The following is a 288,358-nucleotide window of genomic DNA, read 5'->3' on the forward strand; positions in this document are numbered from 1 at the left end:
GGCCTCAGTCTTGTGGCTCTGTTGGAATCATCTTTAATGGGATTGATGATGACTATATATATATACATATACACACACACACACACATATATATATATATATATATATATATATATATATATATATATATATATATATATATATATATATATATATATATATATATATATATATATACTCACCTAAAGGATATTAGGAACACCTGTTCAACTTCTCCTTAATGCAATTGTCTAATCAACCAATCACATGACAGTTGCTTCAATGCACTCAGGAGTGTTGTCCTTGTCAAGACAGTCTCCTGAACTCCAAACCGAATGTCAGAATGGGAAAGAAAGGGGACTTAAGCATTTTTGAGTGTGGCATGGTTGTTGGTGCCAGACGGGCCAATCTGAGTATTTCACAATCTGTGCAGTTACTGGGACTTTCACACACAACCATTTCTAGGGTTAACAAAGAAGGGTGTGAAAAGGGAAAACCTTCCAGTATGTGGCAGTCCTGTGGGCGAAAATGCCTTGTTGATGCTAGAGGTCAGAGGAGAATGGGTCGACTGATTCAGGCTGATAGAAGAGCAACTTTGACTGAAATAACCACTCGTCACAACCGAGGAATGAGCAAAGCCTTTGTGAAGCCACAACACGCACAACCTTGAGGCGGATGGGTTACAACAGCAGAAGACCCCACCGGGTACCACTCATCTCCACTACAAATAGGAAAAAGAGGCTACAATGTTTACGAGCTCACCAAAATTGGACAGTTGACGACTGGAAAAACGTTGCCTGTTCTGGTGAGTCTCGATTTCTGTTGAGACATTCAAATGGTAGAGTCAGAATTTGGTGTAAACAGAATGCGAACATGGATCCATCATTTCTTGTTACCACTGTGCAGGCTGGTGGTGTAATGTGTGGGGGGTGTTTTCTTGGCGCACTTTAGGCCCCTTAGTGCCAACTGGGCATGGTTTAAATGCCACGGGATACCTGAGCATTGTTTCTGACCATGTCCATCCCTTCATGACCACCATACCCATCCTCTGATGGCTACTTCCAGCAGAATAATGCTCCATGTCATAAAGCTCCAATCATTTCAAATTGGTTTCTTGAACATGACAATGAGTTCACTGTACTACAACGGCCCCCCACAGTCACCAGATACCAACCTGATAGAGCATCTTTAGGATGTGGTGGAACGGGAGCTTCGTGCCCTGGATGTGCATCCCACAAATCTCCATCAACTGCAAGATGCTGTTCTATCAATAGGGGCAACATTTCTAAAGAATGTTTTAAGCACCTTGTTGAATCAACGCCACGTAGAATTAAGGCAATTCTGAAGGCGAAAGGGGGTCAAACGCCTTATTAGTATGGTGTTCCTAATAATCCTTTAGGTGAGTGTTTATATGTTTATAAGAAAATATTGATATGGAAATCTTCGTCTTCGTCTTCCTCCGCTTATCCGGGTCCGGGTCGCGGGGGCAGCATCCCAATTAGGGAGCTCCAGGCCATCCTCTCCCCGGCCTTGTCCACCAGCTCCTCCGGCAGGACCCCAAGGCGTTCCCGGACCAGATTGGAGATGTAACCTCTCCAACGTGTCCTGGGTCGACCCGGGGGCCTTCTGCCGGCAGGACATGCCCGAAACACCTCCCCGGGGAGGCGTCCAGGAGGCATCCTGACCAGATGCCCAAACCACCTCAACTGGCTCCTTTCGATCCGGAGGAGCAGCGGTTCTACTCCGAGTCCCTCCCGAATGTCCGAGCTCCTCACCCTATCTCTAAGGCTGAGCCCGGCCACCCTACGGAGGAAACTCATTTCGGCCGCTTGTATCCGCGATCTCGTTCTTTCGGTCATTACCCAAAGCTCATGACCATAGGTGAGGATTGGGACGTAGATCGACCGGTAAATCGAGAGCCTGGCTTTCTGGCTCAGCTCCCTCTTCCCCACGACAGATCGGCTCAGCGTCCGCATCACTGCAGACGCCGAACCAATCCGCCTGTCGATCTCCCGATCCCTCCTACCCTCACTCGTGAACAAGACCCAGAGATACTTAAACTCCTCCACTTGAGGTAGGACCTCTCCCCCGACCCGGAGGTGGCAAGCCACCCTTTTCTGGTCGAGAACCATGGTCTCAGATTTGGAGGTGCTGATCCTCATCCCAGCCGCTTCACATTCGGCCGCGAACCTACCCAGCAAGAGCTGAAGGTCAGAGCTGGATGAAGCTAGGAGGACCACATCATCCGCAAAAAGCAGAGACGAGATTCTCCTGCCACCAAACTCGACACACTCCACACCACGGCTGCGTCTAGAAATTCTGTCCATAAAAGTGATGAACAGAACCGGTGACAAAGGGCAGCCCTGACGGAGTCCAACCCTCACTGGGAACAGGTCCGACTTACTACCGGCTATGCGGACCAAACTCACGCTCCTCTGGTAAAGGGACTGAATGGCCCTTAACAGAAAGCCACCCACCCCATACTCCTGGAGCGTCCCCCACAGGGTGCCCCTGGGGACACGGTCATAAGCCTTCTCCAAATCCACAAAGCACATGTGGATTGGTTGGGCAAACTCCCATGCCCCCTCCATCACCCTTGCAAGGGTATAGAGCTGGTCCACAGTTCCACGGCCAGGACGAAAACCACATTGCTCCTCCTCTATCTGAGATTCAACTATCGATCGGACCCTCCTCTCCAGTACCTTGGCGTAGACCTTTCCAGGGAGGCTGAGGAGTGTGATCCCCCTATAGTTGGAACACACCCTCAGGTCACCCTTCTTAAAGATGGGGACCACCACCCCGGTCTGCCACTCCCTAGGAACTGCCCCCGATGACCACGCAATGTTGTAGAGACGTGTCAACCATGACAGCCCTACAACATCCATAGCCTTGAGATACCCAGGACGGACCTCATCCGCCCCCGGGGCTCCGCCGCTGTGTAGTTGTTTGACTACCTCAGCAACTTCTGCCCCCGAGATCGGACAGTCCATCCCCAGGCCTCCCAGCTCTGGTTCCTCCTCGGAATGCGCATTGGTGGGATTGAGGAGCTCCTCAAAGTATTCCTTCCACCGTCCGACTATAGCCTCAGTTGACGTCAGCAGCTCCCCATGCCCACTGTAAACAGTGTGAGCGAGTTGCTGCCTTCCTCTCCTGAGGCGCCGGACAGTTTGCCAGAACCTCTTTGGAGCCGATCGATAGTCTTTCTCCATGGCATCACCAAACTCCTCCCACGCCCGAGATTTTGCCTCGGCAACTGCCACTGCTGCACCCCGCTTGGCTATCCGGTACCTGTCTGCTGCCTCCGGAGACCCACAGACCAGCCACGCCCTGTAGGCCTCCTTCTTCAGCCTGACGGCTCCCCGAACCTCTGGTGTCCACCAGCGGGTACGGGGGTTGCCACCACGACTGGCACCGGCCACCTTACGACCACAGCTAGCAACAGCCGCCTCGACAATCGCAGAGTGGAACAAGGCCCACTCGGACTCAATGTCCCCCACTGCTCTCGGGACGTGGTCAAAGCTCTGCCGGAGGTGGGAGTTGAAGACCGTCTTGACAGGTTCTTCTGCCAGGCGTTCCCAGCAGACCCTCACTATGCGTTTGGGTCTGCCAGGTCTACGCGGCATGTTCCCTTGCCATCTGATCCAACTCACCACCAGGTGGTGATCAGTTGACAGCTCCGCCCCTCTCTTCACTCGGGTGTCCAAAACATACGGCCGCAGGTCAGATGATACGACTACAAAATCTATCATCGACCTGTGACCTAGGCTGCCCTGGTACCAAGTGTACCGGTGGGCATCCTTATGTTCGAACATGGTGTTCGTTATGGCCAAACTGCGGCTTGCACAGAAGTCCAATAACAAAACACCGCTCGAGTTCAGATTAGGTGGGCCGTTCCTCCCAATCACACCCCTCCAGGTCAAGCTGTCATTGCCCACGTGAGCATTGAAGTCCCCCAGCAGGACAATGGAGTCCCCTGATGGAGCACTATCTAGCACTCGTCCCAGGGACTCCAAAAAGGGTGGGTACTCTGAACTGATATTTGGCCCATAAGCACAAACAACAGTCAGGACCCGTTCCCCGACCCGAAGGCGCAAGGAAGCTACCCTCTTGTCCCCCGGTGTAAACCCCAACACACAGGCCTGGTGGCCGGGCTCGAAGGATCTTTCATGGCGGTTAAAACGAAGAGTCGGAGTACCCGGCCCGGAGGGTTACCGGGGTCCCACCCTGGAGCCAGGCCTGGGGTTGGGGCCCGTGAGCGAGCGGCTGGTGGCCGGGCTTTCGCCCATGGGGCCCGGCCGGGCCCAGCCCGAACCGGATACATGGGCTCGTCCAACTGTGGACCCACCACCCGCAGGAGGAACATGAAGGGTCCGGTGCAATGCGAATCGGGTGGCAGACCAAGGCGGGAGCCTTGGCGGTCCAATCCCCGGACAAGAAAACTAGTCTTTGGGACATGGAACGTCACCTCGCTGGCGGGGAAGGAGCCGGAGCTTGTGGCAGAGGTTGAGCGGTACCGGCTAGATATAGTCGGACTCACCTCGACACATTGTATTGGCTCTGGAACCCGAGACCTGGAGAGGGGTTGGACACTCTACTTTGCTGGAGTTGCTCCGGGTGAGAGGCGGAGGGCTGGGGTTGGCTTTTTGTTAGCCCCGAGACTCTCTGATATGGAAATATATTGCAATATTTCTTTCTGGCGATTCAAATCCATGATTCTTCATTTTTGAAGAATTCACATGCAAACATTGTGTATCTTCTTTTCTTTTGGTGCAATTCAAATTCTGACCACTAGTTGGCAGCAGTGTGCAATGGGTTTTGTTTCCACCACTAAAAATGCAAATCCCTCTATTATGGTTCAGATAACTCATGTTAAACATATTACGTATCAGTTTGGACTGTTTATTGAATTTCCCTACAATAATTTCAGTCTAAAGAAATCGCTAAAATTGTCTGGCTGAATGTATCGCAATATATCGTATTGTCTCCTCTGTATCAGGATACGTATCGTATCGTCAGAAGTTCACCAATACACAGGCCAAAACTTTGGACACACTTCCTTTTCAATGTGTTGCCTTTATTTTCATGACCATGACCATTACATTGGGAGATTCTCACTGAAGGCATCAAAACTATGAATGGACACGTGGAGTTATGTACTTCAATTAATCAATCAATCATCAATCAATCAATCAATCAATCAATCAACTTTATTTATATAGCACTTAATCCTACAATACATGCAACTCAAAGTGCTTAGCAAATTAAAAAGGCCCCACATACCCTCCCATCCCCAGAATTTTAAAAGCAGTCTGACAATAAAAACCCCTTCACAACACTTCTCCACCGACACACACACACACACACACACACACACACACACACACACACACACACACACACACACACACACACACACATACCACCTTCCCCATGGAAGAAAAAAAAACACGATTGGCTGAGATCAGATGAGCCAGACCAGCTAAGATAAGGATAAGGAAACGCCATCAGGGGAGCAATCCACCCTGACAGCAGCAGATCCACAGCAGCAGCCGAGGCATCGACACCGGGCGCCCAGGGCAGGGAGGGCAGAGACCCCCACCACCACCTAGGCACAAATGGAAAGCACCCAGGCTGCCACAGCCGACCACCGCCGCCGGGGCAGAGGGCTCCCACAGAGGAAGCACTGGAAAAGGTTAAATTAAGGTTAAAATACAAAATCCAAAGAGCTAAAATGATAATTATAATATTAAAAATTATATAAATATTAAAATAATGTTGATCATAAATCAAGGTGAAAAAATGTTTAAAAAGCACGTATAAAGAAATAATACATTAAATAAATAAAATAAATAGATCAAACAAATAAATGAACTAAGTAATTAATTAATTTAAAAAGTGAGAGGATTCAGTTAAAAGCTAAGCTAAAAAGATGGGTCTTGAGCCTGTTTCTAAAAACATGAACGTTCTCAGCAGCCCTGAGGTCCCCTGGCAGCTCGTTCCAGAGGCGAGGACCGTAGTACTGGAAAGACGTCTTGCCGTGAATATGTGTCCTGACTTTAGGGATCACTAGAAGATGGTTGCCAGAGGAACGCAGAGACCGCGTGGGTTCATACGGTAAAAGCAGTTCTGAAAGATAAGAAGGCCCAAGACCATTAAGACACTTAAAAACCGTTAAAAAGTATTTTGAAATCGATCCTGAAACATACAGGGAGCCAATGCAGTGATTCTAAAACTGGAGTAATGTGCTCCCGCCTCCTGGTCTTCGTCAGGACATGCACTGCTGAGTTTTGTAATAGTTGTAAACCTGAAATCCTCTTTTTAGGAAGACCAGAAAGCAGGGCGTTGCAGTAGTCTATCCTACTGGTGATAAAATCATGCATCACCGTCTCCGTATTGGCCCGAGAGAATGGGGTGGACTCTGGCGATGTTCTATAGATGATAAAAACCTATTTTGGTGATTTTTTTAATATGATGGATAAAAGTCAGCTCAGAGTAAAAGATGACACCCAGGTTCTTCACTTGGGAAGATGGATTAAGAGACAGTGATTGTAATTTTGGTAACAGCTTCTCTCTCTGGGCTTCAGGGCCGATAACTAAAACTTCAGTTTTGTCCTGGTTGAGCTGGAGAAAGTTTTCTGCCTTCCAGGTTTTGATATCAAAAATGAAATTAAAAGGTGTGTCCACTGGCCGTGTGTCATCAGGAGACACAGAGATGTACAGCTGTGTATTATCAGCGCAACTGTGGAAATTCACCCCGTGTCTCCTTATGACACTGCCAAGAGGGAGCATATAAAGGTTTAAAAGCACTGGGCCTAAAATTGAACCCTGGGGCACACCACATGTAATCCCATGAAGCCTAGAGGAACAGGTATCCAAACTCACCATAAAAGTTCTGTCTGTGAGGTAGGATGTGAACCATTGGTGAACAGCACCAGAGAGGCAGATCTGTTTCAAACGAGTTAAAAGAATAGAGTGGTCTACTGTATCAAAGGCAGCACTTAGATCCAGTAGAGCCAACACAGCCACCTTCCGTTTGTCATAATTTACTCTAAAATCATTTAAAATCTCCAGAAGGGCTGTCTCGGTGCTGTGGTTCACCCTAAAACCAGACTGAATTTTTTCAAAAACATTATGGGTGTTGATAAAATCATTGAGTTGGATTAAAACAAGCTTTTCTAAAAATTTGCTTAAAAATGGTAAGTTGGATAACGGTCGATAATTGTTTAATTCATTAAACTCTAAATTGCTCTTCTTCAGCAGGGGTCTGACCACCGCCCGTTTAAAAGCAGCAGGAAAGACCCCCGTCTGAAGCGAGCAATTCATCATAGTTAAAACCTCATCTTTAAAAGAATCATAAAATTGTTTAAAAAACCTAGTGGCAATAGGGTCCAGGACACATGTGGTGGGTCTCGCTGAGGAGAAAACTTTATAAAGTGGAGTTATGTACTTAACCCAAAAAGGTGAAATAACTGAAAACATGTTTTATATTTTATTTTCTTCAAAATAGCTGCCCACCCTTTGCTCTGATTACTGCTTTGCACACTCTGTTGATGAGCTTCAAGAGGTAGTTACCTGAAATGGTTTTCCAACAGTCTTGAAGGACTACTTCTTGAAGCTCATAAAGAGAATGCCCAGAGTGTGCAAACCAGTAATAAGAGCAAAGGGAGAAGGGTGGTTAGGATGGGGATGAGGGGAAGGGTAAATAGGAAGAGGTTAGAGGTTAAATGCCGGGGCGTTTTAAATGTGCGGGTTTAAACCAACGCTTGGTAACCCCACGTCATTTTTCGACGCTTCGGGTGTGAGAATATGTTGGCCAGTCTAAAGTTGCAAGTGGAATATTCAGGCTACAGATAGGGGCTGGGTGGCTTTTAATTAATCCTGTAAAGGGTCATTTTAGCTCATACTGGCTTAAGAAAATGATTTCAATATATAAAAAATTGGAAAGTCTCCTTAAGAGGAACAACATTATGACATAAAACAGTGATGATCTTCTTTTTGGTTTACATGCAGATGGCATAAACAAACTGTGACCTCTGAAGTCTTGAGGGATTTTGTGATTTCGCGACTCCAGCGAGCAGGATGGCGGTGAAGCCGCTCCATGGCTGTGATGCTCTCCCGGTGTGGAAGCGCACGGGTAAACTGCTCCACTGCCATTCCGCGTCTCTGATGTCTCCAGTGTAGATTTGGGCTTAGAATTGAAATGTTGAATTTACTTAACCAAGTTATGTAAATCGGTTCCACTAAACCTACTTGCCTAAATGTAAAGACAAATATATATTTACTTTTAACATGACAACATATATGTAAATTGCTCTTTGTTTAGCAACTTGGCGTATGGGAACTGGTTGACATAATTTGGTTGAGTAAATTCAACGTTTCATTTCTTACAGTGTAAGCAAAGGCCGGTGGTGTTGAAGATGTCTAATGATATCATTTCCTACTGAGTTACAACCAATCAGCATGAGTTAACCACAAGTCACAGACTCTACAGAGTACATAACCCAGTTCGGGTACTTGGCTGTTTCCAGAATGGGTCTGGAAAATGGGTATTTCAGACCAGCCCGATCTGGTAGAATTACCTGGAAGTTCCTGGAAAGAAAAAGAAAATTCTCAGAGGTTTCTATAGTAAAATCAAGCCTAATAAAAGCAAAAAAAGATAGAAGAAAAAATAATCTGACAGAAATCATCATTATTGTACATAATGGAGCCAACTGCTAATCTGTATTAGAAGGAATTGGTAATTCAGGAGTGTTTGCATTAGCTGTAATGTTCTGTCATGACGTCAGAGAAGACCATATTCCTCTTCCTCCTGCTTTGTCCTCATCTTCACTGAAGTCACACCTCCTCCTCCTCCTCCTCGGTGGACTCCTGGTTCCCAGAAGGAGGGAGAGAGGAGCTCCTGCTGCCTCTCGCATTGTCAGAATGGAAGCCCTGCTGCACAGACCACCAGACAGAACAAACGAGGCTTCCCCTCAGCCCTGGCAGCTTCCTCCCATTAGTGCTCCAGCTGGACTTGTCTGTCTGAGGGAACTGATCTTATCAGAGGAACCCTCTGGAGGCTCGGAGACATATTAGAAGTTTAAATGCTTCCCAGCTAAATTTAGAAATCGGATACAGTCAGTGGATTTATGAGGTGAGGAAGAAAACTGTACAGAGCAAGCTGCAAAAGTGATGATGATTATTTGAGAGGCCCATTTTTTCTGGATTATCCAGTAAAAAAACCAAACTTGGACACATTCTTGAGATGCAACCAACCAACACACGGCATAAACTGGACACGAGCTCTGAAGCAGTACGAACATATTTCCTCTTTTATTTACATTCCTTTTCAAATGTCAACATTTTTCGCTATAATTTCTGGTCAGGTTGGCATTTTCTTTTATCTCATTAAAATAAATTGGCACAAGTAAAACATATGTAGACAAAAGTTTATTTACACCATACAACATTTTTCTTTTTAAATATTTTATACAGAGCTGCAGATGAGAGAGCTTGCTGGGATCCTTCAAGCAGATTCTGCAGTATTAAAGTTGTGAAATATATTATTTATATAAAAGTGAGTATTATCTTTATTGCATTTAAAGCAATGAAGAATGTAGCTTGACAAACATTCATTTTAATATGACAGAAAAATCCTCTTTGCCTCCCATGTTTTATATTATAAAGTAAAAAGTGTAGTAATGGCCAAACAGACTGTTATAAACTTTTAAAAACTGCATAAGTATATACATTGTGCTCCCGGGTCCAGTTTTCAGGAAATTAAAACGTGACCCGATGAAGCTGGGACGACATGGCGTGTCATTTGCTTTGTGAGGTTTCATCTAGAGAGTTTTCCTTGATTTGATTTTTTTATCCAGCCAAATTCATCAACGGATAATTTGAAACACATGATGGTAAATATTGTACACCAGGCTGCCCCACACTAAGTACACTAGTGAGAATTCAAAAAGTAACACTGATGTTTTTATCCCTTGTATTTGTCTCTTTTTTTTCTTTTTTCCCCTCTCTCACCAGTTCTTATATTGTATTGGCACATAATGTCCCTGCCACGCTCGTAAGATCCAGATATGTATGCCAAGGCTGTTAGAAAAGTCTGTTGCTTTATTCAGTGCAAAATACATCCTCGTCTCTGTCCCACATTTGCATTTTCCCCGTCCTCCGTCACCCTTCTAGACTTCTGTTTGGAAGTCTCCTTCCTGGACATCTAGGGGTAAGTTGACACACTTTTCCCACTCTGCGGGTGTCATCTCCAGTGAGTCCTTGGTGTCAGATTCTAGTACATTCATAGTGGCGTAGTTCTGATACTCGCAGGCTGGATTGTAGCTCTCCCATGGGTTCTGCTTTGGCATTGCCTTGTCCTGCGAAACACGGCCAACAATATGTTAGTAGCATCGCTTCATTGGTGGCTAAACCGCCACGTTTTAATCCAAAATTGGCTTTTCCAGTCACATCACTTCATTCAAAAGGGCATTGTATGAGCTCCTAGCATTTCTAATTGAAAATTATGGATTAATGCTGAGAGAAGCACCAAATAACAAAAGATAATGGCAGTGTATTAAATGGGAACATGCATACACTACTAACATGAGCAGATCTGCAGTGTACCCTTAAGCTTCACGTCTGAGTGTGTGCTCATTGGCAGTCCCAAAGACATTAGTGCAAATAAGGGGAGGAAGCTGCTCCCCATCAGGGAATATAAAATGGATACTAATGTTTGCTGCCAGCTCTGCAGTAGATTCATTGGGGAGAAAAAATATTGCATGATCTACAAAACAGAAGTTGCATGGTAACTAGGCAACTGTTCTCAAATTTATACAGATCTATTGAAATAGAGGGAGGGTGAAAAGAACTAAAAGGACAGAAGCTGTGTTACATGGGTCATTTTTAAAGTAACTTAAAAATGTTTAAATGTGACTATCTGACCCTGTTCTATGATATAAAGTAGGTATAGCCTCTCCCCTGGCCTCTGCAGCTAAACAAATACTTTACACGAGCCTAGAGCGCTGACCAGTAGAATTGTGTATCCACAAGAAAGAGCTGTCAATCAAGATGCGACCCAGTTCCCAGCATGCACTGCGGATAGATGCGCCTATCAGCTTAGCACACCAACCTAGCTTAAGCGCTAACTTGACCTACATTGACTAAACTTCAACTGTGGAAGAGGAGGAAGGGGAAATAAAAGGGGTTCATCTTTTGTGTATTGAAGTTAAGCTATTAGCATAGCATTCAACCTCACACAACACTGGGCCATTGTTTTAGCCTTTAGCAGCATTAGCATCTTGACTCACGATGGGGAAGGCTGTTGTTTTTAGCGTCCAGGAAACAGCAGAGCACTTCTCGGCTATTGGAAGCTAACCATTAGCATCGGGCTTGTGTTATTTGTGGAGGTACAACCTCAACGTTGCACAGCAAACTGAGTCAGGGGTAGAGTTGCGTTGCTCTTAGCCAATCAGAGGCGAGATATCATGAAATAAGACTCTAAATCCTGTCGTGTGATGCTACTTTCTCCTCCAGCTGACTTGTACTTTCTGAAACAGGCACATCGGAGCGTTTCTTTCCCCAAAGTACGACTTACAAGGATTTTATTTCTACTAGAGACCACTGCAAATGCTACTAAAACGATTGGACCTCCTTAATGAACCCAAAGAAGGCTGAGGAGATTATTCAGCAGTAAGAATTTGGTATTTCTGAGCAGGAACATGTCGACAACATTACTTGTTCATTAGCTACATCGGACTAATGATTTATCATTGTGTAGTGTTAGCAACAATGCCGAGAGATGGATTCCTGCCGGTTTTAGATGTTTCCCTGCTTGAAAACTGCAGATTTGAATAAAACGAGTGATTAGCAGCTCCTGCAGAACCCAAAGAAGGCTGAGGAGAGAATTCAGCTGTTAGGATTGGGTGTGTCTGAGCAGGAACGAATCACAAACATGATTTAGCTCTACAGGGCTATTTATGTGCATGTCTGCTGTATATATACGCTACAAGGGCGTGGCTTTCAGCTCCTTTCAGAAGGGAAGTGGCAGCAAGAGCGGGAGCTGCAGCCGTTCAGATTTCAATATCTCAACCTCCTCTCCTTGATTTCATGCTACGGACCACAGCTTTAACTCAACTAGCACGGTCTAAACTAACTGCAGGCGTTTGGCTGCATAATAGATTTCTAAAAGCTGCATTCAGAACCAAAAATGGGAAGAAAAAAAAACCATACAGCTCATCCGAAACTGATGAATTAAGTCTGATGTCCTCATTGTCTGCAGCTCCAGCCAGGTGTGGAGACAGATGGGGAGACTTTTAGTTTGCAGCAAGGTCATGTGGTGTTGCATAATTAGCCTGATTTCTAGATCCAGTAAAGTGTTAGCCCCCCCACACATACACCCACACAGTTACTGTGAGCCACATTAAGGTAATATTTGTGTAGTTGCTGACAGGATAAAGAATCTGCCATGCGTTAATGAAAAGAAAACAAAAGATGGGTTCGCTAAGTAGATACATGTGCATGTAAATAAAAGTGCATTTATGGCCTTGTATTGGAATGGATGCACTCCACTGTAGCAAAACTGTCAAATGTTGCTTACAGGTATTTATTATTTACTTTTATTTCTCCCTTAAGAATGACATCATGGAGAAAATGCTACAGAGCTTCTAGAAAGCAGCCCTGGTGCTGCTGGCAAGCTCAATTTATAGAGAAAGGCACATTTTTGCTACATACCCACTCATTTGCACAATCACACATAATGTGTCCTGCACCAAATATCTAAATAAATTATTTGGATGTTGGTCTTTTTTTTATTATTATTAACAGACAGCCACCCCTCTGGTTTCCTGTTACTCACCATGGTGCCCATATTTGGTATGTCTCGAAATCGGTCCAGGGTTTGAAATTTCTGATTCAGTTCCTGGAACAGCTCCATGTGTCTTTTCCTGGTGTGCATGACTTTCTGCAATGGCAAGGGGTTTTTGCTTTGGTATTGACAGCCAATAATGGAAATGCATCTTCCTCTCCATCCCCTCCAACTCTGATCAATTTGTTAGTGTCATGGTAGTTTACTTATAGGCCCGGTTTGAAACAAATTCACTTGCCTCTGCATATATACCAGTGACTTGGCCAAAATAAAGGAAACACCAAGATAATTAAATGTTGGGTTATGGGATACCTTCACATAATTCTTCTGTGATAAATGACCTCATTTGGAGATTTGTTGGTGTAAGGGAAATCCTTGTGATCAAACCTTGGCACAAATCTTCCATTTTAAGCTGTGGTGTGCATCTAAGCCCAAAGAAAATGCAACCAATGCCAAAATAGCTGCCAGCCGCTACACGTTTCCTGTATTTTGACGGAGTTGAAATTTATATATGCAGTAAAGCATGTTTTAACAATGCAAAATAAATGCTGTAACCTGCCAAAACGGGGGTTTGCATGTGTGTTTGCAAGCCAATAGAATCATTGCTGACCGGTGATAAAATCAGATGTGAAATGTGCAAATGATTTTAAAAGCATACAGTTTGGAAATCAACATAGCTAATGGATGAAGGAGATGGAGGAGGATAAAATGTTGATGAGAGCTACTGCCCTGTTTGTCAGCTGACAGCCTTGCTTTTACTTTAACTAGTAGGTCAATAAATCTAGACGAGTCAACGCTGTGTAGCTCCAATAAGCTCAAGAGGCACAACAAGTAGTACTAAATCAAAAGCAAGGGCACAACCGGGATTTGTTTTCGCATCGGAAATTACAGAAATTTTATACGTACCTCAAAGTCCAGATCAGAATATCTTGACTTTCTTCTCTGTGAACATAAATCACAAACGAGTAAACTTGAGTTGTTAACATATTAAACGGGTAGTGAAGAGTGAAATCATCCATTTGTACCTCCAAGGAGCTCATAGATATTGTAGAGCCTGTGTCGCTCCTAGAAAGCACCCCGGTTTCTTCCATTTCAGCCAGGAAGTTCTTAACAGCTGTGCGGGGTTCAAAGGGAAGGTTTTGCATCTGCTCTGGAGCGCTTGGATACTGCTGCTCCAGGTTCACATTCATATGGTCCATGCCCGCCGAGCCGATGTTGAAGTCGGGACTGATCTTGTAATGCTTTAGCCTTTCGTGTGGCAGAGTATCCATTGCTGAAGTCATCTTCGGTTCGTCTTTTATGAGGGTGGGCAGGTTCCCTGACCCTGACGCGGCACCTATGGTGGCGCGAGGCATGACTATGTAGTCCGTCTCCATCATCTGGCCCTGTGCCGGATGGCCCTCCATGTCATGAGCCCCCATGTCGTGGTCGCTCTGTCGCATGGCGTCATCGGTGCACAGGTAAACAGTGCGGCGCATGTCGGCGTTGCTGTCGGAAATGCACTGGTCCTTGAGGTCACCCATTCCCATTGGCATGTGTAGAGCTGAGGGCTGCTGGATTATCACTTTGGAGATGATGTTGCCAGGCAACGTAGAGTAGTTGAGGCCCTCCGGAGCCTTCTCGTCCTCCTCGTCATTGAGGGAAATGCGGGAAAGGGTGCCAGTGATTGTGGCGGCGCGGCAAGAGCCCATGTCTTTGTGGAGTGCTGGAGGGCAGAGCGATACAAGGATTAGTTAGAACACCCCAGTGCTGAATCGACTTCAGCATTTGTTTTAGATTCTCCAGCATGTGACCAAACAGAACAATTCAAATCAATATCAAGGAATTCTCTAAGGAACAGAAGCCACCAAGGGAACACCGGAACGACAAGATGAATGACTGTGAAAATGCTACGAGTGTGACATTCCACAAAAAACAAAGCAACACAATGGAAGACATGGGAGTCTCTGGGGAACGTTACTGTAAATAAGCAAGAACGGCTTCATTCTCTCCCTGAAATCCCCTCTGCCTTAAAGTGTGCTAATGCCAACTCGGTGATTGGTGATGACCTTGAGAATGAACACAAGAGAAACAAGACTTTTCTATTCAAAATACTTCTCTGGTTGGATAAAACATACTCTGTTTGCAAGTCTGTGGTATTTTCAAAAATCAAAGTCGAGCTTGATCAACAAATTTGACCGATTCAGCCCAGTGATGAAATCACACAATGCATTCCACTTTTTGTGCATCTTGGCTTTAGTTTTTCCTGAAAGGACCCAGATTTATATTTTGGGGGTTTCAGGTAGTTTCCATCCTCTTTAGCCTCACAATACTGTACAGAATGAAGTATTGTGGCCACAAGAAGGCCAGACAGCTCTTTTAGTCTCCAAACAATTTGTATTTCTGCGGGCTCTGAATAATAGTCGGCTTGACGATTCACAATTCCTTGAAGATCCATTTAGGAAGCCCTCTTCATTAGTCCACAGGAGATTGGAGACAGACAATGTCGGTGTGAAGGGGGGGCTGCTGCGAGTTACCAGTCCTATTTACACAGGAGATAATTTGCACAATCTTTTTTTTTGTTCAAAGCTGTCTTTTTTTTTTCTTTTTTTTTACTCTACTGTGATTTTCCCAACAATTACTGTGACTAAAAGTACAAAACAGACACGGCAGTTACCCTTCCACTGGCATTCCCGGGGAAAGAAAATTCTCTCCAAACTCAGCACAGACCTTTGTGATATTTATTCCAAGGCTTAAACTAAACCATTGACAATAGAATATTTAGTTTATTGCAGGTTACATTAATAGCGTACTGTTTCTGTACCTTTATCTGCATTATGTGTTTCTGCTGCCTTAAGGTGTAAATATCCTCACTGTAAGATTACTAAAGTATTCATTCATTCGGTAATGTGTTTATAGACCCATTGAAGCGTGATGTTATGTGACACCCCCGCCCCCAGTGCCTGACTGGAGGGCAAGAAACCGGCACCCCCAGTTGTGTTTATCTGTTGGTTGTCAAAAAACAGTGCTATTAGCTACTAGCATATTTAACACACGTAGAGCTGTAGGCTGCACAAGTCATTCACCCATTCACACACACATTCATACGCTGGTGGGGAGGAGCTACATTGTGGTCATAGCTGCCCCGGGGCACACTGACAGAGGCGAGGCCTGCCAAGCACTGGCGCCACCGGTCAGGCAAGGTGGGTTAAGTCTCTTGCCCAAGGACACAACAGCAGCATTCTCTGGTCAGAGTCGGGATCAAACCTGCAACCACCCGCTTACTGAACAACCCGCTCTACTTCCTGAGCTACTGCTGTTCCAAAAGTTAAATTTGACAGGTTTCCAGTTGCTAAAATACGCTGAAGGCAGTGGTCAACAACCGATTAGATTTCATTTTGTAAATGTACATGACAAATCTTCTTCATACTCCAGGGTTACTTGTGGAGTACCACAGGGTTCAGTGCTTGGACCAATTCTTTATACAATATATATGCTCCCAATTGGTAATTTAGACAGCATGGGATAAACTTCCACTGTTATGCTGAGGATACTCAGTTATATCTATCAATTAACCCCGATGAACCTAATCAGTTAGTTAGATTACAGACTTGTCTTGAAGACATAAAAAATATGGTGACTCTAAACTTTTTGCTTTTAAATCAAGACAAGATGGAAGTTCTCATCTTTGGACCAGAAGTCCAGAAAAGGAAATTGCTTAATCACCTGACCTAAATGGCATTACATTAATCTCCGAGAACAAAGTAAGGAACCTTGGTGTTATCTTTGACCAGGTCATGTCATTCAAATCCCAGGTTAAACAGGTTTGTAGGATTTTCTTTTTCCACCTTTGGAATATTGCTAAGATTAGAAGCATCCTTTCCAGGAGTCATGCTGAAAAACTAGTTCATGCATTTATTACATCAAGACTGGATTACTGTAATTCATTACTCTCAGGAAGTCCACAGAATGTAGTTAAAAGTCTTCAGCTTGTCCAAAATGCTGCAGCTAGAGTTCTGATGAGAATTAAAAAGAGAGATCATATCTCTCCTGTCTTAGCTTCCCTACATTGGCTACCTGTTAAATTCAGAATAGATTTTAAGATCCTCCTTCTCACATATAAAGCTCTTAATAATCAAGCTCCATCATACATCAGTGATCTGATTGTTCCATACGTTCCTAACCGAGCACTTCGCTCTCAGACTGCAGGTCTACTGGTGGTTTCCAGACTATCTAAAGTTAGGATGGGAGGCAGATCTTTTAGTTATCAGGCTCCTCTCCTGTGGAACCAGCTCCCAGCCTTAGTCAATGAGGCAGACACCTTGTCTACTTTTAAGACTAGGCTTAAAACATTTTTATTTGATAGGGCCTATGGTTAAAATCTGATGTTAGCCTAGATCTGGACAAGTGGGGGAGTAGAGGGAGGTGGAGTGTACAGTCCGTAAAGATGGCTCTCCCTTGCCCTGCCTCCAACATGCCTACATCTAAAAGGCTAGGTTATCCAGAGGTATCTCTGTAGTTATGCTGCTATAGGCTTAGACTGCTGGAGGATACACTGACCACTTTTCACACTCTACTGCTTTCTTCTACTGTCTGCTCTTTAACTGTACTATTTTCTGCAATTTTAGCTGTTAATTTTTTTTCTCTAAGTGTTTTTCTCCCCAGAAGAAGCTACAATGATGTTCTGCTGTGCTGTGGTGGCCTCATGGAGGGGGCCATCGTCTAGCACACTGCTGATAATCACTAAAACATTATCCCTCACCTTATAATAACTTTTTGCTTTCCTTGACGTTGGATGTGCTAATACTTGTTTATCTGTTTAACTATAGATTCACTAGGATACATACAATAAAGTTTATCTCTCACCAAATAGCAATCACAATGTAACCATAGACACATTGCTGTGCGTGCGTGCGTGTGTGTGTGTCTGCTCTGTCTTCTCGATCCCCAGTGAGTCGTGGAGGATGTCTGCTTATACTGAGCCAGGATCCTCTGGAGGTTTCTTCCTGTTAAAAGGGAGATGTCCTCTCCACTGTCGCTTTATGCTTGCTTAGTATGAGGATTGCTGTAAAGTCACTGACACTAATCAGTGACTTGATGCAATTTGCTGGGTTCCTTATAAAGGAAACTTTTTTCTGATTGGCTTAATGAACTGACCTGGATTGGAATGTTTATTATGTGAAGTGCCTTGAGACGACTCTTGTTGTGATTTGGCGCTATATAAAAAAAATTGAATTGAATAGAATTTTAGCGAATAAACCACCCAGATTGTGGCAGACATGAATGAAAAAATAAAATATCTGCCCAACATGTCAAGAAACAAACAAGTTATAGCCATCTAATTACATATGCTTTTATTATATAATTATGTGCGGTCGCAGGCACGAGGAGCCGGGGAGAACTGACCGACCGAGTGGATCCAGCAGCGGGGAGGAGATGTGCTGCTATGCAGTCCTGAGAAATAAACGTGTGTGAAAGCGACAACGCCGGTGTGGTGTGTAGTTCTGTGTGTGACCCGCGGTGACACTCTTATAGTAATTACTCAAATGTGTTGTGTAATTGGAGCAGGCAGCCCCTAATCTCATTGGTTTGTGTTTCTGTTTATGTAGCTTGTCAGAATAAAAGGAGCATCTGTTAATCTCCAAAGACGAGTGGCATCATGGCGATCCTTCAACATTAACCCACAAAACGTAGAAGAGATCCGGTTACTCCTTCGTTGGTTCAGCTGTGAGAGATCCACACAGCCGGTTCTGAGGATTGTCGTCCCTACAGCTCTCTAGCTATTTCAAACGGATCTGGAAGATGTCTGCTAAACACCGTTAGCTTTGAGATGGTTTTTTTTTCTTTGTTCGTTTGCACAAAGATGTGTTTGATGATCTAAAGTAGTAATGTCAACATCCCTAGGTTTTATTTTGTTAGCTTAAACTGCAGAGCTCTGGGTAATGGCTGGAGACGGGGCTCTCCAGCTTGTGTGGATGTGCGCAGTTACTCGAATGTAAACAGTAACTAATGATGGGTCTATATTTCACAATAAAACTTGTAAAAACGTCCTCGTGATATTTCGTCCACAGACTTAAGTCTATTTTAGTTGTTGTTAATAAAAATCCATTGTGAATCGTTACCTGTTATGCAACCCTGAGCTATTTTTATCATCTAACCCTTTTTTTCTCCCTTTCAAACAAACCATGAAAAATCTGGTTAATAAGCATCTATTCATCTGTCCTGTACCTGATCGGCAGGCGATGTCCACGTCTTTCTCAAAGTCCGTCTGCGGATAAGAAAAACAAAACAAAAACAACGTGAGTTTCACCTCAAATATTATTTCAGCGATAAACAACAAACACAAACGGGAAGTCAACCGCAAAATCAATATGAATTTATTTTTTCTTGTTTCCAAGTGCTTAAGGAAATTTATGTTGCTTTTCTTTGCTTCAGTACAACCTTCCAGCTCCCAAAATAATGTGTGAGGAAGAGGGAAAAATATGTGCTGAGACAGCTGCAAAGCTTTTGTGCTTACTGGAAATAATGGTATTGAACCAAACGGCCTCGACACATTCTGAAACTGTGAAAAGTATTAGAGCCCTAACAGCAGATCATTGTTATGATGTGCTGGATGAAAATGCCTGGGTCTCATTTCAGAAGCCGGGAATAATCTTCTGTTACCTCGTAAGGGGAAATCAGCGGGATGCATGGAAAACATGGGCAGTGAGTTTAATCAAACACACACAAAGGATTTGGGCGTGGGGGGGCTTTTAGAAACCACAGCCATTGATCAGAGGTCCGACTGTTTAGCGTGCGTGTAATTGCAGGTATTAAAAAAGAAGCGGGTGGAATAATAAGGGAACGAAGGAAACGATGCTTCATGGTTTCGATGAAAAATGGAAAATAAAATAATACGATCAGTAGAGAAACCCAGAGAGCACATAAGTTAAATCACGTTTGAGAGCAGAAGGGGTGAGCGTATTATAAATAACACACAGAGGGCACATTTGGGCCTGCTGAAATGACAGAGTCTCTCATGGGTGCAGATAAGAGGGGTGACTGTGCCTACCATTATCTGAGCATGCCCATTAGGGAAAGTTCCTGTTGCATCACCGCTGATTGGATCTTGGCAGTTTCTGAGCCGACATCTGAAAGCATCTTGAACCTAAAAACGAAAGGAGCCAGAAAAAAAAAGGATTTAAAAGAATTCTGTTGGGAATTTTGAAATGTTTCTGTGTGAAAGTAATACATAAATCACCCGTTCTAAACGACTTTTAGGATAGTTGAGGTCTTAAAGGACTGAAAAGGCAGAACTTTTAGTCTTATCATTAATTGAACATCTCTCCTCTGATTGGCTAACAGAAGTGCAACTCTTCTGCCGCCTCAGATTACTCTGCAGCACTGATGCATTGTCTCCACAAATAACACAAGCCTGAAGGAGTTCTGCCAGGCTAATGCTAATGCTAATGGTTAGCTTCTGCTAGACAAGACGTTCTCTGCTCTCAGCTGCTAAACAACCATCAGTCCTCCCCTTCAGGAGTCAAGATGGGTGAGTCCATCAATGCAAATATACAAAGTGATGTAGATCTGTGTGCCTTTTGCTGACACAAGTGTTTCCTTGTCTAAGGTTTTCAGCAGTTAATGCAGGAAATGTTCAGCCAGCATGTAAAACTCAGTGACCGCTTATACCTACAAAATAAGAAGTATCATATGTTTCTGAGTGAACTTCCTCTTTAGAACAGCTCCGTTTCCTAAGACTTCACAGCTATTATGAGAACTTTACATTATAAACCTTTACACCACTGTTAGGTTCACATTACATGAGTATCGGGACAAATATCTTGACCCCATGGATGCAATGGAACTGCTAATTTTGTTGCTGCAGGTGAACTTTATGCTTGGAAAAAAAACCACGTAAATCTCATTTTATTGCAAAATTGATGGCAGTGTAATAATATGTGAAATTTTGGAAACTGGAGCCATTTTAAGATGGCAACGATCCACTTTGGTCTCGGCTAGGGCCCATGTAACCATTCATTCAGAATGTAACCGTTATTTCTGCGAACAAAAACCAATAAAAAAAGCTACCTATAATGGATAAGATAATCATTATTTACAACTTTTACAGTTAAAAATGTCTGAAATGCCCCTAAAGGGCCTCTTTTACCTCTCTCCGTAGAATGCAGTGCACCATCACAATGACGAAGCCTTGCAAGGAGTCAAAGACGGCAAACAGGATCTGAAAGAGGATGGAGCGCTTGTCTGTCATGGCGAGAACTGCGGACATCCAGGTCAAAGCCAGCAGAGGTAGGACGACGCACGAGCTCCACAAGGACGCCCTGGAAGAAGAGAGGAAGGCTTGTGCGTAGGAAATAAACAAGATCAGGTCTGGAGAGCTGAGTTGAATCTCCATGACGACCTGTTTCCTCCAGAGTGATAGTGGGCTGTTCCTCTGCATACTAATGTTTATGTGAGGCGTTCGAAGGCCACTTCTATACAGTAGTTGTAAAAGAGAACCATTCCTGGCAGCGGACTACAGCAGTGGACACACTGTACATGATTTTTTTTTAAAACTCCCTGTAGCATCGTTTTATTGATTCACAGACACTGACAGGCACTTACATTGCATTGCTAGCTGTAGTTGCTGATAAAGCAGTCGTTGATACGACACCACATTTGGCACACTTGAGAGTTAATCCTGTATGCGGCTCACTCATCTGTCTGTGGGACATGGAGACACCGAGACAACATCATGACAAACAATGATAACAGCCGCCTGACTTCAGAGTACCTCCCTACAATGCTAACAACAGCAGGGGCCGACGAGAGCGTGGGCGTTCTAATGATTTTCATCTTGGACTAAATCTGCCAAAGAAACGCGAAACCACGTCGCTCCCGAGAGAGATCTGACCTCTTTATGTTCATGCATCTTTTTCTTTCCAGCAGTAAGGAAGCTGAGATCTAAATCTCCACACTGAAGTAAACAAGGCATGCATTGTTTATATTGAAATATTGATGAAAATGAAGAAGAAAAGTGGGTACTAACAAGGACGTGCTGTCATACCCTGCTCGATGCTTCAGCTTCTTGTCCAGAATTCCATCTCTGGACACAAGTTTATTAAAAACCAAGATGCCAATCACCATATTCACCTGTCAACAGAGAGAGAATGGCAATATTTAGTGGTGAAATTCAGTCGTTAGCGTTCATCTGCAACAGGCTTTGACCTTTAGCCTCTGCTGTTTGCTCCTCTCTGTGACATTTGAGCCTGCAGATGAGACATGACCTGCACACTTATTCAGCACAGCCTCCTCAGCAGGCACTCGCTGCCTCAGCTTGTGTTATCAGAGCTCTACTCTTCATCGCATTTGGATACGATCTATGTGAAATCCTTTGTGTCTGGTGTGTGTAACATGGTGAGTACTTCCAAGAAGTATAAATACATTTGGGAAAGATTTGATTCAATTGTTTCTGTGTTACACAATGGTGTCAAAGTATCAAAACAATCGTATTCGCAGAGCTGCGCTGTTCTCGCTACAGACGGTTGTAGCTGCCATTTTGCAGACATTAGCGGGCGTTCCTCTGAGGATCTTTGTGAGGGAGAACCACAGCACAGCAAGACTTCAAGTGCTTTTATTACCGAGGCTCAAACTGAAGCATTTAGTCCCTTCAAAACAAAAAAACCCCACCACGGAACAGAAACTTGACAGCAAGAAACAGAATTACAAATCCGCAGTCTTGTTGATTTAGCTATTTGGGTAATGACAGTCTTTGCGTAATTTTCTCATTACAACTACGTAAATACAAGAGGATTAGATTACCGCAGTATATTCGATGTTGGACAAATCTAAGACATGAATACTTAATAACTTCACAGCCACATGGAGGACTATTATGATAAATGAAAGGGAATTACTTGAGCACAGTGCCTGATGGGACGCTCATTACTCTGTCTTTGAAACTGTTCTGCTTTTTAGTCATTTATGCAATGCTGTGCCGCTAAAGCACACACACAAATGAGCTTTTACGTCAAATGTTATGTTTGTATTTCTTCATTCCTACCAAAATGATTCAAAATCTTGCAAATATATGTAGTACTAGTAGTAGCAATAGTAGTAGTAATTTACTTTCAAACATATTCACTTAACCCTCCCACTGTCCTAATGGGTGTGACCCCGTGAGGAAAGTTGACCACTGAGCAGGATTGATGGTTTTTCCCTTGGGTCCATGTGGCAGGGGTGAGGTTGGAGCTCACTCCTCACCCCTGCCATGTGGACCCAAGGCATAAACCATCAACCCTGCTCAGTGGTCAACTTTCCTCACGGGGTCAAACCCATTAGGACAGTGGGAGGGAAATGATCATTTAATTATAGTTGCAATGAATAGCTGTTTCTAATTTAGGAGTTCTGGGAAGTCTCTGGGATGGTTCGGTCTTCTTAGCTGTTGACTTTCTAAACAAAATTGTTCCATTCAGAACATTTCTAAGATGTCAGCAAATCGTGAATGCTTCGGTGGCGAGTGATGTCACTGATCAGTGTCAAAAGGCGTCCATGGACATTAATAGCATTAAAAGTTTTATTTTTTCAAACTACACAATAATTGAATCTGTTTGGGGAACCGGGAGAGTTTCAGTTTGATGTGAAAAGTTACATTCAATGACCAGAAGATGCCTGGTTTTTTACACCGCTTCGCTGGAGACAACAACGCAGCGTTGCGGTCAGGATCTCCACCGCAGGGTGGGTAGTTTAGAAACGTGATTTTTAAAGCTGCGTCAATGCTGCTCATTTTCTTTTCCTTCCATTCTGCTTTAACAGCAAGTCTAATTTTACAAATGCGGATTGTTCGGTGACATCTGCCAATGTAGTTTATGTCCGAATTATAACCAATGAGCATGAAGTCACCACAAACACAGGTCAGCGACCCTACTGGGCCATTTCCATGTACATTCCCCACTCACTTGGTCTCTGAAATGGCCAGAAAATGGTCCTTTTGGCCATCCCAGTGGAATGGAGACATGTGCATACCTTGAGAATGTGTTTTTTTTAAAATATGTATAGCAAATGTTCAATATATTTTAAACAAATTCAGCCAAAGGTGAGTGAAAGCCACAGACTTCTGTAACAGGGTCGTACCAAAACAACAGCTGCTGCAGGTCCAACAAAAGCATACAGGAGCCCACCCTCCAAAGAGAGCCAACAGCTGCAGAGAAAACAAGAAAAAAAAATTATCTCCCAACCGCCACATTAACATCCACGTTAATGGTGCACACCAGCACATCACCGTTAGCTTGCACAATTGTCAGCGGAGAGACACCATATGTTGTAACTCCCTACCCAACGTTCCACAGGGCAATAAAATGCTAAAGAGATTTTGAGCAGTGTTTATGCATTTGGTGTCCCGCAGGGAAACAGCTCACTGGAAATGTGTGTCTTGCTGTGCTATTTTCAAATCTGATTGAGTTCATGGGTCTTTGTTTATGGCTGTATTTAGGATAGGTAAGCCATTGCAGAAGCACTTGATCACTGCTCTTAAGCGTTACCGTGAACCCAAAGTGTGTGTGTGCTGCATAGTAAATAGAGATGACGAAGCAAGAAAAACAAAACCGAAAACTTACTATAAGGGTGTCCCGTAGCCTTTTGTTTTGGTGAATCCCATAGAAACGGCAACGACTAAAGCTGGTAATCCTTTAGAAAAGAGAGAACATGTGTTACTGGAGGAGCTCCAATCGGAGAATCGGGTGCATGTAAACCAGAATACGTTTCAACTCATTAAACAAACTGATTCTATTACAAACCACCGCATGAGGCGATATCTGATCTACTACTTTTTGCCATTTCAGTCAATAAGTTGTATAAGTTCCCATCAAAAGGTGGAGGAAAACAGACTGCACGGCTCTCTCGGAAAACGGCAGCAGTGCGTCAAATAGAGGAAGCCACATAGTGAGATTTCATCACTTTGCTGTGAGAGATTTCTACCCCCCTCCACCCCCTGTAATAAGAAGGGTTTTGCTGTGTGGCTCCTCATTATAGATCAGCACAATTGATTCAGTTTTTACTATTGTGTGCTCGGAATATTAAAGCGTTTCCTCTCCGAGCGGCACAGGCAGGTGCTATTGATGTAATCAGTTTCCTGGAGGCACGAGCCAAAGACCCTGTGGCCATCCTGTGCCTCTCTGCAGTGCCGAGGAGGTAGAGTGTGCTGAGTGTTTGCGAGCGCGCCATAAATCACAGCGCAGGCAACAGCCTGGCGTAGAGACTGCGTCTAAAAACGGGGCTGAATTAAGAGGCGGATGTGCGCTGCATGGATTGGGTTTGATAAGATGTCATCTGTTTTCATGCAGGTTGTCATTTCTTGAGATTCGAGGCAACAATGTAAGAAAACAGCTGTCATGTTTTATGTTTTAATGCATCCTGATTGTTTATCATCACTACTTCATCTATTGCTATTATTCTAAGTAAATCCATGTGATAGTAGAACAGTCTTCGTCCATCTTTGCAGCAAGCAGTGGCACTGCAATGACTAAGAGAGCCTTGTTTGTTGCTAGGTAACAAGAAAAATGAGAGTGGGCTCTTTCATAATCAAATTGATTTTTTTTTTAAAGAGCGATCTCTAGTAGCTTGAAAAGAAAAAGCAGCTTGGGCAAAGATTCAGACTGACATTTATCAGATGAAGGGAAATCTTTACATTTTGATGCAGATCATGTTAGCTTTTCGCTCATGTTCGATATTCGCCGTGATGATTTCCTAATTTTAGATGTTCGTGTATCAAATCACACTCTGCATTTCAACGTTTCCAAATCCATTTCCTTTGAGACACTTCAGAGCTAATTTTATGCATGACTGAACATCAGACTTGGCTAAAAATGCCAAAAACAGGTGTTCAGGATGAATATTCACCACATTTTAGATGTTCAAATGCGTTGTACTTGATGGCGTGTGAGTGTTTAAGATGAACTGTATCCTGCTGCAGTGTACTATAAATGCCAGGCTCCCATCTTCTCTCTCAGACATAAGGTCATTGCAACCTGCTATTGGAGAGCTGCACCAGTCTGTCCCACCCCCCAAGCCTACCACACACACACACACACACACACACACACACACACACACACACACACACACACACACACACACACGCTGCTCAAGGTCAGCCTATTTATCCAGCTTGACTGAAGCACAAAAGCATCCCAACAAAGAAGCTGGCAGAATGAAGATCCAGCCGCCCCACAGAGACAACGAGAACAGTGAAAGAAAAAGATGTACAATGTTCTAGATAGACACCTTACTAAGAGATGGAGAGAAAATAGCAGCTGAGAGGTACGATGGGAGGATAACGGACAGCTCTGGTCCAATGAACTGCCTGCTTACCCCAGCCCAGGCACAGAAAGCGCTTGCGGATGAGCCTGGTCCGAACCTTTCCGGTTACTGCCATGTAGGACTGCCAGGCCTCTGTGAGGACCCAGCAGAATGAGGCGAGGAAGAAGAAGTGGAGGAAGGCCGTTGTCATGATACACACGCCCTGTTGATGGAGAAAAAGGAGAAATCTTTACCGTCTGCATGTATAATCTCAACTTTTCGAAAGTGAATGCTCTTTAAAGCAACACTGAAGAGTTTTTAACACTTTAGGCCATTTCTTCCAAACTGGTTTCAGTAATTGTTTAGCTCTTTGATGCATGAATTATGAAATCTTCAACCATGATTTTTTTAAACATTTTTTTCATTCATCTTTAGGTGTGAATGAAACAAATTTCAACAAATATTTTTTGTAACATTTAATAATTTACAAATAATTTATTACATGTCCACCTCAGTGGGCAGCGTGCATTCTGAACATGAAAAATGTTGGCTTGACTTACTGAAGTCCAAATGGACGGGCTCAAATGCAATAAAGTATTTAACAGCTGTGCTTAATAGCAAAAAAAAAAAACTGTTTTGAGTACCTGTCCACTGTAGTGACCATTATGCATCAAAGGGTTAGTCATACATTTGAGCAACGTCACACTGGACAGCACTCTGTAACCAGAAACTGCACTTAATAGTTTTGAGATATAGGTAGGAACCCTTTACTTGCTTTGTGGCTTTTAGCTGTGTACTGTGCTGGTATACATTATAAAGGCTAGCAGCTAGCTTGATCAGTTGGCTGACCGTCAATAAAAATCTCAAGAAGAAGGAAAAAGAATTTAGCTTTTTTTTTGGTATCATAGTTGAGCCTGGGGGTAAAAGTAGGAGAATAATGTTTTTGAAGGTGAAGCGAAGAGCTGAAACCAGAGTGAATATTGGTACAGCCTACACTAGTTTACCATTTACACTAGTTTGAGGGAGCTGAAGGAGGCTACAAAAGCACGGACTGATGGTGACCTGGCTTTGTTGCTACAAACTTGTAACACAATTGTTTTTGTCCAAAAGTTTGACTCTTTTTAGTTCGTGGCTTATTTCATATCAGTCTCCCGTGTTAGCTCGTTGTTACCGCTAGCTGCAGCAGGCTTTGAACAGGGTTATTTACAGAGGGCTCAGGAGTGGGTTGTCCAGTAATAGGAAGGTTGTAGGTTCGATCCTGCCTCCCACTAGAGAAGGCTGCTGTTGTGTTCTTTGACAAGACACCTAACCCTTCTTGTCTGCTGGTGGTGGTCGGAGGGGCTGGTGGTGCCTGTGTGAGGCCTTGCCTCTGTCAGTGTGCCCCAGGGCAGCTGTGACTACAGTGAAGCTCAACAACACCAGTATGTGAATGTGTGACTTTGGGGGGTTGTAGAGCCTTAGAACAGGGCGATTAAATTCCGGACCTCGGGGACCGGTATACAGCATGTTTTGGTTTTAACCCTGCTTCAACACACCTGATTTCGGTTAGTAGGGGATTAGCAGGCTTCTGTTGCAATGGTGATTCAACCACTGAATCTGGTGTGGTGGACCAGAGAAACCACTAAAGCATGCTGTATAACAGCCCTTGAGGTCTTCCTATAGCCCTGTCCTAGAAGGTGCTATAAGGGCCATTTTATTTACTACAGTTGTAATTCTGCTTTCAACCAGCAGGAGGGACAAGCGATAACCATTTTCAGTGTTGCTTTAATACAGCTAATGTACAAATTAAAGCGCAACTGTAATGCTGCAGTCCTGCCTCAAAGAAACGCAGACTCCCTCAGAATCCCAGTGCACGAAACTTCCTGCTTGATCCACATCAATTCTATTGATATTTCTTAATTTCCTGGAACTATTCTTGCACAATCAACAGTATTCTCCTTCTCAAAAGCCCACAAGGAACCATCCTGTGCAACGAGTAAAGCAAAGCACCAGTTGGATCTGCAACACCAGAGGTGGTGATGGTATTTCAGATTAGATCACTGCCAGACTAGCTGACACAGAAAGCCATGGCGTTGCATTCCTCAGCACTAACCCTCATTAGTATGCTGGGGATCCCACCTGGAGGCGTGTGAGCCAAGGTCAAGTGTTTTACACAAACAGGAGGGGAAAAAAGCTACAACGCTTTAAAGAGAACAGAATGCAGGTGTCTGAGGCGACAGATTATATCCTGGCTTGACAACTTCTCCGCTTCATTAGCTTGTCCATCTTCGTTCCACTGAGAGGCCCCACCAAATGGGATTGTTTAGAGAAGGATTAGAAAAGAAAGAAGTATTCTTAGAAATCTTCCCACTGCACAATGACATTTGTGTCAGAATAGATTGTTTCTTCTCTTTTTCTACAGTTTACAGAGCAAGACTCTGGTAATCTGAGTAATACTGTACAAAAAAGACAGGATTGAAGTGTAGCATCACATCACTGACTGTCCACACTGCACAAATACTTTACATTTCCTCTGTGAAAGTCACACTAAGTCCATTTAATCCCCTGCAGCCATCACAGGGTTCACACCAGACAATAATCCTGCGTTAACTCATTTCTGGGACATGTACAATTCTATTTACATATATCCAGAAAAAAAAGTCATTTTTCAAGTTACACTGAAGTGCAGAGTTCCTCGTGTGAAAATGCCCACTCAGCTGGTTTCCTTCCTGGTAAAATTGAATCTATAAACTGACCTACTAGAAAAAACTAAAACAGTAAAAGATTTAGAGGTTGACAGCGTGGCTTTGCACTGTGACCATCAGTTTTAATTTGTTATCAGTGTTTTATAAAACACCAAAGCAAGTTTAAACATAAGGAATAAAAACAGATCCTAATGCTTGTAACTACCATTCAGTATTTACCCACACAAATAAAAGCTGAACAGAGTTGAAAGGTTTTTAAAAAGTGATAAAAGTGACACCAAGTCTAATTTCCCACATCACACTGCTCATGTGGAAATTACAGCTCGATGTGTATTTATATTTTAATGAACAGTAACCAAAAGCGTTCAGCACTGTAAACCCTAGAATCAAACATCTGTTTTCTTTGGTTATTACTGATTATTGATGGCATAACTATGTAGCTGTGTCGGTTTTATACATCAACCTTTAGGTGAAAAAGTAAAATCATGTGAGTTTTTGTACGTTTACAACCATAAGCTAATTTAGTTTGAACGCTGTCCAAGGTGCTGAAGAAACGGTCTGCCTAGCTTCTTGGAAACGAGTCATCTGAAGCTATGTTTTTCACACGAGCATTGAACATGGGGGAATAAAAAGATGGAAAGAGTGTAGAAAGGTGCACCCGGATGATGTCATGACAGCAGAGCCTGGGAACATATGGTCGTATATAAATGGGGGCGAAACTCTGAGTTCACATTGCCCTTTAGAAAGGCAAATGCTGGGAGATGCTGAGCGCTCTGTCATGGTATCCATGGAAACTGAAGAGCTGAGGATGGGCCTGCATTAAAACATCACAGATCTGATAGACGTGAGGTGGGAGTAGGTGGTGACGGGGCGTACCTTAGGCCAGGTCTTTATGGCAGTTTAAGATGAGGGGAGAAAATTCGAGGAATCTCTTCCTGTTCCCTGCCTAAAACTCTAAAGGTTCAACTCAGACCTTTTATCCTCTATGCTCTCTGAAATATTAAGAACTGAAAGCCAATTGCCATGAACTAAGAGCAGAGCTGTACTGGAGCAGAACCTTAGAAATACATTTAAAATTTTCTGTGAAGCTGAAATTATCTTTTATTTTCACAGATGAAAAATTAGGGTAGATTTAGATTATCCTCAGAGCTTCCGGCATTTTCAACTATTGGTTGCTTTGCAATATTTACAGTTCTAACAATCAAATGAATAATAATAATAATAATAATAATAATAATAATAATAATAATATAGCTACATTTACCCCGTAGCAGAAACATTTTTATATGTCAGCTTTATTAGCGTCTCGATAAAATGACCAGCAGAAAAAAGAACATGAGCCACAAATAAGCTGCAGAAAACAAATTTTAAAGGGTAAAATATGAACTTTTATCTCCCCATTTGCTCTAAATCATCATCAGATGAAGAGGCTGCTGGGCATTGTGGCTGAAGCACCCTCCCGCTGACTAATCAACAAGTACCTTGATGCTTTAAAGAATGGCTGTTTGGGTGGAGGATGCTGGAAACCAACCAGCAAAATGTGAGCACAGGTGGCAAAGTGTTGTTGATATCATAAAGAAAGAAAAATCACTGAACAACATGTGTTGCCTTTTCTGCTGAAGTGCAGAAAAATGGCAACTTCTACTTTTTAGTCTGATTCATCTTTGAGTTTTGCACAGTTATTCTTCCAAACGTAAACAGAAGATTCCTGCTGCTGTTAAACTTCCACCAGTTACAGGAGAATGGGCCGCTGGTGTCATTTCATCAGACACTAAAGTATTTATAGAGCTAACCTTCCTCTGCAATAAACCCAATCACGTTAACCTCATTATAAAAAGAGACTGTGAAAAATTATACATTGATATTGTCATTAAAATGTTAATATATGTAAATAAATAAACAAATGATCAAATAAAGCAACATTAAAGTGGTATAACTGGACACATTGTGAGTCATTCTCTTATGAAGAAAAGCTCTGGCGCTCTTAATTCAGGAAGTAGAACATAAACCTAGGGTATGTCCGAATCCACGGGAAGGATGCTTGTAAGAGCGCATTTTGAGGTCGATGACATCACAGCGCAGCAACGAATACTGTCCGAATTCCAAGAATACTCATTCTCGCGTCCTCGCTCCGCCCACATTTCGAGGACGGGTCTGTTGTATCCTCACAGAACAAGGCTTTCCCAGCATGCTTTGCGCGCCGGCTGTGGATTTTCGACAGTAAGAGCAAATGGGGAGAGCTACGAAGTTTTAAACGTAAGTTTGTTAAAAACTAGCCGTAGAAACCTAAAAAGCTTAAAGCGGTTCTGTTTATAGACATTTTTGGTTTGTATATTTGTTTTTTAAATTACATTTTAGGCAGAAATCAGCCAGAATGTGTTTGTATTGCATGTCCCTTGTGTGTGTGTGTGTGTGTGTGTGTGTGTGTGTGTGTGTGTGTGTGTGTGTGTGTGTGTGTGTGTGTGTGTGTGTGTGTGTGTGTGTAGCGAATTAAACTTGTCATTTGTGTTAAGGACAACGGAGCAAAGAAGCATTTTTATTAAGCTTAGAGGTGAAGAGTGAAGCTGTTTACACACAACCACAGAAGTTCTGCTGTGAAAAGTAGTTTTACATTCAGGGATTTACACAGCCGACACGTTTTAATGAAGTAAAAAGTTTGTGTGAAGAAAATAATTTTTATCTTCTCATGCAGATAAATGTAAAAATGTGTTTATTGCCTTTTTGTCACCTGTGGCCTGATTTTCTCTGTAGGACTGCAGGTGTCCAGGGTCAGGAGAGGCTTTACCTGGTGGTCCTCCTGGGAGAGAGGCCTTCTACTGTCATCATGTTAATGTTATTTAGCTGCTTGATATTTGAACACATTTATTAAAACAAATACTAATAACTTTCTGGTCATTGATTTTATCACCCGTTTTATTATTACAGATGTTTTTGAACATGTTACATGAACAGAAAATGAAAAGATGGTAAGGAGACACGATTATTTATAATACGTTACACTTATTTACAGATCAAAACCAGTATGGACCAGTTTTGTACGGTTAAAGCAGGATTAACCTGAGTGGATCATTTATTTAAACTGAGTGAGCAGGAAGTCTTTAACAGTGCAGCTGGATCTGCTGCAGGAGGATCCAGACGTGGATGGAGGGCTGGAGCAGACCTGTGGCTGGACGTTTCTGGTCAGAGGAACATCATACAGGACGGTCTGCAGAGAGAGCTTTGGGATGCTTCCTCTCACTGTCCACGCCATCATCCATCTACAGGGACTGCTGGGCTGGCTCAGATGACGGCTGTTGCATCTCTAAAATGTATTCAGAAATATGAGAGGAGATGGTTTATGGATCCACTGGTATAACAATTGTTACTCTTCAGCAAATAAAACCACAGTGTTGTTTTTAATAGAGGTTCCTACATAAATGACTTGCCTGTTAGCAGCAGTGGTGGTTTGCTGGTACCTCCTCCAGGACAGAGCACCGCTGACCTCCCCCACACACATCTTCCTCACGCTCATCCTCCAGACCCACAACTTCACCAGCACAGAGGCAGACGTGCAGCACAGTGCATGCTGACCTGTAATAGATTGAAAAAGAGTTTTTTTAATTGAAAAATGTAAAACAAAACATATAACTTGCAGTACACTGGTTCTGTTCAGTTTAAATAAATGCAGCAGGGAAAACTACAGAGAATTTACATTTTTAAGACAGATCTACCGTAATTTCCAGACTGTAGAGCGCACCTCAATATAAGCCGCACCGGGCTAAAAGCCGCAGATATTTACTGAAGCACACTGAAACCACTGAAGTATGAGCTTCATCACATACCTTTTCTGTAGCGATGTCTGTGTCGCTCTCCGTGTTGCTGTCATCACCCCGGGGTGAAGCTGGGAAAACAAGCAGCGCCGTTTTACTGTGAAAAAAATCCTCCTGGGCTCTTTCTGTAGCACTCCTTTAACCATCCCTTCATTAGACTTTCCAGCATCCATCCTTTCTGGTTGACTAAAGCCGCACCTCATTATAAGCCACATGGTTCAAAGCGTGGGAAAAAAGTAGCGGCTTATAGTCCAGAAAATAAGGTAATCATTATTAGGCTTAAGTTGAATAAACAAATGCACATTGAAACACTTCTATGCTATTTTATTAAAAAGCCTGTTTTTATAACGTTTTACCCCCATTTGATGCAAAATAAGAAGTTCTAAGGTCCAATTTACATTAGAAAACATCCTACTGAATTCAACATTTATAATGCATTTGGTTTATTTTAATTACCTACATGATAATACTCTGTAGAAATGTGTTGTGTACGTTTAACCAGATCATTCTGTAGCTTAAAACATACATGAAACCATCTAAAGTTAACATGTAAGTCCTGAAAGCTTCTAGAATAAACAAATTTACTTTACCTGACAACAGTTGTGAACAAACGCTGCTGATGGACGTGAAGCTGCTGTAGCTCCTAAAGATTCCTGCTTGATTTTCGCTAGCTTTAGCATTTTTCCTTTGCGTGTAGCTGCCGCCACGGCTGTGACAGGACCTACGGGCCACCGTAGAGGTGAAGGCTAGACTGTCCGAATTCAGAGCCGCTGGGTTCCGGTCTTAGCGGTCTAGCAAGGACCCGGCCTTGCTAGACCGGTGAGGACCCGTACTCATAAGCATCATGCCTGTGGGTTCTGACACACCACTAGTTAATACTTGTCCGTTTGCAAAGGTGCAGAGACTAGAACACGTTCATCCGTGGTCGCAAGGGCTCTCCAACAGGCTTGCAATGACCGACGCAGTACAGCCCAATTCTGTTTATGTTTATTTGTTTGGCAGATGAGTTTATCCAAAGCAACGTACAATTGTTAACCTATAGGGCATGTTGTGGTCTGTGGAGGAAACCCATGTATGCATGGGGAGAACATCCATCTCCACACAGAAAGGCCACAGCCGAGTTTCGAACCTGCAAGGCAACAGTGCTAACAACTGCACCACTGTGCTGCACCAATTATCTAAATATCCATCGAAAGTGACGGAGACCGCAAGCTTGTGGTTGGTCAGGATGCCACTTCCTTTAACTTTGTCAACAGCGCCGCCATTCCCCCTAAAGAAAGAAATAAAATGAAACGATAGCCGAATATCTAGCAACAGACATGAAGCAGATCGAAGAAGATCTGTAACAAAAAGTTTGACGATATAATCGGTAACACAACCATGACTGAACCATGTTAGGAAGTTAGGTGAAATGTGTGTTAGGAGGTGGTAACTTCATGAGGAAGTGGAGGATACATTTGTCTGTGTTTAAAAATCAATGAAATATATAAAAATGTAGACATGGATGTCCTGTTTTTGACCTAAAGGTCATGATCTGCTGCGTCCGCTCGAGCAGAGACATAAAGTCTCTGACAGCCTAATCTACATGAGATAGTGGCCAAGGTCTTTCATGCACTCTGCTCATCTGAACTGCTTCACCTTTGTTACCAAGACAAAGATGAAGAACTATTTTGATGAATACATAATCAACAACTTTGGTATTGCCAATAATAACGTGAGCCCAATGTTCAATCAATCTGTGAAATGACAATGTTATTAATTGATATTATAATCCTGTGATCAGTAGTATTTTACAAGTAATTATAATCCTGGACATTTGCACTAGATACTGATGACACAGAGTAATGCTAAAGCCACACACAACACATTTCCTTTTGTCTGACCCAATCAGAATCTTCATTTCTGGCGCTAGGCGTGGTTTTCTGTGGTGTTTGTATAAATCCTCTTTTGCATGTCAAATTCTGATTCGCCAGTAAACCAAAATATGACAATTATAAAAACTATCCCACGCCACCTTGTCTTTATTTCAAAGCGTTCTAAAGAAGTCTCGGACAGGCCATCCGGACTTCCTCCTCAGCCAAAAGAACCTCGACAAGCTGGATAAAATCTGTTGCACGCTACACCTGACCGCAACGGTTCCTTCAGAATAAAAGCTGAACCTCACGACCCCTTCAGCGTCTCAGAGATGCCAGTGATAACCTGTAGTGACCTGGAAGCATTCCAAGACTAGTTTAGTCGGCATCGCTGCTTTTCTACCGGCTTTGGTACCAAGGAGGGTCCTTGAGGACCTCGGCATTCTGGATCTAATGGAGGCTTCCCCTGGGTACGTAGACCAACAGATGGCATTTCATGTGTTATAAATCTCCTACTAAAGTTTAGAGTGAAACATTCCCTCCCACTCAGAACTAACCGCTTCTCTGGATCCGCTGGTTCTGAATAACTTTACACACACACACACACACACACACACACACACACACACACACACACACACACACACACACACACACACACACACACACACACACACACACACACACACACACACCATTGTTCATTTCACATCTCACTCCACCTTAGTCCATCAGTACACAGAGTGTTAAAGTTAGTCTTGTTTAAATTGTGTAGAAATAAATTTCTTAATAATTTTAAACCTGACTCTCTCTCTTTCATTGGAGTTAATATGAAGTGTCGCTTAATCCCCGCAATGAAAAGTTCTAATCTTCTGGTTAAAATAGTCAAAGATCCATCAGATTGATATTTCATATTTCTATGGAATCTCACATTTTATGGTTCATAAGTGAGATGTAAAGGACCCATTCTTTACAAACACAATGTAAACACACTAGAGACATGACTGCATTGCTGGCAGAATACCTCAGAAACACTACGCCACGCTGACACACCAACGAAGTGTCTGTCTCCATCAATACGTGTGCGCACAAACTTTCAGATTAAGGATAAACTCGTCTTTAGCTGTAGGACAGCGGGGCAGAAAACGGCAGGATTTGGGGTTCAACTCATTATTATTCATGCTACATCTCGCCTCTTATTGGCTAACAGCAACAAGACTCTTCTGCTGCTTCCATTCACTGTGCATTGTTGATGTTTTATCTCCACAAATAGCACAAGCCTGGAGGAGTTCTGCCATGTGGTGGAGTTGCTAATGCTAATGGTTAGCTTCTACTAGCAGAGACGTTCTCGGCTCTCTCCTGGACGCTAAACCAACAACAGCCTTCCCCATCAAGAGCCAAGATGGGTGAGCCCATGAATGTTATTTACAGTGTGACGTAGGTCTGTGTGGCCTTTTTATGACCCGAGTGTTTCCCCCGTCTATTTTTCTTCGCCGGCTAATGCAGGAAATAGGGGTAGAAGACTATTTTCATGTTCAGCCTGCATGTCAGCGTTACCAATCGTATTTCAATAATAACTAGAACAAAAAAAAAAAACGTTTTGTTTAGTGAACCTCACCTTTAAAAACGTTCAGGGTTTTAATAACTTTGAGAGTATTTATTATATTTGCTCAAACCCACTTTGACAGAGTATCATTCAAACAAAAGACCAACTTTCATTCTTATTGCACATCTGCAGCTTTATGCACTTCCTCACCCCTGATGTTTCTGCTCATTAAAACATTTTACAGGATCCTCCCAAACCTGTCGTTCTCTGGAACACCAGCAAGCTCTGTTGGTTTCCCTTCAACAAAAAAAACCCAAATGAAGGAGAAAGGACAAAGGAAAAGAAGCAAAGGTGACTCACTGACTACCTGCTCTCGGAGGACACCTCCACAGCAAAAAAAAAGATGATTCCTATCAGATGATGAGCGACTCTGAATCCACAAACACTGGAGCCAATTATATGCACTTCTTACAGGAGATGGAGGAAAAACAAGCGAGGCAGTGTTAGGCAGCATGGCAATTAAAAGCCACACAGGGACTGTTTTCTCCTCTCCCTGGCCTACAACGCACACGCTGGGCTCGGCTGTATTTCTGATCTTAAAGATGAGATATTCGCAAATATTGTTACAAAAGAACACTCAACAGATTGGTGCAGAGCCGACTATCCTGCATTAATGTGCTTGGAAACTAAATATTTCATTTTATTGCTCTAGAAGATGAAACTCAGCTCTTCTGAAATTACGAGTGGACCCAGTAAATCTTTTTATTTCTTTGAGACCATCAGAAAAAATAAAACATTGATAAGAAGTGATATGTGCGTTAATATTCATACGGCTGCAGTTATTTAAGTTTATGACTCCAACATGGATTTTCTTCCATGCAGCCCTTTCTGCTTTATTCACCAGCTAGTTGTCAGGTGTGTTTGATTTTTGTGACGCTGCAAAAGCAAAGGTTAAAAAAAAGTGAAGTGAGATTCAAAATGTATGAGCAAATCATCACATTTTGACGTTAATAATTTTTCTAATGGTTTTTAACATTTTTTTTCATTATTGCTCATTATTCGCCCCATTACAAATAAATTCATCAGCATCACTTTAATCCGGTGCCTTGTAACTGACTCATTCTACCTTTTTCACTGTGTCACTGACTTTTGTGAAAAGTGTGTCATTGCTTTGCAGATTTTATAGACAGACACCCCATTAGACGCCCGCCAAGCGAGCTTTCCATGTAAAGTCTTGGTTCTTATTATCAACACAGAAGGATGAATGGAGCCCTGATTAAATCTGACAAGGCTTCAAATCAGTTCAGCTTCATATAAAAAGGCCCCGAGGCTTCGCACATTCATTGAATTGACTACAAAAGTGTGTCAGACATGTAAAAGGCCAGCAAACAGATGAACTTGTGTAGATACAGGCTCTGATACGCCACGACATTCAAAATGATTGGCACAGAAATGAATGAGTTGGCTTTCAACTTTGCACATTTTTTCAAAGAGTTAAATGCAATAGTATGATTTACACGTTGAATCATTTTTCTTTCAGTTCTTTAGTCTTGAATCTGATTTAAATGAAAGAAAAGCTTTTGATTTAATAAACATGCGAATGAATCTTTTCCTAGATATTAGTAAACCTGATGGACATGAGTTGTGAAATTGGAAAACATGTTGATAAAAACTTGACTGATGTGTTTTTGCGTTGCTTTTTAGGAGTTTGGCTCCAGCGTTTCATAACTACACTGTAAGAAATAATATGTTGAATTTACTTAACCAAGTTATGTCAACTGGTTCCACTTAACCTAGTTGCTTAAATATATATTATGTTATGTTAAAGTGGTGGTGTGTATTTTCCCTGGCGTTAGGGGGCAGTACATACCTAAATCATTGCAAGAAGACGGTATTTTTGTCTTTGAGACCTTACCAACGGGTGGCCATTAGGGTCAAAAATCGCTACGAGCGCAATTTTTCAACAATTACTTCGTCTGATCGTTCAACCTCCAGCAAAGTGACGAGCACATCAGACTCTTTTTCACCACTGGCAACGAGTGAAGATGTAAGTGTTTTAAATGTAAATTAATGGCAAAAGTTTTGAAACCGCTTGCTACAAATCAGTAAATGCGTTTGTCCTTGCAGGCTGCCATAGAAATAGACATCGTCTAACATGGCACCCAGAGACTTAGACCTGCTCCCATGTATTTTAGACCTGATTTTCATGGTTATTTGTTACGAAGCCAACCATTTTTTGTAACAACTGGGCATCTTTTAATTCAACAACATTTTGTACGATATTCCCAGAGATTAATGGTAAAAACTACACATTGTTTCTTTAAAAATTGATATATATTACTCTTTACGTTTAAGCAAATGGTTTAGTGGAACCAGCTGACATAACTTGGTTAGGTTAATTCAACATTTTCTTAGAGTTAATCCGGTACTACAATCATTGATGAGGTGAGATGGGATGACCTACAAGTGGAAAAATAATTAAATGTAATAAAAGAGAAGAGGAGTGTTAAAATCCAGATTGATAATTTTTGGTATAAAAGAAAACACAATGTCTATTTTAAAAAGGTAAAGAGAAATGAAGTTACACAATGAAACGTCTGTAACCAGACAACGTGTCTTTCTGTAGAGCTGCCGAGTGCCTGAGAAGGGCATCTGTGCATCCAAACAACTTTTTGCAACAACATTGCACACGAGCCTGCTGTTTACTGGCTGGTTAAAAAAAGCTGGTTGGATGAAGGGCTGCAGTTTAATGGAAGAAGTCCTTGTTCAATAGCAGTGCAGCAGGGTTCTTCCCATGTCCTACATCTGTGTGGGATGGTTTCGGGTCAGTTCAGTAAAATCTAGGCCATATCACCTATAGCTGCTGATTTCCGAAGCTGTAGAGTGACCAGGCAACGAGCTGGACAGCCAAAATGATCCGACGTCGCTTTACTGCTTCCAGGAATACAACTTGGTATTTTAACTCTGATTTGTCCTAGGACTTTTATCTTTAATCAGTTTTCCAATGGTAATACACTTGAAGAAATGTTGACTCAACTTAACCAAGTTATGTCAACCAGATCCAATAAAGCCAGTTGCTTAAGTGTAAATAGTAATATAGGTTTAATTTTAACATGGCAAAAATATGTCATTTTAACATACCAACGTGTAAAACTGTATTATTCTCTTTACATTGGAGCAACTAGGCTCAGTGGAACCAGTTGACATGACTTAGTTGAGTAAATTCAACACTTCATTTCCTAAAGTGTAGATTACAGTCATTAGGTTTACCACAGTACAAAGTAAAATGACTAATGACCAGTAATGGTTCTGCTGAGGAATTAAAATGATTTTCCTTCCAAAAAATGGACACAAAACAAGCAGGTTTTAAAAAACTGGCATAGATCTGCTGCAGACTTTTCTCATTCGTGGTACTCTGAAGTAACAGCTGCTTAAAACGTACTTCCAACATTTATCAAACTGAATTTCACCTTCAGTCTAGAGGCTATGTAAAGAAACTGACTGCACAAGATCACAAGAAAAAGTGTTTATATGACCTATAAGATGTCAAATTTCTAAAGAAATTGTCTCGAGTTGTGTTCTTACACTCAAAGAAATGAAATGTTTAATTTACTTAACTAAGTTATGTCAACAAAAGCTAGGTTCTCACTAAACCTAGATGCTCAAATGTAGAGAGTATACATATACAAGTATACATTTGCTTTTAACATTATGTTTATTACTCTTTACATTTAAGCAGCCAGCTTTAGCGGAACCAGTTGACTAAATTAGGTGAGTAAATTCAACATTTTACTTCTTACATTGTAACTTCAGCTTCTATTTGATTATTCTCAGTTAAGTCAGTAAGTCTTCCCAGGTGGTGCTCACCACACACTCAAGAGACACTTACCACATTGTGGGTTTGCGTTTGTCCAACGAGGATCAATATGTTGGAGCAGATTATCGATAAGCAGAAGTTCAGCAGGATTATGGACCGCTCAGAGCGAATGTATCTAAAGGAGATGCAAGTGAAAGAAAGAATTTGCATGATTTAGCTTTTGAATAGTAAACAAATGAGGGAAAAACAACATGAATGGCTCCTCATATGGTTGAAACATATGTCTGTGTAAAGTGTTACATTTACCTCCATAGCACGGCGTAGATGGCTGCCAGCGTGATCAAGGCGAGGCAAGACAAACCACAGCCAACTATCAAAGTCACAGATGGGACCCCTGAGTAGTCCATGGTCTGTGGAGAAGACGGGGCGAGACAGAGCAGTCAGTGGGAGACTGGATGTGGTTCATGCAGGGCAGCAAGTCTTTATTATTGCCGGAGGGCAGAAGCAGTCAAAACAACCGCTGTTGGTCTGAAAAATCCACTGTGGGCTTCTTAATTAACTGTGAGGTTTAGGATGCGTGGGCTTGGAGTTTGTTTAGATACAACTTTCCACCTGCTGTTGCTGGAGATTGTGTTAAAAAACAATGCAACAACGTTTGTCGAGAATGGAGAGAAGTAAATAAACAGGAGAACAAAGAAACAAAGTGAAGCATGCACTGCAAGAAATAAAATGTTGAATTAACCAAGCTCTGCTAAGTGGTTGCACTAAACCTAGTTGCTTGAATGTAAATAGTTAACAGAACACATAACAATGTATATAACTTATCCAGTTGATATAAGTTCAGTTTTTTCAACATTCATTTTCTTAGAGTGTGGATTGTACTGGTTTAGTTTTACAAAGGGAGTTAAAAATAATTAGATAGCTAATAAAATCTGTTGCTGGATGTTTCAGGCCTGCACAAAAGGCATGCAACAAACAGAAGCCACCATGATTTCACTGTTAATTACTTTATCTTCACAGGAAATTACAGCTTCTGCTACAGCCTCTCATTTCAGTGTCAGGCTGCAACAGGGCCACGTTCAGATTTATCCCACAGCCAAAATTGGCAACTTGATTGATGGGAATAACATGACACACAGGCATCAACGTGCACGCCCGTCTTCCCGCGTGCACGTCTCTATAGACTATACACATATATTTTAAAAATAAATGTGCAAACTTAAAAAAAATCATCCCTCCTCCCCAACAAGATCGGTTTCCAGTCTAATTACTATTAAAGGGGATTGGCAAAGATTTAATTTCCATTCTCACCCCCACCCCCCACCCCCACCCCCTCCTGCGCGCACAAACAGGCAGGGTTTCACCTTTACATTAGCCTATCAAACCCACACTGAATAACAAATCGATACCCTACTTACTATTCCTCTTGGTTGCTGAGCCAAAATGGCGAAGGTAGATACACGATCACACAAGCATTTCGTATGGGATGCATCTGTGAGCACCGTTTTGCATCCTTTCGTAGACCAGGCTCCCCAAGAATCGTTCCTGCGAGGAGGAGGGAAAGGAGGCAATTAGAGGTTTTAATTCCAGCGGCGACACGACAGCTTCACGAGACTTACAGGCATGACTTCGGGTTTCGTCTGAAAACAACAAAAAACAGATAGATCCGTAGAGATTGTGGCGAGAGGAAAATAAAAAGGAGGAGGATGCGCGAATCGAGGCGTCTCGCGCGCGGCTCCGAGCAGCGCTTCAGCTGGAGCGGATGGAGAGGCAGAGACGCGGAGGAGGAAGAGGAGGAGGAGGAGGAGGAAGCACGGAGCTGTCCAAGCAGACCGGTGCTGATTGATTCGCTGTACGCAGATAACTAACCTCCCGGTACCGAAGCACCGTCAGTCACTCACAAAGCAACGAAAACGTTTAGAATTACCTGCACGTATCCCCGCTCCTCTCGAGGCGTTATCCTCCAATAAATAAACAAACGATTCTCTGCTTAACGCATCTATTTATCCTGTCGCTTCTTTATTTGTCCTTCCCGCAACAGTTTTAATTAGCAAGCTTCTGGACGCTTTTTTTTGGGGGGGGGGGGGGGGGGGGGGGGGGCTCACCCTGGAAACGGCGGACAGCGTCAGACGCTCCTTTCCTTTCTGCTGCTGAGAGGGGGGAGGCTGATGTGAGGGAAAAATCAAATCGGCTTTTCCCCCTCAAATGAAGCCATAATAAAATAAAACCTGTTGTTGTGGAAGTGTGAATGAATATTATTCTACCAGCATGCTGTCGCTGCTTGGAGCGAACCCCCTCCACAAAAGCCACTGCAGAACCAGCCCCCCCCCCCCCCCCCCCCCCCCCCCCCGCGCAGATGGCTCGAATGGTCGCGTCCAGTCTCCCACTTTACGCCACTAGTAAGTGAAATGAAATAAGCGCCTTTCTTACATTTGCCATTCCCTTCCAGAGTCGTTATGCGTTCAAAGGCGAGAACTTGTCTCTGATTAAACATCCTGTCTGAAAACTTTATTGACGCTAAAACTAAAACAAACAGGAACACCTTCTGCAGTCTCATCGTGTGTTCAGAACCTTCCACACCTGTTGTCCTGGCTGTGAGACACCTGGCTGTCTCTTTTCTGGTCCCTCCCCCATTTGGTCATTTAGCACAAAGGCCAAACAAGATGCAAGCTGCTGATTTATAGGAGCACAGACCCTACAGCCTGTTGATTTGTGCGAGCAGCGCTGACCAAGGCAATCCTGCTTTGTCATTTGATCGATATGGTAGCAATATTTATAATTCCTGAAGGGACCTTGGAGCCAGTTGCAAATTTCCAAACTGGGACAAGTGGTGCTCCGCAGCTCCCAGCAATAATGTTAGAAGTGAACCCACGTGCACCTTCCACTGTTTTTCTATTCTAACTAGTCAATAAAAGTTTAAATGTGAACATATTTAATAGAGTTTTAATCCACACTGAATACAACTCTGAAAATGACCCCAGTATGACTCCCTGCACTGATAATATTCTGTTAAATTCAGATCTTCTAACGTTATTTTTAAACTCCTAACGTTTCAAAACTGTTTTTTATGTTTAATCACTAAATATCAGGGGAAATAAAAAATAGACGCAAAAACGCTCTGCTCTAGGGAATTACATAGTTTGGCTCTAACGTTTTTCATCTGGGCAGAGGCGGCTCTACAGACAGGTGGGTAAGGGGTAACTGCCCCCCTGTAGTAGAAACTTGACCCCCTAAGCTACCTACCTAATTTTGTGTCTTTTAAAAATGTAGTTATTTTTGTAAAACATCTTACTTTCTCATTCATGCATAAAAGTTGTGAAATTACGACAGAATAAATAGTTTATACAGTATTTTTGTGGTTATTTTGTTGACCATTATATACTTAAACAAGCTACACCCCTCCCACACACACACACACACACACACACACACACACACACACACACACACACACACACACACACACACGCACACATCATTTGGAATATACATGTTTTTATGTCTAAAAATATTTTGCACTCTACTCATATAGAAAAATCTTAAAATGCTCAGCTTGCTCGTTCTCTCTTGGGAAGTTTAAAACTCTTCTGAAGTCTTGTGTAACTCAAAGATGTAAATTTCCTAAGCTTGAATTGCATTTATGATATTTAAAGGTGTGGAACGTTCAAAACCCCGTTTTAAGATATTATTTCTGATTATAATCAGTCACTTTGAGTTTTTCAAGGTTGAACATGAAAACAGTCTCCTACAAATATCCTACAATGAAAATCCTGGTCATACTGTCAATTAACATTCACAAACTCACCCATCTTGACTCGCGACAGCGAAGGCTGTTGTTGATTTACCGTTTAGGAAACAGCAGAGAACGCCTCGACTAGTAGAAGCTAACTGTTAGCATTAGCAACTCCACCACACAGCAGAAGCTTCTCCAGGCATGTGTTATTTTTGGAGATAAAACATCTACGTTTTAAGTCAGTGATATAGTTGCATTGCTGTTATCCAATCCAGGGTGAGAAGTCTACATATCCGGAAAAAAATCCTGCCGTCTGAAACTCAGCTGTGATGTGGCTCACTTCTCGTTCCTAAAAATGATGCACCAGTGTTCTTCCCCGAGAAGTAGAACTTCACGGCATTCCTTCTTACTAGAGACCACTGCAAATGTGTTGATTAAACAAATGTTCATCACTTATAATTTGTTTAATTTAATAAATGTATTTGAATGAAACTCCTTTTTTTAGCTTATGCTATTTTTATCACGTGTCTCTTAAAAAGAAAAGACTTCCTGAATCTATTAAATCAAGCAAATAGAATAAAACAAAATCAGTTGGTCAAACTAATTCAATAAGTGATTTATAACACATAATCTGAATGTTTAGTCTTTATAAAATAAAACGACCAACTTTATTAAAAGTGTCATTTAGTTGAACAAAAGTGACGGGGAGAATTATGAAAGGGAATCAAACAAAAAACAATCCCAAAATAGTAATAGTAAAAATACAAATATATTTAGCACTAGAATGAATGAATAAACAAATACATAAATAAATAACTTCAGGTACATAAATGTATTTTAGTCAATGAAAACAATTTTTTTTAAATTACTCTACAGACATTTAAAACCACCCTAAAGCTTCATTAAACATGTTTATTTGTGGAGAACGTGTTTTATAACTATTCTGATCTGCTGTCTATTTAGTAAATGAGCTTTTGCGTGGGTCTGAGCCAAACATCAAGACGTACACACAGAGAAATAAAGAAAAACACAAGCTTGTCATTGTTTAGTAATGTTGCTCAGAACCGTCTCATTCATATTCAGAATCTGTCTTCGGTAAAACTTGACAGACAGAGAGATTTTGAAGCCTTTGTCTCGATAACTTTAGGAAGAATCCACATCTCCCCCCTGGAGACGAGTCGCTCCTCCACACGATCTTTTCCTAACTTTTGACTCACTCGATAATCGCTTCCCCCTCATGCGCCACGCGGAGAAGAAGCTGACAGGAGAACAGTCGCTGACGAGGGATTTCTGTGTGTCACTTTTGATGCGCCGTGTGACCTTTAGAGGTCTCAGTGGCCCCCAGAATATTAAACCCCCCAAGGGAAAGTGTCAGTGTTGATGTTTAACCACAGTGAAACTGATGACATAGCATTAATCATAAACCCTTTACTTTTTTAGGCACGCAGATATTTTCACCCTTGTTTTAGCCGGATGTCAATGCAACGCACTTGCAGTGTGGAACTAATAAGCTAAATAAAGTAGCTAAACAGACAAAATGACCAAACGGATGGGCAGACTGTGTTGTGCTCTTAGTCAGACAGCATATGACCATTGTTCACCATATACTGCATCTCTCTGGGCTTGCAAAAACATCTTTAAATTCCTCGCATGCCCACATCAGATTAACCAGACACTGAGATGGGGGCTTGAAAAGTGCCTGGGGCTGTGCACTTCAGGCAATTTTATGAAATATTGAAAGACGACAGGAAAGAGGAAGGTGGGGAGGCGATGCCGGGAAATTATTTCATCCATCTTGGATCTCTTGATGATGGGCAATTTATATCCGCCTATGGGCCACACCGAGTGTGTTAACTGAATGAGGAGAATGAAAAATGAGAGCGTATTTCCACGTAGCAGGCAAACTTTTATTAATTAAAAGTGAGGTGAAACTCACAAAATGTGGCAGATGAGTAAGAGAAGCCAGCAAAATTAATTTCTGATGATATTCCACTGGGTTTATTGTCATGCTAGTGCTGTTTTTCAGCTAATAATTGCACAGAATGAGGTGTGTTGCCAAATCTATATTGACATTTCAAAAATATGTATGTGCGAAACTGTAAAATAGCACACAGGATTATTTTTAAATTTGTTGTTTAGACACTTGACAAGAAAATTATGATTAGGGCCAAAAAAATCACAACAATAGCCACAGTTTTGCTAAAATAATCATAATTTTTCTGATTGTTGTAAATATTGACATATTGTGATTTTTTTCGTGATAGTATTAGTTATATATACAACAAAAAACATATTTCTGAAGTTCTTTACATAAAACCATTCTCACATTTCAGCAATTTAATTCTTGTCATTTTTAGTGCCTTCCAGAATGAGCCGTTTCAGGGCTGAATCTGGCCATGCCCACCCATCCCCCCACTCAGGCTTCTGTAAGCTAAGAAGCTCTGATATCTGGCAAGCGCTCAAAAAAGAGCTGCTTTTCCTCCAGCAGCAACTCTGTCTTGCAAGTCAGAAGTGTTTACTTGTGACATCACAAAATGGAACTTTTTGAAACACTTGTTTTAGGCACAATATTACTAAAACCAAACACTGACAGAAAGCGGATTAATGATATTCAAGTTAATTGATTTCAGAGGCGTGGCAGCACAAAAGAATGCAAAAGGTTACTTTTGCATAAAATGTGCCCTTAAAGTGAAAGTGTGTAGTTTCCCTGGCGATAGGGAGCAGTAGATACCTAAATCATTGCAAGCAAGCATTATTTTTGTGTTCAAGTTAGACCTTACCAACAGGTGATCATTAGGGTCAAAAATCCCAGGGAGCGCAACCTCCAGCAAAATAAAGAGAACATCAGATTCCCTTTCAACACTTGCAATGAGTGAAGAGGTAAACGTGTAAAACAATGTTTATTAATGCTGAAAGTTTTGTAACCATTTGTTACAAATCAGTAAATGCATTCTGTCCTCACGGGCTTCCGTAAAAGGAAACATGGCATCCAATATGGTGTCGCCCAGAAACTTAGGGGGTTTCTCAATGTCAAGGCACCTGGCCTTGCGAGGCCACCATCCTTCCTTGGGCAGAGAAAACGGTTAAATGGAACAGACTTGCATCACGTGACCGCGGCTTCCACGACGGTCATGTGACGTCACGTGGCATGGGAGATAACGTTATATTTTATATGTATTAGTTTCAATATAAATATACAACAAGCCTTTTGCTTTTCATATTGTGTGTATATTTGCTAAATTAAATATATAAGCGAGTTACTACCTGCCAGCCACCAAAGCTGCAACTAATAGGCAACTAACCAACCATAGATAACTTCTTTGGATCTAAAAATACCATTTTAAATTAGTTGACTTACTTTTAAACTTGAAATTTGCCTCAGAAGTAGCTGCTGGCTTCTGATCCAGCATCCTTTTGAAAATACTGCAGTGTATTCTGGGTAATTTTTTACCAAGGCTAGGCTACAAGACACCTCCCGTGTATCCTTGTTCAGCTAACTAAATGACTGACAAATGGAGAACAGACGCCTCAATAGAACATGAACATTGGAACACGTATTGGCGGCTCCTGATGATGTATCTCCTAGGCAACCGGGGCGGGGCCAAGGCATCAAGGTGAGGTTCCTTGGCCTTGAGAAACACCCTTAGACCCACTCCCATATATTTTAGGCCTGATTTTTATGGTAATATGTTATGAAGCCGCCAATATTTTTCAATAACTGGGCATAATTTAATTCATTTTCAACAACATTTTGATGGATATTTCCAGAGATTAATGGTAAAAACTACACATTGTCACTTTAAAGATAATCAAGTTGAGTTGGCATTAATATAATGATTTTTGTCAAGTCAAGCTCATGTGGAGCAGTAGGAACCATCACGCAGGACCCATTATGCAAGCCCCATAGAGCACTGGGACTATAAAAGTGATGGACAGCACTATGTGTCAGCAGCTAAAAGGAAGTACATGCACTAAATTGTTTGTATTCGGTTTGTGAAATTAAAAGGAGATCTAAAATCCCAGAGAGGCAGCTGGTAAGATAAACTCTTGAGACAGTTAAACACGTGGACATGTCTTCTGTGGCTGCTGCTGCTGCAGTGATAATGTGTGAAGTGACTGAGCTGACTGCCTGGCAGGGCGTGGCCCATGTGTTTGTTTTCTGAAATGCTGTTTGATGGGAAAACATACTGTTTGTCAAAGACTTGCTGTTTAAAAGACCACTGTTCATTTCTCTCATCTGGGTTATTTTGGGTTAAATTTAGGATTTTTGTTGTTTCCAATCTGGTTAAGACATTGTGTTTCAAGCTATGTACTTTGATTGGTTCATTAATTTTGCTGAGATTTTCTTTTACATGAGATATTATTAACTAAATGAAAGGTGACTAGTTGGCTTGTGTTTTTGTGATTTATGGTGCATGAACCGTCAGACCTGCCCCTTGCCACATTAGGGCCTTAAGGGCAGTGTGGACAAATGAGGGACAAAGTGACAAGGACCACGAGCTATGGATTTATCTGGTAGTCATTCATAGTCTGGATGTTCTCAGCACATCCTGGAACCTGAGTGGTGGTCCAACATTCTTCTTTGTTGTTCTCCTCTTGATAGATAGATAGTAGGGATGTGAGTCTTAGAGCAGCTCATGATTTGATTCAATTCTGATTCTTGGGGTGCCAAGTTAGTTAAAGCTATGGGACATTTTTATTTGACTTTAAACTGGTTGTAATAAAAATGAACTTGTCATCTGTTGTATAATTGCTTTATACAAGTTATTGATCACTACTGTTTGTCAATCACACTTATCATGAGGATGTAATCAAGGAGAGCCGAACATAATGTGATCATGAGGATGTAATCAAGGTAATCCTGGTGGAGGTGTGCAGCTTTGCACGCACATCAGGGAATGTATAAGGAGCAGAGCAGAGCTCAGAGCTGTTAGAGCTGCTTGTTGGATTCTACCTGACGAGGTTCTTGGATTACATGTGTTATCATGGATTACGTTTTCTAACTGGGGTGTTCAGCTCTCCACCCATAAGCAACGGTAAGAGAAATGTTTTGTTCATGATTGATAACTTGTATGAATGCTGGTTGAATAAAGCCTTGTTGTTCCTCTAATATTCAAGTTGTGTTTCATTGTTTCTGGCGTCGACTTGACAACGATCCTGATTAAATAAATATAAAGTGTAAAAAGAGACTTTGAGTCTTTTAAGGTAATTAAAATAAAATAAAACATTTTATTTTAGAACATTTTTGGCGTCACGAACAGGATCAGTCAAGCTATTCCAGCAACAATGAAGTGTTTTTGGAGAAGCAAAAAGGAGCCGAGTGCTTCTGGGGAGGGAACGCCGATTCCCGTGCCGATTCCCGGCTGGGAAACGGAGGAGTTCCGATCCATTGGTGATATGTTAAGGCAGCGCGGTGGACGCCCTGGGCCGTGGGGAGAGTTAAATGGAGTGGTCAGCCCCGCCGTGGTGCTGGACCGTTTGACGCGGATAGAAGTTAAAAAAAAAGCGCCGCTGGCAGGAGTGAGAGATATGATGTGGCTTTTTGCAGAAGCATGGAAAAAACAGGAGTTAGAATTGAGCAGTTGTAGAGAGCGAGCGGCGCAGGAGAAAATCCATGCTGAAGAAGTTGAGAAATCATGCTCAGAGTTTGAGCAGAGAGTGTGTGTGATGGGGAAAGAGCTAAAGCATGCTCAGAATGTTTTGGATAAAACGCTGACTTTTGTGTCTCGAGCGCAAAGGAAGGAAAAGAAGCGACCTCGTAGAACAGGTCCTGCTCAGATCCGGGCGTTTGTAAAGAATGTTGGTGAAGATTGGGACCCGCAGAAATGGAACGGGGATCTTTGGGGGGATGATGAGGAGGAGGAGTGGGTGATTAAACCTGACCCACCACCTCAGCCCTTGTATCCATCATTACAGAGGATAAAGATGTCAGAACAAAGACCTATTACTAGGCGTCGGCGAGAACAGCAAATTATTCCACCAATACTGGTAGATATGGTGGATGATCAGGGACGGCCGGAACTCGATGAGGCGGGTAATATAAGAAGGATGTTACAACAGCAGCCACAACCCGCCCCTAGGCTGCTAACAACGCTAGAGGATTATTCACAAGATGAGTTAAATCACATGAATGGGAAGCTGAAACAGCGCCCAGGCGAACCAACTGACTCCTGGCTTAATCGCCTTATGGAGGATGGCGCGTGTGATATAGCCATAGATGCCGGTGATGCCATGAGATTTTCAGGATTAAGTACTGATGCACAGATAAATGCTGAATACAGGGCTACAGTCTGGGCATTGCCAGCTGATGAAGATTTCAATGTGGGGGATGCATATGCTCTGGCATGTCATGTAATCTATCCTACCACGGCGGACTGGTCTGAGATTAAAGGGCAATGGCAGACAGTGAGAGATGCCATTCAGCGGCTCACCAGACTCACTATTAGAGAGCAAGTGGCTCGAAACGGGGGAGCTGGAGTGGTGGACTGTAACATCTCTAAGGCAACTAGAGATCACCTCATCAGACATGCCCCACCACATTATAAACCCATGGTGACCAGCTTGTTGTTTGGCGCGGCAGACCAGACTTTTGCCGCGATAAAAGATCGTCTTGGCGAACTCACCACGCTGGGTGATTGGTCTGAGACGAGGAGAGAGGGAGCTAGAACTGAAAATAAACCCAGGATTGATCCACATTCAAGGGGTCGTAAAGGGGGGGCAATGGGCCCCTCTAGAACAGATCTGTGGAGGGCACTGCGACAAGCGGGAGTGCCGTTTGAGGAGATTGATGGATTGCCCACTAATGCATTGATGGAGAAATGCAGCCAAATGGGACTGAAGGTCCATTGTCAGTTCAGACATTGTCCTGAAAAGGACGACAGGATGTCTGTGTCAGAATTGGTTGGAATGTTGCAGAATGTGATCAGGGAGGTGGCGTCGAAGCCTGCTGAACCTTCCGCCCCTCCCAAGGAATCTTCAGAGGAGGAGAGTTCAGATGAGTGTTATCAGGTGGCGGCAGTGAAGCGTAGAAAGAAAAAACAGCACCGAAGGGAACATGATGATGAATAGGATGAAGGTCAAGCTCGGGTTGTTGCCAGTGCCTCAGGATGGTCAGTAAATGATATCAGACCACATGTGGAATTACAGATTTATTGGAAAAAATCAGTACAGACAGTAATGGCATTGGTTGACACTGGGGCGGAGGCCTCTGTAATTCATGGCAATCCTGATAAAATAAAGGGAAACATTGTACCTTTGACTGGACTTGGGGGGCAGATGTTAGTAGGAAAGGGAGTAACTTTGCCCTTAAAAATAGGAAATCAACCTATTAGAAATTACAGTGTAGTAGTGGCTCCTGCAAAGGAATGGATTATTGGAATGGATATATTGGCCGGAATGACTCTTCATCTGAAACATGGTCGATTTTGTTTTGGTATAAACAGAATCCACACCATTTTGGTAGGCAAGGTCAAAATGACACCTTTTCCCATTCCTGAAGCAACACAGGTGGTATCACAAAAACAATACCGGTTGCCTGGGGGTCAGAAAGAAATTACGGACACTATTAAAGAATATCTGGAGGCAGGAGTTTTGAAAACATGCACCACACGGTGGAATAATCCCTTATGGCCAGTGAAGAAATCAGATGGTTCATGGAGAATGACTGTGGATTATAGAGCGCTGAATAAACATACTCCTCCTTTAACGTCTGCGGTTCCGGATGTTATCACGATTGTGGAAAGGGTGCAGCATCACTCTGGTACATGGTATGCGGTGATAGATTTGGCCAATGCTTTCTTTACCATACCTATCCCTGAGGACAAGATGGAACAGTTTGCCTTTACATGGGAAGGAAGACAGTACACCTTCACCAGATTACCACAAGGGTATGTGCATTCACCCACAATCTGTCATAGGATAGTGGCTGAAAATCTGTCGACTTTAAAGATCCCATCAGGCATATTGTTATCACACTACATTGATGACATCATGATTCAGGGAAACACTAAAGAAGAGGTTGAGCAATTGCTCCCACTTCTGATAACACATATGAAGAATCATGGATGGGAGATAAATCCAGCGAAAGTGCAGGGACCTGCACAGTCAGTGAAGTTCTTGGGAATTATCTGGAATAGAGGGGAAAGAGAAATAACAACTAAAGCTAAAGAGAAAATAGCACGGTTCCCAATACCACAGAATAAGACAGATGCTCAGCGGTATATTGGGTTGTTTGGGTTCTGGAGACACCACATACCTCATTTAGGACAGATCTTGCAGCCTCTGTACAGATGCACTCGGAAGAAGGAGCAGTTTGAATGGGGGCCTGATCAACAACAGTCATTTGAACTAGCTAAAGAGGCAATCCAACAAGCTGTTTCTTTGGGGAAGATGTTGTCAGGACCAGTGGAGTTACAGGTTTCTGCAGTAAATGATTATGCTAACTGGAGTTTGTGGCAAAAACAAGATAGGTGCAGAAAACCTTTGGGTTTTTGGTCTAGGAAATTGCCTGATGCAGGACAGAGATATACTCCATTTGAAAAACAGTTGTTGGCATGTTATTGGGCTTTGTTGGAAACAGAAGCCCAAACTGTGGGGCATGAAGTAATGATGAGAACACATATACCCATTCTAACTTGGGTCATGAGCAATCCTACAACTCACCGCATAGGGGTAGCTCAAGAGGCTAGCATCATAAAATGGAAGTGGTATGTTTCTGAGAGAATGAAACCAGGAGAAAAAGGAGTATCAATGCTCCACGAGCAAGTGGCAGACGTTCCAGAAATGGATGAAGTGCCTTTTGAGGTAAAACCAATCCAGGATTCTCCTGTGAAACTGGGGGTAAGATGGAGCGAACTCACCCCAGAGCAGCAGGAGCGAGCCTGGTTCACTGATGGTTCCTGTCAATATGTGGCAGGAACCAGGAAATGGAAGGCTGGGGCATTTAACCCTGGTACACAACAAGTTATGGAACTCACAGGGACAGGAAAGAGTAGCCAATGGGCAGAGTTGAAAGCAGTACACATGGTAATAATGGCAGCTGGGGTGCAGGGAGTAAGTATTTATACTGACTCCTGGTCAGTAGCCCAAGGAATGTTAACTTGGATGCCAACTTGGCATGCTACACAATGGAAGATACATTCAAAAGAGGTTTGGGGAGCTGACCTATGGAAGGACATTTGGGAGAAATGCCAAAATATTCCTGTGTCAGTATTACATGTGGATGCTCATACTAATAACAATGATCCTGAATCCCTGCATAATCAGACTGTAGATAAGATAGTGAGAATTCAGGCTGTAAGACAATCAAGTCCTGGATTAGCCAAATGGGCTCACGTTACTGCTGGACATTGGGGTGTGCAGGGAACATTGAAATGGGCGAGGGACAGAGGAATAGATCTCATCATTGATGATATTAAAACTGCCATAGAAGATTGTGAACATTGTCAGCATACAGGTAAAGAACCGTTGGTACTGGAAAAAGGAGACAAGATAGCTCAGTTAGTAATCAAACGGTGTGTAATGTCCAAAGTTGAAGAGATTACTAAACCTACCACTATCACTCAGAGGGGTGAAACTGGGTTTGAATCATCAGACTTTACTGCGGGGGCAAAAGTGTGGGTGGAGCAGCTCAATGGTCCTCCCAGAGCTGGAGAGATTATTGCACAGGGAAAAGATGCTGTGGTAAGTGTATTGTTCCCCGGAGAGGAAAAATGGATTAATATTCCGATAAACAAATGTTACAGGAGAGAAAATTAATGCTTGTCATTCTATCTGCAGTTTTGTATGTATCCCATAGGCGGGTGTCTGAGTGACGGTGGTTGACTGGGTCCCCTTCCCCTACAAAAGGATTGAACCTTTGTCGAGGCGATGGATGGGCTCCGCGGACCTGGTGGTGTCGGATGTTTGGTCATCGTCCTCCATGTCCTCGCTGTCATCGCACTGAGGGCACATTTCTGTTGGGGGCTCACGGAAGGACAAGTGTTGGAAGAAGGGGTCATGGGCCATCTGGAATTGGTTAGCAGTATGTCCAACCGCACTCAAGGCACATTCACATGCAGAGCAAATGACGCTTGCTACTTGGGAAACCTAACATCTACCGGTAAGATGTACCGGTGCAGAGGATGTCTTAAAATCCGAGGAAGGGTGATCAGCCCAGGGGTGTTGGTTCAAGGATCAACAGTAACCTTTAATTCTGCAGCGTGCATCTGTGCATACCATCAGGGGAATGGTACTTGCATACAAAATGGCACAAATTGGAGTATGAAGGTTGATCGCGATTTCCGGATCAGGAATGGAACTGTAATCACAGGAGGACGAGCCTATTTGTACATATTCTGGGTGCTGCCCGACACAGCTAGAGCTACGCAGACAGCTGTAGCTCCCCTGGTTCACACTTGTCAACAAATGGGACAAATAAGGGTAGCCGAATATGTGCGATGGACTGTGAAATTCCCTCCTATTCCGCCTTGCAACAGGAGGAGGCGAGCATGGTATGACACCGTGCTAGGAGGAACTGGAACTTTGTATGGTCTGGCTAACACAGCAAACAATGAGGTAACACGAACTATGCTGTCCAACACTGGAGAATACACCGCACAAGCTGTCACCAAGACTGCAAGATGGATGCCTTCGACTGTATCTAGTCAGCTAGAAGGAAGTGATGTGTGGAAAAGTGTATTTAAATGGAATCTAAAGCTTTGGAATGAAACTTATGATGCATTGCATAATTTGTCACACATAGGTAATTGGACAGTCTGTTCCTTGCAGACTATTCATGCTGAGACACAGAGAAATAGGTTTCAAATACAGGTAATGAGTAATAACTATCATGCATGGCGAACATTATGGAACATCAGTAGTTCATTATGGCTACAGCTACATGCAGAAATGACGATTTGTAATAAATCTATGTGTACTGGATACTGGGATCAGTATAATATGACATCAGTAATGACTGTGTGTAGATATCAGATACTGCCGGTGATAACCACTAAAGGGTTTTGGTATCTCCATGTTAGTGGAGAGTGGTGGGATGTTAAAACAAATCGAACATATGAAGTAAAACACTGTGATGAGACTGATAAGGGTTTAGCCTGCCCATTGGTAAAAGGACATAGCAATCCATGTTTCACTGATTCAAGGGTCGTACTCTGTGATTGGACGGTCACACCCCCAGAGGAACAGTTTTGGCAGGTGGGTCCTAACACCTTATGCGTGGCTACAATGACCAATTCCCCACAGGTACCTTCAGTTCCCTTTTCAGGTTGTCTCAAGGGTATACATATGTGGGAATGGAATAACGTGACCTATTGGTTGAGTAATTACACTGTATCTAGTCGGCTGACTAAGATACAATGGGAGGTTTTACACTCCCCTTGGACACTCTCACTGGAACGATTCAAATGCGCATTGGATGGTTCCACTGAAGTGGCAAAATTGATTGACTCTCATAGGTCCAACCTTTCCAGGCTTATGGTGTCTACTCTTGTGGCACAAGGGGAAATAAAACATGTTGCTACATTGATTGAACAGGCTTCCGCTCATCATTGGTGGGATATATTTACAGGCATGTCGAGTACCGCTAATAAAGTGCTAATTCCACCTATGATTGCAGCATTAATTATAATCAGCATTCTAACATTGTGTAATCTTATTATTTGTTGGTATGTTATTCGATTAAGAAGAGAAATAAATTGGGTAATAATGCAAAGACTACGATGAAAATTAAAGTGGAACTACAAGGTATGTTATAAATGACGTTGGTTTTGATGGGGAAATGGTGATGGATATGTTACATAAATTAGATGAAAAGTTCAAGAGTGGAATGTAATAAAAATGAACTTGTCATCTGTTGTATAATTGCTTTATACAAGTTATTGATCACTACTGTTTGTCAATCACACTTATCATGAGGATGTAATCAAGGAGAGCCGAACATAATGTGATCATGAGGATGTAATCAAGGTAATCCTGGTGGAGGTGTGCAGCTTTGCACGCACATCAGGGAATGTATAAGGAGCAGAGCAGAGCTCAGAGCTGTTAGAGCTGCTTGTTGGATTCTACCTGACGAGGTTCTTGGATTACATGTGTTATCATGGATTACGTTTTCTAACTGGGGTGTTCAGCTCTCCACCCATAAGCAACGGTAAGAGAAATGTTTTGTTCATGATTGATAACTTGTATGAATGCTGGTTGAATAAAGCCTTGTTGTTCCTCTAATATTCAAGTTGTGTTTCATTGTTTCTGGCGTCGACTTGACAACGATCCTGATTAAATAAATATAAAGTGTAAAAAGAGACTTTGAGTCTTTTAAGGTAATTAAAATAAAATAAAACATTTTATTTTAGAACACTGGTCATGCTCCAAAAATGCAAATTTACAATGTAAACTAAAGTGATTCTAAAACTGTAAACTGAAGCAATCTTTTGACCAAAAGGCAACATTTATTTTTGCTTACCTTGTAAAATATAACAAATCTGTAGTTACCTAACAGTAGCTTTGAAAGTAATACGGTCAAATACTTTTCAAGTATGTGTAGAAACAAGTTACATGAGTAATCCTGAGTACTCATTTATCAACTTAGAAAATAAATATGAGAATATCTCAAATTTCTGAGTATGGAAAAAATTACATTCAAGTGCCCTCTTATCAGCAGATTCAAACATTTATCATCTCAATTTATGGGACCACAAAAGTAAACGGAGTACTGACTCTCCTAACAAAGATCAAAAAAGTGCATCTCAAACCTGTAACATGCCAAATATATGAGTTCTTGGAATCGATTCTGAACCTTTGTGGATCGATTCTGAATCTTTATAAATAAGAATCCCGATTCAGACTTGAATTGATTTTTTTTCAGCACCTCTAATAGATAGATAGATAATGTGAAGAAGTTCAGGAGAGTTGGATGTTAAATTTTCACCACGAAAAGAAAATTTGTATTAAACAAAGGTCAGTTCCCTCTGTAAAGTCAGAGGTACGGAAGAGGATTAGGGCCACTGAAAAAAAAGAAAAAGAAAGGTAAGAGAATTATGACTTTTTTCCTTGAATTCCCTGTCAAACTTCTGAGATTAAAAGTCAGACTTCTGAGATTAAAAGTCAGAATTCTGAGATTAAAAGTCAGAATTCTGAGAAAAATGTAAGAATTCTCTTTCTTTTCTTTTTTTTTTTTTTGACAGTGGCTCTAATCCTCTCCCATACAGAGAAGAAATAAATAAATAAAATGTAGAGCACAAAAAGTCTCAATATTAATTAATTAATAGGTAAATGTAGTTTTAAATTTCGGGACCACTTTAAAATAACTTAAGAATTTAGATCAGAACAAAAATGTGTTATTTCCCATGCGTTCATGTTAATGACTGATTTGACAACTCACATGCAGTTTGTGAATCTGTGCATGAAAAGAAAAATGACTCGTGGGATGGTTTGGGAGAAGAACAGCAGATTCCTCTCAGATGGGTTTTGACTTAGCATTTAGAGAGATGCTGTAAAGTCTGTCACCGGATGACGAATGTAATCACATTTGAAAGCTTCTTCTTTTTCTGTCTGTTTAAATCACCAGAAACGGAGCTCACAGATCTGCTGTTAAACTGGAGGCTTGCTTTAGTTCTGTTTTGCAGTAGCTTGTTGTGGCCTGGTTGGCTCAAATCCAACATTTCCAGATGTTTGTAGAACGTGGAACTACCGCAGCTGCTTTCATGCCTCCAAAAATGAATGATTAACAGGATTTTGCTCCTCAAGATGTTAAGTTATTGTGCGCTTTATAGCGGATCAAATTATATGCAATAACTGCTGGATGCAGTGGACTAAAGATTAGGGTTATGAGTTCATGTTTTCTTTATTTTTGGTAATGTTCCTGTTGGTTTTCAGTTTTTATCTTATTTTAATCTGTTCCCTGGTTCAGATCCATCTCGTTCTCTGCTCTCTCCGTTTACCTGAGCTCGGTTAATTACCTCCACCTGGCTCATGTTAGACCTCCCTCTGCGTAAAATACCTCAACATTTCCTTTGTTTCCCTGGCAGATTGTCATGTCCACCTGCCTTGTTCCTTTTTTCTGACCTTTTTGACTTCAGCTCTAGTGTTTGGAACAGAATCCTGCCTCCCAATTGTTCCTTTTTTCCTTTTTGTTTCAGAGTTTCACAGATTTCTGCATCTGCTGGTCCACAATAGATAACAAACTCATAGATAGTTGAAATGTCTCTCATTTTTGTAGCAAGTTCTTCTGATATTGAGTGTTTGTAATTTTGTCTCTTCTCTTTTTATTTCCATAGATTACAGTCATTTATTTATCAGGTGAAATAAAAGAAAATGTAACTTCCACAAATTCCAGCAAAAAATAAAATAACATAAAAAACACTGAGGGAATGCATTTCAAAATGTAAAAGTACATCTTATGAATAAAAAAAATTGTGTTTCAATTCAAAATGTATCCTTACATGTCTATTCAAACTCCGTTAGGTCTTGTTATATAACCAAAGGGCAGATTTTACAAAGATTATTGATCTGAATGACAGTCAAGCAGCTTTGTTTGCTCTACATTTATTTGAAAGCATCTTACTGAAGAGGAATGTCACATGAGCCTGTTACATCACATGTGAGTCTTGATTCGTGACATTTATAAAGACTAGAACCGATGAACCTAGAGAACAGTTGAAGCAATGATTTCAATCAAAATGTCATCAGGTGTTTCAGTTTTCTCCTTTTCCTTAAATATGAGTTTGTAAATGCATTTTCCAAACCCACAATTTATTTTATTGGAATTTTTTTGTCACTGAGGTGAAGATCTGAATATATTAAACTGCTGCAACAGCAGAAAACACTGAAGATTCAATAGATAGTTTTCGAAATACTTACTGCTTCTTCTGCAGTAAAATGTCTCAACATTTTACAAATTCAATTTTTTTCCCTGGGTATTTAAACCTGAGCTGTCCAAAGGTAATCTATTTTAGGTGTAAATTTATTTTACAAAAATCAATGTTTTAACATGAAATATGTATCGTTAAAAGCTTTATTTCATTTAGCATTTAAAATCCATAATAAATGTATCGACTGCATCTCTTCCAATCATTCCAACATTCTACTTGTAAATATTTTTTCAATGTTTGAAGAAATTCTGGATCTTTGGCAAGATGACGATGATGATGATAATAACAATAATAATAATAATAATAATAATAATAATAATAATAATAATAATAATAATAATAATAATGATAATGATGATAATAATAATAATAATAATAATAATAATAATAATAATAATAACAATAATAATAGTAGTAGTAGTAGTATTATATATCGGGGCAGCAGTAGCTCAGGTGGTAGAGCGGGTTGCCTCATGATTGGAGGGTCATGGGTTCGATTCCAGCTCCCGCCAGGGGTATCCTGCTGTTGTGTCCTTGGGCAAGACACTTCACCCAACTTGCCTGTGTTAGTGGTGGTCAGAGGGGCCGACGGCGCCAAATGGCAGCCTCGCCTCTGTCAGACCTCCCCAGGGCGGCTGTGGCTACAAGTAGCTTACCATTACTGGCAGTGTGTGAATGTGTGTGTGTGTGTGTGAAAGCGTCTTTGGGTGTCTAGAAAAGTGCTATATAAGTTCAATGCATTATTATTATTATTATTAATAAAAATAATAAAAAAGTGAATTACCATGCAAAAATATTGTTCAGGATTTTCCTTAAATGCAAACTATCAGAGTATTTTTTTATTACTTTAACTATTGTCCATCTCTATAATAAAGTATTCTGCTGCACCTTATTTCCCAACTTGTGAAAATTTTCACCCTGCCTTTGTTGTAGGTGGTGTCCTGATTTGGATTTAAACAAACACGTTTGACAGATGGTGCATTGCCCCGTAATTGAGCCCTGACCATGGCTGCGATCGGGCAATGAGAAGAGCCAAATGTTTGAAATAAAAATGATCGCAATCCCATGGAATCAGTGATGCTGTGATTAAAATGACTTGGTGGTAATCAGAAAAAAGAAAACCATGTGGTTTGTGAAAGCCAGAGAATGGAGTTGTCCTAGTTGTGTCCTTGATGTTCTAAAATAGACCAGTTGTCCTCAAATATCACAAGCCAGGACTGAATTCAAAACATTGTCATAATCTGGTTATGTCTAAGTTGCTATTATAGCTGCTATAGTGAATCTACAGAGAAAGCTAGGTTTTGCACAAAAACACGGTCATAGAGCACTCCCCCCTCCCCTCAGGTATGTTACCTGAGACATCTCTACCAGAAAGGGACACTCGAGGAAACGAGATGGAGCTAAACACCAGTCGCAGTTTTCTAGGTCCAAAATGTCTTTTGTTGTCCGTGACTTCAAATGGTGTTTTTCTTTTTAGGACTCAGGTACTTTATCCTAAAGTTGAAGTGGTAGCAGCCGGCTGTTTCTCCTTCTCTGATATTAAGTGGGGAACCTCTTAAACCAATGGTGTTCTGTTACTAAATGCACAAGTGTGTTATGAGTGGAGGACCCAGGGAAGTGCGACGGTGCGATGAGACTGACAACTGGACGTTCCAAGAGTTGCTTTTGATCTGTCCCGTGTTATTTGCAAAGGTCTTTAGAACCACTTTATGAATTTTAATCTCCACCATATATTTATAGCTACACTATGTTGGTTTGTTAAGAAGCATGGAAAAATGTTTTAAGCTAGCTTGTTTTCAAAATTTGCTATAGGAGCTTTAAACCTTGGCACAAACAGGGTGACACATGTTTTTTGTAAAAACAGGACTAAACAAGCATACCAGTTTTCATCACAGGCACAAGTCTACTGGTGAGTCGTTTTCAAAAGTCAAATCAAAGACCCCTGGAGCTCTGTAAGGAGAGTAAGATCATTCCACTACCTAAATATACCAAATTCATTTTCTGTGGTCCAAATAGCAGGCCTATTGGTATACTACCAATTCTAAGCAAGCTATTGGAAAAAATTGTCTTTGAGCAAGTGCAAGATTATTTATCCAGAAATGATTTGATTACCATGTCTCAGCACGCATTCAGATCAGGTCACTCCACCTGTACTGCATTGACTCAAATGGTGGACAGTTGGTTAACCTCAAATGACAACACCATGCTAGTGGGTGCAATACTATTAGATTTCATTGCTGCCTTTGATGTGTTCGACCATGGAATTTAGATTTCCAAACTAATTAGTAATGGTTTTACCTCCTCTGCTATTAAATGGTTTACAAGCTATTTGTCAAGGAGATTTCAAAGAGTTTATTTCAATGGTGCATTATCTGACAGTGAGCCCCTGCAATGGGGTGTTCCTCAAGGAAGCTGTCTAGGGTCTCTGCTATTTTCGATTTTTACTAATGATATGCTGTGTGTACTAACCATTGACATATAAATATTGGACAATGGGTTTCCATAGACTCCAATAACATGTTTTGGAAGATAAATGGGAGGTGGCCACTACCGCCATTTTGACCGTGTCACAGGTTCCGTCAAGCCCAGACAATTCCACAAAAGGGAAGAGAGGTGGAGCTGAGGGTGGGGCTGTAAGGCTGGGATCAACGGACGACACCCGGTCGAACTAGCTACAAGCTAACCTGAAGCTAACCCAAAGCTAACGTGGAGGTGGGAGCTAAGCTAATGGAGGTAGCAACCTAGTTACAACCGGAGTTAACTGTGCACAACACCAGAGCTTCTGAGTCAGAGATACGCCGGGCTGACCGCTGGATAAAACCGGGTGGAACACAGAGGTCTCCCGAGAGCTCCACAAACCGGCAGCCGCACAGCAGACAAGCGCCGCTGCGATCTGAGATGCGCAGAGCTGCCGCTGGGGAGAACCGGGTGGAAAGGTTTCCATCCAGAGCTCCACAAGCCGGCAGCCCGCGCAGCAGTCAGGAGCCGCGATCAGACAGAGATGCGCCGAGCTGCGACAGAGATGCGCCGAGCTGCGGGGAGGGGAGAACCACAAGCCGTCTGACAGCCCGCACAGGCAGACAGAAGCCGTGATCAAAAAGAGATGCGCCGAACTGCGGGGCGGGGAGAACCACAAGCCGGCAGCCCGCACAGCAGACAGGAGCCACGATCAGACAGATGCGCCGAGCTGCGGGGATGGGAGAACCACAAGCCGGCAGCCCGCGCAGCAGGCAGAAGCTGCGATCAGACAGAGATGCGCCGAGCTGCGGGGAGGGGAGAACCACAAGCCGGCAGCCCGCGCAGCAGCCCTTGCAGCAGGCAGAAGCTGCGATCAGACAGAGATGCGCTGAGCTGCGGGGAGGGTGAACCACAAGCCGGCAGCCCACGCAGCAGCCCGTGCAGCAGGCAGAAGCCGCGATCAGACAGAGATGCGCCGAGCTGCGGGGAGGGGAGAACCGGGTGGAAAACAGAGGTCTCCCGAGAGCTCCACAAGCCGATAGTCGGAACCCAGCTCCACCAACATGTTATATTTCAACCCATTTTCTAAAGTGCAGCATTATGTTAAATGCACTGGGTTTTACCCTATTACATTTAAATTTCATGTTAAACAGTACATGTTCAAATCTAAGCTCAGCTCAGCAGTGACCTAAAATATATGAATATAATTTTACTTCCAGAAAAAAATTAAGTGGAGACTCCTTGGACGCTCTATTAGTGCAATTAATGCCACATCAAGTCATTTTGACCAACAATTGCACAAATAATATCCAAAAAAGAATACACAAACACAGAGACTCAAAATCCCAGAACAGTTTCCAAGCCAGACCGAGGCTCTACTGAGGCCTTTCCACAGAGCTAGCTCTGCGATCACGTGGGTGATGCTCATTAATTATACAGAATTTTAGGCTTTTAATACACGTAAACAGAAGAGTGAGAAAAAAATTCACCCCCTCAGAGTTGTCATGAGTGTAAACTAGATCATTTAAACCAAAAACATGTTTTGGCACCAGGCTGTAAACATGTTTATTTCTGCTGTGAAATTGATATTTTTAACATGGGAGTCAATGAGGATCTGCTCGCTTCTGACACCAGCCCCCCAGCGGATGAGAGTGGAACTGCAATTTTTGGTACTTCCGGGATTGTTTCAATGTTTGAGCCGCATTGTGGGGGCCTGGTACTAACAAAGGCTAAACTGACAATGTTAGCTGATGACTCAACCATATATTATGCTGTTCCCACATGCTTTGAGCTTCAATAAATTCTGTCCATTGAAATGGACAGAGTACTGGATTGCTGGAAATGAATTAGTTTTAAATATTTCAAAAAACATTGAGCATGATATTTAGTTCAAGGTACAGATTATTGGCTAATCCCATATTGAATTTACAGGTGAATGGTCAGAATATACATCAAGTTAAAAAGGTAAAATTACTTGGACTTTGGCTTGATTGCTCCCTGACATGGTCTGACCACATCAACACTGTCGTATTTAAGATGGGTAGAGCTGTTGCCATAACACGCAAGTCTTCCCCATTTCTCAGCTCACATATGCTTAGTCGTCTTGTTTGTACACTTGTTCTATGTCATTTGGATTACTGTTCAGCCGTATGGTCAGCCGTATCCAGTAGTCTTTTTATGCAAGCTACCATTCCTAAGGGAGCTCTTATCCATGTGGAAGATTTTGTTTTATATCATTTAAATCCAGACCAATATGAATCCGAGATTGAAATTCCGGACTTTTTCAGACAACAGTCTTTGGAACTGAATTCTTGAACCATTGAGGAACTACAATACAAAGGCACTAAAGTAATTGATGTCGTTCCAGTAGATGAAGCGCTTAGGGAACTGGCATCTCCCCAAAAACCGCCGGTTCAATCTCTGGTTTACGCTTGGTCCACGGCTGACAGGCTTCTAGTCAGTGCAATAGAGCTCCGGACCCCACGTGACTCTCAGTTAGTGAACGCCATTTTGGCATTCAAAAAAGGTAAACAAACACGGATGTAACCATGAACATGAACGGGATCCGCTTGGATTTTACTTCGTCGGAGTTTACTTCACACGTTAAAACAGAAGAAATCGTTTTATATAGTCAGAAATTAAATAGACTAAACATCTCCGACCCTTACCGTGCCCCTGGGATACTTTTTAAAAATGCCAGAAGCTGTCGGAGCGGACTTCTTACAGGCACAACACCGGACCTGGCCAGGGAACCCCTTGGGATTCCCCCGGCCGGAGGAGCTGGGGAGAGGTCTGGGACTCTCGACTCTACTGCCCACCGGACCTGACCGGGGAACCCCTTGGGATTTACCCGGAGGAGCTGGCTCCGGCGGCTGGGGAGAGGGAAGTCACGCTACTGCCCCCGCAACCCGACTCCGGATACGCGGATGAAAATGGATGGATGGACGGACAAATAACAGATTTACACGTAAGTAGTCTCGGTGAGACAGATAATAGCAATCCAAAGTGCTTTTTATGTGTGATCTGACAATTGATCAACCATTGCTTAAAAATTAAATACAGCTTAGCCGGTTAATTGCTGTGATCATAAAACACGTAAACGGCAGCACGCAGAACTCACGAGGCAACGTTTTACGTGATGTTTACTTGTTATGAGTAATAAGACAGAAAAAGCCACGCCAAGATAAGTTTAGGAAGCCCACTAAGAATCATAATAAAAGCATTTAAAATAAATATCATACACAGTTGAGGAAACGTTGGTTTAAGTACCTGATATGAAGCGGTCGCTGCATAAGTGAAAACCTTTACTCTCGGGGTCCCACAGTTTCATTTTAGCACGGTCACTAGCGCGTTTTATTATAATGATCTAACGTTTGTGGCGCTCCGGATCTTGGGGAATCCTGTAGATGGCTCATTCCTTATGTCGTCCGCGTCTGTTCTGCATCCTGGGGCACAACAGGAATCTACCATATCTCCCGTTTGATTGAGTTTTCTGACAATAACAAATAGTCCAGCTGCCGGCTTCTGCATGCCAATATGGCGCTGTTTCGATTTGAACTGTTGCATGCCGGGAGAAGTGACGTCAACTCCCGGAGCTCTATAGTACTGGGCTACATCCTAGTCTTTGTCATCACTTGCCTTTACTTGAAAAGGATCAATGGTCTACAAGGACAACTTGACAAATGTACCAAACACATCACTCAACTAAGGAGATGTAGAAACCGTAGCCAGCTTCACACAATCCCACCATTAGTTACCTTAGAAGAGGAGACAGAATTAAATGATAATGATACAGACGAGACCAGCGCTCCGGAAGTGTTGGAATTGATTTACTGATCACCTAGTTAGTTCATGCGTAGTCACACACTAGAAAATAGGAATTTTAATAGTAGCCAGACCCTCACATCTAGCTTGATCTGGTAAGCCCTTTTAGGAGACTTAAGTTACCCACACTTATTCCCAAAATGAACCTCGCACATATAGAAGAAGCTCGTTAGTTATCCTTTTGTTTTTCTTCTCTGTATTAGATTAGAAGGGCACAAAAGCAGCCAAGGAAATGTATTCACTGTACCTAGGCAACATGCTGCCCAGAGGTACGACTTCCATACGAAGTGCTTCAACCAGGTTGCTGTCCAAGTGTGTTCATCTCCTCAGGAGGACACCCAGGTAGGAGCCCATGCTGGAAAGGAGTATTTTTGTTGTTTCATTGAGGACGAGGGCAAGGGCGTCAGTTTGTTTTCAGAATTGCTGGGGACAATAACCATACACTTGAGTGGGGTTTAAAAATTGCTGGGGACAATATAGGCTAGCACGGGGTCGGCGGCTTTGTAGCCGCATGCGGCTCTTCCATCCATCTGATGCGGCTCTCTGTGCTTGTAAAATAATGAATGGATATTTAAATAAAATGCTTTATATTTTACTGCATTAATTTTACATCTGTAAGCTAATTCTAAATGTAAAGATTGTCTGCGTAAACCTGAACAGGTCCAACCCGGTCTTACTGTGAGACCGGGTTGACGGGTCACGCTTGTGCGTAATCATATGCGCTTCCTGAGCTGGAGGATGTCAGATTCTGGGATTCTCCTCAGACGGCTCCTGGATGCGTTGCCACATTGGAGACAGGAACAAGCACTATTCAGCCAAAGTTTCATAATCAGGGAACATTTTTTAAGTGACAAGTCTCTGAGAGACCGGGTTTGGAAAACACTCGCTTCAGTGGGAGGAACCTTCCACATGCGCTCTGGTTCTGAGAGCCTGGATTTGTATTCTGAACAGTCTAAACATGTTTTAAAAAGAAACGTATGACAAAAGTGGCACCTGCTCAGTAAAACCACCAACAGGGTGAAAAATATCAAAATATTATAGGCAGAGACGGGCTACAACTTCTGGATCCACTTTATATAAATCGTTTTATTGATTATCTTCTTATGAAAGATGACTTTGACGTACACGAGCGACGGGGGATGTTGTCTGTGCCTAAAATAATTTGATGTTATTCATCTTGTTAGTTTAATTTCCATAATAGCGGAGCAGGTGCGAATTTTAGACACGTCACGCATGTCTCCGTTTTAAACATGTTTAAATTGTTCAGAATACAAGTCCAGGCTCTGTCTCGTTAGATTGGTATAACTAAAGTTTGTACTGAATGAAACTTTACATTAAACCATGTTGAAAAGAAAAGGATCCGATTAAATCATTTCCCCTCATTTACAGTCACGACGTACAGCGCAGTGCGCGTGGCTCTGGGGTTAATCAAGTTTAATTGTTTCTCTTTGCAACAATCTTCACAAGAAGACAAAACAGTTAAATGGCAGGTTACAGATATTTATATTAGACTTTTATTTTGACGGATAAACTCAAGGATGTTGGTTGTTTTGAAAGAATTACCCCGACGCACACTGATGCGCATGGATGAGCTGACATTTTAATACGCACATCGCAGAGGTAACTTGATTCCCATCAGAACATCAGAGCTTTATACTGGACACTGTGTTCAGCGCGGCTCGGAGCGCCCACGGTGGACAGTGGGCTGAAGATCTGTAGAGGGGTTCGCAGCGCAGCGCAGAACCACGGTGCATGCGATAAGATTTCCTCCCACTGAAGCGGTCTAGAAACCCGGTCTCTCTGAGGGATGTGTCACTTGGAAAAATGTTCTTTTTATGAAATTATGAAACTTTGGCTGAATAGCGCTTGTTCCCGTCTCTAATATGGACACGCATGACGCATCCAGTCTGAGGCAGAATAGCAGCTCAGAAAGCACCTGTAGAGACATTTGATCACGCACAAAGTTCATGTGGAGCAGAAGCGGTCGGGCCACGGCAGGTGAAATGTTCCTACATGAAGTGAAACGGTTTAATTGTAACATTAATATGTTACTGGACATGCTGGTCTGGTTGGTTAGACCAGTGTTTGAAGTGGAAAACACACACACACACACACACACACACACACACACACACACACACACACACACAAATTAAAATAATGCTGATATCGTGGACTAGAAGACAGGTGATGGTTTACGTATTTAAATGATGATCAGGCTGATGTAAAATGTAATCTCCATCCACATCCAGACAGAATTATCCTCTATTCGTTCTCTATTTGCTCTGCTCTTGTCTGGGCTGATCAGCTGATGGTGCGTGCGGCGCGCCTAACGGCTGTGGTGCACATTTTACGCATTTGGAGAGGTGGGCTGGATGCTTTGCTTTTACTGGAAGATGGTCCACTTAATGCACGGGTGTAGACTACATATTAATGACAAATGAATGAAAATTAAATTGGGAGTTTTTACTTCATATTTTAGAAATAAAAATGACGGGGTATAACATTTATGACGTCTTTTTAAATGAAATTTTCTAGCGCGACCTGCCTGCTTCACTTAAGTCACTGCTTATTAAGGTCCGTCCAAAATTACCGTGGCCCACCCAAAAATGTAAACCTGGCGCCGCGCCTGTTATAAACCTCTGCAAATGGTTGTTCTTCACTTTATCAAACTCAGACTTTGTACAGCTAATGTCAAGATGTAAAATTATGAATTCAGTCGAGCTCTTCCGTCCCTCTCCTGCTGTCCTTGAAACCCGACATCAGCTGTCAGAAGAGGGAGGTGAAGAAGGAGATGAGGCAAACAGAGTGAGTGTGACGTAAAGAAACCAGACTGGTGTGGAGGTGAGCAAAACAGCTGGAAAAGTGTGGGTGTTGAATCCCCCACGGGTGCGACGCCCATGCGAGCGACCGGTACCGGCTGCTGTCACCTGTTGTGAGCAGCTCTCTGCTGTCTGAGGCTAGGCCCCGCCCACAGCGCCGCGGCTGCTGCGGTGTTTTCTTTACTGTGGGAAACGGGTAATAATGGCTCTTTGATGGGAACAGGTTGCCGACCCCTGGTATAAGATCTGAGCAGGTAAAACAAAAATCCTCATCAGCAGGCTTTTTTGAAAGTGGGGGGGACACAGCTGCCAATCACAAATTTTGCCGGGGACATGTCCCCGGCGTCCCCAGTTAAAATGACGCCTATGGACGAGGGTGTTGCAGGAGTGTTATACCTTACCATATCCTACTAACGGTAGAAACCTGATCTCCTACAAATGTGGACTATCATCGTTTTGGAAATATTCCCCATCTTTCATCTGGAAATATCTCCAACGGGGGGAATATGTTGCGGAAATCCACATTTTATATCCTCAGGTTAACTTTGTATGGATTTACACGGAAAAGAACAATAACATTGTCACACAAAGGGTTATTTCACATTCAGCAGAAGGAAATAAAAAGGGGAATTTGAAACTGGCCCGCAGTTGAGCATTCTGGTTAACTCCTACACTTTTCTCCCAGGAACGTAAATTTTACCAAGTGACTTGTTAAGCCGGACATTATCAGGGCTTGGTCTGTCTTACCTCAACCTGCCAATTACTGACTCTCCCCCCCAGGCCGGGTGCTCGTAAAAATTCTTAAGGCTCATTCTGGAAGACTCCAGGATCTCGCTTTTATCAAAATCCTGGTATTTTTCTGTTTATCTATAATCAAAGAAGGTGTTTAGGTTGTTCACCCTTAAAATAGAAATCAAGGTGCTCTAAGTCAAAATCTTATCAGCCACAGACCTAAACTGTTTTTTTTGTTTCTTTCTTTTATGTTAAACCTCTGTCATTTGGTGTTTCTCCAGTTAAAACTCAGGCTAATGGTAAAACTGTTCAGTTTTAAGACAGGAATTTTATTCTTTTCCATTTAAAGTAATACTTTAATGCTAAAGTAATACTTTTGAGGCTTTATATGAATAACTGTGTTGAATTGTGATCATGTATTTTCCATCTTGGAGAAGGTAGAGTTTATTTGGAAGAGCCACAGTGCCCTCCAGTGGTTTTTGAGTAAGATACAGGTGGGCGTGCCTCGTGGCAGCAGTTTAAGAACAAAGGACGCCTTAAGCTCATTTCCCTGCGGGCTGTCTTCCAGCAAGCCCAGCAGAACCCGGCGCTTTAAAGTAATTAGCTCTCAAAAGTTACGGTAAAAACTTGGAAGCAACTTCGTTGTTTTGTTTTGTCTTCCTACGTGAAACTGGAAGTTTTCGTTTTCATCAAGTTTTCATATTAAAAGTAAAAGCAATTTGGAACACAGTATGATGATTCTGCTTGGTTTTGGAATAATTTGCGCCTGCGATCTGAATTCCACGTTTTGAGGCCGCAGAGGTGAAGGAACCAAAAAGTCAAGCCACTATCGAGGATTACCACATCCTCTCCTTTAAAGACCAACATTGACCGAACAGGGAGCCAGTAACATTTAATCCAAACAGGCCACGAGCCAGGAACCTAAGCCGGTTTGAGCCAGTGGCCACCCTCCCGGCGACGGAAAGCAGGTCTGTGAATCATTTTCATCTGGCTGACTTTTCCTGCTAAGCCCGATTAGTGAATTCAGACTTAAACTTTTATGGCTTGTTATTTTCGATCAAAATTCTCGTTTATCTCTCAAGATTTATCTTCTTTCTCTGCTGCACACGAATCCTTATTCACACACACACACACACACACACACACACACACACACACACACACACACACACACACACACACACACACACACACACACACACACACACACACACACACACACTCCTGTATTCCTATACCCATAGGAACACACACACACACACACGCGCTCACTTGTTCTCCTTAGTGAAGTTATTCCTAGTATTTTCTATAATCCTGGTGTCACCAAATTTCCACTTTCATTACGGATCAGTTATTTCCTATCACTGCCATAAAGCTTTGGGTTAACAATTTTCTTAATTCCATGCATGAAACTATAAGCTGTGTTTGGTCCTTTTGTCAATGTATTAACTGATTTTGTAATAAATTCACAAAACGTAAATAACGCCCGATCATTGTCTAGCAATTCTTGGGAATAATTGGCGCATTCTGTCAAGAATTCATCCTTTGGATTAAAATGTGTTGTTAACTTTGAGACTGAAGATAAACATTAAATCCAGTGTCCCAGTTCACACAGACAAAACTGGGTGGTGCCCCGAGTTATTTAATATAAAATTATAAACAATGAAGACAAGCTAAGTCCCCACCACATTTGATAAATATAGATGTAAATTCATATTTATCGCTACATATTTGGTCGGTACATATTTGATGCCCAAAAATGCTGTAATTCTAATATTAACAGGCCATAAATTAAGAGTTTTATCAAAATAAGCCATTCATAATGATTTGTTAACTGAAAATAAATGATTTGTTGCTGATTAACACAAATACTAATTAGCTCAAATCAATATGTGGTTTTTAAAGAAGTAATTCAAGGGGAATATTTAATAACCAAAAGTATTATGTTCTGGTATTGTGAAAATAAACACCAAACTCCACGTGTTAATAGAGCCTAAACAATAATCAATTAACCACTTGTAAGCAAGAATATATTCTCCATTCTAAAGTCAGATTTTGCTCATACCTACTTACTAGTAGTTTAGTATAAATTAACCACTTAAAGGCAAGAATATGTTACTCTGTGAGGGTGGGGGTGGGGTGGTTGCACACGTTCCGCTGCTGTTTCTTTCCATAGTTTCTCACCAGTATCAGCTGATGGAGGGCTCTAGTTTCGCTGCGCCGCTCGTGTCATCGGACACGGTAGGGTCGGGGAGGGGGGCGGGGAATGACGCTTAGCCTGGCGGGTGGGCAAGCAAAGCCTGGTGGGCTGCCAGGCTTATAAAGCGCTTGGGGAAACCCTGGAATTCACATTGCCATAGACACATTTATTTTCTATTTGAAAATGAATAAAAGGGATTTTGATTTTTCAATGGTGATGGTATGACTCAACCGTGACTCATATTTGAGTCTTGATGAAATCAGAGCAGCATTTGCTGCACAGAAACTGCAGCTTCACCAGATTACACAGAGAACTCACAAATGTTTCCACAAACTCTAAAAATCAAAATTCTACATCGGTTTAATTTAAAGTGATCCTTAGGATGGACGTGACCCACATGTATGTATTGTTTTATTCCCTCTTGTTAATGGAGTATAATGGGTTATAATTTTAAAGCATGCCCACTTACATTATGTTGCTGTCCCAAAGTGCACAGTTTGGGTTCATTGTTCCCTGAAATGCGAGAAAAGCAAAGTTTGATCAACTTATCCATTTTATTATCAGTTAATTAGATTTTGTACCATTTGATTATTTCAAAATGGGGTTGCATGGATGAAACTAGCAGATTTATACATTTTTATCTCTGATGTGGAAAGAATTCTGATTAATGAAATTATAATTATTAATGGGAGGAAAACACACTTAAAAATTCAACGAGAAAATCAGTGACATCAGTTTTGAACATAGCCAGACTCCTATGACTGAAAACAGGTTATTAATTGAGAGCGAGATGAAGAAACCACCCTTCGTCACAATTTTTGACAGGTCTGTTGTTCTTTGACCTTTATGACCTTTCCCTCAAACCACCTTACGTCAAACTTGACAGGTGTATTGTTTTATGACCGTTTGTGATATGACCTTTAATGACCCCATATGTCAAGAAATGAATTGATGACTGTTGTATAATGATGCATGAAGTTATTGATTGTACTCCCCTTTTGTCAAGATGTATATTGATGATCTGCTTCAGTCAGTACCACTTTACGTCAAGTTAGGATTGATAACTTTTTTGTGATAGGATACCTCACCCCACAGTTCCCACAGCCCCTCCCTTTCATACGTATAATACCCCACATCACTCCCTCCAACCCTGCTTGCCTCTTTAAAAGCTCGGACCCATTTCAGCGGACAGACTGAGAACGTATCAGAATGGTGAAAGGCTGAAGAAATACCTTTAAGAAAATGGTGAAGCAAGAGGAGATGGATAAAGTGTCTACAACCGATGCTTCAACCTCTACCCGAGAGGAGAAGGAGGTGAAAGAGTAGAGCGTGGACACGCCGTCACCGCTATCACATACCTTGCTCTGTGAAAAATCCATAGAGATCCATCAGCTGCCTGCAGGGGGAGGTGCTCCCCGAAAATCTACATTCTACATGTTTCAAGTTCGGCTTCCTCCTTTAGGCGGTAAAGAGTCCTTGGAGCAAATATGGCCGCTGGAACCTTATGGCTATACCGGTAGTTTTGTGTACCGGTTCAGCTATGACACTAAGGAGCTGTGTCTAATCCATGATGTGGCTGAGGATGAGCCTCTCAAGCAATATTTATCACATTCAGTGGTTCTCTCCTACAACGACTGGGCAGTACTCAACCTCACAGTTCCACGCAGGTTGTACAAAGATGATCGTGAGAGACCTCGTCCGGCTGTAAAACGCAACAGGCCGCAAGCTCTTCCAGCGTTGGATGAAATCCAGAACGCCGTGATAGCTTTCAGCGCTTCATGGGAGGGGCTGGAGGATGCGGATGGGCAGTGGATTTTCAAGGCCTCGGTCCGGGAGAGAGGATCTGAGCTCTTTTTTGTGCTGGAAAATGTGCATGCTGAATGCAGTATTTACCGCCTTTCACAGGTTGTACCTTTCGAGGCCTGGTGTGAGAAAATAGATGAAGTGGGGGATCGTATCACTTCACTTTTTCGTACCAGCCGCTGTTGGAAAGACATTCTGAGTGCGAAAAAAGCTGGAATTCTAAGCCCCGCCTCAGGACAACAAAAATGCTCGACATCCAGAGCACCGGTGAGGAGCCTCTACGTCTGCCTGACTGGGTGTTTTCAGAAGACATGGTGGACCGAGTGAAGATGGCGCTTCTTCACTTGGTCAACATGGCGATCAAAGCTCTCCTACCTACAATCTGTCACGGATACAAGATCGATCACCCCAGTCAGTGGCAACATGAATGTCTTTACGTAGCTGAAAATGAATTATTTTGTGATTTTCACTTTTCTGACATTATCAGCAGAATTTTAACACCTAAGCTGATTCTGGCTCTTCAAAGTTTTCTCAGTCTGCATGGCTTCCAGCTGGGCGCTGAGATCCTGTTCACCATGGCTATGATGCAGCTGCACGGATTCAGGGCTGTGATGCCCTTTCACAAAGACGTTTATCTGGTGTACGATCGCCTGACCAAAGCTGACCTGGATGCACTGGCTGCAGTGGTGGAGTGAACTGTGAGGGGCATGTTGTCTCTTCGGCAACTTGTTTTTTTTTATTAAAAACATTTCTAGTAGTTAACCATTAGATTTTATTCATTATATCTGACTAGGCATCACGGCTGTTTGTTACAGTGCAATTAGATTTTATATTTGACTAGACCGTACAGTTATTTTTTACAGTGTGATTAGATTTTATTCATTATATTTGATTAGACCGCACGGTTGTTTTTTACAGTGCGATTAGATTTTATTCATTATATTTGATTAGACCGCACGGTTGTTTTTTACAGTGTGAATAGATTTAATTCCTTATATCTGACTAGATTGTATGGCTGTTTTTACAGTGTGAATAGATTTTATTCCTTATATCTGACTAGCTTTATTGTCACATGTGTACAATTTATGAAATAAAAAGAAATAATGAGAATGAATATGCATCATTTTTTCAAGCATCCGTCAGAGATGGAGGAGGTAATGAAAAAGGTTTATTTTTCACCAGAACATCAGGGTAGTTATGGAGGTGTAGAAAGGTTTAGAACCGGTTTACAATGAGAGATTGGGAAGAAGGTTTCATCGGATAAGGCTCGCGATTTTCTCTCAGAACAGGATGCTTACACACTCCACAAACCAGAAAGAGTTTGTTTTCCGAGAAATAAGGTTTTTGTCTCAGGGCCACTAAAGCAGTTTCAAGCTGACTTATGTGACATGCAGGCCTTGTCAAAATAAAACGACGGTTTCAATTACCTATTAACCGTCATAGATGTATTTTCAAAGAAAGCCTATGTACGAGTCTTGAAAAACAAATCGGGGAACGATGTTACAGAAGGTTTTGCTTCAGTTTTGAAAGACAGTAGTACCCCTAAAAAACTGCAGACGGATGCTGGTAAAGAATTTTTTAATAAGAAATGTGATGCCTTCATGAAGAAACATGGCCTTGTGCACTTTGCCACAGCCAGCAGTGTAAAGGCCAGCGTTGTGGAGGCCATTTTCATTCTGTTAGTCCTTTGCAGCCGAGTCAGCCGTTGCTTCCTCCGACGTATTTCTGTATGGAGAAACAGAGAGAGAGTATAAAGGAATCATCATCTTTTAATAAAAACTTTATTAAACACTTTATTCTGATTACTTACTAGGTCTCTGTGTATCAGCGGCAGTAGGGCACAGAACAGAGTCTTCATTGCTGCTCACCGGTGGCTGTTCTGGCTGTGACGCCGCCCCCTCGTCACAGCCGTGTTGAGATGTGGGTGGGATAAAGTCCTGACTTGCGGCGTATTGCTGCAAGGGACGTTCCTGATCGTCTGTGTTCCCTCCCTGTCCTTCTGGAGAAATAAGATATTTCTCAGCTGAAAGGGATTTATCACATTATTAAATTCCGTATAAAAATCACTTACTGAGTTCGTTCAAAGCTCTGTCGAGTTGACTAAATGCATCTTGTGGGGTTGGTGGCGGTAGTGGTGGTGTCTTGCGTTCTAATTGAGAAAGAGGTAACTCGCCATCCCATTCACCCTCGGACGATAAAACAATTGCGGCTAAAAATAGACGTGAAGTCAGTAGATTGATAAAACATTGGAAAGTAGAGTTTGAGTAAATTCTTCCACTTACCTGACATCACGGTGTGTTTCTGAGAATGAGATCCGAGACGGTTTTTCCCATTACAGTTATACAGTCTTTTTAAAACAAAATCTTGAATGGAAATGGTGCGATTGGTCGAGGGTGAAGTTTAAAACACTTTATAAAACATCACTATGGAATCTAATACTATTATCTGTGTCTGTCAGTGTGTCCGTGATGTTAGCATTACAGGTTTCTGCTAAGTCATTTGATGTGTGTGTGTGTGTGTGTGTGTGTGTGTGTGTGTGTGTGTGTGTGTGTGTGTGTGTGTGTGTGTGTCAATTAGTCTATTTTCCATTGGCTCTTCTTCAAAGCCCATAAGTGACTTTACCACGGCCCTAAATGTGCCTTGATCGCCAAGCATATAACGGATTATTGGCTGTGTCCCTGTAACTTGCTCCTTAATGTGTTTTCTCATCATAACATAATTCAAATGTAGTTCTCAGCAGACTAGCTTGTGGTTTTTTCAGATTAAAACTAATTTCTCTTCTTTCCTTGATATGGGCTAGATGCAGTTTGATAAGTGGGAGATGAAAAGCCAGCCCGCCCGCCAGCCAGGAAGAGACAGAAAGAATGGGGTGGGGTATGAGTCAGTCTTTCAGGGTGGCTCACTTGTTTATGAAAGCAAAGATGGTCAGCAGGAAGAGAAAATAAGAATGAAGAGACAGAAAGGAGTGGGTGATGAGGGGAGGCACTGTAAAATCTGTTTGCTGAATGGATATAAATGATCAACCAGCCTTAAAAGTGGAACTTCTTTCTTTCATTGTAAACTGATACCCCCAGCATTTACTGGCAGAGCTTTGTCAGATGACTCACTACGTTTACATGCAGCATATCTGGGTTATGATCGGGTTAAGGTCGGTATTCGGGTTTCTGAGTTGATCAGAATAACCCGTTTACAAGCATAAATAGAAAGAGTTACCCCTAACTTGCATAACCCGATTTAAATGCGGACGTTGGGGTAGCGTCAGGACGTGTGGACTACGTCCAGACGCAATATGCGTCATTTCCGGTTCTTCTTGTTCCAGTATCCGTGAAAACAACAACATGTTTCCCAGTTCGGAAGAGATAGCGACCGCGCTTGTTTGTGCTTTAGTTTCCTCGTCACTCCAAAAGTGTGGTGCTGTGCCGCGACTCGCCATGTTGCTCCCAACTTGTTGTTTACTTCCGGTGTTCTGGCACATACAAGACGTCTCACTACTCAAAAGACCAAGATTCCTTGTGAACAGAGCGTGTGCAGAACACACGCTTTGATGGGGATATCCCGATATGTGTTTACACGACCAAACATTCGGGTTAGAAAAGGGTTACCCCAGGTGTAGTAACCGGGTTTTTAAAAACCCGGTTATGAGCATATCGGGGTTTTTGGCGGTGTTTACATGGCCGTGCGGAACCAGGTTATAGTGAATATTTGGGTTTTAAAAGGGTTACTGGCTGCATGTAAATGCACTGACTGTTTGCTGCCTTCATTTACAAGTGGAAGCCATCATTGGTTGATGGGGGATGGCTGAGCTTTGTCTACTGATGCCTTCATTTACATGCGAAGCCAACCTAAATGGAACGTGGTTGGTTGATGTCTTGAATCTGGTGAACTGAGCCTGTACACCCAAATACTTCCTGACACTGCTTAGAAAGAGAATGAGCTGTTAGTTGCTTGGCAACAACCCCCACCACTGATTCCCATGTATTGGATGCATTTACAGAACAAAGGTAAGTGAAATGATTGGGAGCCAAGTGTGTGTGTGTGTGTGTGTGTGTGTGTGTGTGTGTGTGCGTGCGTGCGTGCGTGCGTGCGTGCGTGTGCGTGTGCGTGTGTGTGTGTGTGTGTGTGTGTGTGTGTGCAGGGTTGGAGGGTCTCACGGATGAAAGGGAGGGGCTGTGGGAACTGTGGAGTGAGGTATCCTAACACAAAAGAGTTATCAATCCTAACTTGACATAAAGTGATACTGACTGAATACATAAAAGCAGATCATCAATATACATCTTGACAGAAGGAGACTACAATCAATAACTTCATGCATCATTACACAACAGTCATCAATTCATTTCTTGACATATGGGGTCATTAAAGGTCATATCACAAAAGGTCATAAAACAATACACCTGTCAAGTTTGACGTAAGGTGGTTTGGGGGAAAGGTCATGAAGGTCAAAGAACAACAGACCTGTCAAAATTTGTGACGAAGGGTGGTTTCTTCATCTCTCATTTGAGGTTTAAAATAACTGATGCTTACGTTTTCAAGGTGAGCCAGTTCGATCTCGAGCTGGGACTCGGTCGACTTGGGTTCAGGTCTCACAGTCACAGCGATGACCTTGGAGTTCACAGCTGTGTGGTTCCTGCAGCAAACACAAATGACCAAAAGTGATCAGATGTCCAACAGCCTAACCGGGTTGAATGATCTCAATTTAGTAGCTTGTCGACCAGGAAATCAAAATCAAACCTGATCAAGAACATCAAACTTTAAAGTGATCCCTTAAAACAAGGTTCTGTCTGTGAGTGATCTGGTGGGGCTGGCTCTTTAAACAGCCTCTCTTTGGATAAACAGAGAATAGTTCGGACCAGACAAAAACGTTTTCTAGTGTCTTGAAAACAACAAATTGCAGTTGCAAAAATGTTCCCTTCAGCAAATACTTTTAAAACCTTTACATTACCATAAAGATATTTTACGTAGAATGTCTTAAAGTGTTCATTTCATTAATTTGAATAAGAATTATAACGTCAGGACCCATCTTTCATTTGTTTTCAATCCTAGTTTGTTGTTTATGAAAACTTGTGACCACAATTTTTAACTTTATTTTTATTCGTTTTAACAGAGAAAATTTCCTTTTTTCTATAATGAAAGTAACAGCTGGCTTGTTTTTTTTCTTATTCACTAAATACTTTTTTTAAAGAATGCGGCACAAAATGAAAAGTTCCACTAACATCTGAGTTTGCAGCACTTTACACAGCATGAGCTGACAATATGTTTGCACCAAACGTTTCCAGTAAAAATCAGATTTCTGCACTTGTTCAAAAATGAAAATTGGTCAACTAAACTTCCTCAGCCTAACATTTGTAGGCCTGCCACATTTGCTGGCAGTAAAGTTGTCGAAGAAATTTAGTGTCACCACAAAATGACTTTCTGTGAAATTATGTATTTGAACATTTTTAATCTCTAAAAATTAATCTACAGAATTTCTATGTAAATATTTCATCAGCAAACATCCAACAACAATAAACGTGGCCTCCTGGTGACCCCAGACCAAAGTAATCGTCACTCGATTGTGTCGAGTAGCTTTTAGCCAGTCACTTGATACCAGCGAGCACCCACATGAATACGTAGGTGCACCATTGGGCACTGGAGAGCATAACTTGTCACCAACATATTGGGTAGGTCCCTCACTCTCCAAACCCAACTGGAGTCGACGCAGAGTGAGCCAATTTTTTTGCACAGTTGCAGCAAGTGGCGCACTTTTGAAAGCGGGTCACGTGGGATTACTATTGCCTTCTCTATTCTTCCTGTTGGGAATTAATTTTGTTTATTTATTTATTAATTCTTATGTCATACCATATGTCTAATTTTGTTTAAGCATGTGTTTTTTGTTGGGTAAACACTTTCCTCAATAGAAATAAATGCACCAGGTGGAGGCCTGCTGCTGCGCCAAAACTTTGCTGATTAAATTTTTAGAGATAAAAGTCTACAGTTGAATTTTTATAGATGACATTTTTGCTGGCGTGTAGTTAAAATATTCCAATACATAATTTCACAGAATTGCCTAAAAAGTCATAATCTGATGAGCCTGTACGTCTTCTATATAAAGTAATTACCAACGCTTGAGAGGGTGAAAATGCTGCAAATGGAAAATATTAATGTCTGACAGAGGCTGCTTGATTATGGCCATGTCCATCTGAGAGGGAGAAGCTAAAGTGTGCCATTATGAGTTTGTCTCCATCAGTGATGGGAATAACGCAGTTTAAAATAACGGTGTTATTAAAAAATTTTTTTTCAGTAACGAGTAATCTAATTAATTACTGTCCTCTTTAATCATAACGTCATCTCCGTTACTGATAAGGAAATGCGTGCAACGAGGGTCTTTAACCATGAGTGAAAACATGACTCCTCTGCTGCTTCAAAAGAATGAAATCAGTCTCAAGTTTCCTCTTTGCTAGTAGACCAGAAAATCCAGGAGATGAGAAAGTTGCCCTTACTTTGGTGAAGGTAGCATGAGTCCGAGAGTCTTGTAGAGAACAGTCCCCAAAATAAAGACTGGCGACCCTTCCATATCTGAGAAAAAGAAGAGATCAGCTAAAATAATAAAGATTTTTTAAGTAGTCACACTGTATATCATACACATGAAAATCTAAATGTAAAGCAAACAAGCATTAAGCAAGTTTAATGCCAATTTCACTTTAACAGTTATGTTTTCTCATCTTTCAATTTGTAGCAGCTGGAATTTTAAGCACATCACGCAGAATCCCAGTCAATACTTTGCATTGATGTATTTGATGTATTCCAGATTAAACTGATTGGACCAATTATAAAGATGATCTGGTGAAGGCTTGAGATATGGATTGGCAGCTGCAGCTTTTGAAAGGGCGACATAAATGCTGAGGTGATGGCTGAACAAGCAGAAATAAGCTTTTTCTTTCTCTTTCTCAAGAACACTGTAAAACCCTTTTATTAGAGTTTTGTATCTCAAATAGTCTTTTAAAGATCAAGTTCACTCATTTTTGGGATACATTTGTAGTGGTCTCCAGTATAAATGAATGCCTTGTGAGACGATCTCTGTGGACAAAGCTCTGACGCTCCTGTTTCAGGAACTAAAAGTGTGCCAGAGGAGAGGGGAGCAGAACACAGCAGGATCTGGAATCTTATCTCCTGATATTCGAATATCTCGCCTCTGATTCGCTAACAGCTACGCCACTCTGACAGATTTGATTTGCTTTGCAACATTGATGTTTCATCTCCACAAATAAACAAGCCTGAAGGAGTTCTGCTATGTTTTAGTTACTAATGCAAATGGTTAGCTTCTACTAGCCAAGACGTGCTCTGCTCTCTCCTGGAGGCTAAATCAATGACAGCCTTCTCCGGTGTGAGTCAAGATGGGGGAGGGATCCATGAATGCTAATTTGCAGTGTGACGTCACATAGAACTGACTGGCTTCTCTTATCCGAGCGTTTCACCGTCTATTTTCTACCGGCGGAAAATGCAGGAAATGGGTGTAGAAGGCGACGGTTCGGTGAGGTAGACAACTCGATGGTCCAAAAGTTGCTTTTGGTCCAAAACGTGTTATTGGTGGAGGTTTTTAGACAAATGGAAGAGAACTGCTTATTTTTTTTTATTTTTTATCTCCACAATATAGTTATAAGTATACTATGTTAGGACGTTGTTGAGAGGCATGAAACAACATTTTTTAAGCTATTTGTTTTCCAAATTTGTCATTGTAACTTTAGTAGAGAAGTGTTACATTTAAACACAAGGGCTGGTTGTGCAGCTCTGGATCCTCCTGGGAAAAAAATGCATTGTTAAGGAAGTGATGTGGCTCTGTGATATATTAGACATGTTCAGTGATATACCTGCTGACTGGGAAACAAAGAGGCCCTTTGGGATGACCACTTTATCTTCCGAGTTCCTGGCCCAGTCAACCATGCCTTTACGACCTTTCATGGGGAAGTTGATGTCAGTCGTCACTGACACAGCTGGAATTCTCTGGATGCTGGCCACTGCAGGAACAAACACCAATAGGAAACAAAAAATGTACTTTTTTCAAGTCCATCTCATGAACAATAATCCCAGGTTTAGGTTTGAATTCAAGTTCTAAATGACACTAATGTGGGTATTTTCTTTTTTTGGCAACAAAAGTGACATAAAACGTGTTATGTGTTTTGTGTTTTTGCACCTTTTTCTTAGTAGGATGGGGGAAATGGAGAAGCTGTGAGCTTTGATAACTTGCAAGTGGTTTGTGTGTTTCATCTGTACAAAAATCAGACCAAACTTGGAAAAAGGTAAACCCTGTGGAGAGATGTGCCCTGGACTTTGACTGTGAGGCTCATGGGTAAATCAGCTTTGATGCATCACACTCACGCACATCACGCAACATGTCTGATGGAATGCTAATGTTTTAGAAAGTACAAATACAAAAACACTTTATATCTGAAGTAACTAAAAGAACACATACTGGGTTTTTATTGGCCAGCACCAAAAGGCAAAGAGCAGGCGATAATCTTCTTGTTGGTGTCTGTTAATGTGTGTTTGGTTGTTTATCTTTCAGCTAAATGGATGTTACTGGCCATTTTGGTACGTAATAATTTAATGTGCATCTACAACGGATTAACCTTGAAACGTCCAAAAGGGTCAATTTTCACCTATATATTGATCAACATAATAACCTTTCATCTGCAGCATAAATCCACTTTCTATTTGGCCTTCTAAATCCAGAAGGTTCTGCTCAGCTCGTGTTGACATTCCATGAAGACAAAATATCCAGACAAACATTCTCTCCCAAGGTTCCTGCACTCTCTGTGAATGCCAGACGTCAACATTCTTCACTCTGAATAAGTGAAGACTCCACAATTTTATTGTTTTAAGTTAAATTAATCATATATGATGGATGATCAAGATGTTTAAATCAAATGTTTGAAAAACCTGTGCTTAAATCAATCAATTTGAAATGAATAATGTTCTTCAAATGATCTATTTATATCACAAATCAGCATGTGTTTGATTTAACAAGTTGACCATTGTTTACACGCATACACATTACAATAGGATACTCATTAAGGTTAAAGTGCACCTTGCATAAGGTTTTGATCATTCAGCGTTAAAAACATATTTGTATCTGAAGGAAGGCGTGGCTTTCTGAGGGATGTTGGTAAATACTCCAACGTGTCAAATTCTGATTGGCCAACTTGGCCAGAAATCATAACAAAGTAGTTTAATAAAACAAGAATTACTTCCCAATTAATTCAGTTTCTTGCTGACCCTCGAACCGGCCAATTCGGGAAAGAAGCATTTTTGAAACCATCTTCTCCTTTGACCTCCTGTCAAAGCCTCTCTGCAACGCTGCAGCTGACACCAGACAAACGGCTTTTAAGAGCCAAGCAAACATCAACCTTAGATGCAAATAAGCATTCCAGCCTTCGGCCCTCACCTCGAGGGATCTCAGACTGGACGGGTCCTATCGGAACTATCAACGAGTTCCTGATATCAGAGTTCACTCCACCGGCAGTGACCATCGACCCATCAGATCGAACAAGAACCTCCACTCCAAGGATGCATAGACTTGGCACGACAGATTGCATCTGATGCTGTTTTTAATAAACAACATTCTAGTTTAGAACCAAACAACAAATTCTTTTACACCCAGATGTCACATTTTCTCTCAGACACAAATAAAGGTTGCTACGACATCTAGCTTCCATCACAACACCTCACATCCACCACATCACATCTCTTTATTCATATCTTGTCATGTATAAATTGTTAGTTTAGGAAGAAGAATTAAATTCATTTTATAAACTATATACCTGACTCTGTGTGATGTGACTCGTGACCCGGTCAAAAAAATCATTGGTGGGAACCTCCCATTTTTGGCGTCAACTTGCCCCCCGGTGGAGCAATGGGTGGGCCATGTTCGTACTTTTATATGTCGATGGAATCAACAGGCAAAAATAGTAAAAACTCACTTAGTCTGACATATGTGGAAGTACAACTGAATATTTTTGTAGATTAGAGGTCCGGGGAGGTCTTAGACTAGCATGCTCAGTTAGAGGCATAATTGTTGGAAAACATTACAAATATTGGCTTTTGGTATTTCAAATTCTATCAACAATTTAGCTACAGTTGCTTTACATACAATAGCTTTTCATTAAGTTTCAAAATATAACCTTTTTTACAAAAAGATATCGGAGTTATTTATCTCTGTGACAACATGAAAACATTTGTCTCAGCATCTCTTTTTCTTGCATTAGCCCAAATTATCAAATCATCAGTACTTATCAAAGATCAACTTTACTCATATTTTTAGTACATGTGCAGTGGTCTGTAGTAGGAATTATTGCCTTTTGAGTTGTTTTGTGGGGCATAAAAGCTCAGATGTGCCTGTTTGAGGATGTAGAAGTCAGAGAGAGAACATAGCTTCAGACAACAGCAATATTAGTCTTCATGGTATTTGGGTATATGTCAATGGCCTAGTGGTATGAGTGTCTGCCCTGGGACCGGAAGATTGTGGGTTCAAATCCAAGGTTGGGTCACACCATAGACTTTAAAAATGAGACCCAATACCCCCCTGCTTGACCCTGACCTTTAAGGGGTTGGATTGGAGGGTTAAACCACCAAATAGTTCCCGAGCGCACACCGCTGCAGCTCACCGCTCCCCACAGGGATGGGTCAAATGTGGAGATGTATTTCACCAGCATGTGACGATGACTAATCGGACTTTTAACTTTATCTCGCATCTAATTGGCTTACAGCAACGTGACTTTACCACTGACTCCATTTGCTTTGCAATGTTGATGTTTTATCTCCACAAAGAACGCAAGCCTGGAGGAGTTCTGCCATGTTGTGGAGTAGCTAATGCTAATAGTTGGCTTCTACCAGCGAAGATTTTCTTCCCAGATGCAAAACCAACAACAGCCTTCCCCGTCTTGAGTCAAGATGGGTGAGTCCATGAATCCCAAGTGACAGTGTCACGTCGATCTGACAGACTTTCTAAACTGAGCATTTTTCTGTCTATCTTCTTTCAGAAGCTAATGCATATTTTCCTGTTCAGCCTGCATGTTGCATTCAGAGTGAATGATCATTTTTAAAAATAAAAAGTAAAAAATGGTTTCCCATTGAACCTGCTCTTTAATGCTTAGGCTCCCCCCTCAGCGGGGGCAGCGGGGGTCCAAGTGGGCTGTCAGGGTGGCACTGGCCCACCCTGGAACTACCCCTGTAAGACCCTTACTCTTATCATGCAGGAGTTTGATTTAAGATTTGACCAAAACAACTATAACTTCACTTTTCACCTAGGAGACATGAAAGATGGTGGGGCAATGCATTTCCTCCCAGAATGCCAGGCTTTTAATTGCACAATAATCTGAACATTTCTGCAGGAAAATTATTAAAGGCTTGTGTTCAAAGTTCACAATCAAAGCTGTTATTGACTCATTACATTTGCCAGACAGGCAGTGTTTCAAATGACTTGTTATCCTAATGTACCAAATATAAAATGCCAGTACATGAACTGAGGCATCAACATGGAAAAAAAAAAGACAAATGGAAATGGCCCTAAAACTACAAGGGAGGGGATAAACCTCCAATGTTCTCTATCTGGTATCACATCCACCCCCAGTCAGGTGGCACTTCAGTCTGGGTAATCTCAGACTAATCCCTCCATTGATGAAAGAGAAAAAAAAACCTTGCTATTGTTCATTGTGCCATTCTAGTAGTACAATTTAAATCCTGGCACGACTGCTTGATGAGTGAAATCTGTGACGGAGAAGGTGTCTGTGTGTGCTGGGATGATCCTGTAGTGACGATGAAACCACAGAGCAACATGAGACCTGCCTTGTTCAGAAACCTGCTCCCAACACCAGATGTTGGGAGCGGCAGTGGTAGGTGTGTGTTTATTTGGGTTTGCAGATTTAGTCACCGGGCACAACATGAGAAACAACAGGGTGCAAGGAAAGCTGTCTCGGAGCTCGGGATAATCCTGCAGATAAATGGCACTTTGCCTCTGCCGAGTAGAGCTTGGGAGCTAAAATAAAGCAGTCATCTAAGAGGGTGATGCTTTTGAACACTAGTGAGATAATACCGTAGAGGTCGGTTTTATAAATTCAGTTCTACCACTTAGAAAAACGGTTAAGCAGGACTGTGCAAAAAATGACCATTTGAATCAGTTGCTTACAAGAAACAGCCAGAACCAGAGCAGCATTTAATCTTCTAAGATGTTCCATACTTCACTTTGTCCTCCAAGTGTTAGCTAGTAGGGAGCAAAAAGAAGCTGCCGGACTGGGATGTCTTTTTTTTATATATATCTATATTTTTTGCAATCAAGGTTAATTAAGTAAAAGTGGGAGAGCAGAGGACGATACGGCGGTGACGGCCATTATTTATCTAGGTGTCAAAAGGCTGCCATAAATTAGTGACGAAATGATGCAGCGATGTCTTACTCAGCCAGATGCTTTCTTCTTGGCTCTAACCAACAGATACACAAAACGATCCATTCCTTTAATCAAAAAGGTTGTGTGAGCTCCAGGATACAGTGGTGTGATATAAAAGTAGTTGTTCCTTTGAGTGAGCTCTGACAAAACTAATTTATTTGGACTAAAATTTGGAAATAGACTTGGGAATTGTTTTTCTGCATTTGTGTCTGATGTATAGATGTTACATCTACAAGCAAAGAACCAAGATGGTGACATAAAAATCATTGTATTCAAATGTAGCAAAAGATAATCTTTTCATATTTGCAGGGATGTGAAAGGTGTTTCCAATAAAAGTGTCATTTGGTACCTTCCAGAATGAGCCTTTTCAGGGTTAAGAAAACAAGCTGAAGCTGGCCACGCCCACCAATCCCCCACTCAGGGACTGTTTCTCAATATGCGTTCTCGTCTGAACTTGTGTACTCACGTCCTTGTGAAATGTCATCAACGATGGCGTGAGTACTGTTCCAATCCTGAGTACATAGCATGGCAAGCTCGCTCAAAGTTCTCTGGTGTATTCTTGCTCCGCCCATTGTATCAAGGATACATCAATGCATAATTCATAACTGTAGTGTTGCATATGAGAAGTACTAGTAAAGACATATAAAGTCGCCTGTTATTGAAAATACAGGTCCTTCTAAAAAATTAGCATATTGTGATGAAGTTCATTGTTCTCTGTAATGTACTGATAAACATTAGACTTTCATATATATTAGATTCGTTACACACAACTGAAGTAGTTCAAGCCTTTTATTGTTTCTAATATTGATGATTTTGGCATACAGCTCATGAAAACCCAAAATTCCTATCTAAAAACATTAGCATATCATGAAAAGGTTCTCTAAACGAGCTATCAACCTAATCATCTGAATCAACTAATAACTCTAAACACCTGCAAAAGATTTCTGAGGCTTTTAAAAACTCCCAGCCCGGTTTGTTACTCAAAACCACAATCATGCATAAGACTGCCGACCTGACTGCTGTCCAGAAGGCCATCATTGACACCCTCAGGCAAGAGGGTAAGACACAGAAAGAAATTTCTGAACGAACAGGCTGTTCCTGGAGTGCTGTATCAAGGCACCTCAGTGGGAAGGAAAAAGTGTGGCAGAAAACGCTGCACAACGAGAAGAGGTGACCGGGCCCTGAGGAAGATTGTGGAGAAGGACCGATTCCAGACCTTGGGGGACCTGCGGAAGCAGTGGACTGAGTCTGGAGTGGAAACATCCAGAGCCACCGTGTACAGGCGTGTGCAGGAAATGGGCTACAGGTGCCGCATTCCCCAGGTCAAGCCACTTTTGAACCAAAAACAGCGGCAGAAGCGCCTGACCTGGGCTACAGAGAAGCAGCACTGGACTGTTGCTCAGTGGTCCAAAGTACTTTTTTTGGATGAAAGCAAATTTTGCTTGTCATTCGGAAATCAAGGTGCCAGAGTCTGGAGGAAGACTGGGCAGAGGGAAATGCCAAAATGCCTGAAGTCCAGTGTCAAGTACCCACAGTCAGTGATGGTCTGGGGTGCCATGTCAGCTGCTGGTGTTGGTCCACTGTGTTTTATCAAGGGCAGGGTCAATGCAGCTAGCTATCAGGAGATTTTGGAGCACTTCATGCTTCCATCTGCTGAAAAGCTTTATGGAGATGAAGATTTCATTTTTAAGCACGACCTGGCACCTGCTCACAGTGCCAAAACCACTGGTAAATGGTTTACAGACCATGCTATTACTGTGCTCAATCGGCCTCCCAACTCTCCTGACCTGAACCCCATAAAGAATCTGTGGGATGTTGTGAAGAGAAAGTTGAGAGACGCAAGGTCCAACACTCTGGATGAGTTTAAGGCCGCTATCAAAGCATCCTGGGCCTCCATAACACCTCAGCAGTGCCACAGGCTGATTGCCTCCATGCCACGCTGCATTGAAGCAGTCATTTCTGCAAAAGGATTCCCGACCAAGAATTGGGTGCATAACTGAGCATAATTATTTGAAGGTTGACTTTTTCTGTATCAAAAACACTTTTCTTTTATTGGTCGGATGAAATATGCTAATTTTTTGAGATAGGAATTTTGGGTTTTCATGAGCTGTATGCCAAAATCATCAATATTAGAAATAGAGATGCACCGATGGATCGGCATTTGATCGTAATCGGCCGATAGCGCCCCTATCGGTTTTGATCGGAGTTTTCAAAATAGAGCAGACCGATCAGGTAGGGTTGTCACGGTAACCAGTGTAGCGGTAAACCCCGGTAAAAAAAAAAAAAGTTGACAATAATAATAACCGTCTTGTTTTTTAAAAAACTATATTATCTTGGTGGGTTTACCGTGGCTGTGGTGTAGGCGCGGTGACCATTACCAGCCACCGTATCATCTGCTGAAGTTGCCGGCGGCACATGCGCGCTTTGTTGTTTACAGCCAAAACTTTCTTGAAGCTAAAGCTGAAATAATGGCCAAAGGAGGAGAAGGCAGCGTTCAGGACATTTTTCATCCCTCAAAGAAGACAAAGTCGGAAGTACGGGCATCTTTTAGATATTTGAAGAATGCCGAGGGAGTTGATAGAAGACGGACGGCTATCCTGTTTGCAGCACGAGCAGAAAAAGTGTCTGTGAAAGGCAGCAATGCTTCAAATCTCATGACACATCTGCATGACCATCACCCACAACTCTACAGTCAACGCAAGGCAAGCTAACGTTAGCGTTTTAGCTAAAATGCGTGATCCGAGGATTTGGGTTGAGGGAGAATGCAACGAGTGGCTATAAAAAGCAGCTGCAGCGCCGCTACCTGCATATAAACCGTGTCGCGGACACCCCCATGTTAAAATGACGCTATGCATTACGGGGCTCCCAGGGGCAGATAAGAGTTGGTCTCTCTCCGAGAATAATTATGAATTTAACAATGATTACTGCCTGATGACATTTTCCCACATCTGCAAAGCTCACTGGAAGGACACAAACCGAGGACAATATTTCCTGACATAGGGTTTATTACTCAAGTAAGGGTAAAAAAGTATCTGATTAGAAGGCTACTTGAGTACTGAGTATCATCTGATCTAATATTTTTAAAATGATGACATCAAACAGACATACAATAAGAAGTTATGGGCAAATATTGGTATTTTAAAGACTAAAGGGGAAAAATGTAAACAAATAAACAGCATGATTACAAAATAACACATTTTAGGCAAATTTTAGACACAAACTGAGGACAATATTTCCTGACATACAGGGTTTATTTAGTTGTGTGAAAATGTAGCACGTTTAAAAAAATACCGCGATGATACCCAAAATCGTGGTAATTTTGGTCACAATAACCGTGAGGTTAAATTTTCACACCGTGACATCCTTAATACAGACCATTTTAGATTAGGTTATATTTCCTTTATTCCCAGATTATGTAGTTTGTAGCACTCATTATAATGTTGTAGAAAATTTCTGGCCAATCCACGTGATCGGTATCGGTGATCGGTATCGGTGATCAGCATTCTTTGATATCGGTATCGGTGATCGGCAGCAAAAAAACCTGATCAGTGCATCCCTAATTAGAAACAATAAAAGGCTTGAACTACTTCAGTTATGTGTAATGAATCTAATATAGATGAACGTCTAATGTTGATCAGTACATTACAGACAATAATGAACTTTATCACAAAATGCTAATTTTTTTAGAGGGACCTGCAATTGTGTGTAACCTCTAACATTTGCTCTATATTTGAGTTTTCCAGACTTCAAGATGCCTGAAAATGCTAATTAGCTAACCCACTATCAAAATAAAAGTGATGTTGGCATAAAAAGCTCTGTTTTGAAGAAAAATAAACTTGTTTTATTCATTTAACAGTAGAAAATGCTGGTATTTTATTAATGTTGATCAAAGTGGACCAAATAGTATATATTTAGAATGTATTAATTGTTATTGTGTTATTTAAAGGCCAAACAAGACTTTTGTTTTTAAGTCATGGTTGTTCTTTTTAATCGTTGTGTTTGCCATGATGCAACAAAGTACTGTTCTATTACAAATGCTGTTATCATCCTCCCATTTCTGATAGAACAAACTTTCTGCCGTACTAGCCAAGAACGTACTTGTCAAGTACACAAGAACATACTAGAGAACTTGAGGAAGGCCAGGGTGATATGAGCTGACAAGCTTGAATAACTGAGAGGGTTCTAGAGAGGTGAGACGTGGTTCAATGCTAAGTTCCCTGTTTGACATCACAAACATCGAATTTTTAAAACAGCTTGCATTAAAAAAATCTTAAAACTAAACAGACAGAAAACTAATGGAGTTTTTTTTTTTTAACATTTGGAGTGTTTATAGAGGCAGTGGAGACCCATGACAGCACAAAAAGGAGGAAAGTTTTGGGTTTTAAGTTATTTTGAAGGTGTGGGTCGTGTTTTGGGGCAAAAATGTGCCAACAAATTAATTTGGACATCTTCCATGAGCTAAAGTGGGGGAGTATAAAATAAGAGAACATAAAATCATTCTCACATCTCAGAAAGATAAAAAATGTAGAAACTCTAATGGTACATTTACCACTTTAACAAAAAGTCTGTCTCTAATGAAATGCACTCAAGCCTTTTTTTCCCACAAGTCTAAATCTATTAGTTAATTTGACTCTCGTGCTGTGTCCTAATGGCATTTTGATGGCTGAATTCATTGAACCACATTTGGTATGCTATTCTTGTGGGCCACCTATTCATCATTATGGAAATCATATGCCATAAAACACCAGTGAGTGTAAGCATCTTACTGGAAGTGGGTCAAATCTTTATCACAAAGAACACAAGGAAGAATCTGCTTGCTTAAAACGATATAGTAAATGCTCACATTCATTTACATGAATAAGTCAAGGCACAGTTCAATTATTACGTTCTAGTGGGCAGGGCCTGACTGACACTACGTTGTACCCTGGGCAACAATATTCAAGGGCTCCATCATCACAACCCAAGAATCACTATAATATGGTCACATACAGAATATATTACTGTAATATGCAGTAAATATACTCAATAATTGAATGCCTGGCATCACGTAACCCGCTCAGGGTAACCTTTGACCCACCTTGTGTGGACTTACCAATGAGGAGAGGGTCTTAACTTGAGGCCCTCTCTTCATTGGTCAGTCTGCATGAGACTGACTCTCAACTGACATTCAAAGTCATAGACAGCGAAGCGTCTCTGTGCAGCGCAAAAGCTCGGGTGGACAGTTTGTTTAATATAGGGTGATCATATTTCCATTTCCAAACAAGAGGACAGGGGATCTGTGCCTATGACGTCACACTATGGCAACGCCACACAAACCATGTTGGGACCCAATTTTTGTAAGAACTAAATTAATATCAGATTCTGCCAATAAAAGGGCTCTAAAACAATTCATGTGTAAATATTTAGCATATTTACTGCAAAATCTCATGTTTCTGCTTTAGTGCTGCAACAGGGTTTTATTAATAATAAATTATTATACCTTTTGTTTTACTACAGCATCGGTAAGCTTCCTGTGCACGGATTATTAAGGATGCTTGTTTCAGCTGTGAGATTAGACGATAGGATCAATGATAAAATAAGTTGTCACACACTCCATGAAAACTTTCAGAGAATCCACAACTAGTGGCTTTCAAATGGTTTTGTTACTTTTTGCAAGTTTAGAAAAGCAGCAGATGAGACAACATGTCTGATAATTTAGTTTTTCATCTGATAATATTAAAACATGTCAGTAATGTCTGAGGAGCTTTTATAAACACTGTATAAACACTGTATAACTAACACTACTGGAGAGGGTATGGATTACACAGAGGCTTCTGGGGAGCCCAGTTATGGGGAGAGGGGAGGGGGGGGGGGGGGGGGGGGGCATTTTGCCTTGGCCCCCAAAATGTCTTGAAACAGCCCTAGGTGTGTGACCGAGTGTTGAAGGTGATCTGAATTGTATCAGATGTATAATTATTACATGTGTGTAACTTATTGTTTTATACAGGTAAAAATGTGTAGTGGAGATAAATCTACCTACATTTTACTTTTTGTTTTGTTTTCTTGTTTTTATTTAACTATTTCCTGTCCTGTCTGTCTCTCATCTTCCTGCATCTCCTCTAAATTCTCCAGAAAAGCTGCTGCCTGGATTCTTACTTTTTCACCTCATCAGTTACTTTTGAGCCGATCAAAGGGAATGTGTTGCAACCCTGACCACAAAGCAGAGTGCGCATTTCGATGCGTCAGTGAGGTGAAATCACCGCAACACAGGTGATGATCTCCGCAGTAGCAGAGCGCTTCAGGCACAAATAAGACAGAAAATAGAGAACATGTGCGGACATGATTGATCGTGTGCTCATTATAGTTTTTTGGTTGCGCCACTTTGAGAATGGACCGTGCGCTGGAAGCAGCAGCCTGGAGCGCTGCGCAACAACGTGCTGTGCCGCTCTCTGTGCTCTGCTCAAACGAGTCCATAAATGATGTAATATAGGTAGAAAACTTTTTTCCGCCTCCCCTGGATGTGTAGGATATCCAGCTCCCCCATAATTCGATCCCTGCTCCTGGATGAAAAGCCGGACATTTTCATCAATACAAGAACCCCCAGTCCGGACGCCCCAGACAGAGAGTGAAAAGTGGACGTGTCCGGGGAAAACGGGATGCATGGTCACCATAGTCCTCATAAAGCGGGAAATTACAGATACAGTATTTTGCTCGTGCCCTTGCTGCCCTGGGCCCTTTAGAGTGCGTGGGCCCTGGGCAGTTGCCCAGTTTCCCATATGGTTAATTCGGCCTTGCTAGTGGGACACCATTTTTTTGAGGAAAAAGGCAGAAATGAAATGCCACCGAGACCTAGATCATCTAAGAAGTCATGTGGGAAACACTCAAATAGCTAAAAGAAACTCAAAGGGAGATAAATGTTGCCTTAACTTCAGAGTTAGAGTAAGGACACCCAAAAGAAAAATATCTGCAATTCGGACAAAACTCAAAGTAGCAGAAAAAGCTAGTTGTTGCTAAAATAAATAAATAAATAAATAAATAAAAATAATAATAATATGACCTTAGCTCATGTTGTATCCATTGTTATAGCCTTTAACCAGGAAATAACAGTCAATTTTTTCCCATGAATCTTGTAGTCAACTGATAATTTTATTTTAATAATGCTGCACCACTGAAAACATCAGATGAGAAGCGAAACTTCTTCAAGAAACAAAAGAACCTTTTTGGATTACCGTGACCTGGATGAATGAGAACCTTCACCGGCATTGGAAACATGCTTCCAGGGACTCAGACCTAAATACATGTTTGCCCATCAGACTGAATTCATTTATCTTCAATTTTACAATTAAAATGTCATTTTGGTTCCAGTAAAACACCTGAAACTGAGAACGGAAAGAATGTTTAATCAATTTTCGCATCAGGAAAATAAATTAAACAAAATAAATAAATAAATAAATTGCGGAGTGAGCAACAACACCAACAAAATAATAGAAACTAACATCAATAATTCATATTTTTAGTTCAAGAGTTGTAGCTTCATATGCTGATAGCCCTGGGCAGGAAGGATCTAATAGTAATAATAAAATAAAATATTAATTGTAATTGTAGTAATAGAAATATTGTTTTTATTATTATTATTATTATTATTATTAGTCGTAGTAGTAGTAGTAGTAGTAGTAGTAGTAGTAGTAAGTAGCAGCAGCAGCAGTATTAATAGTAGTAATTGGAATAGTAATATTAATATTAATAGTCATAGTAATATTAGTAGCAATAATAGTAAAACCAATAGTATTAATAGTGGTACAGCAATAATAATAATTGTAACAATAGTGATTAGTAAATCGTAGTAAATTAAGTAATAGCAATATCTGTAGTAGTAATAGTATTTGTAGCAGTAACAGTAGTAGTAGTAGCAACTGTAATAAAGGTAATAGTAACAACAATAGTAACAACAATAGTAACAACAGCAGTAGCTCAGGAGATAGTGGGTTGTCCAGTAATTGAAGGGTTGCTGGATCGATCACAGTTCCCTTCAGGAAATTCTGCTGTTGTGCCCTTGGGCAAAGCACTTAACCCCTCCCTGCCTGCTGGTGGTGGTTGGAGAGACCGGTGGCATCTGTCAGTGTGCCCAAGGGCAGCTGTGGTGACTACTCATCACCATCAGCATGTGAACAAATGAATGCATGAATGACTCACTGTAGTGTAAAGATCTTTGGAGTCCTCTGACTCAGAAAGGCATTTTACAAGTGAGGGTCATTTATCATTTAACAGTTAATAGTAATAATAACACTAGTATTAACAATAACATAGTAGTAACACAAAATTACTTTAGTATTTTTATAGCATTTATAAATATATTTTGCACTAAGGCTCCTAATTTGTATGATTTTTGTAATCAGGCATTGAGTGTTTTCATAAGAATTTAGCACGTTAAGACCACAAAATCAGTTCTAATTAGCAATATTGATTATTCGTTATTTTAGCCCATTCAACCTCAACATGCACCATTTATCCTAATTTACTGATGGTGGGGAAATTGACTCGGGGAGGCAGTCGAGCGCTGGGATTATATGTCCACATCAAGCTGAGATAAATGGTAAAACGAGCTCTGAGGCTGTGGATCTGTGATTCTTACCCAAGTTTCCAGTCATCAGATAGGAGTTGTGAAAATCCTTCATGCCCAGCCCAACAATGTGGATGAAGTCCTCTATGACCTGCATGAGTTCCACTGCTGCGGGGTAGATCTGGACAAGATAAAAGGAGCAAGAAGATGCTAACGATGCTTCCAATAGTTTACACAACAAGCAGGGTTAGTGAAGGAGTAAAATACGACACAGCAACAGAAAAGCAAGGCAGTATGTAGGTTATTATGTACAGAAAATAATGAGCAGATTAGCAGCCACCAGACAGCCGTGTGACATGAGTCTGAGACTTGTGTCAGGGCTGTGCCAGCACAGTTGCTGGTTGGCTTGTCCTTTCAAAGGCCGGGCCAAGTTGAAGGCAATTGCCTCAGTTCATGTGCCACCCCATCGGCGCTCGGCGCGAGAATGCAGCATGGGAAGCTTCGTGGCCTGACTGGTGGCGCTGCTGGTCCTGTCAGATCCAATGAATGGCTCTGAAGAGGCTGAGTGGCCATCGTGTGATGGGGAGAAAAATCGTGAGTAAAGACGCCCGGTACGGCAACATTTTAGGCACTTCAACGAAATGCCATCAGCACAGAGCAAGGCTTTCATCGGCAGTCAGAGTGGAATTTCTGCAGGAGTTTCCCTCCTTTGGGACACACGTGTGCACATGCCTCCACTTGTGTCTTCTATTTATTTTTTTTAGAGTTGATCAGCAATGCTGAAGTAGACACTCTGACACAGCAGAGTGAAAGCTCTAGTGGGGGGGGGGGGGGGGGGGGGGGCGCATCACGTCGGCCCTTCCGGCTTGTCTGACGCAGAGTGCAGTCATGCTCATTCTGCTGGTCTCCATGGTAACCACGGGATGTGAAGGCAGCACGGGAAATGGCTGCAGTGGAGGTTGTGTAGACAGAGCTCTCTCTCTTTCCTCGCCATGGTAACAGTGACAGGAGGTGAATATTTAGTGATCTCTGCACAAAGCCAAACTCTGCAGCCGGCAACACCTCATAGTGAAGCGGTTCATGTTGGGGGGGGGGGGGGGGGGCTTGGATGTCCACAGCAAGCAGTGAGTGGGTGCTGTAGATACCGAGCTCATTAATGCAACTGAACCCCGGCAAGTGAGGAAAAAAAAAAGAAAAACATTTCGCTGTGAAGTGGAAACATCGTCTGGTGGAATCAGACACCACTCCACTAATATCCAAACGCTGCGGCGGTGAAAACTAGAATATTTTCACCTATAGAAACGATATCTCTTTTCACATCTCAGTTCTGGGTGGACCAGCTCTATACCCCTAGGAGGATCCTGGAGGGTGCGTGGGAATTTGCCCAACCAGTCTACCTGTGTTTCGTGGATTTGGAGAAGGCGTTTGACCGCGTACCTCGGGGGGCCCTGTGGGGGGTACTCTGGGAGTATGGAGTACTCCGGGAGTATGGGGTACCAGGCCCTCTGATTCGGGCTGTTAGGTCCCTGTATGACCGGTGTCAGAGCTTGGTCCGCATTGCCGGCAGTAAGTCGGGCTCGTTCCCAGTGAGAGTTGGACTCCGCCAAGGCTGCCCTTTGTCACCGATTCTGTTTCCTTCATGGACAGGATTTCTAGGTGCAGCTAAGGTGTGGAGGGCATCCGTTTTGGTGGCCTGAGGATCAGGTCTCTGCTTTTTGCAGATGATGTGCTCCTGTTGGCTTCATCAGAACGTCATCTTCAGCTTTCGCTGGAGGGGTTCGCAGCTGAGTGTGAAGCAGCAGGGATGAGAATCAGCTCTTCTGAATCTGAGACCATGGTCTTGATTTGGAAAAGGGTAGAATGCCTTCTCCGGGTCAGGGATGAGGTCCTGCCCCAAGTGGAGGAGTTTAAGTATCTCTGGGTCTTGTTCATGAGTGAGGGAAAACTGGAGTGTGAGGTCGATAGGCGGATTGGTGCTGCATCTGCAGTGATGCGGGCGTTGTACCGGTCTGTCGTGTTGAAGAAAGAGCTGAGTCAGAAGGCGAAGCTCTCGATTTACCGGTCGATCTACGTTCCTACCCTCACCTATGGTCATGAGCTTTGGGTAGTGACCGAAAGAACGAGATCGCGAATACAAGCGGCCGAAATGAGTTTTCTCCGAAGAGTGGCTGGGCTCTCCTTTAGAGACAGGGTGAGAAGCTCGGTCATTCAGGAGGAGCTCGGAGTAGCCCCGCTGCTCCTCCATATCGAGAGGAGCCAGTTGAGGTGGCTCAGGCATCTGGTCAGGGTGCCTCCTGGACGCCTCCCTGGTGAGGTTTTCCAGGCACGTCCACCCACGAGGAGACCTAAAGGTAGACCCAGGACACGGTGGAGGGACTATGTCTCTCACCTGGCCAGGGAACGCCTTGGGATTCCCCCGGAGGAGCTGGTCCAAGTGGCTGGGGAGAGGGAAGTCTGGACCTCTCGCCTTAGACTACTGCCCCCGCGACCTGACTCCGGATAAGCGGATGAAAATGGATGGATGGATGGATGGATGGATGAATGGATGGATGGATGGAATTGCGGGTGCGTTTCTAGCCTCTGCGTGTGCTCTGATCTGTCTGTCCGTCTCTGACGCATTCTTTCTGATGAAACAGCTTGTTTATGAGTTCTTCTCTGAGACAAAATATCACTGGGGCCTGCCAAACTAAAGTTCCACTAAGTAAACACCTTACCGTCTGTACAGACTTCCAAGAGCTGCTTTCAAAGCCGTGTTTGCCTACGATTTTAGCCTGAGTCTTGTATGAAGATGCTCGGCCATTTGAAGAAAGAAAAAGGATCCTTTAAGGGTGGCATCACATTCACGTGTAAGGCCAGGTGAGCCTCGGCTTCGGGTAATGGTGACGGTTTAGCAGATGACGCCCTTTACAGGTTTGTGGCCATCGCAGATGGTGTCTCAGTCAGTTTTGTGTGTGATTTCAGGTTCTTGTAGGCTCCAGTATCACTTTTCAAAAGCGGACTTTTCACCTGAAAGTCTAGCAGGAAGTCAGAATTAAACCTAATCACACACACACACACATCTGAAAAATATCACCCTCTGTAAACATCTGAGTGGCTTGGAATAGACTTGATCTTGTTTCCTAGGCGACGTGAGCTGCTTTAGCACCTGCAAAATCATGTTTATGCCAGAACTGAACTTAATCCCACAGGTTGCCTCGATCCGTATGGCTGAGACTATGTGGATGCAGGAGGAATGTGCTCTGCAGTGCCAGTGGCTGGCCAGCTTCTGTGGCTGTGGTGCTGCCACCAAGTGGAGGCCTGAGGAACTGGTCTTCTAAATGAGTTCAGATGTCACATCTGCTAAATGACATCACAATCACATCAGCGAGCGCGTCATGATCGTTAAACCGACCTGACTTTTCTTTACTTCTGTTTTTCAGATGGAGTCAGCGCAGACAAGCCAAGTGCAACATTTATGAGAAACATTCATGCAGAAATGTGAATAATTTAGCACGCCGCCAGACGCTTACCTTTTGTGCATCTTCCCATTTCTCCTTATTCTCCTCCTCCAAGAGGTTGCTGATTATTTGAAAAAAGTTCTGCGGAAAAAGGATAAAAGGTAAAATGCAAAGCCCGCCCACACAGGCATTACAGGCAAGCTGCTTTTTAAAATCATGACATTAGCACCATGTGCTCAGAAAAAACCCTGTTAGGGATAATACACTGACATTTGTGAAAGCTGCAAAAACATGGATTTCTATAAGGGGATAACGATGGTCCCTGCAGGGCTCGATATCATAGAAGAATTTGCTGCAGGAACCATGTTGGTAAACAAATGGAGAAAAGAGGGAATTCTTGGTTTGGCTAGAAAATAAAAATACATGAGAAAAATCTCCTGCAGCTTGCAGAGAACACTTATTGCTACAGGAGGCGAGCACACGCTGCAATCAGGGAAGAGGGGATGAAAAGGAATGTGTGAGCTGCTGTGTGGATGGTCTTCTTCAGCAGTGGAAATCAGGGCCTGCTCCGGGTGGTAATGGGACCCCGGTCTGATCTTTCATCTTGTTATTCCGTCTGGTCTACAGTATGCCTGAGGGAGTGGCTCTCTCTCTTGACACAGGCTATCTTGTTTTCTACTTGAATGCTTATGCTCCCTCTGGTGGTAATGTGCCCACTTTAACACTGCATTAGCGCACAGGCACACGGCGAGGGCTGGGCTGGCTGACTGCTCTCCTGCCTGCCCACACACACACATACACACACACACACACGCACACGCACACACACACATGCAAACTCACCATAGAGCACTCCTAATAACCAGAGACGGGACGCTGTCCTCAACTCATAGATTTTCTCTGATGGGAAAAATGGCCGAATGGGGCCAGCTTCCCCATCCGTGGCCGGCACATTTGTGTTTCATTTTCACAGAATATTGGAAGGACCATACGTCTTATAGGCAATGGTGGGTGTTAACGATTGTGCATCAATCAACAAGAAAGTACAAAAATAATGTCTCTGCCATTTTCTAATCCGAATATCACGACGCTTTGGAGGAGCAGAATTAGAGTTAAAGACTTAAGTGCTTTAACTGCCTCCATCCAAACCTGAAGTAGAAACTGACACTAAAACAGCATGAAGAGTATTTGTTTACATTCATTTTATTGTGTTTTAAGCTGATCTTCTAAGAACATGAGCATTTTTTCACATTTAATAAAAACCACATTAGTCAGCAGATTCAGTGCAGCATGATATAAGAAATACTATGAGAACTGATACATTATTAAAGAAGGAATTATTTCTTCTTTGATATAAAATGATATGGCTGCTGGATGTTGCCCATCTTTTTCCCACAATTCCTTAGTTAGAAAAAAAAATTCTGAATGGATTGATAAGCTAATGGTTAGTCTGTGTCTGGTAAGATATTTGCAAAATCTTTTCTAAAATAACCACAAATATCAAGTTTTATTGCAATTTATAAAGTATAAAAATAAATAACAGTATTTTTCAGGCTCACTTGTCTTTTTTCATTTTATTTAATTTTTAAATTTAAATTTTATTTCTATTATCTTTCTAAATCAGTTAAAGGTATTTATTGTGCTTGTGATGCTCCTTGTGATTTTTATCTAAGGTGTTTTATATAAAAAAACTTCCTGTAAAATGATAATTAAATTATTCACTAATGTGTACTTTATTATAAAGGTTTATTATTATGGCAACAGAACCATCTGTGTCATTCAGGAAGCTCTGCTGGAACATAAGAAGTTTACAAACTGAATTTTAACAAAAAATATTTATCTGGAAAAAATGCAAATACAAAAAAAATTGCAATTCTCAATATTTAGTTACTTATATTTCCAGCTAAAACATCAGAGGTGTCAGATGTTTTCACATTCATTACTCTTGCAGGAGTATAGATACTAGAGTTTATAAATATTTCTGCTGAAGCTGAAGTATCAAGTCAAGTGTTTTACTCAAGTAAAAGTTAAAAGTTTTGGTTTCAATAACACTTAAAAGTAAAACTAATCACATAATTATCACATCTCCTCAAAACACTTTTACTAAAGGCCATAGTGAATATAATGCAGGCAAAAAAATGGGTTAATTAATAATTACTCCATTAAAGTATAGCCAAAATTTCGACTTAAGTAATGTCACAAAGTATTTTTACACAAATACCATCAAAAGCTATATTGACCCACAATCCTTAGGTTCTCCGTCTTCTTCACAACAAATAAAAGATTCAACCAGAAGTAATACTTTCAAAGTAAAAGCCTGAACTTCAAAATAATGTTAACGTATAATACATAGAACGACAAAATCAAAGAAAATAAATGGTTTACACAAAACCTGTAGCTTAAACAGCCATTAACAGTAAACCTAACGTGGCCATTAGCTTTTCTGATTGGTTCAAACTAATCAGTTTCTCCAAACTCGGGTTGTTTGGAGAGCTATCCACAACAAGTAAGATATTGATTGTTTGCAGCCTTTCCAAAGAAATTTGCCTCATTCTGTCTAAACTGTCTGTTTTGGTTTAAATGAAACTAGAATTGATAAAGTTAGAATCTCACAATTGATCGATGAGGAAGTTGGATGATGAATGTACACAGGAACACGCACACGTTTTTACTAACACTGACTCAGTCAGCGAGTACCATAAGCAGACTGCAGGCCTTCAAAAATATGTCTTTGAAAATGTCTCAACTTGGAGGGCATAAATGATCGTTTTAGGGATGGAGGAGGAGCTTTAGTTTTAATCTCCATCATCCTATTGACAAAAGGAGGATCAGACTCCAGTTAACCTCGACATGATGAGATGAAAGAGCTTAGGGTGTATCAAGATCGCTTGATATGATAAATCCATGAGGGCTGTTTACCAGCTTTTGTGATGTTTCTAAAACAAAACAACAACAACAAAAAAAGATTTCTTATTTCAGGATTTTAAGACAAATCTTTGGAAGCCGTGATCACTTCTCCGTTATAGTAATAAAATCTCAAATCCACTTACTTGCACGTCATCCGAGGATGGCTCGTAGCTCGCCCTCTTGAAGGTTTCTGTCACATTGCGAAGGATCTCCACAGAAGAGAGCAGGTCTCCGGCGTAGAAGTTCCTCCTCTGGGTGAGGTCCAGCAGGTTTTTGGTGACCTGGGACATCCCATCTCCCGCCAGCATCCTCTGGCCCTTCGCAAGGTGCCCCTGAACCTCCAAGAACAGGAGAAGACAGAACTTGGGGCATCGGTGTCCTCTGCCAGTTTTGTAACAGACATGCTAAGCTACGCATTCAGCGTAAATGGAGTGCAAAGAAATCAGGAAGAAAGACTCAACTCTCCAAGGCCCTTTATTTGACACTTTTATCTAAGCCTGGCTGAAATGTTTTCTGCCTACGGATGTTTTGAAATGAGCCAATATGAATAAAGGAGGTAACTGGGGCAGAAGACACACATTTAGGCAGAAATTGCACATTGGAATGACATTTCACATCATTGCACTGGAATTATGTCCATAAATACGCTCACAGGTGCAGAACTCTTTGTGCTTTCTCAGCCTTAGTAAAATATCTTGTTTTTAACTATGAAGGCAGAAATACCAACATGATCTATTCTAAAAGAAGCACTGCTGAGCTTCTGGGCTTTGTAGCAAACAAACACAATTAAAGGTGCAGTATGTAAGAATATAGGGAGAGTTTTACAGTGAGAAAATCATAAGAGTTTCCGTCATTTTGGAAGGAAGGTTATGCCGAAACACATTTGAAACCACGCTTGATGTGGGGATTGTCAGTTTTTCTCCTTTCGACACAAAGTAAGGAGGGACGTAACGACTGTTTACCATCAGTGCGTGTGGGGTTGCCGTGTCTCCTGCGATCTAATCCCGCAGCGCCGAAAACTGTAATTTGACGATGTCCGCCAAAAAGATCCAGAGTTGTTCAAAGTGGTTGCAATAACCACATTTTATCACAGGATGTCATTTTACTTCATTTCTACATAATGCACCTTTAAGTGAAAACTACTTTTAAAAGAAATGCACTACAACGGTCATAAAATCAGATTTTCCTGTGTGTAATTTGTTACGTCATTCAAGCAAAGAAAATAAAATAAACGAGTTCACACAAAGTTCGCTTGGTCGCAGAGACTTAAGACATTTTTCTGAATTTTCACCACCTGCTACTTTCATGAATCAGTGCCGAATTCTCTATAATTTATTATCCCAGATCATACTGAACAATGAATGCAGTTAGCCTGATATTTTGGGGACTCTGGAACAAAGACCCAGATGAGAACGTGCCAGAAACTATAAATCAAACAGTTTAAGGATTTGATGATGCTCATTCGTTAAATAGAGAATATGGCCGAATCTGTGTTTTAATTTGCCCCTCAATTGAAAGCGGTTAATCTTTGCTGGGTGGGGTGTGATGAGAGCAAAGGGGAGGGGTTGGGGGAAAACACCAGGGATGTAATTTATGATACAGTGGATACAGAGGCTGTGAGAGGAAGCTGACTTTGCACCTACTGATTGCTGCAAGTATCTGAATTCATTTGTTATGCATCGAGCATAGCTGGGCTGCTCCCAGAAGGCCATACCGCGGTGATCCAAAGAGCAGCGTCGACTAGTGGTGCCTGCGGGAGGGGAGGGAGACGGGGACAGATTTGGAGAGGAGGATCAGCGAGGAAGGGAGGAGAGTAGAGATGAGTCGGCAGAGAGGTGGGGATGAAAGGGATTATGACCGAAGAAAAGAGAGGCAAAAAGGAGGAGGTGAGACGAGAAGAAAGAGAGAGAGAAGTTATTGTTTTCATCCATTTTTCTTTGTCCGTTTTATTTTCCCGTCACTTCAAAATCTGATGCTGTGAATCTGAAGCACATTTTCATAGAATGAGGAGGAAAAATGATTTTGTTAGGAAGGTGTCCGAACTAAACTGGTTTGTTACGAGACACCACGCGGTCCCAGGAGCCTTCGGTGAGAGCGTGGCGTGCCACACTGATGCCGTTTCCAGTCTCCAAGCCGAACACGTGGCAGCTCAGCTGTGATGGCTGTCAGGCATTTAAACAGCGATCCAGAAACGGAAGAGCTACCCAACATCCACCCACTTTGCCATTTACAGCCAACACAAGGGCCCAATATCCCACTGGAGTGCACTTCACACATCACCCTACTTCTCCATCACAGGTGCTTGACATCCTAAAGGAAAACTCCCACAGTACAAAAACATCCCTCCCCCCATCATTTGTACTTCACACAAACTCTTTACTATCTCCTCTTCTCCCTTTCTGTTCCTGGCTTTCACACACTAGTGCACACAGACGTAGAGGGATCCAAACCACACCCCCTACACCCACCCTCTCCACAGCTACAACTCAGAGATATGAGCTGAAGCCATGAGCGTGCACATGTTTTTTAAAATTATGCGTTGAGAGTACCGATGCAGCACCATGAGCCAGCCCACAGGGCAGCAGGTGTGAGCCTCTGCCTCCCTCAAAACTGGCTTCACTTGGGTGCTAGATGCTACCAGCAATAAGAGGAACACTTGCAGGCCCCATGGCTCAAAGAAGTTGGCAGGAAAGACGTATTTTACGACAGCTTGATACCTGGAATGAAGTGTTCATTCAGGATTTTGGCTCCAACATTCCTGAATTCCACTGTTTACTAGGAAAGGCAATGTGGTTCCTTTAGTGGGAACTGGCAAGAAAACAACCCAGCCAGTTGCAGAAAGAGTGCATAATTCAAAAGAGATACGGTGTGTGGATATGACTTCTTGTGTCAGTAGTCTGAAGCTGGGGCACGTAGTTAATTCTTTAAAGTTCGGTTTTAATATCTGAACCTGTTCTGTGATATGAAGGAAAAAAATCTTTTTTACTTTATATTTCCCCTGAGTCCCTCCCCTGGCCTCTACAGCATAACGACTCATTTACACGAGTTGACCAATAGAATTGCGTAACCACAAGAGGGAGCTTTCAATCAAAAAGATTACGCCCAGCTGGGAGCACGCACTGTGGAGTGACGCGGATGTGCCTCACACAGACATCATAAACGTGGACGCCCCGTGGACTGGCGCTGTCTATTGGAGCTGCCGTAGTGGCCAGCCACCATCTTGGATGGGTCTACATTTGCCGCCAGTGCATTTATTTCTACTTAGGAATGTGTACACCAAACTCAAAAACACATTTAGTTCTGCTTTTTCACAAAAGTAGACATATGGTATGGCATGAAGGTTAAAACAAAATATAGTTAAAATATAAAATGCCAACAGGTAGGCTAGAAAAGTTGTTAGTAATCTTATGTGATCTGTTTTCAATAGCACGCTGGATGTTGAACCCGCCCAATATGGCTGTGACAATAGACAACATTTTAGCCTATTGTAGCATTAGCACCAATCGTGGGTGTTTTTCTTCTTGAACGTGGCAGATCTGATAAAAATTTTCAGCTCCTGCAGAACCTGATAAAGGCTGACGACATAATTAGAATCAGGTGTGTCTGAGCAGGAACCTGCAGAAAACATTATTTGTCCGTTAGCTCAACAAGGCTATTTTGTGTGAACGACATGAAGTGTAGCTTTCATCTCCTTCCAGAAGAGGAGCGGGTGTCATTCTACAGACCACAGCTTCAAGCAAACATAAAAAGATCCTTTTAAAAAAATCTAATTCATGAATAATTTTAAGACGAAGCCAGGTTAGCTAGACTTGGTTGCTAATATTTTAGAACTTTTCTGAACCCAAACCTCTTACTCCGTCTCCTTTTCCTGTTTACCTTTATTTATAGATGAATCTCTCCTTGCTTTGATACGTGGTAATGGTGAGATCACACAGGGTCAGCGGTGGGCCTTCAGCATGATTTCTCACCAATAAGTCCTCTGTCCTTGCATCATCGGTGAAGTGTGTACAGTACACCGAGTATGAAATATAGGTCAGTGAAGACGCGCTTGATCAAATCCAAGGCTGCTTCTCACCAAGGCGTTGACCTGCCGCTGGTGGTTTTTACAGCATTGTGAACAACGGCCCCTCTAAAGAAGAATTTTTATCTAAACAACCCCGCTTGGGACAAAAGGCTAAATCAGATTTATCAACTGAAAGTCGATAAATGTAGATGGTGACAGACTCTGAGCAGAACTTTTGCAGATGTGACCACAGGCTGGGACGCACGGATAGAAGGGATTTATATGCCAATGATGTTAAGTTGGTAAATGTAGATGTTTGAGTGCCTAAATTGCTTTATTTTATTTCAGTGGGATTCAGGAACCAAGGTTTTTATGCAGGTTTTATCCCATGGCCATCCAGGCCTGATGTGAACAGTGTGTCTCTTCTGAATCTCATCGCCACATGAACAAATTCTTCTGCAGCACGTATGCATCCCCTCGTCTTCCCTCCCAGTCTTGCCTCTGATGGCAGTTGTCGCGTGTGATCACCAAGGCGGTGCTGATGGCCCCGCGCTCTTCCTGTGATGACCTTCATCATGACAGTGGCAATGGCTGAGTAGGTGCTGGAGCCCCCCGAACACATTGTGATGCTGTGCCCATACAACATTCACATTGCAGCCTTTGTTTTCCCAAGATTGTATCTGCTACCAGCAGCCATTGCGTATCACATCTGGAAGACAAACCAACCTGCATTTTCTCAGTTTTCCACCCTAAAGGTTTGATTTTGATCTCATTGCTGATCAATGGTAGGGTGCTGTTTTCATTTATGGTTCTGTTATGTGGGCGCTGCCAAACCAGCTGACACCGGAAGCGTGATTAACGGCTTTCCAAATAAACTTGACCCAACCTTACCCATTGTCTGTCATGATCTTTTTCCAGTGGTCCCTGCTAGTTGACAAGCAGAGGCGCTGTGCTTAAACATGAAATATGTCTCCTTGCCCTTATTTTGTACTTCATCACAATGCTGCTCAGGGATTACTTGGCTCCGGAGCCAAGTGAAATAAAACCCTGATATTATCATTTGAGGGAAACTGTCGCAAAGAACAGAGCTCTAATCTTTTACTGCAGGGTTTTGTAATTATTTTGAAATGAAATGTTCAATGGTGAAGTCCCCCTCTATCCCTATATGTGTATGTATTTAATTTGAATTAAACAAATGGTGTCTCCAGGAATGCCTAACTAAAAAGTGTGCACTCTGAATGGCACCATGGCGTCGTACGGTTATTAGCCATAAAACTAATGCCAAGCTAAAAAGGTAATGTCGTTGTAAATCTTCCTTTGCCTAACTTTGCTGCAGGACAAAGGACAAAACTGAGTTGCAAGTTTGCAAGGCGCACCCATGTTTTTGTGGAAGAAACAAAGGTAACACATTACAATAAGGGTCCCTTTATAAACATTACTTATTGCATTATTAAGCATTGATAAAACAAAGGGTCTCTTTATGATTATTAAAGTTAGGACAAAGGGTAAGGCTGCTTAGTAATGCATTACATAATACGGTTAAGCAGTCGTTATTCATTTAACAGTTAATTAATGCTTAGTAATGCACTAAGTAAGGTAAATAAAGGGACCCTAATTAGAAAGTGTCACCAAATCACATTAAAGAGTCCTGACAGCTCATGGTGCCGTACCGGCGTATTGCCCCGACACTCAACAGCCCCTCTTTGTCCCGTTGCGTGTTTATTAGCAAACCGGCCTTCAGCAACAGCAAAAGTAACCTGTATCATAACAAATGTAGCTATCAGAGGTTGTGTGCTACTTATCAGCTGGTGCCGTTGCATAAAAATAACTACATGTTTTGCTTGAAGACCGTTGAAATGAAGATGGGGATATTGAGGTTTAAACAAAAACCCTTCCAATTGACCACTCTCCTTCCCTTTCATTCCTAAAATGTGAATGGGGCCAAACAGTGCAGGAAATGGAAACAGTCAAATCGATGCAAGCAAATTTTCTTTGCAATCAGGACAAATTTGGATCCATACGTCATGTTAGAACAATTCTTAGGCAAACTAAAACATCCCATCTTTGGAAAATCAATGATTATTAATTTTTATACAACATGGGGAAAAAAACAAGAACATGACTTTTGTTTTCTCCCTTACCTGTGGCATTGGGGGGACATCTGTTAAAGGCAAGTTCTCCTGACGGGGTCCGTCTCCACACCATTGACATTGCATAGTCCTCTGGACAAATCTCATAGGGTGCTGGAGAGCAAAAATGATACAAGTGATGCTAAAGCATTGCAAAAAAGGCTTTTCAGTATTTCCAGCATGATGCAACAGTTTCTTCATACTTCATACGAGGTGGTATGGAAATATAGGAGATCAAAGCCGTACAGTGTGAGTGAATACAAGCATGTAATTTAGGGATTATGATAACGTGTAAGCCCTTGGTAAATTGCAGCTTTTGTGGGTGCACAAGCTGCATAGTGAAAACGGTTTTGATGTTATTTTGGTGGGAAAAAGATGATTATTTTTTTACTTGACAGCATTGAAGTGATTTTTCTGGTTAAGATTTCACTTCAAAAGGAAATATTTTGCATTTTATACTCCAAGCACTGATTGTTCTCCCCTCTCTTATTACGAGGCAGATTTTTATTTTGCATAACCAGGCCTGTCATCACTCTCGTCCATCATGGCCACTCTGACTGTCATCATCCGACTCACCTGGACAGCGTTGGTCACTGCACTTTCGGACTTCTTCGCCAGATCCATCACACTGCTGCCCGGTCACCGCTGCCCCCTGACACACCCGCGCTCGTCTCTGCCAGCCGCCATCGCAGGACTTCGAGCAGCCGCTCCACGGACCCCAAGGATTCCACTGGCCGTTAGCTAAAACGGGAATTGATAGCAGTGAGAAACGGACGTGCTCAGGGAAAAGAAAAAGCGGGGACAAAAGCAGGACATCAGCTGAAACGCTTCATCACAAAACTGTATTTTGCACCATTAAGGCTTTTAACGCGTGCGTGTGTCGTATCCAAAACAAACTTTTGATTTATTTCACCTTTTAATGTGTTTTAGGATGCAGCTTGTTGGCAAAATCAAGACTACGTTAAATGAGAATTAAGAATGTTATTGTGTTTAATGGTAAAAGAAGCTGCTCGGGTGGTGATTAGTCACATTGCCTTTCCCAATATTAAAACTGACTTATGCTGAGGTTCTTAAAACCAGCAGCATGTTTCATGTCCTTGTCATAAAAACCCAAAAAAGGCAGGAAAAAAAGCTCCCCTTCAGCGATGTAGTAAATCACATGCCCTTGTCCGAATGGGAAGGTGCAACACCTTGTGAGCAGCAAACACGCTCCACTCTCTTTTTAACCTCCACTTATCCCTTCCTTCGCATACACGGCCATGTTTCGTGTCCTACAACTAACCTCTGTCAGGATTGCTTCCGGAGGAAAAGGAAAACACACAAACCATCATGACCTGTCGGCTGAAACTATCTGCAAGGCATTCATCAAATCCCAGTTCATACGGATGCCTCTGCCCACACCAGAGCAGCTGATTCCTCAAACAGATGCATGCTCATGTGCTTCAAAGAGCTCAGTGTTCCTGTGGTTTCAGATAAATTCTGTCCATTTCCAAACACATGACATCGAATTGGATTCCTGCACAGGCCTTTACAGTATGTATTTGTCAGTTATCTGAGTTTAATCTGTTGACACCTTTGTCCACGGATAATCACTAATGCCTTTTTTAGAGCAACAACATAGTTTAATCATCTCTCAGTGCGGTTTGGAAACCGATTTAGCCTTGAACTCTTGTCAAAGGACTCATATTTCCTGCTGTTGTGGTCATTTTAGACGATAATGTTGTTGTCTAAAAGATATTTGATCACCCCATTCGGACAGCAGGCCCCGTTAAACAGAAAAAAATATATAATTTCTCACTCAGAGGCAGAAAAGTTCCTTTTTCATCATCTTGTTAAAACAAATGAATGTTGAATTTAATGTTGAAGGACATATTATGACTCTTCTTCTTAAGTAATATTAGTTCAATTGTCTAAAAAAATCATGTTTATGAAGTTATTTACACAAAATCACAAGCTATTTCGGCAGTTTCATTCTTAACATTTTCAGTACCTTCCAGAATGAGCCGTTTCAGGGGTCTGTCACTTTAAGAAAACAAACTGGAGCTGGCCATGCCCACCTATCCCTGCTCAGGTTGCTAATAGCTGAAAAAGCTACAATGCCCAGGAGGGGCTTGGACTAGAGCCCCTTCTTCTACAGCAGCAGTTCTCGCTTTCCCGTGAGAGGTGATTCTACTCTATTTTTCCCATTTGTGACATCACAAGCAGGGATGTTTTGAAATGACTCATCTTAGGCACATCGTTTCTGATACCAAGCACAAACAGAAAACAGATGGACATTTTATTTTGTATTTGGAGTGTTTGTAAACGCATTAGAAACCCAAAAGGTGATTTGTTTCGTATCATGTCCCTTTAAACAAACCTAGTTACTCAAATGTAAAAAGTAATGTACATTGTTACATATTATGTTAAAAGTATGTAAATTAGTCTTTTTATTTAAGCAACTAGGTTTATTGGAACCAGTTGAAATAACCTGGTTAAGTAAATGTTACGTTTCATTTCTTACAGTGTATGAATCAGTGAGCTGTTCTTGTCATCTGTTGTCAACAACAGGAACAAGTCTGGTTGAATGAAACCACATTTTGGACTAATTCACGAAAAGTAACCAAACAGGCCCCACCCCCACTACACACACACACACACACACACACACACACACACACACACACACACACACACACACACACACACACACACACACAAATGCAGTGTGGAAATCTTGCTGTTTTACGTATCTACGGTAAAAAATACCATCAGCAGGTTATGGGAGCGCTCAGACCCTTCACAGACGATCCAAAAGCCCAATCGAGATTATTAAGCTGGCGTCTTGAGAGTCTAATACATCTGTGATTTGACACAGTTTGACCAGCTGTATTTGAAAGACAAACAGTATATCTAAGCGGATTGTTCAAATCCAATTGACAAAAGATGGTCTTGAACGTAATTCTTGACGGCAGAGCTTTTATCGGTGCAATTGGGCTCTTTTATAAAGACATGCAAAGGAGATGCACGCGTTCAGTAAAATCTTGCTAAATTCTCAACATGCTTGTTTAATTGCTAATCAATATTATTAAAAGGGGGGGGGGGGGGTGAACATGATCTTTTCCTGTTTCAAACCATGATTTGTAATTTAGACATGAATGCGGATAGAGAATCAAGAGGCTTGGGATTTTACCTGTGCAGTCAGGATTATGGCACTCTCTGCTTTCTGCCCAGTGACCGCGACACTCAGATCCCCCATGGGCGGCTGCTGAGCACTGCCTGGTCCTCTGCTGAGTGCCATTGGCACAGGTCACCGAGCAATCGCTCCAAGAGCTCCACTCCTGCCACTGTCCGTCCACTGAGGCACCAACCACAACCCAACACGCACGTCCCAAGTGAAGGGTGAAAGAGGGCAGACACAAACAGGTTGGAGATATTCAGATTTCTATTCTCTCTCGAGCAAAAAGCCAGTAAAACAGCAAGTGGAGAGCAAAGTGTTACATTAATAGTCGGTGCCGAGGTTTCTACTCATCTACTTTCTGGCTTGATTTTGTTTTTTAAAATTGGCCGACGGCAAAAGAAGGGTATGACAAAAATAAAGAAATCAAAAAGAAGAGTGAGCCTGGTAAAAGGTCTGGATATAAAGATGTATCCTATAAAGATTTTCATAGAGTTCCATAAGCTATACAAATAGTTGGTTAGCTGCCTCCCTGAAGGGCCGGGAGGGGGGGGGGGAGTGTATCATGAAACCGAAAGGTTTCCTCTGAGTCTCGGCTAACATGCACTGTGTGCACAAACTCATCATCTCTAATCTGCTTTCCACTCACAAGCAATTGCGGGTGAGTGATTCTGATGTCAGTATTACTGTACTCCTCTCATCAGGGTTTCCTAAACCGCATTAATGTGTGAGCACACTTAGTTTAAATGCAGCACGATTCTGCATCCATTAATTTTTTTACTTACCTTTGCAGTATTGCATTGGTTATTGATTGCATTGTTCTATGATGGTTAAACCGCAGCCATTATGAGCAGTTAACTTGTTCTCATCATTTCATTTTTAGGGTCTTAGAGCTCTTTGTTTACATTGAATGTTTAAATAGATTGCAGACACATGATACCTGGGCACAGGGCTATGTTGCAAAGCTTAGTCTGGGTCTCGGGTCCGTCACAGGCCCTGCCTCCATGTTGGGGAGGAGCACACATTCTAGTCCTAGTGCGGTGACCCCGGCCACATGTGAACGAGCACAGGCTCCACGGTGACCACTCCTCCCATACACCGTGCACTGCGGGCACAGAAAAGGTGTCAGGCCCAATCAATGTCTCCGTCTCTGTTACAGCATAAACAAACCACTCACAGACGACACTCGGCCATTGATGAAATAAAATCAATCACAATAATTGGCAACATGTTAGTGAAACACGGAACACATAGAGAGGGTGGGGCTTTGGTTGAAGCTCTCATTCACTTGATGTTTCAGCAAATCCACTGTGGTAGTAGAAGTGAATTCCTTGAGTCTTTTTATATATTTTTGTGGAAAATAAATCTTTGGCGCAATTGTTTCAGGAGGTAGAAGTTAGCCGGAGGAGAGGGGGGCAGAAAATGGCAGGAATAGGACTCCTACTCATTATTATTCGTGACATTCAGAAATCTTGCCTCTGATTGGCTAACAGCAACGTGACTCTACCACTGACTTTGTTGGATTTGCAACGCTGATGTTTATCTCCACAAATAACACGGATCTGAAGGAATTCTGCAATGCTGTGTGGTTGCTAATGCTAATGGTTAGCTTCTACTAACTTTGCTCTCTCCTGGTTGGAAAATCAACCCTTTCCAGGTCAGGGACCAAGACGGATGGAGGCTTGAATGCTTTTCAGTGTGTCATAGATCTGTGTGGCTTTTTCTGATCGGAGTGTTTCCCCGTCTTTTTTCTATCGTCGGCTAATGCAGGAAAAATGGATAGAAGAATATTTTCACATGTGACTTATCGTATTTCAAAAACAACAAGTAATAAAGGGTTTCTAAGGGAACCTGCTCTTTAAGCCTCAGATGCTGGAATCAGTCTACAAATCCACAACCAGAGCAGCATTAGGCTATAAAAGTACAGGATGAATAAAGTTGTGCTGCATGCTTTTTGTTGTTGCTTCTTTTGGGCCAATTCTTAATATTTGGATTGGGATCTAATAGCAATAAGCCTTCAGAATAAAATGACCTGACAATGATTGTTGGGATCAGATAAATACTGTTCATCACGCAATCACAACCCTTTTCCAGACATCTGAACATTTCATGTTCTTTAAACTAGCATCAGCTGAGATTAAATATCTGGGCAGACGAATCAGCAGGACTTTTTTCTGCATAGACTATTTGGGTCTGAGCAATCAATGGAAACATAAGTATTTTTATAAAATGAATACAAACTGGCTTTTCATTCACCTGGAACTCCTTTCAAACATAGCACAATAATACTAGTATTTAGTCAATGTACCAGCATCTATAATAGTATTAAAGCAACACTAAAGAGTTTTTAACATATTAAGCTATCGCTTTCAGACTGGTTTGAGCCAGATATCTGAACAACTCCACACTGAACAGCACTCTGTAACCCACCCGCTGACTAGAAACTTAACTTTGGTGTTTCAGATAGGAACACTACTGGGAGACCTCTACCTACTTTATGATAGCTGTGTACAGTTAGCCTTTTCAGTTTGCCGACTGCTAACGAAAAGGACAAGAAGAAGAATGTAGCTTTTTAATTGGCATCATGGCGGAGCATGTCAGTAAAGGTAAGAGTTATGTCTCTGGAGGCGAAGCAAAGAGCTAAAACCAGAGTGAACATCAGCGCGGCATACACTACTCGTACGAGGGAGCTGAAGGAGGCTACAAAATCTTGGACTGATGGTGACCTGGCTTTGTTGCTATTGCACTTGTATTATTTTTTTTTCCCCAACAATCTGGATCTTTTGTGGCTTATTTTAGTATCAATTGGCATCTAGAGTTAGCTCAATGTTAGTGCTAGCTACAGCAGGCTATGGTAGGGTTGTTTACGACTTTCAGCCTGTAGGGCGGAGAATCAGGAAACTTATTTAGTGTTGCTATAAGAAACTAAAAATGAGAAAATATCTTTGTCCTTTATAGTAGAAACCCAAATTTTAGTTTTAAAAAATAATTGAAGAATAATTTAGTTTTTTTTTTAAATTGTACGTGTATTGTCTAAGATAATTTATTCCTGCAGCACGCATTTGACCAATTTGCCACCCTTTCCCTCTTTACATATCTGAAATATTCTTCTGTGATAAATCAACTAAAAGACAATGTTCTTGTTGCATTTTGGGTTTTGTGCAAGCATGACTGTGTTCAGGCTGACAGATGGTGGATTTTCACCAAACTGCGGAGAGCTTTCTGACATTTTTTACTTTGGAGAGGAAATGATGGAAACTGGGGAGGAAGGCAGAAGTTAAACACCTCCTGTTTCTTTGGCGCTTTCAACAATTCAACACACTTCTTTCAAAATGTAAATATTTTCTCCTGGATTAAATATCTGATGCTACATTTGATGGCTTAATCAAAGCAATAAAGTGTATTTTGTCCAAATTAAGCAGTAGGATTGATTTTTCAAGGTACTCCTGTGTTGGTACCAACAACGTGCTTCTTCAGCAGATATATGGCAAGCACAAAACACCTAAAAGCTACCCGTCTTTACTGATGAGCTATACTGGCACACAGAAACCTGCAGAGGGATTGATGGGAAGATGTTCTCACAGCTGTGCAAACACACTCTCAGGTGTTTCAGCTTTAAGAGTGAAAAGTAGCTAGATTTATGAAAAGTCAAGGAAGATTCAAGACATCTATTGGCCTTTTTATCAGCCTTCAACTGCAAAGTAGAAGAAATAAATCTGACAGGTTTGTCCACGGGGAGCTGATGAGTCTTCCTTAAAAGGGCCACTATCCACAGCTTTTTAAGAGCCTTTGAGTTCAGGAAGCTCAGCATTTGAATCTGGATGGATCTCAGGATCAGGTGTGTAGTCGGCTACGAGGCAAACCGCCGTCTGTCCCAACCCTGCCTTTAGGTGCTCCTTTGATGCTCTTAGCTAAGTGTCCTCCGGTGGTTGAAGCATTTACTTTGAAAATTTAGGGTTCAAAGCAGGCAGTCACCACGGCTAGCTGATGAAATAGGATTGAGCGTCTTTGTGTGTTTTTCTCTGAACTAACGCCACGATCATGGCCACGGGCAATGAAAAGGTGCTTGTTACAAGAGACGTTTCAGGTGCGGGACAAGACCATGGACACAACACTTGAATTCATTAAACATTCTTTGGGATCGATTGGGGTTAGACAGGTTTTATAATTATAGAACATTTTTACTTGTCTCTGGCGCATTCAGAATGGAGTCTGACGGTTTGTCTCTCGTGGTTTGGGTTGTTTGAAGCAGCTTCCATCAACAACACAATTGTTTTTTATGTGGATGAAGCAGGCGGGTTAGGGTAGGGTTTAATTTGGCCCCAAACCTTGTGCTATGGAAAAAACAAAAATATTTATCCAAATCAAAATGTTAAGTTTGTGTTTATTATTATTATTATTATTATTATTATAGTTCTTGTTGCTATTACTAATGTTATTGTTTTAATAGTATTACTTTTATAACCATTACTAATGTTATTAGCATCATTTTTATTATTGTTATAATTATTACTCTAATTATTGCTATTGCTATTTTATCATTCATTAACATTCTGGATACTAAGCCTGCCGATTTATCCTTGAATCAGTTCACAAATGCATTCTAAACAGGCTACAGGAATAAATATACTTGTTTTAAAAGTTATAATTTTAATCAAAATTATTAGCAGCAAATGTAATTTTTAACTAGCCAGGACGTGAAATGATGAAATAGCTCTCACCACCTAATTCAACAGTAAAGACCGGCATTCAACACACTGAAGGCGCAGATCCTTTTCCATTTTTTAGGCGTTGTTTCTCTTCCACTCTGATCTCAGATTGATTGGCTCTGTGAAGACGGGTCTGCATGTTCTCTAGCTAAAATATTTAGTTTTGCTAATGAAAGCAGCAAAAGGGAACACAAGCTGAGCTGGAGCAGCCAATATGAAATGCCTCTCTAATACTCAGACTTCAGTTATAAGGACAAGTTTGTTCTCTTTAAATATTTACCAACATTTGATGGAATATTAAGTGGACATATTGTTATTTCTGTTAGATTTCGTATTATTCTGATACGTTTATGATTATTTTTCAGTCAAAAGAAAAGCTCTGCTAGTGAATGAGCACTCAGAGCACCACGGTACACTTTTGATGACCTGAACACACCCCAATCTGTGCTCCAAATAAAATAATTTGACATTAATCCTGCATTAGGACAATAGTTTGGTATCAAACATAAATCCTACACAGTGAAGACAAAAATCAGAATTCCTGGACTGCTTTTCTTCTGCAGAATAAGTTGAAGAAAATTCAGAGGAAGCAAAGGCAAGCGTTCTGTTGGTTCAGCTATAAAAGAGACCAGCGATTCAAAGGAGATATTTTATGAAGCAGAAATGCATTTTGGCAGAAGTGTCGTGTTGAGAGCAGCAGCCCAGCTTTTTATATTTTTCTTCAGGCCCTGGTTTCCAGCAGCATGCTTGATTAGTTTGCAGACTTTACAAAATAACATTGCAGTTTTCACCTGTTGTGAATTTAAGGTAGACTGAGAGTCGAGTGTCATTAGGTGTGTTTTTGTTTCTTTTTGAAAAAAAAAAATTCCAACCAGACTTACTGCAGACTCTGAAGAAAGCAAATTGATCTGTCTGGCTTACAGGATATTAAATATAAACGGAGTGTTGCTGTAACACCACGCCAGGGTGGTTTTATTTTTCCTTGCCTCCTGTTGTGACTATATATTGTTCCTGCAGTAATCTTTATCTGCTCTTTCTTTGATGATGGTTTGAAGAAACTAGGTCTTAGTCTGTAAAACAGGTGAAGAAGAAGCCTGCGTTTGTCAGAAATGATGACATAAATGTGGCGCGTGAGATGTTTAACTGGAGCATTTTTTTGCCACGTTCCTGATGGCAACCAATGAATTTGATGTTTTAATTGTTTATGAAACAGTCCTGGAAAAGCCTCTTCCAATCGGTGTGAACATTTGATTGTTGGTGGCTGGATCATGTTCCATTCATCAAACTGCCATCTGACAAAAGGTTGGTTTATGCTTGACTCGTCCTCGAGGTCCGCACGGCTCCGCGCGGAAAAGTTGTGTCATTTTGTGTCAGTTGAACAACCACGCCCCTCCACCGCGCCTCCGCACGGCCCAAAATTTCCGCAACGCGCACCTAGGAAATTTTCTAACCACGCGGACGGTCAGACATGGAAAAACATGGCAGACCAGCAAGAACTAGAATGGCAGAGGTTCGTAAATACAGAGAGACATTTGTATGATTCAGCTCTCAAAGATCACCGTGATCAACATGCTGTTAATAATTCTTGGAGAGAAATAGCTCGCACTGTCAGAAAAGACGAGGACGCTGTTAAACACTGCTGGAATGCCATGTTGTAAACAGTAATTTATACTTCTACTATGGTGTAGTGTTGGATGCATGCTGTAGAGCTCCATGCTGCCCCGTTCAGTTTGGGAGAATATTGGCTCATGAGACAAGCCTCATGAACCATAAACGCTGCGAGTTGTGAAGTACGTTCCAGCTGCGAGCCGCATTACCAAGCGGAAAGTGAATGCATCAAGCATAAACCAAGCTTATCTCTCCCTTGTGCACATAGCCACCTCTGCACGAAACTCGCGTTTTCAACTGTCAGGTTCACTGATCTGAGCTTTCCGGTGTCACAGACGGAATGTCCTGTTCTGTTTGCAAATTTCCGTTTAGAAGTTTTTACTTGTTGTGCTGAGTCTGGCTCTGTTGTAAGGAAAAATGTAGGTGATGGACTTGTCGTCTGTGAACGCAGCGGTCCTCTGCCAGCTGGCAGAGCTGACAAGCGTGAAATGAGGAGGTGCGGTTCAGAGTGAGTTCTAGAAGTTTTGACCTGAACTGCAGGTTCCCCTTTCGTCAGAGATGTGTGTCTAATGCACGCGGGAACCGGTGTTATACCATTTTCTGCAGCCACCAGATTGCGTGATTCTAGAGAAGCTTGAAGAAAGGGCCTATTGAATTATTTATTTTTTATGTAGCTTGAACGGCAAGAAAAACATCACATTTTGCACCTTTGACAAAGCAGGACAACTAAAAGTCCCATAAACCCAAGTTTCTTTCAGCTACATTATTTGCATTTTCATGCGTACCGAAGCCCTAAACGCTCTGCTATTCATGCCACGCCTACCTACATCTGCCCAGAAATAATAATAAATTCAGATTTATTTCTGTTTTTGTCTTCTTGGTGAAAAAAATCAGACTTCCTCCTGTGCAAGTTTAAAATGTCGCCCTATAAAGAACGAGAGACATTAAACGTAGTGGCTTTTTAAGTATAACTCATCCTCTCCTTTGCTCTCACGTTCAGTAAGAGAGTGACCCTTTTAAACATTTAAAAAAGACGAGTACAGACCTAAAGGATGTGGTGTCTGCTCGCTTCCATTTCCCTCTCTTTTACATCCTATTAGTATTTAGGCATGTGTGATGCATTCACTCCAGCTCTACACTTAGCAGCATCATCATAATAACTAAACACGAGTGCATTAATAACTCTTATTTGTCTGTGTAAACAAACCCAGGAATGGATAAAGGCAACAGGGGACCTGCTTTCCTATTGGATGCATACTAACAAACATCAGCATGCTGCAATCACCAGTCAGAGACGCGTTCGATCCTGATACCTGGCTACCAGCGACTCATCTGCCATGCCATCACGTGTTGGTAATGAAATGCCTTCCAGCGTGTTTGAAGAAACACCGCTGAGCTATTTAGAAAAAAATGCACAGTTGACCTTCAGGGAAACAATGGCCACAGTATCGGTATCTATGGCTTCCCGAGCTCCGTGCAGATCCACACGAAACCACGTTGGTGCTGATTGGTTGCTTTACAGTTCAAATGAAATGGAAAACACAAAAGTGACAATGAAAAATGAACCCTCCAAGAAAAGAGGCTTCATCGTTACAGCTGCGTGTGAAGACAGTACATTCCCAAATAGACACATTCAAAGTTTAGTGCAACAGAACAACACATTTCCTCCCAAATAAACAGCAACAGAGCAAAACATGAAGATATTCAAGAATCTGCGGCTAACACTACCTGGACAAGGGGCAGTGTTATTGCAAACCCTTGATTCTCTTAAAGGGCCGCTGCAGTGCGTTCCGTATGGTGAGACACATGTTCTTGTTCGCACCTGCGACCCTTGACCGCAAGTTACGGAGCATGAGCTCCACTGGGACCACTCCTCTGCACCTGATTCACCTGTGTGGGAGAAGGGTGACACTAGTTAAATGCAGCAATACGCTCCTGTGGCGCGGCTCATGGGGCCGGGTGGGGCAGGTCGGGCAGGGTGGAGTAGAGTCGGGAGGGGCCAGCATGAGTCACGTTGAAAAGGGGGGTTAGGTGGGGGATCTGAAGAGTTTACAAGACCACTAATTAACAATCTAGGCTACCTTTATGTGATCTTTGATGAATACTCTCTCTCTCAGCAGCTCAATTCATCTCACTCTTCATTTTGTTTGCACAGAAATTTCCAGTTTTTTAAAATTTGCAATCGTTAAAAGCCGTTGCATTAATGATGTTGGAGAGATGCGTGCATAAATCGACCTCTTCACTAGAAATGTGAACGTGTATTTTTGCAAAGATCACAGAGAAGGCATCACAGTAGACATCAGGACCACATCTAGCTGTTTCACTTAAAAATGTAGAGATTTTAAAATAAAGTTTGCATGCAATTCAGTGAAAGCAAAAGGTGAGAAAATCACTATTAAAGGAAAGTTCTTAAGAGCGAGGTGACATGCAAGAAAGACATCTGCAGAAAAATAAAATGGAAGTTAATGGGTGTTAGTTTGTAAATTGGTCTTGGATGTGAATTTTCTTGCACTGCAGTGAACCGTCCAGTTTCCTTGACAACATTGGAGCAAAAAACCTGAAAAAATACTAAATTTTCTTCTGGTTTTATCTTTATTTATTTATTTATTTATTCCAGCTGCATCGATAACTTCAATGGGGTGCAGTGAAATGAGAATTTTAGCTGATCTTTTAACAATTATTTTCTGTAAATTCAAGTGTTGATTGTAAGAAAACAAAACTCTGTTTCCATGGATGAGGCTTATGAGTCTGCGTAACTCTGCAATTATTTAACTTGGCATGCAGACTTTGTCCAAGGTAACAGTGCACACTATCTGCCAGCACATCAGCACAAAAAATGATGTGTTTTGATGTAAATGTGGTCTAAATATAAAAAAAATAGCATCAGGCTGTTTAGTTTTCATGGTGCAAAATACACCAAGAAAGCCAGGAAATGATAAATAAATGATAAATAAAGCCATATGTAATGATGAGGCACTGATTTTCGAATCTATGGTAGCCTAAATGCAAAATGAATGTGTTATTTTGAGAGAACTCGTTTGTTCATGAGCGTAGTCACCGAATAATTGATGTTTGATTATGTTAAACCCCCAGGTGAAGTGTTCATTTTCTTTGAGGCTTAATGTATTAGAGAAATAATTTAACACAGGATTTTTTTTTTTCCCCAGTTGCAGCTCTGAATACATTTATGTCGTTGTGAGTCATCGAATAGTTTGTTCACAAAAACCAAAAAAGTAAATAAAAAATGTCAAAATTTGCTTTGAAGTTCTTTCACTTTAAACAAATTCAGCCAGATAGGATCTTAGCACTGCCTTCATTATTATTTTATTTTGTAGATCATAAAAATAGACTGAAAGGTGGATCAATGTGGGAAATGAGGGATTAGGGAGGGGCATGTTGTGAGGATGAGGAACAGAAAAGCACAGCAAGGCGACTGAATGATGAAACGTACCTACGGCGGATGTAGAGGAGAGATGTTAATGACAACATATTAGTACAGGCATGTGTGCTTGATTAATCAAAAACAAAAAAAAGCAATGAAACAAATCATACTTTTTCAAACAATGACAGGAATATAAATGGAAAAAATAAAACATTTCCCACAAATAATAATAATAATAATAATAATAATAATAATAATATAAAAATCTGAGTAACAATTAAATATAAACCCACCCTCAGGAAAAACTAAATATTGAAATTAATTTTAATAGAAATGCAGAAGTTGACACTAATTCAGATGCTTTAAGATGTTAATATTTTTTTATAAAGCCCCAAAGCTTCATTCTATCTCTAAGGGCAGCAGCTATCAGTTCACTTTTATAAAAAAAAAATGTGTTTAATTTTGGCCGTAGGGGTGGGTTCTTTTCCTTCGTATGACATTTAATTTATCCCGTCTTGGAGGAAATCATTAATTACATCAGTCCCTTAGTTTTGAACTGCTGTTTAATTAATGTTCTCTGTAAAAAAATAAAAAAAAGCTGCATGAGTAATCCACTTGTCACCTCGCTGTATGACAGTAAAACAAACAGACGCACAAAACCCAAATAGGCTCTGAGTTCAAAGTAATTACTCGTGGAGAAATGAGAAATTCGTCTCTCTTATTTAGATGTGGCGATTGAGAATGAAAAGAAAAAAAATTATAATGCAAAACATTTCCACTTGAAAGTGCAGTACAAGAGAGAGCATGCATGATGAGATTAAGTTTAGTTAACAGAAGTAAAGAACTATAGCATTACCAGTTTGTGCCATAAATTTAGCAGATTCAGCTTGCTCCTGCAGGGCCTTTGTGTCATGAACTGATCTTGGCCGCTGACTTTTTACAGTATGCTCTCCGATCATTCCATATTCTATGGGACAAAATAGAGGTTCATATGAAAGCTAGGCTTAAACATAACCTTAGAACAAAAGCTTATTACATTCTGTTTTCAGGGTGTTTGAAGCAACTGGTGTACATGGCTAGAAACAAAGACCACACACGTTTTTTTTTTAATACTGAATATGTTGTTCATGTTTGCCCTTCTCTCTATGGCATAGAACAATGCAACAAATTTTTAAGGGTGAGTTGGAAAGTATTAATTGAGATTAAAAGCACAGCGTAAACACAGAGCAAACATACACGTATCCTCCTGTTGCTTTATGAGAGTCTCGCCCGGCAGCTCCAACCCTCTCTCCCACCCTCCTGCACGCCCATAAAAGAAAACAAAAAAGGAATGAAAGTAAAAAAAAAAAGTGTAAGCCATCAGAAAGCCACAGAGGAGGGGGTCATGGACACAACATGCGATTGATCCACAGCTTCCTCAGTAAATTAACTTTTATTTATTTCATTATTTTGTAGATTTGTCAGGAAATGTGTTCTGAGCTGTGTCCGTCACAATGCATGTCCTCTTTGTTTCCTACAGAGGAGCAAAGACACGATGGGAACAGCGCTCCGACACTGAGAAAAGTGATGCTAGCAAAATTAGCCCTTTTTGCACCAGCTGTTTCAGTAAAATCTGCCACACTAATCAATAATTTGCTCAAACGGCTCATGCAAATGATTTAATGGCTCCTGTTTAGACTTGGAACTAGCATTACTTCTGACAGTGTGGGCCTAATGAGATGATTTTCTCGTTTACAAACCGGTGATACAGGTGATGCATTAACAACAGATTCACACATAACTTATGTTAGTACATTAGACAATGCAATTCATTAGCCAATGATATGGATATTAACATTTTTTTTCTACCCTGAGTTTGCTGCACTTACAAAGACTGACCTTCCTTGCAGTGATAAACAGAAAGAGGGAGGGGGATTTGTCATCTCACCTGATCTCACCGTGATGCACCGAAAGTTTCTATGACTAACTGTTCTGTCACTCTTAGGAAAAGTATGAGAAAGAGGCTGAAATCTGAAAAACTGTCCCACTGTACCAACAAACAAGGATAAAGTAAGAAAAAGCAAACTCGAAAAGAGGGGTGTGTGGAGGAATCGGCTACATCACTTCCCAGAATCACACCAAGAAGAGTCTGCATACAAAATGCTAACGGACACTTGCAAAAAGCCAGCAGGTAGAAACAAACATCACAGACTTCTCCAGAACTACACATGGCTTCAAATGGATGCTGATTAGATTCTGTCCATATCTTTTTTTATTTTGCAGAAATTAAAGGTGTAGTTGACTGAAAACCCCTTTTTTATGTATTTGCTGATTATAATTGGTCACTCTGAGTTTTTTAAGTAGGCAGAACCTCTCCTACACCTGTCTCCTCCATTACTTGCTAATAGAAAATAGGCAATGAAAATCTAGGATTTGAAAATTCTCACATATCTACATCACACTGTGAATTGGCATCCAAGGACTCGCCCATCTTTACTCATGACGGGGAAGGCTGTTCTTGTTTTGATGTCCAGGAAACAGCCGAGGATGTCACGGATGGTTTAAGCTAACTGTTAGCATTAGCAACCTCACCACTGGCAGAAGGCCCTCCAGGCTTGTGTTTGTGGAGTTAAAACTTCCATATTGCTAGCCGGTGGTAGAGTCGCGTTGCTTTTATCCAGTCTGGGGCGAGATGTCCAAACATCAGAAAATAAGACTCCAAAACCTGCCATCTGAAGCTCAGCTGTGATGTGGGCAAAGTTTCGGTCCAAGAAATGGTGCACCAGGACACTTTTCCTCCCCGAGAACGACTTACAAGGCATTCAGTCCTGCTAGAGACCACTGCAATAAACAAGTCAATCACTGCTTTAAGCTGAGAGATCGAATTAGACAAACAGGCAGTTACAAATGTGTTATCTCTGACTGTTTAGTGCAGAAATCAACAATCGTGATTTTGGAAAATAAAAGTCATTTTCGTCCACCAGCCTAAATATTTGCTGACATTTTTGGTTTGATTGATCTAAATGAAGCTAGACACGTAGCAACATGCTAAACACACGAGTGCTTGTCCGCTTCAGAAGTAATGTGTCAGTTTAAGTTTAAGTGTGACAAGTGGGAGCCTTCTCACTTCTAAATGGGCTCATCATCAACATGCGTCCACGAGCCTCTGGTCATCACGTGTTCACATGCCGTGTGAGCATCCACATGTAGCAGATGTGTTTAAGGGCGAGTGTGAACACAAACATGCTAAATCTTCTCTGTAGGTGTTATTAATTTTATCACTGAAGATGATCAAAGAGGATAAAGATTAAAGATTGTTTGAAATGTATTTGCTCTTAAACGTTTCTTTCATGCGCCTGTTTGCTTTTTTGTGACAAACATTTCAGATCACCATCAAATTTCAACGTCAGACAAAGACAACCTGGAGCTTTTCGAATGAGGATTCCGTTCGGGGGAAAGGAACCAAAACCGGGTTCTCTGTGAAAAATCAATTTTCCACTAAACCCAATGAACTGGTTGTGACACCCTTGGTGGCAACAACTGCAAGCGAGCATTTGTGATAACCTGCAATAAGGCTCTGGGAATGAGGTGGCCCACTCTGAATGGGCTGCTTAAGGTCATGCCACAGCATCTCAATGAAACATTTTTTGTTTTTTTTTTGGGATCCTTTCAGAAATGGACTTGCTGGTGTGCTTTGGATCAGTAATCCACACGTGGTTGACATTCTCGTTCATGAGATTCTGGTGGAAAACAAGATTCCTGAGGCAGCCTAGCAGCTGCAGACCATCACACTACCACCACCATGTTTGACTGTTGGATTTTTTTGATCTGTTTATTTTTTTTCTGAAATGCAGGGTTGTTTTTTCACCCAGTTTATTTGTAGCTCCCTCCAGCCCCCACTCCTTAGGTCCCAGACTTTGGAACAGGGCATGAGGTTTTACTTTTTGATATCTTTTAGCCTACTTTTTTTGTCAGACACGTTCCATTTAAAGGATTTTTTCTGTTCTAAATCTGAAAGTGATCAGGTGTGGCAAAATAAACAAAACTCAATTTTTCCAGAAAACAACTTTAGTTAAAGTGTGGCTTAACTATGGGGTGAATTATTTTTTACTTATGGCCAGATTACTTTCAATGGACTTTGATCCTAAGTAAACAAAATCATCATTGGAAAACTATATTTTGTGTCAACTCGGCTTAACTTTGTCTAATAAAAACACAGCTGATATTAAAGGTGTTAAAGACTTGTTTAATCAATACATTTGCAGTGGTCTCTGGTGTGAATGAATGCCTTGTAAGTCGTACTCAGGGTTTGCTGTTTCCTGGACGCTAAACCAACAACAGCCATTCCCGTTGAAAGTCAACATGGGCGAGTCCATGAATGTTAAGCGACAGTGTGACGTAGATCTGTCAGGCTTTTCAAATCCTAGAGTTTCACTGTCTATTTTCTATCGGAAGCTAATGCAGGAGATAGGTGAAGGAGACTATTTTCATGTTCCGCCTACATTAAAAACTTAGTGACTGATTATAATGAGAAATAATCATTTTGAAATGTTTTATTTAATGTTCCACACTTTAAAAGCTTAGGCTGTGACCCAAAAAATGCAAAAATAGAAGAAATCTATTACTATTACAATCAACACCAACAGAGAGCTGGAAAAGAGGGAGGGGCCAGGGACTCGTGTGACCTTAGTTGCCTCATTAGTAATAAAAAGGGCTGCACCAACGAGTCCTTTTGCCCTATCAGCATGTTTATTTCAGACCACGCTTCATAAGCCTCCTGCTCCCATCCCCACGTTTCAGAACAGAAGCTTCTTGGATGAGATGTGAAACGTCTTCAGGGACAACAAGAAGAGTCCAGCTGTTTCCAAGTTAACCTTGAAGATTGTAATGAAGCAAATAAAAAAAAATCTACAGGTGCACAGTGAGCAGTGGACCTTTGGTCAGTTTTAGCAACAGTTGCTTAATTGGTCAATTGTAGAGCAAGATAAATCAAGTTGATGCAAGCCACATTTTTTATTGTCTAAAAAATGCCAACATTTTTTCATGCAAATTTTTTTCTAAATTGTACTTCTCAAAATAGGTGCAAAATATGCTAATTGGTAAAAATCTGAACATAAGTCAATAACATAGAGGGCTGTGCTTTAGACATGCCTGCTCTAGACGAAGAGGTGGCCTGCTGCACACACTGGTGTTAATGACAAATTATTTAAAATCCTTTACTTATTTGTGTCATAAACGCACCACACCTTGAGTTGTTTCTGAGTTATTATTCATAAATAACCAAAAACTGGCTTCAGAAAATTATTGATCAGCCCTTTTTTCATGATTATTTGCCTCCACAGCACGTCAATTATCTCAGTCGATTAAAACGTGTAATCAGTCCTACAGTCAGTCTCGCATAATTAATCCATCTTCATCAACTCATGATGAACAATACAACAAAAGCACCGCAACTTATCATTAACCGTGGAGTTGGTAAGATATTAAGATGGAAAACAAGTTATTACAAAGCATGCAAATCAGTAAGACGTTTGAGTAATTATACCAGTATCAGTTTAGACATGATGCTATCAAAAATAAGCTCATCCTGTTTGTGCACACATTAGAAGTGGCTAATTCAGCGCGTGATGCATCTCAGTTTTAACCCTAACAGACTGGAGATGCCACAGAGCCACAATGATGCTGGCGCGTTCTATTTCAGGAAGCCTAAAGTAGACTGAAGAGAACATAACGTGAAAAGAGAACACCAGAAATGCAGCGAGAAGTGCAGCTTAATTGAACTTCAACGTTTGCATCCAAGCCCGCGGCCACGTAACGGTAAACATCGGCGACAAAGCAGAATTTTAATAACCGGAGAGGAAAGCTGCTGTCATTCGTCAAAGTGGCTCGAAACAACAGAGCATTCCGAGGCAGAAAGGTGATGCATTCTGTGTGTCATTACTTGGAAACGTTTCTTTTGTTTCCTGGCCAGAATTCAAAACTTTTAAATGGTGTGCTCGGGAGAAAATTAGCTTTAAGATTTATGAAGGAGGCCTGCCATTCAGCCAAAACTAAAGAGAATACTTATTATTGATGTCCATCAACCCTAATGCCTCGACAACAGAGGAGGAACGAAAGCATCGAGACAAATCAATCACTTAGAGCTATAATTCCTTTTGTGAAATGAAAAAAAATAAAAGAAGTGATCTATCCCCTTTGTTTTGTTTGCATTTTACCTTAAAGTCACATCCTTAGCAGAGGGAGTCTTTTTATGACTCAGTATTAAAAGCAACTTCTTTCTACTACAACGGCATCTATTTATTTTCACATGATTGAGCAAATTGGGGAATAGTGGGCTTGCTTTCCAGAAATACACAGTTATTAGGGATTTGTGGAATACATTTGCTTAAAATAGAGGCCTATTTGCTTTAGCAGCAGCTATCTTTCTTTCCACAAGAGGCTTTTTTACCATTAAATTAAAGCCATAACAAATGATGTTTAAATACACAGAACTCCGCTCGCATGCAATTCTCTTGCAAATGCAAGAAAATAAGGGCTAACTGAGGAAACATGTGGCATGGAAAATGAACTAAGCTAGTCATACACGTTAGTTTGTCTTGCAGAATTTGCACATATTGTTACTGAAACACCACCAGTGTGCGGCACTTTGTGGGGAAATGTAGGCCGGCATTATCATAAAATATGTGTTAACCATCTGTTTTTATCAGGAGAAATTTGCACAAACATTGAAGATTACCCGTTGGTTTTGTTGTGAACTTCCCAGACTAAAATCCACTCTTATGCAACAGCAAGGACGAAATTTTGATTTCAGAAGTGGGGGGGACACAGCAGGCTTGTGCGGATTTTGGGTGGGGGGTGTTATGTAAAGACCCCTTGACACGTCACGTGCCCATCTCAATAATTTTTCTATCCTCAATATATATATATATATATATATATATATATATATATATATCAAAGTTAAAAAATGTACAACTCTATTATTATTTTTATCTATTATCATTATTGAAGTGCAGTTTTGGCTGTTGACAATGGATAGGCCATTGTATTTATTGTTTTGGGTCTTTTTTTATTGTTTTTGGTGCAACATTTTCTAACAGGGAGTGAGATTCCTTTATTATTTAATTTTTGTTTGTTATTTTTATTCATTTAGAAGTTCTGGTTCTGGACATTTCAATGTTAAATGAAGGTTTATTTGTTGCATTTTAAAGGGTGTACTTGCATTATTATGATATATTAACATTGTATTAGTGGTTATTTTGGTCTAGATAATGTTGACAATGATATCGTTTATCATCAACAATTTGTTGGACAAATTATCGTCCAGCAAAATGTGTTACTTTCCCAGGCCTAGTCAAAAGTATAAAAATTATTTATACATAAACGGTCCCTCCTGGGATCTGGCCGTTTGTTCATTTGCTGTGTTAGAGGACATGCTGAACTAATGTTTTACACATGATCATCACCCTAACATTTGAGTGTATAAAAACATATTAAATATGTTTTTTTTCCCTTAAAAGTGTTTAAACAGTTGTTGCATTTCAACACACAAAAAATAAATGGAAAAAATAAGATAAATCTAATGAAAAGTGTACATCTTTGACATTAAGCTTAAAAAAATCTGTTGACGATGATGATACTGTTCATTTTTCAGAGCTTTTTAATGTGAACATATACATTGCAATAGATAAGTTTACAATAAAGTTAAATGATAAAAGTTTTGAAGTTACACTTCTACTACTACTACTACTACTAGTAATAATAATTATGATGATAATAGTAATAAAAAAATAATTATTATAATAATACGAATAAATTGTGTCTGAGGAGTCAGTTATGTGGAGGAGATGAGTTTGTAAAAGTTAGTTTTGAGTATGTTTGTGAAGGAGGAGGTGAGTCTGAGCTTAATGCAGGGGTGTCACATGTTCCAACTTACGTTTTGACTTTGAAAGAAGTCTCTTATATCCACTTTTCGTTTTCTTGACATGCTGCCTCCTGGCTGTGCCTAACTACCAAAAACTCACAAATGAACACTTATTCAAATGTTATGTAATGGAAGCTGAGCTCAGCTCTGATATTACACAGCGTCTAGTTGACGATGTGACTCAGTACCGGTGTTCCCTAGCGGCTCCAAACTAGCAAAACAACGTGAGCACGTTCTGACTGTTTACAATTTGGAGTGACAGCAGCAACAGCCAATAATACGTTAGCAAGTATCAGCAGAGCCAATAGATTAGCTTTTGGGCGGGTCTAATAGGAAACCGGTTTCCGTTTCGGTCCTAGTGCTCAACCAAATCCATTTAATGGAGCGTAACATTGTTTTTGGACGGAAAAAAGTGCAGGGGACCAAAACTGCCTTTTGAAAAAGTGGGGGGGACATGTCCCACCCGTCCCCCCCCAAAATTACGTCCCAGTGCAACAGCAATTAGACTCTAAACACTAACATTACGTATTTTCTTTGAATTCACTTTTGCATAAGGTGGTTATTGAGGGCACTGGAAAAGCAAAATATCCTAAATCAAACATTCAGGGGTTTAAGCAGAGGATTGTAGACCCACAGCCGCCATTTTAATGTCTTCTCTTTTACCCATGATGCATCTCTGTGTAGTTTAATGAGATTCTGACATGTTCTGCATAACTATTACATAGTATAAAATACAGAACTGGGACAATGACCAATAAATCAAGTATTCATATGATAGATGAAAATAAACTCAATAATTTTTCCATGCTCGATATATCGGTCTTTGTCAGACATGTGATCTGCATGTCAACCACACCCCCTTAGCGCTATTTTAGGTGCATGACTCGCGTTGCTAAGGAAAGCCGCAGCTGAAGTTAAAGAAGAGTCAAAACGATTGATAAAAAGAACAAGGATGAACGCATCCCTTACAGGAATAAAATTGTGAAGGGCACTAGAGATCGGATTTTCAGAGATTGTCTACAATCAAAGGAAAAAAAACTGAGCTCAGATGTTTCATTACTGCCGAAAATCTATCACTTGAATAAATCTATCACTTGAATAAATCTATCACTTGAATAAGGTTAAATTGTTGCATTTTAAAGGGTGTACTTGAATTTTTATGATATATTAACATCACATAAATGGTTTATTTGGTCTTGATGTTGTCGACAATAATATGGTTTGTCTTCACTAACTTGTTGGACGATATATCATCCAGCAACATTTTTTACTGTCCCAGGCCTAATGGTAGGTGCCTTGTAGCCTAGCCTTGGTCAAACATTTCCCAGAATACAGCGCACTACTTTTAAAAGGATGGGGATCATAATTCTGGGGGAAATTTCAAGTTTAAATGTGAGTCAACTAATTGTAGCTATCGGGTTGACATCTAAAATGTTTTATTTTTTAATATCCAAGCAGTTATCTATGGTTGGTTAGTTGCTTAGTAGTTGCAGCTTTGGTGGCTAGCAGGTACTTATATTGAAACTTATACCTATAAAATATAATGTTACTTCAGCTCCTGATGCTTTTCTACAGATAACAAAAACCTGAAGGAGTTCTGCCATGTTGTGGAGTTGCTAATGCTAATAGTTAGCTTCTACTAGTCGACATCTTTTAGATGTGACGTGCAATGGCGCTGCCTATTGGAGCTGGTGTAGAAGCGGGCCGCCCTCATGGCATTTATTTCTACTGAGGAAGGTGTTTATCGAACTAAAAAACGCATTTTATTATGATTTTTCCAAAAAATCAGGCATGGTATGCCATGATAATAAAAATATAAATACAATAAATAAAAATATAAAATCCTAACAGTTAGGCTAAAAAGGACAAAAGTAATCTCACGTGATCTGTTTTCAACAGTAGGCTGGTTGTTGCAACTGTAGGCTGCACAAAAACGGGCGTAGTAGCCCACTCTGCGTTGACTTTGGCGAGTGAGGAGACCCATTCAATATGGCGGCGGCGATCTTATGCATCTCCAGCGCCCAGTGGCGCGTCTATATATTGAAGTCAATGGTCAAGACACGCTCTGCTCTGTTCTGGACGCTAAGCCAACAACAGCCTCCCCTGTTGCGAGCCAAGATGGGTGAGGCCGTGTTCTTTTAGTGTGACGTGGATCTGTGTGGCTTTGTCTGACCCAAGCAGTTCTCCGTCTATTTTCTTTCTGCTGCTAAAGCGGGAAATAGTGGATAAGGACTTTTTTCACATTCTTCATGCATGTGAAACTCTGTTGCCGATCATATTTCAAAAGGAACAAGCAAGAATGATTTCTCAGTGAACCACACCTTTAATGTAAAGTTTTATTTGGCTGTAGGGACAACAAAACAGGCAAAATAAGAAGAAAGCAGTTCTACTAAAGAAATAGACTAAAGGCGAGGCAGCTTTAATTATATAGCACATTTCATTCACAGAAGCATTTCGATGTACTTTAATTCAACGTGTGACTAAAGACATGTTTCATAGATCATTTTCTTGTCTCAGACATTTTTATTTTTAGAAGATTCCACTTTGCGACATGGTGATGTAAAATTAGCTCTTGATTCAGCACTCAACTCTTCACAGCATCAAACCTGCAATTACATCTCGCAGAAACGAAAAAATAAAAAAATAAAAAAAGGGGAAAACTGCAAGCAAAGGCAGCTCTCTGTCACTGTGCTGTGTCATCAGTTTAAAATGGCAGCTAGTTTGCGTGCTTGCCAGGGATTATCAACAAATCAAAAGAGTAATAAAGAGGTGGGAAATGAGATTTGGCTATTTGGAGCAAAAATCCATTTGTCTCAAGTTGAACCAACTAAAATGAATGAGTGTCTCGTCTCTTGAATCAGGCCGTTTTGTGAGCTGATCGCACTGTGAGATGTGTTCTGGCCACCATCAGGGCCAAAGATTCACAAATCTTTCTGGATGGATTTTCCTACCGAAGTCAAACAAGTTTGTGACCCTAATTTGGTTCAAAGCTGTTCTCACGCATCACAGCTCACTGAAGCTCTTAGCTAATTAGTAACAATACATGCATTGATATTTGTGCTTCATATAATTAACTTCTCACTAATAAGTACATCAAGCACTGAATGAAAGTATCCCAGGTCTGCGACCGTGGTCCTCGCTGAGGCTTTGATCCACTGCATGCTGGGATGTTTAAGCTTGCACCGACAGCGATAGCGCCAGGTACAGACGATCCAGCGGCAGACATTTTATTTCCAGTTTCTACCTCGCGGTGCGAACACGTTCCATGCGTAATTTTATTGAAAGGCAGTAAAAGCCAGACCCATGTCCAATGACTGATGTGTCTAACCTTGCATGAAATGAGCCTTTACTCAGAAGCCACTACGAGGAGCTGCTATCGGGGGCGCTTCACTTACTGCCTTCCATGCGTTCCTGACTGACTGACTGGCACGAATGCTGGTTTTAATGAGAGGCACTTCATTGCCACTGCACTCTGAAAAGGTAAAGTCTCTGAAAATAGAGACAATGTACCAGGCAGACAAGGAAGAGAAATGCCTCCTTAACCTGTGCTTGTCTTTGATCCATTACCCAACACTCGCTGAGCCACTGAAGCTGATGAATTGTTTGTTTATGTCGGTGGCTTCGAGATGCGTTTCTGATCCATTTTTTTCCTGTTTGGGTCATGAGTTAGAAAAAAAATATACTCGTGATATATTTTAAATAATGAAAATATATTAGAAACATACATGACAACTAGAAGTTGACCAATATGGGTCCTTTGCCGAGGTCATTGTCATGGTCAGCCAATGATTAATATGTGTTACTGATTTTTTTGAGCCGATTTTCCTGGCCATCATTTATGCGTTCTCCACCTTTACTGCTTAAACTCGAAAAATTAGAATATGGTGCAAATGTCCATTTATTTCAGTAATTCAGCTTAGACTGAGACACCATCACAACTCTGATCCTCGAGGGCTTCACCTGCTGATTTAAATTAGGTGCGTTAAAGCGAGGAAACAACTGAAACATGCTGGATAGCGGCCCTCAAGGACCACCCATGATCCAAAGGCTCAGGATTAATTAGCTGTGTGACACTTTGAGCCTAGAATATTGAACCTTTTCAAAATATTCTAATTGTCTGAGTCAGAGATTTTGAATTTGAGGTTTTCATAGGCTGTAAACCATAATCATCACCACAATTTCTGACTTTGTACATAATCAGTCTTAGGGGCTCGACACATGGGAGGCGACAAACGGCCGCGATCAGTGAAATTCGTCACTGTCGCTGACACTGACACACGGGAGGCGAACTGCGCCAGCGGCCAGCGGCAAAGCTGCGAAGTCTGTTCGATGGCGAAAATCAAATCTTCCGTTGTTTTGCTTGGCTGTGTCAGGTTGGAGGGAATTAAGGTTATTTAAGCGGTTCAGAGTTAATAAAGTGGTAGATATGATGTTTCACAAGGTGCTGCTAGAGTTATGTGAAATCTTACTTCTGATTTTACTATATAAAAATAATAATAATCAACTTCTCCTCCATGTTTGCTCGGAGGTGTACGGAGCATCCTGTCCGCTCATTGGTCAGTGAAAGAAACCTCCGTTGGTTGGTCCTCGTCCGAGCGACAGCGATGAAAAGTTGAGAATATTTCAACTTTCTGGGATCGCGACGCTGGGTCGCCTGTGCACGACACGTGCACGAGCGCAACATTTCACACGCACGTTTTTCGCGGTTCGCTTGGTAGGAGGGAGACCCGCGATTATCGCTTTGTCGCACATGTCTCATTGAAAATGAATGGAGGAGAGGCGATGTCGCCTCCTGTGTGTCGAGCCCATTAGTCATACATTAGTTTTACCGTTTAAGTTTTATCACTGAAATAAGGTGACTTTTGTGTCATATTCTAATTTTTCAAGTTTCACCTGTACATGCATGCTAAAATAACCGCTTTTTTGTACAAATAAAAAAAACAACTAATTGATGCCAAGAATGCGGTAACACTTTATTAATGTTAGTGAATTCTTAAACATTAATAAACTGTCAAGTAAATCATTAACAACTGCTTAATATTAATGTTAAATAATGCATTCCTAAGCAGGCACACCCACGGCCCTTTGTCCGACCTTTAAGGACACTTAACAATAACGGGAACATTAATAAAGGGTTCCTTTGTTTATTAATGCTTAAAAATGCAGTAACATTTATGAAGTGTTACCAAGAATACTTTGATAAAGAAAGAAAAGTTCAAATGTAACCATGAAATAAACAAATAAATAAATAAACCGCATAAATAACACTAACAATCTAATTAAAACAAAGACATCCTGAATCCGTGTTTTTATTCTGATGAAACTAGCAAAAACACTTTTCACTAAAAGATGCAAATATGACTGACATGAAGATTATGATGTAATAAGGACCCATCATAATTTGGCACATGAGTGCATGTTCCCTTCCAAAGTGAGCGTTTCATGCCTGTCCACCCTTAAGCTTATTTTGGCGTCTTCCACGAGCCTCCTTGCTGCCATCACACAACCCCCCAACTATTGGTGGGACCATATGCTTGAGCCAATGAAAAAACTCAATTAGTCCCTCATTAAGAAAATGAGGGGGCTGCACGGAATCAGATACAAATTACGAATTGTCCTCCGAGACGTACAATTATCCATCATATTCCTTCTGCCATCTGTTTGCTTCCTGTTGACTCTCCTAATGGCTGAGATCGCTCCAATTACAATTCTGTGCGACGGCGGCTGCACCTCATTGAAAAGTCCCGTGAACTCGCCTAAAAATGGAAGAAGAGTGGCGAGGCAAGTGTCCAGAATTAAATTCTGGGCAGAAAGATTGTTTTGTATTACTAATGTGCTGGCAAATGATCGGCTATGGGAGGCTGCATTGACAATTTACAGCACAATGTAAAATTACAAGGTTATTGAGCAGTACCTCGTAGAGCAACCTAGATGGAGCTCTGACGTTATCAAGCGCTGCATCAAGAAGCCCTGTTGCTGGGTGCTGTGAGCAGATAAATCCTCCTATTTTTTTCCCCTCACACTTGAGGGAATGGGCTTCGGCAGCCTGTTTTTATATCATTTCAGCTCAGCCAAACATGAATAAAAGATTTTAAAAGTCACACGGTTCCTAAGTTTACTGCTACCACATGCCTCCCAACAAAAAACAGCATTCACAAAACTGTGGTTGTAAGACAAGTGCTCCCTTATTGTGCTCTAGAAAGTAGACCTCCATTTAAGTAATCAAGATGGAAAAAGAGATGCAATCAAGTTCAAAAGACTCATTTCCCTCTCGTGTACTATTTGCTTGACAATGTACTTTAGTTTTCACCGCAAGATGAGAAATGAGCAAATGCATGCGTCTGTGGAGAAATAAGGCAGGGCTTCAGCTTCTAACTTAAAATTAGCAGCCCCTCTTTTAAAAGAGAGGAGTCGTGGCTGAACCGCCCGTGACTGAAAGTGGGGCTGCTGCAGGGACACAGCTGAAAGGACCACTGTGCACTGACAGGAACAAAGATGGCAGCAGATTACTAATGAAACCATTTCAGAGACGGAGAAGTCAGGCTACATGAAAAGTAAAGAAAAAATATTCTTTGTGCCACGTGTGAAATCTGGGACACTACAGCGTTTCATGGAATATTCTCTTGTATGTTCCATATAGGATATATTTTTTTATTCGCTCTTGGAAGGAATGCATAATTACCTTTCGAGTCTACTTTTCTAGAGCCCTTCTGTCGCTGGACGCCGGGAAATTATGGCGGCGACTGTTGGCACCAGCATAGAAAAACACAACCCCGGCAAACAACCTGACAGTCACGCGCCCCGCCAAGCTCAACGCCACCATGCCAAGCAATGCATCTGTCAAGTGAGAAACATGACACATTTTTTTAACACCTTTGTGACTGCGGCCAATTTTCAAAGAGCATACCTTGTCCTTTTCTGAGCTATTTTGTCTGGCATACCAGATAGATGACCTTCCATTTAATATAGTCATGGTTTAATGTCCATGGAAATCTGTCACTGATAAATGGAAAATGATAATACTAAAAAATTAAATGAGCTAAACACAATATGGACTGTAACCATGGCTACAAACGTGGACGGATGACCATATTGTGTAGCGAGATAAATCGTTTCTTACAGTCCCTAATGAGACTTTCATAATTCATGCTGTCAGCTTCTCCACAGCACCAATCATGTCTGATCTCTTTGCAGTGGCAAAACTCGCTGCTTCAGACTGCCACCCTGCATCTATCAGCACAGGGAACATTGTGTCATGTGCAAGTTAGTCATGAGGAAGATGCCAGCAACATGCCCTGTCGTGGCTCATTGTCCGAGCTCATGTTGAAGCAAATACGCTCTCCAAAATAATTACAAGGACATAGACGAGAAGCCGAATGGTCCCCAGACAAATCTGAGCTCAAGTCGTCCAATAGGATTGTCCTTAAACGAGATCTGACGCCAACTCCAGAAGCTTGACATCAATTGTTGTTGTTGTTGTAGGAAGGACAGATAATTATAAAACTTTGGTCACATACACTCCTTTTGAGTTTATTAGATAACAGATTGGATTGTTTTCATTTAAAAAAATGTAATAAATAACCAAGCATTGCATTAGTGAATTTATAAAGCAACAATTTGATATTAAGTACCAAAGTACTTGGAATAAATAATTATCTTTGGTTCTAAAATGCATTGATGAGTAATTTTTGCACTTGAGTTCAAGGTGTTAAAATAGAACGATATTTAAAAATGGGAGAAATTTCTGCAGGTATTTGGTTCAAAAGTAAGAACATTCAGTTTTAGAGACAGTTAATGAAATCCTGCGGTGTTTTAATAAAAGTTTGAGCTAAACTGATAACAGTCATTCTTAAACCAACGTCCTTGTCAAAGTTTATCTACAAAAGATTTTTGAAAGAAATGAAATTCATGTAAAAGAGCATCAAATGTTGGTTAGAAAATCATAGAGATAAAGTAGAGTAGACAAAAGCAGAATTACAAGGATACTTTGATTTGTTAGATTCATCGTCATCATCATCAACCTTTATTTATAAAGCACATTTAAACGGTGACAACACCAACCAAAGTGCTGTACAAGACAATACATCACCAAACTAGATACAGCAACATACAATGGATAAAACAAATAAAAACTATTATAACCAAAAAAAACAAAACAAAAAAAAAAAAAACAAGAAAGCACAAGGGTTAAACAGTCTCAGCCTGGAGGGACAGGGAATAGAAATATGTCTTAAAACTTACTTTAAAAGTGGGAAGGGAGGAGGCATTCGGACCGTCAGGGAGAGTTGGTTCCAAAGTTTAGGCGCACAAACTGAAAAAGCCCGTTTGCCACGGGCAAGCCCCCACAATGCGGCTCTAAAATTGGTTTCAACCTGGATGTACCAAAAACTGCAGTTCCACCCTCATCCGCTGGGGCTGGTGTCAGAAGCGATCAAATCCTCATTGACAGAAATAAACATGTTTACAGCCTGGTACCAAAACATGTTTTTGGTTTAAATTATCTAGTTTACACTCATGACAACTCTGAGGGGCCTGGAGTTTTTTCTCACTCTTCTGTTTAAGTGTATTAAAAGCCTAAAATTCTGTATAATTAATGAGCATCAGACCCACGTAACCACAGAGCTAGCTCTGTGGAAAGGCCTCAGTAGAGCCTCGGTCTGGCTTGGAAACTGCTCCGGGATTTTGAGTCTTTGTGTTTGTGCTTTCTTTTTTGGATATTATTTGTGCAATTGTTGGACAAAATGACTTGCTGTGGCATTAATTGCACTAATAGAGCGTCCAAGGAGTCTCCACTTCATTTTTTTCGGTAAGTAAAATTATATTTATGTATTTGAGGTCACTGCCGAGCTGAGCTTAGATTTTAACATGTACTGTTTAACCATGAAATTTAAATGTAATAGGGTAAAACCCAGTGCATTTAACATAATGCTGCACTTTAGAAAATGGGTTGAAATATAACATGTTGGTGGAGCTGGGTTCCGACTATCGGCTTGTGGAGCTCTCGGGAGACCGATGTTTTCCACCCGTTTCTCCCCTCCCCGCAGCTCGGCGCATCTCTGTCTGATCGCGGCTTCTGTCTGCTGCGCGGACTGATGGCTGGTTCTCCCCGCAGCTCGGCGGATGCCTGTCTGATCGCGGCTTCTGTGTGCTGCGCGGGCTGATGGCTGGGTCTCTCCGCAGCTCGGCGCATCTCTGTCTGATTGCGGCGCCTGTGTGCTGTGCAGGCTGCCGGCTTGTGGAGCTCTGGGATGGAAACCTTTCACCCGGATCTCCCCAGCGGCAGCTCTGCGCATCTCAGATCGCAGCGGTGCTTGTCTGCTGTGCGGCTGCCGGCTTGTGGAGGTCTCGGGAGACCTCTGTGTTCCACCGGGTTTTACCCAGCGGTCAGCCCGGCGTATCTCTGACTCAGAAGCTCAGGTGTTGTGCACAGTTAACTCCGGTTGTAGCTAGGTTGCTACCTCTGTTAGCTTAGCTCCCACCTCCGCATTAGCTTTGGGTTAGCTTCAGGTTAGCTTGTAGCTAGTTTGACCGGGTGTCGTCAGTTGATCCCAGCCTTACAGCCCCACCCTCAGCTCCTCCTCTCTTCCCTTTTATGGAATTGTCTGGGCTTGACAGAACCTGTGACAGGGTCAAAATGGCGGTGGTGGCCACCTCCCATTTTAGTACAAAAACATGTTATTGGAGCCTTTGGAAACCCATTGTCCATATATGTATGTTGATGGCCACGGGCCATATAGCGGGCAGCAGGGACAGGCAGAAGGTGCTGGTCAGAGGACCTCAGGGTTCGCACCAGAACATAGGGACTCAAAAGATGTGCCAAATAAGAGGGGGCCATTTCAGGAATAGATTTGCATACCAACAGGAGAAATTTGAACTTAATACAAAACTGAACTGGAAGCCAGTGTAAATTTGCCAAAACAGGGGTGATATGCTGCCGTCGGTCTATGCCCGTAAGAAACCTTGTGGCAGCATTCTGTACCAATTGGAGGCGTACCACTGAAAAGGAGGGAATACCATATAAAAGAGAGTTAGCATAGTCCAGACGTGATGTCACAAAAGCATGAACAACTGACTGAAATGTCTATCTAAAACATTGTTGGATTTAAGGAAACTAAAAATCTGGATAAAAGTCATCTTGTCCAACAATTTGGAGAGGAAAGAGAGCTTAGATATAGGACGGTAATTGTGCAAGTCGTTAGAGTCCAAGCCTCGCTTTTTTAGAACAGGCTGGATCACCGCATGCTTAAACTCCTGGGGAACAATCCCCGTCCTACGGCTTGCATTAAGGATCTCCAGGATCGGTTGAGCAATTACTGGGAAGACTTCCTTCAGAAAGTGAGGGGCATAAAATCACCAGGAGAGCCAGAGGGCTTCAGAGCAGCCACTGTCTTCCATAGGGAGGAAGAAGAGACGGGGGAAAAAACACTCAAAGGAATATAATGGAGAACAAAGAGGGGCTTCTGGGGGAGAGGCAGGCAGAATCTGAGCCATTATTGTGGCAACTTTAGAGATAAAAAAATGCAAAAATTGGGTGCACCTTTCCTCAGACGTACTAAGCAGAGGAACGTTGGGTGACAAATCTGCATTAGCAGTGGAGTAGAGGACTCGCTAGTTACCCGAATATTTGGTAACAATAGCAGCAAAGTAGTCAAAACGGGCCTTCCGAGCAATGTTTTGGTAATTCCTCCAGGCCTCACGGAGAAGCTGGAAGGAACCTTTATCCACCGCCGCTCACATCTCCTACATTCCCGTCTAGCAGTACGGGTATGAAGGTTGAGCCAAGGGTCAGAGTGACAGCGGGAACGTCGGGATCTTAGAGGGGCAATCTGATCGAGCATGGAAGTGCAAGAGGCAGAAAAGAAGGATAGGAGGATCTCAGGATCAGAAGATTTCCTCATAGGAAAACAAAAAATCTGAAAATAAAGCAGAAAACTCAACAATTGAGGAAGGGGTAATGCGGCGAGCACGGCAAATCCCCACCTACCTAGGGGAGACAGGCCGGGCCACATCCACAGAAAACAAATCAGGAACATGATCAGAGAAAAAAGCATCAGGTCGGACCTCTGTTACATTAACACCAAAAGAAAAACTAAATCCAATATGTGAGACCCCCATGAGTGGGGAAGTCAACCAACTGAGTCAGTCCACAAGGGTCAATTCAGTTACAAAAATCAGCCACCAGGAACTTCTCAGGACAACAGACATGAATATTAAAATCTCCAAGTATAAGCAAATAATCATATTTAAGGACTTAAGCAAGAAAGTCTGAAAATTGGGAGAAGAAAGAAGAAGAATTTGCCTTAGGGGGCCTATATAATAAAACACAAAGAGTTGGAGGAGACAATCCCAGTTCAAAGGTGGACAGTTCAAATAAGTCACAATTTCCCAGGTAGGAGGTAGGCCGACAGGGATAATTAGTCTTGAAAATAGTCAATAAACCCCCGCCGTGGCCCGTTGGCTGGGGGACATTCAAGCAGGCACACCCAGCAGGTACCAGTACGGCGATAGGAGCCAACTCACCTGGCACAGTCCATGACTCGGTGATATAAAGGACGTCCAACTCCCGATTGATGAAGAAATCCTTCAAGATGAATGTTTTATTCCGGATCGAGCGTGTGTTGATCAAAGCACACCGCAACGGTGCCGCTGGCCATATTCAGATTCCTGCTGTGGCCCTCAGACTCTGGAACTCTCTCCCCCTGAGATCAGTGGACTTGGTGGTCGCCTTTAAAAAGCAGCTGAAAACTCACCTGTTCGAGCTGTTTTTTGCGTGACCATCATCACCACCCTCTCCTTATTCTGCTCTTATTCCCGGGATCCACTGATCTCCCTCTTACATTTTTTAATAGCACATTTTTATTATTTTGTCTCATTGTAAACATATTGTAATCTTTTTTTGAAATATTTTATATATGTATATATATATATATATATATATAGATATTTTTTAAATATATTTTGATATTGAATTTTTTTTGTGTGATGCGCCTTGTGGCTTTTCACTTGAGAGGCACTATATTAAAGTGTTTTCTTTCTTTCTTTTCTTAAATGCAAGTAAATATAGTTAAGACTTACCAGCACACGATACTTGGAAAAAAGCTACCTGAACTCATTATACTTGAGCAGTAGTAACAGTAAGCAAAATTCTAAATACTCTGTACTTTATTTCGAAGTACTTGTTGCAACTTGCATTAAAGTACATTTTTAATTTGTAAGTAATAGTGGCTTTAACACAAAAGCTGTTTTTATAGGACCATAGCGTTTTCAAAACGGGATTTGCCGTGGCACCCTGGTGAGGATTTTGGCATTTATAGTAGCAAAGCTGAAGCTAGAATAAACTGCCATCAGGCACCTCTCAACCCAAGACAGGATATAGGGAGGTCGCTGACCCCCCCCCCCCCCCCCCCCCCCCCGCATGTGACGTACAGGGCATCAGATGTTCAGCATCAGACGGAAGACACGTCAGACTGATGAAATTTCTTTTTCAGGACCTTTAGCTTTGATGTGACCTGCTTTTTGTCCCGCTTGATGCCCCGCTCAGCCAGTGTTTTCACCACTCAGTCGAACAGCTGGCTGTCTCTCACTGTCCCCGTAAAAAGGCGACTAATCTGTTTGTCCGCTCGCACGGCCTAAAGCTCCATGGTCTCCGCATCCGTCCGGCCGGCTTTCCTTCCGGCCGGCACCCGGCGAGCAGTATACATGACTAACGCGACCACCCTCTTTTGCTGGTGAGCCTCCCACACTTGCTCCAAAGGGATTAGCGGGGCTGACACGCGTTTAGCTGTCAGAGGCAAGAGGCTGATGCGGCAATATTACTAACAAGCGAGATGGAACGAATGCCGTAATATTCGCACAATGCCATGCCGGCATGACGCGTTTATAGACATACCATTGCGGTAATATTACGCCGATTTACCGGCATGGTGTGTCCTATAAAAGCACCTAAAGTTACCTACTCCTGTATACTTAATATTTTACAGGAAATCAGTTTGCATGCTTTTTTAAAAGTATGGTTAATTAATCAGAGTTTACTGTGTGTAGCTGCTTGAATGGCCTTAGTTGGTTGTATAGCAGGGGTATTCAATTATAGACCTGGAGGGCCTGTATCCAGCACATTTGAGTGTGTTTTTCTGCTCCAACATACTAGATTCAGTGGTTGAATCACATGAGCAGCAGCTCATCAGGCTTTGCAGAAGCCTGTTAATCACCTACTGATTGAAATCAGGTGTGTTGAAGCAGCTTTAAAACTAAGGCGTGCTGGATACTGGCCCTCGAGGCATGGAATTGAATAACCCTGACGTTTAGTGACCAGTCTGGATCAGATCGACGAGCTCAAAGCTAGCCACATTTTGGGCGGTGACAAAGTAGGCATCTCTAATCTAAAGAAATGCCATTATCTGCATTTTTTTCACAATAAAAAGGTCAAACCAAAATCCTTGGAGGAAAACTAGTGAAAACTGGAGAGCATTTCTTTTTTTTTAATGTATTTCCTACATTTGTCTTTCTTCTTGACCGGGCATTAAGGGTTGGTCAAAGTACAAATGGCTGTATTGTCAATGCTATTGGACACCAACACAAATAAATCACCGTTTTGAAAGCAACTTTCATTTATCCCTCCAAAAAACAAGAGAAGAAATTTAAAAAATCAATGATTTTGCTCCATCCTCCAAACCATTCCTGTAGTTGACCACATCAGATACATTTTCAAACGTATCACTTACAACACAGAAAAGTAAGAGAACGTAGGAGAAACAAGTCTAAATTAGTCTTATTATGGTTTGGTTTTCTTATTTTCAATAATCTATTCTTATTTGATTTCACAGAACTACGATAAATGGAAAAATCCATGCATGCATCCAAATAAACTCTAAAAGTTAGAATGAAAAAGCTTTTAGAAAGCACTCCACAATCAGAAAACAGAAACATCTGCAGCTGAACCGGCTGGCTGCTTTTCTTCAATCATTTTGTAGGTTTGACAGACCTCAAAAAGAGCTCAAATTGAGGCTCTAATTTGAAGTTCACAAAAACCATGTTAGTCTTTGCAGATGGTAAATTTATTCGAACTTTCAAAGTGATGTCTTGTTAACTTGTAAAACTGTCAGGGTGCGAGGTGTTTCAATTATAGCATTAGCATAAATTATAGGGGGCGTATTATTGTTCATGAGAACGTTCATTTTAGTGTCTAACATGACAACCTGCTCAAAAATATGAATGTTTCAAAATATTCAAGCTGAAAATTCAGACCATGAGATTGTATCTCTGCAGAGGAGGGAAGAAGGATTTGTAAACCTCCCAAAAAAAGAAAAAACGTAATTTGCCGAGGTGACTCAGAGAAAAAAAAGTGCTAACTTGTCCCCCAAACCAACACGAATAGACTGTATTTTTGCCAAGCCCAGATCAAATCACTCTGTAGCCGGAGTGTGAAATGACTTATCACTGACAACTTCTTGTTATAAGGTTCAGCCGAAGCAGCCAAGAGTGACATTAGTATTGGAAATTAATTGTTTCTTAATGTGCACGTCTCCATCGTCCACCACCACACGGCTATGCACCATTACTGTGGTTCAACGTCCTACCATTGGCCAGTGTATGGAATTGATTACCACACCACAAGATTTCCCTGCAGCCCAACATGTCCGGAATATTAAACGTAATGCATAAAAAATAGACCTTAAACAGCTTTAACCTAAACATGTGTCCTTAATTGCTTTGCACCCAAAGGCACCCAACAAATGATCAAAAGACAGCTCCATTTTCATCCTAACAGAACTCTCTCATCAGCTCTTAGTTTTCCCTTTAGAGCTTTATTTCCCCTCCCTTGGATAAGGGCGCTGCTTCGGCTTTCTTAGCCATTTTTGGTCATGATGACATTAAGGATGACTGAAGTGCATTATCTGTGCACACAATGGTGGCTGTCCATCCGGCCATGCTCTGCAGAGCACTGAAATAGGCAGCTGGCGACACGCTTGCTGCAGAGAAACGTAGACTTTTAAAGGCCCGTGACACCAAAGCCCTCGATAGCTTTAGCTGAATAGCCTGTCTGACCTATTGTCAGTGAGTTCACGTTATCGTCGATGTATCTGTCTGATATGCAGTCAATGTGCTGCCGCTCAGCAAAAGAGCTGTGAGCAGGTGATTTAGGACACATACTCTTCTCCGAGCTGGAGGAGGAAAGTCATTTGCAGGAAATAGTGAGTCTGTATTGGCTATGGCATGTAAATAATATATCTCAGTTTATCCATGTTTGTCTTCATGATTGTACCTAAATGACTCGTAGCGTTTAAATTCATCAGCACTTGCATTGGGTTCATATTCTATAGGAAGCCTGCATTACTCAGAAATGCAACTGTGTGCATGCATCAAATAATCAATATGTGGTTATTATTCGCTGCCATTACACTAGAGGACCCAGCATTTCTCAATATGGAGGCAGCCACTTGTGACCTCTGTGTTTTTCACACACCAAACTAAATCTGTTCTGTTACTTGGCCTCAGTGATGCAACCATTTTTCTTCCTTTTCTGCCTTAATGAGCTTCTCGGTGCACAAAAGTTGCTTTTTCCCAACTCTAATCAACAAAATAAAAAGGCTTTTTTTTCTCCCTTGCACCCTCCTGCTCTAATCTAATTAGAATTTATTAAACAAGGAGAAAGGTCCTGGACATCAATAGCTACATTGTCCTCCACGCGTGGAATTAACTTGTTTGACAGTAGAAGATGATTGCACACTAAATGGGTGTACTACCGTAAATGTCCATCCATTCACCTCATTAGGGTGTTTTAAAGTGCTAATTAATGCAGATTTTCTGCATTTCCTCCTGATTTTAAGTCAAGCATGGATGAGTAGTCACATAAATCAGCTATGTTCAGCCAGTAATTGAATCTCCGTGGACATTAGACAATACATAAACAAAGGGTAATCACAGGGCACATTGTACTATGCAATACTACAAAATACACCGTGGACAACAAATAGAGCTGTGAGGTCAAAACATTGTTTTCCTCTCAACCTCGTTCACAAAATGATTTTCAGTATTAGAAAATTATTGAAGATTTCTAGAACAATTTATCTCTGCCTTCCATTCCTGTGGTACAGACATGGGTCAGTGGCAGCCCGTCAAGTAGAGTAAAGTCACATGACTTTATTTATATATATGTATATATATATATATATATATATATATATATATATATATATATATATATATATATATATATATATATATATATATGTTTTACTAGAATACAAAATACAATGTCATAATAAGAACAGCTTTCAAAAGAGACACATTATGAAATGTTTCCTACGTTCTGTGGTCAATACAAAACAAACCTTATGAAGTTTTTCACACTAAATCTCTTTCACATGAAGCAATTATAGCAGCTTTATTCTTGAAATTTTCAGTACCTTCAAGAATAAGCCATTTCAGGGCTCTGTCGCTTTAAAAAAGTGGGCTGGTGCAGGCCACGCCCACCCATGCACCTGAGGCTGCTATTGACCCTTTGCACCGATATCACCTAATCACATGGGTCCACCATGCTGGACGACAAAAGCATGTAAACAGTGAGTGACACAAGTACTAAACAAAAGGAAAAGTAGAGCCTGAAATTGTTTTTGCGATCAAAACAAAAACAAAACTCCTCCAGCATTCCTTCAACTAGTTCATGCCCAGTTCAGTTATCAGAAGAAGTAGAGCATCTAGCGGGGGCTCATAGAGAGCGGTATGTTAACTAGCTTACCAACGTTAGCTTACGTTCTCTCTGCAACTGTTGACCGATGTAAACATGTTGCTGACTTTACCTAAATTCACCCCTCTGAATTTATAACTTTATGTTGTAAACAGCGTTTCACTTTACACCAAAGCTGATTTTTAAAAAGTCCGGATCCCTACTAGCTTCTGTTGCTGTTGGTGTTACCGGGTTCAGCTGCTGCTCTCACACCGGAATGAGAAGATCTCTGAATGATGACGCTCATATAAATAAATAACGTTATTTAATAAGTAACGCAAATAACTGTCACACCCTGTCCTGTCTCCCCATTCTGTTTAGTCCTGTGTCCATGTTAATTGCTCCCACCTGCCTCTCGTCTCCCAATCATTCAAGGTCCCAGCTCCTCCTGTATTTAAACCCTGTTAGTCCATTTTGTCTGGTTGGCTTATTGTTTCATTGTCCAGCGTGTGTTCAAGATTAAAGACTCTAAACTCATTCTGGTTTGTCTGCCTGCCTGCTTCCCTCACCCGCATGTGGATCCTTGTATCTGCCTCACTCACCGGCACGTTGTGACAATCCTCACTTGGGTCGCAGGGAGCTGGTGTGAATCTCCATTGGTGATCAGGTGAGAGGCGGGGGACACCCCAGGCAGGTCACCAGTCCATCACATGAAGAGACAATCATTTACACACTCACTCACACCTAACGACAATTTAGTCTCAAGTCAGCCTGAAATGCATGTTATTGGTCTCTGGGAGAAGGCCGAAGTACCCAGAGAAAAGGAGAACATGCAAACCCCGCACAGAAAGGCTGCTCAGGTGGGATTTGAACCTCCATGCTGTGAGGTGACTGCTACCATGCAGCCCTAACTATATACATATATAAGAAAAACCCATATGTACATCTCAGAAGCTGGATTTTATTCTTTGTGGCCAAAAGCCTGTGAGGTCAGTGAGGAGCAATTAGTTCACCCCAAGTACCACACTGGTGCTGTTCACTTTTTATAAAGTGTAAGAAAGAGAAAACTGTGAAAGACCAGTGCCATTTCCCTTCATACTCACTTGGAGTTCACCGACAAACAAACAGACTGACTGCCTTTTAGCAAACAGCAGTTTCAAACCTACGGTTAATATATTTGTTTGTAGATTTCATTCAACGCAAAGCAACAGTAATCACCTCAATCTTTGTGATTTGTGAATGCAGAATGGGCCATTAGTTGACACGAGTGCCAAGCAGGAATAAATAGAATAATCCCAAAGGTCTCACACGGAGAAGATTAGATCCACTCTGCATTATCACCAAAGAATCATTCTGTTGGCAGATTAGAGGCTTGAGAAAAACATATTTGGCACATTCATTGTTCCAGCTTTGTAGACAGCAGAACTATTGCACTATTGAGGTTGGTGATTGGTCAGATAAGCAGAAGATATATTCCTAACATCTACAGATATCATATATATTTTATTCTTCAGTAACATCAATGTTCCGGACAGCTTCCAGGCCACATGAATGTAATGTGTTTTATCCCATGGGCAGGACGTTGGTACGCTAAAGGGTTATTAATGATGACTGAATAATAAATATTGGGAATGAATATAAAAAACACAACATGTTAAATATTCAGCATTCACAACTGACAGCTGAAGTCGATCCTAAAATAGTCAAATACAATTCTGTTAGCTCTCTTTCAGCTGATGCTTGTTAGAACTAATCCAAATCTCCCACACAACTCCTGTTCTTCGGTCCTATTTCCAGTCAAACTGTAAGTTACAGGCAGCCAGCTTCCCACCACAACTCACATGTGTTCTCTCATGCAAGATGTTCATTAATTTTGTCCTCGAGATGACTGACAGATGCATCGCTGCTAGCAGCTGCTAGAACACTAATATTAAAATGCAGCGTTCACAGGTTCACACAGGTTTGTTACCTAACAGTATACTCGGAGCGTTGTGGAAAGTATGGTGTTTTGTCTCTATGGTGTCTGTGTTAAAACATTCCAGCAATAAGTAATGCTGTTTAGCACACACGACGGGTTTCTTACAAGGACATTTCTTATGTAACGTTGATTCGTTCAGACGTCTAGATTTGATCTCTGGTTTTGGATCTGGGTTTCAGTTACAGCAATTTTCATTAGGGATGTTCAATACCAGCTTTTTAAAAGTGTTGTTATTTACTGAAATCTGATACAGTCTAACACTTAATTCTCTATATCGATACAAATGGATACCAATATAGGCTAGGTCTCCCACGTAAAAAAAAGAAAACATTTATTTATTTATTTTTTAGATTACAAACATCACTTATCTCCTATTGTGCACACTTAACCTTCAAACATTATCACTGCAACATATGGAAACTACACTCTAAGAAAAAACTGTTGAATTTACTTAAAGTTATGTCCTAGTTGGTAAATGGTAATGTACATTGTCATACATCGTTATGATGAAAGTGAATGTATATTACTCTTTAAATTTAAACAACTATGTTTAGTGGAACCAGTTGACATAACTTAAGTAAATTCAACAATTAATTTCTCAGAGTGTACTTCAATGTAAGTTAAGCCAGTTGTGGCAAACAAACCAAAATATCTCAAAAACTACACCTATATTTTTATATTTTGAAAGAGAGGAGAAGTAGAGGACGAATTTGATATAAGATGTGCATGGTGGGTAAAACGTTGCATCATAAAAAGAGTCAAAAGACTTCAATACCAATATCGGACATCCCTACTTTGTATTGATCCTTTTTGAATATGTAACGCTCCGCTCTTGATCTCTGTTGTTCTCTGACTGGTTTTAATTCAAACCTTGTGGCAATGAGACTAGAACTGTCATCAGAGGCCACAACCAATGAAAAAGCACCTTGTTTAAAATGTCTTAATGTCACTTTTGCTTCATTTAAGACAAAGTCCTCCTTCTCAATGTGAACAGGAAGTAAAATGATCAGCTCACATGGCTCATTGTCTCTCATCTCACAAAAGTGACACTTAAAGTGTGTCAGAACACTCAAGTCACTGTTTTCAAATAAATTCATAAATATCGTTTAAACTTCTGTTTATAAATATCATCTTTAACCTCACCAGCTGGTGTTTAGAGATCTTGCTTTTTAATAAATCTAGTTTAAAGAAGTGATAGATAAATAAATACTAATGGACAATAATTAAAAGATGTTTAAAAGCAACGACTGTTGTTTTTTTTCAAAGACGGCATATAGCAGTATCTCCAGGAATTACAAGATGAACTACAATCTGTGTTTAAAAAATTCCTTGTACTGCAGAAATTTCCATGTGTTGGTTTTAATCATCTGAATGCATGTGTAGTGTGTAGTTTGCAAGTTTGTGCAGGGTTTGGAAACTAAAGCAAAAATATTGCGATTGTCAAATAAAAAATTCATACTGATGGATTCTTAAGTGCACCAAATTCAAATGAAAGCAATATTCAAAGACATATTTTACTTATTTTTCTTGACAGCATTTAATTTTTTTAGTCCAACTGGAATGCAAACATATTAAATAGAAATGATGAAAACACACATTTTAATTTCTATAACTTATTTTTCTGTCTTGATCTTACATGACTGCTACTTTTTCTTTTATACTTTTTAAATTGTTATTGTAATTTTCGTTTCCCTACCAGGCCCTCAGCCTTGACATTAGGACACTTTCATCTACCGATGATATAAGATTTTACTTCATTTTTGGCTATATGTAGGCAGAATCAAGTCGTTTAAACATGAAATCTATCTTAAGTAATATTAAAAATAATAATTCTGTGTCTTGGAAGATGGATACTCTTCATCAGCGCCAGATGGGCATAAAATGAACTTGATTATAAATGGCTTGATGGAGCGATGTTAGGAGAGGGCCGTGCTCTCCTAATAAATAAATAAAGGACTGATCCAAATTCAAAAACCCCACATTTTGACTCTTCTTATTAGTTAATAGTAACTGTAGCTGAAAACAATTAGAGGGATTTAAATCACAGAGAAGCACAAATACATCAATCTGATTTTATATTAAGACACAATTGCTGTATTTCCACAGTGAGGGTAATGTTTTTGCAAATCTTTCATATTTATGCAGCACTTTCTGAAATACAAACAGACGTAAAAACATGTAAAACTAACGAGACCAGACACTTCCGCCATGACTTTATTTATAGGTCAATGCAAAATGCAATACGTTCATTTGAAGTTGGAGCAATCAGCGATGCCGGTGTCTCCGGGCACCCAACAGAGATGGCAGACAGGATTCATTATATGACGTTGTCAATAATTCATTACAAATGAGGCGTTCCTATCTCTCCATGTTTTAATGTCTTGGTCAGCCTCGGCTTGGCAGCGTGCACTGAGTGATCTCCTTTATGATGAGCCTATGATTAGCTAAGAAGGATCCTTTGCTCAGTCAAAGCACTTTTTTACTACATTCCCCTTTTCCCCCTCTAAGTTTAAGCATGTGACACATGCAGCTGCAGTAACCTCCGAGGGGAATTTCAGAGGAGAACAAATCCATTAGAAATTTCTCTCATTATCTTTTTCTTCCCACTAGCTGGCTGCTCGGTTGCTCATTGTTGCAGCTTCTCCTTCTCCTTTCATTCACAGCTTTAAGGATCTGAACTATTAATGGTACCCAAAGCCCCTTTTTACGTACAGAAAGTGTGAGATGTGATGCGTTCTGGATGTCGCAGGACTTCCATAAATCTCAAAGATAATTTTAACTATTCAATCCAGTTCCCCACTTCTATAAAAGAGAAAGTGTCCAGTGGTTCAGAGCACATATAAAGTGAATGTGTTGAGGATCAGCTGACTCTTACAAGCACTTGGACTAATCCAGCTGAGAGCTTTTAAAGCTGTAGTTATTGCTCACTTCCTCAAGCTATTAAAAGGCCAATCACTCTGAGTTATTTAAGGATTGAATGGTCCGTTTAGTTAAAGTTGTAACTGGCAAGCAGCGTGTGATGACAAATACTCATGAGGCTCATTCAGTTTGTCACGATTTACTGAAATATCTGAAAATACCATTGATCATCTATCGATTATTACTCAGGGAAATTTAAAAAAACTCTTACAAAAGCATAGATAATATAATTTAAAGTTTGTTTATGAATATATTATTCTTATATTATTTAATATGTATGAAGTACTGAAATTGCATCATTTAGTTGACTGGAAAATATGACAGTGTACAAGGCAAATCAAAGTACCTTTCCAACAAATATTCAGAGAATGAACACAGAAGGTTTAAAAAAAGAGTAAATGGGTATAATCTGAAAGAAACTAATGCATTTAAAAGCCTAAATCTAGAGCCAAAATGAAGGACCTTAGTATTAGTGTACCATTTGTAAAATTCTTGAAAAACCTTAAAGGTGCAATATGTAGGACTGAAGCAAGGCTGACATCCTGTGGTCAAATTTGGATACTGCAGTCTGACTCAGCCATTCCGTGAGTTTCATACAACAGGGAGCACTTACCACACTCATTACAGTAGTATGTCTCCAGCATTGGAGGAAGTGTGGTTGCTTGCTGTCTTGCTGTTTGCTTGCTGTTATGATTCAGTTTGACTCATTAAAGGAAGTAAAACACCACAAATGACTCATTCGCCTCATACATTTCTCTATAATATCAAGTTACTGATATATGAAAAAAGTGGCTTGAGATGTCTTTATAGAGGACTATTTCCGTCTAATTAACTGTTAGTGTTGTCAGCTCATCGTTAGCTTCTAGCCTGCTTCACCCAAGAGTAAAATATATATATATATATAAAGATGTTGTGTCTTCATCGGGATACAAAAGATGACTCCTGGATTGCTCTTGTTCAGTTATTCAAACGACTCTAGATTTGTTTTGCCTGAAGGTGTGGAATTACAAATGCCAATGCTGCAGCGTTAGCTCAAAGCAGTCTCGGCAACCCCAGGCTCACTGATTCTAAATGGTAACTTAGTCCATCTTGAGCTTTTTTTTTTTTTTTAATGGAAAAAACTGACGGCCGCCCAGCGGTCTGAAAATGAAGTTTCTTTCAACTTGGCCTCCCTTCCAACATGACTGAGACATTAGATTGTTTAGTGATTATTTCACTGTAGAACTTTTACATATTGCTCCTTTAAAAATGAAATAAAATATTCAAGGTCACTCAATATATATTGAAAAGTGTTGCAACATTTGCTTTAAGTAATTAATTAGGATAGTTTCCGAGATTTACTCAGAAAATCCGTTCAAAATTAAGCCGCATTTTAGTCTGAAAGTTTGAATGTAATGATGCTGATTTTATTTAATAAAAAGGGGCAGATGATGTATTTTCTTCTCTCAGTTTCTTTTCATTTGTTCAAACTGATGTGTGTTGATGGGTATATTCTGTCATTTTTATTTTATTTTATTGTTGAATGAAATAAATAAATTAAAAAAACAGAGAAGGGAAGAACTGAACTTGGGCTTTTTTGCCAGCCTGGCAGGAGTCTGATCTTAAATAGTTTCTGTATAGTTAGAAGGACCCAGACTGCGTAAGCAGGCAGAATTATGACAAATTAACTAAAGCACAAGAACGCTATCTCAACATCAGGAGCAGATGGTCAAATTTGCAGCCGGGCTTTGGATAAAGATTCCAGACCCTGGGACACTTGGTCTTCTGCTGGAAATGTTGGAGGGTGGTGAGAAAATGGGATTTCCTAAGATTTTATCCAATGACAAAGTAATGGATGGATGGATGAGATTGGACGTTTCTCGTAAGCTTGTGGTGAAATGTTTTATTTGGCGATGACTAAAACTTTTTCGTCCTTAAATACATGCTCCTCGTGGTATTTCATGAATTCGGTTAACTTCTGTTTAGGTCTCTACCTCAGTGAATCATCAGAAATCTCGGCATTACAGACGAGTTTTAGAAGCAGTCATGTTGTAAATGTAAACATTGTCTTTAATTGGTTAAAGAACACTCTGACAAAAATCTTTAGCTCTCATCAGACATTGAGAGCTGGTCGCTGCCGTCTTCTCTTAGTTATATGAATCCTAAGATGTGAGGCAGAGCTATGGTTCATACATTAAAACAGCTCCCAACAGCATTGCTGTATTTTTTATCCATCTTCCGCTCATAACCCCTCTTAAATCATGCCAGCCACGTATTCGGCAGCAAGCGTGAGCAAGCGAACGGCGGGGAGGAGGGCAAGGAAAACCCAACGCCATAAGCAGCACAAAGTGGAACAAGAATGCCTTTGTATGCTAACTCAGTGGAGCTCAGCGCTCTGACGTCTGCTTGATTTAGCCTATTTGCCAAACTTGACTGTAATAAATACTTAACCAGTTTCCAGTTAAATTAGATTTAAAAAAATCTGAGTAACTCATATGAAAGACCAAAAAAACCGACTTCTGAGGGTGTCGATCTCTGGTTTGTCTGATTGGATCTATTCAGGATGGATGTATGGCCAAAATGAATTAACTACATTTTCTGTTGAATAACATGATTGAATTTAAAAAGGCAAAGACTAAAATCACATCTCTATTCTCTTGTTACCAAGCAACTGAATCCATCGGCCTTTATACCACTTTGTCCATATTAACGACAGGGTGAGGAGGAATCGGGGCGCTGCGCCTACGTCCAAGGTTTCTCACGTGGGCTACACCGTTAATGGACACTGCAATACGATTGTGGACAAAAAATAAAGCTTAAGTAGATTTTACCTCTTTATTTTATTTAAGAATCCTTTAATGAGAACTTGGCTCTTGTTTTGGCGTTATTGAGACTCCCAAGCTGATGTGTCTCGAATGCCAAGCAGTTGGCTGGAGGTAACGTTAGGGTAATAAATTCTCTGCAGGGTTTTAAAACAAAGAAGAAGGGCTGTGTTTGCAGCAAAGTCGCAGTAATGGGGATGAGACACAAGACGTGTGAGCACAGATTATAGACAAGATTACACTGGGACTCGAAACTAAATGTTAGAACTGTTTTGTCACAATCCAGTTCCTAAACATGCTCTTATTTTGAAATGGGTTTTAAATAACTCCAACTTCCTCGTGAAGTCCTAATGAAGACTAAAATCACACAAGAATGTTTTAACATGTCGGCGATGGTAAAAATGACACAATGGAGGCCATTGCTTTTAAAACATATTTTCTATGTTAAAAATCCTAAATAGGTTTTTATGGTTGACTAAATTAATTCTAAAGTACAAAAAAAATAAAATAAAAAGAAAAGAAAACGTTAAATTTGTGACTGCATTCACCTTAAAATATAAACTCTGGATAATGTGTATAGCGGGGGTCTATAGAGTAAAGTCATCAACAGCCATAGTTCATGTCCCTGCCCCCCCTCCTCACACACACACACACACACACACACACACACACACACACACACACACACACACACACACACACACACACACACACACACACACACACACACACACACACACACACACACACACACACACACACACACACTAATAGCTCTATGCAAATGGTTAAGTAATGTAGGTGTGTTCCCGCTCAGACACCTGAATTATCTCCTCAGTCTTCATTGGGTTCTGCAGGAGCTGCTAATCACTCATTTTAATCAGATCTACAGTGTTCAAAACCGGCACTTGCACTGCTACTACACCCTGCTAATGCTACAACAGGCTAAAACAACAGTCCAATGTATCGCAAGGTTGAATGCCATGCTAATTACTTAATTCCAGTACACAAAAGATGAAACCCTTTTTGTTTCCCTCCCTCCTCTTCCACAGTTAGCGTAAAGTTTACAGACTGACATTAACTCAATGCAGGTCGAGTTAGCATTCAAGCTAGGTTAGTGTGCTAAAGCATCTGAGTCATCCCAAAAGGCATGCTGGGAACTGGGGCACATTGTGGCTGACTGACAGCTCCCCTTTTTCATTCATAAGTCTATTGGTCAGTGCTTTTGGTACCAGCCAGGGGAGGGACTTGGAGGAAATGTAAATTGTGAAAAATTATCAAATTTGAAGCTATGTACCCCAGGTTGATTGAGTAATTGTGTGAATATTGACTAAAATAATTGTAATTATGTTTTGTTTACCAAGGGATATCGATCCATATTTGCAAATCCTAATGCAGATGAGATCTCTCTTGAGTTGTATTGATTTCTGTCCTGTGAAATGGCTTTGAAAGGAGCATATTCATGCTACGTTTAAACATAGTCCTGTTGGAAGTCCAAAACTACAAAAAAGTTCTGGATCTTTCTATATTACAATCATTCATGATTTACAAAGCTCCACAAACAAAATGAGTCATTGTGCATAACTTGCAAAATTAGTTAAAAAACTTCATCTGACTCAGTGTTCTGGGGAGCTTGTTTTGAGGTACGTAGCTGTCCCATTATGCTTTGAACGTGCACGCGCCCTCATTCAGCCATCCACACCCACAGCAAATATCCATGGCATGGTAATGTGCGTCGTTCTAAGTGTCGAGTTCATTTCAGCTGAGCAGCAGGCGGGATGCACGTGATGGAACTACTCATCTTTTTATGGCATTTGGCGGTCTCGTGCACAACAGACGACAGTGACGCAGGATGCACCTGAATACAGCAGGCATGCTCTGTGTGCAAACGCTGAGGTAGTGTTCAAAAGGTGCATGGACACACACTGCCCAAGAAACACCTGTCCCATATAACCCATACAACCTGAGCTGTTCACACTTTTTAGTGTCTCCTGCAAGCTTATTCAGTGTTATGCTCAAACATTAGATTTAAAAGAGGGGAATGTGCTTTTTGTAAACAATAGGTTATTTAAAATCACTGTGAGGCCCTTTTGTTATGCTTTTTTAAAAACCATTAATTCATTGCTTTTCTTTGTATAATTGCTCTAAGCTCCTTCCTCTGCCTCATTTTTCACACTTAAATACTTCAAATGAGTAGACAGAGGTTGGAGCAATTACCGCATAACTGTTGCCACCGAAACATTTAACTAGCTCACACTGTTTGCTACTGTACAGACCACCTTCATTAAAACCATCTGACTCAGAAGGGATGAGCTGTCAAAGGCTTTGGAGATCACCTCGAACCCAACCCCCTGCATGCCATTAATCTAAATTAATGCCCTGACAAATATGTCATAATATTGGGTGTGAAATATGATAAATGCTCACTTCAGCCCATCCATAATTAAATCTCTTTAGCGAAATGGCAAAATTTCAGATTGCAGCGCTGCCGTGGCCTCTGGAAGCAACAAAGGTGACCTTATGCTTTTACTCCAAACAAGCAACAAATAATTGAATTTGCCCTTTAAAAAGGGCCTGGCAGGTGAACGCAGCAGCTAAACTGAACTACAAGTTTAAGCCTTAAATTTAAATGAGCAAGTCTTTCAGAAGAGCCAATAAAAAGACCCCTACTAGAAATAAGGAAAAGAAAATGCATGGGATTGTCACAGATGGGACAAAACAACAACTACACTGTGTTTTGTTTTCTATTAGGAATTTAATGAGCTATGACCACACTTAATGTACACAGATCAGGCTCACGGGCCAAAACAAATAACAGCAAGCATTACCACAGAACAGATCATTGTTATTAAATCACTAATTTAATGGTGCAAAGACTGCAGAGCTGCATCCTATGAGGTGTTTCTGAGCAGCTGCATAAAGCTTCTTTGACGCTCGCGTCCTGTTTTAAACATGGAACACATTTGCATCTAGCAGTATAAGCAAAGACAGCTGTAAAATTCATATAAATGACTCATCCCACAGTCTGTTTTCCTTCTTCGCTGTCTTCTGAGGTAAAGTTTTGCACAGCCGCAGGTGGCAACCTCCAACCAGACTGCGAGGCAAATTCACTTCATTTACTGGCCTTGCTGGTAATGAGGTGGAAGAGAGTGCCAGCCTGTGGCCAGATGGGGTCCAGAGTCCACCGATGAGTCAGTCAAAGTGTTATGGGCTAAGCTAAGATATATGGTGAAATAGTTGAAGTCAGACTGATGTCACGAGTGCTCGGGGAGAAGATAAAAATAGAAATTGTTTTATGTTTAATAAAATATAACTTGCTGTGGGGTGTTCTGATTGCTCGAAATGTAAGGGTCATGCAGCGTTTTTAGTCTCACGACCTTTTTAAAAGCTCTTCACTGGTTTTCTCAAGAAATTAGCTGTGGTTGCTAGTGGGAAAGGAATGCCTTGTGAGTCGTTTTCTGTGGGTTAAAACTCTGACTCTCCTGTTTCAGGAAGTAGAAGTTAGTCGGAGGAGTTGGGGGCAGACAACGGCAGAATGTAGAGTCTTACTCATTAATATTCATAATATTCACATCTCAGCTCAGTGGCCTCCTGGTATGAGTGTCTTCCCTGACATTGGGAGATCGTGGAGATGGGTCATGCCGAAGACTTTAAAAATGGGACCCGATGGGTTTGGGGGTGTAAAACACCAAATTGCTCCCGAGCGCAGCCGTGTCTGCAGCTCACCGCTTTCCCAGGTGGTTGGTCAAATGCGGACAACAAATTCCACCACACACAGCTGTGTGTAAACAGTAATGGGACTTTAATCTTTTTAATCTTTTGATCTCACCTGTGACTGGCTAAGAGCAGTCTGACTCTCCCGCTGCCTTCGTTCGCTCTTCTTTCTTTGGTAAAAAAAATGCAACACTAGCTACGTTTCTGATTCAAATCTTGATTAATCTGAAATCCCAAATCTCTGTTTACATGGATGCTAACTGAAATGAGCCGTGAGTTTACATACACCTCCTCTTCAGAAAGATTAAATAGGCTGAGCATGCGCAGAGTCTTTCCCCTCGCATTTTATTGGCTTATTCTCTAGCTTTGTCTGTTGAGTTACATTTTTTCCCCGTTATGGACCTACTTTTCATGTTCTCCATGAATGTTAAAGAGTGTCTGATCATATTTTAAAAATAACAAATAAAAAAATGGTTTCTGAGGAAACTTGCTCCACGTAAGTTTTATTTTATTTTTTTTATTAACTGCCTGCCTTTTTGTGTCATAATGGTGAGCTATGGAAATGTATGAGAATTAGATTAGGTAAAAATACCATTTTACATGAGATTTGCTTAAAGTGAATGGAGTGATTTCCTAACAACCGCCTCAGTTCTTGTTTTTTTAACATTCATTTGCACCCGAGAACTTGAATTTCATTATATGACTCCACATCCTGACATATTTCCTTTCCTGTGTGCACGGAGTTGCTGTGAAGGCTTTAGAGGGGAAAAATGTCCCTCTTCTCTTGTCTACAAGAGCTGATTCTCACGAGAGCCTGGGGATTATCAGATATAGTGCTAAACGCGTAACAGACACCAAAAACCAGCCCCATGTGAGTGTTTGCTAAAAGCGTATCGGGTGCACTTCTAACCACATGACAATCAACTCTTTTTTAACATTAAAACCCAAAACGCACAGGGGTCATTTCACTTTTATTTTGAAAATATCTCTTGATCTGAATACATTAAAGCTCACAAATTGCTCGGAGGACATAATCATGTGCAATCTAAGTAAATGCAGTGCTAACATACCAAGGTGGTGACAGATTTGTGTGGGTGTTTAGTCGGCGGAAGCCAGCACTGACATTATCTTGTGATGTTGATTTTTTTTTTTTAGCCAAGGTCTTGAATAATTAAATGGGATCGACGTGCTCTTGTTTTTGTTAAAGCCGGGAGGCATTCTGACGGCCCTTGTTTGACAGGCTTTGACCTACCCCAGGGCGTGAGGGGCCTCCCAAACAAAGCCCTTTTTGCTTTTTGCATCAAAAGCAGGGAGACGCCATCTAGACCAAATGCCTTCTTCACACCAAGCTCGCCGAAGCTATTCCATCCTGATAGGCCAGCTCTGGCAGAAATCTCATTGCTTGCCTTAGATTTGCCTGTGAGGTGAGCCCTGATGGCTTTGGTCCATCTGGGAATTCACACACCTGACATGCCGCAAGAATCGACAAACCAACACTCCCTCACAGGTAACGGTTTATTTTTTCATGGTTGATGCTTAAACAAAAAAGGGAACAAAAGAAAGAAAGAAAGCTGTGAGCAAACAAACCAGAACCTTTTCAGAGTGTCTCACAAAGACGTGGACGAGGGACATTTGTAGGACAAATAAAGAAGTGGCCAAAACATCCAAATATGTTCTACCCCCCAAGGGAGAAAAATGGTGTTCCAACTATGTTCTGCGTGAACAATTGTGGCCTTAGGGCAGAAATCATACACAGACATTTGTTCAGTGTTTTGTGTCCATATAAAGTAACTCACATGAGAGCCCTCTTAGCAGCTCCTTGAGTGATGGAGAAGAAATGAAGGAAAGAGAACAAATTCCCTCTTGGTTGTGTTGAGACGGAAATTCTGAATCACTGAAGTCAGTCGTTGCTCAGAAGGAAGCTGCAGCAAATCAGATGACTAACGCAGTGAGAAATAAGTGAGAAATAAGTCTGAAATTTTATATATTAGCTGAGAAACACACCATTGTGCTTCTCGAGAGATGCTGGTAGTCACATGTTTTGATGCAATCTACATAGAAATGAAACCGCATCGCTGCAAAAGTCTTTTATTTAGTAAATTATTAGACTTTTTACAGGCTGCGCAGTGGCACAGTGGTTAGAGCTGTTGCCTTGCAGCAAAAAGGTACTGCGATCTTTCTGCATGGAGTTTGCATGTTCTCCCTGTGCGTGCGTGGGTTCTCTCCGGGTACTCCGGCTTCCTCCCACAGTCCAAAAACACGTCTGTTAGGTTGATTGGTCTGTCTAAATTGTCCTTAGGTGTGTGTGTGTGTGTGTGTGTGTGTGTGCGTGTGCGTGTGCGTGTGTGCATGTGCGTGTGCGTGTGCGCGTGCGCGTGCGCGTGTGTGTGTGTGTGTGTGTGTGTGTGTGTGTGTGATTGTTTGTCCTGTGTGTCTCTGTGTTGCCCTGCGATGGACTGGCTCTCTGTCCAGGGTGTACCCTGCCTGATCGCCCGTTGACTGCTGGAGATAGGCACCAGCCCACCCGCGACTCTACGTGGACCAAGTGGGTTCAGACAATGGATGGATGGATGGATGGATTAGACTTTTTACACTGACACCATGTGTGATTTCCTGTCTAGCCCTATGTTAACTGCAGTAATAGATGTGTCCCAGAAGCGGCTTGCTGTGAAAATAAAGTCCAACCCTATCTTTAGTGGTGTGGCGAGCTGCTTCTGGGATGCGCTTGAACATTTCCGTGCCGCGGCCGGTTTGGACCAACCCTATTGGCTATAATAGATTCTATTCAAAGCAGCAATGTTCTGCACCGCTGAGGCTTCCAGTGTGAAGTAGGCTTAAGTCCTAATGCCAATTTTTACTGAAGAAAAACAAACAAACACAACATTTATACTATTCGGTCCTAGACAAAGCAGTAGCAGTTCTGTCAAGTCACAAATACTCTCTTTCTCCAAACAGATGCCATTCAAAATGTGACGTCGACAGCAGATGAGATCAAACCAGCCATCCAACTTGTTGGGGCCCGGGACAAGATATTAGACTTGGGACACACACACACACACACACACACACACACACACACACACACACACACACACACACACACACACACACACACACACACACACACACACACTTGCTTTATGGCTTTAGAAGTTCCATCTTCACCATCACCACCTGTTTAAACAATATATTTTGAAATATCTTCTTGTTAACTATTAATTGTTCTTAGTAGTGTATTACATAATATGGTTAAGCAGTTGCTAATAATTTAATAGTGTATTAATGCTTAATAATGCACTAAGTAACGTTAATAAAGGGACCCTCATTGTAAAGTGTTACCCTGATTGGCTATAGAGGGAATGAAAAGCACTCTCTGCACTGAGCCTTGTTTGTACATGTAACCATCAAAACCTCTGCAGCTTTTATGTTGGGATCAAAATGAGTCTTTTGACCTCATCTGCCTTCATTATGCATTGCATCTCATCATCAGGCCTAAATCATGTTGGATGTTTGCTGAATACATCACTAGAATGCACTCTGGATAACGTGCACCTGTCTATGTAACAGGGTTAGAGTAGAAAAGAAGCTCCTTTATACATTCAAACCTGATTAGCCAATAAAATATTTTCTATTTCTGATTTATTTACCTTGTTTTTCCTATTCAGCGTACTCTCAAGTAGCTTATTTATTTCAAACCATTGAACGAGCTCAGACAAATCGGCACAGACAGAAATCTGTCATGCTAAACAAACAAAACAAATTCAGCTTTTGCAGAAAATCTTTGGCCGAGGAGTCTCATTTTGGGAAGTTAACAAAAGAGCTTTTCAAGGACTTTAAAAACTCTATTTATTATCGTGTGTGAGTGTTTTTAAGCTAGCAAGATGTGACCATTTGGTGCACCCACAATATCTCTCTATTACTCTTCCTCTGTATGACAGCATAGTGCTAAATGATGCAACTTCTATCACTTTAATGAAGACGTTTTTAATTAATCATCTGTATGTTGAGCAAATGAAAGGAAGCGTGGAACAGACTGCAGTTACAACCATGACAGCAGCGAAGGGTGAAATTCACCTTGAGGACTGAACTGAATGCCTTTATGGATGGAGGGTTACCATAATAGGGTCATGCAGACATGGACACTTTGTAGCAAGCTGCTGCGATAAGAGCCGACACTGGGATGAGCAATCTCTTCCTGCCGCCCCTGACCTCCGAGGTTATTGTAATGCCTCAGTCCGCTGCGAACACACATAAAAAATCTGAATCTTCCTCTGATATTTCATCTGTCTTAGTCTGGAGAAATTAAGGTGGCTCTGACCTTAAAGGTGCTGATTTCTCCTTACAGTTCTTGAACTGTATAATTTTTAGAGGATGGGCAGGGAACAAAAGGCAATATATTGAAGTGGGCCTACGCTCGTTATTTTGTTAAATCTGCCGTGGTCATGAATGAATGCTTTGCAAGTCGTTCTGTGTGAGGAAAGAAGCGCTGCCGCTCCTGTTTCAGGAGGATCGGGGAGGGAAATGGCAGGACTTACTAGTTATTAGACATCTCTCCTCTGATTAGCTAACAGCAACACAACTCTTCCACTGCCTCCGCTTTCTCTGCAATGTTGATGTTTTTTCTCCACAAATAACAAAACCCTGAGGGAGTTCTGCCGTGTTTTGATGTCGCTAATGCTAACAGTTAGCGTCTAACAGCTGAGACAAACTCTGCTCTCTCCTGGCTGGAAAAATCAACACAGTATTTTATGGTTGCGAGTCAAAATGAGTGAGTCAATGAATGCTAATTAACAGTGTCGCCTAAATCTGTGTGGATTTTCACCCGAGCGTTTCCTCGTCTGTTTTCTTTCAGCAGAGGAAATAAGGTTAGAGGACGGGCTTGAAATTCAAAAGAAGTAGTTCCGGTATTCCTCTTTAGAAAAATGTCCTCTGTGTGGGTGGGAGTAGGGGTTAGGGTTAGTGAGGGAAGCCCTTTCAACCTCTGTTAATAGTTGTTACTTGCAGACAGACTGATCTGTTTCAGTAATTTCCGAGATTTCGACAGATGATTGGCGGTATTAACTCTTCACTAGAAAAATCTACACTCACCCCAACTTCACACTGCAGGCTTCAACCGTGCAGAACGCCAGTTTTAAAGAGAAACTATTATTGTCTACGGGGTTGATTCGAAGCAGCCGTGGCGCGGAAATTTCAGGCGCATCCCAGAAGCGGCTCGCTGCGCTGATGAAAATACGATTAGTTACTGTTTTTGTCATGAGCTGCTTCTGGGGCACGCCCATTCTTGCAGTTCTCACAGGGCTAGACAGGAAATCACACACGGTTTCAGTGTATAATGTCTGGTAATTTTCAAAATAAAAGACTATTGCAGCATTACGATTTCATATTTATGTAGATTACGTCTATATGTGACCTCACACCTGTATTTTTCAGCAGCCTCTTTTGAGAAACTGCGACCATTCTGGAAGAGGAACATTTTATATAACCTCAAACAGTGAAATCAAAGGTGATCTCCTTCTTCGTCGTTTTGGTTTAGTGGCGGATGACATAAACAAACTGTGACCTTTGACGTCTCGAGGGATCTCGTGAGTCTCGTGAGGTACAATAGTCCGGTACTGCTTACCGGTGCCTTCCAGCCAACTTAGAGCATAGAAGATTATTTTCACATTCAGCATGCGTGTGAAACTCAGCATGACCGATTGTACATCATAATGAACAAGTACACCCACAAGGTGAAAATGTTTACAAAAATCCTCAATTTCCCACAATTTATTATGTGCATGCTTTCATTGCCAGATAGCAAAGTCTTCTCTCATTTTCACAGCAAATCCTCTACTTCCAACCATCCCTCTAATTGTCACCTCACATCAGAGAAGAAAGCTGCAATTATTGCACTTCAGTAACTGTTGAGACAACATCGCAACAGTGGAGCTGTGGACACCGCTGAGCTGATGGTTCGGCAAGATGGTCTGAGGAGTAGAGCTCTTCAGCTGGAGCATCTCCAAGCTCCAGAAGCACCTGCTAAACGATTGCGTTAGATCACTGCTTGAGAGCAGGGTTGGGTATAGGAATCTTCATATGAATGTGCATGTAGAGCAGTAAAGCCTCAAAGTGCTTCCAGGTGTTTGTACCAAATGAGACCTGGAATGCTTACCAACACTGATGCTTAGTTGGCTTGCAGTCGAGGTAACGATGCTCATTTTTCATCATCAACATGCTGAAGTGTAAACACATTTTATAGTCAATAGATTTTTTTTCATTTGCTAAATATCAGTTTCTGTTTTCTATTTTTTAAATAAAACTAAAATGTTGGTATTATTTGTGCTGCACATGTAATTTTAATAAAAGTTATCAGCTTTGATAAGAATTTTTTTATTTTAAATTATTCAAAATTAATCAGTTTTGCCAAGTATTGTATCACTTTATTATCTCCAATTACTGTGAAATAATAATAATTAACTATTCTATAGAGAATAAGAAAATGTACCATTTAAACCTAAATCCTGTTTTATTTTAAAGAAATTTACGGATAAATATTTGTTTCATTGTATTTTTAGCCTTTAAAAGTGTGGTTGACTGAAAAATAATTTTTAAAATCTTTTTTTCTGATTATAATCAGTCACTTTGAAAATAGTCTCCTACACCTATCTCTAGCATTAGTGTCTGATAGAAAATAGACGGTGAAACTCTAGGATTTAAAAACCCTCACAGATCCATGTCACAGACTCGCCCATCTTCACTAACGACGGGGAAAGCTGTTGTTTTTTAAGGTGCGGTAATCATCAGAGAATATCTCGGCTAGTTTAAGCTAACTGTTAGCATTAGCAACTTCATCACATGGCAGAAGCTCCTCCAGGCTTGTGTTATTTATGGAGATAAAACGTCAACGTTGCAAACCAGTGGTAGAGTTGTGTTACTATAATCCACTCTGGGACGAGATGGCCAAATACCGTAAATCCTCTAATATTAGCCTGTACTCAATTAACGGCCGGGTATCACATTTTGGCCGGTGTCAGAGTCGGCGGAGGTGAATAATGGCCGTTTTTTTTTTTATTGTGGCCGGGTGGAATGTGGTAACAAGCAAGTACCAGAGGGGGGGCGGATGTGTCATCCGCCTCACTTTTGATTTGCCAGTGATAGACCGCGAGGGTAACTTTAACCGTGCGGAGACGAAGAGGAGGTGAAAATTTGATATCAAGTTCAAAGAGAACGTGCTGATTATGCCGCAGAACACTCTGGGGAGCAGTAGGGGTTGTATGAACTAGTCACTAGTTGACTTCACCGCTCTATAGTGACTTTTTATGCCTGTCATCGACTAGTCGCTGTCACGTGATAATGACCGGCAAGATGCAGTCCTTGGAAAAGACAGCAGCCTGCTGTCAGCAGGTGACAAGCTCCTGCGCGTCGGGAGGCAACCCGATGTGCCAGAGCGTCGGTACTGACACCCGCCGCAAAATGAACATTTAACCAAATTGTGACCTTTTCCCTCTTGCAATTTAACCTTCCCCTCACCCCCATCCTAACCTTAACCAGCTTGCGCATGCAAAGCTCTGATTGTTGACACGCTCCAGACATCTGCGTCCTGAGCACGGCCACAGTAACATTATCAAATCAGGTGTTGCCACCTCAAAAACTAATTTAACACGCGATAGTTCATGTCGGCTCATTTCCTTTAATATTTTCTGTCTTTTATTCCTTTATTTGTGCCTGATGCTTTTCGCTGCTGTGGAGCAGGGTGCATCACCTGTTTTGTCCTCCGGTGACGCAACTCATCATTTTTGCAGTCGGTAGATCTTTTAGAACTGCAGTTCAAAGGTAACTCATAAGGTGAATATATATGAACCCACGTAGCAGCTTTTCTTTAGGATTGAGAGGAGATGCAGGAAGATAATAAACAGATACAGGACTGAAAAATAGTCAAATAAAAACAAGTTAGTTTTTGTACCTGGTGGTTGCAACAAACAGACACCATTGAAGGTAATCAGAAGTGAGGAACAGAAAATGAAATAATTATTTTAATGTTTAGAGCAGCAGGAACTCCGAGAGGCTGCAGGCGCATCAGTGAGTTTGCGGCCGCTGCGCAGGGGGAGGGGGGAGAGGGCTGAAGCAGAAACTACCGTTGTTAAAAGAAATGTGTTTAACTTTGAAAATGTGGGCGCAATTTTAAGTGTCAAAAACTTCAGTGAACCATTAGTTCATTTTGCTCAAATAGAAATAGAGGCCTGCCTCTAATTCTGGCCCTCCTTCCAATAAAGGCCTGGAGCTTGATGAGCTTGAGTCAAATACAGGCCCGGGCCTGTATTAGAGGATTTATGGTATCAGGAAATAAGACTCCAAATCCTGCCGTCTGACGCTCAGCAGTGATGTGGGTAACTTTTAAGTCAGAGAGATGGTGCACCGGTATATTTTATCCCCCCAAGAACAACAAACAAGGCATTCATTCTCACAGGGAGTTTTCACTATGTTGAGGGTCTGACCTCATGAGGAAATTACTATGCAGTGATTTTCTCCAAAATGACTGTGCTTAAATTGCTTTGAAAAGCAAATAATCACATCAGCGCCAAGAAACTTCATTTCCCATGATGCTTTGCACACGGAAGCATTGTGATGACGTCACCGCCTAATACCAGAAACACATTCTGTGCTTGTGTGGAAGTCACAGAGCTTTCCCGCGAACTCAGACTATAAATCATCAGGAAAGACAAAGGAACCTCGTTCTTTTGCCCAGGATACCTGGCGGTAAGGACACGCTTGTCGAACGCTCCGACTCCCTTGAGCACGCGGAAGCTCTAAGTGCCCAAGTTGAGCCCACGGAACTGCTGGAAACTACACTCCAACTCCATCAGGACCTGACTGGGAACGAGCGGAGCTCCATCCAGCTCTCAGAGACGCTGTAAGTTGTCAAACTCAGCCCAAAAGAAACTTTGTTCTCTTTGTGTCCAGCCCGTTGGAGAAACACTCGTGGGGAGAAACAACGGAGAAAACCATCAAACCGACGGACGACGCCAAACTGCGGAGAAACACGGAGAACCGTCAAATCAAAACAGTGAGGGACGCTTCACTGTTCTGGTGATCAGAAAACTCATTTCTCTCTCTCCTTTTCTTCTCCCGTTTCCTCTATAGTCCAGAATAAGCAATAAAACCGCGCTATTGCTTAAAAGTAGCTTCGTGTTTTCCTCTTTCGTTCCCAAACACGTCCGTCGGGTCATTTTGATAGAGAATAAACTGCTTATTGATCATTGTTTGGTATCTTTAAATGTTTTCTGCTTGGCCACGTGGTTAAACTAAAAGATATTATTCGTGATTAATCTTTTGTGTTGTTTCATGATCCTTTGAAATGTTTTGAGTGAATTTAAGGTTAAGTTACTTATGATTCTAAGTGCCTTGGAAGTTAAAGTGCAAGTTGCCACCCACACTTTAGCCAGACAAAGGCCATCTTGCATACAGACTCCATTTTAGAAACACACACACACAAACATACACACAAAACACCTTGAACATTATTTTGAATATACATCCTTTTATTATATCACATGGTTATTATTCATCTATGCCACTGTTTATTCATTTGACAAATTGTTAATTAAACGTTATAAAATTCAGATTTTCGTCTCCAGTAGCTTTGTTGTGTCGAAGAGAAGTCTCTGCTCCGAGGATTCTACGAACTTCAAGAAAGACTGATAAGAGTTTTGGATTCAATTTTTCCCCGGTTAAAGGGGAATGGTGCCCCGTATATACTTAATTGTATCTTAATTAATTAATAACTCAGTAAATATTCCCATATTTACAGAATTTATTGAAGAATCCAAAAGTAAGTTGAAGCTTACTAATTGTTCGCTCCTATTAACCCCAACAACTATAAATTAATCAGCCATTCAGTTTATTTTTATAGCACCAAATCACTACAAAAGTTGTCTCAGGGGACTTCACAAAGTAAGCATACCAATTAAGTTCAGTTCATTAAGCCAATTAGTAAAAAGTTCAATAGATAAGGAATCCAGTGGATTGCATCAAGTCGCTGACTTGTGTCACAGATTTTACAGCAATCCTTATACTAAGCAAGCATGTAGTGACAGTGGAGAGGAAAAGTCCATTTTAACAGGAAGAAATCAAACATCTATTTGCAGTCAAACTAATCTACCTTAGAGTAAACAACTAGTTACATTTTAAATTGGATCACTGAAAAAACATGCATGAATTTGGTCTGATATTTAGTTTCATAGTTACTCATTTATTTCCAGATGTCGTCATCAAAATGCATTTAAATAATTGTTTTGTTTACAAGAACAATCTAAATAAGAATAGAGAAAATATGATTAAACATTCATTGAAATGTTTTTAAACCCATTTTACAGTCACAGGAAAAATTAAAACATAATCAGAGAATACTTCTTAGTCCATTTTTCCTGCTCTATAATGTGTTTTCATGAATTATTTTCTAAGAAAAAATTAAAAGAACATCTTTCAAAACAACAAATTTACAAATTTTTTACTTATTTAGGAAATTTTTATTGCAACAGACATCAAATGTGGCTCAGGAAAAGATGCAGAATTGCATTGTGATTAGTTTCTACATCATTACTTTAGTGCCATTTGTTCAGTATTCATTAGCTTAGTATGACACACACACACACATACACACACACGAAGAGAGAGAGCAGCTGTGTGTCACATGACCTCTTTTGATAGATTTGTTTTTCAAAGAGACAAAATCAAAGGCCTGTAAAAGTACTTCACACGTAGAAATGGTCTATTAATGTTTCCTTTGGAGACAAAGGTGCCTTTGAGTGCGTCAAATCAAAGACTAAACTGATTACACAAGTGAACACTGAATTTACATAGCAGCCATATTTGATTTGCATCACACTTGAGTGTTGGAAAGCTTTCCCGCAGACAAATACAAAAACAAAATGTCACTATTGTCACCTTACTATCCATTTCCTAATTAAAGCAGCTTCACTTACTAGTGATTGTGTTTGAAGCACAAACACACCTGCAGTCTTCTCCAAGTCAGTTTATTGTCTCATTTCATTTGCATTCAACACGGATTTTTTAAAAGGTGTTTTATTTTGATTTACAATACATATAAGCATACATGTTTAACAGAAAATGTACTTATATGTGGTTGGATTTGCACATTTACTGTGTTTATTCTAGTGTTCAAACATATAACTTGATGCTTCTGTAGCCATCCTCCAACCACGTGCACCACAACCACCAAGGGTGCTTTTTACACCACACCACTGCAGCAAAGCAGGAGCATTAATCAGTCACAAGAATAAAAAAATAAACAAAACAATTATCTGGTTTAAGTTAAAATGTGTAAATTTGAAAATGTGATCAAGTATGTGCACTTCCTCAAGCTCAGAATGAGGTTTTAAACCATTAAATCCATTTATTTGTTTGCTCACATGGTCATGTGGGTCCCCCATGATGGACGTCAACAGTGAATTACACAAGTATTGAATGGTGGGCAAAGGTTTTTTTTATTTTATTTTATTTTTTTTACAGTTAAGCCTGGTTTCTACTAGCTCAAGCTTAGTTCACTTATGGTAACATTTAGCACGCCTAGGTGGGGCTCATAGAGAGCGGTATTTGCAAAAGTTAAGCATTAACGAGCTTACGAACGATTCACAGATAGTCAATTATCACGTTTACAGAGAAATTAGAAATTAACATAACAGGGTAAATAAACACCCAGTGTGCACCTTTCTACCAAACAATAGCAACTGCAGTCCACAATGTCCATGTTTGTCCTTTTGTCCCTATTTTGACATTAGTTTGTTTTCCAGCTTGAGTTTTTAGTCGCTGAGTCACTGAGCTCATCATCTGCTCAAACAAATCACACACCTCAACACGCAATACTCAGTTCCACCAGTAGGAGGCACTAACTCTGTGTAGAATTTTAATTAGGAATCAGGTCTTAGCCGGTAGTAAGTCGGACCTGTTCCCGGTGAGGGTTGGACTCCACCAGGGTTGCCCTTTGTCACCGGTTCTGTTCATAACCTTTATAGACAGAATTTCTAGGTGCAGCCGTGGTGTGGAGTGTGTCGAGTTTGGTGGCAGGAGAATCTCGTCTCTGCTTTTAATATATGATGTGGTCCTCCTAGCTTCATCCAGCTCTGACCTTCAGCTCTTGCTAGATAGGTTCGAGGCCAAGTGTGAAGCGGCTGGGATGAAGATCAGCACCTCCAAATCTGAGACCATGGTTCTCGACCGGAAAAGGGTGGCTTGCCAACTCCGGGTCGGCGGAGAGGTACTACCTCAAGTGGAGGAGTTTAAGTATCTCGGGGTCTTGTTCACGAGTGAGGGTAGGAGGGATCGGGAGATCAACAGGCGGATTGGTTCGGCATCTGCAGTAATGCGGACGCTGAGCCGATCTGTCGTGGTGAAGAGGGAGCTGAGCCAGAAAGCCAGGCTCTCGATTTACCGGTCGACCTACGTACCAATCCTCACCTATGGTCATGAGCTTTGGGTAATGACCGAAAGAAAGAGATCGCGGATACAAGCGGCCAAAACGAGTTTCCTCTATAGGGTGGCCGGGCTCAGCCTTAAAGATAGGGTGAGGAGCTCAGACATTCGGGAGGGACTCGGAGTAGAACCGCTGCTCCTCCGGATCGAAAGGAGTCATTTGAGGTGGTTGGGTCATCTGGTCAGGATGCCTCCTAGACGCCTCCCTGGGGAAGTGTTTCGGGCATGTCCTGCTGGCAGGAGGCCCCCGGGTCGACCCAGGACACGTTGGAGAGGTTACATCTCCAATCTGGTCCGGGAACGCCTTGGGGTCCTGCCGGAGGAGCTGGTGGAGGTGGCTGGGGAGAGGACGGTCCAGAGCTCCCTAGTTGGGATGCTGCCCCCGCGACCCGGACCCGGATAAGCGGAGGAAGACGATGACGACGACGAGTTCTGAACGTTTTAATCACATAAAATAAAACAAACATGTTTTACTGCAACAGCTACAGGTATGATTTGAGCTCAAGTTATGTAAATCAACAGTGAGTTTATGTGAAAGAGGGAGTGAAGAGAGAGAGGGAGGGAGAGAGGGGAAAGGAGATCCAGCAACTTGTAGCATACTAGCTAGCTGCTTTCTTTAGCAGGAGTGCTGTTGGCTGATGCCCCAGAGACATTATATTCAGTGATGCTGATTGGCCAAAAGTTCTCCAGTTCTCCCTAGCAACCAGACTTTATAGGCTGTTAAACTGCAGTTTAGGGGCACTTTTATCAGCGCCCCAGGAGTAAAACCAGTGAGCGTGTTGGAGAAAAGTCACCATTTATTCGGGCTGCATGGCAGCACAGTTGTTAGCACTGTTGCCTCGCAGCAAGATGGTTGCAGATTCAAAACTCGGCTGCAGCCTTTCTGCCTGGAGTTGCATGTCCTCCCCATGCATGTGTGGGTTTCCTCCGTGTACTCCAAATTCTCCCACAGATCACAATATGCTCTATAGGTTAAAAATTGTACGTCGCTTTGGATAAAAGTGTCTCTCAAACAAATTAGCATAAACATAATAAACATTTAATGAGACACAATAAAGCAAGAAGAGCATCAGTGCAAAAGACAGATTTTCCCATTTCTTTATTGAAACGAAGGACAACAAATCTGATAGCTCAGATAAAGATTAAAGAAAGATCTGAAAGGCACTAAGTGAATGTTTGAGTCATTCTTTTAATCAAAGTCCATTTTTTTGAATTTGAACTGTAACCAGAAGAATTTATACCAAGATTTGTTTCTGTCATTTACACTAATTCATTCAGTCTATTCTGTCTTCCACTCTGAGTGACGTGCCCTCACACAACTTTATCTGTGCATCTGCTTTTATTTTTCCAAACAAGCACAAAAACTGAAATTACAGTACAAACTGTGTCAGACCATAAATAATTGCAATCCAAACTGAAGGCTTTTACTGGATGATTGTAAATCAGAGCAGGTTAGGGAAGTCAGGACTAGCTTTGGTGGTTCTGTATTGATTCAAAGCCATCTCCCAAGTGCTTCTGATTTATCTGTCACATTTTATTACAGCACCCTTGCTCTGAAACTTTTTTCTCTTCAATACAAAACCACTGAGAACATTTAACCACTGGAGGTCTCATCAGCCGGCGCAGAACAGACAAAACTCTGCAACGGCTGTTATTTGCTGTGTTTACTGTATATGATAAATCAATATTCAAACTCATGATCTCTAATCTAATATATAAGACATTTATGTGATAATTATTTTCTAAATCCCTAAAGCAACAAAATGTAAGATTTCCACAGGGAAATAGTCACACAACAGTCTAACGTCTCAGTCATGTTGAAACAGATTCCCTTCTCCGCCGACTGGGGGGTTGTTCATTTTTGACCTTTCAAAAAAACTAAAGAGGGATGTCTTTACTGTTTCCAGTCTCTGAGCCCATGAGGTTACAGAGTTATTTCTTATACCCCTAAGAAGTCACGACATCTTTCTGTTTCACTCTATTATTAGGGAGCCTAAGTCTCCTCCCTTTCCGGTCCGGTGAAAAAATGAAAGCCAGTCAATGAGGCTAAAATTAGGGGTGGGCAATATAAACGATATAAGGTAGAAATGACATAAAACTGGGTAACGATAAGTTTTTGGCTCAAACGCGATATCGCAATAGTGCCTGATGTCACTAAGATGTGTACCCGCGCCGACATTGGAACATCAGAATGGCAGTGATGTAGCGGGAGGAGGAGGAGCATTCTACACTTTTTGGACGTCTTTATTCTGCTGCAATACATTTTCCATATGAGGATTTTTTTAAAGCATGTCATTTTGACATATATAAACAAAGGAAAAAATATATCGCATTATATATCGTAATCGCACATGCTTCAGATTACATCGCAATATGGATTTGTGGCCATATCGCCAAGCCCTAACTAAAATAGCTAATATCTAATCCGCTTAGCCTTAAGCCTGGTTTATGCTTCTCCATCAGCTCCGCAAGGGACAGACGCGCACGGATTGACGGAAGCGTTTTGCTCTCATACTTCTCCGTCTCCTGGAGAGTGTTGCAAAGCAATTGCCCGGCAGGACAACAGAGGGCGTAGCGCTGTTCTGTGGTATCCTGTCATGTATCAGTCCAAGATAGTGTGTTTATATTGTGTTTTTTGTGTATATAAGAGACTTTTTAACACGGACATGTTTGTCTCTCATTCTCCTCCACTTCATGCGCTCGCCACCTCTAAACCCACGTTTCCTGTCATTTCCGTCCACAAATAAAATGCTTGCTGCACATCTTTTCACTCCTTCAGTCACAGGGAATTAAACGTTCATGTTTTTAGAGTTTTTTCGCAAGGTATTCTTCAAGCTTCTCCGTGTCTGCCTCAGTTATCCTCGGCTCTCTTTATGTTTTTGAGGGCGCAATGGCGGAGCTGTAAAGAGCGGCGTCCTGACCAATCACAAGCTTGCGTAATCCGTCTCGTTTGACGGATGTTTAAAAAAGTGGGCTCGACTCCGTACGTACTTGCGTGCCTGCCGGAGCCCTACGCAAGGACGGATAATGGTGTTGCGTGTCTCCGCACTGACGCAGACGGAGAAGCATAAATCAGGTTTTAGACCCTGGATCGCAGATATGCTGTCCTGCAATTTAAATGAAAACTAATGATGGGCGCTGGATCACATACTTTGAGATTTATCAGCTTATAAAAGTTTGTAATTAGCATGACTACAAATTAGACATTGGCACGTCACCACATAATCTCCTCTCCCCTAGCGTAGCTGCTTCTTACCAAATGGCCAAATTTATGGTGTTTTTCCTCCTGAAGGAAGTATTTTAAGTTCGCTGAACTTACAGCCATTTTCCCTCAGTTTTCTCCGTGTCTGGTTAGATGACGTCACTTTTGTGAAGCACATTTGTAGTTCTGGACTCATTTTCACACAAAACCTAAAATAGCATTCCACCCCCCCACCCCCACCCCCCCAACCCCATTCAGAAATAAGCATTTTTCTTGGTATAAAAATGTGTCTTTAAAATTCACGGACATTGTATGTGAAAGCCATGACACACAACAAGCGGTATTAGAAAATAACGTTTTTAGCCCCGTTGACTTGCATTCATTTTTTCGTTCTTCCGGGAACCCGTGGTCCCGGAGTAGACTTAGACTTCCTATGGGTGAAGCAGGCTAGAGGCTAACGTTGAGCTAACAACAGTGCTAACAGTGAATAAAATGCAAATAGTCGGCTCTAAAAATATCTCAAGCTATTTTTCCTGTTACAACTTCATATTACAGTGAAATTAATGCATAAAATGAATAATGAGTCAATTGTGGTGTTTTACTTCCTTTAATGAGGTGTTCAGAACTATAACAGCAGGCTAACAACCGCACTTCCCCTAATGACAGAGGCATATTACCGTAATAAGTGTGGGAAGTGCTCTCTGTCATAAAACTCCAAAGAGTGCTAACACCAGAAGTGACAACTTGTCAATTTACTGTGTATGACTTGAATCTTCAGTCACTGATCTGTACCTGGCAACATGAAACTCACGGAACAGTAGTGCAATAGTAACTTTGTGTTTAGAAAAAGGACTGCAGCAACCATATTTGGCCACAGGATGTCAATCTGTATTCCTGCTTACATTTTTCACCTTTAATAACTAAAGACAGTTAGGGTTAAATGAAATTTGGCTACAATTGCCTTTTCTTATTGAGTCTAAGTAATCCCATTTACTCAATCTTCAATTTTATAAAGCTTACAAAAACGATTTGTTTTTTTGAATCAATCACCGCAGTCACCTCCCAAGTTCACTTTTTCATTAGTTGCATATTTTAACTATTTCCTCTCCTCAGAGGGAATTACAGCTTTCTGTCTCATGCTCTAGAATTAGCAGAGCTCCACTCATATCTTCTCCCTGTTTATTCTTTCCCAACCTTCCTGCCTGAAACTGGTTTTAATCAAAAATGTTTGAATTTCCAAAATGAACCTGGAGACTGGGTAGGTACCAGATAGTTACCGAAGAAGAAAGCAGATTTAATGAACAATCAAATGTATAATGAAAAAATGTGTTTTGATCCAATATCGAGTTTTATTCATGAATATATAAATTTTGATACAAATTTTCAATGCTTGTTTGAAAAAAAAGTAGAGAAATTAGTGGTAATTCTCTATGAATTCTATTTAGCTGTGATCAAGTTTTCTTCTTCCTATTTTGGATAATTGATTTCTATGTACTTGGGGATCTACGTTAGCCTGGCCTGCCAGACTCGTCCTCTGTTTAATTCGGCACAGAGAAAGAGTCTGGTTACTCAGAGGCACATGAGGGGCGGGACAAGGCAGCTCCAAAATAACCAATCAGAAAAAAGACGGAAATGCCGACTGTACCGCGCAACGCTGTAGTTTTTAGCTGTAGTCAAAAATGGTGACAGCGCAGACATCTTTCTTTAGAAGAAAGGCTTTTAGCGCTTCTACTTTTTAAAAAGACATTCAAGTCATTTAGAACAGAGGAAACAGCCGCAGCGAACTCCGCTTCAGCTGCCATGTTTATGACAAACTCAGCGTTATGGTGTGTGACATACGCTACTCAGCGCTGATTGGCTCTGTTAGAATTATCACGGAGTGGGGTTATTTGAATAGGAGAGTTCCCAGACTCTTTGTCTGTGCAGAATTAAACAGAGGAGGAGTCTGGCAGACCAGGCTAGATCTATGTGTTTCTGTGCTTGCCTCATTGGGGCATTCTTATTCATATTTTTCGGTCCGCTGCATCACAGCTTTCAACGTAAGAGCCTATAGTCCCACACTTCATTCCAATTAGTGGTGATAAAAGGCTGGTTTGTCAAATATATGTTTGAAAACAAAATTAGGTTATTTCTCACGAGGAATTAGATTTGATTTGTGTCCTTGCAGACCCTAAGTGATGAATTGTGCAAATAAGGACAAAAGCGAATCTTCTTAAGACATATTTCTTATATTAAAAGTCATATTAAGAGGTATTTTCGTATCACATGTAAAAACATCGTGTTGGAACAAATTGACATTTTTGAACTTATTTTAAAGGTGTGTTTGACTGAAAGGGCATTTTTTTATTTATTTGTGATTATAATTGGTCACTCTGAATTTTCTATGCAGGCTGAACATGAAATCTTTCTTCTCTGCCTATCTCCTGCTCTAGCTTCTGAAAGAACACAGATGGTGAAATGCTAGGGTTAAAAATCCTCACATATCTATGTCACACTGAATTTGCATTCATGGCCCCACCCATCTTGGCTTGTGTCCGCCCACAGGAAGGCTTTTAAAATATTTTATTCAGTGAGGAGAGAGAGCACAGAGTGTCTTGGTGATAGGGACTTTGCAGCATGGCTGAATGCATTCTGTTAGCCAATCAGAAGCGAGGTGTGTGCAAATCATTAATAACAAGGAGTACTTCTGCATCTCAGAACAGGAGCATCATAGCTTTTTTAATGAGTCACAAGGCATTGATTTATACTAGAGAACACTGCAAATGTATTGAATAAACAAGTAATCCACACCTGTAAACATTTTACCACCCACACAAATCCCTTCGAAAAACATTTAATTCCGTAGGAATCAAAATAGTTTTGTTTCATTTTCTTGCACTACTTTCTTCAGGATCACGTTGGAGTCTTTTTCAGGGGCGGTTCTAGGGGGGTTTGAGGGTGGGACAATGCCATGCTGAAAGTAAGTTTAGAGTCCCTAGAGGCCCCCTTGCTGAGGGCAGAGCCTAAGCATTAATGATTACTGGTTTTGTGTGTGTGTGTGTGTGTGTGTGTGTGTGTGTGTGTGTGTGTGTGTGAGAGAGAGAGAGAGAGAGAGAGAGAGAGAGAGAGAGAGAGAGAGAGAGAGAGAGAGAGAGAGAGAGAGAGAGAGAGAGATATCATTTAGCTAGAGAGAGAGAGAGAGAGAGAGATATCATTTAGCTTAAGGCAAGATGTGGAACCAAAGCATGTCAATGTATTTATCTGAAATTAAAAAGTGATAAATAATTTTTTGGTAAAATAGTTACATCTCAAAACTAATAAAAATCAGATTCATCTAAAGTACCTAACAGTTACTTTAGCTGAGCCTGTCACTGTCGTTGTGTCCTTGGGCAAGACACTTAACCCATAGTGCCTGCTGGTGGTGGCCAGAGGGACCGGCGTCGCCTGTGTACAGCAGCCTTGCTTCTGTTAGCGAGCCCCATGGCAGCTGTGGCTACAATGTAGCTTATCACCACCAGGGTGTGAATGTGTGCGTGGGTGTATGACTGCACCTTGTGGGGTTCTAGGCCATTTACCATACCTGAAGGCATGTTTGTGTTTTTTTTTCTAACAAATGTGCCATAACAGGAGCTGAAACTGTAAACTTATGTTTGGTTTTCTAAAATAACTTTTAGATTTATTTTTTACAGTGTAGCATGGTCCAATATCCTCCGTTAGCACCATAATAATATTTTAGAACAGAAATCTGTCAGTGCACCTTACAGCATTAGCGGCAGATGAATTTCAGATGCTGCAGTGGTGCCGGAAGGCTAACCGTGCTTTGAATGTGACATAGTTTGTTAATTAGCCAACGGAGTGAAGCGTAGTTAGAAATCTGATTTAAACAGCCAGACTGTGACACCATAGTATCCCAAAAACCCTGCTCTCCTCTGATATTGGCTCAGGCACTAATCTGTATAAAATTTGACTTGTAAATTATGTTGCCAGGTGCAATTTCATCAGCAGTTTTGATTGCAATCTCAACATGCCAAATATGAGTAGGCTAGTCCGACACCTTCAATTACGTCTGCTCAAGCTTTATTTTTTTGTCAAACATTGTCTGTGTCTCTGTGTCAATGACAGGAAACCCTCACAGCCAAGGAAACAAAGGACACACTTCCATATTTTCCAACAGCTCGTTGTAATCAGAATTATAGGGCTGATAACTGCACAAAACATACAATATACTCTGGAAAACCAGCTGTTAATTTGACATTTCCCTGCTCCGTTGTGTCAGTAAAACCCAGCTTTTACTGCTTTTATGTTTGGCATTCGAACAGAACAAAAAAATCTGGATTACATCTTTGCTTGCGTTGTATTATAAGCAAAATTAATATGTCCTTCAAAAACATTTCCTCTATTTACTTTAATAATTAGCTGAGATTTGCGGCTGCTTCTTCACACCGGACAGAGGGCTGTGGATGCACGGAGGATTCGGAGCAAGAATGTTGCACAGAATAATTTCTGTGCTTCATAATTCTTTACATAACACTTCTCCTTGTAAGAAAAGGAGCTGAATAACCACAATGCTTCATCGAAACATTCAGCGCAAGCACATATCAGCTGTCTCGGTTAGTGATGACCGTTACTGAAATATCCCACCTTGCATCTGTCAAGCCCGGTACTCCAGTGCAGCCATATGGAATAGGATTTGTATAAAATGTTGAATTTACATTTTATTCCTAATGTAAGTAATGTAAGCAGAGCGTAAGAGTGCCACAACAATTCAGCCCAGGATTTAATTAAAGCCTTGGCTTCCCTGCAGCTCTTTGGGAGGCAGAGCAAAACTAAAACCAGCGAATGAACAAATGAACGGATGATTTGTTATCTTTTGTGTTTTCAGATTAAACATAATGCATTGCTTCTTTCACAAGGCAAACATGGCCTAAAATCCAACTTCTTAACTATTTCATTTTATTATGCAAAGCTCATAGTCTCATTTAATTCAGCTTCACTGCTCCTGCAGAAGAAAATAATTATATTTTACTCCTCTCTGCTGATGATGTAATCTTTACGCTTTTGTTTCTGCTGTAATTTCACGTGAATTTGTTTTGAGCAAATAAAGAAAAACATCTGTTTGTTTTGGAATGAAAAGCAGGAACCCAATGGAGAAACTGCTGCAGACACATTACTCGCTTTGCATTTTTATAAAAGTCAGTATGGTTTAACATATTTGCAAAAAATATTTAGATGAAAAATGATGATTTAGGAGGAAAAGCAATAAGCCTTTGCCCTTCAGTGCAAAACACACTTTTGGCCCAACAGAAGGCGTCAGCACTTGGGTTCGAATAGATATTTGTAAATCTGCCAGAGCATGTGGCTGTTCTGGAATCAGTTTTAAGAAGAAATCCAGTTCTGCTCTGTGGTTTTACTGCAATAATTTAAAAAAAAAGTTTGTTTTTGCAAACCATGCCAACTGCGTGCTATTGTTAAGCAAGCTGATTATGCATGCCGCCCTATACCAGGGCCTACCATGTAAGTTTCAATGCCGCATCCGTTACAGCTACATAAGGACACTTGCCATATCATGCAGAGAGACTGCCAGCAAAAAGCAACGACAGAACCCCCTGAGAGGGAAAAAAGAGAAATTGGATTTTTGCCTCTACTTTTACCACACAGACAGTGTTTTTGAGTGACAGACTCATTTGCCAGGTATTGTGGGTGGATGTTTATGCAAATACCTCTCCTCTGTGGGCTGAAATAGTCATCTAGTGACAGACCAAAACTAACTGCGTTGAAATGTGGATGTTTTGCAACTCCGATTCTGAAAGCTGAGAATTATTCACATTAAAACATCTGGCTCCAAACAGCAAAAAAAAAAAAAAAAAAAAAAAAAAAAAAACATAAATAAAAATATCTAAATTGGGCTACTTCACTAATCATTTTTAGCCTTTTTATAAAGACTTTGCTGACATTTGACAGTGTTTACCTACTTTAGGAGCTTTAAAACGACGTGTCCTCCCGTCACAGCCGTGGGGTATAACTGCTACACTGTCACATGAACCCGGTCATGTTTTCTTAAAGGGCTGAATATTGCATCTGCTGTGGCTCAGTTGAAACAAATTAGCATTGTAAATGAATTTGTCGTGTGAGGATCACAGTCGCTGTTGTCCGAACTTGTTTCTACAGCAAGTTAAACTGCTACTCTGCGCCGTGAAGCAAAGATCCCAAACTGTCATTTCACCCCAAGTTCTCACTGGGTGTAATAAACTTCAGCTCACAGTGATCCGTCATCTTTTTTCACATTTTTTGATATTGTAATAGCAGGAAATAATCTCTGAATATAATGGCATGAAATAGGGCATGCACTCGTTATTTCTATAAATTTGCGGTCTTTTAGCCTAGAAATGTAGACAAACGGTAGCAGTAGCAAAAGGTTTAGCTCCGCAGGTCAGTTTACCCACACTCCTTTGTACTTTCTAAAGGTCTACCATTGACCCAAACAATTTTAAGTCCAGCCAATCACAGTGCTCTACGTTTGCACCAAAAATGTGACTGAGAAAAACTATAGAGATGGCGTCGGCTCAGGAACGGCACTCATTTGAAACAGATTTGGCATCAACTTTGGACTTTATATATGCATGATAAGGTAGAAGTACGTGAATATTAATTTTTGAAAAAGGATGTATTTGCTTCTTCTTTGATGGCCTACTGCCCTGTTGACTGAGTCGCGTTGCTCTGCTTGGTCGTAGCGCTGTTATGTGCAGAGAACGTTTGAAAGACAACCGTAGCTTCCATCAGGATAGTAGCAAAAGCAAAACGATTTTCCTCTGCAAGTTCTGACTAGCCATGCTCCATTGGAACCTCAGCAGCCCGGACCAGTATTGTGGCTCGCCCATCACAGCAATCTACTGGTTTGGTGGGCGGGATGTTACTGCAAATGTGTGGAACTAAAATGATGATGGCTTGTTTGAAACAGCTTTGGCATCAACTTTGGACTTGTTTTCTTTGAGTCAAGCAAAAATTTGCATTTGCGTTTTCTTGGACAGTGAATGGAGGACTGCCACACTGACTGACATCTGTACTGGTGAGTATGTTAGAAACTGTAGATCCCGCCCCGTGATTAAGATCGGTCTATGGGTTGTGGCCGGATTATATAATTATACGCTGTAGTGTAAAGCGCTTTGGAGTCCTCTGCCTATCAAAGGCACTATACCCATGATTTATCATTATATATAATCACATATATAAAGTAGCTTGCCAAGCAAGTGATCTCTAATATAAATGAAGGCCTTGTGAGTAATTCTCTGTGGAAAAAAAGCTCTGCCGCTCCCATTTCAGGAAGTAGAAGGCAGCTGAAAAGTTGGGATCACAAAACAGCTCTTCCACTGCCTCCATTCGCATTGACGTTTGATCTCCACAGTGAACCAAGTGGACTAAGGGAGTTCTGCCATGTTGTGGAGTTGCTAAAGCTAACGGTTAGCTTCTACTGGCCAAGATGTGCTCTGCTTTCTCCTGGATGCTAAATTAACACCGTCATAATGAATGAGTCCATGAAGGCTAATTCCGAGTGTGACGTAGATGTGACATCTGTGTGGCTTTTTCTCACCCAAGTGATTCCCCCTCTATTTTCTTCTCTGTGGTTAGAAGACCATTTTCACATTGTTGTGTTCTACATTCCTCAGAGAAAATCACCTTTAAACAATTATGTGAAAGTTGGCCAAATGCATAACTTCAGTAAACATTTATAAAGAAATTAGCCAATCAAAACCAAACTAAAAAAGTTCCACTAAAATGTCACTGTCTTATGAATTGCTAAGTAGCATCTAGATGTGCAGATGTGTCAAACCTGCAATAATAAATGGAAATGGTTTCATTAAAAACCAACAACTGATACCTAGAAGCATGAAACACGTAACAGTAGAGATGCTGACAGATGAAACGGCTGCTACTCTCACCTCTTTGCAACCTTTTCTACTTTCCCCACATTCTTCATGCTCGACAACCACGGCTTCCACACTTTCACTCAAAAACAACTCGCTGGTGGTTAATATGTGCTACTTTGAGTTCAGCATTTATTTAGTCCGAACGGCATCCTGAAAGCTAAACAGGCAGATCTGCCGCATTTCAACTATAATTTACGAGTAGTGGTGGGAGCTTGTGCAGTTTGGATGTACAGGCTCACAAATCTACCACTGTTTGGAATTCATTACAAGAAGGATGCATACAGGCGGGATAGGAGCGCTAATAAATCAGACATGCACACTTCCTCATTGCTTATGCAGGATTTTACAGGTTAAGTGCAGCAGTTTTTGGGACGTGAGGTGTTGTGGTCATCACATCCAAGGATTGGACGCATTACATAAGCCATTATTCTGATTACAAATCCTGCAGTAATATGACATTGTTACGGGCACCAACTGTTACTTACAATGTTTATTACAACTGTGTTTATTGTAGGCTGTAAATGAAAGAAAGGAGAGCTTGTCACCTCAGTGATGCTGCAGAAATGTTTAAAACAAACAATAATTTAGGAGGACTGAACCTGTTCATGGATCTTTACTTTGATAATCGTTCACTGCGCATGAATATAATATCTTGTTTATTTTCAGATGAAGATATTTTATATTTATATATTCACAAAAATTATTTGATGGGCTTTATGCAGGTTTCAAATTTCAGGGGAGCAAGGGGGAGCTTGGCTCCTCCAAAAGGGTAGCCCTCAACAGACACACCAAAATTGAAGATAACCTTTTTTAAGGTTATATCAACCTAAAAATACTTTTATGAATAATCCTTTAAATGTGCCATGTCTATTTTGAGTGAGATGATTAATTTATCATGGAACATTTACCTGCTCTAGGAAAAATCCTGTTATGATGAAAAAACTCCTCTTGTTCGGTATTAGAAGTTACAGGAATTAGCTTAAGGAATAATGGACTGGTTTGTGGTAAAGAAGGATTGAAATACTGAAAACAAATTGCAACCAAAGCCTTAACACCTCCGAATAAACACATTCAAACACAGACCTTTAACCAATGTAATCATTTTTTCCACCAGAACTAACAAACTTGTAGAATAAGCCCTCACACGCCTGCAGACTTCATTTCCTTTTCCACGGAATCACAGCCTTGTACATCCTGAAGTAATTTTGGGTGAGATGTTTGACCTCATTTTAACACTTTTCTGTACGTTTAACAATCCCAAGGGAACAGATTTAAAGCAGAGCAACTGATTCGAGCAAAAAAACGTAGTCATCATCTCCTTTTTTAATGGACCATTTTCACACCAACTGCTGAGGGTTCTTTGGGCTGTTTACTCATCTAGTTGGTTTCTTACTTTCTTATCCATTTCTAACCATTTTCAGAGGGAGCCTAAGCCTCCTCCCCTTCCGGTCGGCTCATGGGTTCCCGGAACAGAGAAAAAAATGAATGCGACACCATAAATGCTGTTTTCTAATCCGCTTTGCCATCCACACTGAATCACACACATGTTGTATTTCGATTTAAATAAAAAATAATTATGCTTTTTGACTGTCTGTCATGTAATTAGAGATTATTAGCTTGTAAAAATTCTAAATTAAAAGGACCACAAATCAGATGTCATCAGAATCTCTTTTCCCCAAACGTAGCTGTCACTTTCCATGTGACTACCGTTATGGTGGTTTTCTTCACGCTTAATGCTCCTTCTGTCGTCCTGGAAGAAGGATTCAAAGCGCGCTAAACTCACAACCATTTTTTCCCCTCAGTGTTCAATTGGTGAGATGAACATTTGTAGTCCTTCACGTCTTTTCAAGAAAACCTAAAATAGCTTTGCCACCTATTCAGAAAAAGCATTTTCTCTGCATCAAAATGGGTCTTTAAATCGAACAGACATCATATGTGAAATCCATGGCACATGTGGACCAGAGCTAGATGGGTGAGACTTACGCTCCCAGTGATTCCCAACCTGTTTTCCATGAGGACCCTTACTTGCGTCGAAGACAAGCAAGGACCCCCACGCCACCCCCAACCCAACTCCTAGTGCCATACACAAATTAAGTGATTAATCACAAACTTTATACATGCATACAGCTATAATTCATTCAGAGTTTTGTTTATACCTGTTTAGTAAAATTGTGGAGATCTCCTGCGATCTTGGGACACGGACCCCAGGTTGGGAACCACCGCCCTATACCCTCATTAAATGTAAAAAACAATAAAATAACATAAAATCTCAAATGCCAACAGCTGAACTCCAGAAAGCGGGACATCCTGAGATGCGAGGACTTGGGGATGAACAGGGACACGGGGTATTTGACACATCTACTGCAGCTAATGACAAGTTATGCATGTCTAAGACAAAACAGATTCTGTGCTGTTGATCTGAGCTCTCTTCTTCACCGAATTGGAACTAAAATGGCCTCCAAGTGTACTGAACAATGGAAGTGAGCATAATGCAGTGTGACTACTGAGTGACTTGACTGAGATCCAAAGTGAATAAAGGGCCTCACTGTGTGAGGCAGCGAGGCTAAGCTGCTGCAGTGCTCAGGACTTTGGCAGGTGACTCTGCATCATAACGCTTCACACACATTTCATTTGCCATGCAGCAACCCCTCTTGTCATTTTCTTCAGGCTGCCTCCATCTTCAAAGACTAATCGTAACATAAGCAACAACATGCGCTTCATTTGTTTTTGTGGTGTCTGATTAGTTTTTCCCTTCCCTTAATTCTAAATAAAGAATTGATCTGGTGTTTGAGCAGTTTCTAGCAAAGTGTGGAAACCGTTTTCTCTGAAGTCAATACAAAGAATTAGGGCTCAGTTCTGTGATGATGGTTATTTCTAACCTACTTATTGTACCAACAATGGATTGGGAAACCCACTTAAAGTCATAAAATATTCCTCCATAAACTCAGAGTTTCACTTCTTTTGTTGCATCATCATCCAATTTGAAACAAGTTATAAACCCTCAAATCCAGCGAGGAGCTTACTGTCACCTTCACATTCGTCCAAAATGATTCACTCTGAATATGGGAAATAGAAGGCAGAGGTGAGAGCAGATTTATTCTGGAGAATTTAGAGAAGAAAACTCATTTTGACATTTGAATTTTTATGGAGTTTGTAAAAAATAGTTTTGCAGTTCAGTCATTTTAGAAAGTAAACTTTAAAACTGTTCAAAATGTGGAAAATCGACTACAGAGGACAAGTAATATGATATAAATTCCAGGACGAGGTTAAGAACGGGGGAAGTACTGCCGCCTACAGGTCTGGCATGTCCTTAACAACGTATTTATCCGGGTATGTGTGGACAGAGTTTTTATTTTTAACGAGGTGGTGTGGATGCAAGTTTTTGGAGGGGCAAATATTAGTTTTTAAAAAACCCGGCTATGTGTGGACTAGGCCTTAGACTGCTTGAGTCTAATTGGGGTAAAAAATGTCAGATTCCTAGTAAATGAGAAGAAACCTGATTTTAAAAAGCTCAAATCTAAAAGGCCTACCCTCCAAACATCTGTTTGGTCTTAATTAGATTAATTCTTTTTAAAGGAGACATCGTGACTTTTCCCCAAGTTGAAATAGCTCTATGGTTTAGAAAAACAAAAACATGTTTATAGAGTTCTTGGCACAAAATTCCTCTCATAAAATTCAAATTCATCAAATTAATTAAGTCATTTTAATATAGTTTTGAAACTTTCCCGAATGAGCCATTTCAGGGCTCTGTCACTTTAAAATAAACAAGTGTTTGCTGGCCACAAGCAGCCCCACCCCGCTCAAGCTGCTATAAGCTGAGAAGCTCAGATATCCAGGAGGGGCTCGGAATAGAGCCGCTGCTCCTCCAACAGCGCAGCAGCGCCATGTGAGAGGTGGTTTTATTCTAAGTTTTGTTTTAGGCGCATAATTCCTACGACAAACACTAGCAGCAAAAGGATGGACGGGTTTTTTTCACGTTTGGAGAGTCTGTAGAGGCCGTAGAGAGCTGCATGGCAGCAAAAAGGTGATGCAAAAGGTTAATTTAGCATAATATGTCCCCTTAAAATTCATGTTAAGATACATCTTCCTTCTACTTCAACCTGCAATTTGTTCTTTGCATCAAAAATGGAGTCCCACAGGCTCAAGTCGAACCGAGCATTAATTGGATTAAATCAAAATGTATTTATAGAAGAGCATCGTCATTCACTTCAGAGCTGCAAAGATTTGTCAGCCCTTGATTTTGATCGTGAGAGACACGGGAAGAAACCCACACAAACCAAAAATACCAAGAAACAAAAAGATGGAGCGTTTCATCTGTGCCACTGTGCTTCCTCCCTTTACCAACATTTTATTCATGAAATGGGAATACGAGGCAAACAAATAAAAATAAAACAGGATAAATGAGCCACCGGAGTGGATTTCACTGTGTCAGGTGCTGCAAAAGCCACAAAACCAAGGATCAGGTTTCTGTCTTTTGTCTGAATAATCACCCTAACTAGTTAGGAGCTTTAACCCTTAAAATGTTATCCTCGGTCGATGTGGAACACAGTTGGGACATGGCGGCGGCACGGCTGGAGTATACAACCTCCAGCCCGGCTTTGCTTTGATGTGCTCAGAGGCCACGCTCTACCAGGAACTGAGAAGATCAAAGTCATGCAATTTTTATCAGATGGAGCTCTTGTCGACTGTTTGTAACGCCTTTCTCTTCAGCAGAAACACCCACTTTGTCACCACGATGCCACGGGAAGCACGGTGCTCTTTTAAACCCAGTGGTGATCTCCCCGTTATCCAGATGAAAACGGATTTAATAAAACCTCCCATCAACCTACTCTATAAATAGAAGCTCGTGGAAAATCTTCTGAGAGGAGAAAAAAATAAGCTGTGCTCTTAAGCTGTTATTAACATGCTGATGGGGGGGGGGGGGGTGTAAAATAATGTGAAATGTTATTTTAGAGCCGATATTTTCAGTGAAAGTCAGTTGATTTTCTGATTTGAAGCTAAAACTCAACAAATGACAGAATCTGACAAACAGAATTAAACTTGCTCCGATTGCATACACTGTAAGAAAGGAAATGTTGAATTAACTCGACCAAATGATGTCAACCTGTTCCACCAAACCGAGTATTAAATGTAAAGAGTAATAAATATTTACCTTTGTCACAATGATGTATACCGCTGTTTAAATTTAAGTGACTAGGTTTAAATGATAAATGACCCACACGTGTATAGCGCCTTTCAGAGTCAGAGGACTCCAGAGCGCTTTACACTACAGCGCATCATTCATCCACTCACACACACACATTCACACACTGATGGCGATGAGCTGCAGCTGCCGAGCACCGACCGCCAGTCCCTCCAACCACAGCCAGCAGGCAGCGTGGGTTAAGCGTCTTGCCCAAGGACACAACAGCAGAAGTCTCTGTCCGGAGCCGGGATCGAACCTGCAACCTTCCGATTACTGGACAACCCGCTCAACCACTTGAGTGTCTGATGCCTCGAAATGTTGGAACCAGCTGACATAACTTAGTTAAGTAAATTTAGTGATGTGATCAAATGAAGTAGAAGTACTTTGTTGCTTTATAGTTTTCTGTATCAGTACTTTATGTAAGGAATTTTCTGGAGGGTTTTATACTTTTACTCTAAGTATCTGTACTCTACCGCATTTTCTGAAAAGCTGTTTTGTCGCCTCCACCAAAGTCTGACAGCAACACTTCTACACAAACGAGGCATATTTAAATGCTAGATAAATACTTTTACTTTTTAAAGCTACAATAGCAAATTTGAAAAACAAATTAGCCTAAGATATTGTATGCCTCTTAACAATGCTCTAATATAGCAGAATAAAAAGAATTAAAAAAAGGGCAAAAAGTTAATAAAGTGGTTCTCTTGCCTCCACCAATAACACGTTTCAGACCAAAAGCAACCATTTGACCATCCGGTTGTCAAGCTCGCCGAACCGCCGCACTTGCCTGGGTCCTTCATTTGTTACACACTCGCATATGTAGCGACAGAACAACACTGGTGTGACAGGTTCTCCGCTCAATAATATCAGAGGAAGAGAAACAGCCGGCTGCTACCGCTTCAGGACAAACTACTAGAGTCCCAAAAAGAAAAGCACCATGGAAGTCATGGACAACATGAGACGCTTGGACCTAGGAAACGCCGACCGGTGTTCAGCACTATCTCGTTTCATCCGGCATTGCGGGCTTCCGGTTCCACCAGAAACGTCTCAGGAAAGATACCCAAGCAGAGGGGTGTGTGTTCCAAGACTGTGTTAGCATTGAAAACCTAGCTTGTTTGCAAATGTGTTAATTAATTAAAAAAATGCATACTTTAACTCTTTTACTCAAGTCAACTTCTTGGATACTTCCACTTATACATTCTTTTTATTTTTGCACCCCTTCATCTGTACTTTTACTAAAGTAAAAAAAAACAAGTATTTCCTCCACCACTAAGTAAAATCAGCATCCCGTTTCTTAGAGTGTATGTACGTTGCATAACATAGACATTTGCATCAGATGTATGCGTTTTTGCCTGAGGCGCTCTAGTGGAGGGGATCTAGTGGAGGGGAATAGTATTCATCATGCATCATCAGCCAACGTGATGCATCATGCAGAAATTAGAGCAACTATTAACAATAATACCACAAGCCTAAAAATTTGGATGTAGGTGGATTTCAATTAGAAAACTCCCACGTGTTACCCATAATGCTTTTTGGTGCTTTTATAGTAATGGTAACATTAGCATAATTGTCTCCAGCCGACGTATTCCAGACAAACCCTAAAGGTTGATTATCTTTGATTCGGTGATGGATTGTAAAGGCTCTTCACCTCCCTGAGGTAAAACTATTGATTAGTTTGTTCTGCTGTCTTTTAAAATAAAACCAGTTTTGCCCCTAAGAGACATTAGGAATAAAATACACAAATAAACGTGTATTAACTAGATTGTGTACCTCTGCAGGACAAACGTAAAGACTACTGATCCGCATCCTGACAGTCTGATGCTGTTTAATGTTTATTCTGCTGTCTATGTGTGAGGATGCATGTGTGTGTGTGCGTTCATGTGCATGTGTGAAATTCAACAGTAAACAGGTCCCTTGATTGTGACATTTTCTCCAGTATGGCTCTCGCTTCACGTTACAGGTGCTGATTTCCAACAAACAGGTTAAATAACAGACGTTGCATTGCTCTATGGCAACACTAAACATTAATCCCTCGTGATAAATCATTCTCAGAGTAATATTGGTTCAATATTCAGTAATAATTTGTTGCATTATTTTTTCATTTTGTAAGTGAGCCAATTGGACGTTGCTGCATCAATAGTCCCAATCATTTTTGAGGTGTTTGTGGCGTTTAAAAGCGATTAAACGTTAAAGGAACGTGTTCGTCGCAATTAGTTAATCTCTGTAGATGACCGTGGCATAAATGTATAAACAAACTGAAAAAAAAAAAACTTTAGATTTGCAGCCATTTTAGCTTTTTGCTGATGTTAATCAAAAACAGCCATTTTAAATTCCCAGCAACGATGGAGCATTTTTTCTAATTTTGTCCAGCCAAATGAAAGCTCCTCCTTTGAGGTGGCTTGCTTTGTGCTGGTGTGGTCTTTACTACACCCAACTCCCCTGGCAGCTTTGTTCCTGAAGTTGACACGTTTCTGAGCCAACTGCAGTCCACATATCTATGTGTGCTCTTTGTTTCATGGGCCATCACACTTCAAACATGCATTTAGGGCAGAGGAAGGAGTGACAGACGTGCACATTTCATTGACACGTTTGCTACCTTATCTATGCAGACAGTAGAATGCATTAAACCTACAGTTTCAGCAGAAAGAACGAGGAAAATGACAGGATACTCACCTTCTTTGGGAGGCCGTTTCACTTCTGCACTCAGATTGCAGATTTGTCCAGCTTGCAGCTGAGGTGACAAGCAACCCTCCGTTTGTGGATTCAACGGTAAAACCACGTTATTGAGCAAGAGCACGCTATCTGATTCCCCGTCGCCTAAATGTTGAGGACATGTGCATTTGCTGTACACAATCCCGCATGTCTCCACCGTCCCTTTCTCTAGTTTCAGGCAGTTTTCCAGCCACGTGCAAAGCACCTGACACCCAAACTGGCTAGGGCTCGCCTTATTGAACACCAAGAAATCCACGATAGACTTCTCCTCCTCATCCAGCTTCTGCGGCGACAATCCGTTGTAATCATAAGGGAAAACTCTCCTCAGCTGAACAAAATTCTTGTCGTACAGCAAAAAGATGTAATTATTCTTTGAGTCACACAGGTACACTATTGACTCGTTCACTTTTAGCAACTCGTTGATCTTCTCGTGCGAGTAGTGATCAAACTGATAAGCAAGCAAAGAGTATTCAGAGCAGCTCAAGTCTCGCTTGTATAGCTTAAGGTAGATGCTGTATTTGGTAGGGTCTGGGTTCTCCAGCGTCCACGTGCAGTTCGTGTAGTTCTTGGGAAACATTTCAGTCACCGAGTATGATCCATAAATGACCCCCTTGACCAGAGTGGAACACCAATAATCTTGGGCACCAGTTAATCCAAACATAACCAGAAGATAGGTGGAAAATATATAAATCAACAGGTTTCGAACAGCCTTCATCCTATGTCATTTGGCCTGCAGGGAGAGATGAAGAAGATCATGGAAAAGTGTGTTAAAGAAGAGCACAGGACAAAAAAGATGATAGATGATTTCTGTCTAGCGTGGCATGCATCACATAGTTCTATAGCAGAAGGGGGGACACCTTAACCTCAGCAACATGTCTTTTGCAGTCCCATCTTGCCTCCATTTTCACTGTAATTTGGGCAAACATTGCCACCTTGTGGCTACTTCAGCCCTGATATATGTGTGTATAAATATATTTATTTTATTGAGGGGAGGTGGGCGCAATAATGTGAGTCATTTAGACATTATTAATTGGGTCATATTTGGGCTGGCACACCCCCTGGAGGTATTCAAATGTAGCTGTTTAGAATATATGACATTAAAAGGGAGACGAGCGGGGGTTTGATGCGTGAGGGTCGCTGCGGTGATGTGCGACACATCGGTTTTACGCTGCAACCGGGACCTTTTTCAAATCAAGCTGTATTCCCTTAATTCGGTCTAGGACGGGTAGACAACATGAGAGAGGCGGATTTGCACGCACAACAAAATAAAAAAAAAGTCTTGCGTTTTTGTGCTTGCTCATCTCTCGGTGCGCACTTTCGATCCAACGCGCCATTCTGCGCGTCTCTCAAATCCAAGGATGGACATATTGTATAATGTAATTTGATAAAGAGCTCGTGTTTGAGTGGCGGCTTGTTATGGATGTGTGCGCGTGCGTGGCTGCGCTCGCGCACGAGAGGGAGATGGAGAGAATGCAACGCGATGTCCTGATTGCTTTAATCCTACAGGCAATGCAGCTGTGAGCAGTGTCACAGCAGAATGTGCACGCGTGTGCGCGCGTCTAGATCCGTGTGCGTGCGTTTGTGTGTGTGTAGGCGTCTAAACCCCAAAGTAGGCAATGGATAGCAGCTTTTTTTTTGCACAATAAACACCCTTTGCCTGTAACTTTTTGTTTCTGGAGGATGAACTGAATGATCAGCTGTCCGTCAGACCTCACTGGGATAATGTGTGTCATGTAAGGATTTATGGAAGCAGAGCAGAGTTGGATCAGCTCTGGCTGAGATATGATCCCGGAAGATTCATGACCAAAAAGAAAAAAGAAGTCGGTCGTGAGAGGAGCCTGATGTTTCACCACCGAACGCTATTTCATCAGGAGAGAAAATCTGAATATTGAGGCACGTATGGGGCTCCATTTAATGCCGCGTCAGTTCGACGCTTGGCACTTTAAAGTGATTTTTGCCTCTTAAGAGGGAGATCAGCTCTTAAAAATCATCTGTTAAGCACCCCAGACTAATGCGAACGGATAGACGCGCAAAAGCCATCGTGTTGAGCAGACAGGGGCGCAAATTTCACACAGGGAGGCTAAACTTTCACTGAGACATAATAAATAAATAAATAAATAAATAAATAAATAAATGACAGCCTCACGCATCAATAATAAATCAGAAAATGTGAATTAGTGTCTTACCTTACACTGCGGACGCTATGGCTATTTTCCCAACATTGACCACATCCTTCATAAATAAATTCTGCAGCCCTTCAGTGAATCGATACTCCCCATTCCCGACAAAAGGAGAAGTCCGGCGCAACAAGATGGTTCAAATAAAAATGCGTTACACTCCGGTCAGCCCGCTCGCATCCTCCCCGTCCAGCTTCCTCTTCTTCTGGGTTTTTCCCATCAAAACCGAGCGCAACCGCACACACATACACACACGCACACGACAGCCACCGAGCAAGAAAGGGAAAGAGAAAATGCCAAGAGAGAGGGAGAGAGAGAGAGGGAGAGGAAGAGAGAGAGAGGAAGAAAATTCTTGGAGTGATGAAGAAGGAGCAATTCTCACAGAATGACCATAAATGAAATCCGCGCACTCCACGTCTCTATTCCCAGTGATTTCTCCGGCAAGTCGCGTTTCTCCTCTCGTCAGGCAGGAGGAGGGGAGCGAAGCGAGCCCAAAAAATAAAGAAAATAAAAGATCCTTTAGTGGGTGGATGTGGTGTAGGGGGGCTTGGGAGTTACAACACAGAGAGGAGCAGACGCGCTTTGCTTGGTGCTTGCAGAGCTCCAGGAGCAGGCTGGCTGCAAAATCACGTCACACTCAGCCGCTAAGATAAAGCACGTACGCACGCTTCTTACTGCCGCTGCGTCTGGCACCACCACCACTTTCTTTCCTCGCCATCCTCCTCCCCCTTTCTCCTTTTTTTCATCCCATTACAGCCTTCTCTTAATTCGAGTCAAAAGGGTCCCCCCTGTTGAACTGGACCCTCCTCACTTGTGTTCAGACCACGCTGCGCTTCGCTGCTGCAGCAAGCAGGAATATTCCATGGAATTTTTTATTTTTAAATATTTTGCATATTTTTGGGAAGGGGGGAGTGCATGGGCACAATGTATGACCAGTGGGACAGTGTGTTTGGGGTTTTCTTCGCCTCTTTTAAGGAGACTGTTTGGGTGTTTTTGGCTGTTTTTTTACGCCTCTGGAATAACATTCTGGGACAACTTGTGTTTGGGGAAAGTTGCTCCGAGTTGTCTGGTTTTGTTCCTTTTACAGGTGCGAACCAGCAGTTTTTCATTCACAGTGTGCGCATGCACGCGTGTGTGTGTGTGTGTGTGTGTGTGTGTGTGTGTGTGTGTGTGTGTGTGTGTGTGTGTGTGTGTGTGTTAGTTTTATTCAGAAATAAATGTGGTTTCGACCCCCTTTTCAAATGTGTTGCCCAGATATTCTGAGAGGCATTTATTCAACAATCAACAGTCAATTAAATCCAGTGTAAGCTCTGGGCTCTTAACAGTTTACTGACAAGCTCTGCTGAAGCCTCCTTTGCCTACTGGCTGAATTCACGTGACGACTGTGACCATAATGGACATGGGGAAGGAGTCCGCATCAGATAGCCTTTCCATCCTCCTATGGGTGGGTGTTCTACCACCAAAAACAGCTTTGATCTACAAGCTTTACATGAATGAAACCAAAAATAATTTTGTGGATGTTGTTGTGCTAAATGTTGCAGTTCTACTGGAGGGTACTGTCACGATGGGGAGCCAAGAGGAGGTTAGGACCCAAAGATGCAGAAAACCAGATGACGCTTAGTGGAGCAATAAAGTAAAAATCCTTTTATTTATAAGAAGTCCAAAAAGGCAGGGAGCTAAAACACTCAAAATCAAAGTCCCAAAATACAAAACCTAGAATCCCAAAACGAAGATCCAAATCTGGGGGGGGGGGGGGGGGGAGACAGACAAAAGTGACAACAGACAATGACCCAACAACAGCCAGAGACGCAGACAGGGTTATATACACTGGGGCACGATGGGAAACAGATAGGCTGCAGGTGTGTGGGGAGAGAAACCAAGTGAAAGCAATTAACTAATCAGGGAGGAAACTAACTCCCAAATTCCACTACCTCCTCTCCGCTCCGCCCCCGCCTTCCGCAGCCGCTCGCTTCCGAACTCAATTTTTACTGGTACCCGCTCTACAACGGCTCCGCTCCGGTGCGGACACCTGAGGTGGGCAAACAAGCATGCGCGGGATTTTCAAGATTTTGAGATACAGTCCGAGCAATAAACGCGGAAGTTAGATCCAAACACCTGTTGTGTGGGAGAAGCATCGAAATGAACTGTTTAATCTGCCCATCATTTGTGTTGAGAGATCAGCAGTGTTTGGATCAACAAAGTGTGACTACTTTGATAGTAGAAACTGTATTTATGGCTTATTTTTGTGCATTTAAAGTTCAGCCGCCATTGATAGTTGTTAAACCTGTGCATATGAAACAAAAAACGCATTTTGTTTGTCGATTTATTGTGAAATAACGGAAGCTGTGCTTGCCCCCTTTCCTGTTGGGCGTTTGTGATTCCTGTCCATTGACTGCAGAGGTGCTCCGGCGTCCGGCAAAAATAGGATCGATTCTATTTTTGCCGGACGCCGGAACAGAGGGCGGCGCACTGCAGTAGTGGAATAACTCTGATTGACTACAACGGGACCGATTTTGCTGCGGAGTTCGTGCCGGAGCGGAGTGGAGGTAGTGGAATTTGGGGGTAACATGACCTAAGAGAAAAAAAACTAAAGACAAGAAAAGCCAGCAAAAATAACTAATATTCTAAGGGGGAGGGAAACTACAAAAACCTGTGGGGAAACATACTAAAGAGACTAATCAAATGAAAAGCTGAACCTATAAAAACTGCAGAAGGGTGACTGGGGGAGACCAAAGGAACACAGGACCTGGGAGGGATAATCTGGAGGGCTGAAGACCAGGGGACACATGAGGAACACAAAGAGACACATACGGGGATTCTTAGAGGGGGGTGGAGCACACAAGGAGACACATGAGGGAGACGCAGACGCAGATGCAGACCATGACAGGTACCTGCTTCAATCGTGATGCTACACTGCAAAAACTAATTTTCAAGAAATTAAAGACCCTTTTCTTTTTAGACATTTTATCTTGATTTTGGTCTAAAAAAAGTTCTTATCTGCAAAGTACTTGAAATAAGGTAAATATTGTTCATTTGGTCCAAATTGTTAAAGAAAACCAGCCAATGGGGTGAGTAAAAGTTGCTTGGCTAATTCTTTAAGAGCAGATTCACTGAGAAACCAATTTTTACTTAATATTTTTGAACATGATTTGTCAATCTGAGTTTAATTTGCAGGCTAGATATGAAATTAGTCTTCTACCCCTATCTCTTGCATTAGGTTCTGATAAAAAGATCTGAAAGATCATGATGTGTTGTTCTATCGTCTTCAACGTTATGTTGGGATTTCAGGCCTAGCCTTGGAGTGGTTGAGATCATATCTAGCCAATAGGATATGCGTAAGAATGGGCGGCTTTATTCAGAATATTCTCAGCTACCATGAGGGTGTCCCACAGGGCTCCATATTAGGGCCTTTGCTGTTCTCAGTATAAATTTTGCCACTAACGGATATCTTTCGTAAATTTGGCATCAACTATCACCTTTACCATGTTTGCCCCATGACAAGTCAGGTGATCTCTCCATCAACAACATTTTGGAGTGTTTGGCAGAGGTCAAGACATGTATGTTTGGAAACTTCCTGTGCCTCAATGAGCAGAAGACTGAGGCAGCATTGTTTGGACCAAGTGACTAGGGATACCTTCACAATTGCCGGTGTTCAATGGTCAGCTGAGTGCATCAGCAACTAATCTTAATGTGAAGCTAGATAGTGCCCTCTGCTTTGCTGCCCACATTAACAGAGTGGTTTCATCCGTCTTTAATCATCTACGTCGCCGGTCTAAGGTGAAACCATTCCTGTCGAGACATGACCCAGAGACTGTGGTCCATGCCTTTGTCACAGTACACCTGGACTACTTTAACTCGGTCTTATTCGGTGTGAGCCAGGGTACTCTAGCCAGGTGGCAGCTAGTGCAAAATTCTGCAGCCAGATTTTTACAAAGTAAGCAAAAATACGACCATATCACCCCCAATCCTGGCTGCCTGTTGTCATTAGAATTAATTTTATCATCCTTTTACTGTTTTTTAAAACACTGCATGGACTGACACCACCTTCCTGGTAACATTACTTCGGCCTTACGTCCCAGCTTGGAATCTCTGCTTGCTGCTCTTTGTTCCAAGGTCACACTTGAAGACACGAGGAGATAGGGCTTTCACGGTAGCGAGCCCTAAGCTCTGGAATGAGCTTCCCCATTTTATAAGGACTTCTACCTCTCTGACTGTTTTTAACCCTTTGATGCATAATGGTCACTACAGTGGACAGGTATTCAAAATTAGAATTTATTTATTTTCGCTATTAAGCACAGCTGTTGAAGACTTTATTGCATTTGAGCCCCTCCATTTGGACTTCATTAACTCAAGCCAACATATTTCATGTTCAGAATGCACGCTGTCCACTGAGGTGGACATGTAATAAACTATTAGTAAATTATAAAAATTTACTAAAAATATTTGTTGAAATTTGTTTCATTCACACCTAAAGATGAATGAAAAAAAAAATGTTACAAAAATCTTGGTTGAAGATTTCATAATTCATGCATCAGAGGGTTAAAACAAGGCTGAAAACCTAATTTTATGACTCGGCATTTACCTCTCAGTAGTTATTGTTCTTATGTCACTGGTTTTATTGAATTCTTGTGTTTTTCTTCTTGTTTTTATTTGTTTTATATGTTTGTGTTATGGTTTTATTGTTTCTGTGAAGTGCCTTGGTGGCATACCTTATGTCTGTAAGGCGCTATACAAATAAAGTTGAGTTGAGAAAATAGATGGAAATGCCGCTCGGGTCAGAAAGTCCTGACAGATCTACGTCACACTGTCCACATTCATGTACACACCCATCTTGTGTCACGATGGGGAAGGCTGTTGTTGGTTTAGCGTCCAGGAAACATCAGAGAACTAGTAGAAGCTAACTGTTAGCATCAGTAACTGTACCACACGGCAAAACTCCTTCAGGCTTGTGTTATTTGTGGAGATAAAACATCAACGTTGCAAAGCAGTCAGTCGTGTTGCTTTAGCGAATCAGAGGTGAGATGTCCAGATATCAGGAAATAAGACACCAAATCCTTTAGTCTGAAGCTACTTTCTCCTCGAGCGGATGTCTATGTCCTCAAACAGGTGCACCAGAGCTTTTGTTTCCCAGCAAATGACTTGCGAGTGATTCATTTTTACTAGACCACTGCAAATGTATCAAAAGCAAATTTCACCTTTAGAACTAGCAAAATAATTAGTTACATTCATGTGATAGAATTATTTTGCTTACCCCATTGGTGATGTGTTTTTTATACTCAAAATAAGAAAATTTGACTCATATTTAAGAATATTTACATCATTTTAAGTGGTGCTGTTTTTAGCAGTTAAGAATATTTCTTCTTTTTACACTAAATCTAAAATAAAATGTTTAAAAGCAAGGCTTGTCTTACTTTCTTGAAAATAAATTTTTTGCAGTGTATGGACAGTTAACTCCCATTAGCTTGTTTTTTTTAAAGGCCTTGACTAAAATGCTTCCATCTGATGCCAACCGAGGAGCCTTTTTGCTGGTTTGTTTCCAAGAAGCTTCAATCTGAGGACTATTTGTGCCAGCTTTGCCAAAGAATGCTTCACAACTACTTAGTACCAGCCACAGCATGGTGACCGTTTAAAAAAAAAAACTTGTTTATATCCTCCCAAATCCTGTTGCATGGACTGTTTACAACATTATTAATCCGTTGCCAAATTTATAAAGGATTGCAGTCATTCAGCACAGTTGGTTTCCGTGTCCTGTGGCAGGCAGCTTTTTAATTCCAGCCCTTTCCCGTGCAGCCAGTGGAACATCAGGAGTGACCTCGAGCCAGCCTACTCCACAGCCTTAATAAAGACTTTGGCATTCAAGGTTTTTTTTGGCTTCACAAGCTGAGAGGTGAAAGAAATTCATGCAAAGCCTTATTGAACAATGAAAACACAATAAGTAACTTTCTGCTGACTTGTGGGGAGGCCAGTTGCCAAGCTTCAGGAACGCTGCCATCAATCTCCTCCGCAAGGATGTTTTTTGGGTCCAAATGGCACCCAGCGCGAGGAGTCGTCTCACATCTAGGAGAGAAGATGAAATTCATCAGGATGTGTGGCTAAATGAGAGCCAGGCAGAGGTGAGTGAGGAATAATACTAAGGAGGTCAGATGGTGAAACGATGTGGTTTAAAACTCAGCTTAAATGTTCAGTTAGCAAAAAAGATGGATTAATTATTTTCTGTCATTGCTTCTGACCCACATGGAACCAGACTGAACTTTGCAAACTCCTGAGCTGAATGTGCTTTTTGATGCAGATCTGTTAATGTAGCTGCTTCTCTCTCTAATGGATTTTTTATTTTGATATTGTTTCTCTGCAAAATATGAATGAATTATTTGTTTGTGTAAAGACATTTAGCCTTTTTTGTGCTTTAAATGCACATCTGAGCTTTAACATTGACCCGACTAAACTGTCCCAAAAGTGAAAAAACTTGGTCATTTGAATTCTTCTGCTTGAAGATTAAATGTTCAATATGAATTAACGGACAACAAAACAAGTGATCTGTTCTATTAGCTGGTAAATGGATCTTCAATTGCCTGACTAGCTGGGACTGAGACTACACTGGATATGACTAAACATCAACAGTTTTACAAGGATTTAAAAAAAAAGCTCCCATTGGGCTCACTAACCGCATTCTCAGAAGATCAGTTTATCCCGTCTGGAATCTCCGAAGCATTTGTGATATTTCTCATCAGGTGCAAAATCTATCATATTATTCTGTCAACTGAAGAATCAGTTTGGATGCATACAGCCTGAATTATTCATGCCCCTGAATAAAGAATAGCCCTATTATCACATGCCCCTGTTTGTGTGACAGAGCCTGCACTCAAGCGCGCACGTGTGTGTGTGTGTGTGTGTGTGTGTGCGTGCGTGCGTGCGTGCGTGCGTGTGTGTGTGCGTGCGTGCGTGCGTGTGCGTGTGTGTGTGTGTGAGAGAGAGAGAGAGAGAAATAGTGTAGTAAGTGTAGTATAATGGCTGCATTCCTGTCTGCAACAAGACCCAAAGTGATAAATGTCATTTAATTGCTGTAAACTAGCCGTTATCCATAACCTATCATGACTGCTTAAAGAAAAAAAAAGTCTTTTTTGTGTGTTTTTCAACCCAAATTGGTCAAACTCTCTAGCCTGGCCAGCCAGACTCCTCCTCTGTTTAATTCTGCACAGAGAAAGGGTCTGGGAACTCTCCTATTCAAATAACCCCACCCCGTGAGAATTCTAACCTAGCCAATCAGCGCTGAGTAGCGTACGTCACACACACCATAATGCCAAGTTTGTCGAACATGGCGACTGAAGCGGAGTTCGCTGCGGCTCTTCTACAACTTCTACAACAAGTAGAAGCACTAAAAGCATTTCTTCTAAAGAAAGATGTTTGCACTGTCGCCAGACTCCATTATTGACTACAGCTAAAAAACCACAGCGCCGGGGACGTTACACACAGCAACGTCAGTTTCTCATAAACAACAAACACAGCAGCGGAGTTCGCTGCGGCTCTTTCCTCTGTTCTAAATGACTCGAATGTCTTTAAAACCACAAGTAGAAGCACTAAAAGCCTTTCTTCTAAAAACAATAAAAGATGTTTGCGCCATTGCCGGACGCTATTTTTTTTTTACTACAGCTAGAAAACTACAGCATCGTGCGGTACAGTCGGCATTTCCATCTTTTTCCTGATTGGTTACTTTTGAGCTGCCTAGTCCCGCCCCCTCATGTGCCTCTCTGCCTGTGAGTTCCCAGACTCCTTCTCTGTGCAGATTTAAACAGAGGACGAGTCTGGCAGGCCAGGCTACAAAATCTCTGGAAACCAGTAAATTGTACCCAGAATTTTATTCACTATTTGATGCATGATCCGGTTAATAAACATCACCACATGCTGGTGAACTATGAACCCATCCGTCACCCATCCCCCCCCCCCCCCCCCAACACCCGCTTTCTTTCTCAGTCCAAAAAATCTGTTAAAACTACTCTTAAATTAGCAAAACAAAAACATTTTTCACAACCAAAGATTTATTCAACAATCCTTAGTTTTGAACAACGTCTCAAAGTTTTGATTAACATTTACAGATTTAGACAAAAAAATGACTGCAGTAAAAGTATAATTAGGCCCTGAAAATGTATTACAAAATGAACATGTAATGTAAAAATTAGATGGAAAACAAAGACCAAACTCAACATGAAGGTGTGTGTGTGTGTGTGTGTGTGTGTGTGCGCGTGTGTGTGTGTGTGTGTTCACGCTCATGAACATGAGTGGCATGTGACACAGAGGTCAGAGTGGGCCTTGCAAACATAGGCATCACATTTGTAGCCTCTGAGGCTTGTGTTGTTGTCTCTACGGGCACGAAGCTCCCCAAACACATGCTTCCCCTCTATACATTATTAATACATATTACTTTATAATTTCATAGAATATAACAAAGAAAAGTGGAGTAAAAAACACAAAGAAACATCAGCAACTTTTACTTGGGTTTTGTAATTACAAGCAATGGTAAGGTGAGTAAAAATTACAAACTGTATGTAAGTATGGCTTGTAACATTTACTTAGGTCTTTTTCATAAAAAATACTTGGTTCTAGAAAGTATATATTACTTAAAAATAGCCTGAGTAAAATTTACAAGCATTTTATGTGTGTAAATACTGTCCTTACTTTTTTTAAGTAAATGCCACTCCAATTTTATTTCAGTGTAGGTTTCTCATTTCCAGTGTAATTCCCTCAATGGACTCTGGTAAACAGAGTTGGAAGCTGGACTTAATGTCATCCACGCAAAATGTTGCATCGACCCTGGCTTCATCTTTATGATGTTTTCCACTCTTGCTCTGCTTCCTTTGTCCTGGGTGGAGGAAGACCAGAGCTTTGACTGGAAAGTCTTCTCAGGTGACTGTTCTTCTCCATCTGTTGACTGGTCAATCTCCTCAAAGTCTGGATCAAAATCTGCGTTGTCTTCCTCTTCCACATGCTCCGCTATCTCTGGTTCAATGTCAGTGCCCTCATCATCAAGTCCAAAATCCTAGACCAGAACTTCTTCAACAGATAACCGCTTGGTCAGTTGCCTTCTCATTGTGCTCCGAGTTAAAGAAGTGCAAGGAAAACATCAAGCTATATTTCCGGGGTCTGTATGAAGATGATCAGTCTGGAAGGGGTGGTTCACGTGGAGAATAGGCACAAAAGCGTGGGATAGAGGTGGGTCAGCATAACAGACACATGTCAAGTCTGTGTGAAGATGTGATGCATCGTTTCATCAAGAAGTTAGTTCACGTGGGAGGGTCAGCACAAAAGTGTGTACCCTATAAATACATTGTTCAGTCTGAAATGAGTGAGTGAGTGAGTGAGTGAGTGGGGGGTGGTGTGTATGGGGATGTTTTCTGTCTGATGGATGCATATAGTCTGTATACCCCTTCACTTTTGGCCAGGAACACCACGTGAGAGACAAGGTTGATTAAAAGACAAAATTCAATGAAAAAGGAGATCATCACTTTCATTTGTTCAAATGTATATTGCGGAGGATATCATAAGGCCTCGAGGCAATCAGATGTGAAACACAATTTTTATGAGTGTTTTAAGTAAATCGGTCAGATTTGACCCAAACACGACAGGGAGGTTTTAATGTTGATTTATAATCATGTTGGTTTCTTTTCCCTTTAGTTTTGATACAATGTTTGCTTCATATTGTATAATAAATCTGTAAAACCTTTAAACAGTTGCTTCTTGTTTATTATTACTATTGCATTGCTACATCTTCACATGTTAATATTAGCAAAAACATGTTTAGTTACAGCCTGTTGAAAGGTCAGCTTTTCTAAAATTTTTATTACATTTGCAGTGGTTTCTAATGAATGAATGCCTCGTAAATTTTACTTGGGGTGGCGAAAGCTCTGGTGGACCTGTTTGAGGACGTAGAAGTCAGCCAGAGGAGAGAGTGGCAGAAGATAGCAGCATTTTGATCTGATTGGACAACAGCAGCGCAACTCTACCACTGGCTCCGTTTGCTTTGCAATGATAATGTTTCATCTCCGCAAATGACAAAAGCCTGAAGGAGTTCTGCTGTGTGGTGGAGTTACTAATGCTAACGGTTAGCTTCTGCGAGTCAATATGTCCTCTGCTCTTTCTTGGAGATTAAAACTACAACAGGTTTCCCCGTCATGAGTCATGATGGGTGAGTCCATGACAGTGTGATGTAGATTTTCAAATATTTTTCTATTTTCTACCAGATGTTAATGCAGAAAATAGGGGTAGACTATTTTCATGTTCAGCCTGGATGTTAAACTCCGAGTGACTTATCGTTTCCAAAAGTAAGTAAAAAAGATTAATCAGTGAGCCTGATCTTAAATTTACCCGTGAAAGATACTTCGGTCAATGGGGACATGCTCTTTTGGCTGACCTCTACTCCTCAGCAACCCACAACATGTTTTAAAAACATAATTTTTAAAACATGTTCGTGTGTCATAATGCTTTCGAACATGGATCCTGATGTTTTTTTTAATGCAATTTGTAATTTCATGTATATGAAATTCTTGGCTGTAAACACAGGAGACACAAAGTGCATCCAAATCAGAGAATGAACCAGTACATTGGTGTTTTAGAAGCTGCATCTTGTACCGTAAAAATCAATATTTGCTGTTAATAGGTCAATAATTTAGATTTACAATAAAATATTTCTGCTAACCTTAGATAAATGCATGTGCATTTATAAACAGACCTTTTTTACAGCATGCATAATGTTTACCAACTCAGCAGCAACTTTAATACCAAATAATCTAACCCATTTTATTCCACTTTGCATCAACTCAATGAATAATGACCATTTTTATAAACTATGTTGCCTGTCGTTTGCTTCTAAATGAAACATTTAAAATTCACAGATATTGCACCTAAAACAGTGCAATGCAAAGGACTCATCATCTAATGGCCAATCGGAACACAAGTTAACACAGAAACAGTCTTTAGAATGGCTGAAACCAAATTCAGATTACTTTTATGACTTCCTGTTGTTTTTTTTGCCACAGCCAAGTGTGAATATTGCCTGAAAATCACTAATGACTTACGAAAGTCACTATAAATTTACTAAAAGTGGCTTCAGAGAAAACAATGTTGGACAAACTACAAAAATCTAGTCCACATACTCAGGCATCAAAATCAATCGCAAACTATTTGTCCTTTTTTCACGAATATTAGAAAATACCTGATATCCTCCACGTTAGTGTCATTGCCGCCCACTTGTGGCGTTAATCATGCAGCGGCTTTGAGAAGCTGGCATGATTGTAGACTCTTAGTCTTGTTTAATATCGCTCACGAGCATGTAAAAGGGTTTCTTTGTCTTGCAGCTTCATGTAAAAAGCAATAATCTCCCAGGAAGAACTCCCTAAGCTCATAATATTTAGAGCAACATGATTAAATAAAGAAGCGGTAACCTACCCGGGGATGTGACGGAATAGCACGATCACTTTCACCGACGGTGCCATGCAACTGAGGCTAGACATGCAAAGCTGAGAAGTAAAGCAGTGACATGTCATACATGACTGCCACAACACTCTAATAAACTGTTTGAATTGTGGATTCATGCTTGTAATGTGCAGCATGATTTATGTCAGCTGTGTGTCACCATCAGTGTATACAGGCTTGAGTGTTATGACTTGATGCAATCATTTTAATAATAATGTACTACTCTATTAAAAAATTAAAGTGTCAGTGTTTTTCCACTCACCTTAAGGGCTGTATATCCTTTTTTTCTAACTTGATATTTAATTAAAAACTGTCCCAGAAATTGCAGAGTGCCGTCGTCTAGATAAGGTTAAGTGCTGAGGGCAGTGCTTGCACTTTTTTCCTGTTTGCCAATCATAAACACTTCAAGTGGCTGCACAGGGATATGTATGTTAACTGTGTGAGATAATCAATGCCTGTCTGAGAGACGCACAGACAGTGCAGTATTTTCACGTTGTACTGCTCATCCAGTCGATGAATCGAAGTGACTTTTAATGTGTGGAGTCTGAGGGTTCATTTGGCCTGATCAAGTTAATTTTGAAATGCATTGCTACCTACTTTTTTAACTGCACAAGCAGCTCCGTTTAAAGGAGCAATATGTAAGAATTTTATATTTATCAGAAAATGATTTAATGTCTCAATCATGTTGGAAGTAGGAGTACACTGAAACTGATTTCCTTTTCAGCCAGCTGGGGGGTTGTCAGTTTTTCTCCTTTACAAAAAACTAAAGAGGAGTGTTTTTACTATTTACAGTCAATGAGGCTGTGATGTTGCCAAGTCTCCGTCAAGCTATCGCCACAGCACTGGCATTTGTAATTCAATACCAGAAGGCAAAAAGCTACGAAGTTGTGTGAACTGAAGCCAAAACAAGAGCGACGCAGAAGTTATTTCTTGTACTCCTAAGAAGCCACTGCCTCCTTTTCTAAAAATGTGTGGTGCAGGCTAGAGGCTAACGTTGCTCTAATGGTGAATACAATGAAAATAGACAGCTCTAAAAATATCTCAAGCTACTTTTTCAATTACCAACAACTCTACATTACAGTGAAGTGTGTGTGTGAAGTAAATGAGTAAATCATGAATTTTACTTCTATTAATGAGTTATTCAGAACTATAACATCAAGCTAACAGCAAGGTACAAACAACAACACTTCCTCGAATGCTGGAGTCATATTACCATAATAAGTGTAGTAAGTGCCCCCTACCATAAAAGTGTGCTAGCACCAGATATGACATTGTGTTTAATTACTTATCAACTTACTTTGTGTGATTCATCTTTGCCTGTCATCTAGAATCTTCTGGTGCTGATCCATAACTGGCAACAGCTATTCAATGCACAGTGTTATAGTAACTTAGAGATTATAAAATGGACTGCAGTAAACAAATCAGACCGCAGGATGTCATAATGTCTTCATATTTTCATTTTGCACCTTTGAACAAAAAATTGTGGTACGAGCTCCGGGAGTTGACGTCACTTCTCCCGGCATGCAACAGTTCAAATCAAAACTGCGCCATATTGGCAGGCAGAAGCCCGCAGCTGGACTATTTGTTATTGTCAGAAAACTCAATCAGACAGGAAATATGGTAGATTCCTGTTGTGCCCCAGGATGCCAGAACAGACGCGGACAACATAAGGAATGAGCCATCTACAGGATTCCCCAAGATCCGGAGTGCCGCAAACGTTGGATCATTGTAATAAAACGCGCTAGTGACCGGGCTAAAATTAAACTGTGGGACCCCGAGAGTAAAGGTTTTCGCTTATGCAGCCACCACTTCATATCAGGTACTTAAACCAACGTTTCCTCAACTGTGTATTATATTTATTTTAAATGCTTTTATTACAATTCTTAGTGGGCTTCCTAAACTTATTTTGGCGTGCCTTTTTCTGTCTTATTACTCATAGCAACAAGTAAACATCACGTAAAACGTTGCCTCGTGATTTCTGCGTGCTGCCGTTTACGGGTTTTATGATCACAGCAACTAACCGGCTAATCTGTATTTAATTTTTAAGCAATGGTTGATCAATTGTCAGATCACACATAAAAAGCACTTTGGATTGCTATTATCTGTCTCACCGAGACAGATCTCAGACAGATCCTGAGACGCTCCTGCCTGACATATTTATTTTTTTCACGGAAAACAATCAAACTAGTGATTTCTCTTGGCGTTCAGTTTATACATTCAAACAGCACAGCACTCTATTTAAACTACTTACGTGTAAATCTGTTATTTGTCCATCCATCCATTTTCATCCGCTTGTCCAGAGGCCCAGACTTCCCTCTCCCCAGCCACTTGCACCAGCTCCTCCAGGGGAATCCCAAGGGGTTCCCCGGCCAGGTCCGGTAAGAAGTCCGCTCCGACAGCTTCTGGCATCGGAGCGGGCAGTAGCGTCAAGAGGCCCAGACTTCCCTCTCCCCAGCCACTTGGACCAGCTCCTCCGGGGGAATCCCAAGGGGTTCCCCGGCCAAGTCTGGTAAGAAGTCCGCTCCGACAGCTTCTGACATTTTTAAAACGTATCCCAGGGGCACGGTAAGGGTCGGAGATGTTAAGTCTATTTAATTTCTGACTATATAAAACGATTTCTTCGGTTTTAAAGTGTGAAGTAAACTCCAGCGAAGTAAAATCCAAGCCGATCCCGTTCAATTTGTTTACATTTGTTGCCTGCCAACATGGCTTCTACTCTCTGAGAGTCACGTGATGTCCGGAGCTCTATAAATCCCTTTCAATTCTAAATCCTCATTTGCTCAAGCTTGGATTTTATAACACGTGGATAACCATTTTTTTTTTTTTAGAATAGCGCAATCACCTCTCATGTCCACTTTTTTTTAGTTGCATATTTTACGATTTTTCTCCGCTTGCCATCGGCAATCTTCTGGTGCTGATGCAGCCATGAAACTCTTGGAATGGCAGTGAGAAAGTAATTTTTTGTTTAGAAAAATGGGTTGCAGTAACCACATTTGACCACATGATGTCCTTCTTACTTCATTCTTACATAATGCACCGATAAGGAATGATTTAATTCTTTAGCCTGGCAAGGCATCCTATATAAATACATTGTCCGGCCAGGAGCCATAGCCTGTCAGGTCCTCATCACACCCAGCTCTCACCAACCATTTTCAAAATAAAGTACTGAAGTGCCTTTTTTTTGCTCAAATCTTAAAGAGAAGCCCTCATCTAAATCATCTGAGTCAAAGCCAAAGCAGTTGTAAACAAGCACCAATCCTGTGTCGCCACTATCGTTGCTGTCTTGCTCCGTCACAGCTCCTCCGTTGTTGTTAAAAAAAATAAAAATAAAGCTCTCACGTGATAATGCTAGACCCCCCCCCCCCCCCCCCCCCCCACACACACACACACACAACGTCTCTCCACAAAGTGTTGTAATCAGCCTGGCCTAAACTTAGCCAAGCCAATAGTAGACCCAACGAGGCTAGCTACACTGGAGCATGACTAGACCAACCTGCATAGCTAAATCTTTAGCTACTGTTACAGTTTCTCTAGATTTCTAGGCTAATGATTCCCTGCAAAAAAGGAAGCGTGAGTAATTAAGAATACAAATCTTTACAATTATTTAGCAACAGAGAGTTTTCACTTTGTAGCAAGTGTCAGATTTCTGCTAAATTTCATCAAAATTTGAACAAATATAAAACATTTCACCCTCCTGTGGCATAAGACTCTAAGTGTTCTTTATTATTTTATAAGTGAAATGTATTTAAAATATGTTCACTGACTCCGTGTTCCACCTTATTTGCCATGACAGCCTTATGCAACTCCACTTTAGAACAACCTTGCGTGATTAATGTGGTGAACCATATGCTGCACTGGCACAGTGCACTTTGATACCCGCTGCAGTAAGAATAGTCTTGAAGCATCTTTGCTCAGAGACATTAGGCCAAGGTCTATCTCATTTGGTGTTTCGAGTCTGAATGTGACTCTGCCTCTGACCCTGCAGCATCTTCACTGTAATCTGGGAAATCTAAAAGTCAGTTAGCCAACTGTGTAAAATTGCTTTATGGGGGCGATATGATCTCATCTTCTCACAGCCGTTACTGCAATGCTTTAACCCTTTTTTGCTGATCATGGTCAGACAGAAGGTTGGGCCTTAATGGACCTTGAACTTATAGAAGAATGTTTAAATTGGGCATCGACAACACTTTTAGAGAAAGGACATCAAATAATTAGAGCTTTTAATATTTATTTAAGAATGTCTTGACACTGAATAATATCCTCCTAGCCAGAACATGGATGGTCTCTGCAGCGCCTTGGCGACGTCTTTAGATGTGTATTAAGAACACAGTTGGCTCCTTATAATGTGTAATTGAGTGTGACAGGTCTGCTATTTTTTGAGTATGTGGTTTATCAAAATGGTGCCTTTGAATTGGAGTCATGAGTATCTTGGTAATGTATCTATGACCTGGGGACTTTATTTGATATTGGAGACCCATTTTCTTTGTGTCACTACAGCTACAGACTCATTACCCTCTATTAAATACATAAGTATTTCTATGGTACACTTAGAGGTTTCTTTCACTTTTTTATTTAGTTTTCTGTCTCTTAGCTTGACAAGCCCTCCTATATATGTGAATACAAAGTCTGACCACGACCCATAGACAGAGCTCAGTTGTGGCGTGGCATGCTGTTGGACAACAAGCAATGTGGCATACTCACTACTACGGGTGTCAGTCCTTAGGTGAATCCTCAAAACACAATTGAAGAAGACGCAAATATCTCCTTTTTCTAAATAAAAGACCTTAAGTACCTCTATCTGCTCCTGACTCAGGCCTAGTCCACACGTAGCCGGGTTTTTTAAAAACGAATATCCACTCCTCCAAAAACTTGCATCCACAACACCGCGTTTTAAAAACAAACTCTGTCCACACGTACCCGGATAAATACGTTGTTAAGGACATGCCAGACCTGTAGGCGGCAGTACTTCCCCCGTTCTTAACCTCGTCCTTCGTCTGTGGTCTTCCGCAAGGAGCAGTAATTCTGCTTGCAAAAACAAACAAGCAGACAGCGCATGGACAATTGATGGATCGGGTAGTGACAGAGCGCAGCAGCTCTGAGGGCTTCCATGATGCCGGCTAGTGTAAACACAGGTCGCACACGTGATGTCAGCATTTTTTTGTCGCGGAAAGTGACGTTGCGGACCTTAAAACTCCGGTTTTGTCCATCCACACGCAGACACCCAAAACGGAGAAAACGCAGATCTTCACTTTGGCCGGAGTTTTTAAAAAGATCCGTTTTCGTGTGGCTGACAGCCCAAAACATAGAAAAATATATACATTTTGGCAGATCCCCGGCTACGTGTGGACAGGGCCTCAAAGAAAAGCCCAAGCCTAAATTGTCCAATGTTGATGCCAATGCTGTTTCAAATGAGCCACCACCATCTTTATTGGTTCACTTCATCACAGCAGCATCCCGCCCACCAAACCAAGAGAGCGCTGTGATCGGCTAGCCACAATAATGATCTGGACTGCTGAGGCTCCATTGAGCATGGCTGGACCGTTCTGCACAGCAAAGTCTTTTTGCTTCTATTACAGGCTGTCTATATTTCTAAGCTAGTGCTGTCCAATATGAAGGAATGACTTGTGAGTTGTTTTCTCTGGAAAAAGAAGCTCTTTCTCTTCTGTTTAAGGGGGTAGGAATGGGGCCAAAAACGACAAGAATGGCTAACAGCAATGCAACTCTTCTGCCTTTGTTAAAGTGGGTGTACATTCTTTATTTCAATGTGTTTTCTGCAATCTCTAGTACGAGTGAATGCCTTGTGAGTCGCCTTCAATGGAAAAAGGGTTTCAGGAAGTAGAAGTTAGTTGGAGGAGATGTTAACTACTGTTAGCTAAACAACATCCTTCCGCAGTTGCAAGCTAAAATCAGCAAGGCCATTAAATAAGTTTCCCAGGGTTAGGGTAGAGGGGCGTGCTTTTTCAGAAAAGACCAGTTCTCCGTATACTTTCTTTCCACTATCATTCGCGTTCAGCATGAATGTGAAACTCAGTGTGACACACACGTTTCTCAGTGAACCTCTGCTTTAACAGAACTTTGCTGTGAAATGGCTTCTTAGTTGCAAGCCAAGGTGGGTGGAGCCATTAATACTAATTCCCTCTGACATAGACAACACTGGTTTCCCCATCTATATCCTTTCTGTGGTTAGTGAAGGCAGTAAGGGTTGAAGAACATTTATGCATGTACAACAGAGTGACTGATGAACCACACTGTAACAAAAGACAGCCTCAAAAAGTTGTTTTAATTTATTTTTCCTATTTCACTAAAGTCTCCCTGTTAAGTTTTGACTGTTAAACTCAATTTTGTGTGTTTTGCTGTTGACAACTTATAATTTCTAGTTAATTGAACAAATTGTTATATTTTCCTTATTCTCATGCATTCAGTCAACATAAAACTGTAATTTAGAGATTTAAAAATGACCCCGCCCACTGTGAAAGCTGGAGGGGGCGAGGTGCATTATGGGTGGTGATGTTCTGAGTTATTTTGCTCTAATTTGAGGTGTTTACGCATGTTTATTGTGGGGGTTGTGCTGTTCTTAGTTATTGCTTTGTTCATTGTTCCACAAGTGGAGTTATTTGTTGTTATCATGTTGGCATCGTAAGTGAGGAGGGTGGTCGTGGGAATACGAACGTTGTTCCATTCTACTACACTCAACTAAATAAAGTGGTGGTTCACTCTAAATGCTCAGGAATCAGCTCCTTGTGTTCCATTCCCATTGGCTGCCTGCAGTCACACAGTGTATGAGGCATGAGTTAGCCAGCAATTTTCAGTGTTGCTGTTAGCTTCCTACTTCATCCTTTGCCTGTATTGGCACTATTGATGGTATTTATGGCTCTTTCATAGCGTTCCCCCTACGTCCGTCACTGCGATGGCTGGGGTTTGAGCGGGTGAACTTTACTGACTTATGGTTTGTTTATTACTGGAAGACGATTTGTTTGAGAACGTCACATCAATATTGGGTGCGTCCCTCCCACTATAACTGTTCTGTCTTGCGGAGGAGCTAATTTGTGTGCATCTATGTGAAACACGCATAGGAAAAAAAGAACAACAAAAAGACCCCCCCCCCCCCCCAGCTGCGACTTGGCTCCCATCGTTCATGGTTATGAGCCGTTCAAAAGAAGCAGTTCATTTGCGAACGTCACAACTCTAATTGGCAGGACAGCCACATTTTGGTAACACGAGTCCAAACAATGAATCCATTTGTTCAGTTAACATAAACATTTAATTTGAATGGACAACCATAAACTTAAATATATAATCAAATAATTTTGAACTGTGGGTATGTTTAACAAGACAAAATGTTTTTTTTTTCACTTGATGATCTAACAGGATTTGTTGCTTCAACTCACAATATAATGTCCAAACAAAGCATGGTTATTATTTATGATATTTGTACAACTTGACATTTTGAGTTGAAAAAAGTATTCATTTAAGTTGACATGGCTCAGGTGTTTAAGGCAGATGGTGAACTTTCATTTTTAAGCTATTCTGACTTACCATTTATTACAGTGCAGTATTCCAGTAAGACCAGAAAGGATTTCTGTGGATCATCCCAAGATTCCTCACCTCGTAGTTCAAGACTCCGATTGGAGCCAAACCCAACTTTGGAAAATAATATTTTAGAGAATGAATAAATGAATATATATTTCAGCATAAACCAATATATACATTTATAATGTATGACAGGAAAAAAACAATTTCATCCATTTGGAGTCTTACTGCACATATCCCCATTTCTTTAAAAATAGGAACAACTGAATTTTTTTATTTGACTTATAATATAAACATTAAAATCTGAGGTGTTATTGCACCAACCGACTTTTTGTGCAGGAAGAAACACAGAGTACTGAATAACACGTTCAATAGTTTCATATTTCCTGAAAGTAAACAATTGTTATCAATTTTTCCTTCAGCACATTAGGTCAGTATTGTAAAAACTAGGGATGCACCGATGGATCGGCATTTGATCCCGATCGGCCGATAGCGCCCCTATCGGTTTTGATCGGAGTTTTCAAAATAGATCAAAGCAGACCGATCAGGTAGGGTTGTCACGGTAACTGGTGTAAACCCCGGTAAAAAAAAAAAGTTGACAATAATAATAACCGTCTTGTTTAAAAAAAAACTATATTATCTCGGTGGGTTTACCGTGGCTGCGGTGTAGGCGCGGTGACCATTACCAGCCATCGTATCATCTGATGAAGTTGCCAGCGGCACATGCGCACTTTGTTGTTTACAGCCAAAACTTTCTTGAAGCTAAAGCTGAAATAATGGCCAAAGGAGGAGACGGCATTGCTCAGCAGGACATTTTTTATCCCTCAACAAAGAAGACAAAGTCGGAAGTACGGGCATCTTTTGGATATTTGAAGAATGCCAAGGGACAGTTTATAGAAGACAGCTATCCTGTTTGCAGCACGTGCAGAAAAAGTGTCTGTGAAAGGCAGCAATGCCTCAAATCTCATGACACATCTGCGTGACCATCACCCACAACTCTACAGTCAACGCAAGGCAAGCTAACATTAGCGTTTTAGCTAAAATGCGTGATCTGAGGATTTGGGTTGAGGGAGAATGCAACGAGTTGCTATGTAAAGCAGCCGCAGCGCCGCTACCTGCATATAAACCGTGTCACGGACACCGCCATGTTGAAATGACGCTATGCATTACGGGGCTTCCAGGGGCAGATAAGAGTTGGTCTCTCTCCGAGAATAATTATGAATTTAACAATGATTACTGCCTGATGACATTTTCCCACATCTGCAAAGCTCACTGGAAGGACACAAACCGAGGACAATATTTTCCTGATATAGGGTTTATTACTCAAGTAAGGGTAAAAAAAAGTATCTGATTAGAAGGCTACTTGAGTACTGAGTATCATCTGATCTAATATTTTTTAAATGATGACATCAAACAGACATCAAATAAGAAGTTATGGGCAAATATTGGTATTTTAAAGACTAAAGGGGAAAAATGTAAACAAATAAACAACATAATTACAAAATAACAGATTTTAGGCAAAATTTAGACACAAACCGAGGACAATATTTCCTGACATACAGGGTTTATTTAATTGTGTGAAAATGTAGCACGTTTAAAAAAAATACCACGATAATACAAAAAACTGTGGTAATTTTGGTGACAATAACCATGAGGTTAAATTTTCACACCGTGACAACCTTAATACAGACCATTTTAGATTAGGTTACATTTCCTTTATTCCCAGATTATGTAGTTTGTAGCACTCATTATAATGTTGTAGAAAATTTCTGGCCAATCCACGTGATCGGTATCGGTGATCGGTATCGGTGATCAGCATGCTTTGATATCGGTATCATTGATCGGCAGCAAAAAACCTGATCGGTGCATCCCTAGTAAAAACATAAGTGTCCCCCATGGGAGAACAGGCTTATTTTTCTTGACCTTTGCTTTTCAAATGAGATTTTCCTCATAAATAGCTCATTTTACAGTTACAGTTTTGTTATTGGTTAAACAATGACTGTTTGGGAGGGATTTAAATCTACAGCAGTAATTATTACACAATGTAATTAGCTGCTGCAGCACATCCAAAGTATATGATTAGGAAAACAATTGAAATGTGGTTTCAAACATGCACCTATTTATTTATTTAAAGTTTGGTGCAACGTTCCCTTTTTTCCAGCTTTGCCCACAGTGTTAAATGTAAAAATGGAAATGCCGAATTGTTTCAGAAAAACCAAACCAAGCTCTGGTTACCACTCTAGGCCCTGCTTGAATCCCGACTTTAGCATCAGAGGAAAAGCGATTGCTTAAAGTCGTTGGACAGATATCGGAAAATATGGGATGAGTGCAAACCACGACACAATTATTAAACAGTTAAACTTGGACATTTTCCAGCATTCTCTTCACTTTGGAAACTGCCGTCTTGCAGCTTTTATTTATTGGAAGAGCTGAAATAAAATGGATGGGTTCAGGAGTCTGTAATGACGACTGTTGTTTTTCTCCGCGCACCGTTTTGATCATCTTTCTGCCATTCAGTGTTGAAAAATGTACTCTGTGATAAAAGATGATTATAAAATAAACAGAAAATGACTTCCACTTGAGCATTTTGATGTGTGACTGACTTGTAAAGAGGGATATTTTGTATCATCAGCAGGTACTAAAACAGTCACAAAGTCAAAATCAGACAGCTGCATTACCTGATAATAATTAATGACATGCTTTTTGTCTGCAAACCCCCCCCCTCTCTATCTCTATCTCTCTCTCCCTCTCTCTCTCTCTCTCTCTCTCTCCCTTTCTCCATGTGTCTCACCGTTTCTTTTCATGCTACATAAATGTGTTCTCCGTAAAGTCAGAAGATTTTGTCTCTTTACAATTGTGATCCTGCCATCCACAAGCAGACCAAACTGCACGGCCACAGAGTCACTTGTTTACCAACTAGGCTAGTATAAATATTAATGTGTTCATTCTTAATGCATATGTGAGAAATCGGGCATAATTAGCAAAGATAAACACACAGATAGAAATTAAATGTGAGGGAAAGGCTATTTTTAAGACAATTCCAGAAGCACTCTGGGGGAACTTGCACCACGCTTTAACAGGAAGGATTTGTATAGCTGGAACACTTCTTTTAGGGAGAGAAAAGTAAACAAATAAAAAAGACAAAAACGCTAGCATGTCATGCATCTGTGGCGGCACATCACACACCCACAGTCTGGTGCATACTGCTCTGCTTTACATTCCACTCACACACTTATCTGCCTTTTTCCATGCCTGAGTTTAGAAATGAATTTTAAATCAAGGAGTTTTTTCATAGCAACCTTTTTCCCCGTCAGAGACAATGCGTACTGTATGAATCCTCAGGGCCTTTTTCCTTTTCCTTTGAATGTGGTTCCAAATAAGCGCTCGACTCCCACAAATCCCCCTTCTCTCTGGCTATGTAAATATTGCATGAGCCACTGCCCCCTCACTGTGGATAGACGAGCAAGATGGATGACAAACTAAAAGCAGGATGCAGCACCTGTTTATTACTTGACAAATAAATCCTTAAAATCTTAAAGCAACACTAAAGCTACTGCTTTCAAACTGGTTTCAGTGGTTCTTGATCCAGAGACTGGAGCAGCTTCTTCCTGGGGTCGTCGTCATCGTCTTCCTCCGCTTATCCGGGTCCGGGTCGCGGGGGCAGCATCCCAACTAGGGAGCTCCAGGCCGTCCTCTCCCCGGCCTTGTCCACCAGCTCCTCCGGCAGGACCCCAAGGCGTTCCCGGACCAGATTGGAGATGTAACCTCTCCAACGTGTCCTGGGTCGACCCGGGGGCCTTCTGCCGGCAGGACATGCCCGAAACACCTCCCCGGGGAGGCGTCCAGGAGGCATCCTGACCAGATGCCCAAACCACCTCAACTGGCTCCTTTCGATCCGGAGGAGCAGCGGTTCTACTCCGAGTCCCTCCCGAATGTCCGAGCTCCTCACCCTATCTCTAAGGCTGAGCCCGGCCACCCTACGGAGGAAACTCATTTCGGCCGCTTGTATCCGCGATCTCGTTCTTTCGGTCATTACCCAAAGCTCATGACCATAGGTGAGGATTGGGACGTAGATCGACCGGTAAATCGAGAGCCTGGCTTTCTGGCTCAGCTCCCTCTTCCCCACGACAGATCGGCTCAGCGTCCGCATCACTGCAGACGCTGAACCAATCCGCCTGTCGATCTCCCGATCCCTCCTACCCCCACTCATGAACAAGACCCCGAGATACTTAAACTCCTCCACTTGAGGTAGGACCTCTCCCCCGACCCGGAGGTGGCAAGCCACCCATTTCCGGTCGAGAACCATGGTCTCAGATTTGGAGGTGCTGATCCTCATCCCAGCCGCTTCACATTCGGCCGCGAACCTACCCAGCAAGAGCTGAAGGTCAGAGCTGGATGAAGCTAGGAGGACCACATCATCCGCAAAAAGCAGAGACGAGATTCTCCTGCCACCAAACTCGACACACTCCACACCACGGCTGCGTCTAGAAATTCTGTCCATAAAAGTGATGAACAGAACCGGTGACAAAGGGCAGCCCTGGCGGAGTCCAACCCTCACTGGGAACAGGTCCGACTTACTACCGGCTATGCGGACCAAACTCACGCTCCTCTGGTAAAGGGACTGAATGGCCCTTAACAGAAAGCCACCCACCCCATACTCCTGGAGCGTCCCCCACAGGGTGCCCCTGGGGACACGGTCATAAGCCTTCTCCAAATCCACAAAGCACATGTGGATTGGTTGGGCAAACTCCCATGCCCCCTCCATCACCCTTGCAAGGGTATAGAGCTGGTCCACAGTTCCACGGCCAGGACGAAAACCACATTGCTCCTCCTCTATCTGAGATTCAACTATCGATCGGACCCTCCTCTCCAGTACCTTGGAGTAGACCTTTCCAGGGAGGCTGAGGAGTGTGATCCCCCTATAGTTGGAACACACCCTCAGGTCACCCTTCTTAAAGATGGGGACCACCACCCCGGTCTGCCACTCCCTAGGAACTGCCCCCAATGACCACGCAATGTTGTAGAGACGTGTCAACCATGACAGCCCTACAACATCCATAGCCTTAAGATACCCAGGACGAACCTCATCCGCCCCCGGGGCTCCGCCGCTGTGTAGTTGTTTGACTACCTCAGCAACTTCTGCCCCCGAGATCGGACAGTCCATCCCCAGGCCTCCCAGCTCTGGTTCCTCCTCGGAATGCGCATTGGTGGGATTGAGGAGCTCCTGAAAGTATTCCTTCCACTGTCCGACTATAGCCTCAGTTGACGTCAGCAGCTCCCCATCCCCACTGTAAACAGTGTGAGCGAGTTGTTGCCTTCCTCTCCTGAGGCGCCGGACAGTTTGCCAGAACCTCTTTGGAGCCGATCGATAGTCTTTCTCCATGGCCTCACCAAACTCCTCCCACGCCCGAGATTTTGCCTCGGCAACTGCCACTGCTGCACCCCGCTTGGCTATCCGGTACCTGTCTGCTGCCTCCGGAGACCCACAGACCAGCCACGCCCTGTAGGCCTCCTTCTTCAGCCTGACAGCTCCCCGAACCTCTGGTGTCCACCAGCGGGTACGGGGGTTGCCACCATGACTGGCACCGGCCACCTTACGACCACAGCTAGCAACAGCCGCCTCGACAATCGCAGAGTGGAACAAGGCCCACTCGGACTCAATGTCCCCCACTGCTCTCGGGACGTGGTCAAAGCTCTGCCGGAGGTGGGAGTTGAAGACCGTCTTGACAGGTTCTTCTGCCAGGCGTTCCCAGCAGACCCTCACTATGCGTTTGGGTCTGCCAGGTCTACGCGGCATGTTCCCTTGCCATCTGATCCAACTCACCACCAGGTGGTGATCAGTTGACAGCTCCGCCCCTCTCTTCACTCGGGTGTCCAAAACATACGGCCGCAGGTCAGATGATACGACTACAAAATCTATCATCGACCTGTGACCTAGGCTGCCCTGGTACCAAGTGTACCGGTGGGCATCCTTATGTTCGAACATGGTGTTCGTTATGGCCAAACTGCGGCTTGCACAGAAGTCCAATAACAAAACACCGCTCGAGTTCAGATTAGGTGGGCCGTTCCTCCCAATCACACCCCTCCAGGTCAAGCTGTCATTGCCCACGTGAGCATTGAAGTCCCCCAGCAGGACAATGGAGTCCCCTGATGGAGCACTATCTAGCACTCGTCCCAGGGACTCCAAAAAGGGTGGGTACTCTGAACTGATATTTGGCCCATAAGCACAAACAACAGTCAGGACCCGTTCCCCGACCCGAAGGCGCAAGGAAGCTACCCTCTTGTCCCCCGGGGTAAACCCCAACACACAGGCAGAGAGTCTCGGGGCTAACAAAAAGCCAACCCCAGCCCTCCGCCTCTCACCCGGAGCAACTCCAGCAAAGTAGAGTGTCCAACCCCTCTCCAGGTTTCGGGTTCCAGAGCCAATGCAATGTGTCGAGGTGAGTCCGACTATATCTAGCCGGTACCGCTCAACCTCTGCCACAAGCTCCGGCTCCTTCCCCGCCAGCGAGGTGACGTTCCATGTCCCAAAATCTAGTTTTCTTGTCCGGGGATTGGACCGCCAAGGCTCCCGCCTTGGTCTGCCACCCGATTCGCATTGCACCGGACCCTTCATGTTCCTCCTGCGGGTGGTGGGTCCACAGTTGGACGAGCCCATGTATCCGGTTTGGGCTGGGCCCGGCCGGGCCCCATGGGCGAAAGCCCGGCCACCAGGCGCTCGCTCACGGGCCCCAACCCCAGGCCTGGCTCCAGGGTGGGACCCCGGTAACCCTCCGGGCCGGGTACTCCGACTCTTCGTTTTAACTGCCATGAAAGATCCTTCGAACCGTTCTTTGTCTCACCCTTCACCTAAGACCAATTTGTCATGGGAGACCCTACCAGGGGCACTAAGTGCCCCAGACAACATAGCTCCTAGGATCATTAGGGCACTCAAACTCCTCCACCACGATAAGGTGACGGTTCAAGGAGGAGTCTTCCTGGGGTCTGCATCATTAAAAAAACATTAGCAAGAGTTCATATACAGTGTAAGAAAACGAACATACAAAACATTTAAACAAACATATCCATTAGTAAGAAAATTCAGCAAAGATAAACCATTCAAATAAGAAAATACCCCCCCCCCCCCCCCCAAACAGGCCAATTAAAAACCCACATCAGTCAATTGTTATGTATGACCAAAGTCTTAAGAATTTTTTTGAATCTGCCATGATCATTTATTAATGCCACTCCTGGAGGCAGGATATTCCAATATGAAACAGCTCTGTAAATGACTGTTCTCTTGAGGGCATTAGTTTTTGGAAATGGAAGAGTAAAGGTTACTTGGGAGGCTTTCCTTGTGTTAAAACCATGTCTCTTACACGTTGTTGGCAACTTTGTGAACAAACTAAAAGGTTTGTGTGATATCCAAGTTTCCTGCAAAGAGAGAATCAGGCTACAGGCTAATCTGTCATCTACCTTCATCCAGGACAACCTGTGATGCATCCAGTTGATATTGACTCTATAAGGACAACCGAGAGCTAGCCTTGCAGCTCTATTCTGAGCTCTCTTTAGTTTATCCAAGTCCTGTTTAGCTGCACTGGACCAGACAGCTGGACAGTAATCCAGATGACACAAAACCAATGACTCTGAAACAAGTTTTCTGGTTTCTGTCAGCATATAATGAACATTGCTCACAATTACAGAAATGTTCCTACTCATTTTATTCACAATTTTGTCAATATGTTTAGTCCATGACATTGTTTGATCTAATGTTATTCCCATCAGTTTGGTCTCTTTTACTTGTTCAATTTGTTGTCCTTCCTACGAAATGTACAGCTTCTGGTGTTCTTGTATAGAGTCTGTACTGCTTCACACAATAGGTGTCAATAAAAAGCACAAGCGCAACAAAAGTAGAATTTTGCTTTTTGGTTGTCATCATGGCAGAGCCTGGTAGTAAAAGGAAGAGTAGCGTGTTTTAGAAATAAACTTGGTATGGTATGTCTTTGGAGAAATCAAATCAGAGAGAACATCAGTGCAGCCTACACTAGTTCGAGAGAGCTAAAAGAGACTTTGTTGCTACTGAACTTGTAAATAATATCTTTAGTCCAAAAGTGTGGATATTTTTACTTTGTGTTTTCTTTAGTCTGCGTTTGTTAGATTTAGCTCAACATTAGCTTGAGCTACGTTATGAGAGTTGCAATTCCACTTCTAGCCAGTAGGAGGAAGAATTGGGAAACTAGTTCAGTGTTGCCTTGGTAAAGTGAAATAATCCATCAGCTCTTGTTGAAGCATGGTTTTTGTGTGGTTTAGTTGAAGTTTGGTGGGTTTTGTTTTTAATACGGTTGACAGGTGGTGTTTCATTGATCTCACAAACATAGGCAGAGAAATCAGGTTGAGGAAGAGGTCCGGAAACATCGCCTGTGCAGTCCAGAGAGACGTGTCCTTGTTATTCATAGAGATCATGGGTCACCCACTCAATTATCAGTCATGAATGCACATAATAACAAACTATCTTTCCAACAAATCACCTGCCACATTTTAATTTCCTGTGTATAATTTATTTTACTCTATGGAGAAATAATGGGGTGGGCTTTTAAAAAAGGGGGGAAATTCTGGCAATCTTGGCAATGCCTTGCTGAGAGCTGCTCAGTCATTAATAATAGAGACAAATGTGACTTACCCCCATACAAGCATGCCATTGGGATAATACACCAGTAACTCCATTGAATTCTCCAGCTTGTAGTTCCACTTATCAATCATGAGCCATTGATCAATCTTCACCAGCTTCTCTATACCTGTTCCTCTCCACTCTGTTAAATCAGACTTCCAATTTCCAGGCAACGCTTGACCGGAGCTGGTCTAGATTTAGCCGGATTCATGAAAAAATCTGAGCACAAATATTTTAAATGTGGTTTTTTTTTCATACTGTAGGTAAAAAATCTGGATCTAGTGGGTCTTTTATTCAGTGCTTAACAGCTCTAACAACCAGTGGCTGCTTTGTGAGGCTGACACTGCATTAATACCAATGTTCCCTAAAGCTATGCTGGATGGATTGCAGAATGTTTCTTGTTCTTTCTTTGGAGCATCACAAGCGCCGTTTTCTCAATTTTTCCGTTCAGCCCGTATCTTCTTTGTCCTTTTCCTATCGGAAACTAGAGCCCCACACAAGACTGTTGGCCCTGTCTGGCTTTTTATTGCTCCACGAACAACTGTGAGATACAGCTAATTAAAAATTCTGTGATCAAATAATTAGCCTCTCTGGTGGACAATGGAGAACGGAATTCTTTTGTAATTAGCAAAATGGAATGATAAGAAAAATTCCAAGCATCTCCCAATTATGGACAGGACAAACTCAACAGTGTGGCACCAGTGGACACACTTCATTTTTGGAATTAGCAATGCAAGATTGTGTCCACACATCACTAGATAAAAAATGAGGATTAAATATGCTTAAAAACAAACCAATAAATCTTTTGTGAATGCAAATTACTATCTAATCCTTTAAATGAATCCTTATTTGTCACACTTTTATCACAGTTCTGGTTGCCCACACCTCATGAGGCAGATACTGGAGCTTTTCAGAGCATAACATTAACTTTGACGAACAAAACATGTTTTTCACATATGCTTTCTTCCCTTTTATTAGTCATCTTATGAAGGTCGGGTTTATCTCTTCCTCAAAGTGATTAGTCAGCATAGACACAAATCAAACAAAGAGCGTAGGTTTTCTCATTTTATCTCCATTATTGCTCACTGCTTTGGGAACAACCTGCTGTACAGGATTACAGCTTCGTTTTTGTTTCTCGTGAACTTCAACGTTAAAAGACACTTTCACATAAGAAGTACTTCCTGTTTTTAGAATTGACTTGAAAAAAATGAAAAGGCTGCCCCAAAAGTCTGCATTTAGAAACTTGTGGATTTGGTGGTGAGATTATATTGTACACAACAGTCATTGACTGAAGGGTTGTGGGCTCATCCCCCATCTGACTAGGATTCTCATGATTCTTTTGTTTTAAAATTCATTTTTCTTTTCAGTTATTGTTTACCTTCTTTGTTGATTGTTGTTTACTCAGGATGTGCTTGGCTAAGTTTAAGAATGAAAGATGGTGACTGGCTGGAAAAGAAAAACTTGACAGTTCGTCAAAGTGGGCATCAACTCAGGATTTCAGTGTGGTCTCTGGTATGAATGCATGCCTTGTCAGTCTTTTTAAAGAGCAAGTCACCACCAAATCAACTTTTTTTTTGCTGATAAATGATAGAAACGAATGTCTAATCGTGCTGTAGGCAACAATTTGGCGCTTTAGTACATCTTTGTTAAAATTGAAATATTCTGCCTAAAATGGTCAGTGTTGCGTCCTCTTCAGGTAAAAACTCTGCACAGCATTTGAATTTAAATCTGCCATCGCCATTGGTTAAGAGGTACACTAGCTGGTACATTATGATGTCACACTGTCGTTGTGAGCCTGTGTGTGTGTGTGTATTTGTTAGCGGCTCCGCCCTCTCGGTCTGCCTGGCAACAGCATTTATTGCATTGTTGGATGATTTTTCAAGCAGGAAGTGGGAGTGGATTAAGACTCTGGCAGGAGCTGACTTGCTCTTTAAATGGACAAAAGCTCTTGTGGTCCCGTTTTAAAAATTACCGTCTTACGCATTAATATTCACGATATGCAAACATCTCACCTCTGATTGGCTAACAGCAAATTGACTCTTCCGCTGCCTCCATTTGTTCCTCTTTCTTTATGTTGTGAAGCTGCAAATGCTAACGGTTAGTTACTAGATGGTCAGTAGACTACGCCATGAACACAAAATTTCCTTGTGATGTTGAACAGAGTTTTTTCTTTTCCCTGTGTTTTCCTGCCTGAGCGCCTCAGTGGTGAATCTTGGTGTGAAGGTGCTTTGTGTTTTGATGCTCACATTATTACTGTGGTATCCTCTTCCTTTTGTCATTTGAGACACCTGGCTAAAGCGAAGCCATTCTTATCTAGACGGCATCTAGAGACATTTAGACAACTGTAACTCTGTTTTAAATGGTGTAAGTCAGGGCACTGTAGCTTGCCTCCAGCTCGTTCAGAGTGCTGCAGCAAGATTTTTGGAAGACAAGAGAAAATTTGAACACGTGACACCAATTCTGGCTGCTCTTCATTGGCTACCTGTTGATTTTAGAATTTTTTTTAAACTTCTTTTAATGTTTTTTTAAAGCTCTGAATGGGTTGGCTCCAGTCTGTTTGACGGAGTTATTGCAGCCAAACGTCCCAGCTCGGGTGCTCCGCTCTGAGGGTCAGTTCTGGCTCCTAGAGTATGGTTGAGGACAAGTAAAAGAAAGAAAGAAAAGGATTTTTTTACATAACACTTCTCAAGATAAAAATCACATAGCGCTTCACAAAAACAAATAAATAATTCAAGTTTAAAAGCATGTTTTGAAATGATTAAAACCATGTTTAAAATGAGAAAAAGGTAAACATTGTGATTAAAATAAAATATGTAAGGAAAGGGAGAGAGAAAATGAGAAGGAAAGAGGGAAATCAGTGGATCATGGAAAAGGAGTACTAAGTAGAAAGAGCAGAATGAGGAAAGAGTGGTGACGAGGGTCACACCAAAGCCCGAACAGGTGAGTTTTCTGCTGCTTTTTGAAGGAGACCACTGAGTCCACTGATCTCAGGCTCGGGGAGGGGGTGGGGGGTCTCTGTAGTTGAAACGATGCTTTGGAACACACTTCCCGCATCTGTTGGGCTCTCCTCATCAGTCGCACTTAACAGTTTTGTGGATCAGGTAGATGCTCTATAGGTGGAACTCTATCTGCCTTGTTAGCTGTTATGCTAGCAGTTAGCTTGTTCAGTTTGCTGATCATTAGTAAAAAGCACAAGAAGAAGGTGGCCTTTGGTTGGCATCATGGCAGAGATTGGAAGTAAACGTAAGGGAGTAATGTCTTTGGGGGCAAAGTGCTAAAACCAGAATGATCATCGGTGCGGCCTACGCTAGACTGAGGTAGGTGAAGGAGGTATACAAACTAACTTTGTGGTTTATTTGAGAATAAATTGGCTCATGTTAGTTGCTTGTTGTTAGGGCTAGCTACAGCAGGCAGCAGCAGGGTTGTTTAGAACAGTTGTAACTCCACTTTGGACCCGTAGGTCAAAAAAACAGTAAAACACTTAGTGATCCTTTAAAATAAACCCTTGTCCTGTTTGAAATGTTAGGTTTTTACCTACCTGCATAAAAAATCTAAATGATGTGCATGCACAAACACAACATTCTCCTGAAACGCTGTGATGTCACAAAACGTATCTTTCAGAACAAAATACTGTATGTATAAAACTTCAATGCTCAAACATTCAGGACTCCGTAGACCAATGAATGGTTGTTTTGTTTTGTTTCTACAAAGGAGTGTGAGTGCAAGTCCAGCAGCGTTGTACTTGTGATTTTCTGCCCAACCGTGCAGCTGCATCACGCCGTAAAACATTAATGAACTATGTTGTCATGTAGCCTTGCAGCTTTGCTGACTTTCCCATGAAATTTTTAGAAGGAAAAACAGGAAGTGAAACCAAAAACACATGAGGTAAAACACACAAAATTATTAGCATTACTTAAATCTTTGTAACATCAAATAGTGTCTGTCAATCACCATTTAAATTGGCAGATCTTGCACTTGGATCCTGCAGCAGAAAGATGCTGACTGAACATCGTCCCTTTCTTCTGCTTTCTTTTAGAGTTTGGCAAAAGCTCTCCAGAGTTTTCATAGCCCTCTTCACAGTTGTCTGTTGGGAAGTGTAGGTGTAAATTCATTAGCCAGAAAAACGGATGATTGGAACGTACAATGTGCTGCCGACTGGCACAGTTGGATGTGTTCTGTCAACTTCTTTGCCTGAGTTTTTTTAAAAACCTATAAGGGAAATAACTGCAGACGCCATCACAATCAGTACATGTAGACGGCTGTTCTGAACCAGGAACAACAAGACAAGAGCAACAATGACTCATGTTGCTTCACCTCTAATATCTCGGTGACACTTCCGCAATTTTCCCAGTTTGATTGTTAAAAATACAGCGTGTGTTTGGAAGTGAGTGCTGCTAGTAGCACATGCATTAAGATGATGTGCAGTCAGTACATCGTGCCGTGTTCTGTCACGTCTCACAGCAGGCTTTAATACGGTTGCTTGTATTGGACAGCCTGCAAACACGGACCTCGGTAGGAAAAACATCCTGCTTAGTTTCCAAGATTCATGATCAAAAGAAAGATTCTTTCACTTTACAAAAAATAATCTGAATGTGTTATGAAATATGTATTAAGTGTGGCTTTACTGAGCAAAGTACAAAGGCTTCAGTCAATGTTTAGTGTTTAACTTTCATTTTTTTACTATGAGTGTATGCTGAGAATTACCAGTTTGCATAAAAAATGTTTCTTTCCTTTTCTTTATGACCTTGAGTATGCTGAAGTCGGTGGTGGCTCTGCTGTATAATAAAGATTAATGCTCAGAGATTATGCTTCTTGCTATCCTAAGTGATCATGAGAGGAAATGCAGTCAGACCATGCTCGGGCCATAAGTGATCCGATCCAACACCCGTGTAAAGTAGCAGGCAGGCCTAAAACAATGCACAAGATGAGGTGAATAAGCAAATTGCGGACACAAATTTTCCTTCATTACACTAATTGTGATTATAATTGTAATCTACCCATTTACTGTTCCACTTTCAGTTCTGACTAATGTGACCAATCTAAAAAAAAAATGCTACTTGAAAGTACGCTGAACAATAAACACATTTCCTCTCATGTTGCTGTGCAATGGAGCTTACAAACACGGTCTGCATGGTTTATATTACCCATAAAAGACAATCGTTCTAAATATTTACCGTCTTTTCAAAGCAGACCGCTCATTCGGTCTGTTGAAGCCCACCTTGTCCGAGGAGCAATTGCCTGGATCAACCTGTCGGCTGTAATGAGACTGGCTGAAAACTGCCTGCACCACCGGTTTCCTGCAGCAGAGCTGTCCCTTGTGATATCCATCTCCTTCGGTCTGGTCTGGCTTGTCAATCTGGGCTGGAGGGGAGACTCTGCCTCTGCTGATCACATCTGCTCAGAGAGCTGCTTTCAGCAACATGAATGGTCATGGTAAACTGTGTTTCTGTCATCACAACCAGGCAGTCCGTTTCAATTGCACCACACGACTTTACAAGGAATTTCCTCCTCTGTCATTCCACCGCTAGTAGATCAATGCACGCAAGCGAATTGTCTGTCAGAAAAGGGGATTTCACAGGTTTTGCACATTAAAAATGTTCTAATCAATTGTTAATCATTGACTTTTATAACATCAAAGCTTCTAGTTCAGTACACTCGGTTGCAGTAACATATTGGGATCTGTTAGAATATCTCTATTCCTAGAGCAGGAATACTGCTGAAAGTAAAATTCCATGAAGATTAGTGTACTTTTAGATGTCTTTCATATTTTCACACTAAAACGGTCAGTAAAAGTAAGATATCTATGAGAAAATTCACAGAAAATCTATTTTTTACTTGGGATTTTTAAAATACAATCAAAAACTCAAGCTGGACGTGAAAATCGTATTAGCCCCTATCTCCTGCATTAGCTGAGATGGAAAATAAATGGGAGAACACTCGGGTCAGACGATGTCAGACAGATCTATGTCACACTGCCAGAGCTTTTCTTTTCTTTCTTTTTTTTTTTTGCCATAGAATGACTCATGAGGCGTGCATTTATACTAGAAACCACTGCAAATGTGCTGAAATAATAAGTGAATGAGAGCTTTAAGAATGCAAATATTTACTCACTATACCTCAAATTGGTCTGTTGGTTTGAGTTGTGCAAAGCAAGAGCTTCATGCTAATGAATCTATTTATCGCCTGTCCAAGAGTTGGTGATGATTGGGAGGGAAGATGGTCTAATGTGGGGATTTACCAGAAATGATTTGGACTGAAGAAGGGAATTGCTTTTTTTTCCAATTTGTTTTGGGCGTCTAAATTAATTTGGCAGCAAATTGCTCGACATTTTGCTGAAATGGAACAAGTGAATCAATAACCAGTCAACAAATCCATCCAAATATTGACGATTGGTTCGATGAGTCCTGAGATAAACGCCCTAGTATGGAGTGAAGGCCACCAGTAGTATCCTATAGATGTGGTTTATAGGGGAAAACACACACACACACACACACACACACACACACACACACACACACACACACGGTGAGTAGTAGAATGTATTAATGGGCTAATCTCTGGTGTACATCTCCAAGGGAGCTTGTGAGGAACACCACTAAGAAGTCCCATCCTTCCCTCTTGGGGCCTTCGCAGGTGTGCTAATACGATGTTGGAGCTGTCTGGAGAACTTATTTTGCATAGCGAGTATAGTGAAATGAATTAGAAGGGTCTGTCCTTTCCCTTTAATGACAAGCTATCCTCTCCATTCCTCAGCTCTCCAGTCATGCAGACAACTCGCCCCGCATTTACTCCAGCCAGGTCCTCAGCGTGAGGATGACCCGTCAGTCTGCCGCTTGTTACACGAGCCAATCTGCTGGGATGATAAATGATAACCAGGAGCTCGGTGCTGCTGGACCTGTCAGAGGAAATTTCAGATTGGAGGGATGATGAGGTCGCCACACCGAAGCGTGGCGTGGGCTCACAGCAGGAGCAGAGCACAGGATTCAGTGCCACCAATTAATGTTTGTCTTACTACACCCCGGATATCCAGAGCACTCTGCAAACCACGCAGGCGGAGCGCTGCCCCGACAAATAACAGCCGAGCAAATGTGCAGTACTCCAGGGAGCACGAGGAAAGATGCAAGGTATTATGTGAATATCAAACAACCAACAGCGACAATTAGTCTGGCGTTCCTCTGGGAACGTGAGGGAAGGGGAACTGTGAACAAAAAACAAAAGCAGGAAGCAGCTTTATCCTGGTTTTATGTTTATGAAAGACCGGGTGTGATAAAAGCAGACCCTTCATAAATCACAAATCAAAATGAGTTAACCACCTCTCCTTTCACTCGTTGACCCCCCCCCCCCCCCCCCCCCCCCCCACACACACACACACACACACACATCCAAAAGCACATAACAAAAACACTTCAATTGGATGCTTGATGTGAGCATAATAAGAGCCTGGAGCCTGGATTTTTCTTCTTCGCCATCGAGCTGCATGCTGTTCTCTGTGCCCTCTGCCACGTCTGCATCACTATAGCAGGTCTGTGTAAATATCAGCCATCTGGAAAACCCTCAAACAGCAGAGGGTGCCAAAGCTTTTCCGTTTCAGTGCATTCCAGGGGCGCGCCGAACCCTTCTGCCTTTAAAGATCCACTTTTAGACATGAGATTTTGTTTCTGTGGATTTAAAGAATGGCAATAGCTCAGTCAGAACAACCAAAGGCAGCTAACTAGGGGGCGGGGCTTCATGGAGAGGCAAAAACCTGATCCTGCCTCCAGGACACGAGACAAACTGTAAACACTGGATTACATAATCCTGTGAACTACTTTCCGTCTAAAAATGTCACGGGTCTTTCTCCCTTTCTTTCTGTCTTTCACTGCAAAGTTATTTCTGATAATCACAGCTCATTGACAACGCAGCAATTACTGTGCTAAAACAACTGTGTCAAGTACTTTTGTTCCTCACTGTGGACCTGCTGTGAGAAAACACTCCTCCGTATCACTGCGGTGAACAGAAATCACTCACCACTGTGATTTCTGCTCGGCGTGTTCATCTGACCGAAGACAATTCCGTCTCAACGTTTGAAGCTATATTCCATCAAAGACCAAACATCGTGACAGCCTGCCACTTTTTCTCTCGCATAAAAATTGCAGGATGCTAATTGTTTGTTTGGAGGCCATCGCTGAGTCACCGTGTGTTCGCATCTGCTCACATCTCATTTGTTTTCACAGTGCTGCAGCTTAGGTGAGTAACATTTTCTCCCGATGGTGCATCCCATCATTCGAGGCCCCCACTTGCTGAGCTGTCTGTAAGTTAATTCTGTCGGCTGAAATGAGCATCTGTCTGACATTTAAACCTCGGGGAGCCCTTGATATGTTGGTAGCAAGAATAAAGAGCATGCACCATGGAAGTATAGAGAGATATGTCGGAAGATTGTCTCCAAAATCTTTAGTTTTAAAAGCCAAATGGGTTATTGAGGCAGGAGGCTGGCCAGCGCTTCAAGTGACAGATGCCCGATATGTTTGGTGTGGATTAGCTAAAAGCTTATTTCTGCACTTTATTTCCCTCCCCCTGTCACTGTGGAGCTCAGACTCCTCAGACAATTCTCTGGTTTTCTGAATTATGTGCAGCTTGTGAAGCAACTGAAATGAGAGCTGCCTGGTTTCTACATCTACCCCGCAATAAAAGAGTCAGCCGGTTGCATCTCTTTGTCACAGATTCAATCTGTCAAACAGTCAACTTTTTAAGCACATTTGGTATATTTCTAACACAAAATAGCTTTGAATATTCTAAAAAAAAAAGTAAATCTGCCTTGGATCTAGGGGTGGATGTACCAGATTGGCTCAGGGTGGCAACTAGCACCCTACAAGAAAATCATGCTGCCCTTCCTGCAACCCCTCAGTCACAGCGCCAGGGGGGCTCGGGGGGGGGGGGGGGGGGGGGGGGGGGGGGCTATAGCTACCCCTGGATTAGTCATAGCACCCCCAAGTAAATGTTAGATTATTTTTTTTACAATTTAATTTTAATTTAACGAGTGGATAATATTTAACATACAAAACAAAATAATCAGTAAATGATCATATAGATAGTAAAAACATAAACCAAAACAGGAAATTGATGTTAACTTTTGACCTCATTTTCCACCTGCGAACGAGTGAAAGGTAGAGCTAGTGGTAAAATGGATCGCTTTTTGTTGCCCAAATTTCCACAGGTTCAGTCAGGAACGAATGAATCTTTGGAAGTGATCTCAGACCCAAAATAACCTACGGATCTGGATGAAGAGAGCCAACCTCAACCGCCGCAGCAGTCGAGGGTTTTGCCGCTGGAAATGCTAACACTAACGTTAGCTAACCTTGCAACACTTAGATGGTTTTCTGTGTGGCTGTATGTGTTTATGATTTCATGGAAAAGTCAGCAATTGTTCATATGTTTATGATGTATATTAATGATTGTTTCAGGTGTTGTTGAGGTTTTGTGCACGCACGTGTATCTGCTAGTGTTGAAGGTGATTTAGAGAACAATAGCTACGCATGACCACTTCCTTCATAGCACCCTCAATAAAAAGACTAGCTCCTTCATAGCACCCTCAATAAAAAGACTAGCTCCTTCATAGCACCCTCAATAAAAAGACTAGCTCCTTCATAGCACCTGCAGAAAAAACATTTCTGGAGCCGCCACTGCAACCCCTGTATGTAAAAAATTCAAAAGCATAATTTTATCTTCAAAAATCCAACTGGAGAAATTCAAAAGCAAATATTCAACAACAAATGATGTTGCCTCCTGGTGAACCTAGCCAAAGCAATCACCGTTCAATCAAATCGACTCCTCACTGGTAAAAATATACAATAAAATTCACATACTATCTTATGCTATTTGATTTGTTGCTATCTTGTCTTAAAATTATGATTTTTCTTTGTTTGTTTTTGGGAATCGCTTTGTGATTTTTACCTTGAGAGGCACTATATAAAAGATTGTTTTCTTTCTTCTTTCTTTCTCAACTATAACAAAACAAATATGTGTGTGGCTTTGTAAATAATGATTATTTAACAGAGGAAGCATGTGTGTCTATGTAAGCTTCCATAGTAATTTATGCCATATTTGTCATCCTCAAAACCTTTGCCCCCCTCTTCTGCCACCCCAGAAGTTTTTTCCTAGGTCAGCCACTGCACAGATCTATAACCACTCTTTTTCCATGAATGTCACTCACACTGGGACCAACGATACGACACAACTGTAAAATTTTACCATTTGACCAATACGTGTTTCAAAGCAAAGTCAAACACGGTTGTTTAAATCCCCCAACCACTAATGCTGAGTAAAAAGCTTGATGCACCTCTCATAATGCTCCATCCAGCATCGCCCACAGCGATGGCCAGTCCAATTGGATTACGCTGAGGTGGCTTGGGGCTTCTCCACAGCTGCTGCTGTTTGATATGGGGTTTAGGTGTGCTGCAAGTATTTACTTGGCTAGACTTAAAAGACCTGTAGTGACACATTAATATTTTATTTGAAACCACAGACTATGATGCTAATGAGTCATTGGCTGTCCAAAAGAAAAGAAGAGAAGAACCGTAATGAATGACAAATATGCAGACATCAACCTGTTACCTTGGTGATTAAACAACTTCATGTATGTCGTTCTTCATGACTCATTAGTACAGAGGGTTTTAAATATACAAGTCAATGAGCATCCTGAAGTCTAACATTTTTTGGTCCCAACTGTTTATATTTCATCCTTTTTTAAGGATAAAGTTCTAATCTCAACCTAGCAAACATGAAACAAAATAAAAACAATAATATTTTTCAAACGATATAAAGAAAACGCCTCGTGACTGGAGCTTTATTGTGATGGAGGACATAAGTTATGCTCAGCCTGGATTCTGTCAGAAGGCAACAAGCCAAATAGCCACATGGCTGAGACTTGATACCACTGCCAAAGAGCCTCAAGATACAGTACCACAAGTGGCAGCTAGCAGCAGCTTTCATCACAAAAAAAGCACCAAAACTAATCACTTGTTTTATTGCCTAAAATGATCTGTTCCAGACAGCCTGACTAATCACCCTTGTAAAAGTGAATTTTATTTATGGCTATGTTGCAATTGCAATTACTGAGCATTTGAAAAAAACAGACAGAAATGTCAGAGGCATGTCTTATTTTATGTTATTTAGAATATCTTTTATGTGTGGCTAATCACTAATGTGCACTTCATACAAAACAGGATGTCAGGGACATAATGTCACCCATTTTTTGTAGTTTTGAACCCTCAAAGGGAACATACACGGCTTTTTTCACAAGTTATAATAGTTCTAGGGTCTACACAAAACATGTTTATGAGGCTCTTTGCACTAAATGTCTCTATCATCAAGCAATTAATGCAATTTTATTCTTGACATTTTCAGTACCTCCCAGAATGAGCCATTTCAGGGTTCTGTCACTTAAAAAAATAAGCTGTAGCTGGCCATGCCCACCCATCCCCTGATGGACTGCTATAGGCTGAGAAGCTCTGATTTCTAGGAAAGGTGGTTGACGCTAATTTCCCCATTTGTGATGTCACAAACTGGGATTTTTTGATATGGCTTGTTTTAGGCAGACATTTCCTAAAGCAAAACTCTGGTTTTTGTTCGGAGTGTTTACACAGATAGTAGAGAACCACATGGCAGCACAAAACGTGAGTTTTGCAGAACAGGCCCCCTTTAAATTGAAGGTCAAACATTGTAATATTTAGACTTGGCAATCAGAAGGTTCTTGATTTAACTTGGAGCACAAAGTTCATCCATTTGAATAGCTTACCCTTAGGTCAAAGAATCCTTTTTGTGTAAACACAAATCAAAAGAATGATTCCTGTTTTTACCCTTCACAGAGTTTCTAAAGGGAGGAATTTGCTTCTGAAATCCAGCATGTTGAGTTAACCTGGCTGTCTTTATTTCTGCTGTAAAGTAAAGCATTTTAACATTGGACTGAGTGAGAATTGAATTGTGGATCCCTGATGTTAGACTGTAGCTGGAGAGAGAGCTCGGTTTACATTGCGGGCAATAAGTCAATACAACAAAAGAACATGTTCTTTGTCAAACTCTGCCACGGCTGCCTTTTGTTACTGATGGTGTATTTTTATGGATCTACTTTCTTTGTGTGACCAACAAGTAAAAGCTTTCTAAATTTGTGGGCTATAGATCACATTGCTGTAAGCCTTTTTTCGTTTAGGAGGTTGAAATACATTTAAAACCACAATACAAATACAAACTGACAAATCTTGTTTCAGCATAACTCTGTTCAGAGTTGAGCATTTTAGCATCAAATGAGGTTAGAAAGTTTATTAAAGAAGGTATATGGTGACAAGAGAGCAATTTATTGTGTTGATTGGTGGACTGATTGGTTAACAGACTAACTGATTGAAGTTGTTAATGTCTGTTGTGGTCATTAGTAGTTTAGGACCTGCAATCACCTTGTTTGATTTATGAAAGTTTGGCTTGAGAAAATAGGATTGCATTTGTGATTTAATTTCAGTAATGCAGCTGGGCAGAGTGAAGCGAGTTTCCGTGGTGATGGATTTTGGTGGAGATTAAGAGCAATAATGTGGGCGGAGACCATGGTTATGTATGTTGTTACCAAGAGGAAGCATGCTGATAACAAACAGACAAGAACCAAGCTCTTATTCTCATGAGGGCACCTTGGCACTGATGAGTAGTTGATTGATTTTGACACACTGCTGTCTGTGACCCGTGCTTTCCAGGAGAGAAGCTCACCAACAACAGCCGTGTTGAGGATGGATTCAAAGCTAGGTAGAAGCATGACGATGGAGCCGTTGCCATCCTCGTGATGAATCTGAGAGCGAATTGGAGCTCTAATTATCACTGTTGATGGCATTGATTAGGGCTGATTCTGGCTTGTGAAATTAGCAGGAATTGGTTTGAAATGGTGCTAAGTTGTAATTAGAGATAAATGAGGTGCAAATAAACACGGACAAGAAAATAAGAAACTTTGTACAGGAAGTACATTTTTTATTATTAAATCTCAGTTACTTGGATCCAGTGTGTGTTGGGCTCCATCGGGCCTTGTTAGCATTCCTGTCTGTGGTGTTCCTGAACAGGATCTGAAGGCATCGTCATGGAGAGAGGAGGATGTCTAGTTGGGAAGTTGACATATTCAAGCTGTGACCTTTACAAAGCACTCGGGTGGCTCACAGCTGAGACTGAAGTAGATCTGCTGCCAAAGTTCTTGACCAAAGAATGTTGATATTCTTTCTTCTGAGAGGGGCGGGGCTTGTAATGGGAAAACCTTATCGATTTAGTTATTTCTTTTTCTATTTAATGGTCGTATGGTTATTGGTTGGAGGACAGAAATGTTAATTCTGATTTAATATTTATGGCCGTAGCCCCAAAAAATCTACATTTTGATTAATGCTCTGAATGTTTGTTTGTTTTTTCCTGCAAAGAGAAAGGTGGTTTTCTGTCAAGTCAGAAGCAGATTCTTTCTTTTCACCTTTGTAAAGGAGAGAGAGTATTATAAGACACCTTTCGTCAAACATTTTGACAGGTCTATTGTTCTTTGACCTTTCATTCCTATTGTTCATTTGACCCTTGACCTTGCCCCCCCTTCCTATCATTAATCAAATGGACAGGTGTATTGTTCAATCTTTGCCCCCCCTTCCGTATCATTAATCAAATGGACATGTGTATTGTTAATTGTCCAGATGGTTTAGACCCCCCACGCCGCATCATCAATGGCGTATTGTTGAACGTGTCCAGATGGTCTAGACCCCCCACGCCGCATCATCAATGGCGTATTGTTGAGCGTCCATGATATCCCACGTCATAGGCTAATGTGTGTAATGGTGTGTGGTTTCTTTTTTGTGATAGCCCATCGGTTCCCACAGCCCCTCCCTTCTGAGTGTAATCCTATTGTGTTTAACTCTTTAAAAGCTCAGATCTGTCCGAATGGTGAAAAGCCGAGCTCTAAGAAAAAATGATGAACCACGAGGAGCTGAATGAAGCACCAGGCCGCGCTGAAGAAGTGTCTACTACATCAGACGCTTCAACTTCAACTCAAAAAGTGAAAGAAGAGAGCGTGGATATACCGCTGTCAAAAACCATGCTTTGTGAAAAATCCATCGCTATACATCAGATGCCGGCTGGAATTGGTGCCCCCCGCAAATCTACATTTTACATCTGCAGAGTGCAGGTTCCTCCTTTCGGCGGTAAAGAGATCTTGGAGCAAATATGGCAGTTGGAACCTTATGGCTATAGCGGTAGTTTTGGATACCGGTTCAGCTACGACACTAAGGAACTGTGTTTAATCCAAGATGTGGCTGAGGGCGAACCTCTTAAATCCTATTTATCAAACTCACCAGCGGTTCTCTCCTACAACGATTGGGCTGTGCTCAGGCTGGCTGTTCCACGCAAGGTGCACAGAGATGATCCTGAGAGACCTCGTCCGCCAGTCAATCGCAGCGGGCCGCAAGCTCTTCCAACGTTGGATGAAATCCAGAACGCTGTGACAGCATTCAGCGCTTCATGGGAGGGGGAAGAGGATGCTGATGGAGAGTGGATGTTCAAGGCCTCGGTCCGTGTGAGAGGATTTGAGCTCTTTTTTGTGCTGGAGAATGTGCATTCTGTATGCGGAATTTACCGCCTTCTACAGGTTGTACCTTTCGAAGCCTGGTGTGAAAAAATAAATGAAGTGGAGGATCGTATTACTTCATTTTTTCGTACCAGCCGCTGTTGGAACGACATTCTGACAGTGCGAAAAAAGCTGGAGTTCTAAGACCTGCCTTAGGAGGAGGAGGAGGAGGTTGCATCATCATACCACGCCCCCCATCCAGCACTAGTTATAAAGAGCTTACAGTTAGAAACCATTTCATCCAGACGATCTAAGCATCAGCATGACGGGGTTCTACAATCAGACAACCCTTAAAGACCTTTGGAGCCCACCACCGAGCTGGGTACTAACGGATTCATCACCACCGAGATACAACACCAGTCCGAGGTCCAGATCGCTACCATCACCACCACCGCCGAGATACAATGGCAGTCCGAGGCCCGCATCGGCCCCATCGTGTTTTCCAGAGGATAACCTACCACGACTCCCCACCATCATGGAGGTTCCGGAGAACGTACCATTCAGGCCCTGGGTCGATGGGGCTGATCCACCTTTGGTGACATCAAACCCTGAGCCGCCGCCAGGTCATGAGGAGGAGGAGGATGTGCAACCCCTCGACATCCAGAGCACCGATGAGGAGCCTCACCGTCTGCCTGACTGGGTGTTTTCAGAAGACAAAGTAGACCGTGTGAAAATGGGTCTTCTTCACTTGGTCAACATGGCGATCAAAGCTCACTTACCAACCATCTGCCACGGATGCAAGATCGATCACCCCAGTCAACGGCAACACGAATGTCTTTACGTAGCTGAAAATGAATTATTTTACGATTTTCACTTTACGGACATTATTCGCAGGGTTTTAACACCTAAACTGATTCCGGCTCTTCAAAGTTTTCTCAGTCTGCACGGCTTCCAGCCTCTGGACACTGAGATTCTGTTCACCATGGCTGTGACGCAGCTGCACGGATTCAGGGCTGTGATGCCCATTCACAAAGACATTTTTCCGGTGTACGATCGCCTGTCCAAAGCTGACCTGGACGCGCTGTCCGGGGTGGTGATGGAGTGAGCGAGCTGCGGAGGGGCTCTTCTACAACTTTATTATTATATTTGACGACAGTATGATTAGATTTTAGCTCTGACGGTAGCGTCATTAGATTTTAGTTCTGATTAGACTGTGTGATTTTATTCATTATATTTGACGACTGTTTTTAGTTCTGACTAGTGTTTAGATTATATTTGTAGACTGTGTGATTTTATTCACTATATTTGACGGCTGTTTTTTACAGTATGATTAGACTGTGTGATTATATTTGATGACTGCTGTTTTTTACAGTATGATTAGATTGTGTGTACAATTTATGAAATAAAAAGAACTAATGAAAACAAATGTGCATCATTTTTGCCAACCATTCATCAGAGATGGAGGAGGTGATGAAAAAGGTTTATTTTACACCAGAACATCAGGGTAGTTACGGTGGTGTGGAAAGGTTTAGAACCGGTTTACAACAAGATATTGGGGAGAAAGTTTCATCGGATAAGGCTCGCGATTTTCTCTCAGAACAAGACGCCTATACACTTCACAAACCTGCAAGAGTTCATTTTCCGAGAAATAAGGTTTTTGTCTCAGGGCCGCTAAAACAGTTTCAAGCTGACTTATGCGACATGCAGGCCTTGTCAAAATCAAACGACGGCTTCAATTACCTATTAACCGTCATAGATGTATTTTCAAAGAAAGCCTATGTACGAGCCCTGAAAAACAAATCGGGGAAAGATGTTACAGAAGCTTTTGCTTCAGTTTTGAAAGACAGCGGTGTCCCTAAAAAATTGCAAACGGATTCCGGTAAAGAATTTTTTAATAAGAAATTTGAAGCCCTCATGAAGAAACATGAAATTGTGCATTTTGCCACAGCCAGCAGCGTAAAGGCCAGCGTTGTGGAGAGATTTAACAGGACTCTAAAAGGTAGAATGTGGAGATATTTCACAGCCAAAAACACCCATCGCTACATAGATGTAATTCAAGATTTGGTGAAAGGTTATAATCATAGCTACCACACTTCTATCAAAATGGCCCCCTTTGAAGTTAACACGGAAAATCAATGGCAAGTGTTTCGCAACCTTTACGGGACCACCGCACCGAAGCCTGCAAAGAAAATGAAGTTTAACAGGGGTGACGTTGTGAGAATTTCCAAACTCAGAGGTGTTTTTGATAAAAAATATGAGCAGAGTTTCACGCACGAGCTGTTCACAGTAGACCAGTGTCTTCATCGAGCACCGCCGGTTTATAAACTCAAAGATTTTGATGGGGAAAAAATTGAAGGGTCATTTTATGAACCCGAATTGCAGAAAGTAAACTTATCGACCGAACGATCCTTCCACGTTGAAAAAATTTTAAAGCGCAGAACTTACAGAGGCCAGAAGCAAGTGTTTGTTAAATGGCTTGGATGGCCTCAAAAATTTTCCAGTTGGATTAAAGCCTCAGACCTGCACGACGTTTAAAAAACAGATACAATAAAAAAATGGATCTGAGACAAGAGGAGGGTTTTTATATCACATTGCCCTCTAACGCCAGTAACGAGGTGTTTAAAAATAACACGATTGCCAGTTACAGAACCGATCTAGCCCGTCACATCAATCTCAATGGCAGGTGGCAAGTGGGACTGTCTGAAATCACTTACGTACACTCGTGGTTTAATTTACCGAACGATCGTGCGTTTGTTGAATGGCGACGAGTGAAAGAACCTAAGAAAATCAACAGAGCTCCGATTACTCCCGGATATTATAAAGCTATCCAAACACTTAGAATGGAATGTGAGACTGCTATGAGAAAGATTGATCCTGATTTCTATCTCATTCACAGATTCCCCGACCCCATTCTCAAATATCAGATCGGTGATGAAATAGAATTTAGATTTTTAGCGCCTCTGGCCTATCTGTTAGGTTTCAACGCGGGTGAGTGGTTGACGCCTGAAGGTACTTCAGGCTTCGATGAACCTATCAAATCGGCGCCTCACCCACCCGATTTAACAGGCGGTCTATATCAATTTTACTGCTACACGGATGTCGTGACCGAGCAGTTGGTCGGGGACGTCTTTGCGCCTTTATTACGTACGGTGAAAGTTGAAGGGACCTTCGGTCACACGGTCACTCATGTGTTTAATCCTGTGGATTACATCAGCGTTTCTACGAATCATATAGAAAGCATTCATATCGAAATAAAATCTGATCAGAATGAGCCGATTCACTTCTTATACGGAAAAACAACGGTGAGGCTTCATTTCAGGCCCGCACATCAGAGAAATACAATAATATAACGCTCGTGAAACAGGGCGAGAGAGTCAGTTACACTCGTACGTCTTGCAGACATGATTTATCACCTGCAGAGAAACGATCCCAACCGTTTTATCAATTATTACGTCACTCAGGCCGGTCATGGTTTACCAGGTTTTAGCGGTGTTCCTTATATGTACGGACGTGGCTTTGGATCGATATTTTCAAGATTGTTTCGATTCATATCACCTTTTGTTAAAAAAGGATTTGCTCTGGCTAAACCGCATCTCAAAAAGGCCGCTACAGGAATCATGTCAGATGTGTTGACGAGAGCCGTCGGTAAAATCAATGACCCTAATGCCCAAGAGGGGTCAGGCCTCATGGTTCTGTCGAGGCGTGTTCGCAAAAGACCCCCCGGCAGGCGTTTAAAGACATCTACATCACGAAGCGACCGACGCATCAAACCTCCAGTTACAAAACGCAAGCAAAAGAGGAAGAAGTCTCGCCAGACGGGCTCTGATATTTTTTAATCATGTCACTGCTCCACAGCAAATCGTCAGAATGTACGCTGAGTGAACTGGATCTCTTCACCGTACCCATGACTCAGTTGTCTATCGAAGATAAGATCTACAGCGAAATTTTACCCATAGCGGCCCTGACGGACGGCGGGCCTGTAGAATTTTTTGTCCCCGGAGATGGAGAAAAATATTTGGATTTAAACGACACTCTTCTATTTTTGCGGGTGAAAATTACAAACGATGACGGCAGCCCGCTAGATGATGGTGCTGCCACCGGTCTGATTAATTACCCGTTAAACACGATTTTCTCACAATGTGACGTGGTTCTCGGCGATCGTCTGATTTCACAGTCCAGCGCCACGCACCCCTACAGAGCGATCATCGAAACCCTGCTGAACTTTTCTGAAGCGAGTTTGAATTCCCAATTCAGCGCGGGATTGTTCTTCAAAGACACCGCAGGCGCGCACGATTCCACCGTTGTAATTAACGGACGCAATTTAGGCCTTAATCAACGAGCGACTTTTACAGAAAACTCCAGAGAAGTGGATCTGATAGGACCCCTGCATTCTGATATATTTTTCTGTGAAAGACTTCTTTTAAATTCCGTCGATCTCAGAATTAAACTGACACGCGCGTGTGATGCGTTTTGTCTGATGGGGGCGCGTGATTCCACCTACAAGCTGAAACTCCTGGGTGCATCGCTTTTTGTGAAGAAAGTTAATATTTCACCCGCCGTACGTTTGGGTCACGAGTCTGCTTTACTAAAAGCAAACGCCATGTACCCGCTCTCACGCGTGACCGTCAAAACTTATTCCATTCCACAAAATTCGAGGATATGTAATCTGGAGAACCTCTTTCTCGGCGCCATTCCTAAATATATCGTTTTAGGATTAGTGGATCACGAAGCTTACACAGGACGTCGAGATCTTTCGCATAGCTCTTTGAAACAATAGCAAGTCATTTGCTTTGTGAGTATCACCGTGCCAACTTGTTTAGAATGAACCAGAACTTTGTTTTTAAAACTTTCCCGCCACTCTTTCAATTCAGCCCACCTGCAAAAAAAAGTAAGTAATTTGCTTTTTGTGTGTTGTTTCTGTGACGATTTGGTTCAGCCAGATCTTTGTTTTAAAACTTACCGCCACCTGCAGAACAAAAAGGAAGTAATTTGCTTTGTCAGAAGTCGCTGGCCGTGCAAAATTGTTTAGAATGAACTTTAAGAAAGCTCAACAGATCTTAAAAAGCATCACGCTGAGGTAAGGATCAACTTTTGTTCTTATAGGCTTGAGTATGCAGGCTGGTTTACAACAGGACCTTAAATGGTTTAGGATGGTAAACCATTGCTTTTGTGAAGTGATAGAAATGTTTGAATGGTTTAGTCAAAGACAAATGTTTGAATGTAATCCCTTTACTTCTTAGAGAAGTGTGTGTGTGTGTGTGTGTGTGTGTGTGTGTGTGTGTGTGTGTGTGTGTGTGTGTGTGTGTGTGTGTGTGTGTGTGTGTGTGTGTGTGTGTGTGTGTGTGTGTGTGTGTGTGTGTGTGTGTGTGTGTGTGTGTGTGTGTGTGTGTGCTTACAACCATTAATTTGATGTGCTGCTGGACAGAGAGTTTTACACAATAGTTTTAGTTCTGGTCAAAAAGTGTCAGTGAGCTGCATGTAAATAACACATTTAAACACAAAGTTTAAGACTGAACATACGAAATCCAACGTGAACATCTCAAAGAGAGTAATAATGACATAGACAAATGTGTCACTCTGAAGAGTTTGTGTGTGTTCAGCAAAAGGCTGCAAAAGTTCATGCATTGACTTCAGCTTCTGCCACTCACTCAAGAGCTAGCAGACCATACCATCTTGTCTGCTACTACAAAAACAGATTCTTTAACTTTGAGGAAACGTACAACCATTTCATTCACGCTGAGGTAAGGATCAACTTTTGTTCTTATAGGCTTGAGAATGCATGGTGGTTTACAACAGGACCATAAATGGTTTAGGATGGTAAACCATTGCTTTTGTGAAGTGATAGAAATGTTTGAATGTAATCCTTTTACTTCTTAGAGAAGTGTGTGTGTGTGTGTGTGTGTGTGTGTGTGTGTGTGTGTGTGTGTGTGTATGTGTGTGTGTGTGTGTGTGTGTGTGTGTGTGTGTGTGTGTGTGTGTGTGTGTGTGTGTGTGTGTGTGTGTGTGTGTGTGTGTGTGTGTGTGCTTACAGCCATTAATTTGATGTGCTGCTGGACAGAGAGTTTTACACAATAGTTTTAGTTCTGGTCAAAAAGTGTCAGTGAGCTGCATGTAAATAACACATTTAAACACAAAGTTTAAGACTGAACATACGAAATCCAACGTGAACATCTCAAAGAGAGTATTAATGACATAGACAAATGTGTCACTCTGAAGAGTTTGTGTGTGTTCAGCAAAAGGCTGCAAAAGTTCATGCATTGACTTCAGCTTCTGCCACTCACTCAAGAGCTAGCAGACCATACCATCTTGTCTGCTACTACAAAAACAGATTCTTTAACTTTGAGGAAACGTACAACCATTTCATAGGTACTTGACAGTGTGTGGGGCTGTCATTCACAACAGTTAGGCCGCACTCATCCACTGTCAGTGAGCCATGTCTGTAGGCACCTCTTCAGCGCGGCCTGGTGCTTCATTCAGCTCCTCGTGGTTCATCATTTTTTCTTAGAGCTCGGCTTTTCACCATTCGGACAGATCTGAGCTTTTAAAGAGTTAAACACAATAGGATTACACTCAGAAGGGAGGGGCTGTGGGAACCGATGGGCTATCACAAAAAAGAAACCACACACCATTACACACATTAGCCTATGACGTGGGATATCATGGACGCTCAACAATACGCCATTGATGATGCGGCGTGGGGGGTCTAGACCATCTGGACACGTTCAACAATACGCCATTGATGATGCGGCGTGGGGGGTCTAAACCATCTGGACAATTAACAATACACATGTCCATTTGATTAATGATACGGAAGGGGGGGCAAAGATTGAACAATACACCTGTCCATTTGATTAATGATAGGAAGGGGGGGCAAGGTCAAGGGTCAAATGAACAATAGGAATGAAAGGTCAAAGAACAATAGACCTGTCAAAATGTTTGACGAAAGGTGTCTTATAATACTCTCTGGGGGCTGAGATATTGGGGGTGCGTAGGCCGTCGGACGTTGCTCTGAAGAATAAAAACGATAAATATGAACGACACATCTCTGACTTATTAATCGCTATTTTGTAATCACTTACCAGCTTCGAGGATCGTCTGCGGCGTGACGGTCCTGTAACGAACAGCTTTCACGCTCGCATTCCCGTGTGATCTGACGGTATGGCTGGGCTGATACGAATGTAAGACGGTTCGGCTGGTGGATGGAGGCGTGGTTGGGTAAAAGTTATCACTTCCGGGGTAAGGTTGAACCCCCTCCTTTTCTGTAAAATGAGATATTTCTCAGTTGAAGAAAAGAACGTTACGTATATATTTATAAAATCCACTCACTCAGATTCTCGACCGCGCGATTAATTTTAGACAAATCATCCAGGGGGACCGGTACCGGAGTTTTACAAGTTAATTCCTCAATAGGAATTTCTTCCCACTCGCCGTCCGATATGACAATAGCGTCTGAAAATAAAGATGTTAAACCAGAAAGAGAAAAAAAAAGATTTGCGTCTTGAGTTAAAAACTTACCCGTCATCTTAGCTTGTTACACCTCAAATCACGACTCCGAAAATGCGCTTTTACATTTTATACAGCTGTTTAAAAAAATCATGAATAGAAAACGGTTGCGATTGGTCGAAAAAAAAATGTTTATAAACAATACAGAGTCATTTGCTTTGTTGTATAGGTAGACAAATGTATGAATGGTTGTTTAGAGTTGTGTGTGTGTGTGTGTGTGTGTGTGTGTGTGTGTGTGTGTGTGTGTGTGTGTGTGTGTGTGTGTGTGTGTGTGTGTGTGCTCGTATCCATTGCTTCGTCAAAACTCCCTGGAGCAGAAATAAAAAAACCTTTACGATCCAAAAAATAATACCGGACATTTCTTCCTGAAATCTCATCATGTCTCAATTCGAACGTTGTTTTTAGCAGAGGAAGGCTATATTCAAAACACGTATCCATCGCTTCTTCTTCTTATTCTTATTCTTTGCTCATGTTTTGGTTAAAATGTAGCAGCTCTTTCACTCGTGTGTAAATCCGTTTACGGCATGCATGTGCCTTAGTTTAACTATTCTGGGAGGTATGTCATTAAAGGTTTGACCAGAGGTACGTCTGCTCTGAGACTTTACTAATCCACCCCTCCCAAAAAACAAACCTCATAAACAGCTTTTTATTTATTTCAGCTGTTATAGGTCCTACAAAATGGATCAAATCTTTTCTCTGAGGCAGGAAGCAATGTGTGTGTGTGTGTGTGTGTGTGTGTGTGTGTGTGTGTGTGTGTGTGTGTGTGTGTGTGTGTGTGTGTGTGTGTGTGTGTGTGTGTGACAGTGAAAACAAAATGTGACACTAAAGGCAGGAGGCGATGGTTAAGCTTTCACCTAAATAGCTCTTTGAAACAATAGCAAGTCATTTGCTTTGTGAGTATCACCGTGCCAACTTGTTTAGAATGAACCAGAACTTTGTTTTTAAAACTTTCCCGCCACTCTTTCAATTCAGCCCACCTGCAAAAAAAAGTAAGTAATTTGCTTTTTGTGTGTTGTTTCTGTGACGATTTGGTTCAGCCAGATCTTTGTTTTAAAACTTACCGCCACCTGCAGAACAAAAAGGAAGTAATTTGCTTTGTCAGAAGTCGCTGGCCGTGCAAAATTGTTTAGAATGAACTTTAAGAAAGCTCAACAGATCTTAAAAAGCATCACGCTGAGGTAAGGATCAACTTTTGTTCTTATAGGCTTGAGTATGCAGGCTGGTTTACAACAGGACCTTAAATGGTTTAGGATGGTAAACCATTGCTTTTGTGAAGTGATAGAAATGTTTGAATGGTTTAGTCAAAGACAAATGTTTGAATGTAATCCCTTTACTTCTTAGAGAAGTGTGTGTGTGTGTGTGTGTGTGTGTGTGTGTGTGTGTGTGTGTGTGTGTGTGTGTGTGTGTGTGTGTGTGTGTGTGTGTGTGTGTGTGTGTGTGTGTGTGTGTGTGTGTGTGTGTGTGTGTGTGTGTGTGTGTGTGTGTGTGTGTGTGTGCTTACAACCATTAATTTGATGTGCTGCTGGACAGAGAGTTTTACACAATAGTTTTAGTTCTGGTCAAAAAGTGTCAGTGAGCTGCATGTAAATAACACATTTAAACACAAAGTTTAAGACTGAACATACGAAATCCAACGTGAACATCTCAAAGAGAGTAATAATGACATAGACAAATGTGTCACTCTGAAGAGTTTGTGTGTGTTCAGCAAAAGGCTGCAAAAGTTCATGCATTGACTTCAGCTTCTGCCACTCACTCAAGAGCTAGCAGACCATACCATCTTGTCTGCTACTACAAAAACAGATTCTTTAACTTTGAGGAAACGTACAACCATTTCATTCACGCTGAGGTAAGGATCAACTTTTGTTCTTATAGGCTTGAGAATGCATGGTGGTTTACAACAGGACCATAAATGGTTTAGGGTGGTAAACCATTGCTTTTGTGAAGTGATAGAAATGTTTGAATGTAATCCTTTTACTTCTTAGAGAAGTGTGTGTGTGTGTGTGTGTGTGTGTGTGTGTGTGTGTGTGTGTGTGTGTGTGTGTGTATGTGTGTGTGTGTGTGTGTGTGTGTGTGTGTGTGTGTGTGTGTGTGTGTGTGTGTGTGTGTGTGTGTGTGTGTGTGCTTACAGCCATTAATTTGATGTGCTGCTGGACAGAGAGTTTTACACAATAGTTTTAGTTCTGGTCAAAAAGTGTCAGTGAGCTGCATGTAAATAACACATTTAAACACAAAGTTTAAGACTGAACATACGAAATCCAACGTGAACATCTCAAAGAGAGTATTAATGACATAGACAAATGTGTCACTCTGAAGAGTTTGTGTGTGTTCAGCAAAAGGCTGCAAAAGTTCATGCATTGACTTCAGCTTCTGCCACTCACTCAAGAGCTAGCAGACCATACCATCTTGTCTGCTACTACAAAAACAGATTCTTTAACTTTGAGGAAACGTACAACCATTTCATAGGTACTTGACAGTGTGTGGGGCTGTCATTCACAACAGTTAGGCCGCACTCATCCACTGTCAGTGAGCCATGTCTGTAGGCACCTCTTCAGCGCGGCCTGGTGCTTCATTCAGCTCCTCGTGGTTCATCATTTTTTCTTAGAGCTCGGCTTTTCACCATTCGGACAGATCTGAGCTTTTAAAGAGTTAAACACAATAGGATTACACTCAGAAGGGAGGGGCTGTGGGAACCGATGGGCTATCACAAAAAAGAAACCACACACCATTACACACATTAGCCTATGACGTGGGATATCATGGACGCTCAACAATACGCCATTGATGATGCGGCGTGGGGGGTCTAGACCATCTGGACACGTTCAACAATACGCCATTGATGATGCGGCGTGGGGGGTCTAAACCATCTGGACAATTAACAATACACATGTCCATTTGATTAATGATACGGAAGGGGGGGCAAAGATTGAACAATACACCTGTCCATTTGATTAATGATAGGAAGGGGGGGCAAGGTCAAGGGTCAAATGAACAATAGGAATGAAAGGTCAAAGAACAATAGACCTGTCAAAATGTTTGACGAAAGGTGTCTTATAATACTCTCTTAAAGGGTTTAAAATAATCTCGTAAAACTGTCATAGTGAATCTGCAAATTAGGCTTTGAATGCAAACACGATCACGGAACACTCACCTCTCCATGCGGGTATCTTCCACCGGATCTGGAAATCATACTGCCAGAGGACACAAGATAGTGCTAAACACTGATCGCTGTTTTCTACGTCCAAACATCTCTTGTTGTCTGTGACTTCAAATTAGGTTTTTCTTTTTGGGACTTTGGTGGTTTGTCATAAAGTTTGAAGTGGTAGCAGCCAGCTGTTTCTCTTTCTCTGATATTATGGAGCGGATAACCAATCACACCAGTGGTGTTCTGTTGCTAAATGCACAAGTGCATTTTGAGTGGAGGACCCAGAGGATCCACCATCTAGAATGCTTTCTGGTCATTTTCTTTTGGAGGTTTACTGACCACATTTCGCTGGAGCAAGATGTGTGGATATTTTGCCTGATGATCACTGGATTTCTTCTGATTGGAGTGGGAGGATATCTGGTTTTATGGAAATTTGGGAAGACGGGAGTGATTGGAGGGCGACCCGCACCCACGGAAAGCACCGTCCGTGTGCAGACCTCACAGACTGGGACGCTACTCGAGGTGAATCGTGAGCTGGACAATGTTCTAGCTGCGATACCAGTATCAGTGCGCAAAATGGATGTCATCCCGGAGAGGGTCACTGGACGGTGTGGAGATGTTTAAAACCTGAATTGGCTTCACTGGAGGACTTGAATGATCAGTTACAGACTTCAAGGCAGAGAGGAAAATTATCTCTGCCTGACCCAAACAAAGTCTTGTTATCGGAATCTGACGCCATGGCAGCCTTGTGAGTGCCAACAACAAACCCCCACGAAGGAATGCAGACAGATGCTGTGAAAACCCGTCCCCCCGCCTTCGGATTGGTGGACTTCAGCCTGGCGAGGTCATCAACCTGCAGGTGTCAATGTGCTCTGCGCTCCTCCCAAGATCTTCCTCCCACCTGTGGCTACAGTGGCTGAGCGCCATAGGGCTACTCTCGCTGGGGAAACAGGATCCCAGCCCCCCCCTCCTCTCGGTGTCTCATGTTGTGAATTGTCGATGTTCGTGCTTATATGTTTGAGGCGTTTTTTTGTTTGTTTGTTTTTGCATAGTAAAGCTATGCCCTGCCGGGAGTAACCCTGGTATGCCTTTTTTTCCCTCCCCCAATTTATCCTCATGTGATCCCCTTTTCATCTAATTAACAGTAGCGCGACTCTTGTTGCGAATGACCACAGTACCAATTCATCTGTACTGAAACAATTGCCCCTCTGGGATGATTAAAGTTCTTAATGAATTTGAATTTGAATTTGAAGGCCCTGAGACAGATCCAGAAATTGTTGGAGGCATTATGTATTCTATCTGGCCTGGGAACACCATGGGGTCTTCCAGGAGATGCTGGGACGTGTCATGAGCCCTCCATGATCCAACCTAGAAAAAGCAGAACAAAATGGATGATTGGAAGATGGATGAGAGTGACTTATTTAAGTGGTGAGTTAGTTATTGAAGTATAACCATAGACAAGGAAAGATCTTTGAACACAGATGCAAAATAAAGAGTCATTATATAAAACTACACCAAATCACAATTTTGTTCTGCCTTTGTTTTGATATTCCTAATGAATGTAGCCTCTCTTATCCACATTTTGTAAGTCATACTTCACTGAGGAGATTTGAGGTCTTTGTTATCCATTTCTACCCTTTACAGCATGCATCAGAATCATAATGAATTTCTCAGGCTCATTATTGGTACAATTTCTGCTCTAATAAGAAAAAGACAAGCAAATGAGGAAGAGGGCTAAAAACGGCAATATAAAGACAAGATGAGTCTGCATCGCCATGGGAACAGCTGAATCTTGTGCACCGCTTTGGAGAGGAGCACGTCTGACCAGAGAGATGTTATGATACGATAATAGATATGTGACCCAACTCTGACAGCAAAAAAAAAAAAAAAAAAAAAAACGTCAGTGAATCCGATAAGGAGGCTGTGCGCTTTGGAGAGAAAACAAAGAAGAATGAAGCTGAAACTTTCAATATGAGAACACAAAAGCTGCCTTGACAATGTGATATTTTTGTTTGATCATGACCTCCTTCAAGGCAGTTTTAAATTACTCTAAAATTAATTTCAAGTCAAGTTTTTGACCAGTTGTATTAAAGGGAAATTATGCAATTCTGGCTTGGTTTTAGCACCCACTGTTGGAAAAGCAAAAGTGGAACTCCTCACTGTGCGTTTGTCATTTTACCACCTTAGTCTAACAGCTGAAATGTCTCCTCAGCCTTTGTTTATGTCTACAGGAGCGATTAAACACTAAAACAAATCAGCTGTGTTCACGTTCTAAAACATGCAAACATGCTGGAAGCAGACTGCAACGCCAAGTAGGTCAGCTCCACTTTACTAAGACCAACAGCTAGCCGCCCGCCTACTCTGAAGTTGCAAAAGCGATATTCTGGCTATGGGGGGAGTGGGGGTCTGAGTGGCATTTCATTAACTCTTCAAATGTTTTTTAGCACATACTGACTCCAGAAAAGGATTTCTAATGTATGAAAAGGTTGCATAGTTGGAATCTGATAAATCTTGGAAAAAATTCCATAAAACAGCTGGAAAAATCAAATCTGGAGACGTATGATGCCAAATGGGACATGTAGGTCACTAAGAAGCATAGTTGAGCTCTGTGAAGAAAAAAAGCACTAACCAACTTTGTGTTGATCCTGTTCATCACTCCTTCCAGGCTTGTTCTGTAATTTTACACGAAAGCCAAACCACATCTCTTTTTTGAATCAAAATGTCCAATTTTTTCGTGTGGATGAGGTTTCGATATGAGCCTCATTTTGCTGTATGATGAAGACTTAGCGTACGGGTTTAAACTAACCTGAGTATTTTAGCACCTCAAACCGGTGCAGTTCATAGGTCTTAGTGGAGGTTAGACAAATAAACAGCCTCTGGAAAATAGCCCTCTCAACACACACACACACACATACACACACACGCACACACACACGCACACACACACACACACACACACACACACACACACACACACACACACACACACACACACACACACACACACACACACACACACACACACACACATACACACACGCGCGCACACGCGCACACACGCGCTCACACGCACACACACACACACACGCACACACGCACACACACACACACACACACACACACACACACACACACACACACACACACACACACACACACACACACACACACACACACAACATTTTGAGTAAACATGTTCTTAAGGAGTGCATTTTAAATCATTCACTGCTTTCAAATGACTCAATAAAGATTCTCAATGAGCACGTTATTGCTTTTATAGGGAAAAATGTGCAATAAAGAATAAATTATGCTTTGGGGAAGTAGCAGGATACTTAGTAATTTTCAGGTCACAGCGTGAGGCAGCTAGTTCTCCTTTTTATTGCCTGAGCATAGCAATCACAAATAAAGAAACATTTCAAGGTTTGGTAAAAATATATAGTGGTTGCCTCTGTTTTATGTATTAGCCAATGGGGCTGTTTGTTTACTGATACAGTATAAAGTCACAGGCCACTTCATTAGGTACATATGTTGGGTAGTTTGTTGCTAAACAGGCAATCCCATGGCACCAACTCAGTGCATCTAAATGTGGTGAGGATGACGACCTGAAGTTTAATCTGAGCATCAGAATAGAGAAGAATGGGTATTTAAGTGATTTTGTACATGGTTCTTGGTGCCAGACAGGCTGGTGTGAGTGTTTCAGAAATTGCTGATCTACTGGGATTTTTACCCATGACTATCTCCAGGGGTTTACAGAGAAAATATCCAGTGAGCAGCAGTGGTGTGGATGAAAATGGCTTGTTCATGACAGAGGTCAGAGGAGCATGGGCAGACTGGTTAAGTATGATAGAAAGGCAACGGTAGCTCAAATAACTACTTGTTAGAACGAAGGCTGCAGAAAAGCAACTCTGAACTGCAAGATGTGGAATGGATGCACCACAGCAGCAGAAGACCACACAGAGTGTCACTTCTGTCAGCTACAAAGGAAGCTAGAATTCACACAGAATCACTAGAACTGGACAATAGGAGACTGTTAAAAGATGTTGTGGTCTGATGAGTTTCAAATACAGTCACGACTTTTAGATGGTTGGGTCGGAATATGGTGAAAAATCATAAAAACTTGGATAAATCCTGCCTTGAATAATTGGTCCAGGCTGCTAGTGGAGGGATATTGTGCCGGATAGTTTCTGCCTTTTCTTTGTGGCTCTCTGTACCCCTCATCACTAGCTGAGCATCAATCAAACACCACAGCGTGGTGAGTATTTTTGCTGACCATGTCCATCCATTTATGACCACAATGGACCCATCATCTGAAGGCCACTTCCAGAAAGAAGATAAACCACGTCACAAAGCCCAAATCCTCTCAGTCCTCTCAGACTGGTTTCTTGAACATGTGAGATCACTACGTTCCAACGGCCTTCACAGTCACCATATCTTAACCCAATCCATTTTTGGACATGTAAATGGTAAATGGCGCCACCTTATGGTTCTACAACTCCCCAAAGTGCTTCACGACACAATCACCCATTCTTACACACACATTCACATGCTGGTGATAATGAGCTACAATGTAGCCACAGCTGCCCTGGGGCACACTGATGGAAGCAAGACAACCAAACACTGGTACCACTGGTCCCTCCGACCATCATCAGCAGGCAAGGCAGGTTAAAGAGCAAGTTACCCCCTACAATAAACTTACTTCACTCCCACTTCATGTTTGAAAAATGCAACAAATGCTGTTGCTTGGCAGACCGAGAAGGCGGAGCTGCTAACAAATACACACACACACAGGCTCACAATGGCATTATGACATCATAATATACCAGATGACATCATAGCATACCTCTTAGCCAATAGCGGTGGCAGATTTAAATTCAAATACAGTGCAGAATTTTTCCCTGACGACGGCGCAACACTGACAGTTTTAGGCAGAATATTTGAATTTTATCCAAGATGCACTGAAGTGCCAAATTATTGACTACACGTGTCTGCAGCACGATTAGACACTCCTTTATATAGTTTATCAGCAAAAAAAAAATGTGATTTGGGGGTGACTTGCTCTTTAAGTGTTTTGCTCAAAGACACAACATTCTCTGGTGGGAGCCGGTTTTGAACCTGCAGCCCTCCAATTACCAGATAACCTGCTCTAGCTCCTGAGCTACTTCTGCCTCTTAGGTGTACATGTACATGCAAATGGACAGTGTCCTTCACCAAAAGTCCTTGAGCAGTGAGAGTCGATAAGCACACCTCCCCTTCACTTGCTTTAAGCTCAGGAAGATCACAGGACTGTGTGCTAAGCCCCCCTACTGTGCTCCCTGTTCACCCATGACTTTGTTGACAGACATGCTACAAACTTCATGTCAGCAGATGATGCAACCCTCGTAAAGCCTCAATGCAAAACCAAAGAGATGACTGTGGACTACCAGAAACAGCAAGGTGGGGAACATTAACATCAATGGGGCAAAGGTCAAAAGGGTCAGCAGTTTTATGCTACTTGTATTGTTCCTCCACAGAAAAGGTAGTCAAGAAACCACGTCAGGTGCTTTATGTTCTGCGGAGGTTGAGGAAAATGGGCATTACTGCCAACATCACCTGAACTTTTACAGAACAGTGGACAAGAGTCTTCTGATTATAAATTCCAGCATGACTGTGTGGTATGGAAGCTGCTCTGAATACAGCTGGTGATTGTTACAGAGAGTAGTGAGGACAGCAGAGCACATCATATGAAAAGTCTACCGATATGCATCTTCAACAGCGCTGATATAAGACAGCATGCATCACCTAAGACCATTGTCATCTAGCATGCAAACTACCTTAGACAGCAACTCCCACCAACCGTTGTCTGTAGGCTCTCCTGCGAATAAACAACTTAGTCATTGGTTCTTTGCTTTTTCTTACTTAAAACTGAACTTTGCTGAGTGACTGAGTGCGCATTTCTCTTTTCATCTCATCAAGCACATTTCATTGTAATGTTGACTCATTTGAACTCGCACATGACAAATATTTTTCACTTTATATGTTGTAGAAGAGGAGATTCACATGCATGCATGTTAAGCTGAGAAATAGTCTGCCGCTTGGCTATGCCTTCAGGTAAATATGAATCGGAATCTCTGACAAACATTCCCAGAATCTTGTTGTATTTACGGCTCAGGCAATTTCAAAAACAACCTGTTCCTAACACAGTGTACCTAATAAAGTGGCTGGTAACTAAACTGAATATGAGTGCGATCCAAAAGGTTTTCCCACCAGCTTAGTAATTAGCTAGAATTGGCTGCATCACAGTATATAAATCTCTGAATTGTGGCATGACTTTGTGAATTGTTTGTGCTGAGAATGTTGCAAACTGTTAGTGCTACACAGTACGTGCTACAACCCTCTGAGGAGAAGTAATCAGGTCAAATATAATCAACGGAGGTTTAGGTATTACTCTAAATGAAGAAAGGATAGTGATCCACAAACAGACGGAATAAATACATGATGAATTATTTTTACATATTTTCAGTTGTAACTTCTCGTCTCCTAAGAATTAATGCAAGGAACTTCAGAGGGAGCTTTCGGCATCTTAAAATATCTCTGCGTGTCACTGATAAGCCTCATTGTGATATGAATCAGAAGGGTATTTGAGCCGAGTGGATCAATAACTGCAGATGTTTTTTTCTGCGCACAGCCAGCAGTCTTTGAGACAGCGTACGCATGGCACGGCTGACAAATTAGGTCTGCAGGGGTTCATAACTCCTAGATAAGAGAATAAATGATGACCATATGGGCACTAATCTTGAACTGGAGTATGAACTGGTTTGCAAATATTAACCTTAAAAGAAACTTATTGTGCAGAAACTGTGGTATCGTGTGTAAGTGGATGTGTCAGATTGTCATATTAATTTTCTATTTAATGCAGAAAGGAATTGGTGATGAAACTGATTCAAAACTGTCTTTGCATTTTAGCTCAAACATATTTTTTTAATCAGAAATGTAGGTAAATTTATTTTAATTAAACCAAATAAAAATAGCTATGCAAAGGCTAAATTAATATATTCTTTGACTAAATTTTTCCACAATTACTCAAAACTGAAACAGTATTTTTAATTCATGAAAATTGATTTGATGCCTGCCTGTGTTAAATGACAGCAGATTTAAAGTCAGTAAATCATTTAAATAATTGGGAATGCTTTTGTTTATCATTAAGACTAAAAATAAAAGTAACCGAGATTAGCACGATGGGGAAAACTATGGGAGGAGATCACTTTTACATTTCCTACTAAATAACATTTTTTACGGTCAAAAATTGATCACAAGCTTATTTTTCTGATTGATACAAAAACATGAAAGAGGTTACGCAGGTTTCACAGCAGGCAACGTCCTTTTTGTTTCTCACTCAAGCTAAATCAAAGGAATAAATCAGCCATGCTGTGGGCTACACAAACGATGGCCTTTGTAGATAAAAACTCAAACGCCTCTCGCTGATTTCGTTTTAACTCAGAGAGCCCACATTTCAGATTTCATGCAAAAGAAGACTTTTCCCAACCGATTATGAACAAAAATAGACACAATGTTATGTTGTGTCAGCAGTTTTGAGTAATTATACCCTGGTACTTCATACCTGCTCTGGGATGAACTTACATTTACCAGTTCAGTGGTTTGACACATGCAGCAATGGACGTTTAGGGCATTAGAGCTTTTTTTTTTTTTTAACTAAACAATGCCATCAATTTGCAGCAACGCCGTGGCGGTATCAGGGAGCCTTAAGCCTAGTTTATACTTCTGCGCCAGCTCCACAAAGCAGAGATTCACACGTACTGACAGATGTTTTGCTCTTGGACTTCTTCTCCTGAAGAGTGTTGCAAAGCAATTCCCCGCCAGGACAACAGAGGGTGTAGCGCTGTTCCGGGGTCTCTTATCGTGTGTCCGGTCCGAGATGGTGCATTTACTTTTGGGTTTATATTGTGTTTTTTGTATTTCAAATATTTTTTAACATGGTCAAATTTGTCCCTCCTTCTCCTCAACCTCTTCATTCGCTCACCACCTCTAAACCCACATTTCCCATCATGAATAAAAATGCTTGCTGCGTTCTTTTTACTCCAGTCACGAGTGAATGTAAGGGTTAGGGTATTTTAAGTTTTTCCACAAGGCATTCTTAAAGCTTCGCCGTGTCTGCCGCTTGATATCTGCAGCTCTCTTCATTTTTGAGGGTGCAATGGCGGTGCCGCAGACAAAAGTGGCATCCTAGCCAAACACAAGGTTGCTTTCTCCATCTCGTTCGATGGATGTTTCAAAATGCTGGCTGCTGAAGAGCCCTCGCAGGGATTGATAATGGTGTTGCACGTCCCTGTATCAACGCAGATGCATAAACTAGGCTTTAGGTCATTAATACGTGGTCAGACCGTGGCGGTAATGTGGTGAAATCGTGTCCTTTTCACAGAATATTACACGATGGAGGCCTAAACGGGGTATGGGGTCTCTATGCTGCTGCGGACTTCTGTTGAACTTGGACAGAACTTGTCCAGTTTATCATCCCTCAACTCAACTTTACAGAAGCGAATCTTACAGCCTGTGTTTACTTTCATTTTTAATATAATTGTTGGCCGGAGCTTGGCAGTAACTCCCCACGCGAACGTGACACCTCCATCTGTTGCACCAAGGTGCAATTTTCATTTATAAAACAGACATTTACCATGATATTACTACCAAGCAAGACGGAACAAATGCCGAAAAATGTATGCATCGTCCTGTCGGCATGGCACGTTTATAAAACACACTGTTGCAACAATATTACGCTGACTTTCCAGCACAGTGTCTGGTGAAAAGTGGGCTATTGTGTGTTTAAAAAAGGGAGCTCTAGCTGACACTTCATCATCATTAGGTGATTTCATTGCACAAAATATTTTAAACTTTAAACCATGTAGAATATTCCTTTCATAAGCTTTGGACTAAATTAAAGTAACAATAGATATTTTTGTAAAACTTTAAGATAAAACTGTAACATTGATTTCAATGATTGTTGAGTTAGAAACCTGACACCACTCTGCAGTTCTCTATTGACCCCAAACCATATTAGATAGTTTTGTGGAGCAGGTAATTGTTCTAGAGGGTGCTCTATACCTGCTTTACAGCTATTAGCTGTGATGCTAGTAGTTAGCATTTTCAGTTTGCCGAATGTCAACAAAAAGTACAAGAAAAAGAAGAAATTTACTTTTTCTGTTGGCATCATGGCAGATCCTGAAAGCAAAGTAAGAGTAATGTTTTGGGAGGTGAAGCAAAGAGCTAAAACCAGAGTGAATATTACCTACACTAGTTTCAGGGAGCTAAAGGATGCTACAAAATCATGGACTTATGGTGACCTGGCTTTGTTGCTACTGGACTTGCGAGTAATAATATTTTTTGTCCAACAGTGTAGATCTTTAAATTTGTGGTTTATTTAGTATCAGTTGGTTTTTGTCCTATGGGTGTCCCCGCAAGATTGTTTGTGCTGAGGGTTGTAAACTCTATATAAGAGTTATAACTCTGTGTCTGTGTAAAGTTTGGGATTAATCACTTTTGATGAGTGTATGCGGATAGGCCTTGGGGCTGGGGGCACTCTCGCCTGTCTTGGAAACGGGTAAGGTAGAGATCATAGAGTAAAGATTTGAACCACTGAATTAAACCATCAGTTACCTTGGTAGTTAGTTAAACTGCATGATCCAGATTTCAGCTGCATAATTCTGAAACACATCATTGATTCACCTTGCGTCTACAAACTTAAACGCACAAGAATGAAGGCTTTAGTAAACCATTGTGTAATTTCCACTGCTCTGTCATCACCTGGCAGGCCGTTGAATTGCTTTATCATAGCTGTTATTAATGCAAATCATAGGTTGAAGCAAAAACAAAACAAGCATCCCATTGTGACTGGATGCAGTGTAGGTTTTAAATGCATTAGCCACGATTGCAGGTGCATATGGGACACCAGGTGCCATTTGTTACAAATCCTAGTTGACAAGATTATTTTCTGTTGAAACGTGTTTATTATATTCTGCTGATTTAAAGAGGGCATATTATAAAAACTCAACTATTAGAAGTTATAATAGTCATCATAAGTTATAATAGGTCTCTTTTAAACAAATGTATGCAAGGTAACAAGACTTTTGTCATTCATTTTTAATTTTCTTTATTCTCCACTTTTTTGCTTAACATGCTTCCACACTAGGCTGCAGCTTAGTTTCTGTCTAATGTTCTAACACCCAGTGTCTGTACATCTAACTGCTACTGATCACCAAACAGCAGGGGTTCGTTTCTTTGCTCACAGGCACCTGGACAAAAGCGAGCCGTCATTAGCTCAGGCACTTATGAACTGTTAAATTGGGCACGTAGGTGGTTCTGAGAGGCAAAACCTCCCAAACCTAACCATCTGGCATGAAAAAAACATCTAAGGAAATGGTGACCCATTTAAAAAAAATCGCAAGAGAAGTGCTGAGTAGCATCTGCTTGCTGTGAATATGCCTTGGGTCTCTCATATGCCAAGACAAATTACATTGGGCAGTTTACTTTTAATTATCCACTTCAGTGCTCAAACCAATGAAGTAAAGGAATGAGGGATGTCTCTTCTTATTATTAAGTCAAGTTCTTCTGGACAGTGACTTTTCTTTCCTCTATCTTTATATGTTTTTGTCATCTTTTATTCTACAGCAATTTTCTGTCTGAATTATGTTCATCCGATACCCAAGCAGCATGCATTAACATTTATACACATGAAATGTACTGTTCAGAGAGTTGGAAGCAACCTTTTTCGTTTTCGGGGGTCGGCAAAATCCTTGAAATCATTGTTAGACACGCCTGCTGTAGTTAGCATTCCCACAGATGGACACTGTGTGTTTTCTTTGGAGTCACAGCTGGCAGTGTTTGCGGAGAAGAGGAGATTCATTCTGTAGCTGTTGGCCACCATGACAGAGATCATAGAAATGATGTTGAGATGACAAATAAGCTGCCAGCATTGAGAAATATATCATTTTTATAGCGTTAATGCATCTTCATGTCATGAAGGTTTATGATGTGACTCCGGTACCGAGACACCGATGATGTGTTGTCTGCGCAGTACACTGGAGGGCTGTTGAACATGGCATTTTCTGCTGAAAATGTACTTCTGTCTTAATGCCACACATTACACTCGTTTTAACCTCTTTCTAGTGTGCAAATGTGCTTGGCAGCTCTCATCGTCACATCCATGGGTCGTAATTCACTGATTGTTCATGTTTCATTACAAAAAAGGAGGAACTTAATCAAAATTTGTATTTTGGCAAAATAGCTGAAGAATAAGGGGGGAAAACACTGGTGGCCCTAATCCTACTCTACTAACAGTTTAAACTTATTAGCATAGATGACTAAAATAACCAGCTTTTTAATCTTTGAAATTAGTATTTCACAAAGGAACAACTGTGGGACAAATGGCATTTGCAAACCTTTTTTAGCCACATTTTTTAAAGGTGTTGGACACTCGTTTAATCAATGAATGTCTAGTAAGTTGTACTTGGGTTGGGAAAAAGACCAGAAGCGCCCGCATCAGGTGGGATGAGTCAGCTGGAAGAGAGAGTAGCAGCAGACAGTAGGATTGGAGTCTTATTTCATGATATTTTGACCTTTCTCCTCTGATTGGCTAACAGCAACATGACTCTACCACGGACTCCATTGGTTCTGCAATGCTGATGCTTTATCTCCACAAATAACAAAAGCCTGGAGGAGTTCCGCTGTGTGGTGGAGTTGCTAATGCTAGTGGTTAGCTTCTGTTAGCAGAGACACAGCCTTCCCAGTCGCGAGTCAAGATGGGTGAGTCGATGAATGTTAAGTGACAGTGTGAAGTAGATCTGTCAGGCTTTTCAAATCCTAGAGTTTCACCGGCTAATTTCTATCAGAAGCTAATGCAGGAGATAGGTGTAGGAGACTATTTTCATGTTCAGCCGGCATGACAAACTCAGAGCGACCGATTAATCAGAGATAAAATAGTTTTTCAGTGCTCCACACCTTTAATCTAAAAATTTTATTGTTTTTCATTTTTTACTGACATTTTTTAAATGATTGATTTATCTATTTTGTTATTTTGAAGCACGTTAATATTTTTACTTTGAGAGGCGGTATATAAAAAAGTTTATGTTTCTTCAAAGGAGTTTTCGTAATATCTTAAAACATTTATGACATGTTTCCTCACTTCAGTGTTGCTCGGCTTTTTAGTAATTTTGTTAATTTGTGACACATTTTCTCTCAGTCACAGAGTCATCAAAGGCACCTGCAGTCAGCCTGGAACTTCTTTAGATTTAGTTTCTATGAAATCAAAGTGTAAAATGTGAGGAACTGGGAGAGGTGGGGCGATATCCAGCATGTTTTAGTTGTTCCTCTGCTCCTACACGCTTGATTCAGTGTTTGAATCGCCTGTGCAGCAGCTCATCAGGCTCTGCAGAAGCCTGCTAATTACCTGCTGATTTAAATACGGTAAGTAAGCAAGTAAGAAAGCTTTATTTATATAGATCCTTTCACAGACAAAAAGGTCACAAAGTGCTTCACAAGTTAAAACGACACATAAATAGGCTACTATAAAATACAGTCACAATATACATAAAAAGTCACGTACAGCCAATCCGCATACAAAATGTGTTTAAAATGCCCGGAGAAACTAATGGGTTTTCAGATTGCTCTTAAAAGCATCAACGTGAGCTGGAGACTATTTCTAGCACAATTCCTGCATGTTTTAGATCATGAACAAAGCTGATTGGTCTGATTTACTGATGAACCACTCCTGTAGACATTGATGAAAGCTGAGGAGACATTTCAGCAGTTAGATGAAGGTGTTCAAAAGACAAAAGCACAGCGAGGAGATCAGTTTCACTTTGGGTTTTACTAAGTGGACACTAGGGGGTACTAAAAGCAAGGCAAACTGCAAAGTCTCCCTTTAACACCCCACATGACATTCACATCAGTGTCACACAAATGTCTATATTTATTGGTAATGTTGAGGAATTTGAAATGATTTCAAATACGCCTGAGATGACCACAGTCTCAAAAACCCCAACAGGGACAAGGCTAAACATAAATACATCAAATAATGGATGAACCCACCTCCAAAGCTTTGGAGCTCAAACATGCAGCTGAGGAAAATAGCCACTGGAAACAATCGATATGAGATATTCAAAAGCTGTTAAGGCTTATCCTATCAAAATCATGACAAAGGGTCTCTGTGGTATGACTACTTCCCTCGCAGCACACGTCAACTCCAGAGTTGGGATAGTTTTAAACATCTGATGGAAAGAGCTCCTCCGTTCTCACCCCAGTAGATATCAGAACTATTAGATGTGTACTTAAACTAAAAGAAGGATAGATTCTTCCATCACTTTTTTACACCAGAGCCATGGTTTTCAAAATACGTCTACCAATCGAGCTCAACCCCAGGAGCTAACCCGTTTTCAGGCATCGAAATGCCGATGTTCCACCCTCGTGCCCAACTTAAAACTTGATGCAACTAAGCGGAGCGCTGGATCTAGACAACCACTCCACAAAGAATGACGGTTTGATGACGCAAACTCAACCTCCAGTTTAACAGTTTCTGTGCAACTTCACCAAAAACAGAGTTGCACTGACATTTTTTGTCTTTGATTCAGATTCCTGTGATTTCAGCTGAAATTTTGCAAACTTTCTTGCAATTCTGTGTCTCCAACTAGTTGCTCACACAGCCCAGAGGACTGTTGCTCTGTTTTGTTTTGTTCTGTTTTGGTAGCACGTCTAAAAAGAAATCTTTCATTGCATGTATTTTTGGAGCCACATTCCAGTACCCCACTTACTTCTGTGAGGACTAACTTTTTAATAATAGCAAAAGAATCTAGGTCACCATACATTTCATTATTTCTGATACCATACCTACAGTTGGAAACAGAAGAATTCAAAGAGCATACATAATAGCAGCCTGCTTTATACTCAGATCAACAGTAGGTGAGTCACTGCAAGTTCTGCCACTATAACCCACAATTTAGGTCATTCATGTAACTCCAGGTAGCACGGGTCCTTCCCTGAGGACTTCATGCTGTGTCTGGATCTGGACCAAGGCTAGAAACAATGGCCCTGGGGCATAATAGGACATTAATTTTTAATGTAAACTAAGCCATCTCTAGTTGTGGCCACAAGGTGATGAGTGGTGTACTTGACTCTACATGCAGCTGCAAAAGCCTTGTGGTTTGTATTCCTTGCCTATAATTCTTTCCAAGAGTTCCAGCGGCAGAGATGAGATGAACACGTTAGGCTTTTACCCAGTGAGAACTGAAGCTCCCCAAAAAGGTCAGAGGCTGCAGAAGTCTAAAGTTGCGAAATTTAGGGAGTGCCAAAAGTGTAACGGGAGCAAAAAGTACCAAAAAAAGTCAAACCGTCTGCCGTGATTTAGTAAGTTAGAAAGGAAATGTTGAATTTATGTAACTATTTATGTCAACTGGTTTAATTAAAGTTAAATGTGTAGCGTCCAGAAATGGTCAGTTTTTCATCTACAGTTTGGCGTCTTCAGTATCTGTATAAGTCTGCATCTGGTGCCTTTAATCTGCAAGAAAGATTCTGCAATGCCCTGGCATACACGATAACACATTGTCAACAAACTGTTGCTTCACCAAGGTCTCTCTTCAAGCTTCCTCTTATCTCAGACTGCTTCGCTTCACAGAACAAGAAGAATGAACTTTTATAGTAATGAACCATTATAAATAAGGAAGTATTAAAATAATCATATAATGAATGGACAAAATGGTTAAGTGAAATGTTTGATTAATCTGTGCCTAAATTAATACGGCTGAAATGAATGTCCTTGCAATATATATTTGTCTGATAATCAGCGTACGTGACTTGACAGCTCACACACTCATACACAAGACAAGATGACAAGATTAAAGTAATCTCATGACACATTGCTTTCTTATCCACAAATCAGAGCATCTTGTATCTCCAAGAAAGGTGTGCTTTCTGAGGTGTTGGTAAAATCATAACATAGGATTATTAAAACCAGAACCACTTCCCGAGTTGATTCAGTTTTGAGCAGTGCTTCGGGCCAGCCGGAGCAAAATTCATTGAACCACCTCATCCTTTGACAAGCTGTCAAAGCCTGCCTGCAAGCTGACACAGCAAATGGTTCCTTCAGAACAAAGCGGACACAGCTCAGACTCCTTCAGAGTCCATTCTTAGGCGCAACCAACCTTCATGCTGTTGTGATCCGGGAGACAACTCTGGACTGATTTGGTCGCATTGCGGTTAATCTATCACATTCATACATCATACACTCATCATATCATTGTTTCCTAGTTGTCATGTCTTATAATTTGTTTAGAAAATAAATTTCTTACTTTATATAAACTTGACTTTGTCTGAATTAATACGAAGTGTACTTACGATCCCTGAATAAACAAAGAATCCTAATTCTTCTGGTTGAATCCTTCAAGACCAATCAGGTTGGATTTCCATATTTATACAGAAATTCACATCTTATTGGTCATATGTAGTGTAGTATATTGAGCTTAAAAAGCACCCAAAATACATACTAGGCTAACACTACAAATGTAAAGAGTAATATACATTTACTTTTAATGTAACATCATATAAAAATGTATTTTACTCTTTACATTTAAAGCTGCAGTAGCAAATCTGGAAGAAAAAAAAAAGCTAGCTTTTAAACACCAAAACAGCCACGCCACCTGCCAGGTATCGTTCCTGGGCCTCGTTGTAGTGATACTGGAGTGTGCACCGCCAGAGTAAACGAGGGGGCACTAAACACCAGTCACAGTTCTCTAGATCCAAACGTCTTTTGTTTTTTGTTACTTCGTCTTTTGGTTTTCACGTAACGAGAGGAGTACCAGGGTAAATGCAGAAGTACGGCAGTTTGGTGATACAAACAACCGGATGGTCCAGTCATCGGTTTTGGACCGAGTCACGTTAATTAAGAGAAACATTTAATACATGTTATTATTATCTGCACAATATATTTATAGCTATGTTAGAACATTAAGAGGCAAGAACAAACATTTGAAGCTAGCTTGTTTTACAGATTTGCCTTTTTACTTAAAACAGCTAGGTTTATTGGAACCATTTGACATAACTTTCTTATGTAAATCCAACATTTCAGCTCTTACAGTGTAGCTTTCATTAACTTTACTTATCTTGAGAATCCTTGTTTAAGAGCTGCATCATTAAGTAGATTTGACACATCAGCAGAAACGATGCATTATTTGGGAAAAACAAGCAATTCTTCAAAGGGAGGTGTGTGTCATTATGAAATAGTCCTTGTTTGGAATTTTGATCACAAATTCACATCAAAGCTTCAGAACAAAAGTTGCTCAGGCTTTTTTTTTTTTTTTTGTCTGGAAGGTTTTTAATTCCTACCGAGGTGATTACAAAAGCTCCGTGTGCCAACTCAGAGCTTCTGTTAGCCAAGCTGTATTTCAAACAATCTTATTCACCTCCAATTTGTCAAGAATAAACATAAAAAGAATAAAATAAAACTATTCTGGTTTTCGAAGAAAGTGTCTCCTTCTAAAGCAGCCAAAATACCAGGATAGGCTCTCTAAAGTGACCGAATGTCCATGGGTTTCCACTGTGCTCCGTCTCCGTCAGTCACATGAAACACAATATACGAGTTTGTGAAAACACATTTTGACTATTTAAAGAAATTTGTTTTGAATTTTGTTTTAATCGTCTTAGTCATATCCAGAATTTTTTTCAGGAATTAGAATTCTGTTATTGTTCAACAACATATATAAGTTCAAGTGAAAATAAAATAAAACTAAAGAAATTATTCATCACTTACATGAAGACGTTTGAATCCTGCAACTCATTCTTCAACGATTTGCCTCGAAGCATTCACTGTAAACATGTCAGATCAACAGGAACGGCGCCGTAAACAGGAAACAACTCACTTGCTTCCTTGAACGCCTTGGAATATTTATGTCTTTATTTTAGCTCACTCCATAGATCACAGACCCAACTAAATTAAATCAGCCTGGGTTTGCTTTGCCTGAACTAGGAAGTTGCCCAGTGGGACACGATCTTTAAAAGCAAGGATATGATGACCTGAGTTGTGGAAATTACAAGTGGAATGGCATTTAGGGGTGTTTACATTCCACATATTGCCCATGTTGTAGTTGCTCTTGTTTTTAAAGCTGACCTCAGTATTGATCAGCCTTGATATCTTCAAATGTCAGGAAGAAAGTAGGAGGAATAAAATATCAAGCACAGCAATGGAGATTAAGAGAGAAAACGTCTAACATTGAAGAGTGATTCCATTATGTAACTGATATTTTAAATAAATACATCAGGAGTAAAAGTATTCATTAATATTATTGTTACATGTAATTTTGATCGGAGGGTGTAAGTTAAAGTAATACCAACCATATTTACACTCACCAGAAATGTGCAGTGGTGCTGCAACGGTGTCTTTGGGCCCAAAGCAAAAAATACTTGCCGTCCGATGCCGACCAGGAAGCGTTCAGCCCTTATTTGTCAAACCGTGGGGTGGACAAGGAAGAGGCTGGTGTCTGATTGAGGAGCATTTGGGAGAGAAAGAGATAGCCTATAGTTAAATAACAGCTTTTCACTGTTTGTTGGCCCTCTGGGGGCTCCTGGGGGCCCCAATCAATTGCCTGCCCAGCCTATCAGCACACCTCTGGTTGTGGTGCTGCAATGGTGTCTTTGGACCCAAAGCAAAAAAAAAGTCCCATCCGTCAGACCAGGTACAGACAAGGATGTGTGCGACTAATTTCTGACCGAGCAATCTGAAGGGAGGGGGAGAGCCCCATCGGGAGCTGCGAGATGGTCAACAGTCTATCAAATGATGACTTTTCATTGTCTCGCTACTGTTGCACTTCTGACTTAGTTCAAAGTTTGTCTGCCTTCTGGAGACTCTGGTGGTCTGGATATGGTCTGGTGGACTCTGTGGCGACTCTGGATATGTGATTAGAACCAGAAAAATGAACTGAAACTAATGGATTGGCCCCTGAGTTGCTGATTCCAGTGTGTGTTTAAAGTTCTGCTGCCTCCACATAAATAAATATGACATACACCTCAGATATTTGACATCTGGTATTTTTTATATGTTTCACTGTATTTTTTATGCCTTCTTTACTCCTTTAGTTTATACTTCAAGGTTTGGCTTGCTTTTAGCACTCCCTAGAGTTCCATTTAGCAAAACCGAAAGTGAAACTCACTGTGCGTTCCTCTTTTAACATCTTCATCTAACTGCTGAAATGTCTCTATGGCCTTCACTAGTTTCTGCAGGAGTGGTTCATCAATAATACAGAAAAATCAGCTGAGTTGACAATCAAAAACATGCAGAAAATGTGCTGGAAGCAGATTCCAGCTCCCCTGTGTCTCAGCTCCACAACTCCCTCCACCAGCAGGGACCGGACCAGCAACTCTGAAGTTGCAAGTGCAGTATATTCTGGCCACAGAGGGCGGTGGGGTATGAGTGACATTGTATTGACCCAGTAAAGGGTCGTTTCAGCATTTACTGGCAAGAAAATTATTTAAAATATGAAACATTTGCAGAATGGGCCTTTAAAAGAGAATGATTTTGTGTTGACGGGACTTCCTTTCAGCCTAACCTCATTGGTGCAAAAACCAAAAGCACCACATGAGTGCACATGTAAACAGAACAGCAGAACTGCTTGGTCTACGTGGACACATGTCTTTGCAAGGTCTGTTTAAGATAAAATGCTGAACCAGTGTCAATATGTAAAACAAAAACAACTATTATCAGTGGACTCAGTGGACTCCTTTAAAAAGCAGCTGAAAACTCACTTGTTCAAGCTGGTTTTGGTGTGACCTTCATCACCACCCTCTCCTTATTCTGCTCTCCCCACCTATTCCACCTTCCTCAGGATCCACTGATTTCCCTCTTTCCTATTCACTCTCTCTCATTCTTTGAATTTTTTAATCACAACTGTCTATTTGTTGCTCATTTTAAATACATTTTATCATTTTCTAAATTATTTTTTATATTGTACATTTTTTGTTTTTGTGAAGCGCCTCGTGATTTTTATCTGGAGAGGCACTATAGAAAAGATCTTTTCTTCTTATTCTAGTATAAGCTGAGGATCCCCGATATCCAATAGGGGCTCGGAGTAGAGCCTTTGCTCCTTCAGACTGGAGAGGTTGTTCTAAGCTAAAGTACCCGTTTGTGACATCACAAATAGGCCCTTTTTTTTTGAACGGCCCATTTTAGGCATATAATTCCTGAAAACCAAACACTGAGAGAAAACACATGGATGTTTTATTTTTTTATTTTTATTTTTTCAGGTTTGGAGTGTTTATAGAGGCAGTATAGATTCCCTTGGCAGCACAAAAGGATGCAAAATGTGAGATTTGATATGTCCCCTTTAAAATCTCACATCCATTGATCCATTAAGCTAGCTTCTGTCTTCAGAGGGGGACCAGGCTGGGATGCCCCCCCCCCCCCCCCCACACACACACACACACACTGTTTGCTATCTTTATCGAACCACTAGCAGCAGCAATTAGGTAAACAGCAGGTATTAAAGGAATAAAGTGTAAGAAAATAGAACATAAGATCAGTTTTTATGCAGATGATGTTTTACTCTTTCTCCAAAATTCTCAGTCCTCTCTCTCCCAAGCAATAGAACTGATAAACTCTTTTTCAAGAGTTTCAGATTACTCTATAAACTGGTTAAAATCCACAGTTCTACCAATTAATTTCTCTTATGTCAATTTGCTTAATACACAATTGGAGTCAGGTAATATCACATACCTGGGAATTAATGTCTCTCCCAAGTTAGCAGATCTAACCAAACTAAACTACATTCCACTTTTAAAGAAAGTGGAAGATGATCTTGCAAGATGGAAATCATTATCGATATCACTCATGGGGAGGGTTGCTACAATTAAAATGATGGTCTTACTCAGAATAAATTACTTATTTTCAATGATCCCGAACAAGCCACCAGCTGACTGGGTTAGATCTCTGGACTCCTCAATCACTAAATTCCTTTGGCAGGATAAACCTCCACGAATTAGCTTAAAAACGCTTCAGAAGACCAAAGACAGAGGAGGACTGGATTTACCCAACTTTTATTATTATTTCTTAGCCAACAGGCTGCAATATATACCAAGATGGTTGCAAGACAGCCCACTAGATGAGTCCTGGTTAGATATAGAACAGACACTTTGCAATACGATAGAGCTTTCAGACTTATCCATTTATTAGCTCAAGCGTAAGAAAACATGAAAGCTTCAAAAGTATTAGGATCAGCACCTCTCTGACAGCATGGTGGGAGTATCTTAAAATGACAAGAGTCTTCACTAGTACCATGCAGACGCACACCTATCTGGAATAATCCTGACATTTTGCAAAACAACAAAATGATTAACCTTCCGGACTGGAAAAATAAAGGAATCCTATACCTGGAACACATATATGAAGGACTGGACTTCATCCCATTTAATAGAATAGTCTCCCAATTTGGAATGGATAAGAACAGCTTTTTAGAATATCACCAAATTAAATCTGTAGTCAAACAAAAATTTAAGCTCAATAAAATAGAATTACAAACACCACTAAGGGTATTAGACTTCTATAATCTCACCCCCCCCCCCCCCCCCCCAAACTACTGTCTAAAGTATATAAGACACTGTCCAAAATAGACAATAGAATAGCAATCCCTTTTGAAAAATGGGAGGTGGATCTATCAGTCAGCTTTGACCAGAACTTCTGGTCCCAAACTTGTTTAAAAACTTTTAAAATGATCAGACACCCCAATTTACAATTAATTCAGTACAAAATTCTACACAGAGTACACTATACAGGTCATCGGATGTTCAAGATGGGGTTTGTGTCGTCTGACACCTGTACACACATCACAAACAACGTTCCTGACAATTACATTCATGCACTGTGGTCCTGCCCACCTGTCCAGGAATTTTGGGGTAGAGTATGTGAGGATCTGTCAAAATGTCTCAAATGTCATATCCCAACTTCCCCCTCTCTTTGTTTACTGGGAAACCTGGACGATGTCCCGATTGAAACACCTTTAGTTCATGTGGTTCTGACTGCCATATGCATTGCTAAGAAAACTATCCTCATGAACTGGAAAAATAGAGATACTTTTTGCATTAACCAGTATAGAAATCTTTAGTTAGATAATTTTACACTTGATTTAGCCTCTGCTTCCACTGCAAATAAATCTCTCTGGGCTCCTTTGACCGGTTCCATCACATGGCGATGATGGGGGGGCCATTGCTATTGTCCTGCAGGATGATGTGGGTGATAGTGTGGACGGTCTGAGTTTGGAGTATCCGGACGTTCCCTGGAGGTGGGTTCACTGGGGGGTGTCTGGAACTGGGGGGCTGCTGCCCCCCTCTGGAGGCGCTTGGGTTGCCTCGGGGGGTGGACTACTGGCGGTTGTGAGTGGGGCCCCTTGGGGGTCTTGGTGGTGGCCTTGGGTCGCTGCCTGGCAGCTGCATTGCCCCTGAGTGGGTCTGGGTGGGAGCCTGGGGGTTTGGGGTGTGGGGGTGGCCGGCCCCGTGTGGGGATCTTGGCGGGGCCTTGGGGGTCGGGTCCTGACATGTATGCTGCCGGGAAGAAAGCAGGGACATATGGCAGTGCCTGACCCGGGCTCAGGGGCCTCGGGTAGACCTTGGCTCTTCTGCCGTTCCATCACAGGGGAGGGGGATTTCCAGGAGGGGGAGGACCCAACCTTACCTGGATGTCCTATGTCTTATATATTCTGGAAGTTGTGCATATGAAGGGATTGGAGAAGTCTTCATGCCCTGGGTGGCATTTTGGCAACAGAGGTGCCTATTGTGGCCAGTGAGGGACCTGGCTCCCTGGAGGGCTTATGTCCAACTAGCAATTCCTCTCCATCCCCACACATTTTTCTCCTCCTGCTCCCTCACATCATCACACAAACATTCACACAGGACCTTAGGGGGTGGACAAGTCAGGGGGTATGGACCCCATTTCCGCATTCCTGTGGCAACCTGCCCCCCAATTTTATTTGCACCTTAAACACTTCCACCAACGACGTTCCACGCAAACACACTTAGGGCCTCGGCAGGGTGATTTTTCTGCCTCATCCCGAGTGCCGTGGCCCACTTCCAATTTTAAACTGCACTTAGACACTGAGTGCTGTGGGTGTAAGTGGGGTAGTGTGGTGGCATCGGCTGGCATAGGCCAGACGATGCCCGCACTGCCCGCTCACCACAGCCATGGAATACACCTCATCAACACACACTAACGCTATATTGGAGCAGGCGTCTTTTGTCTCTTGTGTTTTAAACATCCCCTACAGAACACATCTCCCTGGAAACCTACATTACTCTGAAATTTGAGCACTTTCACTGACCCATATAGAAGTATACCCATTTATATTAATGTGTTTGACTCTATTTCACATATATATAAATATAATGCAGCGTATTAATTTTGTAAGTCATGTAGACGGGCAGTTCTTATTAATTATTCATCATCTCTACAGCAACTGATGAGAAAAGGAAAATGCTGAATTGTTTTTCTTGTTTCTTTTTTAATTTACAGTATTTGATGCATAATGAAAATTGTGATGTTGTAATACTTTTATAAACATACTCTTTATTTGGGCAAATTGCAGCACATCACATGGCATTAGTCAATAGTTTGCACTCTTCATGTAGGAAGGATTTCCTCTTAATCAAATGGGATAAAAGTTATCTGAGCTGCTGATGCAGCGCGCCGGTGCTCATGATGTCTCACGGGTTCAGAGTAAACATGTCACTGTGGGTTAGAGGTATGATTGCTTCTTTATGTCACCAAGATCTCTGTGATCTGCTCGTTCACTCACTTGCTATCTCGCTCACCTTGTGCAACATCCACGACGACTGCTGCAGTAGACTTTGTGCCTAAATTGGTGCAAAAAGTTCCCCATCAGTGTTGGACTTCTTTACTTTATAGTTCAATTATTCATAATTATTCTCCCAAAAACTTTGCATGCAAGGTTTTCATTGATCCTCACTTTTCACAGTTTGAAGCTGATTGGGTTTTGTTGCTCGAGCCACGGTTCTCATTGACGACCACGGGGTGGAATATTTCAAGCTTTCATGCTCAAAGCCTAATTTGGCATTATTTAATTTCATCTGTAATGTGATGATGACAAAGGGGAGTTTTGATTGCAATCGAGTATTCACTCGGGACACGGCAGAGCAGCTAGACACATTGACAACATTTACTTGAAAAGCTGCACTGTGGCTTTTCAGTCTCGCATCCTGCAGGATCTTTTTATCTCGAACGCTAATGACAATTAAATGACAACACAGACTTGTTGGCTTTCATTTGTGGGGTCCTTTGTGACGTTAAAACGAGGTAAGCACACAGGGATGAATGAGAAAGTGCAGATGGTGAGCCGGTAGGAGTCAAAACTTCATAGGATGTGTTAAAAATGTGAGTAGTTAACACTCACTGTAAATGTTAAATGTGGATTCCATTTCATATAAAAATACAGAAAATGTTACAGATAATCTACCAGAGAATACGCCTGCATCCAGAGTTTAACCGTCGCTGTGGCTGCATTAATGAATCAAGAAGAGTTTGCACACAAAAAAAAAAGATTATTAATGCTTCTGTGTTACATCCAGTCTCCAGAAAAAATGCAGCTAAGCAACACAAACGTATGTAGGTCAATTGAGTATTTAAAATTCATTCATTCAGAAAACTTTGAGAGGAAGTTTAGCGAGAAACACTTCACGCCAGCTCTTTTGTCAATAGCCTGAATAGGTCTTGAATAAGTGTGGCAGGTAGCATTTAACCAACTTTATGGGATAAGTGGAGACTGGGAGATGTCTGAGCGTAGGCTGTGTGGCGATACTGCCACGGATTACAGCAGGCTCATTTCCATCTGCACTCCAGCGGCACAGTTAGCTTGGCAACAGAAGCAGACAGAAGCTGCACATTTGAGCTTGGTGCTGCATGAATGTTGATGGATATCGGCCAGGATTCCAGCCAGGCCTTCACACCTGCCTCGGCCCGAACAGCAAGCCCAACAGTCAGCACATGTGAATGTTAGATGAAATGAAATATTTTATTTCTTCTGTTCAGCTTTACCTGTAAAGTGACTTAATAACAGACATTACAACTAATGTTTGGATTCAAAACGTTATTTGTTTGGGAAATTGTCAACTTTGTAAAAAAAAATCTAATGACTTTTTCAGCTTTCAGTGAAACTCTGTTACTGATGGTTAGTCTGTCTTAATTAGGGATGGACCGATATGTTGGCCGACCGATATTTTGAGCCGATACAACCCAAATAATGTAATATATTTCTCTGTAGAGCCAATTTAAAGTCAGGCACATCTGCTGCTGAATTGTATTTATATGTATTTTTTTTATTTCGTGAAAAACATGAAAAACACTGGCATTTTTTGTATTTATATATTTTATATTTGACGAGTTTAATGACTGACTTTGGTTAAATGTATGATTTTAAGTATGTGCAGCGCAAATAAATTGATTAAATTCAGTTTCAGGTTGAGAAATTTTGTGCACCAATTGTTATTAATGACATTTTAGCAGGCAAATGGTGCAAAACGCTTCTTGATATTGACCATGAAAATCAGCCCCAAAAATCGGCAGCATATATCGACCATTGGCTGACCATGACCTACATAAACATTAGTATCCGCAATATAAAAAAAGTATTGGTCATCTTTAGTCATAATTCAGTGTCCATGTCTTTTTGTTTTGAACAAGTATCAGTAATAACATCCATAAATGTCCAAAACTATTTAAACTAAAAGCCTAGCTTGCTTTGAAGGAATTAATATCCCAAAATAATCTTATGTTAAAAAAACAATGCAGTTGTGGTCAGTTTTGGTCCATTTTTGAAAATATCACTCTAAAGCTACAACAGCAAATTTGGAAAACATTTCCAAGCCTTGACAACATTTCAACATAGTATAGATAAATATACAAAAAATTAGAAAAAAAATTTGTTTAACTAATGTAGTGGTTCGCTCACATTCGTCTAAAAACCTCCAATAACATTAGTGATGGGATTTATGGCTCTTTCATAGGAGCCGTTCATTAGTCGGTCGTTTACCTCAAAGAGCCATTCAAAAGACTGGCTCCTTTGAACGAAGTGAAACCAACAGAGCGCGGGGGGACACGTGTTTCTATGGTCCTTCCTACGTCGTTCACAGCGGTGGGTGGGGCTTGAGCGGGTGAGTTTGACCGACTTCTGGGGAGGTTTGTTAAGATGAACGGCTCTCTACAGGGACTCGGCTCTCATCATTCACTTTGAAAACCCGTTCAAAAGATTTTATTCATCATCACATCACTAAATAACATGTTTCAGACCAAAAGCGACTATCTGACCATCCAGTCATCGATCTAGCCAAACTGCTGCACTTGCCTGGGTTCTCCGCTCATTGCGCTCTTGCGTATTCAGCAACAGAACACCACTGGTATGAGAGGTTCTCCGCTTCAATAACATCAGAGAAGGAGAAACAGTCGGCTGCTACCACTTCAACTTTAGGGCAAACTACCAGAGTCCTAAAAAGAAAAACGCCATTAGAAGACAGAGGCAACAAAAGAAGTTTGGACCTTCTGGCAGAAGTGTCTCAGGGAAGATACCCGAGGGAAGGAGTGAGTGTTTCTTCACCGTGTTTGCATTCAAAACCAAGCTTGATCTGTAGATTTACTATAATACTTTTAAGTGATCTCAATCAATAGCCCACGATTTTATGCAGTCTTGTACACAAAAGTTCAGCTCAGAATCAGTAAAATGTTTTGACTTTTGGTGGCCATCTTGCATTCTTTATTTACAGCCTTTTTTCACATCTGCCTAAACCTTTGCACAGAACTGAATGTATTTTTTCTTTGTCCTTTTGTGTTTAGAAAAATAACATTATCATAATTAAAGTAGCTCTACATAAACCTGTCCATCAAATAAATTAGGCTTCTGCATTGCTGAACAAACACAACGTAGGATAACAAACCGTCAATTAAAAGGTGCTGATTACATGCATAAAAAGATAAGCAGAGACCACCAATGGTAGTGAGTAAAAATAACTTAATTTGTTTTCACAGATGTACAGAGACGGATTTCTGGAGAATTAGGTCCAGACCTTCTCTGCAGTTGGTGTTTGTGCACAGCACAGCTGGAAATTTTCTGCTGGAAAAGCGTTCTCACAGCAAGAAATGCTCCAGGGTGACGCCTGGTTGGTGCACCTAGGAGGCAAAGCATGATGTAAAAAATAAAAAACGGACTGTGGATGCAGCAAGGCTTTGCTTGGCAGCTGTGACAGATTTTTTGTGGGTAGATAGTATTAAGTTTTATCTATACAATCACTATGTTAGAAGAAAAGTACACCTTAGCAAAATAAACTACAAAGTAGCAACACTGCAGGACGAATTTAGCTAAAAACATGTTTAAAAAAATTCAAGGCTACTGTGCATGTGTGAAAATGATTGTACTGTTAATAAAGACTTCAAAATCTTCAAGTCCAAGCAGCAACGCCCAAAAAAGCTACAAAATTATGTTCTTTGGGTCATTTTCTAACTCCAAATGGGCCTCAATCTGGACACAATAAAAGACAGCATTCAAAATGTAATAACTGGAGCAGACTGGTGGTGGTCGCGCAACAGCATGGATGGCCGACTTGAGAGAGACAATAGGGCCCATGATTGCAATGCATTCAGAGCAGCTACCAAGAAAAATGAGGCCATTATTCAGGGCCAGATGCATGCCACGGTTCTAACAGTGTTTCCTCATTATGCAAAAGCATTGTTGGATGCTAATACCTTCACACACTCAGCTAAACAAACACAAGTGGTTTCATAAACACAAAGATGGAGTCAATCATATTTTACAGTTCGCAGTAAGCATTATTTCACTTTAATGCGAGAGTACAGTGGAAAAGAAACTTAGATTGTCTTTAATATTATTGACGCATTAATTATTTAGTATTTGCTTAGTATTTAAATAGATATTCTACCCCTCAGTGAATTGTAGACTGTTGCCACATCCCCCAGAGTTAAATATGTAAGAAAAAATCATTTTGTAACCAGTTCAGTCATTCTCCTAATCTGGCAGTACTCCTTTAGCTTTAGCTTAGCACAAACAATGTAAGTGAATTGCAACAGCTAGCACTTTGTGTGAAAAAGTCGTGAAAATGAACCTAATTTTTCTTGGTGATCTCAATAATATTGACTGAAAGTGAAAATATCAAGTAACACATTGGAACAAATTAAGACTTGGGACTACATTAAGACACAGCTCCACCATAAGCCTCTGCTGCAAGACTCAAGGACATGACGCAGCAGGCCCAAAGACACCTACTTCATCCTTCATGTAATCAGCCATTTTCAAATCAACTTACTATGCTGTTCCTTAGTAAAACTGCACCTGGTATAACCCTAGTAACCATTCATTTGTGTTTACAGAAGTAGGTGTCTTTTTTATTTGAATGGTTGAAATGCTAACTGTTATCATTCACTTACCTTGTTTATGCTAGGCTAAAGTAAACGCAATACATCATGAATGCGGCAACAGGCTAGATTTCACTGAATCCGCTATGAAAAATAATATAAAAGACACATAAATCAATGTATTGTAAAGCGTCTGTCCTATTTTGTCAATCTATCGTCTCCATTGTGAGTTAAAGACCAGAGTACATGCTAATAAAAACTAAAGACAGCTCATATCTGCACTTTTGAGCTGCTAATACTGGCTCATTCTTGATCGCCCCATTACATTACACCCAGTAAACAGGTGAAGAAAATATGATGGGAAGTGCAATTTCATCAAACTTCCAGCACGGCCCCAATGATGCCAAATGATCTTTCTCAAGCTTGACTGAATCAAGTCAAACGTCTTGGTTGCAGACATCAATCCTGTTTATGACTGTTGGGCTTGGGGATATTTTCTAGCTCGGCTGTTCAGCACAGGCTCCCCCACAGTGAAAGCTGCACAGAGGACAGAGTAAAAGCAGTAATCTTGCAGCTTAGGGCAACGCAGCTGCCTACTGCTGTCGTGCACTCATTAAGGATTGATGGAACCAAATAAATGTTGCTCTGTATATATTCTATGTACATTCAGGCAAATTTCTATACAATGGTTAAATAAAAGGCAAACGTTTTGCAAGGACACAAAAGGCTTAAGGTCCTGCTACTAAAATGTCCTAAGTAATTGTTGCTGAAACAAAATGCTCCAAAACGGATGTAACAATTGCTCAAATGACTGGCATGGATGATGGCATCATTCATTTGCTGCTTGGACAACCAAATAAAATCGTGCATGATCCCACTTCTAAGCAGTTTTGACATGGGTCATCTGAAACATGGCTGCATGCCCTGAGTTGAAGCACTCTCCAGAGGTGCAGGTGGATTATTCCAGATGTCTTTGGTCAGATCTCGTGTTTGCAGAGAGATTGACCAAAGCACTCTCTCTCTCTTGTAAAGCCAAAGAACTGGGATCCATCAAACCGAATGAGTGAAAGTCCTATTTCATGATCTGCACTGAGAGAATAAGGCCTAGGGTTTTCCTTGTTGAAATCTGCATTAACAAGCTGCAGGAGCGTGGGAGCAGTGTGGGCAGGCAGAAAGCTCAGCATGTACTATAAGGCTCGTGAATGTCTCATAACAGCGGTCTGTGCATCGAGACTTGGCATGCTCAGCGATGATTGACCAGTAATTTTACATTTTGAAGTTGGATTTCATGGTCCAGCTTCCAGCCATGTGAACTGAAATACAAGCATACAAGGAAAATGGCTTTTAAAAAAAAAGGATTTGCACTTCCAAATTAAGCTGAAGTTTAATTGTGGCATATGAACTAACTGGTTCAGTAGCCACAGAAGGTTTTAACATGTATACAAAACACCAATAGCACTCAATCCAGAGGCATAAGACTAAACATTCTAATGACATGTTGGTTAAAATGAAATTTATAAACAAAGTTGTATCCAATTCAATATTGAACAAAAACAAATTATGGACATGCTGTCACGTTCTGCGGGTGGAGAGATGGCAGACCATGTGTGGTGGTGGGTTTCAGGAGGCAGAGGAGCAGGCAGACGGATGAAAAAATAAAAATATGTTTAATCGTAGACTGGGAGCAACAGGACGAACGAACATGCACAAACGACAATGAACCGACAAAGACAGCAACAAGGAGGGAGGTATAAATACACAAGGGAATCAGGAACACATGGGCAGAGTAATCAGGGACAGGTGAGAACAATTAGGCTAATCAGGGCAGGAGAGACACAGTCAGGGAGGCCGGGGCGGATCATGACACATGCATATTTTGGTGCATTTGGTGATTTACTTTGCTTACTTGCTGCCCTTTGTCACCATTTCTGTTCATAACTTTTATAAAAATAGGATGAGAAGCTTGGTCATTCAGAAGGGGCTTGGAGTAGATCTACTCCTCCACATCAAGAGGAGCCAGTTGAGGTGTCTTGGGCATCTGAGCAGGATGCCTCCTGTATACCTCCCTAGTGAGGTTTTCCGAGCATGCCCAACTGGGAGGAGACCTGAAAGAAGACCCAGAAAGCTGGAGGGACTATGTCTTTTGGCTGACCAGGGAACACCTTAGGATCCTCCGGAAGAGCTGGCCCAAGTGGCTGGGGAGAGGGAAGTCTGGGCCTCTCGACGTAGGCTGTTGCCCCAGCGACTCGACTCCGGATCAGTGGAAGAAAATGGATGGATGGATTTTGCTTACCAATCAGCAATTAAATAAATTAAACACACATGTCCAAACCAATCGCTCATACATGTGCAATAAATGAGGTTAATTGTTCTATATAAGAGTAGGTCAGAGCAGGTTAGTTAATTAATCTATATTAAATAGCTTCTATAGAATTTAGAGTTGGGATATGGAGTTTAGAATTTTTAAATGTGACAATCTGATCCTGTTCTTTGATATAAAGTAGGTAATCTTTCATTATTTTAATTACCCTTAAGTTCCTTCATTGATTTACATGAGCCTAGTGTTGACCAACAGATTTGAAAGTCTACCAAAGGGAGCTCTTTATTAATGAGAATGGGCCCCAATGCCCAGCATGCACCAAGTCAAATTAGCACCAACCTAGCTTAAATGTTAACTCGATCAACATTTAATTAATTTCAGTCTGTAAACTTTAATCTAACTGTGGAAGAGGAAGGAGGGGAATGAAAAAGGATGTTTCTTTTGTGAATTGGAGTTAAGTGATTAGCGGAGCGTTCGACCTTCCCTTACGAAAAAGAAGTATACTTTAAGTATATAATTTCAAGTATACTTAAGTGTACAGAAGTTTATTTGCATACTTGTTCTTAAAGTTTACTTAGAAGTATACTCCTTGGGACTAAATTGGGCCACTAAAAGTATACTTGAAGTATACTGCAAGTATACTTCAAAGTAATAATTTAAGTTTATTTGTGGTGTACTTCTGATATAATTGAGTATACTTTTCTCTTTGAAAGTATACTTAAAGTAACCTCACAAGTGTACTTGGGAGTGTACTTCAGATATAATTGAGTATACTTTTCTCCTTGAAAGTATACTTATAAGTTTACTTGTAGTGTACTTCTGATATAATTGAGTATACTTTTCTCCTTGGAAGTGTACTTAAAAGTAACAATATAAGTTTACTTGTAGTGTACTCCTGATATAGTTGAGTATACTTTTCTCCTTGAAAGTATACTTATAAGTTTACTTGTAGTGTACTTCTGATATAATTGAGTATACTTTTCTCTTTGAAAGTATACTTAAAGTAACCTCACAAGTCTACTTGGAGTGTACTTCAGATATAATTGAGTATACTTTTCTCCTTGAAAGTATACTTATAAGTTTACTTGTAGTGTACTTCTGATATAATCGAGTATACTTTTCTCCTTGGAAGTATACTTAAAAGTAACAATAGAAGTTTACTTGTAGTGTACTCCTGATATAGTTGAGTATACTTTTCTCATTGAAAGTATACTTAAAAGTAACAGTATAAGTTTTCTTCTAATAAAATTGAGTAAACTTTTGCCCTTGAAAGTATACTTAAAAATAAACTTTAAGTAACATTATAAGTTTACTTGTAGTGTACTTCTGAAATAATTGAGTATACTTTTCTCTTTGAATGTATACTTAAAATTATACTTAAAGTAATAATATATGTTTACTTGTAGTGTACTTCTTATATAATTGAGTATACTTAGTTTTGAAAGTACACTTTACAGTAAACTTGACGTAATATTCTTTTAGTACATTTAAGTATCTCTATTTTTTCTATAAACACATACTGCAAGTAACATTTAACATCTGCTATTTGCTTACTACCAATACATTTAATTTCCACTATTTACTGATACTTCGTCTTTATGCAGAGAAAAAAAATTAAATAAAATAGCTAAGTCATTTTGTTTAAATTTATTAAACAGAGAGAATTAGAACAGAACAAAAACAGACCTGTTTACCAGGATTAATCAAAGATGAGAACGCAAACTGTTCTGAACATGTTTAACACGTTCATTCTGTCCATTTTGAAAGACTTTTTTTAAATGCCTTTAAAAAAATCAGTCCATTTTATGGATCCACTTGCTTGGTTGTTGATGCCTTTTTGAAGTTTTCGTTGTTGCATTTCTTTCGTATTATTTTTCTTACATCTTGAACGCGCAGAGATGGAAACTTCAACTGAGCATGCCCTGTGAACACACAAAGCAAAAAATGAACACTTGAACTGTTAGATGAACTCTTGACACCACAAAATCTTTACAGTTCGTACACTGTAAACCCGAATAAGTAGGCAGAACTCAAAAAATGTAAGGCAATCAGTTGCCTCATATTTTCTGAGTTTATAAACTCAGATATTTGAGTATATCAGACCATAAATAAACTTAAATATTTGGAGTTTATATTAAATATATTTTCAAATTATGATCAAATTAAAGTTACCGATTAAGCCAACTCAAACAGAAAATAAAACAAAATTTGAAAGAAACAATTACAAACTCACACTTTTGAAAACTGGACAACGGCAGTGTGTAGTCTTTCTTTGAGTAGGTGGTTTAAAGCAACATCAGGATGCACATCAATTCAACATTAACAAAATATGAATTACACTAACCACTATCAAGTAAGACAGTGAGTACTTTATGCCATTTGGCATAAAACCAGTTGAGTATTGAATCGGATTAGCCCATAGGCTAATCCGATTCAATTATTCACGCTAAACTAAAGCCACAAATGAGAGTTGCCAGACTCAGAACGGCTGGACGAACAGAGAAAAGGTAAAACTCAACTGTTCCTCCCACTGTCTTTATGGGTGACCCCGCGAGGAAAGTTGACCATTGAGCAGGGTTGATGGTTTATCCCTTGAGGTCCACGTGGCAGGGGTGAGGTGGTGCTCACTCCTGCCACGTGGACCCAAGGGATGAACCATCAACCCTGCTCAATGGTCAACTTTCCTCGCGGGGTCACACCCATTAGGACAGTGGGAGGGTTAACTCAAGAAGTGGAAAATGAACATATTTGCCCAAATGGTGGTGTGTTACTTTAACATCAACAATTAAAGAGCAGACAAATAGTAAATTACATTGTGGATGTGGACAATGCTCTAACAGAGTGAGCCATCTGAATCCACCACTCTTTCAGATTTTGAGTTACACGTGTAACATCAGGTCATTTTTGACTCTGCAGCTTGGGTGACAGTTTAGACTCATCAAGACCAAGTAAGATTTTCTGCGTGAACTCAAATGTGTTGGTCAGTCCCTTCGGATAATCTAGATGTAAGGCATAGATGAGGCCGAACATTACCAGGAAGGCATCAGGAAGGCTGGAGAGGTCGACAATCACATCACCCTCTAGGATAACAGATTCTCACTGGGTCGTACGTAACTGGACTCTCGGCATCATCTGTGATGGTTGTCAGGAGGACAACTGCTGCATCCCTGAGGTCCGGCTCATTGGTATCATCCTTACAAAAATGAAAGGGAGATCATACACTAATCACATCTGAACTGAAACTCTGACTGTGGCCATTTTTATTTCAGTAGATTGTCATGTAAATAACAATAAATGCAGTCTGATAGACTCCTGTTTAGGGCTGGGCAACATGTCAAAGATTTATCGTTATCCAAGTTCTTGTCTCTCATCCAGATAATTTTTCCCATGTCAATAAATTTGATAATAAAAATATGAAAAGATGTGTAAGTTGGCCACATTTATGTCCCCTTAAGAAGCTGTAGCACCTTGAGTCATGTAAAATTTTAGTCAATGTAATACATGAGACAGCCCCATCTAGTGGACAAATATTGTTGCTACGCATTCCTGTAGTTATCGTCTACTTATCGTTATCAAGGTGAGATCTTCAATATATGGTGATATTGATTTTAGGCCGTATCGCCCAGCCCTACTCCTGTTCATTCTGTTGCTTTGTGCTCTCATTTACGAATAAAGTGAGATGGCTTCCGTGTGTGCCAGCGTTACGCTAATGAAAGCTGCTTGAATTCTTTGCAGTGATTGATTTTTCTCAGTGCCTTAAAGCCTGCCACACATGAGGGCCATCTGCTGAGCAAACGGCCTCGAATGACCGCTTGCTCAGCAGATACCTCGCCATAGGCGCCTGATTTTCACAGAGTTTTCCGCCTCACGAGACGCTGAGGTGAATATCTGACCAGTTAAGATATTTTTCGCCTCAAAGGGGTAAAAACTCGCCATGTGCACATTACTGAGCTGCTGGTTGAGCTGAAATATTCTAGTGGACAACCAAAGCACGTTCTCCGCTCACATGACCCCAAGATGGCAGCCCCCTGTCTGCATGTCAGAAAAGAAACAACACAGAGACAGAGCTGGAAACGGAGGAAATGCCTATCCTTTTTTGTTGATGAAACGTCGCCGCCACCGGCATTTCAAGGTTAGGAAAATATGGGTACAGTAGCTGGAAAGATGGACCAGGCAAGGAGTTTATGCCAATTTACTCCAAGAGATGCACCTGGAAGACCCAGAATCCTTCCGAAAGGGTAATGGAAACAGTGGGCCCATCGATCCACAAGGTACCATTTTGTTTATTTTTCAGACACGCAGACAAGGTAAGGGGCTGCATCTGAATACATCTTGGGGTCATGTGAGCGGAGAAAGTGCTTTGATTGGCCACTAGAATATTTCAGCTCAGCCAGCAGCTCAGTAGTGCACACATGGTGAGTTTTTACCCCTGTGAGGTGGAAAATATCTAACTGGTCAGATATTCACCTCAGCGTCTCGTGAGGCAGAAAACTCAGTGAAAATCAGGCGCACACGGCGAGCAATCAGCTGAGCAAACAGTCATTCGAGGCTGTTTGCTCAGCTGATTGCTCTCGTGTGTGGCAGGCTTAAACATCTTGCCAAAGGTTTGTAGTTGAAACAATGGCACATTTTCCAAAATGTTCATGTGCGTTGTCCTTGTGTTGTCTTTATGCATAAATAAATAGAATGATTTGTTCAAATTTACAATACTGGGACTTACCACACATGTCCTCAAAAACCCAGAGGTTTCCTCACGTAGATAGACAGGAAGGGCATGGAGAACAGTGGTACGCCTTGTGTGGATATCATGTAATTCCTAAGAAGATTATTAAGAGTGTAAATACTGTCAAGTTTACTAATCAAACTTAATGCCAAACTGCTCTGACCAATTTTCCAAGATAAACTGCTGAATTCAAAAGTTAATTTGAAGTGTTTAACATTACATAATACGGAGGGGTATTAGGGCCACTGAAGAAGAAAAAATTCTTAAAATAAATAAAGTCAGAACTCTGACATTTATCTCAGTATTCAATTGTTTCCTTCAGTGGCCCTAATACTGCCTTATTGCCTAAGAGTATTAGAGTAACTGAACAAAAAGAAAAGAATTGAGAAAAAAAGTCAGATAATTTCAAAATTCTGGGATTAAAGTCAGAATTCTGACTTTTTTCATGAACCTAAAACCAAACAAACAAAAAACTATTTAGGAATTTTTTTTGTTAAAAAAAAATCAAAACAAACGAACAAAAAAAAAAAAGCCTGAATTTTAAGATTTAAGTCAGAATTCTGATCCCCCCTCATAATCTTCCCCAATTTCCCTTTTTTTTTGTTTTAGGTACCAGTCAGAACTCTGAGATTAAACTCAGATTTATGACTTATTTTCTCAAATTCTACATTTTTTTTCCATCAGTGGCTCTAATACTCATAGCATAAAGGCATTACCTGTAAATTGTATATTCACCAGTTTTAAAAGACAAATCTGTATTAGGGCTGTCGCGGTAACCGCAAGAAGAAAATATCGCGATATTAAGAAACCCACCGCGCTGCAGGACGTGCCACCGCCATTACCGCACTTGATTAAATCTCGCGACAGCGCATGCTGAGAGGTAAAGTCCGTGCTGATCGAGGAGATAGTACACATGGAAGATGGAGGGAGCGGTGTCAGTGCGTCAGCTGCAGCCCAGCCAGAGACCTTGGAGCAGGCAGTGCTGCCACCAGCGGCAAAGAAAAAAACGCTTGGGAGACCTGCTGAAGTCACGGACAAGCACGTCATCTGTAACCGTCCCGAAGAGAATTAGAGCCGAGCTGGAGCTCACTCGCTACCTGCAGGAGGAACCCATTGACCCTAATGAAAACCCTCTGACATGGTGGCGCAACAAACATAGGAGATTTCTATTGCTCTCCAAAGTCGCACGTAAGTACATGTGTATTTGCGCAACAAGCGCACCATCCGAGAGGGTTTTTAGTGTCGCTGGAAATGTTGTCACCACTCTCAGATCCTCTCTCAAACCGCATAAGGTTAACATGCTGGTTTTCCTTGCGCATAACAAGGACATGACCGAGTTATGTTATTCTTGTGTGTGAAAGTGAAATGACAGTGCCTAGGACATCTCATTTTGTATACTTTATTTTAAACTACAAAACAAAACAGGCACTTTTTTATTTCTGTTATATGTTGCAGCCAAATTTGCATTTCAAAGTTAAACCTCCTGAATGTTGTTTTTAAGTTCAGTCAGAAAATGCCGTAACTGCCCTTCGATCTGCATTCAGTAACGTGTTAAAAATGGCCATGTATTTTTTCTAACATTTTTTAAATATGTAAGCACAATGTTTCAAAGGAAATATTGACATGAGTTTAGTAATCAACAAACAAATTTGCTAAGTACATAAATAAAAACGGGGTGCAATAATATCGCATACCGCAATATTGAGCTGCCCTGACTCACCGCAGGGGGAATTCCTCAACCGCGACAGCCCTAATCTGTAAACTTATATACATACATACATATGTAGTCATGTTATTTAGGATGCGCCATCAAAAATGCAGATTGTGAGAATTACTCACCAGTGGTCTCACTTGTATGAACCTCTTGGGGGTCAACAGCAGCATGCCATCAATCTTGTGTGCAGAGAGTGGGGTTGGATCATTGAAGTCTGACTGCAGATTCATAGACAGGCTTCCCGGTGTGGCTGACAGCTCATAGGAATGCACATCTACACCAGGAAGCATAATCAGTAGAGAAAACAAACATTGTGAATCACAAGGTAGATCTGTGTTAGTCTGCAAAATTTAGGCAGTCCTCCACTATATATGAAGCTAAATCATCTAAATTATATATATATATGTGTGTGTGTGTGTGTGTGTGAGGAGATTCAAGTGTAATTTGACTTATCCACACAAAGATAAAAACATAACATTTGAAGAAAAGAATCCGGAGTAACAGTGTACAGTAAGGACAAAATTACAACACTAAAATACTGTGAAATTAATAGAAACAGCGTTCTGCGGTTCAAGATATGTGCAACTGAGCACTATTTAATTTGATGATAAAAACATTAACAAAATGTGTATGTCTATGCGTGTATTAAATAAAACTTTTCACAAAAACTGACAAACTCCCGCAAGCTAACTGAACTTACCGTTTTTTTTTTTTGTCCTCAGAACATCACCTTTTAAAAAAACTATGGAGGGGACAAAAATGGAGGGAAGGAGGGAACATAGCATGAGATACAGCACCGCTTCGTCTCTTGCAGTCACAATCCTCTTCTACGGTTAAAAAAGCAGGCTGCTTGCAAAGCTATCGCACGGGTGCTACGGGGAAATAGTTTACAACACAGACTGATTTTTTCATCACTGTACAAGAGACCACTGCTCATTTACTTTTAATAAGTGGACGTTTAAGTTTGACTTGGTGGCGCTGAGCTCCCGCTTTTATTTTTTTCTCAGAACGTCACGTTTAAAAAATTACGATGGAGGGGACAAAAATGGAGGGAATAAGTCTCTAGAAGTCTAATAAAAAAGTATCTAAAGTAATGCTAACCTTTAATAATGAGATAGCGCTGCTCATTTAATTTAATAAACGGACTTTAGTCACACACAAAGTTAATAACACAGCTAACTCATGCAATGACTTAGCATATTAGCTTGCTACATGGCCAACATTACTCACCATGTCCGTCTTAAAAACATTTACAACATTTAAGCAACTTTTATGGCGGCTACTTACATTTAGCTCAGTGGTGCAGAACCAGTGACTGTCAAGTGCAGATGCAGAACAGAAGCGCGACCTCCGACGGTTAATGCACCTCCGACCCTCGCTCTTCTTCTCGGTCTGCTGAGAAGCTTCGCCTTCGAGAGCTGACTGAGCAAATGCTACAAAATAAAAGCACTTCCTGTGCGTGTAATTTCACAATAATTCGTAATTTCATGCTTAATATGTTATTTAGGACAGACAGACAGAGTAGTTATTTCAAAATAAGGCAAAGTTTCAAGCAAGGATAAACTTAATATGGAGGAAGTGATTATGTTAAACAGAAAGGACATGTCAAAAAGGACTGATTTCAAAATATATAAAGCTTTACAACAGGATTTGATTGTTAAGAATATAGATATTAAAGAAAAATGGGAACTGGAAGTGAACATAATGATAACAGATGAGGAATGGGAGGAAACACTTGAAGCAGGCCATAAACTAACTAATAGTCCGTCTTGGAGGGAATTTGAACGGAAGGTGAAGATGCATGCTTTAAAACTCCACTTATCATGTCTAAATAGTAACGTTTCAAATTTATGTTGGAGAAAATGCGGGCTAGTGGGAGACTTTTCACATACACTTTTGGACTGCCCTAAATTCATACCATTCTGGGAAGGTGTTAGGGAGAAATTGAAAGAACCTTGAAGGTGAAATTACAATTTAAGTTAAAATGGTTTGTACTGGGAATGCTGTACCAAAAATCATACACACATAATGGAGACATATGTAATCAGAATTCTGCTTATGACTGCCAAGAAGTGTATTACAGTTTTATGGCTGGACACAGAACCCCCAAGGGTGGCACAGTGGAGAGACAGAGTTAGACAGGTCTACAAAATGGAACAAATTAATGCAAGACTGGGACTAGGGAAATTTGAAAAAATTTGGGAACCAATAAAACAAATGTTAGAAAGATAGTACTCTCATGTGAAAATTATTATTATTAATTTTTATTTTTTATTTATTTATGTATTTTTGTCTTTTGGGTGAGTTATTTAGCTAGATCAAAGTAAAATGTGGAATGTAGTAGAGAGCAGATAAGATGAATACAGAGAAAGCTTGTCAGAACTATATGTACTGATTGGTGATTTGGTTAAGTTGGATAGATCTTATGGCCACAAGGAAATTCAAACTTTGTTCAGGGAAACACTGCCCTGGAGAAGGGAAGAAGAAACTCAAATGCATCTCCATGTAAATGTTGTTGTTTTAATTCAAAAATAAAAAGTTCCAAATATATATATATATATATATATATATATATATATATATATATATATATATATATATATATATACTTATATATAAGTATATATATATATATATACTTATATATTATATATATATATATAAGTATATATATATATATATACACTTATATATAATATATAAGTATATATATATATATATATATATATATATATATATATATATATATATATATACTTAGATATTATATATATATAAGTATATATATATATTATATATATATACTTAGATATTTATTATATTATATAAGTATATATATATATTAAGTATACTTATACATTACTTGGTGAAATATACTTCTGATAGAGTCAAGTACAAGTATAGTCTAAATGTAAGTAAACTTTAATGTAAGTATGTATTAAAGTATACTTAGTAGTATTTAAAAAATGTACTCGGATAACTATACTTCTGATAAGTACATTGAAAGTAAACTTGGAAGTATACTGTATTCATTTTTAGTATACTTCAAGTATACTTCAGCGTACTTCTTTTTGGTAAGGGTTACGCTACATCAGACTACTGTTTTACCCTGTTGTTGCGTTAGCAGCAGTGGGCTAGAATCGTCAGTGCTGGATTCCTGCTGGCTTTAGATGTGTCTGTGCTTGAACATATAGATTTGAATCAAAACAAATGATTAGCCGCTTCTACAAAACCCAATGAAAGCTGTGGAGATAGTTCATCAGTTAGAATCAGGTGTGTCTGTGCAGGAACATGTCAAAAATGTTACTTTTCTGTTAGCGCTTCACGGTCATTTGTGTGTTCAGTATGAGGCGCGGCTCTCAGCTTCTTCCAGAAGGGAACGGGAGGCAGAAATGCGAGCTAAAGCCATTACAATTTCTAAATCCCCTCCTTTTGACGATGTTGTGCTAGGGACCTCGTCTTTAAGCAAGAACCATTTAATTTGTAAAGGTTACTTGTTCCGTAATATTTAGAACTTTGTAATTCAGTTTTTAAACAGAATTTAAAGAGCAAGTCACCCCCTACCAGAGTTTTATTCCACTCCCACTTCATGTTTGAAAAATGCAACAAATACTGTTGCCTGGCAGACCGAGAAGGCAGAGCCGCTAACAAATACACACACACACACACACACACGCGCACACACACACACACACACACACACACACACACACACACACACACACACACACACACACACACACACACACACACAGACTCACAACGACATTGTGACATCATATGGTACCAGCTAACGTCCTAGGATACCTCTTAGCCAATAGCGATGGCAGATTTAAATTCACATGCAGTGCAGAGTTTTTACCTGACAACGGCACAACACTGACCGTTTTAGGCAGAAAATTAAAATTTTAACTAAAAGGCACTAAAGTGCAAAACTATTGACTACATGTGTCTGCAGCACGATTAGACACACATTTATACAGTTTATCAGAAAAGAAAAGTTGATTTGGCGGTGACTTAATTTGACTTTATGTCTCGCACCTTATTGATGTTCCTGTTGCCTATGGTTCAGTCTGCTGCCTTTGCAAAATTTGTGTTTTCATCAAAATCTCTCCCAATTTTCTTTACACCAGGGCATAATTTCAACTCTAAAGCATTTAATGCATTGCAAAGTAACAACGCCCAAACATTTCTCAAATATGCAGATGTTCATGAATGACTCTGAGACATCCTTGACCTAAATTGACACTCCTTTCTCTGGAATCTGCACAGATTGTCAATCTATTATATTTTCTAGAGCAAAGCTCTTTTTGTTTTTGCTGTGGCCACCTCTAATCCTCCCGAAACTGACAGAAAACCCCAAACTTGGCAAATCGAAACACATTTTGGAATTTTGAGCCAAAGTTACAATGTTTCTTTGCTAATTGATATATTTTAAGGGTTTTGTCAGTTAACCAGCAAATAGATTAAATTCTTTAAATATATGTGGGTGATTAAGTAAATTTTTACTGAATTTAAATCAGTCTTGAGATACTTCAGTCTTTTAGTTTCATTAAATGATTGTTTCTATTATTAAAACTGATGTGATATATTGTTTAGAAATAAATAAATACATGAATACGTTGGCTGCATTCAACCTCCACTTTATATGAAAAGTTTTCTGGCATTACGTTAATGGTGGAAAATCCATAAAAGGTTGGCTTTACTCAGAAAGGTAAGTATAATCAATACATAAAAATTATTTAGCTATTACTTAGTAATCCAAAATGGTCCCATACCTAGATGAAACCAAGCACTAAAACATTTTTGTTTCTGATGTATCTGAGAACATTATATGCTTCAATGAGATAAGACTTTACTGACACCTCGCCACCTCAATTGGACTAAGGCCCTGTCCACACGTAGCCGGGGATCTGCCAAAACGTAGATATTTTTCTACGTTTTGGCCTGTCATCCACACGAAAACGGAGTTTTTTCACACGAAAACGGATCTTTTTAAAAACTCCGGCCAAAGTGAAGATCTGCGTTTTCTCCGTTTTGGGTGTCTGCGTGTGGACGGACAAAACCGGAGTTTTAAGGTCCGCAACGTCACTTTCCGCGACAAAAAAATGCTGACATCACGTGTGCGACCTGTGTTTACACTAGCCGGCATCATGGAAGCCCTCAGAGCTGCGCTCTGTCACTACCCGATCCATCAGTTGTCCAAGCGCTTTCTGCTTGTTTATTTTTGCAAGCGGAATTACTGCTCCTTGCGGAAGACCACAGACGAAGGACGAGGTTAAGAACGGGGGAAGTACTGCCGCCTACAGGTCTGGCATGTCCTTAACAACGTATTTATCCGGGTACGTGTGGACAGAGTTTGTTTTTAAAACGCGGTGTTGTGGATGCAAGTTTTTGGAGGGGCGGATATTCGTTTTTAAAAAACCCGGCTACGTGTGGACTAGGCCTAAAATTGAACTTTTCAGATGTAGTGGATGCAAATGGATTATTTATTTGTACTTATGACCAGGAAGATGTGATATTTTATATAAATATAAAGTATTGCCTTGCTTGATCTTTATTGTAAATATCAGAAGATTCTAGGATATTTGCTTTATTAAGTAATTACACACACTTCGTTTTGATTCAGAAAAGAGTCAGGTTTATAAAAGTAAGACATTATTGTATTACAATTCTAACATGATAAGTGAACTAAGCATTTTCTGTGGTTGGATGGAGCTAAATGTGATGAAGGCTATGTGTCAATGTGATCTTGGTCAGAACTTCCGAATCTCAGAAAGCGGCGTCTCCAGATGAAAAAGAATTTGGTTTGCTCTAAACTATGACGTTGTTATCTTTCGAACTTCCGGTTCCGGTCAGTAACAAGATGGCACCTGTGCTTGGCTTAGCCGCAGTCACCGGCCACTTTTTCAAACTTTTCTCCACTAACCTCCTCTCTTCCACCTTGCTCCTGTCTGCGATCCTCTTCTGTAGTGTCCCTGCTAGCATCTCCTATGGTCGCCAGACTCTTTTATCCTTCCGTTCGTTCACGATCGCCCAAGATGCACCAAGGACGTACCTCCCTCATTGTTTACCTGAGTGGCGCACTGGCCCGTAGCCAAACAACGATCCCAACCCGCGCGCCTCCAGCTATGTTTATCCGGTCCCGGGAAAACGTCGGAGGAAAAGAGGTAAACAAGCAGGAATCCAGGTGAGAATAAGACTTCTCTTAAAGCGTGGTTTATCTGGTAAACATCGGCGTGATCTTCTGACTTCTCTTCCTTTGTTTGGCGACCTGACCGCCACCTCCACATTCCCGCCAGGCCGTGTTGCGGCACATTTTCTCCGTTTATCCTCATTCCTCAGTGGTTTCTCCTCCAGTTCCCTCCATAAGTGGTTTTTATACCACTTTAACTCCAGCTGTTTCTGTAGTTTCTGATTCCTCCACCTCACTCAGCATGGCTCTATTAAACACCCGCTCTGTTAACAATAAGTCCTTCCTGCTCAATGATCTAATTCTCTCTAAAAACCTGGATTTTCTGTTTCTGACTGAAGTTTGGCAGCAACCATCTGATTATTCTGATCTGACTGAACTCTGCCCGAGTGGTTATTCTTTTCTTAGCCAGCCCCGGGGTTCTGGTCGTGGTGGAGGCCTAGCTGTTGTTTTCAGAGTCCATTTTCCATGTAGCTCTACAACCTCTGGTCACTTTGCTTCCTTTGAACTGCAGCTGATTAAAGTCGGGCGTAAGGACCCGTTCTACTGTGCTGTGGTCTATCGTCCACCTGGTCCAAACAGTTCTTTCCTTCAGGAGTTTAGTGACTTTCTTTTCTCCACTGTCAAGCTGTCCAGACTGGTGATTGTTGGTGACTTTAACATCCACGTTGATGATCCCTCCGATCACGTTGCCATGAATTTCTCCAGCCTTATGGACACCTTCGGCTTTACCCAGCATGTTTCTGGCCCCACACACACCAGGGGGCACACTCTAGACTTTGTTTTTACCCTGAGTCTAAATGCTGACAGTGATTGTCCTGAGGACGTCTATATTTCAGATTACCATTGCATTTTCTTTAACTTGTCAGTTTCTGCGTCCCCACCTCCTGCTCGCCGTATGGTTAGTTCTCGTTTTCTTAATGAGAGCACAGCTGGCAATTTTTCTGCTGCTTTTGATCCCCCCTGTTCTTCTGATAACGACCCAGATTCCTTAACTTCTCAGTTTAACGAGCACTGCCTCTCCATTCTGGACAACATCTGTCCTGTCAGAACCAGATCAGTTCCTGCAGTGAACCCTACTCCCTGGTTTAATGACAGCCTTCGCAGCCTGAAGCGCCAATGCAGAAAAATTGAGCATTTGTGGAAGAAAACTCATCTCCACGTCCATCTGCTGCACCTAAAGGATCTTCTGACATCCTTTAACTCTGCAGTCAGAGACGCGAGGGTTTCCTATTTCTCCAACCTGGTGTGCCAGAGCAAAGGGAACCCCAAGGTGCTGTTTAACACCATCAGCAGCATCGTCTCTCCTGCCTCTCCTACAGCCTCCATCCACTCTGTTAGACTGTGAGAACTTTCTGTCTTTCTTTGTGGACAAAGTCAATAAGGTTAGATCTAGCATCTCTCCTTCAGCCTTATCGCTGCCTCTCCCGACTCCAACCAGGCCCATCATCCTAGATAGCTTTGCTCCTTTTTCTTTGTCTGAGTTAACCAAACTAGTTAACTCTATGAAGACCTCTGCATGCCCCCTCGACATCTTACCCTCATCTTTGTTTAAAAGTGATTTTCAGTCCATTGGTCCCAGTGTGCTCTCTATAATCAATGCTTCTCTGGTTTCTGGTCAGGTCCCTGCTTACTTTAAGAACGCTGTAATCCACCCGCTTCTTAAAAAACTCGAGTCTCCACCCCTCTCTCCATAGCAGCTTCAGACCCATCTCTAAACTTCTGTTCATCTCCAAGATCTTGGAAAAGCTTGTGGCTAAACAACTCACAGCTGCTCTTGATGAACATAACATCTATGATAGTTTCCAGTCAGGTTTTCAGAGCTCATTCTACTGAAACAGCTCTTCTTAGGGTCTCTAATGACCTTCTGACTCACAGTGATGCAGGGGACTGTTCTGTTCTGGTCCTGCTGGACCTGGCTGCAGCCTTTGACACTGTTGACCATCACCTGCTACTGGAGAGGCTGAGAGACTGGGTAGGCCTATCAGGATCTGCTCTGGAGTGGTTCTCCTCTTATCTCTCTGAGCGCTCCTTTTCTGTGGCCGTCTCCAAGTTTAGGTCCTCCACCACCTCTCTTACCCATGGTGTCCCACAAGGTTCTGTGCTGGGGCCTGTACTCTTCCTCCATCTGCTTACACTTCAGCACATCCTGAGCTTCTTTAAACATCTTTATGCAGATGACATCCAACTGTACATCTCCTTTAAGCCCCATGAGATGTCTAAGCTGCAGCTGTTACACACCTGCTTAGACTCTATCAAAACCTGGATGGCTGGGAGCTTTCCACAGCTGAATGAAGATAAGACTGAGATCCTCATCTGTGCCCCAGACAAGCTGGTTCCCAAAGTCAGAGACTGTCTTGGTCAGCTTGCTTCTCACACCAAACCTTCTGTCAAGAATCTTGGTGTGACCTTTGACCCAGCTCTCACCCTGGATTCTCATATCAGTTCTCTTGTTCGCTCTTCCTTCTTCCATCTCAGGAACATTGCTAAGCTGAGTCCCATTCTGTCTCGATCTGAACTTGAGACAGTTCTCCACACCTTCATCTCCTCACGCTTAGACTACTGTAACTCTCTTTTCACGTGTCTGAGGAGAACCTCCCTGAACCATCTACAGATGGTTCAGAACGCCTGTGCTCGGCTTCTGACCAAGTCCTCCAAGCACACCCACATCACCCCGCTTCTCCTCCAGCTTCACTGGCTGCCAGTCAACTTCAGGGTTCATTTCAAGATCCTGGTTCTGGTCTACAGGGCCTTACATGGACACGCACCATCTTACATTGGTGATCTTCTTAGTCCCTACACCCCCAGCAGGTCCCTGAGGTCCAGTGATCAAAGCCTACTGGTTGTGTAACGCACCAGGCTAAAGACCAAAGGTGACAGATCATTTGCTGCTGTGGCCCCCAGACTCTGGAACTCTCTCCCCCTGAGTCTGAGATCAGTGGACTCAGTGGTCTCCTTTAAAAAGCAGCTGAAGATTCACTTATTCAAGCTGGTTTTAGTTTTACCTTCTTCACCACTCTCTCTTTATTCTGCTCTCCCCACCTATTCCACCTACCTCAGGATCCACTGATTTCCCTCTTTCCTATTCACTCTCTCTCTCTTTTTCTTAACATTTGACGACGTGTCAAAATCTTTGATGGTTAAAGAGGTTGCGACAGGTGGTCGGTCTGAAGCTTTCTCTAGAACTAACAAATCACTCATCATGACCTAGTTTTAAGGTTTTGATGTTATGATTTGCACAGCCAATCAGAGGCTGACAGCTTGGGAGATGTTACCAAGTCAACTCAGAAACACACCTTCTCTGATACCGGATGTTCTGACTGGTTAAAAGGGCAAGTTATGTGTTGGAGTTTAACTTAACCGTACTTGTTACTGTGTGAGTGCAGGTGTGAGAACCTCATCATCAAAACATGTGGAACACATGGCAGGTTCTAGTAGACAAACATAACATAACATCCATTCAGTGTGCACAGATTAATGAAGCATTTCATTATACTATAATTATTATAAGTAGTAATAAACAAATGTTTATTTAATGATTATCTAGATTATAAGTCATGGAAAAAGTTCATATTGATTTAAGAAATCATTCTTGAATTTAGCAACTGATTCGAGCTGGAGTTGTTTCTTCTGTGGAGACAGATGGGACTTTAGGAAAGAAAGTTATTGTTTATCTTTCAGGGCTGCAGAGTCTGTGAGCCCCAGCTGGTATGAAGGCCGGCTCATTTAAAGGGAACACATGCAGTGTTGTGTCTCCTTTCTGACCAGATGTTGAATAGATGTTGAAAGGTCAGATTGTACCTAAACTGACCATTGCTGGACGTTACACAGATATCGTACGTTCCTTTCTTCCTCCAAGTTACAAAAAAAGTACTCATTCATAGGACAATTCCATTTCCTGTCACGATTCAGACTCCACTGAGTTCCTTAGTGGCTTATAAATTCTGATCAACTCAAATATCCAGCTTTTCGTGAAACGCGTTCTTTATCTCAAAAGAAGAAAAATAGGATTAACAAACTGTTGCGTTGTCAGATAACCTCAAATTTTATCAGGTCCACGGTGTCTGCAAATCAACTTCATATCTTAGCAGGCAATTACCACTTAAACTCTGTCATGAATTTATAAATAATTTTCATGAAGGTCACTTCTATGGTTCAGATTAAAAACTAGTCGAGGCTATTATACTTCAGAACCCGATTTAGATCCTATCAGCCAGAGGAAAAAGAAAGCGGCAAGATAAGGAAAAAATGTAAGCAAGAACACGGTCAGGGAGACGACTTAATGGGTGTCATTGTTGCTGCAGGAAAAAAAGGCCGTGCTGATGTGCATGGTCAGTCGGGTGGCATTGATATATGATGCTTCCTGAAGCTTTACGGAGTCCTGCTGTGCTGCCAGTGACACTCGGGAGTCTCACTAAATGCCTGAGTCCTTGTCACAGGCCCACAATGAAAGCCTAGAGGGAAAGGAGGTGAGATAATCCAGTGGCACAGATCCCATCAAAGTTTTTACAGCAATGTTAACCGGGAGAGGTCGCCATGTTCAGGGTTGTTCTTTTATGCTAAATGTGCTGAGTTTTGCTAAAAATTAAATTTTCATTGGGCATCTCAGTTTGGGCTTAAGTGAGCTTCCTTGGTGCATCCATTCAGCTGATAAAAAGAAATTCTTCACAATTTCCAGGTGGTATTCCTATGTAGTTGATGCTCCGACATCCTTACCCACAGAAGTGTACTCGCAGCTTTGCCACAAGCACCACTGTGTTCAATGGATCTTTAGCTGATGTAAGAAATGACGTTAGTTTCTCAAAAATGTTGTAACCGGTTCTTTTGTGATCTCACAACGCGCGACGGTGGCACAGGAGTTAAGTGCTCGCCTCGCAATCGGAAGGTCGCAGGTTCGAGACCCGCTCAGTCTGTCGCTGTCGTTGTGTCCTTGGGCAAGACACTTAACCCACATTGCCTGCTGGTGGTGGTCGGAGGGACCGGTGGCGCCAGTGCTCGGCAGCCTCGCCTCTGTCAGTGCGCCCCAGGGCAGCTGTGGCTACATCGTAGCTCATCCCCACC

The 288,358-nt window shown here is 41.4% G+C and overlaps 1 protein-coding gene and 3 long non-coding RNA genes across 11 annotated transcripts; 1 reads left to right on the forward strand and 3 right to left on the reverse strand.

Moving 5' to 3' along the window:
* Nucleotides 1–9,267: 9,267 nt before the first annotated feature.
* Nucleotides 9,268–188,906, reverse strand: adgrb3 (adhesion G protein-coupled receptor B3). 8 transcript variants are annotated; one of them, XM_054750135.2, is made up of 31 exons: nucleotides 188,145–188,906; nucleotides 185,920–186,688; nucleotides 119,366–119,476; nucleotides 116,856–117,017; nucleotides 109,751–109,915; nucleotides 108,826–108,990; nucleotides 106,230–106,394; nucleotides 105,666–105,767; nucleotides 101,165–101,271; nucleotides 99,665–99,853; nucleotides 96,687–96,755; nucleotides 93,250–93,358; nucleotides 80,070–80,216; nucleotides 78,702–78,777; nucleotides 76,747–76,849; nucleotides 70,889–70,932; nucleotides 41,205–41,331; nucleotides 40,093–40,196; nucleotides 39,859–39,961; nucleotides 26,150–26,300; nucleotides 24,397–24,466; nucleotides 23,915–23,981; nucleotides 21,831–21,934; nucleotides 21,407–21,505; nucleotides 20,952–21,123; nucleotides 19,854–19,949; nucleotides 19,031–19,070; nucleotides 13,849–14,528; nucleotides 13,730–13,765; nucleotides 12,815–12,919; nucleotides 9,268–10,337 (listed from the first exon to the last, which is right to left on the reverse strand). In XM_054750135.2, the coding sequence occupies exons 2-31, from the start codon at nucleotides 186,671–186,673 to the stop codon at nucleotides 10,149–10,151; spliced, it is 4,611 nt and encodes a 1,536-aa protein (XP_054606110.2). In that variant the 5' UTR covers nucleotides 186,674–186,688; nucleotides 188,145–188,906; the 3' UTR covers nucleotides 9,268–10,148. The 8 variants fall into 8 exon arrangements, with proteins under 8 accessions (XP_054606110.2, XP_054606112.2, XP_054606109.2 ...); XM_054750137.2 differs by having other exon boundaries at nucleotides 21,849–21,934; nucleotides 99,665–99,859; XM_054750134.2 differs by having other exon boundaries at nucleotides 99,665–99,859.
* On the reverse strand, nucleotides 70,946–76,738 carry LOC139062084 (uncharacterized). The gene is made up of 3 exons (XR_011515673.1): nucleotides 74,294–76,738; nucleotides 74,033–74,221; nucleotides 70,946–73,947 (listed from the first exon to the last, which is right to left on the reverse strand). It is a non-coding gene; the product is annotated as an uncharacterized lncRNA (long non-coding RNA).
* Nucleotides 188,907–189,038: 132 nt separating the features above from the next.
* Nucleotides 189,039–196,069, forward strand: LOC129166775 (uncharacterized). Its single transcript, XR_008565678.2, has 3 exons — nucleotides 189,039–189,579; nucleotides 189,677–189,768; nucleotides 193,926–196,069. It is a non-coding gene; the product is annotated as an uncharacterized lncRNA (long non-coding RNA).
* A 75,079-nt stretch (nucleotides 196,070–271,148) lies between these two features.
* Nucleotides 271,149–275,734, reverse strand: LOC139061966 (uncharacterized). Its single transcript, XR_011515580.1, has 3 exons — nucleotides 275,388–275,734; nucleotides 273,701–273,860; nucleotides 271,149–272,589 (listed from the first exon to the last, which is right to left on the reverse strand). It is a non-coding gene; the product is annotated as an uncharacterized lncRNA (long non-coding RNA).
* Between the last annotated feature and the right edge of the window lie 12,624 nt (nucleotides 275,735–288,358).

Source organism: Nothobranchius furzeri, chromosome 12 (genome assembly GCF_043380555.1).
Source record: "Nothobranchius furzeri strain GRZ-AD chromosome 12, NfurGRZ-RIMD1, whole genome shotgun sequence".
Lineage (NCBI taxonomy): Eukaryota > Metazoa > Chordata > Actinopteri > Cyprinodontiformes > Nothobranchiidae > Nothobranchius > Nothobranchius furzeri.

Excerpts from the sequence above, each read along its gene's own strand:
- adgrb3 (XM_054750134.2), bottom strand. The coding sequence starts at position 186,673 with ATGAAGGCTGTTCGAAACCTGTTGATTTATATATTTTCCACCTATCTT. Across the intron at positions 106,395-108,825 it reads CCATAATCCTGACTGCACAG|CTAACGGCCAGTGGAATCCT; the intron begins GTAAAATCCCAA and ends TTCCCGTTTTAG. Across the intron at positions 41,332-70,888 it reads CTTTGGGACAGCAACATAAT|GAACGATTCTTGGGGAGCCT; the intron begins GTAAGTGGGCAT and ends TCCTCCTCGCAG.